This window comes from Eschrichtius robustus, chromosome 12 (genome assembly GCF_028021215.1).
Source record: "Eschrichtius robustus isolate mEscRob2 chromosome 12, mEscRob2.pri, whole genome shotgun sequence".
NCBI classification, from domain to species: domain Eukaryota; kingdom Metazoa; phylum Chordata; class Mammalia; order Artiodactyla; family Eschrichtiidae; genus Eschrichtius; species Eschrichtius robustus.
Window position 1 is genome coordinate 83567552 of NC_090835.1, and position 240062 is coordinate 83807613.

Consider the following 240062-nt stretch of genomic DNA (forward strand, 5'->3'; position numbering starts at 1 on the left):
AGAGAAAGTACTGACCTCTTCAGACCAATGACACCAAACAGAGCTTTGAGCAACAAATATGAATAGATATCGTCCTCCACCAGCTTTTTCCAGCTCTCTCTTTCCTTTTGTAACTACTTACTTCTGAATCTGTTTTTTACTGAAGTCAAGGGAAATCATAGGAAGAAGGCTCAATAGACTCTAAGAACTCTGATCACAATTCTCTTCACCTATTTGGGATTAAGGAGGGATTAAAAGCAATTATTGTGCCTTTATCTCATTCTAGCCAGAAGAATTTATGCAGGCAGGCAAACCTGCTCAGTAGGCTTTCAAATGTGACTTTGAAGTCAAAAAATTAAAGGGCATAATCCATTGTTTAAAGTGTGTAAGAATAAAAGGAATTAAGTAGACCAGTAACTGCATGCCTTTATTTTTTTTATCCTCAGCCTACATTCTAGAACTTTGTCTCCAATTGTCCTGGCATCATGCCTCCATTCTGCGTTGTCCATGGAAATTGGGTTTTAGTAATGTGAATTCTTGGGTAATTTAAGAGAAAGACTAAGGATATTCCTTTCTATGAAAGTCAGTCTAGTAACCTGGTACGCAGTACATTTTCCTGTGTCCACTTAAGGGATATTGAATATATATTTTCTGGTTTATGGAAAGTCTTTATGTCCCACTTATGACATAAAGTGAGGTTTGCTTTGTTCCCATAAAGATGCTGTCCTAGAACACGCTGCTTTGATTTGGAAAGGTCTGTGCTTCAGTCTCCTTGCAGAAGGATCACTGGTACCAGGAACTAAATTGTTTCTGACAGTGGAAAATGAGGCTTTGTAAAAAAAATATAAAATCCACCAATCGATCAGATAATAGCTAGATAAGCAAATAAGTTAATTTATTTAAAATATGTTGGAAAAAAATTAGGCAAAATCAATTCTTTAAGAAATCCCAATGACATATTATGTATCAGTCTAATGTTTTTTTATTTACTTTTTAAAACTTTTTTTTTTTTAAATTAATTTATTTATTTTTGGCTGTGTTGGGTCTTCGTTTCTGTGAGAAGGCTTTCACTAGTTGCGACAAGCGGGGGCCACTCTTCATCGCGGTGCGCGGGCCTCTCGCTATCGCGGCCTCTCTTGTTGCGGAGCACGGGCTCCAGACGCGCAGGCTCAGTAGTTGTGGCTCACGGGCCTAGTTGCTCCGCAACGTGTGGGATCTTCCCAGTCCAGGGCTCGAACCCGTGTCCCCTGTATTGGCAGGCAGATTCTCAACCACTGCACCACCAGGGAAGCCCAAAACTTTTTATTTTATATTGGAGTATAGCTGATTAACAATGTTGTGATCGTTTCAGGTGCACAGCAAAGCGACTCAGCCCTACATATACATGTATCTATTCTCCCGCAAACTCCCCTCCCATCGAGGCTGCCACGTAACATTGAGCAGAGTTCCCTGAGCTATACAGTAGGTCCTTGTTGGTTATCCATTTTAAATATAGCAGTGTGGAGATGTCAATCCCAAACTCCCTAACTATTCCTAATCTAATGTTTCTAAATTCTCAAAGAATTTTAAAATATGGAACTTCGCAATTAAGTGCAGTGCAGCCCATCAGCATTTAGTACGTGCTTTCTTCACAGATGTATGTGCGCATGGAGCGTCTGTGTGAATGCGCAAGTGCATTCTTTTTTAAAAAATTAATTAATTTATTAGTTATTTTTAGTTGCATTGGGTCTTTGTTGCTGTGCACAGGCTTTCTCTATCTGCAGCGAGTGAGGGCTACTTTTCATTGTGGTGGGCGGGCTTCTCATTGCAGTGGCTTCTCTTGCTGTGGAGCACGGGCTCTAGGTGCACGGGCTTCAGCATTTATGGCACACGGGCTCAGTAGTTGTGGCTCGCGGGCTCCATAGTGCAGGCTCAGTAGTTGTGGTGCACGGGCTTAGTTGCTCCGCCACATGTGGGATCTTCCCGGACCAGGGCTCGAACCCGTGTTCCCTGCATTGGCAGGCGGGTTCTTAACCACTGCGCCAGCAGGGAAGTCCACAAATACATTCTTGTACTGGAAGCTTTGTTTCAAGAAAGCTTAGCATAAAAATATCCATTTGTTACTGTTTGTACTCTTTTCTACCTCAAAATCACAGAAGTTATTAGACCTGTCACAAGATCTTGTTATTTAAAATATTTATTTAAAAATGTACATATATTACCTACTACAAATGTGTTTTTAAATATTTTAATATAATTGGTTTCCTTGGTAATCCTATGTATCTTATTCTCTGTTTTTAATATTTTCCTGATTTAGGAGTCTATCTCATACTGCCAAAGGGTCCATAGCACAAAGCAGGTTAATAATTCTTGTTCCACATGCTAAGATATTACAGGTCAAACAGAAGACTACAGCTCCAAAACACACATTTACAGAAATTTAGTAATGTAGACACAAACGGGCCTAAAAAAATATCCATTTATAAAACACAATATTAGAGGCAATTATTCCCACTATTACAGGGTTGCTTTAGGTTTTGAAATGATTTGGTGAGGTTAAGCAGGTAGCTCCCTGAGTATATTTAAATGATTCTATTAAAATGTTTTGATCCACACTTACCTTCTCAGTGAGTTATACCAGCAAATAGTATACAGTAGTCTTAGTTAAGGTTATTAGTTGGCCCCTGTCCTTTTTTTTTTTTTTTTTAAGAATTTTGTTCTATGTTTTGGCCGCACGGCTTGTGGGATCTTAGTTCCCTGACCAGGGACTGAACCCAGGCCCTTGGCAGTGAAAGTGCAGAGTCTTAACCACTGAACCGCCAGGGATTTCTCAACCCCTGTCCTTTTAATGTCATTTACAATTCATTTATTTCACAAGTTTTACAAATTATACCAGCATACTTATCCATGAAACTCCAGAAAGCTAATTTAGTTTAGTTTGGCAAATCCACACTCTGTGACTGGTTTTCAGTTTTCTCTCCATCCTTTTTTGGTGCAGAAGCAGATGAATTTTACTTCTTTAGTTCAAGCTATGCTTTCAAATAGCTATAGTGTGAAACTATACCTCCCAAAATACTGTATCATCTGGGCAAAATCTTATGGAAGAAAGCCAGACATTGGATTCCCATTTCATCTAGAATAAAATCCAAATTCCTTGACAGGACTGAAGGAATGTGTCATCTGCCATCTGCTGCCCCTTCTCATGCCACATGGCACACCCATTCTCCAGCCATGTCTCCTTTGGCTTGGTGTACCAAAGACACTGCTTTCCATGGCAAGGCTTTGAAAAAATTCTGGTTCCTCCGTCTGGAGCCCTCTTGCCCATCTTCTTGTATGTCTGGTTCTTTCTCACTTTTGTGTCTCACCTTATATGTCACCTCCCCAGAGTGACCTTCCCGTACCATCCATCTAAAGTAGAGCTCTCAGGGGATATATGTATATGTATAGCTGATTCACTTTGCTGTACAGCAGAAACTAACACAACATTGTAAAGCAACTATACTCTAATAAAAATTAAAAAAAAAAATAAAGTACAGCTCTCATTGCGAAAAGGGTACAAACTTTCAGTTATAGGATAAAAAGGTCTGAGGATCTAATGTATAACATGGTGACTCTAGTTGATAACACTATATTGTATTTAAAAAAAGTAAATATGTAAGGCGATGATGGATGTGTTAATTAACTCGATGGGGGCAATCCTTTCACAGTGTATATCAAACAGCATATGATACCCTTTAAATATTGTACAATGCTATTTGTCAGTTATACTGCATTAAAGCAGGAAAAAATAGAGCAGAGCTCTCCCCTCGCCTCCCCCCACAGTTAGTCTCTGTTACAGACCCTGTTTAATTTTCTTCATATCCCTACCATGCCGCTCCTGGGAATCATCCAGGTTGCCCTGCCACACGCTGCATTTCTGCCCAACGTCAGACTCTGGAGCCTTTTCAGAGCCTTCTTCACAAGCCTGAGCTCCAGAGTGGGGAGGGCTGTCACTGATAATACATTATTTATTTCATGAAAATTCTGACCTTTTGAAATGAATCAGTATTGGATGGGATTAGTGTGACAGCATGTTGGCAAGAAAGGTGTTTGAATCACGAAACCAAGAAAAAGGGAGAAGGCTTCCGTGGTGGCGCAGTGGTTAAGAATCCGCCTGCGAATGCAGGGGACATGGGTTCGAGCCCTGGTCTGGGAAGATCCCACATGCCGCGGAGCAACTAAGCCCATGCGCCACAACTACTGAGCCTGTGCTCTGGAGCCCGCGAGCCACAACTACTGAGCCCGCGAGCCACAACTACTGAAGCCTGTGCGCCTGGAGCCCATGCTCTGCAGCGGGAGAAGCCACCCCAATGAGAGGCCCGTGGACTGCAACAAGGAGTGGCCCCCGCTCTCAGCAGCTAGAGGAGGCCCACGTGCAGCAGCAAAGACCCAGTGCAGCCAAAAATTAAATAAATGAATAAATAAATTTTTTAAAAAGAAGCTAGGAAGAGGCAAGGAAGGATCGTCTCTAAAGCCTTCAGAGAGAGTATGACCCTGTCACACCTTGATTTCACACGAAGAGCCTACAGAACTGTGAGGGAATACATTTCCATTGTGTCAACCACTATACTTGTTGTCATTTGTTACAGCATCTGTAGGAGCATGATACACAAGGCCAGCATGATTCTGGATTAGAATCAGCCATTTTGTTGTTTTTCTCACTAGTGTAACCTCCTTGAGGACAGGGACTATATCTGGCTTGTTTATCCTTAGTTACTGAGCTCCTGGAACACAGAATGTTCCATATTAGATATAAAATAAATATTAGTTCCATAACTGAATAGGAAAAAAGTTTGATTACCTGAAGGAAAAAGGTCCTCTGAAAAAAAAAAGAGAAGTTTTTAGGTTGTGGGTCAGAAAGGCAGCAAAATGCAAAAAAGACTATCTTTGTGTCACCAAGAATATCAGATGACGATTTCTACTTAACTCTTTTTGACTATGACAGTTGGTATGTGACAATTTTTTGAACAGACCAGAGTCCATGACACTTTCTCTCCCTTTATTTATGTTTAAGTCCCAGGCACATTCTAGGAGGAGATCATGATTTCGTATGTGTTCAAAACAAAATGGATTGTTCTGCAACTAAATCTGCATTCTAATTAAATTAGCCCTTACACTTTGGAAAATTTATTAGCTTCCCAGTAGCCAGGATCTACATGCAGGTAAAGCACTTCACTGTTGGAAAACTTCAATCTCCTGAAGTTTTCCCTGTGTTCTGGGCAGCCATGCCCGCATTATTACATCCTGAAAATCTTCTTTGCTTCTTCCAAATTTTTCTCATCCATGGGAGGCTTCCTCGGGCTGCCAGGCTGCAAAAACTTCTTCACGGCAGGGAGATTGCTGACTCTGGTTTTCAGGGCCTGCAATGCACAAGAGCACAGCTCAGAGTGCAGCCGAAGACCAGCCCCGTCATGAGCACAAACCAGAGACTCTGAGACCCTCCCAGAAAAGGGCCAGCCGAGGCCCCTCCATCAGCACCAGGATGAGGCCGGACACAGACACCTAGTGAGGCAGGAAGATAACAGCATAATAACGTTTTCCCCAGAGATGTCTTAGTTTAAGACTTCACTCAGTTCAAGTCTTCCTCATGCTCTTCCTACACGTAAGTTCTGCAGATTCACCCTGTCGTGCAATACGAGGAAGAGTAATGTGTCTCACACGACAACACAGGTAAAGGCTCCAAGATATCAAGACAGGAAGGTATAGGGGAATTGGGCTGGAACTGAAGACAGAAAACATGAAAGGTAGACAATGAGGCCAGTCAGAACCAATCTGCCCTCAGAGAGAGGGAGAGATGGGGAGAGAGAAATGAACTTGTAAGAGAAGGAACAGGAGCTGAGGGGAAGAAATGAGATGGTGGCAGACCTGCGCGGACAGACTCACGTAAAGAAAGAGGAGGACACACCTGGGAGAGAGGGAAGCAAAGAGGAAATGAGGAGAGACTGAAATGGAACAGGGGCAGAGAGAGGCGCTAAGTCCTGGGTCTCTCTCCCGGAAAAAGGCAAGTCATTCTCCTTGGGGCAGCAGCCATCTCCAATGTCTTTGGCGTGACCAGATTCTTTCCATGCCCCAGACCAAGGCCTTGGAGTGAACTGTGGAGACCTGGGGGCAGTGAGGCCTGGACAGTGTCGGGGACCCTAGCATCACAGTCCCAGGGTCCAGAGAGCAGATGCCGAGGTGGGAGATGTGGGCGGCCCCCAAAGGCTGTGAGAGAGCTCACCTTCAGCAGAGGGAAGTTGGCTAAAAGGCTGGGGTCCAGCTCTTCCACGTAGTAGAGAAGTTCAACCAGGTGGATGTCAGCCCTGCTCAGCTTGCTGCCCACAAGATAGTCTTGTCCATGGCCCTTCAACACCTGGCGAATGGAGGGGTCAGATCAGGAACACAGGCCCAGGCAGGCTGGGCCCAATGCTCTTCCTCTGTCTCCCCTGCCCCATTTCCCCCTCTGCGCCTCACTGGGCGGGTGTGGACCTTCAGACCTTCTGCTGCCCCCGGATCAGTGAGACGGGCCAGGTGGGTCCCACCTCGCTGTGGCTGCCTTACTTGCTTCCAACATATGCACCATGTTTCTGTTGACCTCACACCCTAAAGCGTGCAGCTCTGAACTTCATGATGCGGCCCTTCATCCATCTCTCTCTCTCCCCTCCCCCACCTTGGGCAGTGATTCCATCTTCATGACAGCCTTCTACCACCCTAAGCAAATTATTGCAGAGTCTGTATTTCTTCTCTCCTCTTGTCTGCTCTCCTCATTTCCTGGTCTCTCCCTCTGGGATCTGAAATAAACCTGGGTGAACCTGAATTCCCATCTCCCTGACAACATTGACTCTGACTCCTATTCCACCTGTGTCTGTCAATAACACTGTGGAATATGTTATAATTTGCATGCTGAACTGTCTAGGGGTGATTGCACTTAATGTTTTCAACTTACTTTGAAATACTCCCCAAAATAATATGTTTGATCAGAGGAGAAAAGGATGGGGAGATACATGATGAAGCAAACATAATAATAAAATACTAATTTTTGATTCTAGGTGGTGGGTATGTATGAGTTGATTGTACATCTCTTTCCACTTTTCTATGTGTTGAATTTTTCATAATAAAATATTGGAAAAAATATATGATGCTTACTTAAAATATTGCAACAATATGAAAATCATAGAGGCAAAAACACACATATCACCACCAAGTAAAGATAATAACATTTTGGCAAATATCCTACCAGACTATGTATGAACATAGAAGTATGGCTAAAAATTAAAGAACATAGGAAGACATCAAATGCTATTTTGTAATACACATTTTTCATTGATGTTATCATGGGGGTCTTTGATTTCTAAATACAGATGTACTTAAACTGCAGTGACTATAGAGGTTTCCACCATGTGAATGTGCCTAAACTATGAGCACCATAAAGCCAGAAGAATGTAGTTTCTGATTACTATTATTCACTCCTTGACTAGGACCTGACACATAAGCAATGAATTAATACTTGTGAAATGAAAGAATGATTTAAACTTTATAAAGATGAGGGTGTTGGTTAAGCTTTTTATTTTTACGTTAGCCTTCTGCATCTCTTACAATCATTATTTTTTCAGTTCATGATTCTTGTTTAGCATGATTTCAGGTAGTTTGGATCTTGAGGTGTTCTCCTCTTACCTTCAAAGAGAAACATTAACTAAGATATATACTACATATAATGATGGAACATTATTTTCTTGGTTTTGTATGATTTTCTTCGAAAGTCTGAGAGCCATGTCCCCAAAATTTGTAGATTATGTTTTCCTGAACAACGTTTCTTCTGTCTCTTCCTCTCCACCACTCTGCCCCCATCTCTATTTAGATACATCTCATCCATCCCCAAAACAGTACACATTCTCCTGATGGGTAGGGTCTCATGTCCCCCTACACATGGTACCAGAATATTTTCTGATGCATTGCTGTCACTGTGCTCCTCTTGGATCAAAGCCCCTGCACTGTGTTCTGCAGGATCCATCTACTCCAGGCTCTAGTGTGGCTCTCAGAGTTTCCATAGCCCAAGCTCTAAGTATAAGAATTCCAGATTGGGTCTGAGTAAATCAAACTTTTGCTGAAAAATTATAACTTGGGTAAAACTTGGGTACAATTCTTCCTCAGAGTCAATTTTTATAAAATGCCCTAGAGTCAGGGTGCTACATTAGTATTCAGAAAGGCTCACAGAGGTGAAGGTCAATGCCCCTGCAATGCCAAGCACTATTTTTCTTTGTTCTTTGATCTCAGTGCCAAAAATGCTGAACAGTCCACTCACTTTTTCAAATGCAGGAAGATAACGGTTTGTTACACTCTCTTTGATCTGGGTCATCTTGGCATCTTTTTGATCAGGTGGGCACAGTGGCAAATGCATGATCATTTCACCCAGATCTACCACACCCTCTGCATACATATCAATCCTGAAAGACAAAATGACCAAATTGTCAAATGTCTCCTGCGTTAGATTTTACAGCTTAGAATGGGTAAGAATGGGGCATCAAGAGGTGGCAGAGTAAATCACCCCCATTGGGTGCACTTTTCTATGTCAGTCATTTAGTTATGACTTTTCTTAATTTTAACATTTCATTCTAGAGCAAGCCATCGAGGAAGATATATGTCTAATATTTTTGTTATATACATGACCAAATGTAGGGACAGAGCATATCAGTGACCTGTCCAGAGTCACAGGCATGAGAGAAACGGGTGGAATCACTGCAGGTAACCACTGAGACCACGCCTAGGGTTTGCCATCTCTGCTGTGGTGTGTTCTGTGCACAGTTAGTGTGATGAATTAGTACCACCTCAGTCATGTCCAGAGAGAGCCCTGGCACCACGGACCTAGTCATGTCCCTCTCCCTGTCCCATCCTACCAGGACCATTTAGATGCCCAACCAGTACTTCCTCCAGTTATTTCCCATAGAATATGGTTCCACAACCCTCTCCACATATTGCTGCCCAACTCTGTCCTTGTTTGCATTTCTCAAGACTCCACCCAAAATATCCCCTGAAATAATGCGTTTCTTCATTTCATTCCTGCAGTGCATATTCCAGGTAATTTTGCTGTTTTTCTTCCAAACATGGTTTCCTACAATAGTCTTTTTAAATAAAAGCTTTATTGAAGTATAATTCACATACCAGAATGTCACCCTTTTCAAGTGTAAAATTGTGTGATTTTTCTTTGTAAAGTCACAGAATCCTGTACCATCATCATACTCTAATTCCAAAATATTTTCATCACTTGCAAAAGAGATGCTGAGTGTGTTTTCAGGCATTCAATATTCTTCCCTCCCTCCAGCTTCTGGCAAACACTAAACTACTTTTGGTTTTACGGATAGCAATGTTCTGCACGTGCCAAACAAATGGAATCATACAATATGCATCATTTGTGTCTGGTTTCTTTCTGTAAGAGAATGTTTTCAAGGTTCATCCATGTTGTAACACGGATCAGGACTTCATTCCTTTTCATGGCCAAATAGCATTCCACTGTATGGATGTGTCTGCCTTTGTTCATCCATTCATGGACATTTGTGTTGTTTCCACTTTTTGAATATTATGAACAATAGTGCTATGAACTTTTGTGTACAAGTTTTAGTGTGGTTGTATTTTTAATTCTCTTGAGTATATTCCTAGTAGTGGATTGCTGAGTTGTATGGTAACTCTATGTTTAACTTTTTGAGTAACTGCCACATTCCATGGTTCAATCATGTGGTCCCATCACAACACAGAGGAGACCCCCCAACTATGGCTGTATTGAATAAATCTGCCTGCTACAAACTGATATTAAAATGTTCCAGATAACCCTGGCATCGTGGGCTCAGTCTCTGCAAACCCTTGTCAAGTGGCCAGTCCATATAAAGAGCTGATAAACTAGGTTCCTGGTTATCATTCTTATAATTTCTGAAACGGAAGAATCAACTCGTCTAGATACTTACCTTCTGAGGTTTTATCCTCTAGACACTCAGACACTTTGCCCCTTGTCTCAATCCCTGTGAGCACATCCTGCTCACTCAGGGAAGGACCTAGATCGTTCTTATTAATCATTAATGAAAGAACAGAAAAAATACTGTACAGTGCTCTCTCTTTCATGTCTTTCCCATAGAGGTTGTATTTGGTGGCAATGTAGTTGAGAATGGCTCTGGTCTGCACCAGCTTCATCCCATCAATTTCAACCATGGGCACTTGCTGGAACATCAAACTCCCTTCTTTTGAAAGAAGAAAAGAAATAGAGTGAAATGTTGGATGAATCATACTGTTAAGGTAAACTGAAACATTTTATGTATCAAAATTTTTATTGAAATGACTGAAGACATAAAAGGAAACAAAAATTTTACCTGGTAAAATTTCAGTGGAAATAGCATTTTGCTTTTAGCTTCCTGTAATCCTTTTTCTTATCAATTTGCCTTTTACTTTTCAATCTTTTATTTCAGTTAACTTTTTATTTCCCTTTCAGAGCGTGGTATGTCCCTTTATTTTATGTGTTTGTCTTCATGGATTTTTAAGAAGAATATAGGAGAAGTTCCACCAGCCAGTTGCCAAGTCAAAAGGGAAATTCTCAAAGTAAGTCTCATGGGGTTCATGGCATTAAGGCCAGTTCTAAGAGAGACTCCTACATAGAGTGTTTTGTATGCTCTTCAAATCCCACCACTGGATAGTGTGCAGGGCAGGCCTGTTTTCCCAACTCCACTGCTGCTGGCCCTTGCTCTTTATCTCCCTCCTCACACGCTCACCTGGACTTCGAACTAATTCAACACCACTTGGTTATTTGAGTCTGCAATATTGCTATGATATTACCTTGTCAAACCTGTCAGAGAAAAGAATTCAAGGCAACTGCTGGGCCTGTTTCTCCCCTCTTCTTTCTAATGCATTTGTTTTCCTTGGGTGGGAGGGCTGTGTGGCATCCTGAACTGATACAGTCACTCACGGTGCAGAAAGGCAGGAAGTGCACAAAGAGGGCACTCACAGGGCACCGGGGCCGGTTCCTTTAGCAAATACTCAGAGTTCCAGCCCTTCCTAGTCCTGAGTGAGCTGCAAGACCTGCTCAAGGAGCCCCACCCCTTACCTTTAACCATGCTTCTCCCTCTCCACTGACCCCACTCCCACCATGCACACACATGGCATTGCTGGGGTTGAAGTCTCAACTTAAGATTTCTACTAGATCCTCCCATCAAAGGAATTCAGTTTCTTGGTCTTACCATTTCTTAACTTATCCAAGTCTTCTGGAGTTTTTATAAATATCTCTTCAAACTGGAAAGCAGAAACAGTCAATGAGTTTTTGTTATTTCATTCCATAACATTATTGAACTTGATTGACCAATGTCTGGTGCATACTATGGAGTTTGGCAGGGTACACAGAGGACAGTGTCATGGCCACCTGGAAATTTAGATTAGAGCCACCAAGATAAAAGCATGGGTTGCAGCACATAACTGCTTATTTTGCAGCTTCAATTCACCTCCACACCGTCTCCACCTCTGTCAATCATTAGGTTGTGATTTGGGAGGGGGAAATCACTGGAGGGAAGGAACTGGAAAGTTCTTCTAGTTATGGAGTTTTAATATCTCTGGAAAGCCCTTCTCTCCTTGTGAAATCAGGACAAGGTATTGGGTGTCCCCCAGCATGCAGTACCCATGGGGCCAGTGACCCCCAAGATGCTGCCACCAGGGGCCTCTGCTGTATATTACCTCCCTCCATTCAACTTTATATTTTAAAAAGGGGTCTTGATGGTGAAAAGTTTGGGAATTGGGAGTTTCTAACTTGCTAAACAGTTTATTGTGGCTCTACGTGATCCCATAGGGTCAGACTATACAGAGAGTGAGGTGTGTGGGCAACAATTTATAAAGCACCCAGTCCTAGACAACATAGGGGGTGGTGGGTGGTCAGTGTGGGAGGGTGGCCGAGGTAGGATGGGACTTGCTGGTGGGCTGTTGCTTGTGAGGCTGAAGGAGATGGGGTTGTGAGGATCAGCCTTTGGACCCAGAGAACCCAGAAGTCCTGACCAAGAGCCTCTGGTAAGCCTTGCCCCACACCCTCCTCAGTCAGGCTGGGCTGGACAAGAGGAGGCCTGGGATCCTCTCAGCATCTCCCCCTACTTCACCTTCTGGTGGTGAACTCATCCTGCCCAGGGGCTCTGAACACAGGGGCTAGGTAAACATGCTGTTAGGAAGCTAAGCGAGCACACTAGAGGTTCCCTTTGCAGGACGCCACCTCACCTGAAACCCTCCTTTACTGCTTGCTCTCCCCTGAGGGACCAGATCTCCAGAGTCTGTCCATGACTCCCTCCCCAGGAAACCTGCACAGAGTTGCTGTGTCCCTCTGACCTGGGCTGAGAAGTGCTTTTCTCAGAGACACCTCTAGAGGGAAGCACTCAACAGAGTCCCACACTTGCTCCTGAGAATATGTCATTTTAACACTTTAAAGTGCTTGGGTGTCCTCCTAGGTGCTCCCACTCCTCTTTCAATCACATATTTACTTGTCTGCATCCTCACTAGAGTGTAAGCTGCCTGAGGGAAGGGACTGTGTCTGTCTAGTTCACCCCTGTATCTCCAGGACCTGGCAGGGAACCTAGCACTTCAAGGTGCCCAACAAATTCTTTGCTGAGTGAATGCATTAAATCTAACAGGCAGTTTGTTACAATCCACCCCTCTCTGTATTTCTGGTTTATGTTTTAACTTTAATTACATTTATTTTCTAATATGTATAGTTTTTTCCTTTTATTATGGACATTTGTAGCATACAGAAAAATGAACAGCAAATTATGATAATCCTCCTTGTACCCATCAACCAGCTTCAATAATTATCAGCTCAACCCAGTTGTGAGTTATCTATATGCCTACCCCCTCTCCCCTTTGTAATAATTTGAAAGAAATCCCTGATACATTGTATTTCATCCTTAAATAGTTCAGTGTATATTTCTAAAACATTAAAACTATTAAAAATAACCACAATACATTGTAAGACCTAACACATTAGCAAAGTTTACTAAATATCAACTGATATTTAATGTTCATGTTTTTAATAGCTGTATAAATGTCATAAATAATATTTTACAATTTTAAAAATCAAAATCCAAATTAGGCCCACACGATGTGATTAGTTTCTTAAATTTACTCTAACTGTTTATTCCCTCTAATAAGAAGACATTTTAATAACATATTAGGACAAATCTGTTTATCTCTTAATAACTGACAAATTTGTTTTAATGCAAAACTCTTAACAGGTCATTTAGTAAGAAAAGTCCCCTAGCTTATGTGAGAAAAGTACTTTGATACAGTTCATTTAGATTCAACTTCAGATGAACAAACTCAGGACCTACCTCTACTCCAGCTGCAGCCAGGAGCCACCGGATGGCCTCCATTCTGCCCCGTCCATTGAAGTAGTGAAGCTTGGGTTTCCCCGCCATGATGGCAGTCTCCTGGTTTCTCTAAACCTTAATGGATGAATGAATGAATGAGTAAATGAATGAACAAAGAATAAAACCACAGAAGCAAAATGTACTTTATGATATATGGCTGAACAGCACCAACAGTGCTGAAGAAGTATCGGCCCCCTTTGTCGCAGAGTCGGAAGAGTCCCTGGAATGTCTGCCTTGGCCCAAATTCCCACCCCTGATAGCCAACCGAGGGAAATTGCACCAAACCATTGTCCAGTCTCCATCGGGTAAAATCTGATTGTCTTGGCAGGCTAAGAGGTGAGTCTGTGGTGAGGATGCATGGGGGGTGGTTAGGGAGCAGAACGACTAGAGAACTAGTATTTATTAAAAACCTCCTAATGGTCCTGACCCAACACTAACCCCTTTGGATGCATTATTATTATTATTTTTTTAATAAATTTATTTATTTTATTTATTTATTTTTGGCTGCACTGGGTCTTTGTTGCTGCGCGCGGGCTTTCTCTAGTTGCGGTGGGCGGGGGCTACTCTTCGTTGTGGTGCACGGGCTTCTCGTTGCGGTGGCTTCTCTTGTTGTGGAACATGGACTCTAGGCACGCGGGCTTCAGTAGTTGTGGCACGTGGGCTCAGTAGTTGTGGCTCGCGGGCTCTAGAGCGCAGGTTCAGTAGTTGTGGTGCATGGGCTTCGTTGCTCCGCGGCATGTGGGATTTCCCAGACCAGGGTTCGAACCCGTGTCCCCTGTATTGGCAGGCGGATTCTTAACCACTGTGCCATCAGGGAAGCCCCCCTGTGGATGCATTATATCTTTAATCCTCACAACAGTCTCATGAAATAGTTATTATCTCTATTTTTCCATTAATGAAACAGACGCTCAGAGCTTAAAAGACATTCATGGAAATCCACGCCCAGGGTTAAAAAGAGGGCAGCGTTGGAACCCACACAGATGCAGGCCCTGGGAGCCTGGGAGGGAGGGCCCTTGGAGCCAGAGGACTTCGCCGACAGTGAGGAGGAGGCTGCAGAGTCTGCCTTCAGCTCCTTGGCTGTTATGCTGCATCTGTTCAAAAGCTGAGACGGGGCTCAGATTGGCTTAACTGTCGCTCAAAAGTTCCTAGTGCTTTCTACAAACACAGGATGCTAATTCCTTCCTTTTTTTTTTGGAACTCTACATTACCTCTCTTGGTACATCTTATACCTAGAACAAGGGATGTTGCTGCATTAATTTTACAGCATGGGATGGAACTAAGATTTGTTCAATGTCTGTCATACACTGGGCATTCTCACAAATTTATTTTCATTTACCCCTACAAAAATCAACTGCAGCGAAGTTTGTCATTGCTCTCATTTTACAGTTGGGGGTACTGAGGTTTCTAGGGTAACTTGCTCAAAGTAGGTGGCGGACCTGGGATTCAAATCCACTTCTATATGAACCCAAGTCTAGGCTTCATTTTTCCATATTCATGTTTTTCAAAATATGCATGACAATCCTTCAGTGGATTGTGAAATAGACCAATTTTTTAAATAAAGTAGAAGAAAATAGAAAATATCAGAGTGCCTTACATGTTGAAGAGGTAAGCATCGTTCTATGAGTTTTTAGTTTTGTTGCGTGTATGGGCGAAAGAAAGCACGTGTGCACACTCATTTGTTCACTGTAATGGTAAGAGATACTTGGGTCTCGTCGGGTGAGTGCAGTTTGAAAGCCCTTGGTCTACAGCAGCCTGCATGAGGAGTGGACATAGCAGGGAACCAGAGAATGAAACTCAAAGGCTTCGACAATGGACAGAACTAGTTCCATCATGGGTGTGAATGGGAAACACACAGGACTCATTAAAAGCAGGAGTCCCAAAGCCAGGACTTAGGGAGAAACAGTTGCATTTTCTATCCAAATCCCAAGCTCTGTTTTTTATTTCAAATAATTACTATTTAATATTGGGACAGTACATTTCATATTTCAACCAAAAGACAAAAATGTAGTTTAACTCAAAGGCACAACAATTAAAACACAGAAAATAATGGCATCTCGCAGATGCCTTATTTCTAAATTAAACAAACATATACACAAGTCGCCTGGGCTTCAGTAGTTGTGGCACGTGGGCTCAGCAGTTGTGGCTCTCGGGCTTCAGTAGTTGTGGCACGTGGGCTCAGCAGTTGTGGCTCTCGGGCTTCAGTAGTTGTGGCACGTGGGCTCAGCAGTTGTGGCTCTCGGGCTCTAGAGCGCAGGCTCAGCACTTGTGGCGCCCGGGCTTAGTTGCTCCGCGGCATGTGGGATCTTCCTGGACCAGGGCTCGAACCCGTGCCCTCTGAGTTGGCAGGCAGATTCTTAACCACTGCGTCACCAGGGAAGTCCCAACATCCACATTTTTAATGTAAGGACTCAATGGCCTAACCTTTAGAAAGTAAAGAATCCTCTGGAAACATACTTAACTCATCTGTCTTGTAATTGGAGATTGTGTACTTTCTTATCATGGGAAATGGAGGTGCTGTGATTCAGCAGAATTCTGTGAAGGGTGCTGTTGTGAACCAGAGGTCACAGGTCCCCCTCACACTAAACTCCCTTATCCAGTGACTGAGGATCACCTTACAAAAGGAAATGACTTTTTCACTTATGTAGTATTTTATTGTATGTTCCTTGTAAGCAACTTTCTTCACCTTTCAAATAAGAGGTCTTCAAAGGCCTGTTCAAGGCTGGGGCAAAGGTGACACTAACTTCCTGGTCCCCAGAAAATGAGGAACTAGAGAGATTCAATGATTTGCCATCAGTCACACACGTGTGTTCCTGATTCACACTCAATATCTAGCAACTGTGTCCACCCTCAGGACAACCCCAGGAAACAGCTTCTAATATCCTATTGTCAAGAGAAGGAAACTGAAATTCAAAGAGATAAAGCTACTTTCCTAGCTCACACGTTTTGTGAGCATTGGGTCGTTTGGAAAGCATCTTCTGACTTCTGGTCCCGGGCTGCCGCCGCCCAACCAAGTAACACTTAAGCAGTCTCTCTGCTGCTCTCTGAGACCCTCGTTTATTAATTTTTTCCCCATTCGGAATCCGTTAGCCAACTAACAGTTAAATGGGAAGAAGAGAAGGAAACATGAAATTCACGAGTTCCTTTTTGTTAGCTGATTCTTAAGGGCTTGATATGAGGAAAAATGGACAAAAGTGTGCCTTGTTTTACTCTGACATCCTAAAAATTTACTGTGAGTAAATTGAGCACTAGTATAACTATATTTGACCTTCATAAGGAAGTAGGCTTATCTTCCCTAAAAGGAATGTATCCTGGGATAATTCCAGTGTGAACTAAAGGATCTGTGTCTCTGGGGGTGCTCCTAAGGACAGCGTTTCTTAGCAGAGAGAAGGGAGGCTTAGAGACAAAGCCCAACTCCTTTCCTTTATAAGGTACATAAACCCGGGGGGGGGGGTTGTCTTATCTCTGTACCTCAATGTTCTCTTTTAAAATATAGTTATATCTATTAGTGAGGATGGTTGAGAAAACTAGATAAGGTATAAAAAATTCATAATAGGGACCAGGAAATCCAATTGCCCTCCTGCTCCCAGTTCCTGGGAGACAGGCAAGTCTCTGAGCACACAGGATAGCCCACGCGTCTTCTTTCTTCTGTCTGTATCTGTCTGTCTGTCTATCTACATCTATCTATCTATCTATCTATCTATCTACCTACCTCTTGACCCATAGCTCCAGTAGGAATGAGATTTTATACATATCCAGACTTTTTTTCAGCCAAGTCATATAATGGCTCCCTTTTTATTTGGCTTGTGTGAAAGATGAGTGATGTTCACTGATTAGTTAACCTGGAATGCAGGAAGTTTTTGGCGAAGATTCAGTGCAGTCTGGCACAGCAGTGAACACAGCCTTTCGAAACCCCAGGACCGCAGCTAACCCCTGGTTCTGCCCCTGAACCATGCACCTTACCTGCCTTTCCCCTCAGGCCTGGCCCCAGCCCCACTCACTCCCTGATCTGGACAACTCCGGAATCTTCTGGTCCCCCAGCCCCTTTGCATGGGTTCCAGCCATGGCAGTGGGTTCCACCCACTGCTTTTTATAGCAGGAGCTCAGGGTCTCACTGTCAACACTTGATGGAAAATATCCCTTGTCTCCTACCTCCTGTTTCTTCCCTGGAAGTGCAGACGTTTCACTGATCCTTCTTGAACACCTCGTTTCTGGTTGACGTGTAAACTATTTCCTTCTCTTAACAAGTTTCCTTCAAACTTCCTCAACTAAGACTCATTGGGCAGTTTCCTGTGCTAAGAAATGATGGCTGCTGGGGAACACGATTGGAGCCTGATGTGGTGGATGCCCTAAAGGGGTTTAAATCTAGTCAGAAAAACAGGTTTGTAGACAACTGATAGTGCATAAAGGGCCCGTCAGTGACTTCACTTTAATTGGTTCTACCCAAGAGCCATGATTCTCTTAGCCAAGCAGGGCAGAGCAAGGGGAACGGCTGCAGGCTGAGGAAGCAGAGGTTGCTGCCCACCTGCCCAGGTGGCCCCAGCTCCACTGCAGCTCAGCCTCCAAGTTAATGACTCTACCCCACGTGTCATGGGATCCAAATGCTGCTGTCCGTAGCATCTTGCAAAGTGCTTCTCCTCATTGCTGTATCCATATCTTCTCTTTTCAGTCTCAGGTACTATAATTCTCCCGTGAATTCATCCTGCCCTGGACAGCTCTAGGACTTTCACGGGATCTCACTGAACCTCTCCTGTCTAAGGCCTTTGTTTTTTCCCCCCAACATTAATACTTATAACAGTGCATTGTTCACCCCTACATTCCAATTTGAATGACTTGTATCTTCTAGCCAGGTGGATTTCTGTACTTTTTAAAAGCTAATTCTCTGCTCCCGTATTATCTAGTTTTCCCATCAAGACTTCCTTTGGAGGTTTACCATGAGTTGCTTGAATCCCAGAGAGAGAAGGGGAATTGCCACAGCCCACTCTGATTTTCTGTTGACATCCAGACTTATTCCCATTTTAGTGAATCTTAATTTTGATTTTTCACAGCCCACACAGTATTACAGCATCACAATTTGCACTTGTTGTGAACTGACTACTTCTACAGAGAAAGTTACCCCAGCATAAACACCTACACTCTCTCACACACTGGTCATATTCGCCGATTGTCTAAAATGCTATCATTCTTTTTTCTCCTCATATCATTAATTTTTCTCAGATCTAAATTCTCATGCCTTGGTTTCTAAATTCTTCATTTTTACATTTCTGTAACGATATATCCAACAGCAATGGACTAAAATTGTCCCCTAAGCACAGCAAGAAGGCACAATGTGAGTATAAAACAGTTTTTCTTGTGCTATGAGCACACTATACAGATATATAAAATCAGTACATACCTTATGAAAGTCTGTCTCCCACTTGGCTCAGCACCTCAATGCCAAGTCCACATGTGTTTATAAGCTGTTGTTACAGTTGACTGAACTCCTCCTCTCTGAAGCGGGGAGAGTCGGGTTAGGGAAAAGCCCCTCCCACAGCATTCAGGGCCACTGGTTCCAAGCGAGATTTAAAAAAAGAAAAATGATGAGTCATTCCCTTATCATGATACAACTGGTTAATATCTTTTCAAGGTCGGCAATTAAAAATTAAATACAAAATTTCAGGTTGATTGGACCCTTTCTGCCAGTGAGTGAAGTATTGAAGTATGGCTTTTTTTTCCTTCAGTTTTTTTTTAAACCTTTTTTTTTTTTTAATTGAAGTTAATTTACAATGTTGTATTGGTTTCAGGTGTACAGCAAAGTGATTCAGTTATACATATTTACATATATATACATATATATATTCTCTCTCAGATTCTTTTCCCTTATAAGTTACTACAAAATATTGAGAAGAGTTCCCTGTGCTATACAGTACATCCTGTTGGCTATTTATTTTATATATAGTAGTGTGTATATGTTACTCCCAAACTCCTAATTTATCCCTCCCCAACATTTACCCTTTGGTAACCATAAGTTTTTTTTTTTTTTTTCTAGGTCCGTGGGTCTATTTCTGTTTTGTAAATAAGTTCATTTGTATCATTTTTTTTTTTTTAGATTCCACATATAAGCAATATATTATCATATGACATTTGTCTTTCTCTGTCTGACTTACTCCACTTAATACGATAATCTCTGGGTCCATCCATGTTGCTGCAAATGGCATTATTTCATTCTTTTTTTACATAATAAATTTTATTTTATTTTATTATTATTTTTTTATTGGGGTATAGATGTTTCACAATGTTGTGTTAGTTTCTACTGTGCAGCGAAGTGAGTTCCCTGTGCTCTGCAGCAGGTTCTCATTAGTTACCTATTTTATACATATTAGTGTATATATGTCAATCCCAATCTCCCAATTCATCCCACCCTCCCTTTCCCCCCTTTGGTGTCCATAAGTTTGTTCTCTACATCTGTGTCTCTCTACTTCTGCCTTGCAAACAGGTTCATCTGTACCATTTTTCTAGATTCCACATATATGCATTAATATATGATATTTGTTTTTCTCTTTCTGACCTACTTCACTCTGTATGATGGTCTATAGGTCCATCCGTGTCTCTACAAATGGCCCCATCTTGTTCATTTTTATGGCTGAGTAATATTCTGTTGTGTATATGTACCACATCTTCTTTATCCATTCATCTGTTGATGGACATGTAGGTTGCTACCATGTCTTCGCTATTTTAAATAGTGTTGCCATAAACGTGACATGTATTTTTTTTTTTTAGCTGTGTTGGGTCTTCGTTGCTGCGGGCAGGCTTTCTCTAGTTGTGGCGAGTGGGGGCTACTTGGGCTTTTCAGTGAGGAGGCTTCTCAATAAAGAAGTCTTCTGCTCCCCCTGAATCAGTAAGACGGGCCAAGTGGGTCCCTGGTGTTCCCTCCTCATCCTCACTGGAAGCCCGACCACCATTTCCTTGTCTGGGCCCACCTCACTCTGGCTGCCTTACTTGCTTCTTCCCCTGGGCCAAGGGCTTAGCACCGTCCGCACCGTGTTTCTGTTGCCCCACACCCTAAAGCGTGCAGCCCTGGGCTTCATGACATGGCCCTTCATATCTCTCTCATCTTTCTCCCTTGGGCGGTGACTCCAACTTCTTGACAGTCTTCTTCAACCCTGAGAAAACTATTTCAGAGTCTACATTTCTCCTCTTTTCTGCTTCCTGATTTCCTGGTTTCTCTCTCTGGGACCTGAAATAAACCTGGATCAACTTGAACCCCCATCTCCCTGACTCCTAACTTGCACTCCATGCTTGCACTCCTAACTTGCAGCATGGTATGATCCACATGCTGTAATGTCTGGAAATGAACTTCCCTGATGACTTAAAGTCACTTTGTAATATATCCAAAGTAATACGTTTGATTGACAGAACAAGAATGGAGAGATAGTGACATATGATAATGGAAAACAAAGCTTTTTGGTATCCATGTGGTGGGTTCATACGAGTTCATTTTATACATCTTTAAACTTTTCTGCATGTTTAAAACTTTTTGTAATAATATGTTAGGGAAATATGCGATATTTATTAAAATATTCCACCAATCTGGAAATCATAAAGTACAAAGAGAAAAAACACACACAGCACCACCAACTAAAGATAATAACATTTTAGCAAATACACTTTCAGCTTATGTACACATATAGGAGTATGGACAAATGGATAATTATTTGGAAAAGAATATAATAACATCAAAACGTATTCTGTAATAGGGAATTCCCTGGTAGTTCAGTGGTTAGGACTCCATGCTTCCACTGCAGGGGGCAAGGGTTTGATCCCTGGTTGGGGGACTAAGATCCTGCAAGTCATGCAGTACAGCCAAACAAACAAACAAAAAATAAATGTATTTTGTAATATATAATTTTTACTTATGTTGTCATGGGGCTCTTTGTTTTCAAAGTATAGTTGTACTCAAATTGCAATCACTGAAGAGCTTATCATCATGTGAAAGTTCCATAAAGTCTCAGCACCACAAGGGCCAGGAGGGTGTACTTTGTGATTACTGTTAAATTCTTCGCTCCTTGAATATCATGGCTGGACATGCAAGCAATGAATTAGCATTTGCTGAATAAATGAAAGAATGACCCTATGCTTTATAAAGATGTGGGTGTTGGTGTTAATCTTTTTATTTATATGTAAGCCTCCTGAATCTCTTTTAGTCACTTTTTTGTTTTTTTGTTTGGTTCATGATTTTTGTTTCGCATGACTTCAGGTAGTTTTGATCTTGAAATGTTCTCCTCTTACCTTCAAAGAGAAACATTAACTAAGATATATACTAGGTAGAATGATGGAACATCATTTCCTTGGTTTTGTATGACTTTCTTCAAAATTCTGAGAGCCATGTCCTCAAAATTTGTAGATTATTTTTTCCTGAACAACTTTTCTTCTATCTCTTCCTCTCCACCACTCTGCCCCCATCTCTATTTAGATACATCTCATCCATCCCCAAAACAGTACCACATTCTCCTGATGGGTAGGGTCTCATGTCCACACATGGTACCAGAATATTTTCTGATGCATTGCTGTCATTGTGCTCCTCTTGGATCAAAGCCCCTGCACTGTGTTCTGCAGGATCCATCTACTCCAGGCTCCGGTGTGGCTCTCAGAGCTTCTACAGCCCAAGCTCTAAGTACAACCACGAAATTCAGTCAAGTAGAGAATTCCAGATTGGGTCTAAGTAAATCAAAATTTTGCTGAAAAATTACAACTTGGGTAAAACTGGTACAATTCTTCCTCATAGTCGATTTTTATAAAATACCTTGAGAATCAGGATGTTACATTAGTATTCAGAAATACTCACAGAGGTGAAGGTCAATGCCCCTGCAATGCCAGGCACTATTTTTCTTGGTCCTCTGATCTCAGTGCCAAAAATACTAAACAGTCCACTTACTTTTTCAAATGCAGGGAGGTAACGGTTTGTTGTTCTTTCTCGGATCAGGGTCATCTTGACATCCTTTTGATCAGGTGGGTTCACTGGCATAAGCATGATCATCTCACCCAAATCTGTCACACCTTCTGAATACATATCAATCCTGAAAAATAAAATGACCAAATTGTCAAATGTCTCCTGCCTTAGATTTTATAGTTTAAGAATGGATAAGAGTGGGGCATCAGGAGGTGATAAAAGTAACTCTCCTCCACTGGGTGCATTTTTCTATGCCAGTCATTCAGTTATGAGTTTTATTAATTTTAACATTTCATTCTAGAACAAGCCATTAAGGTAGACATATGTCTAATATTTTGGTTATACACATGATCATATATAGGGACAAAGCACACCGGTGACCCATCCAGAGTCAGAGGCAAGAGAGAAATGGGTGAATCACTACAGGTAACCACTGAGACCACACATAGGGTTTGCCATGTCTGTGGTGGTGTGTTCTGTGCACAGTGTGATGCATTAGTGCCACCTCAGTCATGTCCAGAGAGAGTGCTGGCACCACGGTCCCAGTCACATCCCTCTCCCTGTCCCATCCTGTTACACGACCAGGACCATTTAGATGCCCAATATCAGTAGTTCCTCCAACTATTTCCCACAGAACATGGCTCCACAACCCTCTGCACATACGGTTGCCTGGCTCTGGCCTTGTTTGCATTTCTCAAGACTCCACCCAAAATATATCGTGAGGGGACTTCCCTGGTGGTTCAGTGGTAAAGAATCCGCCTTACAATGCAGAGGGCGCGGTTTGATCCGTGGTCAGGGAACTAAGATCCCACATGTGGAGGGGCAACTAAGCCCGAGCGCAACAACTAGAGAGAGAAAACCTGCACATCACAACGAAAGATCCTGTGTGCCACAACTAAGACCTGATGCAGCCAAAAATAAAATAAAATAAATAAATAATTAATAAATAAATCTTTAAAAAAAAAAACAAAATATATTGTGAAATAGTGCAATTCTCCACACAGTTTCAACAATGTATATTCTGGGTGATTTTTTGTTTTTGTTCCAAACAGGGCTTCCTATAGGAGTTTTTTAAAGTAAAACTTTATTGAAATATATTCACATGGCATCATTTTCATCCTTTAAATTGTACTATCATTCTGAAACCATCACCACATTCCAATTCCAGAACACTATTTTTATCATTTTATCCAAAAGGAAATCCAGTACCCTTGACAGTCACTCTCCAATTCCTCCACATTCCAGCCCCAGGTAACCACTCAACTACTTTCTATTTCTATGGCTTTGAACATCTGGACATTTCATACATTTGGAATCATACAGTATGTGGCCTTTTGTGTCCGGTGTTTTTCATTTAGTATTTTTCAAAGTTCATTCATGTTGTCACATGCCTCAGTACTTTACTCCTGTTCATGGCTAAAAATATTCCATTGTATGGCTGTACCACCCTTTGTTCATCAATTCATCAGTTGTTGGACATTTTGTTTGCTTCCACTTTTTGAATATTATGAACAACATTGCTCTGCACTTTTGTGTACAAGTTTTAGTGTGGATGTATTTTTGACTCTCCTGGGTGTATACTTAGAAGTGGAATTGCTGAGTCATATGGTAACTATATGTTTAACTTTCTGAGTAACCGCTCACAGTTCCTTACATGATTTTAATATCAGTCATGTGGCCCCATCACAACAGAGAACAAATTTCCCTCAAATATGCTTGTATTGAATAAATCTGGCTGCTTCAGACTTACAGTAAAATGTTCCAGATAATCCTGGCATCTTGAGGACCAGCCTTTGTTAACTCTGTCAAGTGGCTAGTCCATATAAAGGACTGATAAATTAGGTTCCTGGTCATCATTCTAAAACTTCTGAAACTTAAGAATCAATTCCTTTAGATCTTTCCCTTTCCAGTCTTTATCCTCTAGACACTCAGACACTTTGTCCCTCGTCTCTAGCTGTTGATGGGTGTCCAGCCTGAGCTCCTGGAGTCATGGTTCCAGCATCCTCCTGGCTTTATAGTTCCTCCGTGTTTGGAAACCTCTGTCACTGTACTATATCCATGGACCACATCCTCTTTCATAAGCTCTTGATTCCACTCCAAGTTCCACTCTTCCCTCATCCTCATAGGTCTCTGCTGTACTCAGTTATACCCACTAAGGTCTATACTGCTGTCGGTCATGATCCCTGTGAGCTCACTCAGGGAAGGACCTAGATCATTCCTATTAATCACTGATGAAAGAACAGAAAAAGTACTGTACAGGGCTCTCTCTTTCATGTCTTTCCCATAGAGGTCGTATTTGGTGGCAATGTAGTTGAGAATGGCTCTGGTCTGCACCAGCTTCATCCCATCAATTTCAACCATGGGCATTCGCTGGAACATCAAACTCCCTTCTTTTGAAAGAAGAAAAGAAATAGAGTGAAGTATTTGATGAATTACACCCTTCTAGGATGAAAAAATGTTGAAATAACTGCAGATATAAAATGAAACACTAAAATGATCTGGTACGCTTAAGCAGGATGACATTTTGGTTTTAGCTTCTATAGTCCTTCTTTTTCCTAACAATCTGCCTTTTACTTTTTAACTTATTATTTCATTTCTCTTTTTATTTCCCATTCAGATACATGGGAAGTCCCCTTTAATTCTGTGTCAATTTGTCTTCACGGATATTTTAGAAAGAAGTTGGAAGAAGCTGCAACAGGTTGCCATTTCAAATGGGAAGTTCTCAAGTAAGTCTCACATCACATAAGGCAGGTTTTGAGAGATTTCTATGTGGAGGTCCCTTTCCCTGCTCACCGAGTCTGCAATATTGCTAGGATATTACCTTGTCAAACCTGTCAGAGAAAAGAATTCAAGGCAACTGCTGGGCCTGTTTCTCCCCTCTTCTTTCTAATGCATTTGTTTTCCTTGGGTGGGAGGGCTGTGTGGCATCCTGAACTGATACAGTCACTCACGGTGCAGAAAGGCAGGGAGTGCACAGAGAGGGCATTCACAGGGCACCGGGGCCGGTTCCTTTAGCAAATAGTCAGAGTTCCAGCCCTTCCTAGTCCTGAGTGAGCTGCAAGACCTGCTCAAGGAGCCCCACCCCTTACCTTTAACCATGCTTCTCCCTCTCCACTGACCCCACTCCCACCATGCACACACATGGCATTACTGGGGTTCATACCTCAACTTATGACTTCTACTAGATCCTCCCATCAGAGGAATTTAGTTTCTTGGTCTTACCATTTCTTAACTTATCCAAGTCTTCTGGAGTTTTTATAAATATCTCTTCAAACTGGAAAGCAGAAATAGTCAGTGAATTTTTATTATTTCATTCCACAGCATTACTGAGCATGCATTCCACAGCATTTTTGTTATTTCATTCCACAGCATGACCTCTGTCTGGTGCAGACTATGGAGACTGTAGGATTTCTGAGTTTGGCAGGGTACACAGAGGACAGTGATCATGGCCACCTGGAAATTTAGATTAGAGCCACCAAGATAAAAGCATGGGTTGCAGCACAGAACTGCTTATTTTGCAAGTTCAATTCACCTCCACCCTGTCTCCACCTCTGTCAGTGATTAGGTAGTGATTTGGGAGGGGGGATATCACTGGAGGGAAGGGACTGGGAAGTTCTTCTGGTTATGGAGTTTTAATATCTCTGGAAAGACTTTCTCTCCCTGTGAGATCAGGACAGGGTATTGGGTGTCCCCCAGCATGGGGTATCCATGGGGCCAGTGACCCCCAAGATGCTGCCACCAGGGGCCTCTGCTGTATATTACCTTCCTCCATTCAGTTTTATATTTTGAAAAGGGGTCTTGATGGTGAAAAGTTTGAGAATTGGGGGTTTCTAACTTGCTCAGTGGAACAGTTTACTGTGGGTCTACATGATCCCATAGGGTCAGACTATACAGAGAGTGAGGTGTGTGGGCAACAATTTATAAAGCACCCAGTTCAAGACAACATAAGGGATGGTGGGTGGTCACTGTGGGAGGGTGGCCGAGGTAGGATGGGACTTGCTGGTGTGATGTTGCTTGTGAGACCGATGGAGATGGGGTTGTGAGGATCAGCCTCTGGGCCCAGAGAACCCAGAAGTCCCGACAAAGAGCCTCTGGTAAGCCTTGCCCCACACCCTCCTCAGTCAGGCTGGGCTGAAGAAGAGGAGGCCTGGGATCCTCTCAATATACCCCCCTACTTCAGCCTCCTGTGCTGAACTCATCCTGCCTGGGGGCTCTGAACACATCCTTGAACCCCAAAGCTGGACCACAGCGAAAACTGTGGGTTGCTGATTTATAGAAATTAAACAACCTAAACTGGCACTGTTTGAATTTTTATGTACTTGTTTCTTCATGAACTTGATAACGGACAAGGCTAACGTCCTGTGCATTCATGAAGCAATAGAGAAAGTGTAATCCCAAGGCTTAGGTAAACATGTTGTTAGGAGGCTAAGAGAGCACACTAGAGGTTCCCTTTGTAGGACAACACCTCACCTGAAACCCTCCTTTACTGCTTGCTCTCCCCTGAGGGACCAGATCTCTGGAGTCTGTCCATGACTCCCTCCCCAGGAAACCCGCACAGAGTTGCTATGTCCTTCTGACCCGTTAATAAGTGCTTTTCTCAGTGACACCTCTAGAGGGAAGCACTCAACAGAGTCCCACATGTGCTCCTGGGAATATGGCATTTTAACATCGTAAAATGCTTGGGTGTCCTCCTAGATGCTCCCACCCCTCTTTTAATCACCCACTTACTAGTCTGCATCCTCACTAGAGTGTAAGCTGCCTGAGGGCAGGGACTGTGTCTGTCTCATTCATTTCTGTATCCCCAGAACTTAGTACAGAGCCTGGTACTAAAGGTGCCCCCCCCCCAAAAATCATTGCTGAGTGAATATATTAAATCTTTAACAGATGGTTTGTTACAGTTGGCTCATTCCCATATTTGTGATTATATCAACTTTAACTACATTTATTTTCTAATATTATATACATTTATCCTTTTATTGTGGAAATTTCTAGCATGTACAAAAATAAAAGTACAGTGGTTCTCATACCCTTCATACAGCTGTAATAATTATCAACTCAAGCCAATCTTGTGTCATCTATATGCCCATCTACCCTCCCCTTCTTGTAAAATGGAAGAAGATCCTAGATAGCATATCATTTCATCCTTATAAACTTGATGCATATTTCTAAAACGTAAGAACGATTTTGAACATAAACACAATAATAAACCTAAAATCACACCTAAAATATTAACAATAGTTCTTTAATAACTTATGCTCAATCAACAATCAAGTTTCCACTTGTTGTATGTGTCACAAATAATATTTACAGTTTGTTGAAATGAAATCCAAATAAGGTTCATGCAATTGGATTAGTTGATGTTTCTTTTGTTTCCTTTAAAATTGAAAAGAAAATTGTTTTCCTGCTCTTCCATGGGCAGGATTATTTACACATTCATTTGGTCAAATCAGTCCATTTCTTTTTTAATGTGCAGCTATTTTTAGGTAATGAAAAATCATCCTCAGCTCCTCAAGTGTGGAAGTCTCCTAGCTTATACGAGAAAAGCACTTTGATAGTCAATTTAGATCCAAGTTAAGAGGACCTATCTCCACTCCAGCTGCAGCCAGGAGCCACCGGATGGCCACCATCCTGCCTCATGCGTTGACATAGTGAAGCTTGGGCTTTCCTGCCGTGATAGCAGTCCCTCAGTTACCGTGAAGCTGGATGAATCAGACCACAGAAGCAAACTGCACTTTATAATGTACGTTCGAACAGAAGGGGTAGTGTCTGCCTTCTTCGTGGCGGCATTGGAGGGGTCCCATGTGGTTCTTCCTTGGACCAAATTCTCACCTATCAGTGGGCATCATTGTGAAATTGCACCAAACCAAGCCTCAGATTGCATCTGTCCTCACTCTGAGGACGTAAACAGAGCAGCTTTGTTCTTACACAGCTGTCACCTTGGGCCTGTGAGGGACTTTGAAACCAGAAAACTTCACTGACAGACAGGAGCAGGGAGCAGCGTTGGTCTTTGGCTGCCATTATGCACTTGTTCAAAAACATTAACTGGGGCTGAATCCTGCCTTGACTGTCCCCAAACCCTTCTAAATTCTCTCCACAGAAGAGGAAGCTCATTCCTTTTTTTTCTATTGGAATTCTATATTTTTTCACTGCTGGGTGAATTTTAGTTTACCATCGAGAGGAAGAGATGTTAGTACGTTACATTTATAGTATATGGAAAGGAACTAACATATGTTTAGTGTCTACCACATAGTGGGCATTTCTCATTTTTATCCTCGTTTCATCTTCATAAAAATTACTTGAGGTAAATTCTGTTATTATTCTAAGTTTACAGTTGAGGATTTTGATGTCTCTAGAGGTTAAGCGACTAGCCTAAAGCAAGTGGGGAACCTATTCAAATGCACTTTTATTTGACACCAGTGTCTTGGAACTTCTCCATACCAGTGTTTGCCAACTATGGACTGTGGCTCATTGTGGACTGTGAAATCAACACAGCGGGTTCTGACTACCATTTTTCAATTGCAATATAATAGTAAATACCAGGGTGTATCATACGTAGTAAGGCTAAGTACTTTTTGCTAAAACTTTCATTTTAGTTACAGTTATGTTGTGTGTGAGTGTCTGTAACAGAGAAGACCAAGCCTGGCCCAGGTTAGGAATGCAAACCCATGGGTCAAAATATCTGTGTTAACAAAAATTGGGCAAGCTGGAAACTGTTAGGTGAGCCAACATAGGTTGTGAAAGAATTCACAGAAATATTAGCAAGGAGAGAAAAGAGAGTTTTTATTTACTTTCCAAGAGAGGAAAGGGGTCAGACACATAGAGTGGCATCGGCACCGAAGGGTGGGAGTTTGAGTCTTTTATTGGGCTTCAAAGGGCAAGGTGCAGGGAAAGGGGGTGGGTTTATGTCTATTCTGGTCACAGCAGTACCCAGGCTGGCTGTGTCTCTACAGGATGTGGTTTTTCGGAGATTAGGCTTGCAGTCTTCAGTAATTTTCCTGTTCTTGGGTGTCTGAAAGAGATTTATAGCGGCCCTTGACAGGCACTACTCTACTGTGAACAATGTTAGCTGGGTTTACAGAAAACAAAAACCAAAACCAGGGACTTCCCTGGCTGTCCAGTGGTTAAGACTTCACCTTCCAATGCAGGGGGTGCAGGTTCGATCCCTCGTCGGGGAGCTAAGCTCCCACATGCCTGCCAGCCAAAAAACCAAAACGTAAAACAGAAGCAATAGTGTAACAAATTCAATAAGGTTTTAAAAATGGTCCACATCAAAAAAAAAATCTTTAAAAAAAAAACAAAACAAAGTCCTGACTGAGGAAAAGCAAGCAGACATAATATTTTAATCCAAGCTCCTCTTATTATTTTGGAATATTGTTTCCTTAACTGTAACCCAGACCCCTAAGCTTCGTCTGCAACACTAAGGGCTGGTGCTGGGACTCTCTACTAATTTTACCTTAAAATCAAATTAAACTGTAGAAGCAACACACTTCATAAAACTGGTACTTCTTTAACTTTTTTTTTTTTAACATCTTTATTGGAGTATAATTGCTTTACAATGGTGTGTTAGTTTCTGCTTTATAACAAAGTGAATCAGTTATACATATACATATGTTCCCATATCTCTTCGCTCTTGCGTCTCCCTCCCATAACTTTTTGATTATTCAGATATTATCAAATATATATATATGGCTTGTATAAATACTTAATAAAAATAAAGATTAAATATATACATCAATTTCAGCTTTTTTTTTTCCCCGTTTGGGAAAAAATACCGCTGAAAAATTCAATTTCCTCTCTCACTGAGTTGCCAACAGGGATAGAATGGGCCTTCTTGCCTCTGCTAACCTCTAGTGGTATCAGCAATTGTGGTTAAAAAGAACAGAAAAAGCAGGTGGAAATGGAAGGGGAAAAAAAGGACACGCTCCTTGTGGAATACATGGAAATCCCAAACACGTTTTAGTTAGAAATGCAATTTAGACCACTGACAGGAAAACTCATTGATTGGTGGTGGTTAAATACCGTTTCCTCTCAAACAAATGGTTGCCATAGTTGCAAAAATAACAACCATGTCATTACCACATTTTACCTGGGAAGCAACTAGAGTAAAGAATCTCAACCTAAATTTGCAGCCCAGGAACTGCCTAAATCAGAGCTGAACTCAGGGCAGACCAGTAACAGATGTTACGTGGAGGCAGCCCTGGTTTATATCGTAAGTGCTGTTCACATCCCGTTCTCTGGAGTTGTTACTGGAGAAGGGTATGGACCCAAGGACAACCGTTATGAAGAGGTAATCAAGGTCGCCAGGGAGGTGGAGCGGTGATGCATTTTGTTCCAGGCACTATCTATATGGCATTGCGAGGACCAATACCCTCATTCTACAGGTAAGGAGACGGAGGCTCAGAAAGATAAAACTTGCTTCGTCACCGAGCTGGCAGAGCCAGACGCCAGGTCTTTCTGATGGCTGTTTCACCATATGCCTCTCACCCTCAGTGGCTTCCCTGCCCTGGACCAGCCACGATGCCGCCACCAGATGTACCTCTGTTGTGGATTTCTTGGCCTCCTACCTCATATTTGGCCGACTTGGAGGCAGATGTCATCTTCAGGGTCATCAGTACAAATCTCTACTCCCCGTTGCAGGTTTGGAAGGAGAGAAAAACTGAGATTTATGGAGGAGGGTCTGCTATGTGCCAAGCATTGAGCCTAAATCCACCATTGGATTCACAAACTCGCCTGATTTTTAATTTTTGTTAAATTCATTTCATGTGTGTGAATAAACATCTGTCTTTAGAGTTTATAGACAAACTGGACACTGCAAGGGTATCTTTTTGCTCTTCTTGATGTGGATTCCCTGATTAAACAGAAGATGATTTTGGAAATTGTTCAGATAGGGGATAATCCTTCACATGAGAAAGGCTTTGTAATTCCATTCCCCAGGAGAGACTGGGGCTGCCCCTCCCTTTTGGCGGATCATAGAGACAGGTCTGAGGATGGGCAACACAGCAGGAAAGAGGCAGTGCTGTCTTGTAATAAGGAAGAACAAATCTGATTCCATCATAGATCTGGTCCTTTTCCTGTGCTTAGTCATGCTGGCTCTGCACCTTTTGTAAAAGACTGTTGCCTGTAGGCTGAAATACACAGAATAGCCCGTTCTCAAGACTCTGACCTTTGAAAGTATGGCACTTTTCCATTCATACAGAGATAAAAAGTTACAGAGGGGCTTCCCTGGTGGCGTAGTGGTTGAGGATCTGCCTGCTAATGCAGGGGACACGGGTTCGAGCCCTGGTCTGGGAAGATCCCACATGCCGCGAAGCAACTGGGCCCGTGAGCCACAACTGCTGAGCCTGCACGTCTGGAGCCCGTGCTCCGCAATGGGAGAGGCCGCGATGGTGAGAGGCCCGTGCACCGCGATGAAGAGTGGCCCCCACTTGCCACAACTAGAGAAAGCCCTCGCACAGAAACGAAGACCCAACACAGCCAAAAATAAATAAATAAATAAATAAATAAATTTACAGAACAGAGAACAATATTTGTCTTGCTGGAGATGTACAGGAACACTGTGACCAGACCTACATGGACAGCTGCAAGAACAAAGGCTTCGCATCCCTGCTGGGGACTGGCCGGCACCAAGAAGTCTGCAGCCACCAGCCACACCTCTCCCCTTTTGGTATAAAAGAAGCCTGAATTCTAATTCGGGTACGATGGTTCTTTGGGACACTAGTCCACCATCTTCTGGTCTGCTGGCTTTCTAAATAAAGTCTCTATTCCCTGCCCCAGCAACTCATCTCTCGATTTATTGGCCTGTTGTGTAGCAAGTATTATGAGCTTGGACTCAGTAACAGTAACACCACCACCACTACCAGGGAAGTGAAAGTGAATCACCCACCCCCCTCTTCCCACCCTGGGCCACCAGTCTAGAGGACCTGCTTATTAGAATGCCCTCACCAGAGGCTAGGCCAAGCAAGGAGGTCCCTGCAGGGCTGGACTCAATGCCATCAGAGGTCATGCTGGGAAACGAGATGGAATACTCTCTCCCCAACAGTGTCTGGATCTTTTTAAAGGCTTGTGTTTTATAATCATTTTTTATTAACTTTGGAAGAAGAAGGCACCTCGGCCCTGGCAGGAGCAAGCCTGGCTTCTTCCCCTCGTCCGGGTCCTGGTTCTGGGAATCTCAGTCCTCAGGCTTCTCAGGGCCTCAATTTCCTCACATGTGCAAACTCAAATGATCATATGTCTCTTGGAATGTTGTTGAAAGGATTAAATCATATAATAGATATAGAGCACCTGGAAGAGAGCCTGGCCCATAGAATATGCCTGGTAAATGTTACTTTTTTCTCATGACCTTTGTCTAAAGCAATCTCTAATCTCAATGTGGTGTAGTTACAGCATGAGGGACCCTTGATCCCTGATATATCCATACCTATTTCCTGGTACCTGGAATTCCTTTTTGAAGGGACAAAGCTTTTACTACAGTTAAATATGAGGCATAAAGGACAAACTGTAGAGAGAGGTTACATAAATCTGAGAACTAATTGTGAAGGGGAAGAGGGTTGTGGTTAGAGAATCCAGAAAGAACAGGATCCCAGTCGGCTTCTTGGGCAAGGATGGTGGTATGTACAGGGTCCTCCAGCCCAGGGTCTGTCTGTCAGCTCTGCGTAAAGTGCCTTTGGAGGTAACACAACAGGAGGGAGCTTACTTTCGTTAAAAACAAACGAGACAGCGTGTGAAATTGTGTCACATGCTGCAACGTGGATGAACCTTGTGAACATTATGCTAAGTGAAATACACCAGACACAAAAGGACAAACATCGTATGATTCCAGTTTTTACCGAACCAAACTTGGGTCCGCGTGCCTGCTCGCAGTAAAGCCAATCTACTGATGCTGGGTTGTGGTGAAGGAAAGTGCAGCATTTATTATAAGGTGCCAGACAAGGAGCCCAGAACAGTTCATGCTCTAAAAGCCCAAACTCCCTGATGGGTTTCAGGGAGGCATTTTTAAAGGCCAGATGAGGGAGGGGTGTCCCAGGGTATGTGATCAACTCACGTACAATTCTCTGACTGGTTGATGGCAAGGTAATGGTGTCACAGGGGTTAATTAACATTATCAATCCTCAGGCTCCAGTAGGTCTGGGTGTTAAGTGCTCATGGTCATCAGGGAGTTAACTTCTTCCATTTGGTGGGGGTTTTAGCATCTGTAAAACAACTCAGGAAAAATGCATCAGAAACTGTTAGCTAGGTATTTCAGAGAGGAACTAAAGCAGAGGACCTGGGGGAAGGGGCCTGTCCCCGGAAGTCCCCAAAGGGTTCCACGCAGTTACACACTACGATGATGTACCTAGAATAGGCAAATTCATGGAGACAGAAAAGAGAATAGAGGTCACCAGGGGCTGGGGTAAGGGAGATGGGGAGTTATTATTTAATGGGTACACAGTTTCAGTTTAGGCTGATTAAAAATTTCTGGAGATGGATAATGGTGATGGTTGCACTACAGTGTAAATGTGTTTTGTGCCACTGAAATGTACACTTAAAAATGGTTAAAACATTAAATTTTAAGTCATGCATATTTTACCACAATAAAACACACATGAGAGACATATATACAAACCAGAGATATCTGTTATTTTACAAGAAGAAAATAATTTCCAGGAGGACCAGAATGCTCCTGATAGCCAACCAACACACCCTTAACCCTGGAGAAAAACCTACAAGAGAAGCTGTGATGGACTTAGAGAATGAACTTATGGTTACCGGGTGGGGGGGTGGGGGGGAAGGGTGGAGGGAAGGGATAGTTAGGGAGTTTGGGATTGACATGTACACACTGCTATTAAAAACGGATAACCAGCAAGGACCTACTGTAGGAACTCTGCTCAATGCTATGTGGCAGCCCGGATGGGAGGGGAGTTATGGGGAGAATGGATACGTGTATATGTATGGCTGAGTCACTTTGCAAGTGCACAGCATTGTTAATTGGTTATACTCCAATATAAAATTTAAAAAGTTAAAAAAAAAGAAAAGAGAGAAGCTGTGATGAACACAGAACCCATGCTAGGAAAGTGGGGTGATGTTGAAAGCTGACTTGACTCATGAAACTATTAACTCAGGATCCATCATCAGTGCCCCCAGGGCAACTTCCCAACCTTTTACAAACTGGCAGAGAGAAGAAATGGCAATACATGTAAGCCCTGGGGGCAAACTATCAGACTGCTCCAGCTGCAACCCATCCAAGACACACAGGTGGGAAAGCTCTGCGTCAGGGGGCCCAGAATATTCATGTTCAAGTACTAGAACAGTCTGCAAGTTCCTGCCCTCTGGGAAAACTGCCAGTTGAATTATAGCTTACTTTTGTATTAAATCCTATTTTCTTGAGATCATACCTCAAAGTCCTTAACTGATTTAGGGTCTTCAGAGATTTCCCCAGCAGGAGCAGCGATCAACCTGAACAGGGAAGATTTGGGGGTGAGAGTAGTGTTCTAAAGCTTGAGTGAGATGCTGCTTGCACAACTGTCTAAATTTACTAAACATTATTGAACACTTTATAATATATCAATTATCCCTCAGTGATGCTGCTTCAAACATAGCAACGTGGCATTTGTATAAACAAAACCAAAAAAACATTGAGTTGTAAAGGTAAGATTTGTCCCCTTTATTATTGTTTGCTTTACTTCAGTAAAAAGTTTTATCCAAAAAACAGTGCATCAAGTTCCAATAGCGTAATAATCTGAAAGAAAAAAGTCCACCCTTGCAAGATTTGGGGAGGATCCAATAGGTATTGGATGGGAATGGACTTGGGGCAAAAAATGAAATACACTAATCATAGCATTATAATGGCTGCTGAGGGCTATGAATAGAAACACCAGGTCCAAGTTTGCTGCGAAAGATCTACTGTAAGCAGCTTTTGGCAGGAAAGAGCTCTTTGCAGGAAAGAGCTCTCTGCAGGAGGCCCCTTTTGTCTTGACACTAACCTTACACTAGGCACCCTCATGTTCTACTCATCTCCGGCCCTTGCACGCCTTTCAAATTTTTGATCACACAGTACCTTGCCTAACCTGTTGGTTCTTTCCGTAGATGAAGGAAGTAGAAATGAAGAATGAGTAATTAACAGATGACCAGATCTCTTCCCTAGCTTCCCCTTCCGTAGTCTTGCGAACAAACTGTGTGAACAAGAGAGCATCTAAAGAAAAATCATGAGAAGTAGACAAGGCTGCACATAAGCCGGCACACAGTGGGGGACGGCGACGACTCCGACCCCCCATCTCAATGATTAACTGAGACTACTTCCCTTTTTCCCTTTAAAAACTTTCATGGCCAAGCAGAATATTTGGAGGTGGTTTTGGGGGGACATTGAGTCTACCATCTCCCCAGGTTGCTGGCATTCTGATTTTTTTTTTTTTAACATTTATTTATTTATTTATTTATCTAGGCTGCGCCAGGTCTCAGTCGCGGCATGCAGGGTCTTTCAGTTGCAGCACGCGGGCTTCTTAGTTGCAGTACGTGAACTCCTAGTTGTGGCATGCATGCGGGATCCAGATCCCTGACCAGGGATGGAACCTGGGCCCCCTGCATTGGGAGCGCAGAGTCTTACCCCCTGGACCACCAGGGAAGTCTCTGGCATTCTGATTAAAGCAACTTTCCTTTCTACCAACATTTGCCTCTCTCAAGTATTGATTTTTGAGTGGCGAGCAGCGGACTTGATTCAGTAACACTATTTCTTACCTATCTTCAGTCTCCCAAACTGAACACCAGGCCACCAATAATTATATTGAGAAGACCATGGGTCCCAACTTCGGGATCCAAGTTCTGGCTGAGCCACTCATTAGCTTGTGATCTTAGACAAATTTGGCTCCTCTCTCTAGTTTGTCCCATCCCTAAAACCAGGATGTAATCCCTGCTGGCCACACACCACAGTGGGAGCTTAGCCTGTGGGGTAAGGGGCCTGCTGAGCCTGACTTTCCCTCTCTGTAAACTGGGGAGCTGTGGACCTGTGGGGTTATGTCCGCCCAGCACCTCTCCTTTTTCTCCGGGTAATACCAGCTCCACTCCCCTGAGGAAGCTCTCTTGCCTCCTCCACCTGGTTCCACTGTGGCTGTAGCAGTGCCCCAGGACCACCCTGGTCAAGGATAAGCCAACCACAGAACAAGGAAGAGACTGAGGCCAATACACAATGAGATGTGGGCAGTCCTGATGGTCTGAAGTCCCTGAATTCACACTTGCTCTTTCAAACACATGTGCAAATAAACCCCTTCCTTCTTTAAAAGCAACAACTACAACTCGCAAACCACCCTCCACTCCCCCACCCAAAAAATAAAAAATGGAAACCAAAAGCCAACCCCTCTCTCCCAATTTTGCTTCGGGCTGGTGACCAAGTGGGAGCAACCATCTCTGACTTGTTCTTAACTTTCCTCTCTCTGGCCCTGTGCCGAGAAGCTCATACAGCCAACACATGATTTGATGTCCAGGGTAGAGTTCAAAGGGATGATTAAATATCAACATCAAGTTAGGAGGGGCCATTATGGGGCCCCTGCCTAGGTTTTAATTCTTTGTATGCTGAGGCCCAAACAAACAAACAAAAATAGGCTTTAACTGAAATAGGGGAGATTCATAGTCACCTAGAAGAAAAATTCTCATTTGTCAGAGTTCCAAACTCCCGAAATGGGAGAGAGGCCTGGAAGAGAGGACCAGGACCACAAGGCCCCGCCCTCCATCTCAGTGGGCAGTTTGAGCTGACAGCCTTCACTTGCCCTTCTCTTTCTGTCCAAAGCTGACTCCCCGGTGTCGGAAGGGGAAAAGTGGGACCTTGAATGTTGCTGGGGGCCATTGGGATCTCTGAGGCTCACTTCCTTGGGCACCCAGAGTTACCCTACTAGCTTGTGTAGCAGGTCCTGGGCCCAAAGAGAACCCTATAGGGAAGGACGAAGCGATTAGGACTCATAATAAAGACAGCAAGTTACACTTAATGGGATTATCGGGCAATGAAAACTGCTGGGGCTTTAGGGAGCTGTGCCTTTGTCAGTGCCTTTGGGGTGCGTGCCAGGCTGGGGTCAGACCTAGGGCTTGTGTTCAAAACCCATGAAGCAGAACAAGGCAAATCTGGCTTAGAGCTTTGGGAACTCAACCACAAGGTGCTCGGCTTCTCAAGGGAGGCGCTGGGGCAAGGAGTGAGGGAGGACCCAGGAAGTGGTTGTTTTTGAAAACAATCCAAGAAGGAAAGGATTTTATCTTTCACTGTAAAAGCCTTCCAAACTGTTTGAATTGTTTATCAAGACCATGCGATAATACTGAAAAGAAACTGGTTTATAGTTTTGAATCATCTCCAAACAATTTTTTTCTTTTTCCTCTTAATTTCTATCAGGTCAGACTCTTGGCTTTGGTGAAAGTCAGAGGAAAAAGTCATCCCACACAGAGTGGGCCAGGTTTCCTCTGAGACACCATCCCTCTCTCTCTTCTTCACCATCTTTTGGCCATGGCTGTGCAGGTGGGGGATGAGATGGGGCTGTTTGCTAAATGCAATCCCCAGGCTGGGCTTTGACTGACTGGAGCTCAGGCCTTACTGGGCAAGGGGTGCTGACTGGCCTGGGTTGTCATAACTGATGATCAGTCCATCCATCCTCTGAATGGGGAGGAGGAATAGATGGGACAGGGTATAGCATAAGGAAGGTCATGCCCCATGGTGGTCCTGAAGAAGCAGCATGAAGTCTGGTGGGTCATTAAGTCATTTCACAAGTAAGGCCATGAACCTGGATATATGCTCAGAAACTGATCCAGTGCGTAGCCTGGGCGGGACGTCCCAGCAGCAGCTTAGAGTGGTAAAGTTGTGTACCCCAAGCCATTGGCAGGGGCCCTGCTCCAGACCAGAGACCCCCCAGGAGAGGCCACAGCTGGGCCTGGAACATCACCCTGAATAGCTCTCCATCCCTCGCCAAACAGAGCCCTGACAGGGGCCGAGTTCCAAATTTCACGGCTTTAGAACATAACAGTTACCCTTAAAGAATGTATATCAAGGCTAGGGAATCTTTGGGTCAATTTGTATAAATATTCTTCAGTTATATCTAATCTCATTGTTACTTGGAATTGTTCGACCAAAGCAAAACCTAGCCTCAGGTGTCTCTGTTAAGTGGAATAGGGTTGTCTTAATTGTCCAAGTTTTTTTCAACGTTGCAAGATGATGTTTCCCGGACGCTCTCTGTCTCCCATGCTTCCTCTTAGGATTTACTGGTGTCAGCCATTATCTTACTCCTGATTTGTCATTTGCCACTTTTTTTCTATCCCAAATACTCAGCATCACTGTGGGTGTCGGAGAGATCCTGCCGCCTGAAATCTCTCCTCACTCTTCCCTCGATGGTCCTGGTCTTGACGCAGACAGCAAGAACAGTGCCCTCTGTAGGCCACTGTAGGAAATATATCAGCCTCTTCATTTACACAGAACAGTGATTTCATAATCACTGTAACCATCAGCCACAGCTGACGAGCTTAAAAAAATTTTCACATATCAGAATATTTGTTTTTAATAAATTTATTTATTTTTGGCTGCATTGGGTCTTTGTTGCTGCGCGCGGGCTTTCTCTAGTTGCGCTGAGCAGGGTCTACTCTTCGTTGCGGTGCACGGGCTTCTCATTGCAGTGGCTTCTCTTGTTGCGGAGCCCGGGCTCTAGGCTCACAGGCTATAGAGCACAGGCTCAGTAGTTGTGGTGCAGGGGCTTAGCTGCTCTGCGGCGTGTGGGATCTTCCTGGGCCAGAATCGAACCCATGTCCCCTGCGTTGGCAGGCGGATTCTTAACCACTGTGCCACCGGGGAAGCCCCAAAATGGTTTTATATTGCATTTAATTGGCATTTGCTGCAGATGGCAATATGGTTTTGTTCTTTTCAGACACTTTACTCCTAGAATCTACACTTTACTCCTAGAATCTACAGTTGCTTGGCGACATAAGCCGATGCTGCGATTGGTTTATTAATTTGCCATTGTAAGCCTGCTGCCTTTAGAACTGCAAAATGTTCCTGACAACTTCAACATAGTGGCTATCCGGGGGGCAGCTTCCTCTGACTCCCAGGCTGCAGGAACTTCTTAATTGTAGGGATGTTGCTGATTCTTGTTTTAAATGCCTGAAATGTGAAACAGTAAAATCAGGGTCTCAAGAGCAGTCACAACCTTTAAGAGAAACCAAAACTTTGTCATGAGAGGGAGAAGCTTAGATTGTCAGCTTGTGAGGCCCAGAGTGCTGACTCCAAGTTAATCCTCAATACCCATTTCCTGGGTATTCCTGAGAAGGGTAATACAATTGCTGGCCTGTTTAGCATTAGTGAAATTTTCTTACTGAAGAATCATTGAGGAACTTCCCTGGTGGTGCAGTGGTTAAGAATCTGCCTGCCAAGGCAGGGGACACGGGTTCAATCCCTGGTCTGGGAAGATCCCACATGCTGCAGAGCAACTAAGCCTGTGTGCCACAACTACTGAGCCTGTGCTCTAGAGCCCACGAGCTGCAACTACTGAGCCCGTGTGCTGCAACTACTGAAGCCCGTGCACGTAGAGCTTGTGCTCTGCAACAGGAGAAGCCACCGCCAGGAGAAGCCCGCGTACTGCAACAAAGAGTAGCCCCTGCTCACCACAACTAGAGACAGCCCGTGCGCAGCAACGAAGTGCAGCCAAAATAAATAAATAAATAAATAAATAAATTTTAAAAAGAAAAACTGACACCAGTAGGTAATGCATATTAATAACTCTAGAAATTCATATTTCTTGAAGTATCAATTCCTGTTCTAGGAATTTATTATAAGGGAATTAGTATGGGTATGAAATAACTATAAGAATGTTAGCACAATGAAAAACTAGAAATAACCTATGTTTCTAGGAAAATATAACTGATTATATAAATTATGTTACCTCCCTGCAAGAAATATAAGTCAGCAATTTAAAATGATATTATATATATATATAAAAGGAAGGAGGAAGATCCCTGTATTGACAGAGAATGCAATGCATTGCATCGTTTAGTTAAAAAAAAAAAAGCCCAAGGCAGAACACAATATACACTATTTTCTGTCTTGTGTGAGAAAGTGGGAGGAGGGGAGATAGGCATACATTTATATTTTCTTATATCTGCATAAATAGGAACCCTGGAAGGGTACACAGGAAACCAATAAAAAAGATTATGGGGGTGGGAAGGTGGGAGGGCACTGGTGAGAATGAGATTCCATAATTAATGCCCTTTTTATATTAGTTCTGATTTTTCAAAAAGATGTGACTCTATTGCTTAATGAAAATAAAAGGGAATGATATTGCTGAAGAATATTGACATGTAAATAAACACATACATGTATTGACATGTAAAAAAATGTTAAAAGCAGGCCACAGAACAATATTTAGTATGATGCCATTTGGGAGGAAAATGTAAAATAAGACGTCAGGAAGTCTAAAGCAGAAACATTTGGCTGGTAGGATTACTGTTCTTTTTTTTCTTTCTTTTCTTCTTTTGGTTTATATGAATGCCTTACGTATTTCTTTTTTAATAATTAAAAAATGCTAGTCTTAAACTACAAAACCTATGGTCACCTATTAGAGAAAATGTTTGTAAGGAATTGGAATAGAAGCCAGGTAAGGTCTGCCAGTGGCAGGAATCATAGAGAGAGGTCTGAGGATGGGCAACACATCAGGAAAGAGGCAGTGCTGTCTTGTAATAAGGAAGAACAAATCTGACTCCATATTAGACCTGGTCCTTTTCCTGTGCTTAGTCATGCTGGCTTTGCACCTTTTGCAAAAGAATGTTGCCTGTGGCCTGAAATATACAGGATAGCCTATTTTCAGGGCTGTAACCTTTAAGAGTCCATTCATATAGAGATAAAGAGTTGCAGAACAGAGAATAACATTTGTCTTGTTGAAGGTTTACAGGAACATTGTGACCTGACCTACTGGACAGCTGCAAGAAAAAAGGATTCCTACATCAAGAAGTTTGCAACAACTGACCATGCCCCTCCCTCACCTTCCCTTTAGAAGTGCTTTGCTGAAACCCTTTGAGGAGTTGGGGGTTTTGGTGCACAAGCCACCTATCTCCTTGAATGGCCCTGCAATAAACCTTTTTTTGCTCCAAACTCCCACGTTTTGCTTTGTTTGGCCTCACTGTGCATTGGGCACATGAACTCGTGTTTGGTAATACTCTGAGCAGAGGCTCTGAGCAACTGAGGGGCTTCATGGGGACCCCTGGCATCAGGGGGACTTAACGGGGCAGAATGGTCTGGTAGGAGCTGGGGAGGAAAACAACACAAGCAGACCTGTCAGCCTTGCTTCTTCAGTAAACACACACTCAAAGCACTACAAGAAATGGAAAGCACTAAATGTTTATGCTAGAAATCAAAATAATCTATTCTTTCTCCCTCCATAAGGTTTTACTTCCTAAAAATCCTATCAGAACAGAAATCTCATATCCTTTCATCGCCCTTGGTTTATTCCAATTCTGTTCGGTTAGAGGTTCCATAATTACACTGTGTTTTGGGATCCTTATTAAAATTTTGGTCCAAATGCAGTACAGCTCCAACAGAGCTGCCGTTTTTTCAGATTTCACTCTTTATTCTCATCAGCAGTAGGAAATGTCACAGTCCTGGATCCTGGAGGTGGAGGAGGGGACTTCCTGCACTGTGCACCCCCCTCCCCCAGTTCTCGTCCGCCCCTCCCCCACTGCCTCCTGGGCTGAGGGGGTTGGAGGGCCCTGGGAGGCGGGGACTTGGGGGGCCATCTTAGATGTCAGCCCCGCCCTGCCCCCCGCCCCGCCCCGCCCCGCCCTTCTCCCTGCCGTAGGATCTGAGCGCGCAGCTGTCACCGACCCGGACCCTGTGCCACACCCGTCTCGGCCAAATAGATCCCTGCAGCCTACCTTTTCAAAGACGGGGAAATGCCGGGTTTTAGCTTTCTTCACAATAAAAGCCGGGTTTTCCTCTGGGGGTTAGAACGCAGCCAGCGCCACCATCATCATAAGGTTCAGGATGCCATCGGCATACATGTAGATCCTGACAAGACAGGTGGACTCTCGATCCGAGAGGAACCTTTGAGTATGGGGTTTCCTGATCCGCCACTTTTTCTGGTGCAATTAGATACTGGGGAAATGACTTTTTTTTTTTTTAATGGAGGTAGTTGATTTACAATGTTGTGCTAGTTTCCGGTGTTTCAGTTATACATACCTATATCTATTTTTTCTTCAGATTCTTTTCCCTTATAGGTTATTACAAAATATTGAGTATAGTTCCCTGTGCTATACAGTAGGTATACTACTGAACAGGTCCCCTGACTGCAAATCCAGATAAAATTTTATACTTTCAAGTCTTTGTTTTGTCTTAAGTTTACTCACCTCCGGTTAAACTGAACTATTCCTGGGAGGAAGAACCAATCATCCTCAGCCAGTGCTCAGCACAGAGTGGATGCCTGTGGTGTATAAATGCAAAAACAAAAACAAAAACCGTGGCCACTCATCTTCACCCTTCAGTATTTGTGATAAAATGTGGCAGCTCTTCCCATCAGTAGATGGGGTCTGCTGCCTGGGCTGACCTCATGACTTGCTTTGACTAATAGAATGAGGTCCCAGTTCTGAGCCGAGAACCTAAGAGCCTGTGTGCTTTCACCCTCTCTGACAACCCTGCCTGGCTACCAGGAGAACAAGCTCAGGATGAAAGACTGAGAGACACGGGGCCATTTGCCCCCCACAGTTGATAGTCAGCCAACACCCCAACCAGGATCTCCTCGCTGACTACTGGTTGACCACATAGGAGTGAGTCCAGCCAAGATACGTCAAGCCTGGCCCAGAAATGCTGACACCCAGATGACCCATAGACTGGTGAGCAATAATCCTTGCTGATTTAAGTCACTGGGCTTCAAGGTGACATCTTATACAGCGTTATTTGCAGTAATTGATCATTGATACAATGCTCAATATTTGTTTGCTGAGTCAGTCATTTCCACCTTCATGCAGAATAGTTTACCAGGTCATTTGATGAGAACATACTTTGTTAGGAGTGGGGAGAGAATACGAGAATGTTGAATGCAAATTGTGATGAAGAGTAGAAGGGGAAACTTGGAGCAGGTGTTCAGAGTATGCACAAGACATGCTGTTGTAGCACGAGCATCTCCCCTTGTTCCCTTGCCTCCTCCCCTCCATCCAGGCTGAAAGGTTACATCTGAGCTGGGTCTCAGTTGGTGCAGGACCACAGAGCTTGGCTAAGAACCCAGTATAGGCACGAACACTCTGGTACCTGAGTGTCTCCTTCAGGTCCTTCCCATGCAAGTTGTACCTAGCAGCAAGGTAGCTGAGGATTCTGTCAATTTCAACCAGAGGCACCTGGCGGAAAAGCAGGCATCCATCTGTGGTTTGAGTGAAGAGAGGTTAAGATGCTCTCCCCCCATGATTGTGGTCACCCTGCAGGAGGGTCCACTTCTAATTTCATTGTGATTATTCGTTTTCATCCAAAGTGGTGAGTTAGAGCCCCCAGTTGTTGAGGAAATGTCTACCATTTGCTTCATGGAAAATGTGAGATTTGCTTGATGGTTTCATGAATTTTTGTGTGTTGGTTAATCATGATTATTTTAAAGCTTTCTACATTTACTCTGATTGTGTTATGGTATAAGTGCTTTTGGTTTTCAAAGTTTCAGGTGTATAAGAATCACCTGGAAGAGGTGGGTTGTTAAAAATACTCACCCCACCCTCCAGATATTCTGATCAGGGATGGAGTCTGAATTCTTTAAAAAGCACAACAGGTGTCACTCTAGGTCTACACGGCAGCGGGATGGACGTGACAGCAAGAACCCAGGTCCTGGGTCTGAATGTCAGCTTTAGCCCTTCCCGGCCATGTGACTTCATGTAAATGACTTATCTGAGCTTCAGTTTCATTTTCTCTAAAATGGTCATAATATCCAACTAGCAGGATTTTGAAAGGATGAAACAAGATAACATAAGTAAAACACAATACTGTCAACAATCAATGTTCAGTAAAATTTAATTTTTCTTCTCTGTCAGTGACTGCCTATTTAACAATGCATTTAAAGATGTGCTACATATAGTGCTCTTTTCATGGGGTCTTGAAGAAATGAGCAGCCTTTAAATTTTCACTCATACCTGTACATTAATGAGGATAAGGAATTTTACCTAGTATAGGAGCCAGACTTCACCAGTGCATTGGCAAAGGCCACAGTTAATTCCCCCAACTTCCAATACTGTTCCTACTTGGCTTAATGAGAGGTGGGAACATGGTGGAAGAGAACCAGCACAGGCACCAGTGACAGCTTTCCAGGGAGCTAGTGTCCCTGTCTCATGGGGTGATGGAGGACTTTGGGCAAGTCTTCAACTTCTCTGAGCCTATTTTATGATCTGTAAAAGTATCTGTCCTGTCCATCTTACTGAGTTTCTTTGAGTGAGATCATACTTGTGACCATACTTTGGAAATATCAATACTATTGTTAATGGAGACACTGCAAAACCTCCATTTCCTAGAGGCAGTTCTACATTTGTCCAAAACTGAAGGAACATCTAAAGCTGGGCTCTGTGTTGCTGCTTATCAGTGATGCAAACAGCCATGAGAAATGATCTCTGCTTCTAAGAGCTGATCGTCCTCTTCAGAAGGATTAAAAAAAAAATCTCACATCAAGAATGCAGGAGAGGATTTTTGAGATCATTTAGTTCAAGTCGTTCATATTATAAACGATGGTACTGTGGAGGCCAAGGGGGCAAAGTGACTTGCTCAAACCCAGAGGGGACAGCTATGCCGGCAGAAGTGGCCTCCTGACTCCTGGCCCAGTGCTCTCTCTGGCTGTCCCTGTTTACAAATAACAGCAATGCTCAGGTGGGTGTCCCAAGCACAATAGCAGCATCACAGACTCAGGGAGGGCTGGAGCATTTCTTAAGCTGTTAGGGAGCACTTCCTGCCAGATTGATCATGGGAGAGTTCATGGAGATACGTCCATTTATTTATTCAGTACATAGATATTTAACCACTGCTATGTGACTGTCCTTATTTAGAGTAAAATGGGGCAGAAATAAAGAGGAAGAGGGGAAGAAGCGCTTCAGAGGTATTCTAGATAATAAAGGTCCTGGACAAGAATTGGGAAGGGCTAAGCATGTCTTCCCCCTCAATGAGATCTCCCGGCATACTGCAATCTAGGACCAGAGAGATTCTGTTATTCTATGGCAGGGAGATGGGATGCAGAGAAATTAAAGGCCTTGCCCAAAACCATGCAGTTGGTAAACACTAGGTCTGTTGATGACTTGCTGAATGTCTTTCTTAAAAAATAATTTGTGTTAATTTCATGGCTATCTATCAGCAACAATAGGGACACCGGGTTTCCTTAGATAAAGAAAATATCAATCACATTATGGCTGTTAGAAGTTTAAGAAGGACTGGGAACTCACCAGTCTTCTCTCTCAGTGTGAGAAAATTTTCTGGGGAATTGTAAGGATTAAGGACTTCTTCTAAATTCAATCAAATTTGGATCTTTTCTATAGTTTTGACTCTACAGTTGTGACCTGGTAAAACGCTGTGTATTAATCTGCTAAAACCACTAAGAAAAAGTGAATAGGAACCATGAGAACCAGAGAACATCTTCGGTGCAATTCACCCTCCCTTTTACTCCCTCTCCTCCAACCCACTGGATCATTGTAAAGAATTCTTGAAGGATTCGCTGGTGGGATGGGGATTATTGAACCAGTTGGCACTGGGTCAACCCAGGCTATCATATCTAGTCGAAGCCAGAATCATAACCTACTTGAGGAGCTTTTATGAAGGCTAAGGAGGTAGTGCTGATGACAGATTTAGCTCTGTGCCAGGGACACAGCAAACAGTCAGTGTTAGCAATCACACTGTGGGCCTTTTCTAATGGTTGTCATTCCAGAGCTCTGTGTTGAAATGAATATTTCCAAGAACATATTTGTATTTTTTCCGATAAGATAACACTGAATAAATCTAGGCTCACCCTCCTGCAACTTCTCATATTGTTCTCTAGTTTCAAGAAATTCTTCTTCAAACTAGATAAAGGATAGAGACATTGCTATAACCTTAAGGTGAGAGAGAGAGAGCGAAGGAAAGAGAAGCGGGGGGGGGGGGGGGAGAGAGAGGAAGAAAGAAAGAAAGAAAGCAGGAAAGAAAGGGAGAGATAGAGAAAGGAGAAAGAAAGAAAAGAAAGAGAAGGGAGGGAGGAAGGAAGGAAGGAAAGCAGGAAAGGGAGAGATAGAGAAAGAAAGGAGAAAGAAAGAAAAGAAAGAAAGAGAAGGGAGGAAGGAAGGGAGGGAGGGAGAAAAGAAATGCTCACAGTATAAAATTCCCAACGGCTTCCAGAATGAAAACTTTAAAAGGAACCACAAAGCTATCTACCACATAGCTGAAAATTCTGACAGAGCGTGTGTATAGAGTAGCTTAGACTGACCTGGGACTGGCATCCCTTTTTGGCTGTTGCCTACTTAAAGGATATCCCCAAGCCCCCATTCATATTTTTCCTTTTCTTCATCTTAGCTCTGCCTTCTCTCCAAACTCTTGTCCTTTCCTCCAACTTCCCCAGTGATTTCTCCTCTTCCCTTTCCTCTCTTTCTTCTCTCTCTTCTGTGTTTTCTCCCTCCATATCGGGTCAAATTAAGTTTTTCTTTGATGCTCACATGTTCAATGAAAGGGATCCAAAGATCATTATTCAGGTGGGCGTATCATCATTTATTGATGGAGTTTCCAAAGCTTTTGTGGGAGAGAGTGACATTTTTATCCCCCAGACCTTGAGATGGGGGTAAGATAAGGTGAGTAAAACAAAGCAAAATAAAGAAAGTCCTACGTCCATGTTCTAGAGGAGATGATATTCAAATAGGGACAAGGGAGTCTACACCTGCATGAAACAAAACAATTCCAAAGCACTTGTGAAAATCTACAGAGAAGTCAGCGAGAAGGAATTCAGAGTTAAGGGAAAATCCCAGTGGGGCAGACCTTTCAGAGGAGGGTCAAGGGGGGGCCAGGCTGCAGCTGGGCCTAAGGTTCTGGTGGGCAGTCATGGGTAGAACATGATTGAGGTGCCGACCAGAGCTGGAAAGACCCCAGGAAATCAGCTGGTCCCAACAGAGAGAATGATTTAGATGTGGGCCTCCTCTCCTCTGTCTTGTGATCCATCAAGATCTTTCGAGGCTCACAAAGCTTCCAGAACACCTCCCTAGGCTTCCCCCTTCGTACCTCTGTTTAAGCAGAAGACTGTGATCCCTCCTTCACCTCTTACAAAGGAAGGCAGTTGGAAAGGAAAGAGTGGATACAGCTTGAAGGCACCATCCTGACTTTTGAAGGGGGAAGGGGACCACATCAGTCTCGCCCAGATTACCCTCCTTCCCTTTCCCAATCAGGAACCAACCTCCACGCCAGCTGCAGCCAGCAGCCAGCAGATCGACTCTATCCTGCCCCGGCCATGGATGTAGCAGAGCTTGGGTTTGGCCACCATGACTCCTGGCTTGGGTTTTCTGAAGGGCAAAATAAGAGAAATGTGTTTAAAGAACAAACTAACACAGACTGTATGGTGTGTCTCCACTTAAAAACAACTCCAAAATTGGTGAAACAAAACTATTATTTAGGGATGCATACATAGGAGGTAAAACTAGGAAGAAGAGCAAGAAAGTAATTATCACAGATACAAGATGGTGGTTATCTCTAGTAAGGAGAATGGGGGTTGTGATTGGGGAGGGGGATGTGTGGGGCTCTGGGATGCTAATAATGTTCTGTTTCCGAAGCAGAATTAGTAACTAGCCTTTATAATTAGTCTTTAAACTGTATAGAAATGTTTTTGCACTCTCCTGTATGTATGCTCTATCTCACAATTTAAGAAAAAGGGAAGGACAAACTATATCTATCAAGGTATCTGTGTTCTGTAGATTCGAGAGCCTGCCTCTGGTATTTTGAGAAAGGAACCAGGGGTTAATAGGATGGTTTCATGAATGACCCTGCAAAAGAAATCTTTTCTAATAGTGGGAAGGAGCTGGACCTGTTGGGCCGGAAATGATCTGTGGGAACTGGGGACTCCTTCGTTTCTGTCACGAGATTTTCCTGATGCTGGGACAAGCACAGAAGCAGACTGAGACAGGACCAAGATCTAGTCCTTACCCGGCCACCAAGGAGCTGGGTAACCTCAAGTCCAATTCCCTCAACCTCTGTCTGCCTGCATGCCCTCATCTGTAACTGGGAAGAATTACGCTAAGTGACCCGTGGCCTTTTCAAGCAGAGTATAGTGATAACGCACGTGTACCCAGTGGCACTTTCTATCTCGTGGTTGCAAGAGTCACAGTGGCTATTATGTTAGTGACCCCTGCCAGGATTATAGAGGGGCTCAAATGAGATAACATAAAGGTAAAGTGCTTTGAATATACTAAAGCTCTATACCAACTAAGAGGGTGGTTGGATCTTCTTTTCTCACGTTTGCCCCTCTGACCCCAGATGCAACAATGCATCCTTCAAGAAAACGGCAACAATGCCAGCTGTTGGCACAGCGCACAAGGCGCTCGGAGGCGCTCAGGGAGGGTCAGGGTGAGCGCGTGGAGGGGGAGGCCGCCCTCAGCTTCCCGAGCAGAGCAGCACTCACCGTGGTCCTCTGCCAGGTGAGCCCCAGACGGCCCCACATCACGCCCTAGCCAGGGTACCACTTGAGGATGCTGCCTGCACTAACAAATTCACAAGGAAGTAAAAAAACCAAGAATACCAGTAGCTCAGTTTATGATGAGAAACGTAGTGTTAATACCCACAATCCTAAGACAACAAAGTCACTCGGGTTCCCAAAGTCTTGCAGGTGTTTTGAAGCCATTTTCCCTCACAACCGTCCGCTTCTCCTCTGTGTTGGATTTACAGTTGAACTCTTGGAGGAGTTGGATTCCTTTCTCGCTGGGGTCTTGCCACCCCCGGGGCACTGCCTATGTTCGGTTTTTGTCCAGATTCATTCCTTTTAAATTGCCTCTTTAGCTACGGTATGTTGACAATTAAAGGAGCTTCCTGAAAACCCACCACTTTGTTGTCTTGGGAGACACAGTGATTAAAAAGGCACCACAATTCTCTGATTAGAGGAGCTATGTTTAAGGCCAGCAACTCACTACTGAAAAACCTTAAAATGAATCTTATAGTAAAGTAAATGTGGAGAAAATATGAGAAGAGGGGGATGGCGACCGTGTCTTCTAACCTCCTTCCAACACGATAACTCCTGAATTCCCTGATCTCCTGGAGAGTCCCTCGTAGGATGGTTAAGGACCAAAGAGAAGTAGCCCCTCACACTCTTAGAAGTCAAAAGGAGGAGGGCACAGGAATTCACCAACATGGCAAAGGACACACACACACACAGTGGGTTCCCACGCCCGGGTTATTCACATTCCAGGTGGACCAGCTTCCAGGTCCTGACCAGGTGTCAGGAGGTAGCAAGGCAAAAGAAACTGGGCAACTGAAAAATGATTCAAGCCCTCCCTCAAAGGATCCCCTCCAGGTCCCCAGGCATCCTGCAGCCTTCAGACAAAAATCAAGCAATACTGGGAATTCCCTGGCATTCCAGCGGTCAGGACTCTGCGCTTCCACTGCACGGGGCATGGGTTCGATCCCTGGTTGGGGAACTAAGATCCCGCATGCCGTGCAGTGAGGCCAAAAAAGAAATAATAATAAAGCAATGCTGGTGAAGTTAAATATCAGCATCTCACTTGGGAAGCTCCATCTCTCCACTCTCCTTTGACTGCACAGAGCTGCACCATTTGACCCCCTCTACCTGCCCAGAGAGATGGGGATGAGGCTGTAAGTCTGGCTGGGGCTGGTCTGAGGTTGATTCCTGTCGTTCTGTCTCCATGAAATGTTTAACTAGTCCAAATTCTGTTTGAAATAAATTCAATGGGACAAAGGAAATCCTGCTAAATCTCTGTTTACAGCGATTCTATTCTGCTACCCCAGTTAGCCAAAGCGGAAAGTTATCCTTTGGTTTAGAAACTGTGGATCCAAATATGATCATTTCTGGTAGCCTCCAGAAAGTTGTTTCTGAGCAGTGCGTGCTTAAAATGCAGGCTGAAAAGTCTTTCTTCTGGCTGGTTATTCTCTTAGTGATTTGAAACCCAGAGAGATGAAAACTCCCCGCCCTGGATTGCCAATGGGAGACAGGTACCTCACACGGTCACCGAGTATCATGACTTGGAGGCTCCAGACTATATATTTGTTCCAGAGACCCAGTCAAGAGTGATCTACCAATGGCTGTGCCTGGTGCCAATAATACCAAACTCTCTCAGACAAAAGGATTGGCAGCAAAATGCTATCCTAAACTTATTAAGAATGGGGCAACCTTCTTGTTGGCATGGTAGGGTCGACATTCAAAGGGATGTAGAGATATGGACCCTTGGAGGTGGAATCAGTGGGAACCCAGCAACATCGGACAAATGGATAGCAGTCTAGGTGCTAGGAATGGAATGTTGTATTTTCCATGGGGAGGGGAGAGTCACTGAGTGAGAGGGAAACCTGGACTCCCTGGGGTATAACCCCCTGGAAGTGGATAACAGCCACTCTGGCCTGTCCAAGGGAATGAACACTGAGAAAGCTGAGGGCTTGTAACCCAGCAGGACCCTATGGGACCTTCCCGGGACAGACCTCTTTGCCCCCATCCTCTGCTATCGCTCCTCTCTGAAGTACCTAGATAATAGTATCTGATGGACATTCCTGAGTTGTTCTACAGATGCTAAAACCACCACCAAATGGAAGAAATTAACTACCTGATGATCATGAGCACATAGCCCCCAGACCTACTGGCTGCCTAAGGATTGATAATGTGACACCACCCCCTTACCTCACTATCAACCAATCAGAGAATCGGGCACCAGCTGATCCCATACCCTGGGACACCCCTCCCTCACCTGGTCTTTAAAAATGCTTTGCTGAAACCCATTGGTGAGTTTGGGCATTTTGAGCACTAGCTGTTCTGGACTCCTTGCTCGGTGCCCTGCAATAAACCTCTGCATCTTCCTTCACCACAACCCAGTGTCAGTAGATTGGCTTTACTGCACATGGGCGAGTGGACCCAAGTTTGGTTCGGTAACATACTCGGGTGTGGATCTGGTTTCGTTCATGTAAAGTCTACTCTGTGCTAGACATGGGGGTTGGATCCTAAAACAGAAATGATAAGTGGGTGTGACTATCCCCATCTTTCAAAGGTTGGGGGCTCTGGGCTTTAGTGCCATGAGTTCTCACTATTGTACAACCTTATTCCATCTCTCCTAATCCTTAAGATGGGGGTGGTGATTGCACTTCCCCCCCCCCAGAGGGTTATTGTGAAGACCAAGGACTGATAAAAGTAATAGATAAAATACATACCATGGGAGAAGCGGAGTCAAGATGGCGTACTAGGAGGACATGGAATTCGTGTCTCCTCACAACTAGGGCACCTACCAGGCACTGGTAGGGGACCAAGGACACCTAAGAGGCCAGGAGGGACCCCCACCGACCTGGTAGGATGTGGGGTGTGGAGGGAGTGAAGGGGGCAGAGAAGTGGAGGCAGGATGGGACTGGCACCCCTGAGGGGTGGCTGTGGGATGGGAAAGGATCCCATGCCCGAAGGGGGAAATTGGGGAACCATTGGGAGGGCAGAGGATCAAAAGGGAGCATGGCCAGGTTTCCCCTGCCCACCTGGACCCCCAGGAACCTGTTGAGAAAAATGGAGCTGGAGGAATCAGGCTCCCTGACTTCAGACTATACTACAAAGCTACAGTAATCAAGATAGTATGGTACTGGTACAAAAACAGAAATATAGATCAAAGGAACAGGATAGAAAGCCCAGAGATAAACCCACGCACATATGGTCACCTTATCTTTGATGAAGGAGGCAAGAATACATAATGGAGAAAAGACAGCCTCTTCAATAAGTGGTGCTGGGAAAACTGGACAGCTACATGTAAAAGAATGAAATTAGAACACTCTCTAACACCATACACAAAAATAAACTCAAAATGGATTAAAGACCTAAATGTAAGGCTAGACACTATAAAACTCTTAGAGGAAAACATAGGCAGAACACTCTATGACATAAATCACAGCAAGATCCCTTTTGACCCACCTCCTAGAGAAATGGAAATAAAAACAAAAATAAACAAATAGAACCTAATGAAACTTAAGAGCTTCTGCACAGCAAAGGAAACCATAAACAAGATGAAAAGACAACCCTCAGAATGGGAGAGAATATTTGCAAATGAAGCAGCTGACAAAGGATTAATCTCCAAAATATACAAGCAGCCCATGCAGCTCAATATCAAAAAAACAAACAACCCAATCCAGAAATGGGCAGAAGACCTAAATAGACATTTCTCCAAAGAAGATATACAGATTGCCAACAAACACATGAAAAAATGCTCAACATCACTAATCGTTAGAGAAATACAAATCAAAACTACAACAATGAGGTATCACATCACACTGGTCAGAATAGCCATCATCAAAAAATCTACAAACAATAAATGTTGGAGAGGGTGTGGAGAAAAGGGAACCCTCTTGCACTGTTAGTGGGAATGTAAATTGATACAGCCACTATGGAGAACAGTATGGAGGTTCCTTAGAAAACTAAAAATAGAACTACCATACGACCCAGCAATTCCACTACTGGGCGTATATCCAGAGAATACCATAATTCAAAAAGACACATAAACTCCAATGTTCACTGCAGCACTATTTACAATAGTCAGGACATGGAAGCAACCTAAGTGTCCATCGACAGATGAATGGATAAAGAAGATGTGGCACATATATACAATGGAATGTTACTCAGCCATAAAAAGAAACGAAATTGAGTTATTTGTAGTGAGATGGATGGATCTAGAGTCTGTCATACAGAGTGAAGTAAGTCAGAAAGAGAAAAACAAATACTGTATGCTAACACATATATATGGAATCTAAAAAAAAAAATGGTTCTGATGAACCTAGGGGCAGGACAGGAATAAAGGCGCAGACGTAGAGGATGGACTTGAGGACACGGGGAGGGGGAAGGGTAAGCTGGGACGAAGTGAGAGAGTAGCATGGACATATATACAATACCAAATGTAAAATAGATAGCTAGTGGGAAGCAGCTGCACAGCACAGAGAGACCAGCTCAGTGCTTTGCGACCACCTAGAGGGGTGGGATAAGGAGGGTGGGAGGGAAATGCAAGAGGGAGGGGATATGGGGATATACGTATACATATAGCTGATTCACTTTGTTATATAGCAGAAACTAACACAACAATGTAAAGCAATTATACTGCAATAAAGATATTAAAAAAAATACATACCATGATATCTCACCCATATCAAGTAGAGTCTTCCATTTCTCTTTAATCAAATTACAAGTGGATTTAGTGTTTTCTTAGAGTTTTTTATGCTGAGTGGCCTGTTTTATATGTGCTTTTTAAGTGTTTGTCACAAATGCAATTGATATTTGTAAAAGGGAGCTAAAACTTTTGGAAATTTGATTCAATATTGCAACAGAAGATACTTAGAAAGTAAAATCTGGTGTGGCTTTTGCCTTCATTTGTGATTGTGAGCGTTAAGTGGAGCATGTGGTTTGCTGCTGTATGGAAGCGTATTTGGGAATTTTATGTGACTCTTTGGGCTCACCGTTTTCCCCCACTTACTTCTGCTCACCCCTCGCACATTCTCAAGGCACGTAGGAGGTTACAGGATGTAAGTTGGGAATCCAGAATGGGATTCCAAGAGACAGGATCACTCCCCTCCCCGCCACCACCTCCAAACCTTCCCTGGTGCCCAAGGTAGCCCCCAAAGCCCAGTGTTACAATGAAGGAGACCCCACCTTAGATAAACAGGACTGTAGTCTGCAATCCTACCTTCCTGCCCAAAAGAAGGAAACTTTTTTTCTGGTTGTTAATAACCAGCCACTACTTCGTGTAAAAGTCTCAGCAAATGTCTGTGTGCCCCATTGATGGCTGTCTCTAGCCAGCCAGCTGCCCTTGCTCACCGCTCAGCCTGGGCTCCACAACGTTCTGAATTGGGCTCCCAGGTGAACGATGGAGTCTCAGCAGGACTGCAGTCCCCACCCCAACCCCCCCCAGGAGGAACTGTTCCTTCTAGAATAGCAGAGACAGAGGAGGGGCCCAATATCTTTTACAATCTCACACCCTAGCCAAGAGCCAACTGCTCCCCGGGATTCAGCACTGCAAGACCCTAAGGAGACGGCCAGCTCCTGGGAGGCAGGGATCTTGGCATGGTTCCTCCACCTCTTACAGAAGCAGCCCCGTGTTATCCCCGACACACGGTGGCTTTTACTTCAGTGTGCCACTTTGAGAGACAAGTTTCTTCATTTGTTAAGATTTCTGTGTTGGATCTGTCATTCTTTCTTTCAACATCAAACATTCATGGAGCTCCTTCTCTGGCTACAGTTGTAGGTTTGGACACTCCAAGCATACAAAGATAAATAAGATGCAGTTCCTGTCATCGAAAACATTACAAACCTTATATCTAGTGATGGAAATATCCAGACTACCAAGAGGTAAGTCAGAATGAAATAAGTGTTTAATAAAAGCATAATATAGTATTACAGGAATAGGTATATATTACAGAATAGGTATATATAAATATGTTTGTTTATTTCAGCCCCTCCCTTCCCTGCCCCATGGCATAATAGATTAAGGGCCTAAACCAAGTCCTTTAGTCCTTTTTCCTTGACCTCTAATGAATTTAAACAAAGATTAGGATAAACAACAGTTTGGTAATACAGAGGACCAAGTTTATGCTTCAAAAAGTAAACCCAATTCTTATTGTTAAAAAAAGTACATTGTCAAAGCTTACAAGAACAGGTGCAATGGAAATATTCATTCTGCCCGTGGGAAATGAAGAAGCTGGGAACAAAGGAGTTCTTTCTGGATTTCACCAAAAATGCAAACACTCTGAGAACACAGCTGCTAGAAGAACCAGAACCCAGGGGGTCAAGCTAAGTCTAAACTCACGCCCACCTTTTCAACTCTGCTTTTTGTACTGACCTTGACCGACAGGTTTGTCCTGAATTAAACACACCTGGTTCTCCAAGTAGGCTCCGCGCATGAAACTTTAGACCTTGGGAAATGAGACCCCACCTCTGAAGGCTGTTGAACTTCACCTGGGTGCAGCTTTCCCTGAGATGAGCAGGGGTATGCACGGCCCCACCCAGAGCCCCAGGTGCCCAAGGCAAGGTGGACAGAAAGCAGCCATAATGGCATGACAACCTTTGGATTGTGGGAGTGTGGTCCTTGGGTTACAAACATGCCCTAAATCTTTTTTTTTTTTCTTTTCCCTTTTTTTTGTGACCATAAAGTAAGCAATGATTTATTTGATAAAAAATAGAAAGCATAAGCCACAACTTTAAAAAACTGCACTTATCAGTATTTAAAACTTTGCTCTTCAAAAGGCATTTTTAAGAAAAAGAAAAGGCAAGCCAAATATTGGGAGAAATTATTTGTAAAGCATATCTGATAAAGGGACTCATCCAGAATATATGAAGAACTCTTATATATCAATAATAAAAACAAGAATCAACAATTAAAACAGTGGCCCAAAAAAAAAAAAAAAAAAAAAACCAGTGGGCAGAAAATTTGAGCAGATAAAATAAAAAATTTTAAATATCTTTTAGAAAATGTGGAAGAACACATATCTGAGTTTGGTTCTGGGTACCAGGAAAAACAAAGACCTACATCCAAATTTCAGCTCTCCCTCTCATTTGAGCAAGTTTTTTTAACCTCTCTCAGCTACAGTTTCCTCATAGTTCCTAATTCATTTGTTTAGTGATGGAAATGTGATGTGTGCAAATTGCTGAACATAGTAAGGACTCAAAAAATGGCGCACGCACACACACACACACACACACACACACACACACTCACATATCTGTATCTCCAGATTGCAGCAATATTCACATGTGAGAAAAAAGTCAATTTTGCTTCGAAAAGGAGGGGAAGGCATTCTCTAGAAGTGTAATTTTGGACCAGCATCAGCTTTACCTGGGAACTTGTTAGAAATGTAGAATCTCAGTCCCTGGGCCAGATCTACTGAATCAGAGTCTGCATTTTTCACAAGCTCCCCAGGTGATTCACTTGTACACAGGCAGATCTCAGAGAAATTGTGGGTTCAGTTCCAGACCACAGCAATAAAGCGAATATTGCAATAAAGTGAGTCACACGACATGTTTTTGGTTTCCCAGTGCCTGTAAAAGTTATGTTCATACTATACTGTAGTCTATTAAGTGTGTAGTAGCATTATGTCTAAAAAAACAATGTACATATATTAATTAGAAAACATTTAATTGCTAAAAAAATTCTGGCCATCACCTGAACCTTCAGCAAGTCATAATCTTCTTGCAGTAGTAACATCAAAGATCACTGATCACCATAACAATTACAATAATAATGAAAAGGTTCGAAATACCCCGAGAATTACCAAAATGCAGCACAGAGACACAAAGTGAGCAAATGCTGATTGGAAAAATGATGCTGAGGGCTTCCCTGGTGGCGCAGTGGTTGAGAATCTGCCTGCCAATGCAGGGGACAAGGGTTCGAGCTCTGGTCTGGGAAGATCCCACATGCCGCGGAGCAACTAGGCCCGTAAGCCACAACTACTGAGCCTGCGTGTCTGGAGCCTGTGCTCTGCAACAAGAGAGGCCGCGACAGTGAGAGGCCTGTGCACCGTGAAGAGTGGCCCCCACTCGCCGCAACTAGAGAAAGCCCTCGCACAGAAACGAAGACCCAACACACCCAAAAATCAATCAATCAATCAATAAATTTATTTTAAAAAAATGATGCTGATAAACTTGCTTGAAGCAGTGTTGTCTCAAAAACTTCCATTTGTAAAAAACGCAGTATATGCGGAGCACAATAAAACAAGGTGTGCCTGTAACTAAAATCGAGTTTGAGAAGCCAGGTCTAGAGTGAAAACCCAACTAAACTAGACCTGGGGCTCAGTGTGTGGCCCCAGGTTCTCCCAGGGTCTGCTGGGCAGGCACAAAGTGCAGAATCTGATGTTTAAAAAGCAGGCTGATGGACTTCCCCGGTGGTGCAGTGGTTAAGAATCCGCCTGCCAATGTAGAGGACACGGGTTTGAGCCCTGGTCTGGGAAGATCCCACATGCCGCGGAGCAACTGGGCTCACGTGCCACAGGTACTGAAGCCCGTGTACCCTAGAGTCCATGCTCTGCAACAAGAGAAGCCACTGCAATAAGAAGCCCGCGAACTGCAACGAAGAGTAGTCCCCGCTCACCACAACTACAGAGAGCCTGTGCACAGCAACGAAGACCCAACGCAGCCAAAAAAAATAAAATAAAATCATTAACTAAAAAAAAAAAAAAGCAGGCTGAGCAAATTGTGATGTGCAGGAGTGTATGAGGCTAAGAACAGAGAAAGGGAAGGGGAGAGGGAATTAGGGAGAATTATAAGTACGTTTCCCATGTTAGATCCTTTATATTGACCTCCTTTATAAAAAGAATTCCTAAGATGCGAGGCCTCCTCCAGTCCCCAGGTTTAAGTACCAGGTGTGTAGGTTCCAGCCTTGGGCAGGTCTGGAAGAGATGTCACTTTCCTCAACTCTAAAATGAAGAGTTGGTTCAGAATTAGATCATCTTCGTTTCCTCCAGTTTTAACAATCTTTCTGGTCTTATTTCTCTTCCCTTGTATTCATTCGCCCTGTGCTCCTATCTGCTGAACACACACGTTGGGAAATCAGCCAGTCTTTTTGGGGTGAAATTCTACTGATAATGTTAACAGTCGTTCTGGACAATTTAGGCAAAACAATGCACATTTTTCTTGATTTCAGTTAGGCAAAAAGCAGGCTTTTATTGAATTTTCTAGATAATGAAAGTTTTAAGGGATTAATTTAAGAAGTTGCCAGTTTTAGCAGATGCTTGGGGTCAAAATACAAGACGCCAATTCTTTTTTTTATTGGAGTAAAATTGCTTTACAATGTTGTGCAAGATGCCAATTCTAAATCTATTATCACTAGAAATATCCTTGACATTTACTCTGGCTTCTCCAATGGATAAGAACTGCCTAGCTTCATGACAACTAGCAAGATCAAAATCCATCACTAAGACAAAAAATTCTCCGAGAGAATCCTGTATTCCCCACAGAATTTAAATATGCTAGTTTGGAAAGATGTAGCATTATTCTAGCTTTAAGTGTATAATGTTTCAGAAAAAGAATATGTTAAAGTTGAAAGAGCAATATTAACAGCACAACCAAGACTTTCAGTATAGCTTTAATATTACAGCCCATTTTTTAAAAATTAATTTTTAGTGGAATATAGTTGCTTTACATTGTTGTGTTAGTTTCTACTGTACAGCAAAATGAATCAGCTATACATATACATATATCCCCTCTTTTTTTGATTTCCTTCCCATTTAAGTCACCACAGAGAACTGAGCAGAGTTCCCCGTGCTATGCAGTAGGTTCTCGTTAGTTATCTATCTTATACATAGTATCAATAGTGTATATATGTCAATCCCAATCTCCCAATTCCTCCCACCCCCACCTTTCCCCCTTGGTATCCATACAATCGTTCTGTAGGTCTGTGTCTCTATTTCGGCTCTGCAAATAAGATCATCTATACCATTTTTCTAGATTCCACATATATGCGTTAACATACAATATTTATTTTTCTCTTTCTTACTTCACTCTGTTATGACAGTCTCTAGGTCCATCCATGTCTCTACAAATGACCCAATTTCATTCCTTTTTATGGCTGAGTAATATTCCAGCGTATATATGTACCACATCTTCTTTATCCATTCCTCTGTTGATGGACACTTAGGTTGCTTCCATGTCCTGACTATTGTAAATAGTGCTGCAATGAACATTGGGGTGCATGAGTCTTTTTGAATTTTGGTTTTCTCTGGGTATATGCCCAGTAGTGGGATTGCTGGGTCATATGGTAGTCTTATTTTTAGTTTTTTAAGAACCCTCCATACTGTTCTCCATAGTGGCTGTATCAATTTACATGCCCACCAACAATGCATCAGGGTTCCCCTTTCTCCACACCCTCTCCAGCATTTATTGTTTGTAGATTTTTTGATGATGGCCATTCTGACCAGTGTGAGGTGATACCTCCTTGTAGTTTTGATTTGCATTTCTCTAATAATTAGTGACGTTGAACATCTTTACATGTGTGTGTTGGCCATCTGCATGTCTTCTTTGGAGAATGTCTATTTAGGTCTTCTGCCCATTTTTTGATTGGGTTTTTTTTTTTTTTGATATATAACAAACCCACAGCAAACATTATTCTCAATGGTGAAAAACTGAAAGCATTTCCTCTAAGATCAGGAACAAGACAAGGGTGTCCACTCTCACCACTATTATTCAACACAGTTTTGGAAGTCCTAGCCACGGCAATCAGAGAAGAAAAAGAAATAAAAGGAATCCAAATTGGAAAAGAATAGGTAAGACTGTCACTGTTTGCCGATGACATAATACTATACATAGAAAATCCTAAAGATGCCATCAGAAAACTACTAGAGCTAATCAATGAATTTAGTAAAGTCACAGGATACAAAATTAATGCACAGAAATCTCTTGCATTCCTATACACTAACAACGAAAGATCAGAAAGAGAAATTAAGGAAACAATACCATTTACCATTGCAACAAAAAGAATAAAACACCTGGGAATAAACCTACCTAAGGAGGCAAAAGACCTGTATGCAGACAACTATAAGATACTGATGAAAGTCCATTTTTAATTGATTATGAATGATTTCTCTTCTATTTTTCTATTTATGACATATTAGCAAAATACTTATTTGGTTGGATTTGACATATTAATTAGTTGGATTTGACATGCTACCAAAGGGAAAGTATCCTACAGGGAACTAGTCCCCGGGAAAAAGAGCTCAAGTGTTTATATGGCATTTTCAAAACACAAACAACTGAACCCTATTCCAGGGTGGGGAGGGAGTAGGGGTTACTTATGTAATAGGATGGTTAGGGAGGTAGTTCTGTTCCAAGCTCACATGCTAATAAGCGTCTTCTGTGGAGAGCCCTATATTTCAGTTATAGAAATGAAATTTCCTTTCCGTTAGGGTGTAATGGATTGATTCATATTGACATCTCCCCAAGGCTAACGAACTTACTTAAATGAAAAATACAGCTGAGCCGAGAAGGAGACTTCATCCCAGGTTGCTTGGAGAATAAACAAAGTGAACCACTACATGGCCCACTGCTGTTTAAAGACTGGGGCAAGTCTTAGAAAAATTTGTGTCTGGACTTGACTTAGATACTCCTGCTTTCAACTTGGTGCCATCCCCTGGGGAGACAGGACCCCAGAGGAAGACCCCAGTGTCACATCATTTGGACTGAATCTTCAAAGCATACAAGGAAGGCAGGAGGTTGAGTTTACCTGTTAGGCACCTGGCACAGAGTGCATGATGCCTGTGTTCTTTCCAACTGTGTCCAAAAATATGAGATTTGGCCGAGGAGGAAAAAAATGTAATGGCTCAAGAATTAATAAATGCTTCAGTTTTACCAAGCGTGTTATCAACTGAAGCACCACCTGACTCTTACATACTTATTTTTGAAATTACATTTAACGTGCAACACAGTGTGGGAGGCATTTTAACGTATGATATTATGCACATTTCATGCACAAGCAATGAAAGTCTTCAAAGGCTTTGTCTAGATGTACATTTGCCTCTCGTTTTCATTTATGTATCGACTCGAAAGAAAAAATGTCTCTGCCTTTTATTTGATATAGACAAGTTTAGAAATAATTGTCATTAAGTTAACCATAAAGTTAAAACAACCGCTAACTACAAGTTGCAAATTTGGCCACAAAAACTATCCAACCAAGGCCAAAAAGAGTGGATAAGAACGTCACCACTAACCTTAGCTTTTCCTGGCTCTTGTCTCGGGGTGCTGTGGGTGGATTAAGTGAGGGTTTATAACCCTTTCCTTTCTAATTGAAAGCTCCACCCCCTCAAGGGATTGGCCAATGAGCATTCCAGTTTGTACACACTGCTGGGGCTTCACTTTACATCCCTTGTTTGGATATTTGATAGAGCATCAAGATACTCAAGTAAGAAGAAAGTAAGATTCCACTAGCTCATTCAACAAATATTTACTAAGTACCACTCTGTGCCAGGTACCGTTTTAGGCCCTGGGTCTACAATGGTAGGCATGACAGACCCAGTGTCATTGGTGGTGCTTACATTCTAGTTGGGGAATATAGGCAGTATAAATATATAAACAAATAAATGCAGTGTATTCAAAATAATAATGGTAACAATATATCACATGATTATAGCTTATGAATAAATGAAATCTACGACCATAGTGTTATAAGTGGTAGGAGGGAGGAATTGGGAATATAGTTATAAGGTACCTGCACTACCCGTGAAGTGGTATAGTGTTATTTGAAAGTGGTCTTAGTGTAGTTGTATATACATATTGGAAACTTTAGAACAACCACTAAAACTTTAAAAAAAAACAAACAACTATAATTGACATGCTAAGAGAGGAGAGAAAATGGAATCATATAAAATGCTCAATTAAAACCAGAGAAGCACTGCAAAGTAAAGGAGCTGTTACAGTGGAGGATTACTGGACTGAATGTCAATATTATGACATAGTATGAGTGTGTTTTGTGTTTGGTAATTGCAATCATTGTTGTTTTTGTTGTGGTCATCCATTTACAATGCTTGGTGTCAGTTTATTTATCTCTTGTAAAAATAAAATACAGTGTGTGAAAAAAAAATAAATTAAAAAAAAATAAAACCAGAGAAGGCAGAAAAAGAGTGGAAGACAAAAAAAGGTGGGGGGAGAAACAAAGAACCAGGGCAACAAGTAGGAAACAGCCGCAAACGTGGTAGAGATTAATGCAACTACATCAATAATCATTTTAAATGTGAATGTCTTAAATACACCAATTTTAAGACAGAGGCTATCGTGAGTGGCTTAAGACCCAATTCTATGTTTTCCCTAAGAAACTCACTTTAAATATAAAGACACAGATTGATTAAACAGAGAAGACTGCCAGGGGGTGTCGAGTGCTGTGAAGAAAATAAAATAGGGTGGTGAGACAGAGGTATGGAGTGTGTGGGGTGAGCTACAGAGTTCGTGATCAGAGGGTTCCCTTAGGTGGGGATGTTGGCACTAATAGAGCAAGGAGCCCACCATGGAAACTTCTGGGCAGACAATTTGGGTAAAAATTACAAAAGGCAAATACAACAAAGAGGGAACATGAGCAGGTACGAGAGCTGAGGCCCCCTGGAATTCACCTTCTGCTGACCCGTCCCCAGGAGCCTGGCACCTCTATGCATCGCCCCGCCCCCCAGGCGCCTGGTCCGGAGCGTCAGGTGTTCCTTCGGGTACCCAGTCTGCCAAAGCCCCTCTGAGTGGCTTAGGCTGGGTCCCAGGCTCATTAGGTGCTGCAGCTGCTCCTCTGTCAGACACCAGAGCCCCACACCGTCCAGCTCCCCGTTTTGTCCCAGACGCTGGAGGACCCACGAAGGTGTGCACTTTTACCCCGTTGGCTCAGCTGCTGTGGCGTCTAGCCGGTGAGCCTCGTGGGTCCCCTCTGCTCCGGCTCCCTGCCTCACGGGTCCTAGTTCATTCCTGAACGCTCAACACACTGCTGTCTTTGAGGACAACAATCCGCTGCCTGACCGCCTGCTCTTTTACCGGAGTCTGGTGGCTCGTGAAGATGGGAGGGTGGAGGGTTTTGAGACTAAAGGGTCTGGACCCAAAAGCTGGGGGACTCCACCTGTGCAGGATGGGGAAGGGGAGCTTGTTTCCAGCATGGGAAGTCAACTGCACGATTTCAGCTCATGTAACCGTGAGCAGAACGATGTGGGAACCTGTCTTCACAGGAAGCGGCTTGGCCTCTCGTACTTATTTTCTCTAATCCTCCAATTCAGTGCAGAAGCCAACTTCCTCCCTGGTTGTTTTCTCAAAGAGCCAGCCTTGAGGGCCCTCTTGTGTCTAAGAGAATTAAAACTCCCAAAGCACTGTTTGCGCTATGGCTTACAGTCTACACAGCAGGCCCTTGAGTAATAGTATCAGGCAGTGGCCCTGGGTAGTAAAATCCCACCCAAATGGTCTTATAACAGCTCAAATTTCTTGCCATCCCATAAAACTCAATGATAGAGACCCTTCGGTGTTATCAAGTCAATGTCTGGTTCCCACGTGTAAATTAATCTCCAAATGAGTGTAAAGCGTTTACCCTCCCTGAAGAGTCGGAAGGAGAAATCCAAAAGACCGCCCTCGCTCAGAAACCAACTGCAGGTTCAGGGAGTGTCCCCCAAACACCCTCAGGTCTGGTAATCTGCTGGAAGTACTCACAGAACTCACAGAAAATGGTTATACTCACAGCTTCGGTTTATTACACGGAGAGGATACAGATAAAAATCGGCCCAGGGAAGAGACGCACAGGGCAGAGTCCAGGAGTGTTCCAGGCTCGGAGCGCCCAGAGGTCTTCACTCTGCAGAGCCATGGACAGCGCTAACTCCTCCTGACAAGCATGTGTGACAACAGAATTCTGTCACCGGGGAAGCCCACCCGCGCCTGAGTCCAGAATTTTACAGGAGTGCCATCGCGTGGGCATGACTGACCGCCCACGTGGCTGATCTGTCTCCAGCCCCTCCAGAGTGGAGCTGACACCACATGACCCGGAGCCCCCGCCCAACACCACATTGTTGGTGTGGCTCAAAGCCTACGCCCGAAATCACACAGTTGTTATCTGGCTGGCCCAGGGCCCCCCGGCAAACAAAGATACTCCTATCAGGCATGTCTCTGGATAGTAAAATCCCACCAAAATGGTAGGAGAGATTCCAAGGCTTAGACATCACCTCCCAGAAGCCAAGGCCAGACCTGTCTCTGGGGAAGGTGAGACTCTTTACTGCATCCCCATCCCCATTTTCTTCTTTTTGTTCTCTTGCTCCCAGGAAGCTGGCGGAAACATCAGCCGGGACCACCAATGCTCCTCGGGCCTGCCCGGTGGTGCACCTGCTGCCCTGCCTTTGCTCCTTCAGTAGTTCTAAATATTAGAGCGACGACGGAGTGCTTGCATTGTGAAAATGTGAAGACAGAGAACAATCTTCACGTCTGCGTTGCGTTTTCCTCTAATAAAACCCTGAGGGGCTTGCATTGACTGTGACAGGCATTAAGGATCACCTCACAACTGTCTGTTTTGCACATCTGGGCAAAAATCCCTCCTGTAGTAAGGAATGAGTGTGTCCACTTTATGAGACGCGGATCAAACACTTGCCTTTTTCCAGTTTTTAAATTCCTAATTATTAGATACTCTCAAAGCGGCAATTCTTTCTTTTCTAAAATTACTTCTGCTGTTGACACATCTATCTTGCCTACTGCGTGGTGAATTTCTTCTAAAGCAGGGCCTCTGATCTAGGGTTTTGTCTCCTGGCACCATGCTTGGCACATAACAGGTGGTCAATTAATATCTGAGATGTAAGTCAACACATGTTTAAAGCAGTATTAACAAGCCATACTTTTAGTTCTGAAATGCAAAAAATTAGAAGCCTCCAAATAACCATTTGGGTAGTAAGAGGACAAAAGTTAAATATATTTATATTTTCTTATACTTGTGTCAAATATAACTGGAATGATAATGATGTTTGCCTGTAGGGAGCAGAACCAAAGAAAACTGGGGGGACAGGGCTGAAAAGAACACTTGCAACTGTATAGCCTTTTATACTTTTTTTGATATTTGAACCATGTGAATGTATTCCAAACGATTTAATTTAAAAACTCTAGCAGCAGGGCAATGAATTGTAAATCCTTTATTTTGGCAAATATCAATGGCATTCGTTACTACCATGGATCTATTATTATTATAGCTCAGAGAAGAGTTACTCACTATCTAGTGAATTCCATTGTTATTAGACACTAAAAACAGGAAGAGACTGGAGGGGGTTGAGAATGGGATAAGGAGAGGAGAAAAGAAGCTCAGGGGACAACATGAAGTCCTACCCATCCTCGTTACCCGGAAATGAGTAGACAGAGCAGATCTAACTTAAATGCCGGCCCCTCCGAAAAGGTTTTCAGAAGAGGTCCCGTAACAATCACTCACTGGACAAAAAAGGTTGATGTTTCTAGAAGAGATCTCCTTGACATGAAAGACCAACTTAGGAACAATGTACACAGCACCACGACACAGCTGGATCACGGCAGCCTGGCTTCAATTAAGACACAACTGTGGACACAGCGATTTCTGGGGGGCAGCGCTCACTCACAGCCTTGCTGCTGTCCTACGGCATGAAGATGTTGTACACGGTTCTCACGTAGATGTCATCCGGAGGAGGCTTCCTCTTGCTGCCAGGTTCAAGGAATTTCTTAATTGTAGGGATATTACTTATTTTCACTGTGAACTCCTGAAAAGGGAAAACGCAAAAGTTCAAGGCTAAAAGCAAAGGTATTCATTTCTACGACAATAGGGCGGTGCAAAATGGCCCATCAGTCTGGGGTTAGCAGATGCAAACTATTACGTATAGAATGGATAAACAACAAGTTCCTACTGTATAGCACAGGGAACTACATTCAATATCCTGGGATAAACCACAATAGAAAAGAATATAAAAAAGAATGTATATAAATATGTGTATAACTGCGTCACTTTGCTGTACAGCAGAAATTAACACAACACTGTAAATCAACTATGCTTCAATAACAAAATAGACAAAAAAAAAACCCCAAAATGGTCCATCAGAATACGTTCAATAAATATTTGCTATAGAGACCCAAATAGAACTGTCATCCAGCACCTGTTTAGGGTCTGATCTCTTGGTATGATCATTTATAATCTCTGCCAACAGTGGCTGGAATCTAGGCCAGGCTCTATACAAATCTCACGGTTCATACTGAGATGTGAACTCTTTTCAGAGACAGAAAAATAAAAAAGATACTTAGGATAGGCGTATACTTGCTTAAAGGAAAAAAGGAAGGATGAAAAAGACATAGGAAGTAGCTCAAATGTATTGATCTCAGAAAAAATGCATTTAAGTAAAAGTCACTTAAATAAAATTGTTTCAAAAATTCATCAGATAGTACAAGTTACATTTTAAGATTCAGCTGCCTTGACATTTTTACTCCTATTAACAAATGAATCCTCTTTCTGGCTATGTGTGAAAGATGGCCAGTTGCATTTTTTGTAGCCTAGGGCTCAGTTATCAGATACCAGATATTCACGTAAACTGTAATGGAAGAAAAAAAATCTTATTTTTCATTCATAGAGTCAAATCTTACCAATTTTCAGTAATTAAGAAGAAAAATCCATTTGATCTGGTGAAAATTCTGAACTACACGAAGAACTGTATATCCATCATATATAATTATTCTAACAAAATCTTTCAAAATAAAGAGGTCATTTATTTAAAAAGCTACTATTTATTAAATGTCTACTATGTACAAAGCACAGCCTTAATTAAGCAGGCATACAAACATACAGAAACATTCATACATATATCACTAATATTAACAAAAACTAATAATTATGTCAATTAATTCTATGTAAATATGACAATCTTCTCTTCTTATTACTTATTTGAACCATTTGTATTACGGTATTTGTATTATTTGTGTTATTACCAATAATTAGAAGCTTTTTCCAAAGGATTTATCATTTCAAGATTTACCTGGGGCTTACACATGTCATGTATAATAAAACTTTTGTGACTTTTGACTATTTTTTTTCCCCTTTAATCAATGCAGGAGTGACCCTTTAATTTAATCAGATCTGGTGTTAGATTCTGAAGTCCTTTAATATTGATACTTGACCTGTTCAGGTATTAAATTTGTTTACACAGAAGTACCTGGGATTTAAAAAACGAATTGTTAGCATCATGGATGGAAAATATCCACAGGTCCTTGGGCCATTTCAGGGATCTACTGGTATTAAAGTCAAACTGTAAAATGTCCATCTCTGTGCCTGCAGGAAGAAAGGAACAGAGAGCTAAACTATATAATGGCTGTTTGCCTTGTTGAAGATTTCTGTTCTCATTTTCTGGGTGTATGTATTTAACCGGTGGTTGCTGTCCTCATTAGTATGTCAAAATGATGTTCACTAGACTTGGAAAAAAAATTTTTTTTTAAAGTATATGTGTTACTCTTTGGAGATTTAGTGTGTGTCTCTCTTGGCTTTTGATAACTTGGTCAAAGATGTGTCCATCTGGTCTTTATAGGGGATTGGCAACCTTTTTCTATAAAGGACCAGTTAGTAAATATTCTAGGCTTTGCAGGCCATACAGTCTGTATCAGAACGACTCAACTCTGCTGTGGTAGCACAAAAGCAGCCTTAGACAATGCATAAATGAACGGGCCTGGCTTTGTGCCAATGAAAGGTATTTACGGACACTGAAATTCGAACTTCATATAATTTCATGTGTCATGAAGTATCACTATACTTTATATATTTTCTCAACCATTTAAAAATGTAAAAACCACTCTTAGCTCAAGAGTGATACAAAAACACGTGGCAGGCCTGATTTGGCCCAAGGGGCCAACCCACCAGCACAGAAGAAAGCCCATTGCATTTGGAGATAAAACGCTAAGATTCTAGACAAAGTTGAGACACCCACTAACGAGGCCATCAGGCTGCTGACGTCTTTACCCTGGGTCTCTATTTCTTCATATGTATTCAATATATTGAAGGCATTGGATGAAACTTGCTTTTTAAAGCCCTTTTCTGCTTCTAAATTCTATGATCGATCCTGCAAGAGTAACACCGAAACGTCAACTGAGTCACGCACACAAGTCTGTCCTTGGAATTTGAGGAAGAATAATGGTGAGAATTCTCTGGGGTGATGTTTACGGTGCCTCTTATTAGCTCTCAGAACTCAGGCTACAACATTTCCAATTTGAGACCATGTTATTTCTGAGAAAGGGAGCCACACCCTGATGACAAGGCTGTTTTTAATGGTGACTCTCGGGTCCTCCCGTCAGCACATCCAGCACAAGCAGATGAGCAGCCCCTGGTCCCTACAACTACGTCTCCAGCAGGTCCCTACTGGCAAACTGTGTATGGAGTTTGTTGCAAGAGTGTAGTCACGCAACAATACCGAGGGACAACTTCTTCCACATGTAAATGATCTTTCAGCTCAAAGGGTCTGGGAACCAGAAAACCAATTTCAAGTCTGCACCTTCATTTCATTTTACTAACTAGAACCTGAAAGAATTACACACACACATGCGCACACACACCCATACACAGCCTACCAAACAACAGATATCGAAGGAAGGCCTAAGAGTTCTGGGCCAATCTTCTCAAACGTTGTTTTATGTACCTGGAGGTGAGGAAAGGCAGACAGGATATTAGGAATTTTCTCTTCTAGAGCCAAAATGGTCTGGAGTAGAATTATGTCTGCAAGGCTCAGCTGATTACCAACAAGAAACCTTTGTCCATGACCCCGTAAAACCTGCAGGGTATAAACATTTTACATTGGTTATAATACTTGAGATGGAGAAAATGATGGAGCTGTGGAATCAGTGCAGTATCTGAGAAGGGCTGAAACGACGACCTTGTCCTTTTATCCTTTTACGAATAACATCAACTAAGAAGAAGTTCCCTATATGAGAGGGAGAGAGCGAAAAAGGTGTAGAAATGAAAGCATCCTTAAGTATCTGCTTTACATCAGAATGAGACCCTAAAAAGGGGAAGGAAATATTAATTCTAGATTTAGCATCCAGGGCTTTAAAAGGATACCTCTATTCCATAAATGTATCTACAGAAAAGAATTAGCCCTGATGCATTCAGGGGAAGTGATGTAAGACGTAAAGCCACTGGTCCTGTCCAAGGAGTCTAATCTCATTTGCCAGTTCTGTGTTTCTGTGTGTCAGGACTCACAGTCATAAACTAGACATGACAGTAAAAAAGCAGGCTTCCTTTCACGTCTTCTAAGACAGGGAAAATTAAAAGAATGAGAGTTCATCCTGACTCTCATTTTGAGAGTAACACAGGTGCAGAGATTCATAGGAATAGATGGTGATCGGGAAGGGGCAAGAAACAGTGGTAGAACAGGGAAGATGTCCTTTGTGGATGCCCATGAGTGTGAGTGTGTGTTTACGTGTGTGTGACAAGGACTCTAATATGACTCCAAATCAAACAGAGCTACTGGAGCCGGACAGGGAGAGGACAAAGAGTCCAGAGTTGCAGTCGTGGCTCCTGTCTTAGGCATGTCACCCAGTCTCTCTGTGATTCTATTTCATTACAGGTAAAAAGAAGGTGACAATTATTTAGCTCATATGTTCGGTGGAGCCCTGACACAGTCTGGGCCACAGGGACAGAGGAACCGGCAGTGACCCTTCTCCAAGGCACCTGTTCCTCCCTCGTCCCAGCACATTTCTGCATCATCGTATTTTACGTTCACAAACTGCCTGTGGGCAAGAGGCCACGAAACCAAGGACAGAAACACTCAGAAAATATCTCTCCTCCTTCTTACATCTAATTCCACATCAATGGCCAGAGGAAGTCTGCCAATTCCAGATTTTCACCTTGTTTTTTAATTGAAGCATTTAAAATAGTCCCTCTCAGTTGAGGAAAAGAGAGGAGGAGTTTGAAGCTCAGAAAAACAGATACGGTAATGAGACAAGAAATAACAAAAGAGAAAACAAAAAGAGCACAGGGAAGAGAAATAAAACAGCAATGGTTCTTCTCTTTATACCAAACTATCAGGTAGGATGATGAAAGAATGAATGAAGTAGGTGGCTTCTTCTCTTCTGTATCCTGCACAAGGTGGCACCTGGCGAATGTAAGCATGACAATGCACACATGGGAGAGCCCATATTTTTCCCAGAAAACATGGAAGACTCTGGAAGAGTCTGGGCGGCTCCAAGACATCCTGGCTTTGTGCTGATGGCACCTGTGAGCCCTCAGGAGTCCAGGAGGTTGGTCTAGCAGGGCTCAGCTTTACTCTGCCTGAGCAGAAAGGGGCGTTTGTGGTCTGGTGATGCCGTGTTCACAGGCTTCACTGCCACCTACCTTTTCGAACACAGGAAAGTATCTAATTATAGCCTTCTGGGCCATGTTCACCACTTCCTTTTGCTGATCGTCTGGTTTGAGGAAAGGATGCATGATAATCAGTTCCAGAAGATCCAGGGTTCCCTCCACATACATGTCAATCCTTCAAAACACAAAAAAGCGTTTTCTCAGTCACCCCTCTCTTTGAACTCACTGGCTTCCACAACTAAGTATCCAGAGTGTTTTTCTCTTAAGGCTCTGGCAACTTAAACACCAAGAAGCATTCATCTCCACCTGTCCCTTTAGAGCAAAGATGCAAAGTCAATTCTAGCTGTGATTCACTCTTTCAGAAAAACCTGTCACACATCTCAAAGCACAAGAGCCACGAATGTCCTTTCTCCTGGCCCCTACTCCGCCACCCTCACTCCAGCACCTAGGAGCTTCACATTTGTAAAAATAGTGGGTATCATTTATAGGATGCTTGGTGTGTACCAGGCACGGTGCTAAACACTCTATATCCGATATTTCACTGAATCCTATGGCATTAGGAGGCATGTGCTGTTATTATCCCCATCATACTGGAAACTCATCAGGACACTGGAGCGTAACACTTTGCCCTGGGTCATGATCCAGGAGGTACAAGGACCAGGCTCTGAGTTCAAATTATAATCCAGTGCACAGTATCCTGGGCCTTGAATGTCACAGCAGCTTCCTATTCCTAATACTCAGCGATAATACATCTGCAAGAAAGGTATAAAAAACTATCAAAGCATTTAAACATGTTGAAACCTGTGCCACACCCCAGACACAGGCTCTAATATCTGAATTCAGTTCTTTTCTCTCATTTTACTCAGATTCTCTGTACTGATTTTCCAGCTGGTCTTGACGACCTTTCTGGGCGTTTGTTCCCTGTTCCCACTAACGATACAGGACATGACGTGGACGGGTGTGCTGTAGAGGACGACTAATCAGTTAAGCATTGGTAAGTGGACAAGTGAGAACACGCCAGAGGGGCCACAGTACAGGGTTCTCTCCTTGAGATCTTTGCCGAAGAGATGGTGCTTGTCCGCTATATAGTGGAGGATGCTTCGGGTCTGCACTAGCTTCATCCCGTCAATTTCAACCATTGGCACTTGTTGGAACAGCAGGTGGTTACCTGGGAATGGAAGCCCAGAGTTAGAAGTGATCTCTTCCCTGCACCCCCATCAAAACATGCTCTGCTGAATGAAAAGGGACAGTGGGATCACAGCCTTAGGAAACAGCGTAAAGCTCCCCCAACTTCATTCAGGGGTGCAGATTTAGCCATAAAACAAGCCTGAAAACTAGCATTGATCCAAATCTTCCCTTTTGATTTTCACCCCAGGAAGAACACCTAGCCTCAGTGACAAAGGGTAGGGGAAACGTAGTGAAGACATTTTTGTTAGAGGTGCGCCGGCCAATACAGTAGCCAGTAAGCGGCGTGTGTATACTTAAACCTAAATTTAAGTTAATCAATTTTTTTGTGTGTGGCTGCAATGCACAGCTTGCAGGATCTCAGTTCCCTGACCAGGGACTGAACCTGGGCCCACAACGGTGAAAGCCCAGAATCCTAACCACTAGGCCACCAGGGAACTCTAAATTAATCAAACTTTTGAAGAATTTAAAACTCACTTCGTTAGTCGCCCTGGACACATGACAAGTGCTCAAAAGCCACATGTGGCTGGTGGCTCCTGCGCTGGCCATTGCAGAAGAGAACATTCCCATCACTCTAGAATGTTCCATGACTGCACTGCTTTGACAATCTGATCATGAAACCTAAGTCACCAGCTGATACTCACGTACAGGCGTCCACTACCACAGACCACCTACCACCAAGTACGCTGTCACTGGTCAGAAAGTAACCCACTACTTTCTTCAAGAAGCCTGTCTCAAACACTTTCCCCACACCAAACGTCGGGGAGAGTTGCAAGTATAGCATACAGCCCAGCCCTGGGGGGGCTCAAGGCCTGGGGGCACACGCGGGTCGAGGGGAGATGTGTACTCAGCACCGGCCTGGTGACGCCAGGCAGTGTCACTCATGACGGGGGCATCACAGCCCTGCAGAGCTGGCCCCTCTCCGAGGAGCCTTGAGTTGGGCCTCAGGACCCTGCTGATGGCCGGGAGGGAGGATGCTTACAGGGGCCTGGGTGTGGAGGGAGGGTGTGACCAGGAGTTAAAAGGGGGCCTTTCACTGATGTCGCACCTGTTTGATACTTATTTCACAAAGCGGCCCAGTGTAAATGGTGACTTTTATCTGCGTACTTCAAGCAGTTGCAGGTGCCTCAGGTAATTCGGAGGAGGTGGAAAATGAGGAGGGAAGGGATGAGGGAGAGGAAGAAAGGGGGGAAAGGTAGAGGAGGGCGGGGGACGAGAGAGAGGTGGAGAAGGGCTGCCCACTGGGACGGAGGGAGGAATTGCTCCTTCCCTTTCGCCAGCTTTTATAGAACTACTGAATATGAAGAGACTTCCTGGCAGTTTCGGCTACTGTTCCCTCTTGCTTGTCTGGTTTTAGGATACTGGTCTGGATGCTTAGTGTCAGCAGTATATTTGCCCTTCCACGTAAATATGGGTTCTTAGAAAAGAAAATCAGCATTACCGACAGTAATGCATGTTGATACTCACCATCCTGTAACTTCTGCAACTGTTCTTTTGTTTCTAAAAATTCTTCATCAAACTAAATTCAAAAAGACACCCCCCCCCAAAAAAAAGAAGCGAAATGTCATTACAGGTTCAGGACTGAAAATACCAAGTTAAACTGCCTCAAAAGCAGAGAGAAAGAGCATACTCAGTACCCACATCTTGTTTCTAAATATCACTGGACTCCCAGAAGAAAAGGTTGACTCTGTTATGTCAGAAAGTGAGGACGTACTCAAAGACTAATGGATATGTCAAAAACAAAGGCATGCAGGACCCTACCCGGGGGATTCTCTAGCTACATCTGGGACAATTGAAATATCGAAAAGAGTGATATCAGTTGTGGATTAGAACACAACAAAAAAACCCCTGTGTCCATAAATGATGATTCTAAAATAAAAGGGAGAAGGAAAGCTCTCTTTTACAGAATTAGCACTAATTAATGTAGAATTATTCCTAATTAATGATAAAATGAGAAAATCACCAATTTTCATCCTATAATGTAATAACTAATTCTGATAAGGATCATAATGGATGCTGAAATCATTGGGTCATGGGCCATAGAATATTCACACAATCTCAAAGTGGCACCCCACAAGTTCCTTATTATGACAAAGAAAAAACATCTCTGCAGATCTGGAGATCCCACCATCCACCTAACCAAGTGGTCAAACTCAGCTCCCCACTGGGGGACACCCTGAGATATCACGTGCTCCCTGCTGTGACACAGTGAGGACACTGCACCACTGCAGAAAGAGCTCGCCAACCGATTTAACTTGGATCAAACTGCAAGGTGAAAATGGGGCACATCCAGGATGTGGGACACTCTGTAACATAAATGGCCTGTTTTGTTTTTAAGCTCCTCCAGGACGTGCAACGTTTGAAAACTGGTCTGGGGGACTTTCTGCCTCTGCTGTTCCCACTCTGTGGTCCTCACCACTTGTCTGGCTCCCGTTTCCTAGCCATCTATGCTCTTCCCGACCAAAAGCATGAATTCTGCTCTCAAGGGCAAATCTTTATTTAAAAGGGAATCGACTTTAGCCAGGTAGCCCTCTTCTGATAATTCTTTACGTCATTTGGCCTCCAAGTCACATAACTGATTCTTTACTTCTGTTGGCAGAAATTCATGCAAGAGAGTCAATTCCTCCTTCACACATTCCTTTTCTGTTAAGTGAAGGGTAGGGAAGAAACGAACAAAATGCAGGTTCTGTTCTATTGATAGATGAAGAGAGACTAGAGAAATAACCACCAAATATCTGAATCTTGATTAGATCCTGGATGGGGGGAGGGGCAGTTATAACTGCTAAATAGTTAAATAACAGTTACATAGACTTTTGGGGGACGAGAGGGAACTTCTGAATATGAATTGTATATTAGATGTTGTAAAGTTAGTGTTAACTTTCTTAGTTGTGACCATGATATTGCGGTTATTAGAACAATGATTTCTTTCTTTCTTAACAGGGAGATACATGCAGATGTCTGCAACTTACTTTCAAGTGATTAAGAATAAATAAAGCAGAGAGAGAAGAGGGAAGGAAGCAAATGTGGCAAAATGTTAACAACTGGTCCATTTAGTTAAAAGGTGTCCATTGTACTATTACAACTTTTCTGTAGGTTTTCAAGTTTTCAAACTAAAAGGCTGGGGGGGGGGGGCGGGGAAAAACACTGAAAAGTTTCTTTTCTTGTGATAGATAAAACTCGTGCTAATGTACTGATGCCCTTCACATGCCCACTGAGTCCCCAGATGGTTCCCCACCAGCGTCTCTCCCTGCGCTGCCCCATCATCCCAGGAGGGGCAGAGATGACAGCATAGACGTGGCCATTCTCTCTTCTGCCTCAACGGGCATCAGGATGTGTAGGCATGGCTTCTCCTACTCCCAGCGTCCTCCTGTGTGAGGACGGGGCCTCAATGCCCCTAGAGGCACTCCATCTGTGGCCCAGGAAGCACTAACTTCAGGGCAAGAATGTTCTAGGCATTTGTCCAAATGCCCAGCTGGTCAGGTGTGATGCTGGTGGTGTTCCCTCTGCACCACGGCTCTCACACTTTTATGACCACGATCATTTATAAAGCACATGGGGAAGTGTGTGTGTGTGTGTGTGTGTGTGTGCGTGTGTCTCTAGGCTCTTCCCTCAGAGATTTACATCCAGTAGTTGGGAGAGACCAGAAATGTACATTTTAAAAAAACGAGTCCTTCCAAGCAACACGGATGGACCTAGAGATTAACATACTAAGCAAAGTAAGTCAGACAGAGAAAGACAAATATCATATGATATCACTTATATGTGGAATCTAAAAAAAAAAATGACACAAATGAACTTATTTACAAAACAGAAATGGACTCATACACATAGAAAACAAACTTATGGCTACCAGGAGGGAAAGGGGGTGGGGGAGGGATAAATTAGGAGTTTGGGATTAGCAGATACACACTACTATATATAAAATAGATAAACAAAAGGACCTACTGGACAGCACAGGGAACTATATTCAATATCTTGTTTTAACCTATAATGGAAAATAATGTGCAAGATATATATAACTGGATCACTTTGCTGTACACCCAAAATCAACTATACTTTAATTAAAAAAATTTTTTTAAAAAATTCCTTCCAAATTGTTCCGATTCTGGTTTTTGACTTCTGGGAACACGTAGCAAAATGCATGCTCTCTCTCACCAGAGAAACTCTCTTCAGTCAAACTTTATACAACTTGGTCTGCAAGAAGAATCTAGCACCGGTACAGGAGATTAGAGGGTAGGAGAGGGTGGAAGGGAAAAAGTCACCAGGCAGAGCTCGCAGGAGCTGGCGACCGTGTGCCCGCTGCTGTGGGCTGTAACGACAGACAGCATGCGGCTTCATCCACACAGTCAGCCCTCTCTGTGCCCTGATGGGGTGCTGTTCCCGCTGGGCTCCTTGGAGAAGTGCCCGCGTCCACACCACGCGCTCCCTCTTCACATGCCCCCTTCTTCTAAGTGAACTGCCCAGAAGTCCTGAATGAGGAGTTAGTGGCCTTCACATCTTCTCTTTTTCGCTGTTCATCTCCCTCTCCACAAGGAGGATGTGACCAGGTTTGGGGTGGGGGTGGTCTTTGGGCCCACGAAGCTCCAAGCAGCCAAGAAGCAGCACCCAGCACAGAGCAAGGTCTGCGGACTCAAACCAAGTGTGAGATGGAGGACTGACTCCCTGGATTAGGCCACGCTGTCTCTCAGCAGGTGCGAGGCACCTAGTTACTGGGATGCGTATGCTTTACACATCAGGCTCTAACCGACACCGTGACCCTGGGAATCATGAACTCATCCAGCGGCTGCCAGCCTGGCCCTCCTGTTTCAGATCTGTATGAGCACAAATGTAGCTGAAAATGTCACTGGGCACAGAAAGGAGAGGGACGCCTGGTACCACCTTTTGGGAATTGTTCCTGAAAACCACGTGGTCAGCCCTCGTGAGGGAGGCCAGTCTAGCTCCCTCCACCCTGGTCAGAGGAGTGGGCTTGAGACCCATGCTGGGCTAATTACTGTACCCCACCTGCCTGCCTGGTTGAGGGTAGGTAGATCACATGACCCATGTTCCCTTTTGTTTTTCTTACTTAGGGTTGGGCATCTATGACTGTAACCAAGAATGCTGACTCACAGCAGAGTAGGAGGGGCAGAATGAAGCTAGGGAAGAGGAGCTTTGACAAGGGATTCTCGTACATACACATATAAGACACCCTCTTCAAAACCTATTAAATAACTGCAAACTCAGAAGCATACAGGGGTTTAGACAGGTGACATAAATCAGCTGACTAGGTTCAAGTCAAAGGATCAAGAATTGTTTCACTTTCCTCTTAACACAATTAGAAAATATGTCCTGAGACAATAGGGAATGGTGGGGACTGTGCGGACTCGAAAGGTCCATCTCTAGGGACCGTCCCTACTCAGAAGCAGCAATTGCTGCCCTATGGGAATGAGGCCCCAGGATCATCAGATCTTCCAACTTCTCAAGAGAAGTCAGAAATCAGAATTTGTATATAAAAATGATATCGACTAATTTAGAAAACTGTAAAAACACTGTGTGGTGAGTTATAATGATAGGCAAGGAAACCAAAACCAAACCAAACCAACAATAAGAAACAAAACCCCAAACACGTCAACCCTCATTTGTCACCTCTGGAGGAGGTTGCTAGGGTAACGACTCATTATTCTGAAAATTGATAAAGTGGCAGAATCAAGCATTTATCCTGCTTTTCTTATTTGAACTGTACTTCAAGGTAATTAAGTAGTTAATCAGTGAACAATTACTCTTTATAAGAGTATCACAGTTAATAAATTTAGGTGAAATGATAGAAATAGAAAAATCACCATTTTGTAACCTCTAACAATGGTGATGATCAAGGCTGCAAAAGACACTTGAAAGGGTGATGGAGGAAACTTCATACTGTGTGGAACAGGCTAAGGTCACAGGAACACACTGATCAAACTCAGCAACGCTGAAAACGAGACAGGCAGACATCATGCACCCCGGATGTCGCACAAGAGAAATATGATCGCAGTATCACCTCTGCCGCAGTCTGGCAGGAAAAAAAAAAACAGAGATAGAAAGAAAAAAAGGAGCCTGGATTTGATCAGACTTCTGGATCCAACTAGTAGTTTACAGGAAATATAGAGAATAGAACATGTTAAAATGAGAGTAAAGCCGCCAAATCCAGAATGGGGTGCATTCTAAACGCAGTTTCTTCCACAAATGGCACTAGAAACAAATGCAGACACTTAGCACCCAGATCTTGGCTGCTAATACCATTTTCTAATAAAAGGGACCAGGGCTCTTTGGAGAAGTACTAGGGCTAGGGCAAGGAAAATACAAGATGAGCCTGGAGCATGTTAGAGTGTCAGAAAGTGAGAAAATGCTGAAGGAAAAAAAAAAAGTAAAAAGGGCTACATGGAAAGGACATAAGAGCCAACCTGAAAGAGCCCCAATGGCCAAAGCTGGAACTATTTGAGCAACAAAAGAATTACTGAATTTTAATCGAAAGGATAAAATAAATATACTTAAATTCATGCTGATATAAATAAATGATGGAATAAATAAATAAATGGGGGGGGGGGAGACAAATCTTCCTTACATAAGAATTCTAAATGCAGATACCAGGAGGTAGAGCTTAATTCCCATCCTTGGGAGTGTGGGCTGAATTTAATGATTCTCTTCCAAAGAACAGAGGGAAAATTAGTTGATGAATGAAGGAGCCAAGTGACCAGGCTTAACTGCACCAGTGACGACTCATGATGTCCTGTAACCCCTCATATCATGTAATAAGAAGGACACTTCACTCCGTGGTCTTCTTCCCTCAAACCCGGTCTAATCATGAGAAAAACATCAGACAAACCCAAAATGTGGAGGATTCTATAAAAAACCTAACCAATACTTTTCAAGACTGTCAAGGTGGTGAAATAAAGGAAAGACTAAGAAACTGTCACAGATGGAGGAAAGCTAAGGAAACATAATGACTAAATACAATGTTGGATCCTGGAAGAGTAAAAGGACATTAGTGGAAAAACCAATCAGATTTGAATAAATTCTGTAGCTTTATTATGCACCAATGTTAATTTCTTGGTTTTGATGTGGTTAGGTAAGATGTTTTCATTAAGGGAGACAGACAGTTACGTGGGAACACTCTGCACTATCTTTAGAACTTTTCTATTAATCTGAAATTATTTCCAAATGCAAAGTTTTTTTTTTTTTTAATGCAGAGGAAATGTTACAGATTTTTTAAAATACTGAACAAAACGTAATCAAATGCAATGTGTGGACCTGATTTAGATCCAGACTGAAACAAGGCCTGTTTGAGACAATCAGATTGTTAGGTGATAATAAGGAACTGTCGTTAATTTTGTTGGGTGCGATAATGGTATTGTGGTTATGTTTTAAAATGCTCATCTTTTAGAGAGCAAAACTGAAGTACTCACAGATGAAACGTAAAATATTCCCAACAAAGCAAGCAGAGGGGAGGAGATAGATGAAACAAGATTAGCATAAAGCTGATGGTTGTTGAAGCTGAGTGACAGGTACATGGAACTCATGGCAATGTCCTATCTTTGCTCGTATTTGAAAATTTCCATAAATAAGAAGCTACAAGAACAGAACAAAAACAAGACCAAAACCATTGTGGGCCAAAGCACACAGGAAGGAATGCAGACAAGATACGAAGGCTGCCAGTCTGAAGCCACTGAAATAAATACGAAATTCACCTAGAGATTCTATATTCACAAAAGTCCTGGCTGTTAACTGGCAAATTGCAGGTTCGTTCCTTTTCTCCTCATTAATAAATATTTACTGGTGGTAGATCAGAAGCCAATGATTAAAGCTGAAAGTTAAATACAATTTCATCAACTACACTCCATTTATAAAAAGAAAAAGTCTTGAGGGGAAGGACTCTTCTGACTCACTGAAGCAGGTCTGTAATATTAGTGGGAGAGGACAGGGCTCCGCCATTGACGTTTCCCTCAAGTCTCAACGTTGTAGGACAAATCTGTGCAGAAACAGCATATAGAGGTAGGGTACCTCGACTCCAGCGGCAGCTAAAACCCATCGCACGGATTCCATCCGGCCTCGTCCATTTGGATAGTGGAGTTTGGGCTTCGTAGCCATCATGGCCTTGCAGGTTTTCTGAAAAACAAACGCAGCAGCTCCTCGCAAAAGAACAGCCTCAATTTCGAGTCCTCAGCCCAGAGCTCAGGCGCTAAATGAATATTCAGGATTTTGGCACAGAAAACTGTTTGGGGGGTCTTGTGGTGGTTGGAAGGGAAGGGATTTTGTGTTTGTTTTTTTAACTGCGTTTTCCCTCACTCAATAAAAACAGACCACCATTTTAAAACTTAAAAACAAAACAAAACGAAACACTTGGCTTTCATACCGTTTCATATCGTTACGATTTATTACTCTGGATCTTGGGAAGCTGGGGCCATTTGCTGTAAAGACATCTATCTGTACTAGCAGCACGGGACTTCACAGAATCAGAACATCATATACTTTGACCTTGAAAATCTGAGATTTCCCAAATTCGGCCTTTACAGTCCAGACGCCAAGGGCCGCGGAGGAGACGTACACACCCGTGGAACCTCTGCAAAAATTCACTTTCACACGCATCAGATTTGAGCCTCACAGCAACAGGGAGGTAGGGAGGCCGAGGGTTACTACTGTCCGCAAGACGTGCGTCGGTGGGCAGGCCCGCGGTGGCGGCCCCGGATCCTGCACGCCCCCGCCCCGCCCGGACACGGGCCCCCAGCCCCGGGTGCGCCCAGGCCACCGATCGGCGGCCGAGATAGGCTCCCGGCGCTCCGCGTGGCCGCTCAGCCCGTGCGGCCCGCCCCGGGGAACATCCGACCCTGCCTTCCACCCAGGGTTGCCGACTCCACAGAGCGGGTTAATCATGATACGCACACCGAGCCAAGCAAGACCCCACCCCAGCCCAGGGGCCCCCGTCTGCCCCGATGGGGGCGGGGGCGCAAAGGACCGGGGCAGGAAGACAGGAATAGGAGGAATGCGGGGGTGGTTCCGGGATGGAGGGAGAGTGAGAAGCTCGGAGCCGGGAGAAACAAGACGAGGGGAAACGGCAGGTGGGGGCGGCAGAAGGGAGACAGACCTGGGTCCGCTCGGAGTGACCAGAACCGCACAAAGCCCCCAGCAAGCGGTCTGCAGCCAGGCGACCCGTGGGCGGCCCGAGGCGCTCTCGGTGGGCGAGGCTCCGGAAGACTTCACCAATAGACACGGCACTATTTAGCATGCCCCTCCCACCTGCAAGGCATGCTGGATAATATGAAAACAACCCAAAATTAAGCCCGTTTTAACACCAATTTTAGCAATTTTAGGGATTAAGTGATCATTTAAGTGTTAGTTAGGTTAAGCCTTTAAAGTGCCTTTTAGAGATCCGACTAGGAAAAACAAGTCGACCTATGCAAAAAGTTAAAAATCTCTTCAGGTTTATATATCGCGTGCTTCCGTGGGTTGTCTCGGATGTGAGGGCGATCTGGCTGCGACATCTGTCACCCCATTGATCGCCAGGGTTGATTCGGCTGATCTGGCTGGCTAGGCGGGTGTCCCCTTCCTCCCTCACCGCTCCATGTGCGTCCCTCCCGAAGCTGCGCGCTCGGTCGAAGAGGACGACCTTCCCCGATAGAGGAGGACCGTTCTTCGGTCAAGGGTATACGAGTAGCTGCGCTCCCCTGCTAGAACCTCCAAACAAGCTCTCAAGGTCCATTTGTAGGAGAACGTAGGGTAGTCAAGCTTCCAAGACTCCAGACACATCCAAATGAGGCGCTGCACGTGGCAGTCTGCCTTCCTTTTGACAACGTTTTTAAAAAACGATCAAGTAATTCATACAAAAGAGGTGTTTTTGAAAAGTAAGCAAAGTTCCATATATAGCTATGTATGTAACATCTCATTATTAAATGTGTGATTATATAATTTATATATAAAATATATATTCATTTATATATATAATATATATTATATACACATATATTTTCTATATTATATATAATTTTTTAATATATTGTATATTATATATATTTACATATACATATATTTTTTTCTCCTCTCCCCCCTTTTTTCTTCCTTGACCCAGTGAATCGTCTTGAGCTTCTCCTTCATTTTCTACACTTTCGACAAAACTGCTTTAAGCCACAGGTTAAACATAGCACCTTCTTGGACGGAAGGAAGTGGGGGCCTTGGGGTAGAGGTATCAATGGGGCTAAAAAAGTAATTTGGCTGGTAGATAAGTAAGAACTTTAAAATATTTTAAAACCGTCAAGGTTAGTATAGAAAAATTCACATGAATTTTAAAGTTAAAAATATATGCCTCCAAAAGGCCTTCAGAACTATCTCTTGCTTCTAGAGGCAGCTTCTGCTATTTCTCAGGCTATAGATGTTGTTGATTATTGTTTTCACCCAGGAGGGGTTTTTGAGAGTACCTGGCTTGAGAAGCCTGTGCTGCTGATCAATTACAGCAACTAACGAGATCAGATTTTATTTTCCATAGATTTCTCTGGCAGAAACGTGGAGGATGAATTGGGACTGTGTGGGGTGGGGAAAGAGAGACCTGTTAAATGTCCGTGTGAATTACAGTAGCATCATAAATTTTAAGAAGATGGGTAAGAAAAGGTGAAATATTAATGAGGTGGAAAGGAGAAAGAGAAAAGGTCTAGAATGATGCCCCCCCCAAACACACACACATACACACACACACACACACACACACACACACACACTTCCTTTTCCACCTTCCTTGTTTATTTTTCATAACATTTATTGTCATCTAACATACTATATATTTTATTTATTTTGTTATCTGTCTGAAATTTTGATAGAATGTATATTCCAAGAGGTTAGGGATTTTCATATTTTTTACAATATACTTTTGTATATCCTGCTCTTAGAATAATGCTTAGCACAGAGAAGGTGTTCAGAGAACACTTGTTGAAAGAATGAATGAATGGACAATACCTTGCTTCTAGCTCCGTAAAGGTTTGGGGGAAATAATCATGAGTAGGTTTGTCTTTCATTCCTGCGAGTCGTACAACTGGAAATGTCCACTAGACAGTTGAAGAGGCCGGTGGGAGGTTGGGGTGAGCAGATGTAAGCTGTTATTTTCAGAATGGATAAACAACAAGGTCCTACTGTGTAGCACAGAGAACTATATTCAATGTCCTGTGATAAACCATAATGGAAAAGAATACTAAAAAAAGAATTATATATATGTATAACTGAAGAACTTTGCTGTATAGCAGAAATTAACACATTGTGAATCAACTATATTTCAATTAAAAAATAAAAATAAAATAAAATAAAAAAAGAGGCCAGTGACAACTCAGAAGGGAGGACTGAGATGGATTAACTTGGCAGCAAAAGGGTGATTTTATCCAGAGAAAGTATGTAAAATAAGAAGAAAAAACAAGAACAGCTGGGCACACCAAGAGGCAGGAAAGTCACTTTCAAATACGAAAAGCAATATGTGTTCAATTTCATTTTTCTAACTCTGACCTAACACAGAGATTACTCAATTTGACATAGGTAGAAAGCCATATATATTTCTTTTTTTTTTTAAAGTGAAAGAAGGTTTATTCAGAGAAATACACACTCCACAGTGTGGGCCATCTTGGAAGGTGAGAAAGGCGGAAGCCATATTTTCCAAACCTGCTGAAGGTGGTCATACTTTATCAATTTTTTCCAACCCACCTTTCTACAAAGATTCGCTTTCATTGAACTAGGTAGGACAAGCATTATTATAAACGTTGTTGATCAGCCAAACCTTTATCTCCATTTACTTATTTCTAATTGGTTGAACCATATCAAATTGCTGGTATTTTACTAATTTTTTCTAACCTACAAAAATGGACACTTCATACGTCCAACCTAATAAATTAGGGGTCATATCATCCTAGTGACCTTGTTTACCTGAAAGAGAAACTAAGGTAGTGTCATAAGACTCTCATTAAACAAGCTTGTGGAGAAATTAAAAACTCCTGTTATAATAATTCTGCTATTCTACAACAGGTATGCTTAGGTCATTCTGCTCCTTGGAAGCCCCTGAAATCATTCTATTCTTGGAGACCCTTGGAGTTGCTCTCAGCCTGAGACAGTCTTACTCATGGTGTCTTTCTACCTACCTGATATATATCAATATATTCAGAGGCCCTGGGAACTCATCTCAGTCTTTGACCCTTCCCGCATCCGGGTCCGGGGATATTCTGATGTGGAGGAGCGCATCACCTACGTATTCACCAATACAAGGTTAATTGGTAAATCATGTTCCCTCAAAATTCTTTCAACGTTTCAAAGAATGTTTGGGAGAAGAATTTCCTGTGGAATCCTGTATGGAATTCATGAAGTTATGAGCTTCTTTTGAAGGTTTATATGGTACACGTGAGTGTACTATGAAAGCTAGAAAAACGCAAAGTAGGTATTAATCATGATGAAATCAGCAACAAGAAATTGTTTTGACCTGCTTTTTTTTCCCCAAATGTTCCTAGTCACCTAACTTGCTAAAAGCTAGATTTAAAAAGCCTCCACATTGCAAGATAACGTTTCTTACTGCTAGTCTAAGTGTATGCTTTCAATTTCACGGCAGTAACACTATATTAAGCGTTAAGGAGAAGTTATAAAATATCAACATTCCAAATTAGGAAATAGTAATGTTATTGTCTGATGGAAGAACATAAAAACAAAACCAGAACACTCAAATCAATTTTTCTTAAACTGTAACTTTATTTGGAGCAGAATTTTCCTTAAGTAAAGTTAACGTTTTTAAACACCTTAGGACAAACTATTCAAAAAAGGAACATTTTATTTCAGAAGGGGCTTGAGTAAGTGGTTTTCTGTCCTCCTACCTTCCCATCATATGAATATTTGCTTTATAATTAAATATATTCTTAGTTACTCCCTTGTAATCAAACCAGGAGACTAAATTGCTGTCAGCACTGAAATATCCACATCAGAAGACTGTTCAGGTCATTTTAAATTCACATTAGCACAGTGACTATAAGAAACTGATAATACAGATTAACGTGATATTTGCCCCCAGTTTGTCTTCTATGGGTTTCCATGAGAAGGTCCTCACAATAAATTATATAAAATACAGTACTTTGGTTGGAAATTGTAAAAATAATTCTAAAAATTAACCACATATATTAAACAAACAAGTTGCTACAGTATGCTTTAAATGATATAAAATAATTAGTATGTCAAACATTTTCTTATAAACATATTGCTTTGGATCATACATTGAGCTGAAACATACAGCCTGCATTCTTTTTCTCTCCTAAATGGCACAAAACAATGGCTTGATGCCACCTCATGGAAAAACATGGTGCCCGTGAACTCCAACAGTACTGGTAATTTGTACTTAAAAACAAAACGATTCTTGCGTTACATGGGTTGCCTTGACTGTATTCAATTTTTCATAACTCCAGATGATGACATAGCATCAGTTTATTAGACGTATATAGTCCTTTAGGCAAGAGATGTGTCTAAAAAATTGCTTAAAAATCAGTTTTCTTCCTATTTAAATCATACATGAGCTGGGTGAGGGCTTAGTAATTAATGGCAGCTTATTGTCAAATTAACAATCACACCAAGAGTAGCTTTTATGCCCATGCAACTTTCCCTGCAGTTCACACACATACCCTTTGGCATACCACTGTCACTGAACCTTTGGGCACTGTACCATTTCCTGACGTCCCAGAAAGCTTTCTGCCTGGAAATGAGGTACGGACGTGGATAGGTACAGTTAAACTCATCATTCTTCTTGGTGTCTTGCAGTAGATTTTATAAGTCTATAGTAACTAAAAATATAGGCAACAGGTAGCATTTCATTTTCACTTAACAAAATAATGGTGACTATTTGCTTCCATAGTAAACAGCTTGTATGCTCAATTTATCCTTTACCCGTTTCAGGGCGGGGGAAAAAGAGAACTTTATAGGATTTTGCTAGTTCTTTAGAACTGACATTGTTCTTTCAGCCTTCTAGTTTGCTCAATGCAGCGTCAGCTTCTTGACTTGCAAATGAATAAACATGTTTTGCTTCCCAAGGGAAGTTGTTTGCTGATAAACAAATGAAAGAGGAAGAAGAAGAAAAGTGAAATATTTTCTGAATTTGGGCCCTACAAAAGTAATAGAAAAACAATTTTATAATGTGTAATAACCAGGTGACTGGGTTTTTCAATTAAAAAAAAAAATGTAATGACCTGAACATAAGCTATAGGGCCAAGAATATGGTATTCACAATCCATCTGGTTCTCTAGGGGGTATTTACAATTTAAAACCAGCTTTCCAGCAAGCTGGGTAAGCTTTCAGATTAACTTACTTTTTATACATAATACAGAAAGGGGAAATAAATATTAACCTCATAGTAAAGGACTCATCTCTGAAAACACATTTTCTGTTGCTTGAGATAATGAGAATATAATACAGAAATGAATTCAGCTTCAAGTTGTGCTTACATATACATCTTTATTTCCTGAAGCTTTGCTGCCAGTTTGTTAACAGGAAAATATTACCTCTCAAATCCACATCCATCATGTGCTTTTCTCATGCCCCCAGCGATCGTGGTGCTTGGTCAAGTATATTTTTGAGCCAGACTCTCCAAAGCACAAATTACTCCCTGATTTTAGGTGAGGGCACCTTGGGAACCATCCTGATTTGTTCAAGCTGCAACGTATTATGAATACGTCAAAGCAAAAATTTACCAACTTATTAGGTTGAACCATATCAAAGTGCCAATATTCATTTTAACCTACAAAAATGACAATTTCATTGGCTCAACTTGCTATATCCTGGAACCAAATGAGAGTGACTTGAGCCCTGGGAGAAGGTGAGTCAATATACTCAGGAGATTATGTCGCGTATACTGACGGTGACCTTCTCTCTTGCCTTTCAGGCAACCATGAGTGGAGGCGAGTGTGCCCGACAGAGGTGGATCAGAGTGGACTTTTTGTCTTTTTCTGTCTCCAAACTAGCTTTGTCATTTTCAGAATTGCTGTAAACATTCCTCTCAATGGAACAGCCTCTGCCCACCATATAGAGTTCTCACTGTTGAAAGAAACTACACAAGGGTTAAGAGTTCTTTGAATGTGGCACGTGACAGACACTGACATCACGGTAACTGTGACTTCCCAGACCAGTGGGACCTCTGCCATCTACCTTTCCTGCTCCCCAAATTGCCATGAAAACTGAGCTAAATGCAACATTCTGAGGGTTAGGATAATAAAAAATCTTCTGCTGCTTTGAAACTTAGCTTTTGGATCATGCATCTTGGCAGGGATATAGTTTAAGTGACCGTGTTAACCTTTACGTGGAGAACATTTTGGCTTGAAAAGCTTCCTTTTTGTGGGTACTTATACAAGTTGACTTCAAAAATGGAAGAAAATAGAATATCATGGCATAGCTTGGTTTCAGCTGGATATCTCCAACCACCAAAAAGGGTGTTATAAACATTTCTAAAAATATTTACTTAGAGTTCTTTCATCTGGGGAGTAAAAAGAAAACAAAGTGAATTATGTAATAGTACTTTTAGAACAGCACAGCGGTATCAAAAAGTCAAACCAATAACATCGTATTGAGAACGGCAGATGGTCAGTTTTCTGGTGCTGAGGTCAGTCCAAAAAAGCCTAAAGTACCGAACATGCCACATTTAAAATTTAACCACTTCGCAAATATCTGCACACATTGAGGAAAAAACCCTTTATCGTGTAGCCTTAAATTGCACCCCTGTTGCAATACTGCATCATTATTATTCTATTTTTAAAAATCTGTATAAAATATTATCTGGAAACCCAAAGGAAAATCAATTAATCTTTAAAAAGTTCCTTACAAAGTTGACTGTATAAAATGCTAAAACATAATCCATATATACAAAATGCCGCTGTTTAAGAAAATAATGGGACCCAGTTTTAGAATAAAATAACTTTGTACAAAAAAAGGTACTGCATTCAAATCAATATTTAAAAAAAAAAAACTTTAAAAATGAATATTGAAATGTCTCAGTTCAGAAGAATAACTATAAAGTGTTTGCTTTTCCACCATCCGAAAGTCTCTTGCAGGTAGAACACCAGCTGGCCGAGGGAGAGCGTCCCGCTGTCCCCTACAAAGGGCTTCGTGACAGTCATCGCCGAGATGCATACTTAGCAGCCCAGTCCGTCCGGCCGTGCACGGGCTGGGCAGCCGGAGGCCGGGGCAGCGACCCGGGAGTGCTTCTAGGTTGGGTGTGGAAAAAAGGTCGCCCAGGATGAGGTCTCACAGTCTTCAGGGAAGAATAACCTGCAATGAAAGAAAAAGGTGGGTCTGACTGATACGGGACCCATGCAAACAAAGTGCAGCAAAGAGCATCTTGGTGACAAAAATATTAGCAAAGGAGAGTTCAAGGGCAGCCGCCTCCTCAGAGTCCTCCCTCCCAGTTAAGGACAACCCCATTCTATAGTGGTCAGGCCAGAATTACTGGTGTCATCCCTGACCCTTCTCTTTTTCTCAGATCCCACTTGTAATGTTCAGCAAATCCTATTGGCTCTACCTTCCAAACCTACCCAAAACCTGGCCCAGGTCAACCATCACCACCGGCCCAGGCCAGCCTCACTCCTTGCCTGGATAATCGTTAACAGCCTCCTGGTTGGTTTCCCTACTTCCACCCTGCTCGTCCTTTCAGTCTAGTGACAACAGGACTTGAGTGAGCCTGGAGGTAGAAGTCAGATCCCCTCACTGCCCAGCTCAGAACCCTCCAGGGGTTTCCATGTGGCTCAGAGTCATGATGACGTGCTTACAGTGACCTGTGGGGGGTGCCCCCCCATCACCTCTCTGACTTCTTCCTGCTCCCCTCCCCTTGTTCACACCATTCCTGCACTCCGCCTCCCTGCTGTTCCCTGCATCTACCAGGCCCATCCTACCTGGAGGCCCAGGCACTAAGAGCCTGCATTATAGGGCTTGCTTGCTCACCTTCTGTAGATCTTTACCCAATGGCTCCTTCGCAGTGAGGTCTTCTTCGGCCGCCCTATGTAAAATGCATCTGCACCCCACACTCCCTACTCCCTGCTTTATTTTCCCCTTAGCACTTTTGGAGCATCTTATTTGGTCTACTTATTGTCTGTAGAGTACAAGTTCCAGGAGGACAGGGAGTTTTGTGTCTCCTTCACTCGTGGACCCTAGGCCTACAAGGTCCAGCACGAAGCAGTTGTTTGATAACTATTTGTTGAATCAATTCATGAATAATAATAATCTGAAATAGAACTTACCAGGGGAAGGGTCAGGTATAGGTGCCACATGGACCCTCTGCACAGTAGAACCGATTTCTTTTTTCAGAAAGGAAGGGATATAGTTTCCAGCCAGTCCACTAGAACTTGTTGAGGTGGAACCAACTGATTTGCAAAAGGAAAAGCTTGTTACTGCAAAGACATGCACAGGACACCAATGGGGGTACAGGACAGTGGGGCAGGACCATAGAGAACCAGGTTTTGACTTTCAGGGGCAAAGAATTAGGATAAAAACAGTGAATTCCGAGCAGAGCATTCCACCACACCACACTGCTGGAAACACTGGGGGCTGGGGCGAGGGTGTGCAAAGACAGTGCTGACCCTGTAGCCTGTACCCACAAGGAGGCTGGTGGGTTGGTTTGCTTAAAAAAAGGGGAAATTTGGAATTTTCTTTCTGTTTATAAGTTTAAGCTGTTCTGGAATTTTCTTTTTCTGCTCCATAATATACAAGAGTTAGCCTTCCATGTCAGTATATACAAATTCCAGAGTATGGTTAAACCATAACTCATTTAACCATTCTCTTACTGATCAGCATACAGGTTATGTTAATTACTTAGCCATTATAAGTAATTCTATGCTAAGTATTCTTGTTCAGAACCAGAAAATTAATCACTATTAAAATATATTAAATACGTTCACTTTTTATGTCATTTCTGTCTTGAGAGAGTTTTAAGGGCAGAAACTGGGTGCTACTCATCTTACTGTTCCAGGCGGTTCATGGAAAGCCTTACATATAGCAAGTAATCAATACGTATCGGATGGGTGAATGCGTATCTATAATGAGCCTTAGTATTAAGGCTTCAAGGTGCACATGGAATAATGAAGAATGTTATACAAACGGAAGTTATATCCATTCGGAAGAGTTCATGAGGGGGAGAGTTGCTCTCTGTCTTCACAACACAGAGCATTCTTGGCAACTGCTCAAGGCAGAGTGGGAAAAAGGGTCTGGAGCTCGAGGAGCTGTGTTGGTCAGCTGGAGCACATTTTGCAATTTTGGTGACTAGATAGATAAGAAGAAAAATGGGAAGAGAATTTGAACAAGGAAATCACAGAAGGAAAAAAACGTAGAGTCAGTAAACACAAGAGAAGATGATCAACCCTCATTAGTCAACGGGGCATGCGGGTTGAAGCCACAGTAAGATGCCATTGCACACCCTCAGATGAGCACCCGTTTACAATCTCAACAGTACCAAGAGGCATCAAGGGCAGAGCACAACTCCCACACCCTGCTGGACAGCAGCTGGGCAAAACCTGTGAAGTCGAAGATGAGCACAGCCTTTAAGCTAACGTGTTTACGTCATACCCAGAAACCTCACACGTGCACACCACCTATGGGGGGCATCAATGTTCACTCCGGCGCTCTAACTGTGAAAAATGTCAACAACTTACATGTTGGTCAAGAAGAGAAGGAATGAATAAATTATGTTCTACGTGTCCATCAACAGACGAATGGATAAAGAAGACGTGGTATAGATATACAATGGAATACTACTCAGCCATAAGAAAGAACAAAATTTTGCCATTTGCAGCAATATGGATGGACTTGGAGGTCATTATACTAAGTGAAATAAGTCAGATAAAGACAAATACTGTATGATATAACTTATACGTGGAATCTAAAAAATATTAACAAAGAAACGAAATTGAGTTATTTGTAGTGAGGTGGATGGACTTAGAGTCTGTCATACAGAGTGAATAAGTCAGAAAGAGAAAAACAAATACCATAGGCTAACACATATATATGGAATTAAAAAAAAAACCCGGTTATGAAGAACCTAGGGGCAGGACAGTAATAAAGACGCAGACGTAGAGAATGGACGTGAGGACATGCGGAGGGGGAAGGGTAAGCTGGGATGAAGTGAGAGAGTGGCATGGACATATATACACTGCCAAATGTAAAATAGATAGCTAGTGGGAAGCAGCCGCATAGCACAGGGAGAGCAGCTCAGTGCTTTGTGACCACCTAGAGGGGTGGGATAGGGAGGGTGGGAGGGAGACGCAAGAGGGAGGAGATATGGGGATATATGTATATGTATAGCTGATTCGCTTTGTTATATAGCAGAAACTAACACACCATTGTAAAGCAATTATACTCCAATAAAGATGTTTTTAAAAAAATATTAACAAACTAATGACTGTAACAAAAAAAAAAGCAGACAGATAATAGAGAACTAGTGGTTGCCAGTGAGGAGAGGGAAGGGAGGAGGGGCAGTATAGGGGTAGGAGATTAAGAGGTACAAATTGTTAGGTATAAAATAAGCTACAAAGGATATATTGTACAGCACGGGTGATATAGCCAATATTTTATAATAACTATAAGTGGAACATAACCTTTAAAGATTGTGAATCACTCTAGCGCACACCTGTAACTTACATAATATTGACCAGCAGCTATACTTGAATTAAAAAAATTATATTCTAGTACAAATAATAAATCGTGGTATCATACACTTATATATATTGTATATGTAATACTATATATACTGTGATATATATTCTATGGGTGTATAATTGCTGCATATGTAATTATTAAAATGAGTGGAGATCCAGGATTATATGCATATAAATTTGAAAACATGCAAAACCATACTAGGTTTTTCTTGTATACTAAAAACAAAGCATGGAAATAATAAACACCCAACTCAGGCAGAGTGGGGCTCGGGGGGAAGGAGAGGAAAAGAGGAAGGGAGGAAAGGTAAGGCCCTGGGCTTCGTGTGTGTTTGCAGAGTCTGACTTTATAAGCTGGGTGGTGGGTATGTGGGTGTGGATATATTCTCTCTTTCCTTTTTGTATTCCTTAAAATACATGAACATGCAATGGACAAAGGCAGGGAGAAGAGAAGCCCAGATGTTTACTTGGCATGTGGAAGGGGAAGCAGCCCACAGCAGGGGAAGCTGTTTACTGGGCATGGGGTGTGTCTGCCTGGAGGACTTCTGAAATTCATCTGTCTATTATAAAAAGAGTAGGCAGGGGCTTCCAAACCATCCACCTTCCAACCAGAAGGGGTTCTGATGCCCTGGGCTAAGGCTGGGCCATCAGACAGAAGGGAGAAGCCAGAGCAAGGCAGACCCAGTGAAGTGTGACACTGGAGGTCGCCCACCACAGAGCAGGGCCTCAGAATCCAGACTCATAAGACTGTTTTTCCCTCGCACCAGGGAAGACTGCTCTCGTCCCCTGCTACCCTTGACGGCAGAGCCCGAGGGAGCTGGCGGAGTCCCCAAGGCCTGCTGCCAGGTGAGAGAGAGCAGCACGGGCCTGGAAAAGAGGCCCAGGGTTTTAACGCCAGAGAGGCCCTCGTGGTTCCACGGCTTGTCACCCTGCCACATCCAGAGAATCTGCTTCTTATCATTTAGGGGTTAATCATCATTACTCACCTGAATTTATTTTGCTGATCACTGATACCATCCCTGAAGATTTTCCAGACAAACCAGAACTAGACCATGGATTAGATGGAATAAAATCCTTTCCTGGATTCGGGAGTATGCCGTTTCTTATATTTATTCCTAATAGGGAAGAAATGTTTTTCAAATGCAAAATTTATATTTAATCTTGCATCACATGTCAGAGATGAAACGAATGCAGAATCCAATTTGTCAAAGACTTCCTGTGTTTCAACAATCAAAGCAAAAACTGACCATGATGATGTCATCGGACAGGTGGCAGAGGAAAGATGCCATCTTCGGGGTGAGTGTGCTGTCTCACTGGTGGGTGGCCTGACAAACTTCAACTTCTACCCACAGATCTGTCCACGTCTGATGTCTTGACCACCTGGTGCAGTCCTGGGCTTCAGTGTCCCTTGGCCTTCCTACTCGTCCGCCTTTGCAGACCACTGCCTTTCTGACAGCTGCCCAAGTTCTTCTCTGTCCCTCCACACCCCCAAGCCCAGCTCTGCAGCCCTCGGCTCTCCTCCTTCTGAATTCTGAGATTCCATCCTCTCAACCTGACATGGACTATTGGAGGTGACTCTGGTCTGAACCAATGACCCTCCCTGACTCCCTCACGCCCAAGGCTGCCTTGACCTCAACTGCAAGACAAACCACTGCCCTCTGGACCACCCACTTCCCACTCCTATCAGGCCTTGCAGCTAGCTTTCAGAACAGAAAAACTCAATTCATCCTTTACCCTTCTTCGTCCCCTAGAGCCAAAAAGAAATAACTCTCTCTGCCTGTGCCCACTGCAGCTGGAGCCTTTGCCCCCACCCCCCCCATACCCTGTCATGTGGGAAGTGTCAGGCCAGTCTCCCAAGGCCACAGTGCCAAGCCTGATGAGGTCTGGCAGTATTTAGGAGGCCTGTTCCCAATCAAGAGTGGGGAACCAGTGCATCAGCAGGGCCTCCATTCCCCGCCCTAGGTCTCCACCCTGGGTCTTAGCACCACTGCCCCCACCTGGACAACAGCGACAGCTTGTGGGCCCCTCACCCATGCAGCACGCAGATGTCAATAAAAGCATGTCACTCCTCCAGCTACGACCCTCCAAGAGCTTCCAGTTGCTCATGAAATAAAATCCAAATTTCTTATAAGACCCCCAAAGATGCCTCACGCGTCTAACACCTTATCCTCTCTGACAGGGCTTGGGCCATGTGGGCCTCTCACAAGTCAGGCCCTTTCCTGCCTGCAGGCCTCTGTACTGGCTGTTCCCTCCGCTCAGCATGTCTCTGCACGTGGAGTTCCTTCCCAATCGCTGGGGCCCAGCTCGGAGTCACTTGCCCAGAGAGGCCTTCCCCGACCACTCTGTCTGAAGTACTGCCTCCGCCCCCATTTCATCCCCCTTAACGCCAGTTGTCACCACCTGTGGCTATGGTGTGTCCATTTATTTAGGGTCTGTCTCCCACCACTAGAAAATACGAGGGTGAGGATACTGTCTACAGGCTGCTGGCTAAAGTCGCTGCATAGCCTGTGATGTGAATGGAGGCCCTAGAGGTGGGCAGCCTGGTGGCCCCGCTTGGCTATTGTGTCCACCAGATTCTCAGTGCCCAGCACGGGACGATGCGTAATACGGATTTACTGATGGAATGAATTTGTGAATGAACGGTTGGCTAACACTGTACGCTTAGAATACAGAGAATGCGGAGAGAGGTCTGGGCACCCTCCAACTACAATGTTTTCACTTAACCCCTGTGGTATAGCCACATGTGGTGACTAAGCTCCCATCTGCTTTCCTGAGAAGACACACAGGGCTGGCAGTTTCTGGAGAGACCTCGGGCAAGCTTCCTGGTTCTTCCTGGTCACTCCTTCCCTGGGGACTGGACCCGGTTTCCTCTACCAAATTTCTCATCTTAGGCAACTACAGAAGATAAGAATGTGAAGCCTGGGAATTCCCTGACGGTCCAGTGGTTAGGACTCCGCACTTCCACTGGTCAGGGAACTAAGATCCTGCATGCCATGCAGCCAAAAAAAAAAAAAAGAAAGAAAGAAAGAATGTGAAGCCTGGGCTTCAGCTAATATTTCTATGGTGGTCCCACCAGTTTGGAAGAGAAGCCCCAAGCACTTGCCATCCAAAACAGGATCTTTGTGAACGTGTGATTCCAGGGACATGATTTCTTATCAGTGATCAGAGCAAAGGCAGGAATGTTTATTACCAGGCAGGTACCGGGAGTGCCTCAGGTAGTGCTGCTTGGCCGCAGACCTCAAGGTGGGCGTGTCGCACCGGGGACAGGATGTCTGGGTTGGGGCACTATTTCCGGTGCCCACGGGCTCTGAGGGCTTCAGGTCCAGAACACTCTCAAATCTGAGTGGGGAGAAGATGGTTTCGGTCAGCACGAGCTGGGCAGCTCATCGGACGTAAAGATGACCTCACAGACCCCAGGTGCTGTCCGTGCACAGCCAGGAGCCCACACTTGCCTGCACAGAGTCTCATCGCTCTGTCTCTTCTTGTTTTTCAGGTCAATCCTGGTGAACGATGGGCTGAAATCCGAGTCATCTAAGTCCGCCCAGTCATCAGAATCCTTTGCTGACCTGGAAACGAGACCCCACCTTCTCCTACTCTTTGGCTTGATCTCACCATTTTTGTGCTCCAGGCCAGTGAGAATTTTCTGTGTATACAAGGAGAGGTGGGGGGAAAAAGCAATACTTGGCATTAACGGAGCTCACCCACGAGTAATCCCCATTCTGAACTTTCTCGATTATGTAAAGGAGGGTTCTGGGGCGTTTCCCTCCCCAATATGCACTGTTTATTGGAAAGGACAATGGTGGAAAACACAGTCCCAGACCTGTGTCACTCATCCTGCACAGATTACATCAGTTTTCATCCAACGGGGACGCTAAGCTGTGTAAGATAAGGATTTTAAAAAAGAAATTTAAGGTACTTCTCACATATGAGGAAAGTGGCTGGATTCTCAAACAGGGCTCATCTCTGAAAGAGTTAGTGTGATTGACACTGTCCTAAATAGAATGCAAGAGAATATAGCTAAAGTGTCAGTCACCTGCTCTTTTATAGAAAACAATGCAATTAATGCCTTCTTTGCCTTCTCTGTAGACCTGGATCCTATTTAACTACAGAATTAGCTACAATAAGAAATTTCCAAACACACACTGCTGCTGCAGGGGGGCGGGGGTAAAGTCGACAATCTGGAGACACCACCCCTGTAACCTCACGCTGTCCTAGTCGGGAGCCAGCACTCACTGCGTGAATGCTAGTCGACAGATAGAGTATTACTTTTGCATAAAGGTGTTAGAAGATCAGACTCTCAGACAGCACTATAAGGCTGATGGAAAACAGACTCCCATGTCAGATTATTATCTTATTGACTAACACTCACTGTTTCCTTTTGAACGGCAAGAGGAGAAGAAAGAGCTGGGCTCAATCAACAGCCTGGCATTACCAGCATCGACTGATGGCACTGATAGGAATAATGATCTACAAATATTAGTGAGGCACTTGATGATTTTCAAAACATCTTCACAAGCAGCAGGACCTTTGATCCCCATGAACAGCCCTGTCTGGTGGGCAAGCCAGGCATTAGGATCCTCCTTTTCCAGATGAGGACACTGAGGCCACAGGGATTGCTAATAACGAAAACTAGCGCTCTCATTATCCACCCCTGTTTCACAGATGCGGAAGTGAGGAGCAGAGAGGCCAGGTACCCTGCACAGGGTCATGAAGCCATGAAACAGCAGAGCTGAGATGTGAGACCCTAGAGATCTGGGGCCACGTCCAGCCTTCGGCCTCCACCCCACGGCCAGGCCCCCAGGCGTGGCATTGTAATTCACAGGCAGAGCCAGAACTTGAATTTAGACCTTTAACTCCAAAGCCAAGGCTCTTTTCACAATTCCATGATATTGCAAAGACAGATCTATTATAATTAGGCCTTATCTGCTGAAAAAGAAAATATTTCACTCAGTAAATAGGGTCAGAAGAGGAACAGGCCAGACACAGGGCTCTCAAGCGAATCTTCCTGCTTACTGCCTGGGGATGCTTGGTGTGGAGGGATGGCAAGAGCAAAGGGCTTGGCTTGTCCTCTGGAAGGTGATCCGTCCTGGAAGCCTCGGCTTTGTAGGGGTACATGAGATGCTGAGGGGGCTGGCTGGCTTGATGCTGTCTCAAAGAAATGCGCGTGTGTGGCTTGGTTGGGGGCTGGGCAGGAGGGACCGGCTTTATGTGAGGCGGTGGGGCTGCCTTTTCCAGACCATCCTTCTGTGGTTTTCCTGAATCTTGAAGGCTCTGTGTGGTGCTGCCCAGGGGGTGCCCAACCTGGAAGTAAGGATATCGAAGCGCCTGGAACGACACATAAGGCTGTTTTAGGAGAAGAAACTGGCCAGGAAGGTTGACCCCATTCAGGGTTGCTGGCTAGATTTCACGAAGCCGGTTTACTACAGTTGCTTAGCCCAAACCAATTATAAAACAGCATCCTGAATCTGTAACACCCTTTGTGAATTTCCTTATCTGAAATAGCGTAAAATATACGGACTGGTTGCCACACTCAAATTATTTGGGTAAAGCACCCAGGTTCACTGCTATGCCCTTTGCTACTTCTGCCAATATCCTGGCTTTGTAACTTATTTGCTGTGTGTCTTAAATATAACATTGCACCATTCTAAGCCCATTTCTTCATTCCATAGGAAAAAAAAAATAAAATGGAGAGAGCCAAATATAATGATCCAGGAGGACTCTGAAAAATCAAATATAAAATAAGCAGGTACAGATAAACAACAAGGATTTACTGTATAGCACAGGGAACTTATCTCCAATATCTTGTAATAATCTGTAATGGAAAAGAAATGTATATAAAACTATCACTTTGCTGTACACCTGAAATTAACACAATATTGTAAATCAACTATACTGCAATTAAAAAATATAAAATAAGCAGGTGCATCTGCTTTAACACCAGAAATGCCAAGAGTGTAATGCACGCTACAGTTAAACCTTGCCCATCAAGATAATCACGCTTTCTGGATCGCCGAGGGATAAATCTTAAAGTGCTGGGTTTGCAATTCTTTCTGAAATATCCCCTAGTCTTTTTGAGTGGAAGTCATTGAATACAACATAACCTTTCTCGATGAATCTGGGACATAGCTATAAACACCTGTAATGATAATAAGTGTAGATACAGAGGCAAATAACGTGGATACTCCCATAGTGGTCCTGGACTCTGATATCTAACTTGGAAAGTCTTCTCTGTAAGTCCCAGGTATTTTTGCAAGTCTCAACTGACTTGGGGGTATTTTTAGCTTTTCTGATACTATTCTTAAAAGTACACATTCCTCTCTTGGTTCCTTGGTTCCTTACAGAATCTTTTTCTTTTCATCTCTAAAAAACTTTTCATCTGTAAAAAACTGGGTTCCTCAGAAAGCTTCCTTCCTGCCCTGAAACCATTTGTGAATTTCATCACCAGAAGCGCATTTCTGAGCGCTCTCCAACCTTCTTGAGCCATCCAGGGTCTTGGCTGTTTCTTCTTTGAGCCACTGGACAGCTGCTTTTCTCCCATTCCTTAATCCCCCCAGCCGTCAGCTCTCAGCTCTCACAAATTCTAACGTCACGTCGGCCCTGTCTTCAAGTGCCTCTGTCACTTTCACTCAGCCAAATCACTGACTCTGATTAGAACTGGTCACCTTCTTGATTCTCTGAGCAGCGGGGTTATCAATGAGACAAGCTGAGAAGGGGCCAGGTACAACTACCACAAAGAGAGGCTGGCAGGAGGCCTGGCGGTGTTTGAAGCCCATGGTACTACATGTCTCTTTTGGGTGCACTTTATAATCTAAGTCAAAGTGGCCTTGGGGGAGGGCGGATTGGGAAAACAGGAGGTATGGAATCAGGTGTGTCATCCACGTGACAGAACTGCCATTGATAGTACACTATCTGTACTAGTTACTGGTGGAGTTATTAAGGCAAATCACTTAAGCTTTATTTTCTTTTTTTTTTTTTTGCAAATCACTTAAACTTTCTGAGATTCAGTTTTCTCATTTATAGAATGAAAACAGTAACACCTATCTCATGAAGCCTTCACGGCGTTAAAATCACATAAAAACATACTAAAGCATGTGCAAACTATAAAGTGCTATAAAATGCTAATTACGTTTATTATCCTAGCTCTCTCTCTCTCTGTCATCTATAAAATGAGTGATCTGGATCTTACAAGATATTTTCACTTTGAAACTGCCTTTCAACAACCAGTACTGCCTTATAAACAAACTGCTACATCATCTTAACTCATAGAGAATATATTGGAAAACATCTGCCAAAGACAGGTGGATATATGTTTATTTTCATTTCCACGTATACGGTGATCTATGACGTGAATTGTATAGCAATTTTCAAAACAACTAAATTGTTTAAACCGTAACTACTTTAGACACAGACAGTTTCCAACTATTTTAAGTTCTTCTACCTTATATAGTTCACCATTAGTGGTATTCAATACCAGTTTTCACACATAATACCTAATAAAATACTTCCCATGAGATTTATAGGAATTATTCACAGCTAGACATGAACTTCGAGAGAAATGCATCAGAAGAAAATGGAAGGAAACCTGACTAGCTGTTGGCCGTTTCTTGGGATCCCACTGCAGCATGTCTCTCAGGAGGTGAACTGCTTCACTGCTGGCATTTGGAATCAGGGTCTTCAAGTTATTGGGCACACAGTGGGGCCAGCGGAAGTTCATCGCACTTGACAGTTGGTAGCCTTCAGGCCAGTCAGTCTGAAAGAAGGAAAAGGTAGAAAATCTTGCTCAGCCAATCGCTGTGATCGGACTTTATATTCTGGCATGTATGACATGTCACTACCACATCCATACTAACTATGGTGGTGGTGGCACTGTGGGTACTGAAATGCACGAAGATGCTAACAGAGAGACACAAAGAAAAGGAAGGCTGGGGAACAGTGGGAAAGACACTGGATTTGCCACCAACTTTTTTTTTTTTTGGCTGAATTACGTGGCTTGCAGGATCTTAGTTCCCTGACCAGGGATTGAACTTGGGCCACGACAGTGAAAGGGCCAAGTCCTAACCACTGGACCGCCAGGGAACCCCCCACACCAACTTATTTTATAACTTTAACACAAGACAGTTCACCTCTTGACATTTGGGGGCTGAACCAAATTAGTATTTTCCCAATTGCGTTCCATGAGACACAGGTTTTAGAAACTGCTAATGAGATTTTTTTGGGGGGAAAAATAAAACAAAACACCTTGTTCTTGGTCAAATAAACTTGTGAAAGCCTACATATTACTATATCCCCATCTTGATGAGTCAAAGTACAAACGCTTAGAAACCCAGCAGTCAGGAGAGCTATTAGTCTCAAGTCCTCCACTTTTTCATGTGTCAGACCTACGGGGCACTCAGTGCTGGAGTGAATGACGGAAGATGCTGAGCAATCAGTCTTTAAGATCCCTGTTAGTTCCAACAAGCTCCTGTTTTATAAGACACATTCTGATGTAATTGCTTTTTATTTTTTTAAAGTGAAGTGGCAGAATATATAGCGTGTATCATTCGTTCACTTAGATAGTTACCGAGGGCCTCCTACGTACTTAATGTTGTTGGGTATCCAAAAAATAATCCAATAGAAATCCTGCCCTTAAAGATATTACGGTCCAAAAGAGAAAATAAGACATTTATTTTAAAAACACAGTAACACAAAATAAAAAGTAACAAAGGTCATAAGAGAGGTAGAGATACAGTCATCCAGAGGAGGGAGAGATTCCAGCAGGAGAGTCTGGAAATCTTGAAGAGGTGGCATTAATGATTCCCTCAGATAATTTAAAAAAAAATTGTGAGGGTCTGGTTTGTACCAGCAATGGTGCTAGGATGTGTAAAATAAATGCAAAGAAACACAAGACAAATCCGTTCCCTGAGTGAGCTTATGGTCCACGAAACAGATTATGTACACAGATGATATTAATAACACAGAAGACAGTTGAAGATGAAGAGATTAGAGGAATAGGGAGGAGAAAGATTACGAGGGTCTTGGAAGAAGAGTGGGATTGGGGCACATGAGACATGCACTTGGCAGAAGCGGGAGATTCTAGAGCACAGAGCCAGGAGGGGTGCAAGTGGCGGGTAAGGAATGAGAGTTAGGGGGCTGGGCAGTAGATATTTTTAGGAGGGGAGGACAGTACCAGAGCTGTTCTTTAGGGGGATAAATCTGTCCACAGACTGGAAGAAATGCTGGAGGGAAAAGACTTGAAGGCAGAAAGACTGGGGAGGTGCCCCCTCCCCAAACACAGGCAGGGCTTCAGTCTGAGATACTGGGTGGAGATAGCAGGATCTATGGGCCAACTGCTGGGATAAGGGGAAAGGGGAGCAAGGGAGAGAGGAAGAAGGTAAAATTGAAACTCAGCCTCAAGGCTGGGCTCTGGGATGTGATGGGACCACAGGCAGAAATGGGGAATGAGCGAAAGAGGCTGGTTGGGGGCAAAACAAAAAGCAGTCTGGGTCAGACGTGCTGAGTTGGAGGTGAGGGTGAGGGTGTCAGGGAAAAAATCCCAGAGAAAGATGTAAATTTGTGACCAGAGTTATAAAGGAAAGGGGGAGGGCTACAGATCACATTAGGAGACTTCTGCACGGATAAGAGTTGTAGCCACGAGAACGCAGAAGCTCTGCAAGGGAGAGGAGAGGACATGGGCAGAAAAGCAGAGGAAGCCAGGAAGTCTTCCACTGCAGGGTAGGAGGAAGGCGTGGAGGACTACCCAGGGCGAGGAAGATCCAGAACGAGCCGGTGCTGCCCAGGGTGGGGGGCAGGGAACACAGGAAGCTGCAGCTTTGTCCCACAGGCCTTTGTCCCACATCATTACCTTTTTGGGTGTCCCCAGCACTTGGCAGATTTTGAAGATTGTGTCGATCTCACTGGCCCCGGGGAAGAGTGGCCGGAGGGTGTACACCTCTGCCATGATGCAGCCCACGGCCCAGATGTCGATGGGGGAGCTGTAGTTTGTGGACCGCAGGAGCACCTCCGGGGCCCGGTACCTGCAAGACCAAGGAGAAGCTAGTTCCACACCCGCCGGTCGGAAGCAAACTAAATACACAATCAGCTCCGCAGAGCGTTTCTGCGTTTCTGTTTTCTGTCTAGTTCAGGGCGGTGCATGGACTCATCAGGCAACAGCTGTGGCTGCAGTGTAAAGCTGGGCTCCTCTGCTTCACAGGGTTTTCTGTGGAGCATTTCTTGACAGGCCTCTGCTCTATAGCATTTTCGAGGAATACAGACAGTGAGAGAGAACAGGAAAAGAGCGAGTGAGAGAGGAGGGAAAAGGAGCGAGAGAGAATATAGAACTAGTGGTCTGTAGGCTCTTCTTGGTCATGGCCAACTGTTTAAATCAAATTCTTAGGGCCTGAAAGTTTTAATAACACCAACTGGCTGATTTTCAGACAGGTCTTTGGAGAATCTTTTACACAACTCTTTTAGGAAAAGGTCTTCTGGAAGTTCTATATACAGAATATTATTTAGATTATGGAAAAGCACAAGGGACTTCCTTTTTAAAAAATTTTTTTATTGAAGTATAGTTGATTTACAGTGTTGTGTTAGTTTCTGTTGTACTGCAAAGTGATTCAGATACATATATCCTTTTTCAGATTCTTTTCCATTATAGTTTATTACAAGATATTGAATATAGTTCCCTGTTCCCTGTTGGAGTTCCTTCTAAAATTGTTTACAACACAAGCTTTTTTATTTTTTAAATAAATTTATTTATTTTTATTTTATTTATTTTTGGTTGCCTTGGGTCTTTGTTACCACGCACGGGTTTTGTCTAGTTGCAGTGAGCAGGGGTTACTCTTTGCTGTGGTGTGCGGGCTTCTCACTGCGGTGGCTTCTCTTGTTGTGGAGCATGGGCTCTAGGCGTGCGGGCTTCAGTAGTTGTGGCTCAGGGCTCTAGAGCACAGGCTCAGTAGTTGTGGCGCATGGGCTTAGCTGCTCCACAGCATGTGGGATCTTCCCGGATCAGGGCTCAAACCTGTGTCCCCTGCACTGGCAGGCAGATTCTTAACCACTGTGCCACCAGGGAAGCCCCTATAATACAAGCTTTTAAGCTTGTACAATGCCAACATTCCTACACATATGTGTTTCAAATGGTGCTCTTAGTGGAAAATTAGTATTTGTGACAATAATATTATCCTCAGTATAATCACATGGTCTTTAAATGGTCTTTAAAAATAAGAAATGCAAACATTAATATTATCCTCAGTATAATGGTATATTTTTAAAGAAGTGCAATTAAATCCTTTGAGGAAGATGGTACTCACCATCTGGTAGATACATAGTCTGTGTATGGAGGTCTTGATCGGATTTCTCGGGCCAATCCAAAGTCTGCAATTTTCACGAGTTCGGGTCCCATACAGAGGAGGTTCTCCGGCTTTAAGTCCCGATGGAAGAAGCCTGCAGTGGTGGCGGAGAAGGAATTCAGAGGCAAGATCGTGTCTGCGTTTCTCTTTGCAGCTGTACTGCTCTTTTCATGACAGTGATAGTCTGGTATGACACTGAAGGCTCTACATTCATCCCAATGATAATGCAGACCCCTTTGGACCATTCATTTCCCTTTGACAAATTCAAAAATGTCAAATCATTCAAAAGTTGATCTTCATAATTTTTTTTCCAAGAGAGCAAACTTCTTTTAAAATATCAAAACTCCATTATGGGCTGAGATAACTTGGCAAACTGAAATTGTCACTCCAAGAAAAAAATATCATGCCTACCCTGCCCCAGTCAGCCAGAAAGAATTTGAGATTAAAACCATTTCAAAAGACAAGTCTTATGGCTACTGAGAGTTTACATCACATCAAAAACACAATCACATTTTTTGTTTAAGAAACAAGGGATTTATGAATACGACCTACTCGTATCTGAGATTCTGGTGTGTGTTGCAACAAATGTTTAAATGTCAAATACTGATTACTTTGCCCGGTAAAGAAGCACAGGCGTACATCTGTAATTCACACCGTGAAAGGCAGAGATAACTCATTGAATGGGAAGCCTGTCTCAGCTACCGCAGGGCTTTGCGGGTACATGTAGGAGAGACTCAAACACCCACTGATCAGCATCACATGCCTCTGAAGACCCCAAACCTTCCTCTTGCAGAGAGTATCACTGACAGACATCATTCTACCTGAGTCTAAATCTCAGTGGGTCATCAAAACCGGAAATACAACTGTGTCAATGCTGCTGATGGGGTTACTGGTTACCTGCTACCATTACCAGTGTTGTGAGGTTGGATTCTAAGTAGCACATTTACGGGAGGAAGTAAGAGCTATCACTGAAGATGTCAACTATTCCTCAACCACCTCTGTGCCGATGTGCTCAAGTCTGCATCTCTAACATGCCTGCTACATCCTCTCCAGACCTGTGTCTCTGATGGGACAGCAGCTGATGTCACTGTCACCCTTGCATTGACCTGTCCCAAACCACTCTTCTCCTCTCCCAAATTCTCTCTCCTTCTTGAACGTTTGATAAGATATCCAGGTAGCTTATAGTTATGCTGGATCCATCTGTCCCCAGACAGGAATGGAGCTGTGCCACATTTTCCATCAAAATACCTCCTATCTGTCCTTTCTGCCCTTTCTCTGACTTAAAATTGCGTAAATACGCAAGCAGTTATGAGAATGGGATCTTTTGCCAGTGCATCCAGCAAGGCTCCTGTGGCCCCTAAAACATATGACCTGTGAGACCGATGGTCTCTCTTCTTAAACACTCAGAGCATCAAAAGCATGAAAAAAAGAGATGGCAGACATCATTTTCTTACCGAACAGATGGGAAAAGTGAGTCATGGGGGTGGCGGGGGATGAATTAGTCACAATCCTACCAAGAAATGTGTCAGAGCTCTTGTATTATCCGGCTCTGTTCTGTCCCTGTCGATCCAGACAGCAAAATCTTGATTTGCGGTGCTGGTCCTCTCAAGTCCAGATTCACCCTGTTTCTCCTCTTAGACTCCCTTTTTCTCCTCTAGTTGGGCTAAACTGTTGTTTCCAAACTTAAGTGGCATTTCTCCGATAATGAAATGTCCTCCACCCCCAGGCCCCACTGCAACTCCCCCGCCACCACCTATAACACCCACTCAACAAACCTGCATCTTCTCCCTGTTCAGTTCATCCTCTCACATCAACTATATTCAGATACAAGCATCATTCTTGGACTCCAGACCTGGTACCTTGCTTCCACCCGGGTCACGCTCCAGTACACACTGACCACCTCCTCCCATCGGTCAAGCTTTATCCTTTCCCTGCTAACTCATCTTTAATCCTACTTCCACAGAGAACATGGGCACTAATGAAATGAGGAGAGAGAAGATTCTGGTTCCCCATTTATTCCTCTAAGCAGCTTTCCTTTCTATGGATCATACTTCAGGCCCAAAATAAACTTTCAGAGGGAAAATGGCTAGGAAGAAAGTTTAACTGCAAACAGACTCTTTAAAAATGACTGATGAAAACTGTATCTGTCAGTTGACATATGTTATCTGTTATACTGTATTCGAGGATAAGCCTTTATAACTAGGAAGCATTTGTGAATACGTCTGTAGAATATCTGGCCCTCTGTTCTTTTCATTACTGAATAATAGCAATAACTATTATCAGCCTTATACCCATGAGTTCTATTCCTTGGTAATTAAAGGTATAAGACCCTCTTGTCATGTACCTTTACTTTTCATCTCTATTTTAACAAAGCATCACGATTTTATCACTATGAGAGGCAACGCTGCATAGTGGTTAAGTGTGTAGACCGATCAGGTTGCCTGATTTCAAATCTGGCTGGAAAATCACTTAACCTCTCTGTGCTTCACGTTCCTCCTCTGTAAAATGGGGGAATAACAGCATCTACCTCATGGGGTTGTTTTGCAGGATTCAACGTGTTAACATATGTAGAGCTTTTAGTGCAGTGCTTGGCATATCTGCACCTTGCAAGAGCTTGTCACTGTTAGTAGTACGAATCCTCTCATTTTATCTTCCCCACAACCTGGCAAGGGGGACAGGCAGACACGGCTCCATTTGCTGCAGATAAGAATTAAGGCTCGCAAGGCCAGTGATGTGCCACGCCCCCCGCCCCGCCCGTGAGGAGGTGGCACTAAGTTCTGATCTGACTCCTGGCTGCGTATGTGTTCTGCTGATGTGTGCGCTCGGGCTTGTAACAATGAGCCCACGTCTCCCTCTGAGCTTCTGATTCACAGTGGAAACGCTTATTGCTGGGTTATTCAGAGATCATACAACAGCAAAGTGCTGTTAACACAGAATCTTCCTGTTCGAAACTGTTTGGCTTTCAGAACACAGGAACAGACCTTCAATTTAATTTCAGGGTGCCCCATGCCAGTCGAATAACAGAGGGATTTTCTCTTTCATCCTGGCAGAAAATGCGCTGTGCTTCCTTTTTTTATTAACAACCCTTGGGCAAGAAAAACATCAAGCCACAAAGAAGGCTTTCTCCCCTTCACATTCTGTTCATGAGGAACCTGATAGGAATATATGGAAATAACCAGAGAATACTTAAACGTTATGAATTTCTGTAGCACACCTTCCTGCTAGGGAAGTTGTAATTTCACAGATATTACTGAATTTAAACCCACAGTGCTTTTATCAAGAAGGCCAGGAGGACAGCAACACACAGAAAGGCCAAGGGCTGACTCAAGGTCACGCACAGCAAGACAGTGGTGAAACAGGGTAGCAGAGAACCACCTCTTGGGGCCAAACATTGTCCTGTAAGCCACCTAAGGCATTCTGGATTTCCTGCATGGATATTTGTAAGGGCAGGGCAAGGATGAAACACAGTTTGCATTAATTATTTAATTCCTACAAAGTATATATGCTTTGGCATTGCTCAATCAGCACCAAGTGGAGCTGAGTTTTCATTCCCTGTGGGGGGAAGTGGTCACTGACATGAACCATGGCCATGGCAACCACCTGCAGCTCTCTTCTCTGCTCCCAAAGGAGTCCACTCCCAGGGACAGAACGCACCTTCTCACAGTGAGAACCAGACAACAGGGAAGAGCCTGAAACTTACAAGACAAATCTGCAAAGTGCTTTTGATTATTTTTTTTTTTCCGTGACTGGAGGAAAAGAACAACATAAAGCTCCAAAGTTAAGTCAACACCGTATGAAAACCATTCAAAAGTTTTCAAAACTCATTTATCAATGAAAATGAGATGGAACCTGCAAAATGAATATCCATCCCGCCTCCAATTACTATCACCATTTTCTTCACCTTTTGTTCTCTGTTCTCTGTGAGAAGAGACAGGTTTTTCTAGAGAAGTGTAGCAAATGGGCACAGATATCGGAGCTAATCTCCACTCTATTGCTTTAATGCAGTGGGGCCTTTGGCAGGTCTTTAAACCTCTCTGAAGCTCAGTTTCCTCTTCTTTGAAAGGAATAGATACCATCTGTCCTCTCTACCTGAGAAACTGGCAAGGAAACAAATAAGGTAACGGATGAAATGATATTAAGCTCAAACTAGAACTGGCACTTAGCTGGGGGAGAGTGTCCACAAGAATCTTGGGGAGAAGCATGGTGCTGGGGTTAGAAAAGCAAAGGAGGTCTGACCGTCCTAAACTGAGCTTTCCCTTCCACCATTTCTGAACACGATTGGAGTATGTAAGGTGTGCAAGGAAGACTGACAGTGCAGAGTTTCAAAGAGGTGTTTTGACACAATAATTTAGGGATGCTAAATTACTGGATACGAACATGTACTATGTGTGTGTGCATACATGTGCATTTGTGGGTATTTGGGGGAGAGTGTATGTGTAGGCGCACACGTGCATGTGTACACGCAGATGTGTACGTGTGTATGCACAAGTATGGGTGCGTGTGTGTGCGTGCGCATCTGCGTTGATTTGATGGGATTTGGTAGAGACCTGGATAAAAGGATACAAGTTCTTTCTGGCAACAACTATCTGAGTCTCACAAAAAGCAACAAAAAGGAAAGGAAGATAAAGCCAACACATATCAACTTTCTTATAGATCCACCATGCAGTTCCCAGTACTGAGCAAAGAGCCCCAGTAACTGAGACGCTATGACGGGTCCCTATGTGAAAACTTCTGGTTGACCTTTCTCTTTGGAGAATCCCTTTGATTTCTCACCAATTCTTTTTCCTGGGCTCTCAAATCTAGTACGTGCCCCTTCTCCTCCTATTTGTCCCTAAAGACACCATACCAGAAGTTTTCAGCGTTTTGCAAACTCATACTATCCCTTGGGAAATTCTTGTGGCAAAACTGCTCCTTCTACCCATGTCAGTGGAATCAGAGATAGCTTTTACTGAAAACTTTTTACTAGAATTGGTTCACGGGCTTGCATATCACTCTCGAATTATTCAGCACATGCCCGCGGCTTCCAAGAACTTGTACAGACAGCCTCTGTTTGTCTGTTTGTGTTTCGTTTGGCCTCTAAATGTGATGGCTGCTTAGGGGTCACAGAGCAGGCTGGGAAGGGTCCCAGACGTACCATGCAGCACAATGTCTTTTCCCCTCACTGCCAATTTGCGTCAAATCTGAACTGACTGTGTCATCAAAGGGCTTCCGCCCAGTTTCCTTATTGGGTAATGAAACTCATTTGTTGGTGCAGTATTTGCAATGGCAATGATACCCTTAGACTGGGAGGGAACAGATTTCTGCCTGTGCAAGATCAGCTTGCCATCTGTCTGTATGTCAAAGCAACCTCAAATGGCCTTCTGAGGGACTCCTGGCTCCCCTGGGGGACACGTCCATCCCGAGGCTCTGCGTTCATGAGAACTTATCAACCCAACCCAAGTTGGGTCTGTGGCCAGTTAGTAACCCAGACTAGTAATACCTCAGGACTGGCTGGAAATATAACCTCAAATGCACTGCTACTCAATACTGTTCAGAAGCTCAGCGAAGAACAATAGTGATGGAGGACTTCCTGAAGGGTATATGACCATCCATTCCTCTGGATGCCTTAAATCTCTCCCTGGACTCACCAGACCATCCCCAGAGTGAATCATACTGGGCCCCAGTAGGACCATTTTCTCTGATCAGGTGATGTAATTGGCCTATATTGAGGAAGATGACCTGAAACTGTCCCATGTAACTTGTCACTGTGTTTACCATAAAGTCATGTTACATAAGGATCCATGAGAGAAACCTCTCTGGTATCAGTACCAAGAATAGTTCTGCTTCTCTTGGGCAACTGAACTGTTTTACCTTGGAGGAACCATATAGGTTGTAGTTGGTCATGTTTCACATTCTGCATTGTCTGACAGCAAACTCAGGCTCACATCTGTAGCCTGCTTCTTCTACTTAAGTAAAACTTGCTGACATGTATATTGTCGATTAACCTCACCCCGGCTATGTCCTTGCCTTGTTTTGCCTTTTTCTTTGCTTATTTTAAGTGTATTTTATTTTCCTGGGTTGCATAGATCTTGTTAGACCACTTTGCACCCTTTTGAACAAGCTGAAATTGAAATACATTAAAAAAATGAAAAGCCACAGCAAAGCAGTGTTAGTTAGTAGGTTAAACATCATATGTGAAGCTTCTATGAATTCTAATCGTAGGTTCCTGATTAATACACCAGTTAATGGTCAGGAATAACTCTTAGATCTGTAACTAACAAGCTTAGTGTTAAAGCCTAAAGAATAAGAACATACAGACATGATAAATAATGAGGGAAATTCAGAAATCAAGCTACAAAAGATAATATATTCCAAAATCCATTGTCAGCCTCTCAACTCTTCAATTTTTTCTGGGAGTCAATTACAAAAGACACTGATGCTTCCTACATCTTCTACCTGATGACAGCCTTTCACTGCTATTCCAAAGCACAATACCCCAAATCACCTACCGTGTTTGTGAATAAATGCAAGTCCTTGCAATATCTGATACATGATATTTCTTATAGCAGATTCAGGAAACAACTTATTTCTGTATAGGGCAGAGGAAAAAAAGTTATAAATCTAGATTTATGAAATTTGTTAATGAAAACAAAGCCCCTGCTTTCATGTTCTTTTGGTTATACAGTAAGAATTTAAGAAAACACTTGCCGACATGCTAATTTGACTAGATCCTCTGATAATAAAGATCAAAGAAAAACAACTACTTATCCATGTAAGACAGCATACCTTATAAGCACCAAATATATTCAGTTATGTTACAAAACAGAAATGATCAAACATTTAATAACAAACCAAAAAAAAAAAAATTCCCTCCAATGTATCATATAAAACTCTCCGCTCTCCATAATATAATTAAAGCTTAAAATTTTTTGATGGGGAAAATCTGAGGTCTTTCAGATGAAGAGCTTATGAGATGCAGTGGATAGTGACATTTTCCCCTGGCTGGGCAAACCACACAGCTTCTCTGCTGTTATTGACAATGGAAACGATATTTGTTCACTGAAATCACTCAGAAGGATGCTCTGAATGGCATTCACCTGCCACCAGGAAAATGTGCCCAGGAGGTTCTACATAGTTCACTTTTCAAGTCCAAAATGACCATCACACGTTAAGTTTTTTTATTAGTTTCTTTGTCTTCCCAGCACGCGAGCCCTGTGCACTATAGTAAGAAAGGCACTGAAAGGAACCCGGAAGTTCCGATGGATGGCTCAGAATGAATGAAGCTGCTACACCCCTCACTTGTGGTCACTCTGCCCATACAGTCCTGGGGGGAGGAGAGCTGCAGAGTATCTGTTAAATCTCTGAGCCTGTTATAGGGTGAATAACCCATTAAGACATTCAAGACGGCTGCACTGAAAGCAGCTTCTCTGCCGTTATCACAGGGCCTCCAAAGCAGGAGTGCAGGTGGGGCCCCACATCTCATGGGCAGCTTTAAACAGCCAAGGCCAAGCAGCATGACCACAATAAACAAAAGCAGAAAGAAAACACATCCACTGTGCAACATTTATTTCTAAGATCATGATGACCACGCTGTACCTTTCTTTAATGAGTTGGTAAAGATTTTCCTTCATGTACTCAAAGATAAAATAAAGATGATCATTTTCCCTGATAACTTCTTTTAATTTTACTACGTTGGCATGGTTGAGCTTCTTTAAAGACTGAAAGGTGAAGAAGAAAAACAAAAAATTAGAGCAAGTCTGTTGTTGAAAAAAGTAATTCCACATATACTTAGGGAGAAACACCTAATTCTAGAATCACGGAGTGCCACAATTCATTTTTTACTGACGATATGTTAATAAATGGTATTTCTCTGAAGTTGGTATTAACTTTATGTAGAAAAACTATTACAATTAACTGACTAGGAGGTAAGAACTTGACCATAACTGGAACTTCTGGCTGCCCCCAGGACCAGGCAGTGGGCCAGGGCTATTTTAGGTGCACTCCCCTCCAGGTGATGGAATTCACGCCATGAAAGTGGCCAGAGGGGAATCCATTGAGGCTTTGATTGATCTGATACTGGAGAGGCAGCTGCTGGGAGCTGAGATCACCAGCCAGTAGTCTGAAGACACTCTGAACAGGAAATTGCTCAGATAGACAGAGGCTGGCAGCCTGATTCTCCCAACTTTCTTCTGACACATGTGTGCCCATGGGACGTATAGTGCTCCTTACAAGGTGAGTGTTAAAGGAGGAGAAGAAGGAGGGGAGAAGGAGGAGAAATCTCATTGGAAAGACCCTGAGGTGAGATGGGAGAGACACCTCTGCTTCCAAGAACAGCAAAGGCAAAAAAATCAAGCAGGGCATGAGGAACAGAGGGTGGCTCAGAAAACGGTAAGTGACCTGATTATTCCCCATGCGCATGTGTTTTCCTCTTCCTGGAACACACATGTGAGTGCAGCCATGCGCAAGCTATTTTCTGTTTGCATCACTAGCTCTGTCCACAGTGAACAAATACACTTTCATATTGGTGAGCAGTAATCCAGTACATGTGTGACAGCCGCACACCCAACTGTGGGTTTGCTCACCAGGTGATCAGAATTTGATAGACCGTCTCCTTCAAGAATGCCTCAAGGGGTCACTGTGGCAGGGGGTTGAGCCCTTGAATTCAAAAAGCCTCTTCCTCATAGAGACGTGAGTCCGATTAATAAATTGTAAAGCCCTCTTTATCTTTTAATTTCCTTCAAAGGAACATTCCTTCTATAAAACAAACAGAATGGCTGAAGATGAAAGTGTTAACGTGAGTGTCCAAATCTGGAAGGACACTCAGTAACAACGCACCCAAGGGATCAGAGCTGGGGAATGTGCAATATGACCGAGTTACTTCAAGCAGCTGGGAAGAGGGAGGAAATATGGCCAGTGAATGAGAACAAAATAAGACTCTTCTGGAACCTCTTCCCTGAAAGACGAGCTTTTGCCAAGTGCCTCTCTGGCAGGAAATACTCAGCTGTTTTGGCCAAATGGCCAGATCCTTCCAGAATGACCCAACAGGCTGATTACTTTTTCTAGTTGGGTTGGATTTCTGGTTCTCCATGAGTAGCAAGCATTGCCTAACTTGTAAGCATTCACCAGACTCTCATGGACTGCAGGCGTCTTTCCTGCTTGTTTGCTGAAAATGCACCACCAGCAATGGCTGAGGTGTCCAGTGGATGAGCAGCAGAATGAACAGGGCAGATTCATTCAGAGGAAAATGAAGTCGGTTTCAAAGTTTTGCAAGAAGAGAATTCTAGGCAAGGAGTAGGATACCGTGTGCCGCAAGTGTGTTTTGAGCGTGAATTACTGGCCCAAGTCTAAGAGTGGCTCCAGCTCTTGTTTCTCACTGAGGCTCAGGGGCAAGTTAAAGTCTATATCAGTTTAATAGAAAAAGAATTAATTTAAAACATGAATTAATTTTGTGGAGGACTTCATGTGATTCATTTTCAAGAGGTATATTTCCAGAAAGAAGGCATCTTGTTTTGGCTTGGGAAAGGCTTCCAAAAAGATGTAGAGGCAGGACAGTCATATCAGGCAGAGAAGAAGGAGCACATCAGGGATGCTTCAAGGAGGAGTAATCTGCAAACTCTGAGTGGTCGGTGAGAGTCTCATACACGAGACTTGAAGGAAGAATCAGCCTTGGACAAACTCGGTGGGAGGGCAAGGGCACGTCAGGAGGGAGCCCCTCAGAGATTGGGCGTGGGAGCGAGTGGCCACCCAGTGTCGGCGGGATGAGAACTGCCCGGATGCCAGGAGGATGCCCGCTGAAGTCTTCTGACAGACCCTGGGCTTGAGACCAAGCTTCGCTGCCTAGAGCTGTGATTCCCTCCAGCAAATTACGGAATCTCTGGGCCTCAGCCGTGCTCATCGGGAAATTCAAGATACTAAGACTTTCCTCATCAGGTGGTTGTGGGGATGAAATAAGACAGAGCACGTAAGGTGCTGCCTGGCCCATAACAGCTGCTCAATAAATGGTAGATGGTGTGTGAACAGCTGAGTGCTGGGGAGATGAGAGGTGTGGAGAGCGGGGAGCACAGGCCACTGCAATGAGCTATGGTTTCTGAGTGCAGGGGTAAATGATAATTAACACAAGAGGGAGAAAATATGAGCACTGGGGGAGGCAGACGTTCTAGAAAATTCAGACGCTGATGTCCACTAAGCAGTTGGATATATGGGACTGAAGCAGGGGTCGGCAAACTTTTCTGTCACGGGACAGAGAGTAAATATTTTGGGCTTTCTAGGTCATATGGTCCCTGCTGCAACTACTTAGCTTTGCCAGTGTAGTGTGAAATCAGCCACAGATAATATATAAACAAATGGACATGGCTGCGTTCCAACATTTTTGTTTTGTTTTGTTTTGTTTTACAAAAACAGGCAGTGGGCTATTTACCGACCCCTGGTCTAAATGCATAAGAAAGATAAAAGATGTGATAGGGCTGCTGAAGCGAGGGGAAATGAATAAAATCACCCAGGAGGAGAAGCCAGAGCAAAGGACAAAATTGCTGAGACGAGAATGTGAGGAATTATCCATATTTAAAGGGTGAAATCATAGAACCACTGTTGAAAGGCAAGAAGAGGTAGAAGAGGTGGGTCAAAGCAGAGTCACAGAGACCTGGGAGAGGAGAGGAGGAAGTGGTCCACAGACAAGAAAATGTCTGAGAAAATGATCCTGGACTTTTAAAAAAAATCTTTTGGCCACGCCGCGCAGCATGTGGGATCTTATTTCTCCGACTAGGGATCGAACCCACGCCCCCCGTGTTGGCAGCGCAGAGTCTTAACCACTGGACCGCCAAGGAAGTCCCAATGATCCTGGACTTGACAGCTGGTGGCTTTTAGGAGAGCAACTTCCGTAGAGTTGCAGAGGTGAATGCCTGATTCAGTTAAGTGGAAAGTCAGTGGTGGGGGGAAGTGACAGCGGAGGGGGTGCTCTGGAAGGTAAGGTCAGGAAGGGGAAGGGGTGGGAGCTCCAGGGGAGGGAGGGCTGAGCCTGGTTAGACAGAACGGTGGGCACATTGATAGACTGAAGACAAGGAGCCAGTGGAAAGGAGTTTAAAGATATGGGAAGGTTTATAATAGCCAAAGGTGTCCCAGTGTCCATCGATGGATGAATGGATAAACAATATATAGTAGATCCATACAATGGAATGTTAATCAGCCTTAAAAAGGAGGGAAATCCTGACACATGGATGAATTTAGAAGACATTCTGCTAAGTGAAATAAGCCAGTCACAAAAAAGACAAATACTGTATGATTGCACTTATATGAGGTACCTAGTGTAGTCGACAGATGGAATGTAGAATGGTGCTGGCCAGGGGCTGGGAGGAGGGATTCATGGGGAATTATTGTTTAATGGACATAGAGTTTCAGTTTTGCAAGATGAAGAGAGTCCTGGAGATGTGCCATTCTGATGGGTGTACAACATTATGTATGTACTTAATACCACTGAACTGTACCATTTTTAGGTCAAATACGCAATTCTATATCTATTTTGAGTCCTTTGGGTTCTAGCACGGGACACCTTTATCGCTGTTCTAACAATCTGGACTATCTACCTGGCAACCTGCCACTTTCCTTTGAGTTGTTTTTAACCTTAATGCATAGGCATTGTTTGCAGAAAATGTGCAAAGGAGCCTTCCCCAGAGATGGCTACAAAATGTGATTATTACATATGTTCAACTTCTGGATGGTATGACAGATTTTCTAATGTTGTCCAGTTTGCTATGTAAACAAAATTGTGCAAAGCTTTAAAAAAATGGTCAAAAGGTAAATACTATGTATATTTCATCACCATCTGAAAGAAAAGAGACACTAGTGAGAAACTAGTGAAAGTTGAATAAATCTGTGGTTTAGTTAACAGCACTATTACCAAGGTTTAAAAAGAAGTACATGCACACACACCAAAAAACTAAAAAAAAAAGTACACACACATAAATAGCACAGCAATCTTCTCCTCTCAGCTGTCAGCTGCATTATGTTATCATCTGCCTCCTTTTTCAACATCAGTGAAACAATTCAAACTGTATCAACTATAAATCTATGCGTGTATAAAGCTATTTTAATCAACCATACCATAAATTATCCCTTTGTGTATTAATAAATACCTTGACCTCCCGAAGGTTCATGCATTCCTCCCAGGAATAAAACTTTCTTTTCATTCTAAAAGAGAAGAAAGAAACAAATAGCACATTTATTCCCAGTAACTGGCTATGCTTTATCTTAAAAAAAAAAGTTTTCGTTCTGAACCTAATGAACAGTGCTTAAAGTGGGTTCCAATTTCTACCAGATACTATACTATCCAAAACAGCATTTTATTTAAAAACCTGGCAGTGCAATCAATCCTCCAGCACAAAATTTCCCAGCAGAGTTAGCATGAGGGCATTGCAAAGAGGCCTGGACTGCTGTTTTGCTCTGTCACTAATTAGCTAACCCTGCCCTGGAGCAAAAACCCCCAGGCTTATTTATCTGGACCAGAGCTGTCCAATCGAACTTTCTGTATTGGTGGAAATGTTCTGTACTGTCCAGTATGGTAGCCACTAGACACAGGCGACTACTGAGCACCTGGCGTGAGGGCAACACAGAAACTGAATTGTTAATTTAAATTTTAAATTTAAATTTACATGATATATGATTACTTGCCACCATGTTGGACGGCACAGGGATGGACACTCCGGTACAGGGGTTGGCAAACTATGGCCCATGGGCCAATTCCACCCAACCATCTGATTTTATACAGCCCATGAGACAAGAATGGCATTTATACTTTTAAACGGTTGGGAAAAACAAAGCAAAAGAAAAATAATAATTTGTGACATGTGAAAATGATCTGAAATTCCAGTTTCAGTTACCATAAATGAAGTTTTGTTGGAACACAATCACACTCATTTGCTTCCATATGATATATGGCTGCCTTCCCACTACAACAGCAGAGCTGGGTTATGACAGAGACCACATGGCCTGCAAAGCCTAAAACATTTACTGGCTGGCCCTCTGCAGGAAAAGTGTGCCAACCCCTGGTCCAGAGCCTGAGGGGAGAGACAGACAGCCTGGTGAGCTGGCCAGAAATCTAAGGGTTCTCTCTTTCATGGCCCTTTAATCACATCGTCTCATTTGAATCTTACAGCAGCCCCATGAGACAGATGGGATGGGCGGAAACTAAGAAACAGAGAAGTTATGTCATTTCACCAGGGTCTCATTGCTGGCTAATAACAGATCAACTCTCATCTCTCCCCCTCACTCTGAGAGTCTGTCCCCAATGTCACACTGTCTCCCAGCTGAGTGACCATTTCCTTTATTCATGCCCCAGATATATTTTAGCCCCTGCTACACATGGCAGAGGCCCAGGCACTGGAGATACAATGATGGGCAAGATGTTGCTCATGGAACCGACCTCGGAGCAGGAAGGCAGGTCATCAATCGCCTTCTGTGCTGAGTGCCATGAAGGGAAGGGACAGGGCACCAAGAAAGTGGACCCCAACGTGACCTAATCTTGTCTAGGGTATCAGGAAACAGCCTTCCAGTGAAGTGGTATTTCAACCAAGACCCGAAGGACCAGGAGAATTTGGCCTGGTCGGAGGCGTGGGGTAGTGAGTAGCATGGGAAGACAGAGGGCAGAAAGGTATCTGGTGAGTTCAAGAAGCCGAAAGGCCAGTGTGGCCAGGACAAAGCAGGCAAGGGAGTAGTGGGAGGAAATGCAGCCAAAGAAAACAGGCAGGGGCCAAGTGAAGCAGCAAGTTGTAAAATTGGGGGCTTGACCCTAAAACTGATAGGAAGACATTAAAACCTCTTCGTTTGGGATCCCTGAAAGCAGAGCCTGAGGCAAGGACTTGGGTGCAGGGAGTTGATTTGGGAGGTGATTCCAGGAACCCAGGGCAAGGAGCAGGGAACCTGAGAACAGAGAGGGGGGAAACCCATGAAAGGACACATTACAGAGCTGACGCTGCAGTGGGCAACGGGGGCTCAGTCCTGCTGGGGACCTTCTGTGGACCAAGCAGGAGCACCTTGGTTGAGTCTTCCACGTGAACCTGAGGTGGGATACTGGTGGCGGGCACATCACTGCACACCCCAGCACGCTGAAGTCAGGTGGGACAAGGGGACATGATGGGGCAGCAAAGACGGTTTGGTACAATTGATTTTAGACAATTAGACTCACGTGTTTAATATAATCCCTTCAGGCTGGAATGGACAGGGGTAAGAATGGAAGCCAGGAACCCTAGAGAGGAAAGTATTCTAGAGGCAGAGGTGGTAAATGATAATGAGTTGAATGGGAGGTTAGCAGTGGGGAATTGGAGAAGTAGGTGGATCAGATAAATAGAGTTAGAGTCTATAGGACCAGACGACCAATGCTGGGGCACAGGGAGGGGTGTCGGGGGACTCCCAAGCTTTGCGGGGATGGAAATGTGTCATTTATCAAGACAGGCATTATGTGCTGGATGTAAGTTCAGTTTTGGGTATGATGAGTGTGAAGTGTCTTCAGGGCATCCAAATGGAGATGTTGAGAAGGCAACAGGATATAGATGGGTGTGGCAGGCAGCCTCTAAAATGGTCCCCAAAGCCCCCCACCTCCTGGTATTCACAAACTGGCATAATCCCCCTTCTTTAAATGACTTGCTTCTAACCAATAGAATACAGCAGTTTGAGAGGATACCCCTTCTGTGATTAGTTTACAAATGCAATAAGATGTCACTTCCATCTTGGCTGAAGACTCTCATTGCCTTCTTGATTTCCATGTCTTGATGGAGCAAGTTGCCACGTTGTGAGCTGCTCTTTGCAGAGGCCCACACAGCAAGGGACTGAGGGCAGCCTCCAGCCAAGAGCCAGCAGAGGACTAAGGCCCTCAGTCCAACAACACCCGAGGTACTGAATGCTGCCCACAGTCATGTGAGTGAGCTTGAAAGTGGATCCTTTCCCAGTCCAGCCTTCAGATGAGACCCCAGCACCAGCTAGCAGCTTGACTGCAGCCTCATGAGAGACCCCAAAGCAGAGAACTCAGCTAAGCCAGGCCCAGACTCCTGACCCACAGAAACTGTGAGATAGTTGTCTTAAACCACAATTTTGGGGGGTAAACTGTTATGCAGCAACAGATAACTAATACAATGGGTCTGGACTCAGATTGCAAAGGGAGAGTGGGGTGGGGGGAGCAAAACCGTAGTCACCAGACTACCACACGTGTAAAGGATCCAAAATAAGTCATTTCATTTCTCAGTTTCAGTTTCCTTTCCTATAAAATATTTCTTAATCTGCTTGTTACTACCTCCCCATATGAGAAGATCCTTGGAACAAGTACTAGAGCTGTATGCAAAGTAGTGCATCTAACATGCGGATGTGTTTAAGACTCTAACACGAGCATCCCAGAGTTCACAGTCATCTAACCCACAGCAATCAATGTCTGAGATTCTTCTCCATGCCTCCCCTGTAGAAACTTTTCACAGATGAGGAATGGAGAGCATAGAGTTAAAACTATGTTGACAATGTGTCATTGAGGATGGATTCGTGAGCATGAAGGATAAAACTTACTTTTTAATAGCAATCAGTTCCCCAGACTCGATGCTTCTTCCCAGCAGGACGGAACCATAGGTTCCATCCCCGAGTTGCTTGATGGTTGTGTATCTATTCATGGTGTGTCCGCTCAGGCCGGACACTCATCTCAGGGCCGAGGCGGATCAGTCCTGCAGCCACAGCAGACCTCCCCGGAGTGTAACCAGATTTTTCTATGGCAGCACCAGCACAAGGTACTCAATAGAACGTGACTATCTCCCAAATACATATTTTCAAAGATGAGTCTTCTGCCTTTAGAGAAAAATGAAAGACAAGGATAAATGTTAATGTATATTCTAAGTCTGTCTAAATCAGGGGTCAGCTGTAACCCCCACCCCTGCCACCTGTTTTTTTGTAAATAAAGTTTTATTGGAACACAGTCATGTCCACTCACTTGCATATTGTCTGCAGCTGCTTTCACGCTACACAGCAGAGTAGGTGTGACACAGACTGTATGACCCACAAAGCCTAAGGGATTTATTATTGTACCCTTTACAAAAAAAAAAGTTTGTTAACCTCTGGTCTAAATAATGCTCTTTTCCAATTTTTTATAAAATGAGGCATAGCGTTCTTGGAAAGTGATTTATCACTGACTCAGAAATGAATCAGCTGCAATTTGATGCCTTTCTGCTGACTAACCACTGTAGGCAAACAGGACATGATAACTACGGTCGATAGAGATTGCTGAGCTACAAGAATCCATGCTAAATATACTGTGTTATGTGTAATTCAGCTACAATTAACAATGTAAACATACAAAGGCCAAGAAATGCTTAAATTAAGGTTCTCCTGATATAGAACTTACACGTGCTCCATGAACTGTTTGTGGCTAGGCAACAACGATATTTTATTAATATTATTTTTATTACTAGATATTCAGAAGCTAAACAAAGAACTAGTAATTTTTTAAGGCCTGTATGTAGGGTGTCTCTCTTTTAAAGTCCTTCAGTTGTGTTCTTTAAAAAGATAAGTCATGGGACTTCCCTGGTGGAGCAGTGGTTAAGAATCCGCCTGCCAATGCAGGGGACACGGGTTCGAGCCCTGGTCCGGGAAGATCCCACATGCCGCAGAGCAACTAAGCCCGTGCGCCACAACTACTGAGCCTGTGCTCTAGAGCCCGTATGCCACAACTACTGAAGCCCACGCGCCTAGAGCCCGTGCTCCGCAACAAGAACAGCCACCACAATGAGAAGCCCACACACGTGAGGAAAAGTAGCCCCCGCTGGCTGCAACTAGAGAAAGCCCGCGCGAGGCAACGAAGACCCAATGCAGCCAAAAATAAATAAATAAATAAATTTATAAAGAAAAAGATAAGTCATTGATTTTTCATTTATAAAATTGAGTGTCATTCAGTCTGCCTATAATAGAGAAAATGCAGTACATAACTTAAGTGATTGTAATGCCTTTAGGCAAACATTAATAAAATGTAAATGCTTAAATGAGAACACTAAAGACATTAAAAAAATACATCTGTCAAACTAATAATCTGAAAAATCAAAAGATCGGAAAAGAATGATGGAATAAGTGACATTCTGCATCTAAGTCCAGTCAATGCAGCTTCTCCTTCCAGAAGAATTCCAGTCAATAAATGTAGAAGGAAAGAGGGAAATAAGAAATTCGTTATTAGGCAAACGTCACAATTTGTTGCAGACAAGAATTGCCGATGGATGCAAATATTGGTCGATGAACGTTTGAGGAGAAACAGGCTATTCGCATAGTTTCCAAGTATCTTTGGGAATTCCCTGGCAGCCCTTTCACTTACCAGGCCCAGTTTCTTCGATCCCTGGTTGGGGAACTAAGATCCCACAAGCCAAATGGAGCAGCCAAAAAAACAAAGTATCTTTAAGACATTTATTAATGTCAAAGGGAAAGATGGTAACTCTACAGGCAGAAATCTAACAGAAACCTCCTTACCCAAGTGATCAAGTTCAACATCAACATTACTAAGACATACGACACCATGTACCCTGGATATTATGCTCTGAGGAGGGCATACCATCACCTCTGTGGTGTTCTGTCAAAAATGCAGAACCTTAATCCACTCATGAGAAAACGTCAAACTCAAAATGAGGGACATGCTACAAAAAACTGACCGATACTCTTCAAAAGTGTCAAGATCATAAAAGGCAAGGACAGACTGAGGAACTGTCACAGATTGGAGGCAAAGAAGGAGACATGACAACTAAACACAATGTGAGAACCTGAATAAGATCCCAGAACAGATAAAAGACATTAGCAGAAAAGTTGGTAAAATTTGAATAAGGTCATAGTTTAGTTAATAGCACTGTGCCAATGCTAACTTCCTGAGTTTGATCATTGTTGTACGGTTATAGAAGATGTTAATATTAGGGTAAGCTGGGTGAAGAATCGCTAAGAACGGTCTGTACTATTTTTGTAACATTTCTGAAAGTCTAAAATCAGTTCAAAATTAAAAATTAAAAAGTAATTCTAGTCTATGTTTTTGTGAAGGCTGTGCATGACCTTGAGAAACCTTAAGAACTGTAAAGGTTATTCCTGATTTCACCATATTCTACCATATAACTGGAAAACCTTTTAGAGATCAAGCCTCCCCGCCCCTCCCCCACTCATTCCCATTTCCCCACAGAACCATTTTAAGGCCCCTGGTTTGAAGAGCATTTTCCTTCTTTTGAAGCTCTACAGGATCAGACACCCTACAACTTACTTCAGCAGCTCTTTACAGTGATAGATTCCATTGCTGATTAATAAATATTTCTAAAGCACGTCCTGTGTGACAGACCCTATGTTAATATCTGGGGATACAAAGACCAATAAAATACAGTCCTTTTTTTTTTTTTTTTTAAAGATCTTAGAGTCTCATGGCAGAGGATGAGAGTGGGTGGATGCATACTCATGAATATGCACTAAGATGTTTCATGTACACTGAGGGTACAGGATGTGGGGAGCGGTTAAGGAGAAAGCCCCCTGGCTTCTAACTTGGTTGATTCCACTTGGGCTCAGGTGGGCAGTAAGAAGAGTCTTCATAAAAGACTGAGTCTTGAAGGAAAAAGAAAAGTAGGTGTTTTGTAATGTAGGGGATTCTAGCATTCCAAGGAGCAGAAAAGAAGGCACAGGGGCTTGAATCTGGGGTGGAGGGGAAGGTGAGAGCTTGGAACTGGAAAGAGATAACCCCAGAAGTTTGCTTGTTGAGAGCCTCAAATGACATTTCAAAAAACATAAGGCTTTGACTAGATCCTATACTAAAGGAGAAGAAAACACTATAAAGGACATTAATGGAAACAATTAGGATACGGATGCTAGATTAAAGTATTGTATCTGTATTAAATTTACTAAAGTTGATGCCTGTCCTGTGGTTGTGAAACAGCATAGTCTTATTCTAAGAAAATACACCCTGAAGGATTTGTAAGCAAAGGACCATAATATATGCAATTTATTCTCAAGTGGTAAAACAAAAATTCTGTGTGTGAAGGTAAATTGGGGAAAAGGTGTATGGGTCTTCTTTGTACTGTTCTTGCAACTCTGTATGTTTGAATTATTCTAGACTAAAAGTTTAAAAAAAATTCTCAAAATGGTAGAGGAAGGAGATCTTTAAAGAGATAATACATATCAAGCATTTTTTTCAGCCTAAAACATTTTAATGTAGATTTACTTAATAAAACCTAATATGAACTTGCTCGTAAGACAGAACACATCATACATCATGGCTCCTCCACTTCACGATTTGTGCATTGTGGACTGTTTTGGATTCAAGGTGTGTCTCAACATAACATAGAAAGAGCATTTGGGCCACAACATAAGCAATTTTGGGCTCTGTGTTTGTTTTCCCCTCTTTTTCTTTTTCATATTTATCTCCATCTATTTCTGATATGACATATGATTTCTGCATCATTCATAATTTCATTTTCCAACAAATTAAAATTCCCAAATCATTGTTGTATGTCATCTTCCTTAAAAAAAAAAAATCACTGGAACTTTGATCTGTCAAAAATCAGCTAACTAATAAATTACATGCTTTATTTATCTATTTTTTTTAAAGTAGGCTTTGACCTAGAGACAGTGGGAAGTTAATTAAGGTTTTTTTTTTTTTTTTTTTGGCATCTCACATGATATTCGTGCCCTCTGTAATCCTAAGTAGCAGCAGCGTTCTTGGAGGCTGCCAGGATTCTTTTTTTTTTTAAGGTTTTTTTTTAACAAGAAAATAACATGATCAGATTTGCATTTTGTAAGTCCAGTTAGTTTTCTTAATGTCCAACCGAAACCTGCCTATTCTAATTTAAGCTAATTTCCTCACGCTTTGTTTTTTTTGTGTGTGAATATAAAGAAACTATCTAACGAAAATGTGATGTACATCAAATTAGTAATCAAATGTGTATCTCTCAACCTCCTCTTGCTGTAGTTACACAACCTTTCCTCATAGGACCTGTTTTCCACTCCTTTAATTATCTTTGGCATTCATCTCTGAATCCTCACGCGTTTCTCCATGTCTTTGATGAACTGTGGCAACCAAAACTTAATAACGATCTACATTCCAGTAGCCTGTGGGCTCTCCCCCACTTTTTTTGCAATGGCATTATATATAATAATAATAATTCATATCTATCAATTATTAATCATAGAAGCCTTTCTTTGATAGTTAGTTCCTCATCTACTAAAACTGCATAATTGGGACAATGTCTTCCTAGATTATCACTGAGAAAAAGCTATCTTGAAAAAATTAAGAACTTTACTGAAATCGTGATAGAATGGGTCATTCATTCAGTATACAGTCACCCTATGATTCCTCCTTGTTACTGTCTGTCACATTATCATAGAACAAAATTCAATTTCTCTGGCAAGATTTGACCCTCACCAACACGTGGCGGTTGCTTTTTAATTTTATTTCAGGTAATTACATACCGACTGTAAAATGGATCAGACTAGAGTCTCTTCAGGCACCGAAGTCAGGTTGACAATTTTATTCAAACTTTACCAAGATGCCAAGCACTATGCAAGGCTTCTGGGGCACATTATGGATAAGAGAAGGGTCCTTCCTTTAAATAACTCCTGATCAACACGTACATGGAAAATGTAGGAAACGCTATAAGCCCATGGTAGAGAGAGCAATAAACTCTTGGGAGGAGGGAGAGATCAGACACCCCTTCAGAGAAGAGGTAATATTGAGGTTTGAAGAATGAGCAAAGTTTTATTACACAGAAAAGGGAGAGAAAGGAATTACAGATGGACGAAACTCTGCAAAAGGTTGGTGGGTATAAGAGCTTGGTATGTTCACGAGAGCTTACGGTTCCTACGCTGGGTGAACAACAGAATCACCTGGGGAACTTTTAACAAATACTGATGCCCAGGCCCCGCCTCTAAGAGTCAGGTTGAGGGTGGGGACTGAGTTTTGATAATTTAGAAAGCCCTCCAGGGGACTGTAATGTGCAACCCCACTATGAAGTACAGGGCTAGGACATAAAAGCCACGGAGGGCAGTAAGGAAATGCAGGGAATGGCTAGAAACTTAGGGTGAGGCCCAGCTGTGAGGGCGTATATCTGTCATGCAGGAGTTTGGTCTTTACCCTGCCACACGGGAGCTCTCTGGGGCTTTTAAGCAGGGAAATGACATGAGGGAGATCCCCCTGGACTATTCAAACTGATGTTAGAATAGAGAGACTAGAGGCAGAGAGACTAGATGGAGGTTACTGCAATAGTCAGGTGAAATATGTGGAAGGCCTGAACAAAGGCACCAGACAGGATGAATGTTATAGAGAGTAGGAGACACAGTGGGTTCTGTTTTCTAAGGTGTTGAATTTGAGATATGCACAAAACCTCTCACTGGAGATGCTCTAATGTTGCTTTATTTCTTTTCCCCAAAGATAGTGCATTATTGGAGTTCTTATTAGGAGGACAATATTCAGACAATGCTAATACCTTGCACAACTCTGGGGTACTCATAGAACACTACATGAATGGTGTCCACTGGAGTTTTGCAACATGGCAGCTGTGGGTCCGGAACAAGGGACATGACAATCTCAACGTACACCTGAATTACTGTACAAATTTGGATGACAAACTTCAAGAAAGATATTAAAGAACATAATAAGGGGCCTAAATGAAAGCACGAGAAGAGTAGTTGAAGAAACAGAGAATGCATGAAGAAAAAGGGACTTAGGAAGCTGTGGTGATTGTTTCAAGGGTACAAAGGAGTATCAGAGAGGAGGGTTAGTTACACTATATACAGATCTAGAGAACAGAACCATGACAACTATCTGAGCTTTCTGTTCTCTAGTGAATTATTTCCAAGTGGTATTATTCAAATTAGCATTAGACAAAAAGTAGCATTCAACCCATGGTCAACTCTGAGCATATCCTAGCAGGAAGTGGTCACTGACTTTTGAGATCAGTATTGTTCAGTTGTTCATCATTTTTGTGGTGGCCTGAATATGATGACTCATGTTTTACTCTGAAAGGAAAGGACGAAAACAACAGGGTGATGGACAACGCACTAGGAAAAAGAAGGGCGATATGACTGATGCCATTGCTGATCTACCCAATAGCAATGCTCCTCTTGTTGCTTAGTTTATAGGGCTCTGATTTTATTCCCGATTCAATACAGTCAGGGATGGCAGTCACCTACTACAGCCCCAGGGCATGGACAACGATCAGTTGAAGCCAAGCCAAACAATTCCATTGTACTTCCTACCCAACACTGTTTAGGAGTGGGACTATGGCCCTGACTTATGAGACGGAAAGGAAAGTGAGCTGGTGAGGGAAGAGAAGGGCTTCTGAGAGGGAATCTACCCTTTGATAGAGACAGCTGACAAAGAGGTTGCCCTGTGTTTCTGCCTTGAACATGGTTGTATAAAGCTGTAATATTCAGAGCTGAGACAGTCTTCTGGTGATTATGAGACGTCAGCTCTAAAGATGAGAATCCCAACTGCTGAGGATGGATTAAAAGAAAGAAGCTGAATCCTGGATGACATCACTGGGCTGCTGCACGATCCCTGAAAATATCTGCTTTAGATTTCTTGTTATATGACCTAATCAAAAGTCTTTGTCGCTGAAGCCACCATCAGATATTCTGTCAAGGACAACTGAAAGCATTCCTCTGGAACACACACAGTGACCAGGGAATGGCCCTTGGGGTAAGTTTCTGGCAGGGTAGAGATGACCAGAGTGCTACAGTTGTACAAGCAAGAAGTCACCATGTGGACCACTAGCCAAAAATCTCAAGGAAGGCTTACGGCCACTGATCCCTAAATAATGGCTAATTTCTCTCGTCATGGACGTGTCATTTACTGATCCATGCATCACTGGCAAAAACCAATTAAAAAATTTTTTCCTTACTAACAATATTAGTTTTCCACAGCTGCTGTTCGTGAATTACCATAAACTTGGTAGCTTAAAACAGCAGAAATGTGTTCTCTCACATTTCTGGAGGCCAGAGTCCAGAACCAGTATCACTGGGTCGAGATCAAGGTATTGGCACCTCCTCCAGAGGTATTGGCTCACTTCCTCCTTGTCTCTTCGAGCGTCTGGTGGCTGCTGGTGTTCCTTGGCTTGTGGCACATCACTCCAGTCTCTGCCTCTGTGGTCACACTGACTCCTCTCTGTGTCCAATCTCCCTCTGCTTCTCTCTTACGAGGACTAGTGTTTCCATTTAGGACCCACTAAACCTATCTCCATTTAGACATAGGTTTATCTCCCCATCTCAGATTTCTTAATTTAATCGCCTCTACAAAGTCTATTTTGCCAAATAAGGAAAAATTCACAGGTTCCAGGGACTAGGACCTGATATCTTCAGGGGATAGATACCACCATCCAATGAAACCTCCCAAAGACTCCCACAGTCATCTGAGCTATGGCAGCTTTGTATTCATACAAAGTTGAGTGTCTTAGGAATGAAATCAAGAATCTAATGCTTAGCTACCCAATGAACAAAGGCAGTCCTTTTTGAACGATAGAGAGTATTTCTCTTTAACTCTACAAAGCAGACAAGCCTTCACAATTCTGGCTGAAATCTCAGTAGATGACATTAGCATACGGAGGTTCTACCCTGTGTGGACCAGGGGTTGCAAACAGGCAGCCTGAGGATGGAATTCACAGATATGCTTTGAGTTTATATTTAAAAATGGGAACTTTCATATAAATATCGAGATTTTGGGTAGCTCTAGAAAAACTGAAGAGCTAATAACACAAGGTCCTTTGCCCTCCGTGGGAATAAAAAGCTAGACAAGGGTGGTAACTGGCCTTTTAGGCCAAGCGTGAGCTCTCTATCCCGTCACTGTCCCCAACCTCCCTGTGTCCCTAAAATGAATGTCGTGTCAGTTGCTAATTTTTTTTTTTTAGTTGCCATTTATTTTTGCACCTTCCCGGCCACTTGTTTTACTAAAAGAAAAATATTTCTCTATTCCTGTGCCTATATCAAAAGTAACAAAGGAAAAAGCCTGGGAAAAAACCTCATTCGAAGAAAAACTGGAGGGAAAGAAAAATTGTTGTTCTCTTTTTAAAAGAGAAGAGCAACTCCCTACCGTTTAACAAGCACATACCCAGCTTCCTTGATTCTTGTACATTTCCTCCTCTGCCCCTGAGAGCGTCTGAATTCACAGTTCCTGGTATAGACAGTCACTACTGCCTGGGAAGTGAATGGGGTGTAACAGCCCATCCATTAACTTGGGGAATCAGCTAACATGTTAACGGGCAGTACTTCTAAATACCACTCAGACTCCAAGAATGAACTTGGATAATCACTCACTATAACCAATCCACACGTAGCTTACTAATATATCAAATAAGCCAAAAAGGTAATAATAATAATAATTTCAGAACTTACTATGTATACCGTACTGTTATAAGTGCTTTGCATATATTAATCCATTCAGTCCTCACAACGGCACCAGGTAGGTACTATTATTATTACCCCTATTTTACAGATAAGGAATCTGAGACACCAGTTACTGGTTCAAGGTTATGCAACTAATAAGTGTTGGCAGTGAGATAGGAACCTGGGCCGACTGCACCAAACTTAGGGGAGAGATTGCAAAAGATCCAAAGGTTATGAAATCTTTTGAGGATCTGAGAACGAGAGGAATTAAAAGAAGTACTTTGTAGCTCAAAGTCCAAATATGGAAACCGGTGATGTGGCCATGCTCTAGTTGGCCTCATTCTACAATCGAACTGCAGTGGACCGAGCGGGGACCTTGCCCGCAGCCACTGCCTACAGGGGAGGCAAGTGATTGCAGACAAAGAGGAACTGAGTCCCAGTTTCCACTCGGCACAGACCTCCTGTGACTCGGAGCATCTCTTGGCCCTCGGGTTAATTTCTGTGAGGTGAGGGCACGGGACTTAATGAAGCAAGGTGGTTTCCTGCTCCATTGTTCTGTGGTTCTGTGGCTCTCTGGGTCAGGAATCAAGCTGGCACTTGTCTAAGAAAAAAAACAGATCAACGTTTCCACCTTTCCCATCACATGCACAAAAGCTAGCGAAGAGCAGACAGTGCCCCAGAGGGACCCTGTGTGCTATACATCATCTCCCTTCCGGAGCAGGATAAGTGTCTCACTGTCTTAGCCAGACCCCAAAGCTCAGAATCTACTCCTTTTCCTCCCTCCGAGTCCAGCTCAAACATCACCTTTCCAGGGCCTCCTGTCCCAACCTGCACAGACACAGCCAACGGCTCTCTCCCCAAGAGGCCACAGTGCCCTGTCCCCACTCCCCCAGTGGTCAATGACACACAGGCCTGTCCCGGACAGTCACCACGCTTCTTTCATCTCTGCCCTCATACCTCATGCTCCGCCTACACTAGCAGGTACTCATGGTTTGAATGGTCAAAACATGAATTTTAGTCTTTGCTATGTATCTTCTGTACCACCCTTGGTAAGTATCTCAAAACAGAATGCTTCTATTTCTTCATGCGCAAAGTCATGGTACTCAGATTGTTTGCCCTGAGCAGAAATGTTCTGAAGTTCTGAGATGGGAGAATAGTAAATACTGCAGAAAGGCTAAAGCAGGCAGGCTGCCTGGGCCCTCCCACCATGGTGCTGGAATTACTGGGTCTCAAAGAATCACAGAAAGGTCCCCACAGTGTTGTCAGATCAGGCCTTCGGCTTCTGGGTTAGGCTGTACCCAACTCACAGAGCAGCACAGCTGTATTTCGCTTTCAAAGGGTTCCAGACAAACGTTGAAATGAATGCTATGGTTTTTCTGGCTAGGTGACATTGGGGAAATCTTCCTGCGGTCTGTCCCAATTCCCTCCCCTCGGCTCAGTCCCCAGTAGGGCAGATCATCTGCTCACGGCCGGGATCTCACACCGGGTGCCCTGCTCATTCCCACCCTGGGAAACCAACCAGGCAAAGGGTGGTCCGCTCTTTAGTTTGAAAACTTAAAGAGTCACTGAATAAATGCCACAATTACTCATTTTTTAAGATAGGAGACAGAAAATTGTACGCAAAAGTGGGCATCTCTGGGAGTCGTGGTTTACCAGCGCCACTTCCACCATTCAGACCTGTGTGAAGAGCTTTTCTCCCTGAGCCTTGATCGTTTTCCACTGAAAAGATGCCACTGCTTTCACCTGTCCTCATCGGAAAACTAGATCATGTGCAAAATCACTCAATGGCCCTTCTCCTGGCACTTCTGAGTTCCATTTTACCTTAACTGGCATGAATTCTAGGTTCGAACATTTCATAACTTTACAAGAGTAAAGTTAATGGTGTTACATTTCTAAAGTTAATATTGTTACATTGTTACATTACATCATTACATTTTTAAAAGGTACTAAAAATAATACATTTGTATTTCTAATTTTTCTCTCTGGGACCTAATTCTTCTACCCACATACATTTTAGCAAGAATGTCCTTTAAATATTTTGCCTCTTGGACCAGTGCTTTTTTCTGCATTGGGGACAGCAGCTACAATGCCCAAAGAGCCTCCTTTATTGTGGAACGTGCTCTGCCTTTCCTGTGACAAGGAGCACATTAAAGATGCTTCTGGCTACTGCCTTAATTGGAAGGATGGGAGAAGAGGATCCGTTACCTGGGCTGCCCTCTTCTATTCCCCAGAGACTGTTTCATGCCCTGACCTCCCTCACATCCTTCAACCCCAGCTTCTGAAAGGAGAATTCATGCACCAGGTCCTAAATCCCAGGAGAAGGGTCTACCACTTCCCATCACTTCTCCCACAAAGGGCGCTGTGCCCCGAACCTAAAGTAAAGTCTTCCATTGCTTGTAGATTATTTCTAAACTAGGACCCATCATTCTATGTGGTGTGTGGGCTGTGAAGAACCGAAGGGAAAGGAAATATTGAAGACCCAGAGGAAGAATAAATTTCCTCTGACTTGTGGGAAACTGCGGATGAGTTGGGGTGACAGTCTCCCAGCTTCACGCAGGCAGTGGCCGTGGTCCCAGCCCCAGGTGCTCACCTGATTGCCACCCTCTGTTCTAAGGGTGGGCAAGGGAGGGCGAGGTGAAGATGAGGGAGTGAATCAGAACATGTCACACATTCAAGCGCTACTCAAATATCACAGCACGTTTAACTCAGGGCTGATCTCACGCAGCGTAAGATGCTTCACCACCATGTGTAACAACAAACAAATCAATAAAACATATTGAGGAAGTAAAGGCTTAACATAAAAATAAAATAGAGCAGGTGTCAGCAAATGTTTTCTGTGAAGGGCCGGTAAATACGTTAGGCTGTGAGGGTGACATGTTTCTGGCACAACTATTCAAATCCTCTGCTGTAGCACAAAAGCAGCCACAGATGACACGTAAACAAATGGGCACGGCTGCATCCCGGTACAAGTCTATTTACAAAAACAGGCAGTCGGCAGGACATGCCTGCAGGGCATGATGTGTGGACCCCTTAAGCACAGGAAACCTTGCACGGAGGCAGAGCACTTTAGCCCTTTCCACATAATCCTCATTTACCTGTGGGTCACAGGGTTACATATACAGACTGTGTGTATCCTGAGAATATAAGCTTCCTGCGGGCAGAAATTTTGTTATGTTCACAACTGTATTCCCAGCAACCAGACAAGTACCTGGCATCCGGTTGGCCCAAATAGGGGCTCAAAATAAAGATGTGTTGAATGAATAAATTAATGAATGAGTAACTTATGGGTTTATAAAGGGTCACTTTGTTAATTTTCCTATACCATCAACCCCACTCCTACTGCCATCCCTCATAGATTCTTTACAAAACTGAACAGCTCTATGGAGACTAGGGCACAAAAATTATGAATGCTTCTAAAAGCTTTTATAACAATTTAGGAAAACATTTGCTTTTTAACAGCTAAGATGACAGGTAGGCATATATAACTTACTTTTTTCTCACTCGGTTTCGTCTGGTTAAACCAATCATCAGTAAATTCACTTTCAAAGCACAGGCAGTGTCCAAGAGGACAGAACCATTAACTCTTGTCTTCTCGGAACTACAAACTCATGCAGATAGTAACTTTCATGATATTGTGAAATATGTAGGTGGACATTACACCACTACTCCTTTATCTTCTTGGTTCTGGGCCATTATCTTCTATATTAACCACGAGAGCAGTCACATGTTATCAGCACTTTATCATAGACCACACTACACCTATAGAAAGATAAAAAATGACTCACATTGATCTTTCCTCACAAATACGTGGCTCTCACAAGCCCTCGGCCATCACTGTACACTTATCAAGTGGCTACTAAGAGCATGGTGGAAATAACACTATTGTGTTATTTTATTTTAAAAACAGTATTTTTTAAATTAAAAAAAAACTGAGGATGACAAACAAAATCTAGGAAAAATTGAAAGTAAGTTAATATATAACAATGCTAATTAGCATAGATTGAATGCTCAGTTTAATAGGACCTAAGTTCAACATGGGCATAGTATCATATTGAGGAAACCTGACTATAGAATCAGATTTTTTTTCCCTATAAGGGACCTGAATGATCACCCCCCCCCCCCACCCTCACTTCACAGCTGAGATGCTGCGGCCTAACGGACAGAATTCTTGTTACCTTCAGGGCAGCAGAGTTTTAAATGTGTGAATATAAGAAATGTTTTCATAGTCGATTAAAGATGTAACAAATGCTCCCACTTCCCCTTCTGCAAAAAGTACATGAAGGTATTGCTAATCCTGAAACTACATAGAAAAAAAAGTGGCAGCTCTCCAGAGACGTGTTTTCTTCAAACTCTGAGACAGCTTCAAAAGTCGGCGCTCCCAGGATTTGAAACCAGCTGCACAGGTGAGTTCAAACCCAGGCACTTCTTTCTACGAAGGTTTCGACTTTCAAAGCACAGTGACTTACTTCACTCTGTATGACAGACTCTAGGTCCATCCACCTCACTACAAAATAACTCAATTTCATTTCTTTTTATGGCTGAGTAATATTCCATTGTATATATGTGCCACATCTTCTTTATCCATTCATCTGTTGATGGACACTTAGGTTGAAGTAAGTCAGAAAGAGAAAAACAAATACCGTATGCTAACACATATATATGGAATCTAAAGAAAAAAAAAAAAAAAGGAACCTAGGGGCAAGACGGGAATAAAGACACAGACCTACTAGAGAATGGACTTGAGGACATGGGGAGGGGGAAGGGTAAGCTGTGACAAAGTGAGAGAGTGGCATGAACATATATACACTACCAAACGTAAAATAGATAGCTAGTGGGAAGCAACCGCATAGCACAGGGAGATCAGCTCGGTGCTTTGTGACCACCTAGAGGGGTGGGATAGGGAGGGTGGGAGGGAGGGAGACGCAAGAGGGAAGAGATATGGGAACATATGTGTATGTATAACTGATTCACTTTGTTATAAAGCAGAAACTCACACACCATTGTAAAGCAATTACACTCCAATAAAGATGTTAAAAAAAAAAAAAAAAAAAAAAGCACAGTGAGCCAGGCACTTAAAGTGCAAGGACGCTTCCGTTTCCTTGGAAGGAATCAAGAAAGGAAGCTCTCCGCTTGGATTGAGTATTTCCCTAGGATCTGTTGAGCAGTAGAATTTTCCGAGCATCAGACAGCACCTCACGAGGAGCAGAGAGAGTGAGCGTGAATTCCACATCAACCTTGGTTACCATCTCGAGGGGACCCTCCACTGCTTCTACTTCTTTGGCTACAAGTAAAGATGCCTCTGATTTCTTCCTTCCATAACTTAGCATTTTAATGCAATCTGCCCCAGGAATTGATTTACTTCAGCAAATTGCTTTTACCAGGTAATTTTCTTGAACACACAGGTGTACTAATAAGGAAGTTAAAACCCTTTCAAGGAAAGCACAGCCACAACCTAGGACACGGTTACACTGTAGATATGGGTGTAAGTCATCTGGCGCATACCTCTGCATGTTCTCCGGGTCACCTACAGCAACCACAAACACTGAGGTCCACAGATAGGAGGTTTCTGATGCTCTAGTTACAGGCCTTTCTCAGAAGGTCATGGTCAAGCAAGAGAGCTGATGAGAAAATTTACAGTTAAGACACTATTCACAGGCTGACAGATCAACATACAAAGAAAGGTCACTGTGCCCAGAATTCTGCCAAGAAATCGCTAGGCAACACGTCCTACCATAAATACATACCCTCACAAGCAGAAAAACAGAAGTGCTACGTACAACTCCAACTCAGCAAGAGCCTTCCACATGAAATGGAGGAGATTGCCGCAAAGAAGCAGTGAAAAAAAAAAATTTAAAGGCAGTCGTGTTCCTGGCAAGGTTCAGACGGAAAAACAGCAACAGATCCCAGAAGCAGAGCTGTCACCAGGAATAACCTAAGCTCAAGCTGTTTTAAGTAAGGGCAGGATAACACTTACTAAGGATTCTGCATGGCTGCCATCCCCTGGGCTTCCAGACCCAGCCATGACTTGACTCCAAGTCAGCTGACAAACATCTACCAAATATCTGCTACATGTTCAGGGCTCTCCCAGTCACTGGAGGGATGAGCAGATTTTTGTCAGGTGTGTTCCAGGGGCTGTTCAGGCACCAAGACCATCTCCACACTGCAGCCAGGTGGGGAGGCATTTCCCCTATTTTACACGCGAGGACTAATGCTTGGAGAATCCATAAGGACACATGAGTACTGAGGAGTGAGGCCCCGACCTCAATTCTGCCTGACTTCAAAGCCCACAACCCCACATTACCATGCAGAAAATATGGCTCCTGCCCTAAAGAGGCTTAAAATAACCTAAACCAATGAGAGATCAATATAAGCCCTCGAGCTTCCGTGGTGGCGCAGTGGTTAAGAATCTGCCTGCCAATGCAGGGGTCACGGGTTCGAGCCCTGGTCCGGGAAGATCCCACATGCCGCGGAGCAACTAAGCCCGTGCGCCACAACTACTGAGCCTGCGCTCTAGAGCCCGCGAGCCACAACTACTGAAGCCCGTGCGCCTAGAGCCCGTGCTCCGCAACAAGAGAAGCCACCACAATGAGAAGCCTGCTCACCTCAACGAAGAGTAGCCCTGGCTCGTCCACAACTAGAGAAAGCCGCATGCAGCAACAAAGACCCAACTCAGCCGAAAAAAAAAAAAAAATACAAGCCCTCAATGCTAGTGTCAAAGTCAAACTTTAAAAGGTGCATTACAAAAGAAACTGGAGACTTGCAAGAGAGAGAAGAGAAATGAATAGTTAGAGAAGATGTTATAGAAGAAGTGAGGACTTAGCTTCCTCCTCTGAGGAAGGGTAAGATTTGCACAGGAGATGGGGGAGAGGGGTGAGGGTTTCTAGGACAGCGATCTGAGCAGGAACCATCCCGGCCCCCTTAGTAGAACAGGCTCGAAAGAAGACCACACCCATAGAGTGCAAAGATGTATGCTGAACCGAAAATAGAATTTAGATAGGAGGGGTGAGGCCTGATTATGAAAGGCCTTAAAAATCAGGCAAATTATTTTAGACTTGAGAGAGTTGAGAAGGGAGAGGACCTGAGGGTTGCAAGGCAAGGAGAGACGTGAGGAACTGATAGTTTTAAAAGACTAGATGGTCAAGAAGCTGAAGAAACCAGAAAGGTGTGTGTCTCATTCATTCATTCACCCATTCCATCCGTCCATCCACTCATTCAGCAAACATTTAGTGAGGACTTACTAAAAGCCAGCTTGGGGCGCTAGCTCAGAGGCTGCCCCAGTCTGCAGGAGAGGAAGGGTGAGCTTCTGGATTAGAATATGGAGGGAGGGCGCTATATAAATCACATGTCAAAGGTCTTCATGACTCATTGATAGAAAGGATGAAGGAAATGAAGGAAAAGACTGTTAAAGAGAATTCCAAAAGGTTCAAGACTGACAGGATTTCCACCATTACTGGGAACCTCAAAAAACAATGAGAAGAAAACAATGAAAGTAGAAAAAGAGCTTTGATGATGTGAAACAGTCAACAAATAAAACCCCCAAAGCCTGGTTTCTTTATCCTGGTAGCCTGTTTACACACAGTCTGAAAGTAAGAAATTTCAGTGAGAAAAAAGCATTTCTTTGTGGCTAAATGCTGAGTTCCCTTGGCTAGGACAGACCTCTGCCCACTCAAACAAGCTCCATCAACCCTCCAACACATCCTTCCATCATCTGAAACTAAACTGGTCTCACTTAGAAACGTGGTTGCCCGCTCTTGCCCTGCCACCAGTTTTGACTCTGGAGAAGGGGACAAGGTAAAGGGGACAGGCAGGGTCACTGTAAGGGCTGGACCTTAGGGAGCAAGCAGTGGCACAGGGTATCATTTTAAATAAAGAATCCCACCACTGCTCTTATTTCTACACCCACAATTACTGGTCCTCAAATAGACAGGAAGGCCAAATTCTTTACCAAATTGCAGTGCTTTGTTCAGAAACTATTTCAAATGTGCATATTTATGAATACATTAACTCTTAGCACAGCTAACATATGGTTGAGGCACAAATTCTTCCTAATAATTTATATGTTAACTACACAAATTTAAAGCTCATTTTAATTTTATATTCAGCAAAAATACAATTCACTTTGAGGGCACATCCTGAAAGCCCACTCACTGGAAAATGTGAGAAATGAAAACTGTACCTATCAAGCTGCTACAAAGAGTGCTCCAGGCAAAAATAGAAAACAAGTGCCAATACCTTAGAGAAGTCTAGCTCTGGATGCAAAATTCAGGGTGGTATTTTCTCAGTATAATTCAGCTTTAGCAAAAGCAGCTCTTTATTTAGTTGTAAGTGGAAACGAATACTCTTTTCTGCAGAATAAGGCATTCAACTACTTTTTTATTTAAAAGTAAAAGCCCTCAATGCTAGTGTCAAAGTCAAACTTTAAAAGGTGCATTACAAAAGAAACGGTGGTTCTGTAAAGTCCTTCAGCATCCCTCTCATAACATCTACTCAGATTAGGAAGAAAGAAATCAGAGCAGAAAGAAACCCAGTGAAAAATGGTTGCACATAAATGTGTGAGGATTTCTTGCTCAGACCTCTTGCGGGACAGCCAAAGGCCTAGTCAGGAAAATTCCGAAAGCAAGTCCTCCATATCCTACCAAAGGGGCTTCAAATCGGGCCGGGATCTTTCCCTTCTTTAACGCCAAAAAGTAAACACCCATCAAAATCTTCCAGACTCCGAGGAAACGGGAGTTTTTCTGCCAAGAGGGAGAGACCCACAGGACCGCGGAGAGAAACTACAGCCCGAGAGCCTCTCCCTCGCCCTCCGATCCTTCGCGGGGCCACGGCACTGGGGGCCCTCGCAGCTCCGGTCCATCACCCCGAGTGACAGGTCACCCGGCAGAAGCCCCTAATCCCCCACCCCACTTACCGGCGCCGCGAGCACAGGCGGGGGCCCGCCCCTGCGGGGAGCGCGGCTTCTCGGAGGGCGGACGCGGAGCCGGCCCGGGAGCGGGAGCAGGAGCAGGGCGACCCCCGCTAGGACGGGCCGAGGGGTCCGCGTAGGGACGCCCGGGGGCGCCGGCGAGGGGCGCGGGCCGCGCCGCGCATGGTGAGCGGCGGGGCACCCGGCCGCTCTCCAGTCTCCGGCAGGAAAACAAACAAAAGGCAGGGAGGCTTCTGGTGGGGACGACCGGCCTCTTTCCCTGGGAAAAGTTACCCTGCAGCTCCCCTCGCTGGCCCTGCGCGTCCCTGCACCGCGGCCGGGTCGCCGGGGGCGCCGAGCCGCGCGCTCCGCTCTCCACCCGGGGCCCGCTGGAGCCCAGGGTTCCTGAGGCCCGCCGACCGCCAACGCGCCCTCCAGCTCCACACGCTCGCCTTACTGCAGATCGGCTGTCTCGGGCATCAGGATGGAGAAGTGCAGGCTGAGGATGCACGTTCGCAGGACATCTCATTACAGGTGATCGAGGTGAACACACTTTCCTGGCTTTAAAAAACGTAACTGCAGTGCCACCGAAAGTGGTTGAAGATGGCAAATTGCGTCATATCTATTTTACCATAATAAAAAATATCTAAAATAAAAACCAGACTGCCCGTTAGCATCCATTTGAACTTCAAGAGTTTTTATATTGTGAGCAACTTTAGTTTGGAAAACCGGATTGTTAGGTGGGGAACAGACTAGATAATGGTCTACAGAATCGTCCTCTGTGTGTTAACTAGTTATATGAAGTCTAACACTTAACACTTTTTAAATACTGTCACTTGTGTCGTTAGTTATATTGCGGAGGTAAATCATCCTATAAGCATTGGCCCTGAACCACTTTGAAAGAACAAATTGCTTCGAGGTCCTCGATTTAAATTCATATAAATGCCCCAAGCCGAGGGTGCTCAAACTTTAGTTGGAGGCATCAGAATCACCCAGAGAGCTTGTGAAAACAGATTGCTGGGCCCTCTCCCCAGAATTTTGGTGCTGATGCTACTGGTCAGGGAAACCACACTGCCCTAAGCAACACAGTTTTAATTAATAAAGCAGTATTCCTTTCACACATTGTGGATCCTTCTCTGAGTTTAAATTCCCCAGCGCAGATCAATTTTCTCTCACTATCTTTGTTTTTGAAGTCTAAGAACCGAAAAGATTGTTTTTTCCAAGAAGAATCTATGCAAAAGGCCTGAATCCCTCTTTCTTCTTGCTTCTGTTGAAGAAACCTGCAAGATACAGGACAAACTTCCTTAGACTTCCTGTCTCAAATGGGAAAGGGTCATCTGGCCGCTTGGCAAACGTATATAATATTTATCTGCCTTCATGTTTACCTATATAACACCCAAACCATATGGCAAATGAAAATTGAACGTCATTGTCAATGAAAAGATAGGGAGACAGGAGGCAGCCTAACAAATCATATACTACTCCCAGAAAAAGTGATTTTTAAAGTATTTAAAATGATCAGTTTTAGTCAAATTCAGTTGTCCAAGCAACTGGCAAATGGACTGTCTTGATCTACCTTTAACAAGGGTCCACTGGGCTAGTAAGTGGCTTAGGTCAGTAGTCCTAGCCTCGGGAAAATTATAAGTAAGTATTATATAATATGATGAGATAATACAACCCTGTAAAGAAGCCTAGTGGATACAGTGGATACTGACCTAAAATTGAAAATTAGTAGCTATGAAACATAACAGCGTTTTAATAAAATAGGTGCTCAATTTATTGTTAAAAATACGAATTATTATTTCATTAAACTTTTTTATTTGCTAGCATAATAGAAATCATCTGTGCTAACTGACTAAGCATTCAACAAGTTTAATGAAATAGACTCATTCTGAAAATATTTCAATACCCCATTCCTCATTTGCAAAACTGATCTTTTGTATTCATGAGTCACATATAACATTTTCTTCTATTATAAATCTGTACATCTAATCTTTCTCCCCTGATTTAAATTTCAAAATACAGTTTAAAAGAGGTCATTGGAAGGAAAATCATCCTTAAAAGACCTAAGCCCTAGTCTCTAAAAAACTGAAAACTAGTAAATTTTTAGTCCCCGTTAAACAAGAATGTACTTTTTATAGGTAGCTGACTTAGGATGCAAATGAAAACACACCCATCGGAAGGGTGGATTCTAATATTAAAAGACAGCAGTTGGGGCTTCCTTATTGTAGCTCACCATTCTGCACCCCTCCCATCTTTTTTCTTTTTTCTTTTTTTTTTGCCTCTATTTTCTGAAGAAAAATGTACTGCATTACTAAGATCTAAATAAATAGAATAAAAGAAAATAATGGATAAGAGATTTAAACTCTTGTGAACTCGTGGAACCACGAGTAGGATCTTTGAAACCTGATGACTATTAGTACCCCACACCTAGTAGAAACTTTAGAAATTCCATAAATGTTTGCTGAATGAAGGTAAGAAGCCCCAAGACTAGGTTTACACAGAGCAGAGAGCATGCAAAATTCAGTATTTAAAACAATGTAAAGTGTGGGAAAATAATACTCCGCCTGACAAACAAGAGTGCCTTCTGCGGAAATGAAATCAGGTGTTTGGGCTGTAAGAAGCGGAGTCCGGACGGCAAGTGAGGGCTGGCGCTCTACGCGGAACGGCGGACTACAAATCCCAGTGCGCCGCGGGAGCCGTCTCCGCAGGACTCGGGGTTCGGAGCCGTAGAGCCGCAACGTCCTCCCGCGTTGCATGATGGGATCTGTAGTGAGACGGGCGTTGCGGGGGCTGTTTTCTCTCCTCCCGCTGCTTTCCTGAGCGCCTCTTTCTCAGTCTCCAGGACCGTGTCTTTAAAAAAGTTTAGTCGTTATAACAGCCTGTGACGATAGTGGAATTTAACTGTCTCCCTGCAATCCCGGAGTGGGACTCTAACCACAGTCGCCGAGGATCGTATAGTGACCGTCCCGAGCACCCAATTCGATGCCTTCGGGCCGCTTGCCTTAGGGTCTCAACTCTATAAATTTGAGTTAACTCCTGTTCAAGTTTGCGTAAGTTCACTGAGCCGAATACTAGGCTGAGTTTGGCCTTCGGCACCCCGGGCTGACCTCACCCGGGCTGACCTCACCCGGGCTGTCCCTCGCGCACACAGCAAGCGAATGCCCCTCGCCCTCCACAGCGAAGTGCGCGGGCTGCGGAGCAGGGCGGCCCACGCGGGCGGCGGCGGGTCAGCACTGCGCATGCTCGCTGCGCCGGCGCAGGTTTCCGCGGCAGGGGGCATCTGCGCTGCGGCGTCCGGGGTCTCCAGCAGGGTCGACGCTCCGGTGCGCGCACAGTCCTCGGCTTCGGCGGGCCCCAGGTGTCCCTGCGCTCAGCGAGTCCCCGGCCGCCGCCCCAGCGCGCCGCGACCTGGTCCTCTGCCCTGCGAAAATGGCTGCCGTACGCCGGGCCCGCAGTTACTGCCGCTGCCTGGTCCGCTTCTCCGACCGAGAACTCTACTAAGTCCCGCTGCACCAGACGGCAGGAGTAGACACCGGACTCCCGGGGCACCTCCTCGCGGGGGCGGTGCCGAGGGGGCGCCGAGAGCCCCTCGGCCGCAGCCGGCCGGCCCGCCGGCATGGTAAAGCGCCGAGGAGCTCGGGCGGGCGGCGGGCGGGACGGCCCGGGCCTGCGGGGAGCACCCGGGGAAGTGGAGAGGGGAAACGTGCGAGGGTTGGGGGCTGCACGGCTACCACCATCCTGGGGCCCTGGCCTGAGGGTGGCGGACAGTGCTAGGCCTGCCCGCTCCCCGGGGTTCCTTCCTGCCGAGCCCCCCAGCTGGGTCTCCAGGTGAGCAGAGCGGGTTTGCTGGACGGCCGAGAAAAATGCCTCTCGGCCTGCTGAGGGCATTGAACCAATCTCGTCCCTTTAATAAAAGCGAGCGTAGATTGAGGTGAGCCGTCGCAGCATCTGAAATCGGGAGGGAGCCTTGGCAAGTGGAGACACTTGTTGATCGCCGCCCCCCCCCCCAAAAGTCTGCCCACGGAGCCGCCGTTCTGACCCCTTAAGGAGTCCTGGGTTTAGGAGGCACCTGCCCCAGGACGCGGCAGTTCCTGGGGCAGGGTTTTGGCTGGCGGTCCTGGCGGCTTGGGGTTGGAGGGATTTTGTCTCATTACACGGCAGTGAGGGCCCAAGCAGCGTCAGTGCGGTCCAAATGGAGGAACTGAGCAAAGCTCCAGAAATTGACAAAGCAGATTCCATGGGGTTAGTGCGTGCTGGCATATGTAGTCTCTGACCCATGCTGCTTTGCTTTGGCTTCAAGTAAATTGTCCATCCGAGAAACTAATCTCTGGCTAAAGTTGAGTGATTCAAGAGTGAAATGATACCAAACTCATTAGCTTATAGTAGACACCCAAGTGTTTATTGAATACACGAATGGTTGAATGAACTTATTTTATGAAGTCAATTAGGTGAATAGAAAAACACTAATTGACTATGCTTTTAAACTTTCAGAAATAGTTCTCTGACCAGGATTAAGCACTTAACTTTCTGTATTTCATTAGTCCCATGTGTAAAACAGTAAAAGGATGAACACATGAGCTACTATAGTGAAAGGTGATGTTAGGTCAAACTCAGTTATGAAAAACAAAGTGAAAATTTCTGGATGACATCCGAAGACCTACTTGTTTCAAGTGGTATTTGAGTTGAAGAGCATAGTAAAACCCCAAATTTGATGGTTCTTGTTATTGTCGTCATACTGTCAAAATCAAAGTCTTAGTGGATGAGAGCTCTATAAACACAGCTCAAGGGAGAAGAAAGATGCTGTCTGTATTATAGGCTTCCTGTCTCCTTACCTCATCCTTGAGATACGCATTATATATCCTCATGGCATTTTATTTGTTAATTCATTTTTTTGAGCACTTATTATCAGCCTGGCATAGTGCCAGACCTCAGATCTTGATGCCAATGCACTAATTCTAGCGAAAGAGATGAAATCTCAATACAGGTCTTAAGTGCTGTGATACCAGCAGCACAAGTGTAATGGGAAAACAAAAGAGGCAAGTGAAAGGATCAGAATTTGTTTCCTACTGGGATAATCCCTGAGCTGAATCTTGAAGGATGAGTAGCAGTAGCCAAGTGAGGAGGAAGAGGATGCAGGCATTCCAGATGCAGAGAGCAAGCAGCGTGTGCAAAAGCGCGGGGCTGGAGAGAGCAGGGGGAGCTCTTGAAGTCAGTTTGGTGGGGCTGCTGGGCTAGAGGTAGAGGCTGAATTACTGAGATACCCCAGGGACCAAGGTCCCCTTCCATTAGCTGTCCTTAGAGTTTATAGTAATAAAGCAGACCCTTATTTGAGAAGAGAGAGAAATACACTCCTTAGATCTGTAAAGTCAAACCCTTTTATTGTGTAGTTTCCCATCACTGATGATCTGAGTAGGAAAAGCTCTCAGCTTAAAGAGACTTAAAAAAATGTATTTGACAGTGCGTTACTGCTCACATTTTCCAGTTTTCTGGAAAATTATCCGAGGCTCAGCCTTTCTCATTTATTTCTTCACTGATTTAGCCTTTCCAGGGTGCCAAGCACTTTACCATGTACTAACTAGTTCTGCGTCTTACAGGCACCTCTGTTGTAAGTCTGGTTGCCAGAGATAAGATAGGGAGCCAGGCTTGTTTGTGTTGTGCTATGAAGTAGTGCAAGGATATCTGGTTGCGGTGCTCAAGGATAGGTGTTAATACAGACATTTTAGTCCTGGGAACAAATTACAACCCAAATTGGCAATTGTAAAACTTACCATGTTTGGAATGAGTGAAATTAAATCGGTTTTATTATTTTTATTTCTAACTAACCTTCAAAGTCACTTCCCTGATTGCCACATTTCTTTATAGGACTGAACACTTGAAGTGTTGAGCAAGTCTTATTTGCTAATAGGTGTGTTAGGTAATAGACCGCACCTAGGCAACATTTCGTTTTCACTGGAACATAGGATCCAGTTTTATTTAGCAAACATTTATGGAGAATAAAAGGATAAAATGGAAGGAAACTGACCTGAGGCTTCTATTAAGTCCCAAGCCGTGCACAGTAGTTCCAGCCCAGCTTTATTCCACTTTAAGTCAATCCAATATATGAAAATCTGGATTTATAAAAAAAAATAAAATGGAAGGAGCTTCTTTACAAAAACCTTCACTCTTACATGTCTTTGATTTGAATGAGCTTTTCTAGTACATTTAAAATATTATTAGACTAAAGTCATTCGCACATCAATAACATTCCAGTTTGTGTAAAGAAAGGACAACCATATATGGACTATATATGGTCTTAAGAGATCCATGAAACAAAGACTATTTGAACTCTGTACCACCAACTGTTATTTTCTGAAGCAAAGTTGTTCTGACCACCTACCAAAACATTTTAAGCTGGAGCCTAGTGAAGTTGTTTATTCTACAGTATTAAAAAATAAAAGTATCAGATTTTTCTGACTGGAATCATTTAACTTACCTGCGAAGAAGATATTTAGAGAGAGGCAGCTCTGTGTTTCACTGGGCAGGTAGCTGAATAGGAGATGTAGGTTACCGAGGGAAACCCTGTTTGCTTATTCCTGAGCATTGTTTGCTTTCCCCCACTCAGGCAGAAGCTGAGGAAGATTGTCATCCCGACGACGCTGTCAGGGCAGGAGATGATGATGAAAACGAACGCCCTGCTGAGACAGATTTGCAGGCATGTTTCTTCATTTGTGTATTTAGTTCTTATTCTGTTGCTTTCCATACATAAGCAGGAGTTGGTCATAATTATGAAGATTCATAGGTTCTTATTTGCATTGAATGTAGCTGTATGTTCATACCGGGTTTTGGAATACTTCAGTTATACCTATGTTGTAGATTTCTTTTTCTGTGAAAAGGAATATCAGTAATTGCTGCTGTGTAATTCAATATGTGGGTTTAAAGTGTTCAAACCAAGGCATAAGCATGACTAAAACCCATCACCTTAAAGAAGAACATTGACAGATTTGACCACCTAAAAGTTTAAAACCTCTATATAGCAAAAGACCTCCTAAATCAATAGAAATAATTAACTGGAAAAACTATTTACCGTCTAGGGGAAGAGGATTAATATCTCTGATATAGATGTAACATCCTTATAAAAGTAGTAAGAACATAGGATAGAATGATAGGAATGGACAACTAATGGAAAAAATTAATATAAATATTTATGAAACATTAGAAGAGATAAGCAGCCTCACTAATAATTTTTTTAAAATACAAATTAAATCAGCAAAGAATTAAAAAAAAAAAAAAAAAAAGATCAGATTAGCGAATAAAGCCTATTGCTGTCCAGGCTCTGAGAACACTCACGCAGTATACATGAAAGCATAAGTTGCTACAGCTTTTTTGGAGGGAAGATTAGCAATATGGATCAAAATGAAAAACACACATTCCCTTTGAACCAGCAATCCTACTTCTAGGAAATTAATCCTAAGGAAATAATAGGGGAAGTGAGTAAATATACACATACAAAAATGTTTATTGTAGCATTGTTTATATGGAAAAATGGAGTACAACCTAAATATCCAACACTTGTGTTAAGTAATGATGCATCCATACAGTGAAATATTCTGCAGCCGTTTTAATCTTTATAATACTTGTGCCTTTGGAGTGCACCATCTAGTAGACATTAAAAGTGCTGCTAAGACTTCCCTGGTGGTCCAGTGGTTATTAAGACTCCGCGCTTCCAATGCAGGGGGCTCGGGTTCGATCCCTGGTTGGGGAGCTAAGATCCCACATGTTTAAGTCAGAGGTATATGTGTTACATTCGAAATAGGAAGGTGGGAGTCAAAGCAGTGTGAAGAATGTAGAGAAAAATTATTAAAAGCTTTCATGTTTTAAATCTGTACTTTTTAAAAAAAAAGCCAGCACTAATATATACAATCCAATTACCAATGGCCTTCTTTTGGGGGAAGGGCATCCCAGGTTGGGTTCCCAGAAAGCAGACTCCGAGGTGGATGTAAGAGGTTTATTAAGCAGTGCTCTTGGGGTCAGCACCTGTGCCAGGGAGGCAGGGAGCGAAGCCGGAGTGGGTTGGGGGAGCTGGACTGCTTTGCAGTCTCGGTGGACCAGCTCAGTTAATCCTGCGGAAGTTCTGAGGACTTCCTCAGAGTGGGGGAAGAATGACCTTTCAGAGCAGGGTCTTTGATCACTCTTGTTGATCAGTGGTTGGGTGGGGAGCACCTGGGAAGGGGTGTGGTCTCCCTGAGGCCCTGCCGCAGGGCGAGGGCTGAGGGCTGAGGGCTGTTCTTCTGTGGCACTCCCAGCAGTTCCTAATGGGGGGGTCTGGGCAGCACAGCAGGGCCTGCCACAGAGGGGGTTTCACTTTTTCTATGTTTAGATTCTTTTTAATGATATGTATTAGAAAAAATAATTTCTTTTAAAAAAGAGAAAGGTTATTAAAAGAAAGACTTGGGGCTCGCATACAGAATTTTGAGGTGATGTATTCCAAGGGAAGAAATGTTTGAAAGCATCTAAGTTCAGTCCCTAAGTGATGGCTTATATTTTCGATTCCAATTAAAATTTGATTTTCTCATACCATTAGATTTCTCCTGTATAGAGAATCTTATTTTAGGCAGAATTTCACGATTTCTTCAAAGTCTTTTTTTTTTTTTTTTTTTATAAATTTATTTATTTATTTATTTATTTATTTTTTTGGCTGTGTTGGGTCTTCATTGCTGTGTGTGGGCTTTCTCTAGTTGCGGCAAGCGGGGGCTACTCTTCGTTGCGGTGCGCGGGCTTCTCATTGCGGTGGCCTCTCTTTGCTGCGGAGCACGGGCTCTAGGCACACGGGCTTCAGTAGTTGCAGCACGTGGGCTTCAGTAGTTGTGGCTCACAGGCTCTAGAGCGCAGGCTCAGTAGTTGTGGCACACGGGCTTAGTTGCTCCACGGCATGTGGGATCTTCCCGGACCAAGGCTCGAACCTGTGTTCCCTGCATTGGCAGGCAGATTCTTAACCACTGCGCCACCAGGGAAGTCCCTCTTCAAAGTCTTAAGCAAAAAATTATCTTGGAAGATAACAGGTATTTAATGGTAGTATTCAGTAATTTAATAATTTAAAGACAGTGTTTTCTCATCTTAGCATATGTATATGTGTGGACACCGGTGTTGGACCTATTGACAGATTGTTCCAGAGTTGAGCTCCTCTTCCTTGGTGGGTCCTGAAACATTCTTCTCCCCTCAGGCACAACTCCAGAGGTTCCGAGCTCAGTGGATGTTTGAACTTGCCCCAGGTGGAGGCTCGAGCAATTTAGAATCTCGACCTTGGAGAGCAACGAGAGGCTCTTCACTGAGAGCAGCGGACACCAGAGGAAAGCAGGAGCTGGCAAAAGAAGAAAAGTTAAGTGTTATGGGCGTTGTACCTGGAAAGATGGTGACAAGTGTGCCAGGGTATCCATCCCTCACCACTTTTTGTAGGTCTTTGGATGATACATTACTCCTTCTTTCCTACAGGTATACAGTCTTGCCGGAACTCTTTGGTAATATACACCCCTGAGATTCACCTGGTCTAAAAGATAGATGCCTCTGAATCTGTTAACAGAAGCCCGAAAGGGGAAAAAATTGGTTCAAATGTTAACACCTTCCCAAAGGTCATAATGCAATATTTTGTTATATTTTGAGTTGAACAGATTTATAGTGATGCAGTAATTACTTCCTTATCCTGGAAAATTTTGATTGCTTTCTAATGGTTCACCTCTTTCCTAGTGCTTGTTCACACAAAGTACACACAGCCCACCATTTCAGTTTTCACAACATTTGTCCCTCGGTGTCCGTAGATGCTCACCTTCCTTGTATGAAATGGTGCAGCATTTGCGTATAACCACGCACATCCTCCAGTATACTTTAAATCATCTCTAGATTACTTATAATACCTAGTACAGTGTAAATGCTCTGTAAATAGTTGTAAGTACAGTGTAAATGCTGAGTAAATAGTTACCAGTGCGCAGCAAATTCAAGTCTTGCTTTTCAGAACTTTGTGGAATTCTTTTCAAATATTTTTGATCTGCAGTTGGTTGAATCCGAGGATGCAGAGAGCAGGGACGTGGAGAGCTGACTGTATCCTGTTACTCCACAGGGGTTGTCATCTTCATACCATCAGACCCAAGTTTTTCTTTACAAAAATTTGCCGTTTAATAATCGACGTTACCATGATAACTAAAAACTTCCATATTTGTTTTGTTTCATTTTAATTTTGAAATAATCACAGATTCATAGCACAGGGGAGTCCTGTGCACCCTTCCCGTCCTCCCTTGATGGTGACATCTTCCGTAGCTAGACTTCTAGGAAGTAGACCTTGGTACAGTCCACAGAGCTTATTCAGGTTTCCAAGCACTTCACTGTGTGTATGTGTATAAATAGTTCTCTGCAATTAGCCGTGTAGCTTCATGTAACCACCACCACAATCAAGATACAGAGCTGTTTTGTCACCACAAGGCTCCCTCTTGCTACCTTGATAGTTATATGCTCTCTTCCCCACCTCCTCCCCAGCCATTCCTAACTACTGGCAACCCCTACTCTGGCCTCCATTTCTATAATTTTGATGTTCAAAAAGTGTTGTTTAATTCCTTTGAGGCCCATCCCAGTTGTTGCGTGTGTCAGTAGTTTGTTGCTTTTTACCGCTCAGTGTCGTGTTGCATGGTGTTCACGTACCCCACTTTCTTTGACCACTCACCTGTCGAGGGACATTTGGGTTTTTTCCAGTTTGGGGCTATTATTACTAGAACTGCTATGAATATTCACATGCAGGTTTTTGCATGAACATGAGTTTTCATCCCTCTGGCCTAAGAGTGCAATTGCTAAGTTGTACGGTAAGTGCATGTTTGATTAAAAGAAACTGCAAACTGTTTTCCAGAGCGTCTGCACCATTTTATGTTCCCTCCAGCAGTGTATGAGTGATCCAGTGTGTCCACATCCCCGTCACCATTTAGAGTTGTCATGACTTTTAAATTTTAGCCATTCTGATAGGTGTGTAGTGATACCTCCTTGTGATTTTAATTTGTATCTCCCTAATGGCTAATGATGTTGAATATCTTTCCATGTGCTGTTTCCCATCTTTATACGCCCCTCCGTGAAATACCTGTTTGTCTTTTCTGATTGGATTGCTCATGTTTTTACTGTTGGGTTTTGAGAGTTCTTTATGTATTCCAAATACAAGTCCTTTGTTGAATATGTGGCTTGTAAATTCTTTCACTTTGTAGCTTGTCTTTTCATCCTCTTAACAGGGAATTTCACAGAGCAAAAGTTTTAGTTTTGATGAGGTTTAATTTATCAGTTTTTCCTTTTATAGATAGTGCTTTTGGTGTCAAGTATAAGAACTCCTCGCCCAAGTCGCCCAGATTTTCTTTCTTTTTTTTTCTAAAAGTTTTTAAAGTTTCACCTTTAAGTCCTTGATCCATTTTCGAGTCACTTTTTATGTAAGCTGTGAAGTTGAGGTTGACATTCATTGTTTTGCCTGTGGATGTCTAACTGTTGTAGCACCATTTGTTGAAAAGGCTGTCCTTCTACCACCCACACTCATTTTTAGTACAGATTTTCAGAAATTGTTTTTCACTGTTTATTTTTATAGGCTCGAGAACTCTTCCTAAAAGCAGTAGAAGAAGAACAAAATGGAGCTCTCTATGAAGGTAAAAACTCAGGTCCCAGGATCATCTTGTCTTGACAGTTTTGAATAAGAACTCTTTGCTATTCACCAATTTTTTTTAAAATAGAGTATATTTATACAGAACATCAGTCTCTATATTTGAAATTGATTTTTAAAAAATAAAAATTGTATTTTTATATAACCTGTCTCTTTCCAAAAAATATTGCTGAGAAACATCATCATATTGGTAGGATTAGTAAAATAACCTTTTTCTACATTTAGGGTTTAGTATTTATTCTTCATTATTAAAGTCTTAAAAATACTGTTGCTTCTTGAAAAATAGCGGGATATGCTATTGAAAAAATAGGATATGCTCCTTTTATAGGTGAACGTTATTTCAGAGGAGGAGACTATAAAGGATAGATGGAGGAACATGTACATGCTTTCTAAATTCTAATGTACATTTTAGAGAAGGAATACTCTTCAGCCTTAATTGTCTCTTTTATTAGGCCAGTAGAAATGTGTAAGTAAACCAAGTGGTGGGGCTGTTTACCAGATTAGGTTTGTAATTAGCCTTTCATTTCCTGATAGAAAAGCTGTTAATTGGGGCATGGAAAAAAATGCTAGCACTTGAGTGGTTTGAAAATGCCCCCCAAATAACATTTTCAAAATTACTGCATTTATTTGCAAGTTTCTTCTAGGGGTTTTTTCACTCTGGGATATGAAAAGGGCCCAAATGGTGATATCCCGCCACGGTCTTTATTAGCCTGTGAGACTCCTGTCTCCACGTAGTTTACAGTCACTCACCCAGAGTAGCAGAACATGGCAGAGTGGACTGAACTGAACGGACTTCATCTGTGGGGAAGGAACTAGTCGGCTTCTGCAGCCCCAGGTTCTGTGCTGTGTCTCTGTGGGAGAGACTGCTCAGTGTTCTAGCTCTAAACCACCTGGCCAGCAGATTTATTTAAAAACAGGTTTTAAGAGGCAGCTGGACTAAAGGAAGTTGGATTTGAAGAATAAATTCCAAAAAACCCTTCTCCTTATTCTACTCAGGAGGAAACATTTGATTTTCCTCAACTCGGCATCCTAGAAAGAAGTTTGCTTAAAGGTGTTTTTGTTGGGGCTGCAGCAGTGGCATTTTCAAAGCACAGAGAAAGACAGCCACATATAAGATCATTTCTGACAATATGTGAGAGGCAGAGGGAAAAGATGGGCTAAAAGATAAGAGTAAAATGCAACATCTTAAGTTTCTATAACGTGAGAGCTTTAGAAAAAGATTATTTCTGACTAGTAGGGTTTGGAAATAAGTTTGCTCACTGCTACTGTTGCATGTAGAAAAAGGGAATTTGGCTGTTTATAAAGAAAGTTACCAAATTAAACCACAGTTAGGGTAATCAAAGGAAATGACAAAAATGTTTGGTCATAGCTAATTTAGCTTTATTTTTTCTTTTAGCCATCAAGTTTTATCGTAGGGCTATGCAACTTGTACCTGATATAGAGTTCAAGATTACTTATACCCGGTCTCCAGATGGTGATGGCGTTGGAAACAGCTAGTGCGTACATAATTTGATAGACAGTAATATATAGAGTTTGTTAAAGTTAAGCATCTTTGCCCTGTTGACTCTTAACATGATAATGATAAGAAGACGGTGCTAATTCTGTCGTTATATAGTCTTTAGTATAAAGACTTGTTTATAAAGTTGTAGAAATTTTTTAATTAGGGAAATTTTAAGAGTAAAGTATAGAAATGCATATTTTAAACAGGTGTAACAAAAATTAGGTGATGAAAGAGTTTTTTTTTTTAAATAAAAGCAGTGATTACTGAAAGTAAATTAAAGGACACATTTCAACTTTCTGAAACCTATAAAGTCAAAACTATTAAAACGTGATCAGGACAAGCCTGAAAAATGTTAATGGTTGAAATTGGGTACATAGTGTTTTATTACGCTAGTCTTTCTCCTTTTGTATCCGTTTGAAACGATACATCTTTTAAAAGGCTTTTTATTAGGAAAATGCTGGACTCTAACGAGACTTTGTTGTAGATAGAATACTGTTAAGACTGTAACATTTGTTTAAAAACACGGGGGCCGGACATAAGCGCTCCTAAGAGAAACCGTGTTTCATCGTAGCACAGATGCCATTGGCATCACGGGCGTGGAGTAGCACTGACTGTTTATATGGACAGAGACCAGGAGAACATATTTTTAAGCCAATACTTTTGAAGCTGTGTGTAAAACAGTTTTAAAATTGTATTGGCTTAACCCCTCTCTCTCCCAAAGCGAAGGGAGTCTGTCCCCACAAGAGGATGTCAGGTTTAAAATGAGCGGTACATAGAAAAATAGAATTTTGGTGATGAGATATTATATTACTTCTGCCATGAAACAATTAAGAGGTTACCTTTATCGATAACTTAACGTTGATTGCCGGTGCTGTTTAACTGCTTATAGTATTAACACTTAAGCTTTGGCTAAGCCATATTAAAAAAATCCTGATGAAGTCAGCATTTATTGTCTGTTTGGGGCTGATAATATTGTTCACTAAATTAGATATATAATAACGTGAGGTAGTTCATACTCAAAAGGACTCATTTGGGCTTTTTCTAAACCTTCTTTAAATTTGGGTAGAGTCCTTTAGACCCAGCTCTTAGCCAGTTGTGTAAATAGACGCCAAGTGCTGTTAAGAAAGGTTGTAGTAAAACATAAAAGAAACATTTCTTTCTCTCCCGTCCTGTTACACAAACCCAGATGCTATGAAAGTTCTTTAAGGGTACAGTTTATTTTCTTATCAGACTTAACAGGCCCTAAAAGCCTCTGCTGGTTTTTTTTGCCTTCTGTAAAAAGCTGGTAGCACAGCCCTGCAGTCCGTCTAGCCTCAGCCACATGTGCCCTTTGTTGTCTTATTATAATAAGCCCATCCTGGTTTTCTAACTTCATCCTCATCCAACCTTTTTGTAGGTCTGATCATTTTTAAGGTTACTGTTAGCGAAAATGGAAAGCTATATATTTTTCTAGAACTCTATGTATTTGTTTATACTGATAAATTATTTGTGGACCCTGCTTTTTAAAATTACATATTTTCCTCTCTAAAGGTAGGGTGATAAGGCACATACGTTAGAAAACCCTTGGTAAGTAAGCACCTCAGATAACATTTGTATATTTTATTTTTATCCAGTTACAATGGATTATGGTCACTTAAAAGGATATATTTACGTAAGATTTTAAAAAATCATTTGAAAGAATCTTTTTACTAATTCATGAAATCTCTATTTACCATAAAACTAATTAATTAAATCTCACCACCTGTATCCAAAAATTCTAATTCTTTCTCTGTGGGAATTAAAATTGCTGAAGCTTTTTTCTTCAAAAAGTTGGTATGGTACTCCTTTGCAAGGCAGGGTAACCATTTATCATATTAAAAAAAAAAAAAAGTAGTAAGAAGTTTGCTTTTAGATGACTTTTTCTAAAGCAGATTTTGAAAGTACTGTGGAAAATCATTTTCTAAGCGGTGGCACTGCGTTCACTCACCTCCCGTCTTTTCTCAGCATCGAAGATACTGATGATGACAGCAAGATGGCAGACCTCCTGTCCTGCTTCCAGCAGCAGCTCACGTTTCCGGAGTCTGTGCTCAAACTGTGTCAGCCCGAACTTGAGAGCAGTCAGACTCACATCTCAGGTGTGACTTCATGGTCGTTATAACTCAGTGAGAAATACTTTTCCTTAGATTTACGTTTTCCAAACTTACAAGGTCAGATAGCTTGTCAGACAGTTGCTCTAGTTCGAAGTATGGTGGGAGATCTGATTGTAATTAATTTGTGCATACTGATAAGCTCTTCAAGATCCGAAGTACAGTGGAGTTTGTAGCACAGTCATTAAAGGGTGCCGTTCTTTTTCCAGTGATGCTCTGCGAGGGTGCATGTGTGAGTTGGGGCGGCCCTCAGAGAACTGGGGGAACGCTGGCATCATCAGGCACTTCAGCCGAGTTGGGCGGTAGTCCTGAGATGGGCTGAATGTTTACAAATTGATGGGGTTTTTTTCTTTTCATATGTTAAATGTTGTTTAATTAGCTATGGGACTTCCCAGAGGAGGACAATTGAAAATTTCCCAGGAGATGGAAATAATTTTTTAATGTTAACAAATGCATACGCACGCATACATACTAGACTATTTTTCTAACGTATCTATTTTTGTGTATCTTGATGATGAAATGATCTTCCAAGGGAAAGGGGTACTTTATAAAAATACCTTCGGATCGGTTCAGTACTGAAAAAACAAAGATATTTTGTGTCTTGATGTTAGGAACCATTATTACTTCTGGGTAGTTAAATATACTTGTGCTGTAGCTCTGAGCAGTACTGAAGGTGCGGTTTATAAAATTTAAGGAATACATAAAGATATCTGCACGGAGAATGTGACAGCAGAGTGATGTATAGGAAGGAGAATCACTGAGAGGATAGTTTCCTTTGCAGCGCTGCCGATGGAGGTCCTGATGTACATCTTCCGATGGGTGGTGTCGAGCGACCTGGACCTCAGATCGTTAGAGCAGTTGTCACAGGTGTGCAGAGGATTCTATATCTGTGCCAGGTACTTACTTTTTTTTTTTTTTTTTTTTTAAGCAACTCTGGCAGTGGTGAGAAACATATCAACAAAGTGAAAAGACAACCAATGGACTGGGAAAAAATATTTGCAAACCATATATCCGATAGGAGGTTGATATCCAAAATGTATAAAGAACTCATACAACTCAATGCAAAAAACCCCAAATCTAATTAAAAAATGGACAAAGGACCTGAATAGATGTTTTCCCAAAGAAGATATACAAATGGCCAACAGGTACATGAAAAGTTGCTCAACATCATTAGTCATTAGGGAAATGCAAATCAGAACCACAGTGAGATATTAGCTCATGCCTGTTTGAATGGCCATCATCAAAAAGACAAGGTAAATGTGGAGGTAGAGAAAAGGGAACCCTTCCGCACTGTTGGTGGGATTATGAATTGGTATAGCTACTATGGAAAACAATGTGGAAGTTCTTCAAAAAATTAAAAATAGATCTACCATATGATCCAGCAGTTCCACTTCTGAATATATATCCAAAGGAAACAAAAACACTAACTTTGAAACATATCTGCACCCCATGTCCATAGAAGCATTATTTACAATAGCCAAGACATGGAAGCAACCTAAGTGTCCGTGGATGGATGAATGGATAAAGAACATGTGGTATATATAAACAATGGAATATTATTGAGCCATGAAAAATGCAGAAATCCTACCATTTGTGACAACATGGATGGACTCTAAAGCCATTATGTTAGGTGAAATAAGTCAGAGAAAGACAAATGCTGTATGATCTTACTTACATGTGGCGTCTACATAGAAAAGGAGAATAGACTTGTGGTTACCAGAGGTGGGGGAGGGAGGAAGGTGGTCAAAAGGTACAAATAAGTACTAGGGATGTAATGTACAACATGATGACTATGGTTACCATCGCCATACGATAGAGAGTTGTTAAGAGAGTAGACCCTAGGAGTTCTCATCGCAGGAGACCTTTTCTTTTTATTGTATCTGTATGAGATGATGGATGTTCACTAAACCTATTGTGGTTTATTTCACAATAGATGTAAATCAGACCATTGTGCTGTACACCTTACATTTTTACAGTGATGTGTGTCAAATATTTTTCAGTAAAATTGGGAAAAGAGTTATACTTTTAAAATCTGGTTATGTGAAGAATAATCATAGTTTAGTGTAACTTTATTTAGGACAGGTAATCCTTTATGAATGTCTTATATAAAAATAAATACTTTATCCTTAGCATCTAGAACTTTTTTATAACTTTATGTAGTTCTTAAAATTCAGATGCATTGTTTTTAAATAACCTGATTTCATTTGGAATCTTGTGTTTTGGGTAAAACATTTGAATTACTTTAAAGCCTTTGGGGTTTTTTTGGTGATTCTGTGTGCATTTCTGTTTAACAAGTACCTATCAAGCACCTAGTAGATTGACCCAGCCTTTTGAAATTGGGGTCTCTAGCACTGTTAATTCCATTAACTTTTCTTTTAATTACACATGAGAAAACAAAAAGGGAATTAAGAAAATAAATTTTCAGGGGTAGGATAAAACTTGGTTATAAAAGTATTCGTTAAAAGAAAAAAATTTAAATACGTTGCAGTGTAAGTTTGGGGGGTTTATCTCTTTTTGCAGTCTGGCTTCAATATAAGTAATTCCTACATCTTTAAAACTGAATGTTTTCAGTTAAAGATGGCATTAAAATTATTTTGAGTCGTATTAGAACCATGTCAGTTGCTTCGCTTTTTGCAGTAATCCCATGACAAAGTCTTGTTAGGGTTAGGGTTGGTGCTCTCTTCAAAGCTGATCTCCAGTCTGACCGTTTCACTGTTTCTCCGAGTACCATTCTGGCTCAGCCACCATTAGGCCTGGTCTGGATTATGGCATTGGCATCCTGTGTGGTCTCTGGGCTTCCGCTCTTACACACCGGGAGCACATTCTCCGTAGACCACCAGAGTCATCTTTTAAAAGCATCAGTCATGCTCAGAACCCTCCAGTGGCCTCCACTTCACTCAAAGGGCCACTCCCGCCTGTAGACCACTACGTCACCTGCCCCTGACCGCCTCTCCACGCACGTAGTCTGCACTTCACCCAGTCACTTTGCTGCAGCCACGTGATCCTGCTTGCTCCTTGTTGAACACGCTGGCCACACTCCAGCCCTTGGGCCTTGCATGCTGTGGCTTCTGCCAGGATACCCTTCCTCGTCACCGTAGACACCTGCCCAGAAAAAAATAGTCTCTGTTTCCCCACCACCATCGTCCTTGTCCTTTTACTCTGCTTTGTTTCTTTTCGTACTGAGCACACTACCTGAAACTTTTCTCTCGTTTTCTTCTTTTTTGTTTGCTTTCCCTGTAAAAGAGCAGGGCCTTTGCCCTGTCCATCAGTCTGTCCCCAGTGCCCAGGACAGTGCCTGGCCGGCACTCAACCAATATTGCCGAATAGAAGATGGCTGGTGGCAGGAATGCTTCTCGTGTCTGAGTGCGGATAGGGACTCACCTGTTATATGTATTGATGTTGTGCTTTTGTTACCTAGAGACCCTGAAATATGGCGTTTGGCCTGCTTGAAAGTTTGGGGCAGAAGCTGTATTAAACTTGTTGCATATACATCCTGGAGAGAGATGTTTTTAGAAAGGCCGCGTGTTCGGTTTGATGGTAAGTTGAACTCTTTAGAGCAATGGTGACCTGTTGTGCTGATTTTGAGAAATACACAGTCTTTATTTTCTATAACGGAGCTGAGTACTATAAGTATATTTAAAGGAAACCACAATAAAAACAAAGCTGGAAACATGTTACATGGTTGTAAAAGTTTTTTATTATGTTCTTTTTAAAAAACCTGTTTCTTTTTATAGGAGTGTATATCAGTAAAACCACATATATTCGTCAAGGGGAACAGTCTCTTGATGGTTTCTATAGAGCCTGGCACCAAGTGGAATATTACAGGTACAACTGTAGTAAACTGAGTGAGTGAAAAATTCTCTCTCTCCAAGTATTGGTTCGTTAGTTATTGGGCATCTGTTCTTTGTGGCTTTTGCATTTATCCACAAAATGGCCCTCGGTATTTTCATCCAGTGTTATAACAGGAACTGCACTCAAAGAACCAGTAGGTTAAGATAAATCAGTTAATTCCTCCTGGCCTCTAAACCTAAGAATTACTATAAAGTAATTTTAGAGCTCCTCCTTGTCTTCTGCCTTGTCAGATAGCTTGTGCTGTTATTCAGGCTTATTGTTCACCAGATATTAGTGTCGCTGAGAAACAAGTAGGCTATGGTAACTGCTCTGTAATAGCATTGGGCCTCACTTTTGTTTGACATTAGTTAGTGCTTTAGGGAAAAACACAGATGCTTTGGTTCTCTTCTGTTGGCCTCACAGGTCATGTTTGTGTCAGTGATGTTTTGCCAGTTCTTTGGTCCATGGTATTTCCATTTTGGTTTCACAGCTATGAATAAATAGGTTTCGGTACCAGTAAATAAGGATGTGTTTTATATTCGCATGTGGCGTTTTGGTGTTTTCCCTGTTCCACAGGTACATAAGGTTCTTCCCAGATGGCCACGTGATGATGCTGACCACCCCTGAGGAGCCCCAGTCCATCGTTCCGCGTTTAAGAACCAGGAATACCAGGTAGTGTCTTTCTGTAGTTTTCTATCCAGTCCACATTTTAGGTGGTAACTTGCAGATTATGTAACATAATACTGGATTAAAGAAGCAGTCTTCTGGGGCACTTGTGAAAAATACCAATCCCGGGAATTCCCTGGCAGTCCATTGGTTAGGACTTGGCAGTTTCACTGCAGAGGGCCCAGGTTCAATCCCTGGTTGGGGAACTAGGATCCCACAAGCTGTGTGCAGCATGGCTAAAAGGAAAAAAAAAACAAAACTGATCCCTGGGCCTCTCCCTAGTGATGTCCCTCAGTAGGTCTGGGGCCTTGGAAACTAGGTTTACTCGCATCCTAGCTGATTGTCCTCAGACAAGTTGAATAAACACTTCTAACTAACCCATTACTTTCTCGATTACTTAAATAAATACACATTACTGATGAATAGATTTAAAGTGTTGGTTTTTTTTAATTTTTAGAACTGATGCAATTCTACTGGGTCATTATCGCTTGTCACAAGATATAGACAATCAGACGAAAGTATTTGCTGTGATAACTAAGAAAAAAGAAGAAGTGAGTATGCAAGGTGGAATTGGCAGTTTTCTTTTAATTTCCTTACCCTGCTCATTCAAGCATTCTTGATTAGAAAGGTTAAAAAATACTGTTTCATAATTTATACAAAATGGGTGTTGACTTACAGCATATCTCTGAGGAGAGCTGGAGGGTTTCTATAATGTGGTTATTTTTTATTGGATCAACTTATTTGTTCTTCTCCAAGTTTCCTTTTCTGGTCCAGGTTTTTTATGCATGAAAACGTAAAGCCAAAGTAACTATTAGTTATTCCTGTGAAATAACTAGTACAGTTATATATGACTATGTTTTTTGCTTTTCTCATTTTGAATCCTAGGAGATTTTCTTCCTAAACGGACTCATAGAGATAATTCTTTCACAAGGATATTTTTAGAATTTCAGTTTGTACTGGAAATAAGCTGAAGTGAGATAATTTCCTTCTTCCTTTTCTTGCAAAAGGAAAAAAAAAAAAATGCCGAGCAAATACGATGGCTGAATTATTACATTCCAGAGTATTTTAAATTCTCTTAACAGATTAAGGGGCTAATTTTTTCCACAACTTTTCTCCATGTGCCTTTTTTCAGTCATGGTTGAAAACGCTAATGTGTACTCAAGAAGTCAGTTGTGAGGTAGTTAGAATAAATACTTGCCTGGTGCTTTTATAATTAATATAGTTCTTGAATGAAGTTTCTCTTGTGTTAAACACCCCCCATCCCTCCCACCCCCAGCACCATGTATGGGAATAGTTAGGGCGGGTTTCATCTGTGAGTCCTGTGGCCCTTGGCTGTGGCTTCCCCGGCTCCCTCTGGCTCCCAGAATCGGGGGCAACAGTCTGAGGGGCGGAGTTGCTTGCTATCACTGTGACCTTGGCCGTGAGTTTCCTGAGGTTAGAGCTGGGGAGTCGTGAGGCCCTAGTTGTTTAGATTTTATCTAATAAGAGAGTTTAGGGACTCCCATGCTGACGACCAGTTTTCTCTGCAGAATATGACTCAGTGAAGCCGTGCGTAGTGGCGACATTCTTGTGTTTTTAGCAGTATTTACGGAAGTGTGATTCCAGTGAACCTTGTCACATCTATTTCTCCGTTGACTATTTTACTGTTAACGCGAAGGATCAGTTATACTCAGTGCTTTTTCTGCAGCCTTCACCAGTTTATCACTTTCCCTCTTTAAAAATTCCCAAGTGTTTTCGAGTAGAAGGAAATACTAGGCTTAGAGATGGGAGACAGGAGCTTTAGTTCGCATCTCTGACACTGGCCCTGGGCTGCCCGCCCTGGGTCCTCATCCTGTCGGCCATCACATGGCAATGATGCGGTCGCACGTCACACCTGGGGTTGTTGTGACGACTGACTGAGATGGTGATGACGGAGGGAAGAGCCTTCTGTGTTTAGGGTCCTTCGTGTACTTCCAGGCACTCACACACATTCTCAGTTGATAACCAAAAGAGCTGTTTACTCTGTGCAGATAGTATGTACCTTAACATGTTTCTGAGGTATTTACATATAGATGTATAGCACCATCCGTCTCTCTGTCTCTGTGTCAGTGAAGTGAGGCCTCACTGTTGCTCATGCACCTCTTCTTTTACAGAAACCACTTGACTATAAATACAGATATTTTCGCCGTGTCCCTGTACAAGAAGCCGATCAGAATTTTCACGTGGGGCTCCAGCTGTGTTCCAGTGGCCACCAGAGGTTCAACAAACTCATCTGGATACATCATTCTTGTCATATTACTTACAAGTAGGCGAATGCAGTAAAAATCCCAAGGTTACAGACTAGATGTGTCCTTCCTGTTCAGCTGAGGGACTCAGATAGGGTTTGATTCCTCAGAGTTAACGTTCGATTGCAAAGAAAAACCACAGCATGATAATCCTGCAAACCAAGGAAACGGCCAACTGGAAAAAAACTAAAAGTGGACCAGGAAGTGGAGCATTCAGAGCTCCTGCCCATTGCCCATGGTAAAGCGAGTGGGCACCTACCCTGTGGGGTTGAGAGCAGCTTCCGTGCGTGGATGGTGCCTGGTCACTAAGCTGTCCGTGCGTGACTTCATTCATTGGCTTACTCAAGGCAGTTGTAAAGCACCAGACCTTTCTTCTCCCGTGTTTCAGTCTTATCATTTTTCACCTTATTTCCATTTGGTTTATCCCCAGGGATTATACCCAGATTTAAAATAAGTTGTAGTTAGGAAAGTAAGTCTGCTGAAAAGATTTCATGTGTTCCAAAGCCAAATCTATTAGTGGTTCCTATTTAAAGCTCTTTGTCCTATGAGTTAGGATTTACTTGTATGAAATAATTAATGAACAGATGAGAATGTGTGAGAAAGGAACAGTGCAGAAATGAGTAAAGTTAAAAAAAAGGAATTAGGAAAGTGAAATGTCAGTTCGTGTGGATACAGATGTTAGCTGTTGTTAGGTTTGAAAGAACACCGGTGTGTGCCCGAGGGTCTCCATGCCAGTCGAAATCAGAATTCTGAGAGGCAGGTTGTGAGGTCAGCTTCCATTAGCCTCCTTCACGACCTCGACCACGTTGTTGAAAACTTCCTCTGTCACATTTCCATCTTATGAATAACTCTTCCCACTCATCTGGGAGGTCCTGACAGCTGAGAAAGAGCATTTTTCTCTCTTCTCATCCTTACCTACTGGTCCTACTATCTTCTTTTTGCTTCTCTGAGTAATTTGTAAAGTGGAATCTTTTCTTTTTTTCTTTTCAAAGAAAGAAACCAAACCCAGAAGTAGGACCAAGCAAATGAAAAGCATCACATCTTAAGAGAAAAAAGTGACGTCATTTGTAACTGCTAATGATCACGTTGACTTCCTTATAATAATATCTATAAAGTCACTTGAATTTTGTTTTTGTTTATTTCTCCTTTTTTGTTTATTTCTCCTTTTTTGTTTTTAGGAGAAAATTAAAAGCTGTGGTAATATAACTCGTCACCTGCTTCCCCTCCAACCTGAAATTATGCTGTTGATCATGCAAATATGAACTCATTAAATTCTCTTCTAGGATTATAATTCTTTCTAAAATACATTTTAACAAGAGCTTTACAAAGTCTATAGCCTTTGACTTAGAAATTCTGCTCTTAGGGATCTGTTTTGTTTTGTTCATATTCAAAAATATCACAGCATCATTTTTAATTGCCAAATATTGAAACAGCCTACATCTCCAACAAAAGGAGAATTAAGTAAATGTGGTATAAGCAGACAGTGAAATATTATGCAGCCACAAAAATGGCTTCTGAAGAGTATTTAATGACGTGAGGAAATGCTTATGTCATAATGTTTAAAAAAGCAGGATGACAAGTAGAGTATGAGCTCAGCAGTAAAGTTTGATAGCAAGGTTGAAGTGCCTGGAAGAAATGCTTCATGAGGCCGTATCTGGGTGATGGGATGATGAGTGATCTTTCTTTACATTTTTCTAAATTTTTCAAATTTTCTGTAATACACTATATTATTTAGAATTGACTGAGGTGAATTAAATTTTAAAAAGGCTAAAGCCTAAAATAAGCTCCTCCCCCCGCCCCAAATAGGCAAGGATTTCAAATGAGTTGATATCTCCTGCTAACGAGTGATTCTGTGCTTTCTCTCCAGATCAACTGGAGAGACTGCGGTCACAGCTTTCGAGATCGACAAGATGTACACACCCCTGCTGTTTGCCAGGGTGAGGAGCTACACCGCCTTCTCCGAGAGGCCCCTGTAGCCCTCACGTCCGCCCCTGCCGCGATGCATGAATAAAAGTATATAGAGAAACAGAGCACCTAAGTTATAAATGTACATATATTATATATATATGGAATTGGAACTTATTTTACATTGTTGGAGTTCTTTCAAGAAGAGTATAAATTGATTATTTTTTTTATGTAAAGAGAGAGTTGATTCTTGGGGAGTTTGTTTTGAAATTATTATAAGTTACAGTACATTTATGTTGTGAAAAACCACATGAGATTTAAATCATGCCCTTTTTCAAGCAGATTTCTGAGCAGATTCTGTCACATAGGTCGTCTTCTGACTGATCAGCCCAGTATTTAAATGCATCAGGGGAGCACCCCACGGGATCAGCATTTATTTCACGCGTGACATAGTGTCTTTCACTAAAGGCTCAAAATGTGAACGCCTGTTCTGGATTTGTTTGAAACTTTGACCAATAAAGATCATAAATAAATGTTTCTTTCAAGAAAATATATTTGGACAGCCTTTTTAAAATGTCAGAATGATAAACAATCCTAAGGTAGCCAGTGAAAGCTTACGAATGAATGAGCGCCTCTTTCGTCTTGGTCTTCATACACAGCCACAGACTATAGTGTCTGTACTCTGACCCAACCCAGGCCCCCTACAGATACGTGACATTAGGTGAGAAAGGGTGACTCCCTCGGGACCAGAACTCTTCAACAAGCTCAGCCAATCGTCTTTGTTCCTAAAAGAGCAGGAGCGGATCATATAAGCCCAGGCCTAACTCTCTCCAGAGCTAAAGTTGGGAGAGAGCCAGCCACCAAGTGAACCGAATGTTACTGCCCTGGCAACAACGCTATGAGTAATTTCAGAGTTTGCATCTGGCACATCTCTACCAGATTCAGGTTTGGTTTTGGTGGTTCAAATACAGCTAGAGTTGAGTACCCGTGTACTTTCAGAAGTCAACAGCTGCAGCCAGGATTGCTTTCAAGTTCATAGTGACTTTAAAAGATGCTTTGGGGACTCAGCTGGTGGCGCAGTGGTTAAGAACCCGCCTGCCAATGCGGGGGACACGGGTTCGATCCCTGGTCCGGGGAGATCCCACATGCCGCAGAGCAACTAAGCCCGTGCGCCACAACTACTGCAGCCCATGCGCCTAGAGCCCGTGCTCCGCAACAAGAGAAGCCACCGCGGTGAGAAGCACGCACACTGCAAGGAAGAGTAGCCCCCGCTCACCGCAACTAGAGAAAGCCCGTGCGCAGCAACGAAGACCTGACGCAGCCAAGAAAAAGATGCTTCGTAAGTTCCCACAATTCAATGTGGGGCAGGCCTTTTAAAAAGCTAATATATGTTATGTTAAAGATGAAAACTGGACTTCCTTGGCGGTCCAGTGGTTAAGACTTCACGCTTCCAATGTAGGGGGTGCAGGTTCAAACCCTGGTGAGGGAACTAAGATCCTACGTGATGCGTGGTGCAGCCAAAAAAGATGAAAACCACCCATCCGGTGTGTGTTTAGGAAAAAAAAGTTCCATTTAGGTTGGCTTTTTGCAGCAATCTGAGAAATGAGAAATGTGGGCATGTCACAGGAAAGTGTAAGCCGGTGGATGCCGTGTGCCATGCTCAGCCTCGCCGGGATGGGTGAGCCAAGACCGGAGCTAATTAACTCCCACTTAATCTTAGGCTCAGCGCCTCTGTGACACATTCCTTGGTTCCACCAGCAAGTGTCCCTTTTCTGCGTTTCCAAAATACCCCACATTCCCTCTATCCCAGCAGGTATCACACTATTCTAATTTTTGTACATGTTAGTGTCCCTCGATAAAACTCTGGGTTCTTTTAGGACAGGGGCTCTTTCTCTTAAATTCCTGATGCCAAAGCACCTCTGTGCTGTGAACATTAACCCCTAGGAAGCAGCAGACATTCCACGGGGCTTTCAACACTACTTTTTTATTTTTTATTTTTTTATTTTTTAAATTAGAGTATAGTTGATTTACAATGTTGTTAGTTTCTGCCATACAGCAAAGTGAATCGGCCATATACATACATATATGCACTCTCTTCTAGACTCCATTCCCATATAGGTCATCACAGAGCACCGAATAGAGTTCCCTGTGCTATGCAGTAGGTTCCCATTAGTTATCTTTTATATATAGTAGTCAACACTACGTTTCTTCTTTCAAATGAATGAACTATGCTTTTGCCACTAGGTGACGCTCTTGTCCCACTCTTTTAAAGTTTGCTTCTCTTTCTCGTCAGTGTGAGGGAGGGAGCTGGTTTTCACACTCACAGGAAAACGGGGTGTCCCACGGCCTTCCGATTGGCCTTCAAAGCTGCACGTGATAGGAACTAAGACAAGGTGTGCATCCAAAATGAGATGCCACCCTGACCACACAGCCCTGACTCCCGCCTGCTGAACTCCTCAATAACCAGCCAAGGAAGCCCAGTCTTCTTGGCCAGTGTTTATCTGGCCGGCTTGTCTTGGCTGCAGGAGGAAACTGAATATCCTGTTTGGAATGAACAGAAAAGGGCTCCTGAGATGAGTCATCTGGGGTCGGGTTAGGAGGTAGACAAGATGGAAAGGGGCACAAGAGAGACCGGCCTTTCCCCTTTTGACACACACGCGGCCTGATTTATTATAACGATTGCATACTTTGGGAGGCCCCGAGCCCTACTTCCCAGTCTCCTTGCCCAGTGCAGATATTTGCTGCATCACCCCTAAATCCACTCGAAGCTTCCATATCTGCACCTTCTGCCTGTGACTCCAATAGACATTTAGTCGTGGAATTGAGATTCATAAAAGCTTGCAAGGCTGATCCAAGACTTGACTGACAGCAGACGCTGCGTGTGTGTGTGCGCGCAGCAGATCGAGGGGGAAGAGTGTGGAAATTTCACCAGCAGCACAGGCTTCTTTCTGACAACATGGATTTCTGCGCAGACTAACTTTTCCTTGAACACCGGAAATACATTCAACCCAATATATTGTGCGCAGGCCAAAGGGGCAGTAAGTTGAAACCTGCTATGGAAGCAAAGTGACTGTATAGTCAGGTTATTGTCAAAATCAGGACACTTCTTAGGGGAAAGAAGAGTGTGATTTGTAATTACGCTGAGACAACCAGCGTGACACGGGACTGTCCTGGGCAAGTGGGGATGGGTGGCCACTCTGCATACCAGGTATCACCAAGGCCCTACAGCCAGCTTTTCATCAGATTTCACTTGGATGAGTTTATTTGTTCCGATCTATTTTTCTTCCTCTTGACAGAAAAGAAGAAAACGCCTTTGGTTTCCTAGTGTGTGAAGTGACTGCTTTGGGCCCTGCTAATTTCCCTCAGAATGTCACCAAGTCTGCCCTTGGCTGATGGAGACTTTGGTGTGAGGCATCACCGACAGCATGAAAAAGTGCTGATTTCTACTCTTTGTCAGTTTCTACTTTTCTCATGTCTGTTCTTGATTCATGCTCACATCTGTGCTGGGATTCTGTTCAGAATCCCAGGTAACTGAGGACAGTTGCCGAGAGATGTCTTCTTTTTGCCTTATGACTTTCATTCCCTCCAAGTGTCTGGCTAGAAGCCAAGTTTCCTGCCTTGTTCCTTCTTTGTTCTCATCTGTGGACACCTACTCTGCGTGATCATCTAGAGGAGTGGGGTTTTTTGGAGCACTGTGACATGGTGTGGTTCAAAGACCACCAACTGGATCATAGGACCTGCACTCAGAGCGCCTAGCACAGAGCCTGATGCATCGTAGGTGCTCGGTAAATGTGAGCCAACTCCCAGTCAGACCACCCTCATCAATGCAGGGCCGGGGAGCAGTGGAGGGGTGGCCTCTGTGGCCTTCTCGACCAGCAACGTGTCAGAGGAGGAGTTCCTTGCCTGGGGCTCCCAAGTCAAGCCTCCAGTAATAGATGCTTGTACCATTCAGAGCAAGTGGTAGCTACAAACATTGGGGCTTCTGTAGATTAAGGGTCTTTTGGCTAAGCATCCTTCAGACCTAAGCATGATTCCTTTGAGTCCCTGGAATCTGAGTAGGAAGGAAAGGATCTTATTGCCCCAGATGTGAAGGAGTAAGGTTTTCCCCTAACTCAGAACTTGAAGGGAGAAGTAAGGAAATTGCGTAAAATGGTAGAAACACGCTGGACTTTGGAGCTGGATAACTGTGGGTTTGAATATCCACCCTTACCAGCACTTATTATCGTAGTCAAATTCACTTAAACACCTGGAGCCTTATTTGTAAACTAGGCATAATGGTAACTAGCTGCAAGGTTGCCATGACAACAAAATACTACACATCTTAAGCCCTGGCACAAAATAGGCTTTTATAAATGGAAACTACTATCACCTAGGATTATCTAAAAGAACAGTAACACTCAGGTAGGTGGGGGAAATAGCTCTATGACTGGGAGCCCCCAGAAAGAAGATCCTAAAATCATAAATCTTGAAAGAGAAAAAAAGCCCTAAGACTATACTTGTGACCTATCTCAACTGGGCAGTTTATATCAGAAATCCTCTTATCCTGGGGCAAGTCAGCTTATGTCAAATCTATGACTGGACTTGATCGATTGGTAGGAATTGCCTGAAGTGCAGTTGAGAAAGATTCTGATGCTGAGTCTGAACTCAGGGAAGCATGCCAGAATTGATTGATTAGTGATGCCTGCCCTGGGTGCAGGACTGGGGCGGCACATATTTAATTACCCTCTGTTCCTCACTGACCAATGCATAAGACTGCTCTTAACGCAGGCAAGGGTCTGGACATCTAGAGCAGCGGTGAGGCTTTGGGTAGCTCAGGGGAAATAAATGCAAGGCAGTGATGCTCCGAAGGCTGATACAAAAGGAAAGGTGTGGAGGATCATGGGAAATCCTTGATAGTATGTTGGACAAATTTCAATGATTTCCTAATTCTAACCAGGAGCAGCCCAAAAGGGGTAACCAGAAGAGCCTGAGAAATTACCTGCAAGAGTCAAGAGAAAATTACAAGTTTGGTGCCCATGATTATACGAGCGGGCATCACGCAACGATGCACGGCCCTCCTCTCTGTGGTAGGGTCCGCAGGGGGCCACGAATGAGTCACAGTGGGCCAGGCAGGTAGACAGTTGCTAGAGGGTCCCTATGTGGCTTGCCTGAAAAGGAATCAGCTACTAGGCTCCTGTTGACTGTCTCCTTGAAGCCAGATCTTCCCGTGTTTAAAGAGAAGCTGGTTTGTGTGTGAAATGTCCATAGTTTAAAAATTTGGATCAAATTAAAAAGACACACACATGCTATACAGGCCAAACAAAAGCCATCTGCAGGACGAATGAAATCAGCCAGTGTTTGACCTCCGGGGTCCAGGCTAAATCCAAAATCATGAGCTTTGTACTCTAGGCTCGGAATGACTAGACAATGACCTACCGTTCCAGCGGTCCTTCCTGCTCATGTCCTCAGCTAGCCAAGAGTAGTTCTGGTTCCCAGGACACCTGAGGCACCTCCCTGCCCCTGCATCTTTGCTCTGCTGGCTCCAGAATTCCTTTTCTCCCAGCTCCTGCAGCTCCACCTTGAAAGTTCTACTCCTCTTTCTGGAAGTCTTCCCTGATTTGCCCCCAGCCAATGAATAATTAAATAATTACAAACAATCTACTCCTGTTGGACACTCTCAAAGTGTTATATTTCATCTCTTTGTTTTAATTTCTATTATTCTGACATGCCCTACCCATCAGAAGGCTTAGGAGAAAAGGGTTTTTTAAAAATTAATTAATTAATTAATTTATTTATTTATTTTTGGCTGCATTTGGGTCTTTGTTGCTGTGTGCAGGCTTTCTTTAGTTGCGGTGAGCGGGGGCTACTCTTCGTTGCGGTGCACGGGCTTCTCCTTGCAGTGGCTTCTCTTACTGCGGAGCACGGGCTCTAGGTGCGTGGGCTTCAGTAGCTGTGGCATGTGGACTCAGTAGTTGTGGCTCACAGGCCCTAGAGCGCAGGCTCGGTAGTTGTGGCGCACGGGCTTAGTTGCACCGCGGCATGTGGGATCTTCCCAGACCAGGGCTCGAACCCGTGTCCCCTGCATTGGCAGGCAGATTCATAACCCCTGTGCCACCAGGGAAGCCCCAGGAGAAAAGTTTTGATATTTAATTATAGTAAGTCCCCTACATACGAACCTTTAAGTTGAGAACTTTCAAAGATGTGAACCTGCATTAGCATGTCCAATCACTTAAGTTAGTTCACGTGTCTGGCGTACATTGTCACGTGCGTGCATCCTCTACAAGTGGGTGTGCTTTTGTGTACTTTACTGTACAGTACTGTATAGCGTACAGTAGTACAGTATCCTTATTTCAAGCCCAGGATGTCCGGAAGCAAGCGCAAAAGCAGCAGTGATGTAGCCGGTACTGCTAAGAAGTGCCAGCTATTGTACAGTACTACTGTACTTTTCAAGGTACTGCACTATAAGATTAAAAATGTTTTCTTTATTTTTTGTGTTTTTTATGTATTATTTGTGTGAAAAGTATTATAAACCTATTACAGTACAGTACTATATAGCCAATTGTGTTAGTTGGGTACCTAGGCTAACTTTGTTGGACTTAACGAACAAATTGGACTTACGAACGCTCTCTCAGATGGAACTCATTTGTATGTAGGGGACTTACTGTATAAGGAACTTGTGTGCAGAGACTGCGTGCAGAGCCCCGTCTCCAGCTCACCCCACTACCACCACCACCACCATTAAGCCCCAAGATCTGCCTTGTAGGTGCCAGATGAATATCAAGGCTTCTTTTTTTTTTTTTTTAATTTATTTATTTTATTTTTGGCTGCGTCGTGTCTTTGTTGCTGCGGACAGGCTTTCTCTAGTTGCAGCGAGCGGGGCTACTCTTTGTTGCTGTGCGCAGGCTTCTTCTCATTACGGTGGCTTCTCTGGTTGCGGAGCACGGGCTCTAGGTGCACGGGCTTCAGTAGTTGTGGCTCGTGGGCTCTAGAGCGCAGGCTCAGTAGTTGTGGCGCACGGGCTTAGTTGCTCCGCGGCATGTGGGATCTTCCCGGACCAGGGCTCAAACCCCTGTCCCCTGCATTGGCAGGTGGATTCTTAACAGCTGCCCCACCAGGGAAGCCCGTCAAGGCTTCTTGAGAGCTTTGACTTTAAGGGACTAAGCTGAGTTTATCCCAGCCAGGCTGAACTCAAACCTGGAAGGCCGTAGCTGGTTGGCTCACTGGGCAAAACTCCCCCATCTCTCTGCAGCCCCTCCGCAGGGCTCCACTCTTCCATAGCATGGCCAGCATCTCTTAGCTGTGTCCTTGGTCACTCGGGGTCTCAGGACAGGGGAGGTGAATGAACAAAGCACCCTCACTCCCCCTCCTGGGGGAGTGGATTCAGGTGCCAGCCCTGCTGGCTGGTGGGGGGATGCCAGCATCATCAGGAACAGGAAGAGATGCCCTGAGGGAGCGGCTCCTGGATTGGCTCATGCAAATTAGTGCTGATGTTACCATCTTAAAACTTTAGACTCTAGAGGGCCCTTTTAGACACTAAAATCAACGGAGGAAACTGAGGCCCCGAGAAATATGGCTTGCCCGAGGACAAGGCAGAGAATGCCTTCGATAGGATCCAGGACAGCTAACTCTAACTTTGAGGACCGTTTTCCATTAAGCCAGAGATTTGCCACTAATGTTTGAAATGTTCTGATAAAAACACAAGTGAGCTATCACAAGGCTGCATTTTCCAAAGACTCCATTTTGCAGCTGTGCAAAAATGGGCCCTGATTTGTCTTGTCCTCTCAGCCTTTATGAATGTAGCATTTGGAGGGTAACATTTGCTGCTCTAGCCATCCCCACCTCGGTGCCATTTCCTTGGCAGAAGGGAGATGTGTGGGTCGTGTCTGCATCCACATATTTCAAACTCTGAGCCAAACCTCCATCACGGGAATGGACAAAATGAGAAAGCGCTCACAGGTAATCTGCAGCAATGAGTCTTGTTGTGCTCTCCGTCACATCTTGCCATGTTTCTCTGGGAACATTCAAATAAGGAAGAGCTTCCATTTAAATCAAGAAAGAAGATTAGACTGTTTCCTTCTTATGACCAACCTGGGAACCTCTGCTGCAGAGTAAGTCAATGTAGAAAGGGATCTTCAGATGCTAAGACAAGACCATTATCTTCACTTTACAGACAAGGAAACAGAGGCTCAGAGCAGCTCAAAACCCATTAATTCGCAGTCAGACAAATGGGCCAGGCACTGTGCTACATTCTGGAGATACAATGGTGGAGATACAATGGTGAACAAACAGACAAGGTTCTGCCCTCAAATTGCTTCCAGTCTCGCAGGAAAGAGACTGTCGGTAAGTTATATGAAGCTGAAAGGAAACAGACTATGCCTCCCCAGATAATGCCACTTTGGCATAAGGATTGCTTTGAGCTGAATGCAGCTGAAGAAACAGTAGACTGCAAGAAAAGCTCTCTGCCTTTCCCCCTGTTTGCCTAAAAGCTGGGCATAAATTTCCCTTGAGAAGGTGCCTCCCTTCCCTCTAGTACCAGGAAGGGCAGAATGACTCTTCTTCACTGAAGAGGACCATAGACTCTCATCAGTCCAGAGACGGCACGGAGAGGAATCCACATCACAAAGCTTCCTAAAACAACCCTCATCTTCCATTAGTTTCCCTGTACATCTACCATCCCACAATGCACTGCCCCTGGATGCTCAGAGCCCTTCTCCTCTGTTGTGACACTTCTCCACAAATGTATTGTCCTTTGTATTAGCCTCCGGGTCTGACCACCTCTTTGGGGTTTTCCTTTAATTCTGTGAGGCCCTCAATATGCATTTGAAATAGATCTCTTTATCCGGTTAATCTGTCTTCAGCAGTTTAATCTCCAGGGCCCCAGCCAAAGACCTGAGAGGGTAGAAGAAAGTTTCCCTCCCCTACAAAATCTTCTGACACCCAGTCCCAAGCCCTTTCTACTTCTCCAAGGTACTGACACCACACTCCTGAGTCGGGTGAATGGGATTGCCCAGGTTGGTTACTTAATCCTCAATTTTTATCGGCTCCCTTCGCCCAAACCTGATCTTGTCATCACCCCCACTGCTTCCCTAAAACATGCTTCCCATAAGGGAAGATGGAGATCTCGATCTCCATGGCCAGCGCTTCGTGGGTTTCTCAGCAGCATCTTGCAGGGTCACTAAGAGCCCAAAGCAAGCTGCCCAGCCCACATCTCATCTATGTCCTGATGATGGGGCTTGGCCCAAGAAACCGGAAGCCAAAGAGAGAGACAGCTTCAGGTTTGTGCTTATAGGACAATTACTTAGCCATGCAGACTATGCCAGGCTTTGATGGCTTCTGCAAAATGCCAAGCATTTCTAAGGAAGCTATCATTAAAGTCAGCCTTTTGACCTCTATTCATCCAAAGCACGTTTCCACATCCCCGCCAAGAATTCTTCACATTAGCCCAGAGTGCTGTGTCTCCATCCTATGGTTAAGCCCTGGCAGCTTTTGCTATCACAGCACCCATAAAATGCAGCAGGAGAAGCCACGGCGACTCTGATGAAGCAGGCTGCTGGAGATAGCATGGCAACTGATGCACAAAGACGCGTGTGTTTGTGTGGGAACCTTGGGGACGCCGTGGAGTATTGTGGAGGTGGGGCGGCTTTGCCAGGCCCTCATGGTGGTGCCTCAGTGAATGTCACTGGATGTTGTGGGTGCCCAGCTGCAGCCCTGAGTCCTCTCAGCATTGAGTGACAGGTGTAACCCAGATGTGACTTAAGCTCACCTGCTTGGGTGTCAGGGACGGTCAATCATACTAGCAGTTTGCCCTGAAGTCTACCTTGCGTGCTGCGTGCCACATCCCCAGAACTTATTTGTACACTTTGACCAACATCTCCCAGTTCCCCACCCCCTTGAAGGCTCATTCTCTTAACTAACCCTTACTCTGCACTGTCTCCTGGGTGTCCTTCTGTGTTACTTAACATCTCGGAGTTCAGTTTTCTTGTTTGTGGAACGAAGACAATCTCACTTTCTACATCATTGTTTTGAGGATTAAATAAGGTAGTGTATAGATTGGCACAACTTCTGGCACATTCTATGCTCTCAGTAGAAAGTCTCAGGGTAGTTCCATCAACAAAAGAATGGATAAAGATGATGTGAGAGAGATACACACGCACACACACACACACACACACACACACACACACACACACACACACAATGGAATACTACTCAGCCATAAAAAAGAAGGAAATCTTGCTATTGGCAGCAACCTGGATGGAGTTGGAGGGCATTATGCTAAGTGAAATAAGTCAGAGAAAGACAAATACTGTATGACATCACTTATATGTGGAATCTAGAAAATACAACAAACCAGTGAATACAACAAAAAAGAAGCAGACTCATAGATCTAGAGAACAAACTAGTAGTTACCAGTTGGGGGGGCACTACAGGGGTGAGGGAGTGGGAGGTACAAACTATTGGGTGTGAGATAGGCTGAAGGATGTATCAACATGGAGAATGCAGCCAATATTTTGTAATAACTATTAATGGAGTGCAACATTTAAAATTGTATAAAAAAATAAAAATTATTTTTTAAAGTCTCAGAGTATTTAACCTTCTCTCCCAGCCTTCATGAAAAGCTTTCAGCATCTCAGGATGGAGTCCCAACAGCTCATAGACTTGAGTTCCTCAAAGGATGTCTTCCATTTGCCTTATAACCAGAGCAAAACCAAATGGTTCCAAGAGGTGGGAAAAGGCCAGTCCATGGAAGGTCTGTTGAGGACACGTGAAGAGCCTGAGCAGACAGGGAACTAGACGCAGGCTCTTTACTCCCTCAGGGTAAAGACCACAGAGTCCTGTTCCATTGTTTGCACAGGGAGAAAATTGCTGGTATGAGGTCACACAAAAGGAACTTGAAGGAACGAGAACTCCCAGGCTGTACATCTCAGCCTGCGTCAGCCCAAAGAACCCTGTCTCCTGGTTACTGCCGATTCTTGTATTTTATTTTGTACCAAAAGGAACACAAGTTCTCTGTGACAGTTAGATAAACAACCCCAAGGCTTAGCAGAGGATGCTTAGATTTCCAAAATAATTTTTTTCTTAGCAGGGCAAAGGAAGCTAGAAAAAGAAACAAGTCAGGTATGTTTCTTCTCTCCTGATGAAGAAAAAAAATAACTGCTCTGGAGGAATCCTCCAGATATTTGCAGGATGAGAGGATAAACCACTGAAATCACCCTGGGCCAAAAGCCGCCTGTTCTCATAGGACAATGCTCCCATTTTAAGGGAGGGATTCTGGTCAGAAAATGGACAATGATTCTTTCTATTTTGAACAACAGAATGAGAATTTGGGAGTTGGTTCTGGTTTTAAAATTCATTCCATCCTCTTTTCCTCAGTCACCACGTGCAATTATTTATCCGCCATTCCATCTCCCCCAACCCTCCCCTCACCCACTCTTTTTTTTTTTTTTTATTGAAGTATAGTTGGTTTACAATGTTGTGTCAGTTGCTGCTATACGGCAAAGTGACAGCCATACACACATATATATTCTTTTTTAAACATTCTTTTCCATTATGGTTCATTCCGGGAGATTAGATGTAGTTCCCTGTGCTATACAGTAAGACCTTGTTGTTTATCCATTCTAAATGTAATAGTTTGCATCTACCACCTCCAAACAACTAGTCCATCCCTCTCCCTGCCCCCATCCCCCTTGACAACCACGAGTCTCATCTCTACGTCTCCCTCACCCACTCCTGAAGAGTCTCCCCATCTCACTCATGCTGTGAGCTTGGAGGCACCCAGCTGGCCACCAAGACAGTCAGCTTCCAACCAAGCCCTAATGTCCAGGTCCAGTTTAACTTTGACCCCTACTGGTAGGGCTGGTTGACAAGAGACAGCGATGGCTGTTAAGGCACCATCTGGAGTCAAGGTCACTTAGAGGCTGGCAACACCTAAACAAAATGCCATCAGCTAAAAGAATTAAAAAGTGGAGTGTGGGGAAAGGACTTGGGAGTGGGGAGGGACGGGTAGAGATGGCTGTTATTCGTCAAAAGTTTGGTGGTGCCATCTGATGTTTCAAGCTATGTACACGTTCTTGCTTTGATAAATATCAAGACTGTCGTTTTCTAGAGAAAAGGTTTAGGAGGGCAGAGTGCCTAGTTTAGTAGATGTGAAATGTTTGAAATATCCAGAAAGCCTTGGACCAAATAGAAACTACAGTTCCCACCCACGCAGTGGCTGTTCCTTGACACTTCCTTGAGGTGCAGGGGGAGCCTCGCAGACCCAGGACACTCCTCCACGCCCATGGCTTCATCCCACAGCCTGCTCCACCCTCAGTCTGTCCTTTCCCTTTTTGGCCTTTTGAATATTCAACAGAGCCTAATTTAAAGGCCTTTCTTTGTAATCGCTGTGGCTGCCAGACTGGTCCCTAATCTAAAAAGTACTTTGGATTCTGTCCAGAAGTTTGAAATTCCACGTATTGTGGTCAGTGCAAATGTTAGGTTGTTTTGACAACTGCATCTTAAGAGTAAGGACTAGCATTTTCAGGGTCCTTCGCTTGGCTTTCTGACTTACACAGACTTGGATGTCACAATACCTGGGTGTATATAAGGCTTTTACTATTTTTCAGCTGAAGACCTAATATTTTTTCCTTGTCCTCAGGGAACAGTAAGGCATCCTTGAAATGACCTGAATTCAAAGCACTTGATGAAATTACTATGCTGATTATGTTCTGAAGGAAAGAATTTCTCTTCTCTGCAAAGATACAAACACATGCTGGATAAGCTTTTGTTTGGGGAGCTGTAAAGGAGATTCATGTCTGTTCAGATATTTGCACAAGTGACCCTTAAACTTTGTTCAAACCCTTGGATCCAATGGTTATAGGTCTCTAATTGGTTGTTTATACTCAAGGACCATGCAGGGTGGGGAGATGCAAATTCCTGGGGCTCTCCGAGGGGAGGTGAATTACATCAGACACTTTTTATCAGACAAAATTCCTAGAATTTTGAGCCAAAATGTTTAGCAAGCAGAGACACCTGTCTTAGAGCATGGAGGAAAGGCATTTTAGGTGCAAATAAATAAATTTAATGCAGCAATGAAAATAACAAAGTACAGCTGTACACAACAATAGGATGATCCTTCTGGACACAATGTTGAGCAGAAAAGGCAGATATGAGAGAATTTGCACTTGGTGGTGGCCAGACTGGTGTGTTCTTGCGACAATTTATTGAGCTTAGGCTGTGACCATGCACTCTTTTGTATGTACATTACAGTTCAATACGTTTTTAACAGTACACCATGTGACTCTATTTGTTAGGTTCTCCCCAAAAAGCCAAAATCAAACTATTGTTGAGTAATACATATTAAAGTAGTAAAAATATAAAGAGCCACCTTAGCAATCACCTTCGGGATGCAGGAAGGGGCTTGTGATCGGGAGTGGGTGGGATTGAGGGCTGCAGTTAGGGGACCTTCTTTACCACATCTTCTGTATCCATTCATCTGTTGATGGACATTCAGGTTGTTTCCATGTTTTGGCTATTGTGAACAGTGCTGCAATGAACATAGGGGTGAATGTATCTTTTTGAATTACAGTTTTGTCCCGGTATATTCCCAGGAGTGGGATTGCTGGATCATATGGTAATTCTATTTTTAGTTTTCTGAGGAACCTCCATACTGTTTTCCACAGTGACTGTACCAGTTTACATTCCCACCAACAGTGTGGGAGGGTTCCCTTTTCTCCACACCCTCTCCAGCATTTCTTGTTTGTAGACTTTTTCATGATGGACATTCTGACCCATGTGAGGTGATACTGGGGACCTTCTGAAATGCCAGTAAGTTCTATATCTTGGCCTGGATGGTGCTTGTACAAGCATTTGCTGTATAACTCTGCTTAACTGAATATATAAATTTATATACTTAGACAAAATAATTTACTAGATTCAAACCAATCTAAATTTTTATCAGTAGGGGACTAAATTAATTATAATATAGTCATTTAATGTATTACGAACCATTAAAAATGAGGTAGCTGTGGTCCTTTATCCTTATAAGGATCTGAGGTCCAAATTGTGTCCGACAATGACAAAAGTCATGTTAGAAATGAATCTAGTATTATACCACTTACATATATAGCAGTCCCCCTCTTATCCATGGTTTTGCTTTCTGTGCTTTCAGTTACCTGTGGTCAACTGCAGTATGAAATATTAAATGGAAAATTCCAGAACTAAGCAATTCATAAGTTTTAAATTGCGCACTGAGTCGTGTGATGAACTCTCGCTCCGTCTGGCTCCTTCCCACCCAGTACAAAACTCATCCCTCTGTCCAGGGCCTCCACACTGTATATGCTCCCCACCTGTTAGTCACTTGATGGCCATCTCGGTTATCAGATCGACTGTTGCAGTATCACAGTCCTGTGTTCAAGTAACCCTTATTTTACTTGATAATGGTCCCAAAGTGCAAGAGTAATGATGCTGGCAATTCAGATATTCTTACTGAACGTAATTTACGAATTAAACTTTGCCATCAGTATGTATGTATACATAGGAAAAAACATAGCGTATATAGGGTTCAGTACTATCCATGGTTTCAGGCATCCACTGGTCTTGGAACGCATCCCCCCAACGGATAAGTGGGGGACTACTGTATGCAGAAAATATCTCTAATCTTCGGAAAACAGACAAGAAACTAGTCAATGATGCCTTAAGAAGGAGACTAGGAACCAATTTTGTATCATGTGCATTTGTCACCACTCAAATAGAAAAGAGCATTTATTTTGAAAACGTTTGCTGATTGTATGGTTCTTTCCAGATTTTATGTCTAGGCTCACGTTTTTGTAAAGTACTTCAGCAAAAAAGAGGTACTGGCATTCAAATACAGCTGCCTGACCATGGCCATGTTCATTGCACAAGGACTCTTCTAAGCAAACATTTCTCAGGCACATATTTTGAACCTGGTGCTGTTAGGCACTGTAAAAATAAAGGTAAATGGGACAAAACTGGAGCTCTCATGGAAGACAGTGAGGAGGAAGAAGAAGGAAAGGAGACCATTTGGTGCCACTGGAAAGTCTCTTCATGCAGCTGTTCAATCCTGCTAGGGTTCAATTATGTGGTTGGGTCATAGCCCTTGTCTTGACGAGTCTTAGAAATCAACTAGAGGACACACGTTTTATAAACCAACCCCACAAGTTTCATACTAGACAAAGTACTATTACGTCAGTGGTAGCATCTTCGTCTTTCTGCTCCTCTGAAACTCTTTCACTCTCTCCGTTCCTTCATTCTGTGTCCAAGAAGGCGTAGATGAGATCCTGGGTCTTTCATGTCTGCTCTGTTTGAGATGATTCCAAGGACATTGAAAATGCAACAGATAATGCAGTTGAGGTGCTGAGAACCCCAAATAGTGTGGAAAAAAAAAAAATAGCAGAGGACATTTCCTGCCACAGATGGGACAAGTTTTCAATTCTCCCTGAGGAGTACTCTAGCACTCCTGAAAACTGTCCTAGTACTCTAGCACTCCTGAGGAGTACTCTAGTACTAGTACTAGACTCTAGTACTCCCGAGGAGTGTTCCAGTGTTCCAGTATTCTAGTACTCCTGAGGAGTACTCTAGTACTTCTAGTACTTCTAGTACTCCAGTACTTCTAGTACCCCTATAGTACTAGAGAGGAGGAGGACAGGCCAACAGATCACTTGTGTGAAGAGAGAAGTCTTGCCTTCTGCTCGTTGTCATGATTCTGATTTATCTGTGGTTACCTTTTGAAAACCATTTCCTAAAGAAATACTTTCAGCCATTTCCCAAAACAGCTTTTTAAGTGGCTATAAAAGATTTCGGTCATTTTTCTCCCCCAGTTTTACTGAGATATAATTTTATTGAGCTATCATTGACATACACCCTTGTATAAGTTTAAGGTATACAACATAATGCCCTGATATATGCATAGACTGCAAAATGTTTACCACAATAAGAGTGGTTAATATCCATCGCCACACGGTTATATTTTTTTTCCTTGTAATGAGAACTTTTAAGATCTATTCTCTTCTTAACTTTCAAATATACAATACGGTGTTGTTAACCATAGTCACCATGCTGTACATTACATCTCCAGAACTTATTTATCTAAAACTGGAAGTTTCTACCTTTTGATCACTTTCACCCAGTTCTCCCACCCATCACCCTCTGCCTCTGGCAACCACAAATCTGATCTCTATTTCTATGAGTTTGGGCTTTTAAATTTTCCACATGTAAGCGAGTTCATACAGTATTTGTCTTTCCTTCTCTGATTTATTTCACTTAGCCTAATGCCCTCAAGGTCCATCCGTGTTGTTGTAAATCATGTGATTCCTGTTTTTTTTTTGGCTCAGTAGTATTTCATTGTGTGTATATATACACACCACATTGTCTTTATCCATTCATCTGTCCTAGGTTGTTTCCATGTCTTGGCTATTGTAAATAATGCTGCAGTGAACATGGTGGCGCAGATAACTCTTCGGGATAGTGATTTCATTTCCTTCAGATATATACCTAGAAGTGGGATTGCTGGATCATATGGTAGTTCTACTTTTAATTTTTTGAGGAACCTCCATACTGTTTTCCACAGTGGCTGCACGAAATGACGTTTCCACCGGCAGTGCACAAGGCTCCCGACTTGGATCATCTTAAAGGACAGAGGTTTAGAAGCATTTCGTTGTTGCAGTGATCCAAACCCACGTACCTCATTTCTTCATCAAAATCCCATTTGCTGCTCTTGCCAGGCAGAGAATATTGATGATGGGGCTGAGAGGTGTAGGTGAGGAGAAAGGGGTCTTCCTGAGGTGAATGGCAAGTGGTGGAAGGGTGGTAGCTGTTAAAATCCACATGCACCTTCTCTTCATAAAGTTCACCCCCTTGATTTGGCCAGAAGGGGTGACAGCTAGTTTTGGCTGCCGGTGGTTCCATGGGAATCTGCTGGAGAAAGGGTTCTGAAGAGCTCTGGGAAGGGGAGAAGTCGTAAGGCCAGCTGGTCAGAGGAAAAGGGTAACTGGGACAACTGTTGTCATTGGAAGGATTTCTCCCCAAAGCAACATTCTTATTCCATGTTTGCAGATCACTGTAATCAGAGAAGACTCCAGAGACGGGAGGCTGAAGCAGGTCCTGGCTGCTGGAGACGCGACTATTGGATAAATCGCATTTCTCGTAGAGCTGAGTGGGGCCCAAGGTGGGAGTGGGGTCTCTGGGGTCAGAGGTTCTCCCCAGACCATAACTCTCAGAGAAGGATGAGCCATCATTCAGTGTCTTCTGCTGGGGAACGTTACCTATTAAATGTCCACTGTAACTACCAGGCGATTGGACACCTTCCTGGAAAGACCAAGTTAAACTTTCCCAACTTTGTGTTTCACCTGGAAGAGGCTGGAAAGGAAAGAGAAAAGCTCATGTTAATAAATTAAACTGACCTAACTACCCCAGACACCCACGAGTGACCCTGCACAAAGAAGTGCTCTGCAGATTTTCTTCATTCCTTGCGTACTTGAAGCACAAACACACACAGGGCTTTGCACAAGCACCCAAGGCCTGGAAGAACTAAAGGCTGCTGCCATTTCCATTTGAAATCTGACCAACCAGGAAGGGCCGAATTGCCCTTTACTCAGACAGGAGTGTGTTTAAAATGTTTCCCCTCAAACGCAAGTCTGATATCCTAACTGACTCTGTGAGAAACTTGTAAGGGGCTATTTAAGAAAAATCAAACCACAGCTTCAAAGTTTTAGCTTATCCTCAGTATAACTCTCAGGGGAACCTCATTTCCCTCCTTGACTTTTCTATTTTTTAGTGCTGTGTGGATTCCATGAGACCAGGGCTTATTTTTGTTCTCAAGAGACTTTGAACTCATTTTGTTAAATTGTAGATCTCTGGAATACGAGGTGGTCAATATATTTTTATCAATGGAGAAAGTATATTGTCCTCCAGTTAATCGCAAGAAAGGAATCTGGTTGGGAATTAAGTTATCCTCTTATTTATGTAAAACTATCGACAGATGGGGTTGGAGAGACTGTGACCAGGGAGGGTGAGTGGGAGGAAATACCCTTCAACTTCTCCCAGGGCTGGGAGATGGGATAAGACCAGTCATTGGGATTCAGGGGCTCCTATTTCCCTACAACAGACTCAGATTACAATTTTTTTTCTTAAGGTACTTTAGAGCCTCCAGGGCTGGACTGGCTTCATTTCTGTACTCCTGAAATGTGGAACGTTGGACAGTAGAAAAAGTATAGGAATTAGTAACACTGTTAAGCAGACAAACCCACAGACCTACAGTATGACACCCACAAAGCCATGAACTTCACATCACAGTTTGACTGCGGGAAGAAGCCTCCACCCCCGCATCCCTGGATGAGCACTGTTTCCAGAAACCGCCTGGGTATTTCACCTCGGTGGAGTGCGCTAAGGAATCATCTGCTTTAGGGAAGAATGAAAAAGCACGGGGCTCGTAGTTTGTGCAGAGCATTTCATTTTGGTTCTATCAGAAATACAGAGTGATTGAGTTATTTGTAGTGAGGTGGATGGACCTAGAGTCTGTCATACAGAGTGAAGTAAGTCAGAAAGAGAAAAACAAATACCGCATGCTAACACATATATATGGAATCTAAAAAAAAAAAAAAAAAAGGTCATGAAGAACCTAGTGGCAAGACGGGAATAAAGACACAGACCTACTAGAGAATGGACTTGAGGATATGGGGAGGGGGAAGGATAAGCTGGGACGAAGTGAAAGAGTGGCATGGACATTTATACGCTACCAAGTGTAAAATAGATAGCTAATGGGAAGCAGCCGCATAGCACAGGGAGATCAGCTCGGTGCTTTGTGACCACCTAGAGGGGTGGGATAGGGAGGGTGGGAGGGAGGGAGACGCAAGAGGGAAGAGATATGGGAACATATGTGTATGTATAACTGATTCACTTTGTTATAAAGCAGAAACTAACACACCATTGTAGAGCAATTATACTCCAATAAAGATGTTAAAAAGAAAAAAAGAAATACAGAGTGCCAAACATAGGTTAAGTACTAATTCGAGTCTCTTTTTAATAGTAGGGAAGATGATTCTGAAATTCTATGGACTTTACAGTTGAGGGCATGCTACAAAGATGGTAGAAATGAAGAGGAAACCGCAGGTTCAGTTTCTTTGGCAGAGGCTGGCTCACAGGTGAGCCTGAAGGTACGTGATTTTCGGCTTCATTTGTAGGTAAGGGACAAGGAAATCTACTGCCGCCACCACAGGGGTGGCAAGTCGTCGTACGTTTTGAAGCTGCACGGGGCAAGGTTACCTTTATCTGTGGGCCCTGTTTCAGCTTCGAGGAGACAGAGGAAGACGCCGAGTGCGTTTTCTTCATTGCTCTTCTGGCCTCGGCTTCCAATTTGGTTTCTGGCTTTGGATGATCATGCTCTCCCTTTGACTTAGAGGAGATGAAGCAGTGAAATAAATAACTAGATGCACTTCACAGTGTGTAAGGCTTTATCCTGTGCCCTGCCGTCGGACTGGGTACTGCTGCAGTTGACTACTAAGACAAGATTGGAGCAAGCTTTTGTTTGTTTTAATTAAGTTTTATTAGAGTACAGCGGCTTTACAATGTTGTGTTAGTTTCTACCGTACAGCAAAGTGAATCAGCTATATGTATACATATCTCCCCACTTTTCTGGATTTCCTTCCCATTTAGGTCACCACAGTGCATTGAGTAGAGTTCCCTGTGCTGTACAATAGGTTCTTATTAGTTATCTACTTTATACATAGTATCAATAGTATAAAAAATATAGTGTATATATGTCAATATATATGGGAGATATGTATATGGAGATATATGTATCTCCCAGTTCATCCCACCACCCACCCTTTCCCCCTTGGTGGAGCACCCACCATGCACTCTCCTGCTTGCCCATCTGCCTCTGCTGATGATACTCGTTCCTTGCGTGGTGCCTCTCTCCAGCCTGGCCAAGTCACATTCACAGTGATGACAAGTAATGCTGATTACATACATTCTCCCTGAACCTTCGGCACAAGGCTGTGAGGGCTATACCGTTATCGTCCTCACCAGGAGGCATGGAGGGGTTATACCACCTGGGAAACCTCCCCTAGTACGTGCGGGAGGTAGGATTCAAAGTGTGCCAGAGCCAGCCAGGCCGAAAGCCACTTGTTGGCCATTCAGGAATTTGTGAGCTGGTTGTTAAAAACAGCTTGACACTTTGCTGTACACCTGAAACTAACACAACATTGTAAACCAACTACACTCCAATAAAATTAAAATTAAAAAAAATATGTTTGATGAAGAAACCGAATGAACAAAGAGGAAAGAAGGGAAAGAAAATTTCAGCTCATCTTGCACACTTCTACCAAAGAAATCTTTCCAGAGAACCTCTGTCAAGCTTAAAACCTTCTATTCTCTTTTACCTTCAATATTAATTTTTAATGTGTTTTGCCATGAAACCCCATGTTCAATCTTATGATCGTATAATTAGTATGAAAGAATATATAGTAAACTAATTAGCTTTTTCAAACAAACAAATAAAATGGCTTGATATCAGCCATGATGGGAATAGTTATGTCCTAGAAACTGGCAAACCCTACACATCAGAACATTTTCTTTTCAGAGGCAAGTTTAGCACGGACTCAAACCCAGGCAGTCCAACTGTCAGACACCACTGTTTCTACCACCTCCCCCATGAGGACTTCTTAACACCACATTTTACAGAAAGCTGGGGCTTAGGGGAGTAAGGCAACGTGTCCACGTCTACAGAGCTGGGTCTGCGGAAGGCCAGTGCTTGCCTAAGTAGATTACTGACCGCAGCATCCCCTTCGGAGTCTGAGGCAGGGGCGGCCGCCCCTGTCCTGGGCTCCAGCCCCTGACTCCTCTCTCAAGGTTTGGGGTACAGACGTTTGCTCGCCCAGAGGGTCCCCCAGGGAGGGTGCAGGCTCCCCTCCACCTGTGCATTTCCTGGAGGAAACTCCTGCTGGTGCTCTGTGAAGAGTTCCTGAATTAAAGAGAAATGGAATCTCTAACTCAAATCCAACCTGGAAAAATATGAAGCGTCCGTCGTGCCTCCAGAAGTTAGTGACAGGAAAGCCCCCGTGGCCTCGGCAGGGAATGAGCTTCAGGGGCCCATCGCAGTTGGGACAGCGTTTCCCTACAAAGGAGCAGAGGAAGGTGACCTGAGTCTGTGCGGCCCTGCCGATTTCAGATTCCTGGGTGGCAGAGAATCCACCTGGGCACAGTTTTATAGGCTTTCATACACTGGGCATGACCCCTGAGCCTAGGAGGCCAGACCACCAAAGCAGCCCAGGTCACTCTCACACGTGGTAGAGGAAGCAGTTGCCTACAGAGTGGGATATTTTACAGGACAGGGGAGAGCTCCTTTGAGCAAAAAAAAAAAAATCCTTCCCTCCTTATTTACTGATACTTGAAATTCTTTGTAGAGAAGCAGAAGAAAATTCTTTCACTTCACAATTAGAACTAAGGGTCAAGGAGCAAAACCACATGACGCGGCTACTAAAGTTTCACTAAAGTGTAAATGACTGATACCAGATCCTGCCCTAGAGCAAGTTTTGAAAACAAATTGCAAGGAAAGAACATGAAGTAACTTGAGGTCTGAAGTGGGCAAGGCACAGGGAATGCCAAATGCATCTATTTCACAATCTGATGAATATGATAAACAAACAAAATGAAGAATTATCTCAGCATGTGATTATGGCATGAACCTAAATGGCATGGAATTGAGTCTAACCTCAGAGTCAGTGCCGGCTCCCACTCCAGATCAAAGCACTCACTGAGATCATTTTGGGGACCCCATTCCCCAAGATGTGAGGTGGCAAGCGTGATACACAACTTCCTCGTAAACTTCAGGTGGGTGTGCTGGTGAATTAATGTTAGTTCCCTAAGTGATGTGTCTTCCTTTTAACAGAGGCCCCGAGTCAGGCGTCTGAACCCAAGGGAGGTTAATGGTGGGTGCCCTGGGCGTGGCAGATCTTTGGGACGGATACTGGAGCCCAGGGAGCTGGCTGGCTCTCCTTAATATAATCTAAAGGACCGGCCTTGGTCTCCACCACCCTCCAGTGCGAAGGATGGGCCCTTGGGAGGTGCGGGGACGTCGTGGCCCCTCGGGGCAGGAGCCCCACTCACTCTGCTGCTTCTGCCGGGCCTTGTCGCAGATGGCAGGCCTCAGGTAGACCTTGCGGCCCTCAGCGACTAGGCAGTCGCGGCTGCAGACCACCACGCCCAGGCAGGACTTCTTGAGGATGCGGGAGTTGTGGTTGTTGGTGTTGCGCATGGCCCAGCTGCTCACGTGCCGCTGCGCGTTTCTGTCCTCCGAGCTGTAGATGTGCTTCTCGTGGGCATCTGGCCACTCCTGGAACCAGTCCGTCTTTTTCACATTCTGATGAAAACACAGAGAATATCATTATAGTTTCAGCTGGAAAACACCACTGTGCTTAAAGCTGCTTTTGGCGCTCGAGAGCTGGGCGCGAGACCTTTAGCAAAGACCAAGCTGGATTTCACTCCGCCGTGGCGGTCTGAGCGCGCACAGCACAGCCGCGAGCACGTGATTCCTGGGTCCACCCAACATGTGCTCCCTGGACCAGAGTGAGTTGTGATGCCGCCCGTCTACCCCGACTGATGTTTCTCTAGCCTTTGGTGGTAAGAGTGAGGACCGTTTCACTGAGAATGTTGGAGGGTGCAGTAACATGATTGTGCTCTTGCACAATGACGGTGGACGGCACTGGGGCAGGGCAGCGAGATTAATGTCTCTCGCCGGGCGGTGGTTACCTTGTTGGGAAAGCGGAGGGTTTATACAAAGCCACCTGAGACACGCGGTGGAAGGCTGGAGAGCCGCTTTCTCCCCCGTGGAGATTTTCTCCCCTTTGCTCTACACTCATGTTCATGCACCTCAAACAGGGCAGAGGGGTAAGGAAGAGTTTACTTTGACTGGAAACATCTATGTTCTTGCCCAGGACGGGCACAATTCCCTGCCCATGAATAGCTAACTAAATTCTCCTTTGAGTGGGCAGAGACACAGGATACTCAACCCTTATAGCATAAGTTATTTGGCTTTCTGTGCCTCAGTTTCTTTATCTGCATAATAGGGATAACTAGACCTGCCTACCTCAAGTGGGTCTGAGAATTAAATAGGATAATATATAAAAATTACTTCGCACAACACCTAGCCCGGAGGGAGCTCAGAATAAATGTTAGTCACTGAAGTTGTGGCTCAAAAGGATGTGGCGTTTGACAGATTCTTAGGGTGAGAATCATTAAGGGGTCTCAGTAGTCAAACTTAGGCTGTGCCCCCCCCCCCACCCCCGTAGCTTCCAGAGCCTTGGTATAAGAACATATTCAACAAGAAGATTCTAGAAGGTTATTGTAGAAGATTCTAGAAGCTCCAGGAAGAGAGATCAGGGTGCCTCTCCTTTGCTTCCCCAACAAGGAAACACAGCATAGGATAGGAAAGGAAAGGCAAGATGTTTGAGAAGGAAAAAAAGCAAACATCATTAGGATGGAAGCGCAACTCAGGGAAATCGGTGTCTCTTCAGTTAGATTTCAAGTTTAGAACATGCCAAAGAACTTTGTAACGTGAGACTCGGGGCAGGTGACTGTCTCTGAAGCCGAATTTTGCTCTTCTCTAAAATGGGGACATTGATAAAACATGCTTCACAAAAGTACTGTGGAGAGCAGATGTGTTGTGAACTGTAAATTTTATGTAATTAATGATAGTTGTCATTTGTACGGAACTTCATGGGAACTGAGGTGGGTCTGAGGAAATAGAAATGAGAGGTTTTATGTACATGAGAGGTAGTACTAGTTAATAGCGAAGAGTTGTGGTCTGAAAACTAGGGCCATGGGCCTAATCCAGCCCAATGCCTGTTTTTATAAATCAAGTTTTATTGGAACCCAGCCATGTTCATTCAAGTGTTGTCTGTGGATACATTTACACACCATGGCAGAGTCCGGTAGTCGCAGCCGAGACTGTATGGTCCGCAAAGCCTAAAATATTTCCTATCTGGTCCTTCACAGAGAGCTTACCAGCCCCTGGTAAGAGCACAGCCTGTGAAGGCCCTGGGTGAGGGCCTTACAATAGTTCCTTCCCTCTCAGGGCTCCACTTCCTGCTCTGTGAGATGGAGGCCACAGGAGTACCTGCCTGGCAGGGATGTTGTGAAGAAAGACTGAATGAGTTAGCACACACAGAGCATTCAAAGCAGTGCCTGCTATTCACAACAGCCAAGACATGGAAGCAACCTAAGTGTCCATCAACAGATGAATGGATGAAGAAGATGTAGTATATCTATACAATGGAATATTACTCAGCCATAAAAAAGAATGAAATAATGTCATTTGCAGCAACATGAATGGACCTAGAGATTGTCATACTAAGTGAAGAAAGTCAGAGAAAGGCAAATACCATATAATATCACCTATACGTGGAATCTAAAAAAAAAAGATACAAATGAACTTATTTACAAAACAGAAATAGACTTACAGACATAGAAAACAAATTTATGGCTACCAAAGGTGGGGGGGGGGGGGTTGGATAAACTAGGAGTTTGGGATTAGCAGATATAAACTACCATATATAAAATAAACAGCAAGGTCCTACTGTATATCACAGGGGACTATATTCAATACCTTGTAATAAACTATAGGGGAAAAGAAAACAAAAACAAAAACAGGGAATTCCCTGGTGGTCCAGTGGTAAAGAATCCGTCTTCCAATGCAGGGGACGCGGGTTCGATCCCTGGTTGGGGAACTACGATCTCACATGTCGTGGGGCAACTAAGCCCACGCGCCACAACTACTGAGCTCGTGCGCCTCAATGAGAGAGCCCCTGTGCTGCAGTACAGACCCCACATACCCTGGAGCCTGTGCGCCACAACTAGAGAGAGAAAACCCACATGCTACAACTAGAGAGAAACCCGCGCGCCGCAACGAAAGAGCCCACGTGCCACAACTAAGACCTGACACAGCCAAAAAATAAATAAAATAAATAAATAAATATTTTTTAAAAACCCAGTGTCTGGCATAGGGAACAGTATTCAATATCCTGTAATAAACCATAATGGAAAAGAATATGAAAAAGAATATATATACACACATATATGTATATATATGAATCACTTTGCTGTATACCAGACACAGCATTGTAAATCAACTATACTTCAATTTTTAAAAACAAAATGAAATAAAACCAGTGCCTGGCACACAGCAAGTTCCACGTCAGTGTTAGCTGTTACCCTGTCGGATCTGGGGCCACACGCACCAGCCAGGATGGTTGTGAGGGCCACCAGCTTTTAGGACAGAGATGACCCCCCAGAGAGGTCACTTCATGCTCTAAACCTTGTTAAGCCAAATGCAAGACAGGAGTCCAAGCCCCTATAAAACAAAAGCTTAATTGGTGCAAATCTTGTTAGTGACCTTCTTTCGCAGAGCAGTGGCAATGCCCCTCCGGTGCTGCCCTGTGGCGTGGGAAGGGAATGCTGCTCGAAAAGGGCAGGGAGAAGGGGGATGGCATCTAGAGGAGTCCCCTCTGGTCCATCGGGCAATTACAGTCGAGTGTCTAGGAAAGAGGCCTGGCCAGGCCAAGATGCTGAATGAGCTGTTTTTTCCAGTTCTTCCCCTCTCTCCCCGACTTGCCTGGTAATTCTGAGCTGGACGAGACTCAATGCCCGGGGTGAGGAGAAGACCTCAGGCAACCCCGCAGGCAGCCCTGTCTCCTTCCTCCGCCCCCTTCTCTTCTCTTCCTTCTGACCTAAAGCTCTACACAGTGCTCTCTTGTCTTCTGCCACAGAAATGCCACAGAAAACATAATATTTTATCTTCTGAAATAATAAAAATGTAGGTTAAAACGTTAAAATATGGACCTTTAGCAGTCTGGACTGTGGATTTGAATTCTTCAAATACAAAGCACAGTTGTCAGGGCAGCAGAGAAAAGGGTGAGGTGGACGTGAAGGAAAGCTGAGATTTTCATGTTTTAAAGGTGAGGGGTCCCTTCAGGCTGGTCAGTGGCATAGATTTCACCAACCAGGAGGAACGACAGTGCCTGTGAGAGCGGCTCAAACACTCCAGTTAAAGCAAGTACTCCCTGCCTGTGGGGGAAGAAATGAGCTCCACCGTCTTTTCTCTCTCTCTCTCTCAGGTAAATGTATATTTTGATCTCCCTTTGAGGTTTCCTCTTTGATGGATTAGTTAGAAATCTATTGTTTAGTTTCCATGTATCTACAGATTTTCCTGTTGCCTTTTGCTATTAATTTCTAGTTTGCATCCATTGTAGTTGGAGAACACATTCTATGTTTTTGATTATTTTAGCATTGTTGAGGTTTGTTTTAAAGCCCGCAAAACGTTCTACATTCCAAGGTCTGTTAAGCTTTTTTTTTTTCAACACCTCCTCCACTGGTACCCTAGTTTTCCAGTTCCATTAATAACACAGTAATAAGTTTGACAAAGTATGACCTCAAGAAATTTACTTAGGAGTAAGTGTATTTACATCAAGATAGTCTCTTGGCTATTTATTTATGATGAGTCTTTTGACCTGGATGCTTAGTGAGATTTTTGACATTTTTTGACATTGCAGTTATGAGAAAACCCGGATTCCAGTGATGCAAAGGAACCCAGGTGTCAAATGAATGATAAGGAACTCTGAAAAGCTCCCAAATTTAAGGCACTAGAGAGTAAGATTTTAAAAGGAAGAATAATTATTTCTTAATCTTGTTTAGCAAATCCCCACAAAACATTTTTTTCTTTTCAGATCTTCTGTTTATTTTAATTTCTAACTTTTCATGAGTAACTCTTTGTTTTTACTCTTGGTTAAGACGTTTATAATTTAAAGGGAATATTCTTAAGGTCTCCAACACGTAAATATAACAAATTTATATTTTATAATCTCATGGGTAATATCATTGGGGGTTTAATGAATATTTCTGTGCCTTATGTATGTAATTTCTTTCCCTAAGAGACTTAATCCTCTAACTCACTCAAACTCTTTGAAACTCGACGCTAGGGGTCCCCAACCCCCAGGCCGTGAACCGGTACTGGTCCTTGGCCTGTTAGGAACCGGGCCGCACAGGACGAGGTGAGAGGCCGGCGAGTGAGCAAAGTTTCATCTGCCGCTCCCCATCACTCGCCATCGCTCACATTACTACCTAAACCATATCCCCACACTGCCCCCCCCCCCGCCCCCTCCCCAGCCGCCGTCCATGGAAAAATTGTCTTCCACAAAACCGGTCCCTGGTGCCAAAAGGGTTGGGGACCACTGCCCTATGCAATCAGAGCACCCTTCATCCTCCCTTCATTCTAATTTATTTAACTACTTGAAGTTTTAATAGGGTAACTTAAGAATTAAATATACATTATTATATAAAACTAATGAACTAAAATCAAAATTCTGAAATAAGGTATCAAAAATATTTACATTATCATGTTATTATATTAAATTTGATTTTTCCCTTGGAATATAATCTGTTCTAATGTAAAGCAATTATCTGCCAGGTTTTCTTTAATAAGAATAGCTTATTAATTCCTTGTAAATAAATGGCTCCAAATAAAACCAGGCTAGCAAACAGATACACGTTTAAGCAAATCAGAGAGAGGAAAAATTTAGATGTTACTTATGGAATACAGAAAAAAAAAAATTCCTCCAGCATTTTGATTTACCTTCAACTTTTCAGGAACTTATCTCTCCGAGTCAACCGGAAACCCAACTCCAAGTGTTTTCAAAGGGAGAAATTCATCAACAAAATGCTTTTGAGTTAACTTAAGCATTTCCTTTGACTAATCTTGCAATTTCCTACCTTTGTTAAAGAGTCAAGATGCAGGAGAAAAAGTTCCTTATTTGTGCAGACAACACCAAGGTGGGACAGAGTGCCCCAGCTTTCAAACTCTGTCGCCCCCTCTTTTCTTTTCTCCCTTTCCTTTCCAACTCCACCCAGCTAAGCAAGGGGCCTCCTGGCAGGCACCCAGGGAGAGTCTCTGTTACCATCCCCACGACCCCAGAAGCACAGGGTAGCAGAAGAATTCTGGTCCCCAAAATGGGGGGACCCAATGACCACGGGGTCCATATACGTGGAACTGTCCCAGGGAGTTCAAATGACCTTGAGATCAAGGACAATGCTGGACAAAGAGGACAAAGTCACGAGTGTCCCCGTCAGACCAACAACAAAGTGACCTGATCATGCAGTCAGATAATAATTGACCAGAAATCCAGAATCTGGTTTATCCCTTAGCTCCCTAGCGCCAAGACACATCTGATTACAACTAGCTTGTCCTGATTACATTTATCCACACAAATTCACAGTACAAGCTCAAAGATTCACCTCTGCTCATAAGATTGAGGCAAAGGAAATTGTACTGGTTAAAATCATGGTCCAGGAATGAACTCATCAGAGACGTGGCCTCTTTGGGGTTGATTCTCCAGGCTTCAGGTGGCCCTGTATTTATGTTTAGCCTATGTATATAGTTTTAGGTTTTCTCTGCCAAAAGTATACTTAAACCTTGGAATTGTGTGAGTTAATGGCTTGGTGTGGCTTTGGTCATGGGTTTCATCTGGAAACTGCTCATGTTCATGAACAGAATGATTCGGGGTGTTTGCCTGCTGTGGGGCTATTGGAACTCAGAGAACCTGGCAGGTGCTGGGAGCAGAGTGGCTGCTCCCATCTCCCTGCTCAGTGGGTACTATTTAGGGGAAAAAGGAATTGGTTTCCTTCCTGATTTTCAACCAGGAAAAAAAGAAATAAATTTCTTAGGGGTTCTGGCTCCCAAGTATTAACAATCAGTATTAATAAGAAGTATCCATGTAATGAACCATGTAGTGAACATTTTAAATAAAGGTAAGACTAACCCAACCCCAGACGTTTGCTGCTTGGACCAAGCAAACCCTAAAGCAATTATATTTGGACTTTTAAAGTGCAAATGTAGTTTAATGGAATAGGAAGGGAAAGCAAAATTGGTGTATTACATTAGTCTGGAATAAAGAGGCTTTTATCAATGATGGTTTTGAGTAAGTTAAGTGCCTGCAGTTCTGGGCTGACTCCGTGGAGGCTGGATAAAGGAGAAGTGGTATCAAAATAACCAGAAGCTAGACAAGTGATCAGAAATGAGTGAATGAAGATTTATAAAGACATACATGCAGCTTAAAGAAGGGAGAAGAACACATGAAACAAATCCAGGGAGGGATGATTTAGTGAGAGCAAGAGGCCATCCAAGCCCTAGATCTGATCATGATGCTTTCCAGCTCAACAAGCCTAATGGCTTCCCACTGCCTTTAAAAAAAAAAAAAAAAAAAAAATAACTGAATTGGGACTTCCCCGGCGGTCCAGTGGCTAAGGCTCCGTGCTCCCAATGCAGGGGGCCCAGGTTCGATCCCTGGTCAGGGAACCAGATCCCACATGCGGCAACTAAGAGTTCGTATGCCGCAACGAAGATTGAAGATCCCGTGCGCCACAACTAAGACCTGGGACAGCCAAATAATTAAATGAATAATTTTTTTTTTTTTTTTTTTTTTTTAAAAAAGAACGCTTTAAAAACATTTTTTAAAATAAAGCCAAGTAAAATAACCGAATCATCTTAGGATAGCCTGCATCCAAACCACCTTTCACGCCGGTATCCTCCCAGATCCCCTTGCTGAATGTCTGTGCACAGCTTCCCCATATGTAGCCTCTGAACAGTCTTCAAAGTGCTCCACTCGGCCTGGATTATCTTATCTTCACCTGCCCTAATCCCCTCACCTTTTACAATGGACTTGCCCAGAGAGCCTTTTGCCAGATGTTCTGCCTTGCTCCCCATGCCTGAGTCATGCTGGATGACATACGTCCTCTTTCAGCGCCTCTGGCATTTTTCTATATGGCATCGATTCTCTGTTTGGACGCCGATCTTGCCCCACTGGCCCAGAAGATCATGAGCCCTTCCCTGAAAGTTAACATAGCTTAACGGCCCCTGTATCCCTGAGCCTGCTATGGTGTCTTGCACATCCCCGTCACTCAGAAATCTCTGCTATCCTGATAAGGATGTCATCGCTCACTGTTGCCAAAAATTAACCCATAGACCTTGATCTATCTGGGATGTATAAAGGGCTGTGGAGTCCCCAGGACCAAAAGGTGCAGTGAGCACTCAGGTAACCATCTCAAAACTTGAAGCAGGTGGGTGGGTTAATACGAAAGGAATTTGTCTACAACCTACAGGAATTTGCGGGAATCCTGGCAAGAATACACAAATATGAACAATAAACCGTAAATTCTTTGTATGAGTGGGAAAGAGAATGAAACTGGGGAAATGTATAATAGTAATAAGCCAGTGCATGTTATTATAGATGCAATCCTTTAAAACATATGTTCTAATGCTCAAACAGATGGTCTGAGGCACACTCATCGCCCAAGGGGCTCCATGAGAAAAGGGCTCTGTGGTCAAAACTATGTTAGGGCAACAATGCCGACAGCTTCCTCTTGGGAGAGCCGCCAGTGCAGTAAGAAAGGCACCATGTCTACGGTAGAGAAATTGGCTTAGGCACTTCCCTGGCGGTCCAGTGGTTAGGACTCCGCGCTTCCACTGCAGGGGCCGCAGGTTCGATCCCTGGTCAGAACTAAGATCCTGCATGACTCACGGTGTGGCCAAAAAAAAAAAAAGGCTTAACTTCGTTGAACTTAGTCCTTTTCTTCCTTCACAGCATCCATTAAAATTCCTTGTAACTTACACACTACAGAACACATTTTGAGAACACATTTGTTCTAAACAGCTTAGACATTTAAGAGAAGGGTATCTAAGGAATTACTATTTTCATTTTACAGAGGAAGTAACGAAGACTTAAGAAAATAGATTTGTTTAGAGTCACACAGATGATAAACCATAGAGCCAATCATTCGTGAATTTCATATTCGGCGTTTGTGTTTAACACGTGCCAGGCCCTGTGGTTGGCACCCGGCCCCCATTCTAGGGTGCAGGCCGTCTTCCAAATCTCAGGTCACCGGATCCTAGACTCTTAGAACTAAAAAGGTCTGTAAGAGACTATTTAGTGCAAGCACTTCATTATCAGAAGAGGAAAGGGAGCCTCAGAAAGGCTAAACCACCCTGCGAAATTCTACAAATAAAAAGAGGCAGGACTGGAATTCCAAGCCAGGACTTGGTCTCCTAGCCCTGTTCTTCTCACCATACGCCACTCTGCCTTCAGAAACACTCTTGAAGTATAAAATCTACTGTGCTTGGAAATCCTTCCAAGACCTTTTATTTTTCACCTCAACTAGGTCTTGATACGATTCCAAAGCCAGCATAAACCCAGATGAGCATGGTGTTGACTCTGCTCAGAAAATACTAAGGAATATTTTGCTCTTTTAATCATTTCCCTGGCATATTTAACAAATCGAAGGGCGCTTACCTATTTCCACGAACAATCAAACTTTTTCTACGAACTAAAAATGATACACTTCCAAAATTGAATGTGTATTTTTATTGTAAATGTCTCATTTTAATGTCTTGGGTAGCTGAGAATGCTTGAGTTTTGGAAAATTCATGTTGGAACATGAACTTTTATGATCCCTGAGATCCCCTCCAGGGAAGTGTTTCTTCCTTTTGTCTACAGATTTGATGAATGATATGAATCCTCTGTCCCAGAAAAAATAAACCTTAGTACAGTGTTGCCCGCCATTTCAGAGGGTTCTTAGGCCCTATTAAAGCTCCTGCTCTACGATGTGGATTTGCAAAATCATCTATGTACCTGCTTCCTTCAACTCTTGTTTTTGAGGATGCCCATCTTCTCTATTTGAGAGCTGCAATCATGAATTAGGAATATGGGTCCCTGAGCCAGGAGTAATTAAAATTTACCTTAGGGGCTTCCCTGGTGCGCAGTGGTTGAGAATCTGCCTGCCAAAGCAGGGGACACGGGTTCGAGCCCTGCTCTGGGAAGATCCCACATGCCGCGGAGCAACTGGGCCCGTGAGCCACAACTACTGAGCCTGCCCGTCTGGAGCCTGTGCTCCGCAACGAGAGAGGCCGCGACAGTGAGAGGCCCGCGCACCACGATGAAGAGTGGCCCCCGCTCGCCGCAACTAGAGAAAGCCCTCGCACAGAAACGAACACCCAACACAGCCAAAAGATAAATAAATAAATAAATAAATATATAAAATTTACCTTAAAGTTTCCTCTAAAACAGCTACAACTATTGTAAACCAATTACAAGCAACTACAAAGATAAATCCTTAAAATAGATATTTGTGTGATTTAGCTGTGGTGTATTGAACCATTCTTAAATGGATGGAAAGTAGGGCATACTTGGTGCTTCCCAGCTTTTCTAAGACCTACCCGGAGATAATACGGGAGCAGATTTAAGGGTAAACATAAAAAGAAACAAAAGAAACACTTCGGGGACTTCCCTGGTGGTCCAGTGGTTAAGACTGCGCTTCCATGGCAGGGGGCACAGGTTCAATCCCTGGTCAGAGAACTAAGATCCCGCATGCCGCAGGGCTTGGCCAAAAAAAAAAAAAAAAAAAATCTATAAAAGAAACACTTCACTAGAGAGAAATTTGGAATGATCTGGAAGCCTTCATTAGAGAGAAATCTGGAATGATTATAAATCAAGACTGTGGAATCTCCATTCCCTCTCCCCTGCTTGGGATAATTCACATTTCTTGTTCCCCAGAATCAGCCAGATGAGCTTGACCTTTCACTAGATGGTACTGGTGGTCTCCCAGTCTTAGCTTTCCCAGCCACCTTTCCCAACAATTTCCAGTGAAAACATTCTTTCTTCACTGGAAGAAAGGCCAAAAAGGGAGGTCAAGAAAGTCAGGTTTTTTTTTAAAATTAATTAATTAATTAATTAATTAATTAATTTATGGCTGTGTTGGGTCTTCGTTTCTGTGCGAGGGCTTTCTCTAGTTGCGGCAAGTGGGGACCACTCCTTATCGCGGTGCGCAGGCCTCTCATTATCGCGGCCTCTCTTGTTGCGGAGCACAGGCTCCAGACGCGCAGGCTCGGTAGTTGCGGCTCACGGGCCCAGTTGCTCCGCGGCATGTGGGATCTTCCCAGACCAGGGCTCGAACCCGTGTCCCCTGCATTGGCAGGCAGATTCTCAACCACTGCGCCACCAGGGAAGCCCAAGAAAGTCAGTTTTAAACAACTAATGTTGGGAATTCCCTGTCAGTCCAGTGGTTAGGACTCGGCGCTTTCACTGCCGAGGTTCAGTCCCTGGTTGGGGAACTAAGATCCCACATGCCATGTGGCGTGGCAAAAAAAAAAAAAAAATTAAAACAACTAATGTTTTCCACCAAATTAAGAGGTTAAAATGTCAATTGCTGGGGGCTTCCCTGGTGGCGCAGTGGTTGAGAATCTGCCTGCCAACGCAGGGGACACGGGTTCGAGCCCTGGTCTGGGAAGATCCCACATGCCGCGGAGCAACTGGGCCCGTGAGCCACAACTACTGAGCCTGCGCGTCTGGAGCCTGTGCTCCGCAACAAGAGAGGCCGCGATAGTGAGAGGCCCGCACACCGCGATGAAGAGTGGCCCCAGCTTGCCACAACTAGAGAAGGCCCTCGCACAGAAACGAAGACCCAACACAGCCAAAAATTAATTAATTAAAAAAAAAAAAAGTCAATTGCTGGGACTTCCCAGGTGGTCCAATGGTAAGGAATCCACCTTCCAATGCAGGGGTTGTGGGGTCAATCCCTGGTCAGGGAACTAAGATCCCACATGTCTTGGGGCAACTAAGCCCGCACACCACAACTACTGAGCTCGCGAGCCTCAACTAGAGAGCCTGCGTACTGCAAACTACAGAGCCCACATGCTCTGGAGTCCTCGCACCACAATTCAGAGAAAACCCACATGCCACAACTAGAGAGAAGCCCTCGCACCACAACGAAAAGCCCATGCGCCGCAACTAAGACCCAAGGCAGCCAAAAAAAAAAAAAAAAAAAGTCAATTGCCAAAGATAAAGCAAAGAAAACATGAAACGAAAGTCACTCTGTAGTTGGAGAGGAGCCCCGTGTCTGTGGACTGTGTACTAGTTACAAAAGTTCTAGAAGAGCACTCTCACTGGGACATTCCAGTGACAGATTTAGGTTAAACCCATGATTATAGCAAATAAGGTAGCTTGTGCATTACAGAGAGTCGATCTATGGACAAACACATCAGCGTGGATTTTATTTTACTAGCTAGCAGGCGGGTGCCATCTGAGCCAAGCCAACTTTGAAAGAGAAGGGAAGTAACATTTTCTTTGCTGCAGTCTGTAACCGGGTGAGTCTGGTTGGTAAGGTCTTGCTCAAATCATAGATCTTAGCACCTCCTCTTAAAAGTCCTCAGTCAGATGCCCAGCTGAAGCTCTGGAGGAGAGGTGTTTACCCAGCTGGGACCCTCACCAAGTTCCTTCCAGGTCTTAGCAAGTTACCGGTCAAGGCTTCACAGCCAAAGGCTGAAGGCGGTGTTAAAGCAAGTACATACCTGTGGCAGTTTCATATCATTAATATCCCAGCTTAGCGTCTCTTTGTCCTCAGAATCAACGTTCTCAAGTTCCATGATAAAGTCGGGTCGCCCACAGGTTTCCGTCTATCCAACTGCCCTCAGGAGTGCTTGAGAATTTTGCTCTCGAAGGCTCTTAACACGGTTGGATTAGTCCACCCAGGCAGTTTAGACCAGGAGACTTGTTTTCTGACACTAAAAAATAAATGACAGTAATACTGACCATTAAAGAGATAAAAATCAGTGCTCATCTGCCAGAAAAGGCTGTTTCATTGATATTTTGGCGAGCACCAACATACAAACAAAAACAAAATGCAGGAGCCATTAGTGACCTTGCTGAAATAAAGCTTGACCATGGGAAATCAGAAGAAGATCGTCACTTTCACTCTCAGATTTAGGCTTCCTTCCTCATTGCTAGCCCCAAGCAGGAAGGCCTTAGTAAGGACCGTTGTCACCTGTAGCCAATGGTTAAAACCATTTTCTCCATGTACCTGTGTTGGGGCAGGAGGGATAGCTGGCTTAGAGTTGTTTCCATGGATACACCTTCATAAATTAGCTAACCTGGGGTGTGTTACAAGAGGGGAACATCACAACCAGATGTGTCTAGAAGTCTTTTTTAAAATCTAAATTTCCATAGAGATTAACAATCCAGTATGTATTTTATATCTTCAAATATTATCAAATGATAATTAGACTCCTCCAAAACCTTGGCGATATTGACATTTCAAACCCGATAACTCTTTTTTTTTTTTTAATTATTTATTTATTTATTTTTATTTATGGCTGTGTTGGGTCTTCGTTTCTGTGCGAGGGCTTTTTCCAGTCGCGGCAAGCGGGCTCCACTCTTCATCACGGTGCGCGGGCCTCTCACTATCGTGGCCTCTCCTGCTGCGGAGCACAGGCTCCAGACGCGCAGGCTCAGCAGTTGTGGCCCACGGGCCCAGCCGCTTCGTGGCATGTGGGATCCTCCCGGACCAGGGCTCGAACCCGTGTCCCCTGCATTGGCAGGCAGACTCTCAACCACTGCGCCACCAGGGAAGCCCCCGATAACTCTTTGTTGTGGAGGTTACCTTGTGCATTGTAGGATGTTCGGCAGCATCCTTGGTCTCTGCCTATTAGGTGTCAGTAGCAACCCACCCCTCCTTGTTAAAAAATATCTCCAGACATTGCCAAATGTCCCCTGGGGGTAAAAACTGTTTGAGAACTATTGCTCTAAAATAGTGTTTCTCAACTTTGTTTAATTCAAAGCACCCTTCAAGACTTTCTGGCTTTATCTTTAGCAATCTCACTCTTCCCTGCCCCCTACAAGAAAATCCTGTCTGACTTTACTCTGATTAAATTGTATTGTATAAACAATAGATGTTCAAAAATGTTTGTGCAAACTGTGTTTTTTTGCCCCATGAGAAATACTAGTTTCTAGTTATAATCGGTTAAAGGGGATTTATCCCCCACCAAAAAAAAAGAAAGAGAAGTAAAAGAAAAAAAGAAAAGAAAAGGAAAAAAAAAAAAGAAGGAAAGAAATTTAAAGTGTTCAACTCTGGGGGAAAAAAAAGACAATCATTTTGAGATGAAATGTGCTTGTTAGCAGAATATGAAGTAAAACACGTTTACATGTGTGACATTTCCATTCGCTGGTGCGCTAGTAAAAACAAGGGCCATAATGATGTTACATGGAACTGCTTAATAGTCACTCAAACCACAAGTTAGTTTAATAGTCTCAACCTTAGGAAGTCCCATGCACTCTGTTCCTCAGTTATTTAGCTTTATGTAACCCTAATACTTGTCACTCACTGAGATGTACTGAGGGAAAGTGTATGGATATAGAAGACTGTTGACCTGAACATATAAATGAAGTTCTTGGCCACTAAATGACAATCTAATAGGAGTCTCTTCCTTCCCTAATGCAACTACCCACACTCACCTACAACTTAGTGGTCCAAGACTCAAAAAGATGAAACCCCTGCCCCACAGTTCAAACACTGATGTGCAAGATTAAATCCCCATTGAGTTTTAAATCAAATTCTATGTTTGGCAAATAAACACTAAGTTACTGAAGAAATGATGCCATAGATTGACTTTAATTCAGACTTAAACAAGTATATTAGATGCAAATATCAAGGATAAATGTGATAGCAACGGTTTTATGTACTTCTTTAACATTAACAACAGTAACTTGGATGGTCTAAAATTTGTTACAGCTAACTGGAACAGGTTGACCTTTTTAAAAAACCTTGAATAACAGGATTCACATTTCAAAAAATCAAAGACATTGTTTTAAGCCTAGGCAATGTAAATAGACATAATTCTTTTGTTTTTAAATTAAGGGAAGGGGAATCAAAATCCTGCTGTAGGAAAACTACATTGCTTTTTCAGTTATTTTCTGATATAAATTCTTGCCAAATGAATGAACATGAACTTAATATTTCTCTGAAAGTTAAGACCAAAACACAGGAGAGAAGAAAAGACGGTTTGCAGTCTTTAAAACATAAACAAGCCAATTCAGTTTTCCTCTAGGATTAAAAAACTCCATTTGTCAAGACTTTCTTTTTTCAAAGCAACTTGGGCCAAGCTTGAAACTTGTTCAAGTTTCATTATTTCTACAGAAAACTGACCAGAACAAATGAAACCCTGTAGAAATGAGGTGGCCATTATCACATCCCTTACATTTGTCTCTCCTCAGGATTTCTGGCTTCTTTACCTTTTTTTAAAAAATTGATGTATAATTGATTTACAATATTAGTTTCAGGTGTACAACGTAGTGATTCGATATTTTTAAACATCACAAAATGATCATCACAGGTTACTGTCTGTCACCATATGCAGTTATTACAATATTATTGACTATATTCCCTATGCTGTATATTACTTCCCCATGTTTTTTTTAATCTTACAACTGAAACTTTGTAATGGTTTCCTTACCTCTGACTTCTTATGGAGATGTAGACAAAACTGTGTCATAAAAATCTCATCTCTGGTTCAGGTCCCAGCAAGCTCTGGTCATTTTCTATGCAGAAGCTGCTGTTCCCTAATCCAGGTCAAGGTACACTATGCTAATGAGCTCTGGCAATAATCCAATCAAAATCTAGATGCTCTCAGCTTGGGATAGGTAAGAGTGACCTGGGAGCCACTTAACCAGCCCAATTCTTTGCAGAATGCCAGCAATGTGATGAATATTCTATAGTACGCCTATGAACTTTCCCCTTGTTTATGTCAAAAAGGCATTTTAACAGAAATGGACATTGCAAAGATTCTCATGAGGAAGTCCAGATGTTTTCCTTCTTGTAATTTCAAAGTTTGAGCCCAAGGCAGACCGATTAACGGTAGATTCTAATTCCTCCACCATCTACCTCTGCATGTGTACTAGGGAGAGAAGACAGACAGAGAGAAACGTGACAGTGATGGAATTTATTGGAATAGATATTGGTTAACCAACATCTCCCAAACGAGAAGCACTAAAATGCTGTCCTGCCCCTAACAATGACGCCCCACTAATTCTGAGTGTTCTAATCTCCCAGAATAATATAATCCTGCCTTCAAAAGACATTCTCAGCAGTCGGGGCACAGCCCACATTGGTTCAGTTCACCTGCCATGTTCCAGGCAGTCTGCTAGTCTCTGGAGATACAGGGGATCATTAAAGCCATGAAGAAGTTCAGTGGTGGAAAAGATGAGCAGACACTGAATCAGCCTAAGATAGCATGATGCATGGAAGAGAGGTAGTCTAGTAGGATGTACAGGGGGAAGGTTTTAAGCTGGAGGAAAGAGACTCAGGGGAAACTTTTTACATCAGTAGGATGCCTGATCAGCCTTTTGAAGGACAAATAGTCAAGGCATCAAGGAGTAAACGAGGTTGCTCTAGGTAGTGGCAACACCATAGGCAAAGGTAAAGTGGTATGACAAGTGTGTGCTCAGCCTGATGAGAAGTCGGTACCTGTAGGAAAGGTCCAGACCATCGGGGCAAGGAATGAGCATGCCGGAAGACAAGATGCTGGGGAAGCCTCACCGGCTGTGTTAGGCCCTGGGAGACCTTTGGCAATGTTGGGAAGATGTTTCACTAGGCTTTCGGTTCATGAATGAACTCCTCTTCCATCTGGAGGTTAAGACCCTTCATGATTTTCTTGTGCTTTTTCTGGCTAATCTTGGTCTGCTCTTTGTAGGCCCTCCTTGGTCAGGATCTTTCTCCACCCCCTGAACAATGGTAGCAGGACAGAGCCTGGCATTGTGCCAGCTGGCCAAAGAGAAATGTCCATAGGGTCCAGCTCCAGATGAGGAAGCAGGGCAAAGAGTGGACGTGGAGCTGAGAGGCAATAAGGTGATAATTGAACCTGCCATGATTATCCACTTGCTCAGGGCCCCTCGCTAGAGTTGTCTTCTCCCCTCCATACATCTATACCCCATCCATCCTTCAGGAGTCCCCAAAATGTCACCCCTTATGATGTCTTCCCATGTTAGTCTAGAACACAGGAGTTCTCACTTCAGTGGTGTTCCAGAACTCTTAACTGAGTTATAAGCTGTCTTACATCACTTAAAACTAGCACTTTTTTTTTCTTAATTACAAAATAAATTCATAATCTTAAACAACAACAACAACAAAAACTCATGTTCCCATCTCCTAGAGATTCCCACAGGTAACATTTTGGTCATTCCTTTCAGGCTCTTGTTTTCCTACATACCTCACCAAATGCAGGTCTTACTTTGCATGATTGTAATATGACTGTACGTACTGTTGCTTTAACTGTTCATGCCCGTTAGTCCTAGTTCCCTGCTAAGCTGCTATTTCCTTCAAGGTGAGGTTGGTATCTTCCACTCTTCTTCTCTTTACAGAAGGATCTGCTGGAATCCCAGACTCAGCAGCAGATCCATCCTTGTCCCAAGAACAAACCCCACTCTGACACGGGGGGAACTAAGGTGCTCCGTCTTCACACTCTAGCTGAGCTCTGACCGTATGTCCCAGACAGGTGACGGCACTTCTGCTCTCTTAAGGCCACGCCCTACGTTCTTGCCCAGATTCTCCTAATTGGATCTCTGTCATTGTTATTAATAACAATGGTAATCACGACAGCTTTCCTTGACCCAACACTTACTATGTGTCAGGGGCCACGCTAAGCACTTGGTCCTTAGAGCATCCCTGTGAGGTAGACGCTATTCTGTAATCCTCACAACTACCTCATGAGATATAGTATTATTAAGCCATATTCCTATGAGGAAACAGGCACAGAAAGGTTAAGTAACTTGATCTTTCTAAGATTGTGAAGTAACCAATCTCTTGGCATCAGCAAACTGACCTTGGTCAAAGAAGAAATATCAACTAGAGAAGAATGACGTTAAAAGGCATTCCCTTCCTGATAGAGTAAGTCTGTCTGACATACCAGCCGCTTCTGGCATCAAGATTCTCCTGCTTCCTTACCTCACCATTTTTCAGAACATTTCTTTCCTCCCCCAAGGCTGTTTATCAGAATTTTCTGTCCCTTCTGGCATGGGACCCAGTCTGACCTACACAGTTCTTCCCTGGAATTTTCCAAATCAGAGGTGGAGGTATTGCTCTTTCATTTCAGATGCCAAATTGTAAGCCTGACCTCAGAGCTGCTGTGGCCACCTCTGCGGCCACATGACAGATCTGAGAGATGAAACCAACAAGGGAGCAAAATGCAGAGGAGAGAGACAGACAAAGGGAGAGGAAGGAGAGAAACCTGGATGCAGGCAAGCCCAAGGCCAGCCCTAACCTCTCCTTCCCAGTCACGTGATCCCCAAAGACCATCTACACTCTCAGCCCTTAAAGATGAGCAGCTTCAACTTGCACCTGTTAGAGATGTACTAACACATCTCCCATCTAAGTAAGCCTGAAATTAGCCCAGACTTCAAAATAAAGCACTGTCCCTGTTATTTATGCTTCTAAAGGTGGGCACCCTAAGGCACTTGTCTGATACCCCGTAAAATCAGAAAATGCTTGTTAATGTCTCACCTGAGTCAATGTGCAGGACCCAGAGAACAGCCACCGTTCGCCCAATGAGACATTTAGGTAGCACAGGCAGCTTTAAAGCAAGTAACCAAGGGACCTCTCAGAGATCGCTTTTCTGTGCTGTGTAAAACAGAACTTTGGATTTTTCCTTTAGGGTTTCTCAAATTTTAAGCCATTTGTGATTCTCACATGGAGAGTCTCCAAGTTTTGTCTAAATACCTCAGTTCTATAGAGAACCTGCATCATTTTAAAGTGGATTCTGAGTCATATCTTTCTGAGAAAGAAGAGGCTGACTTAGCATTCTCTTTCCAAATCTCTGGGCAGACAAGACAAACATGGTCTGCTGTTGAGATCCATAGTCGGTGGTTCAGGTGGGAAAGCCCCTGGCTGTCATGGTGCTTTTTGGAAAATATTGTGAAATTTTAAAATATTAAAGACTTGAGAACTGTTTTGCCAATAGAAATGATGACTAACATACGTGTACGTAATATCAAAATCACAAGCACAAACCCAAGTGTCAACCCCCCAAAAATGGAAAAAAATCAAAAACAAACAAGTTCTCAAACTCATAGTGGTAGATTGTCTCCAATTTCCAGCAAATATTTTGCTGTCCTTTTGTTTTGAGCTCAAAGGCAAGAAATGGGATGTCCTACAGGTTGATAACAATGTGGGCACTGGCAGGATGGAGAAAACTATGCTGTTTCTTAAACATTTTTGCAAATTAGGAAATCAACACCAACTTTTTAAAAGAAAAACTTACGAACCACAGATCAAATGGAGCAGAAATATGATCCCACCATTTCTATGAAAGAGTGAGGTACCCAATTTTTTTCATAAAAATTTTTTATAGTTCATAAAAAATGGTGTTACGGTTATTTTTCATAAAAATATTATTTGTTAAAATGTAATAAGTTGTTACTGTTATTTTAGATGAATTAATAAATATTAAAACATTTTTTCAGCTCTAATTTCTATTATGGTAAATATTGACAAAGATAACCACAGACACGTAAACTCTTTGAGGGTCTCAACTTTTAAGAGTGAAAATTGGTCCTGAGACCCAAAAGTTTGAGAACTGCCGCTATAAAGTACCAAGTCCTAAAGTTCTGAAACTTGGCCGTCACGGGGAGGCTCTTTCTGGCGATATTTGGCGCTCAGTGTGCAAACTGCCCCGTCTCTAGCCCTCCACGGGGCTCCTAGCTCAGCACTAGAAAGTGGGCAAGAATCGAAGGGAGATGATGAGGAAGAAGATGCTTTCGGTAAAACTGCACACCATCAGCGCCCGTCGGACAAAATACAGCTCAAGGAGGGAGGCCCTGCCCACAGCCAGGGTTTTCGGCACCCAGGACCGATTCCAGCAGACCCAGCGCCCACCACTTCCGTACGTAGCCCCGGAGCTCCCGCCCATTGCACTGGGGTGGGTGGGGGGATGGGGGAGTCGGGGGTACGCCCCGCGGAGATGGAGATGCTTGACCCGCAGGAGGCGGCGGGCTGTGCGGACCTTAGCAGCCCCGGCTCCGAAGCGGCAGAGCAGAAGAGGAAGGAAAAGATGGACGTGTTGTAACCAAAGACTCAGTGATGAGCAAACACGAGACACCACCCGATGAAACAACCAGAGATGACTGGGGCGGAGCCGAGATCCTGGGGGTGGTCCGAGGGCCAGCGAATAACCTCCCCAAACTCCTCGTGCCACCCCAATTTAAACTCTGAAGACCGACGAAGCCTGTAAAGATCAGAGGCTAGATATTTACAATGAGAGAATACTGAGAAAAGTGCAACAAAAATGGTAACAGTTGTTCTTTGTGTTATAGGATTATTGATACTGTTTATTTCCTTCTTTCTACTTATCTACAATTCTCTAACTTTTCCATAAGACGCCTGCATCTTTTTTTTTAATCATGTGATACTTTTTTTCTTTAAAGGTCAATGATATAAAGTAAAAATATCTACTATTTGTACAGTACTTTATAGCAGCAGTTCTCAGACTTTTGGCTCTCAGGACAGTTTTCACTCTGAAAAATTGAGACCCTCAAAGAGCTTTAGTGTATGCGGTTATATCTGTCAATATTACCATATTAGAAATTAGAACTGAAAAAATTTTGAAATGTTTATTAATTCATCTAAAATAATAGTAATAACCCATTACGTTTTAACATAAATAACATTTTAATGAAAATAACTATATTCAAAACAAAAAATTGAGAAGAGTCACACTGTTTAACATTTCTGCCTATTTTTTTTTTTACAATCTAACCTAATAGAAGACAGCTGGACATCTCATTTCTGCTCCTGCATTCAATCTGTTACAAAACCACCTGCCATGTAACCTCTGGGAACCCCACTGCATACCTGTGAGAAATTTGCAGTGAAGAAAGGCAAGTAATAGCTTAGTATTATCATGAAAATAGTTTTGCTCTTGGAACCCTTCTGAAAGGGTCTGGGGAACCCCCAAGTCTTCATGGACTACTCTTTGAAAACTCTTTTCTTTATACTATACAAAATACATGCACTAACAAGCCTCACTTGACTCTTTCAAAAACACTTTGAATTGACATATTTTTAAACAGATAGAGTCAGATTCATAGAGGTTAACCAATTCATCCAAGATCACAGGCTCAGATTCTTGTCTTTAGACTTTGAATCCAGAACTTGATTCCAGATAACCACCCACCTTTTCCCAGATAAGCAACAGCCTGGGACACCCAAAGAATTTTTACACAATAATTAGAACGGATACATTTTCACTCTAGAATGTGGTGGGAAAACGGAGACTCAGAGAAGTTACGTAAACCAGAGCATGATGCAGGAGAAATAAGCACAGGTTCTGGGAAGCGGGAGCCCCGAGTTCTGGACACCACTCCTCCGCTTTCTGTGTGACTTGACACAAGTTTCTTTGCCTCTCTGGGCACAAGGATTGCCACATCTGCAAAACGGGATGATGATATCTTACCTGCCCGAAGGCACGGGCTGGACCAGATGATTGCCCAAGGTCCCTGCTAATGGAAGGGCTGACATTTACCAGCAATCCCAGTCATTTAGAGGGCTGGAAACACTATTCGGCTGAAATGGACTCATTTTGAAAGTGACTCCCTGTAATTCTTTCTTTTTCTCTAATGTAATACTTGAAACTTAGTATTTATTGAAAGCTATTTCAGTCATCTTTCTTATAATGCCTTCGAACTTTGTCCAGAAAGCTCAACCTTGAGAAAAATTCATTGAAGTCACTTGAAAGTTGATATGCAGAAATCCAGTGCAATTCAACAAGCCCCACAGGTGTATAGAATGCTTACTGTTTGTGGCAGACGTGTAAGACTAGAAAAGTATGCACAGCTGTTTTTAATTCTGGATTTACACACTTACAATGCACTTAGTCTGCTTTATTTTTCCCATTAAAAAAATTGTTGTAAAATATACACAGCATAAAATTTACCATTTTAACCATTTTTAAGTGTGCAGTTCAGTGGCATTAAGTACATTCACACTGTCGCGCATCCATCACCACCAGCCATCTCCAAACCTCTTTTCATTTTGCAAAACTGACAGTCTATACCAATTAAATAATAACTTCCCTTTCCCTCCAGGTCCTGGCAAACACCATTCTACCTTCCATCTCTATGGATTTGATTGGGTACCTCATATGAGTGAAATCATACAGTATTTGTCTTTCTGTGTCTGGCTTATTTCACTTAGAATAAAATCCTCAAGTTTCATCTATGTTGTAGCATGTTTTAGAATTTTATTTCTTTTTAAAGCTGAATAATAGTCCATTGTATGTATTTACTGCATTTTGCTTATCCATCCGCTGATGGACATTTGGGATGTTTCCACTGCATTTAAGCTTTTCAAGCCTTCATTTAAAGGGTAGAGAAACTACATCAGCCAAGAAAAAAGCAAAATAGAGCTAATGGCAGTAGACGTGGATCAGAGATGTATGCACTGAGTTATTTCAAATTTGAGAAGTAAATTCCAGTGTTCAAAAAAAAAAAAGTCAGATTTTTGTCTTTGTTGTTTTCCCCTCTTCTCTAAAGAGATATTACTGAATTGTAAGTTTCATAAGATCAGGGAATGTTCTGAATTTAGAGAAGGACTGAAGGTACTGCACATTCCACATAACGTGTAGCAAAATTCCTGGCAAATTCCATAAACTTATCTTTGAATGCACAATGCAGTGCGCCATTAATGAACTATTTTGATCTGAATTACAACATGTGATTTTACAACCATCTTACAAGATGGGCGGGGTGATTATTTGTGCAATTTTATAGATGAAGAAGGTGAGAACTTCAGCCATTAGCTCATCACCAGGTGGGGTACCAGGGACCCCACCAGCGGTCTGACAACACCAGCTTCAACCCTGTCCCTTTGTCCGCACTGCCTGTCCGCAGTTGTGATGAGCATTAGAAGTCACTTCCTGAGTACAATTTCACTGTGAGGCACAGAAATATAAGCTAGACAACATCTTAAGGTCCTTCTAATCTTAATATTTTATGTGATGGTTTTCCATGACAGTGAACTCTTTTTTATCTTTCTTTTATTGTATTTTTTATTGAAGTATAGTTGAGAAATTGTAAATATAACAGTGAAATGAAAAATTAATAACAAGTAGGAAAGTGAAATCAGCAAAACCTACTAACCAGCGAGTGAAACCAAAGTCAAAGAGAACAAAAATACTCATATACCATCTATATGGTAGTATGTGGATGAGTAGCCACCAGGCAGACTTTTGCATCTCAAATATTTCCTGCATTGATTTTCCACAGATGCTTGAAATTCAATGACTGTTTCATTTCCTTGGCTCTTGAGGGCTTTTGGATACTTAAAGTTGTCTGCTAAGGTGGAAACCTTCCCAGGAAAGGAGCGTCCTTTAGTAGGGATTACGTTGCTCCTTACTGAGAGTGAGAATGGAAGACGGAGGGGTGGGGAAAAGCAGAGGTCCTGGGTGCCCAGCACTAGCCTTTGGTCGGGTCCTTGTTTTTACCGCTCACCAGCCCAGGGCAGTGAGAAGCTAGTTGTAGATGTGGTCCTGGCGTATTTGCAGTAGCAGAAACTGGCCAGGAGGCGGCAGCCCTGTCTCATCTGGCGCCTCAGCAGCTGCAGTTCCTGCCAGGGCCACGGGGACGCAGTGCAAGAGCACGCACCGTCACCAGAGAGGCGGTTGAGTTGGCGACATAAGCACAACGTAAATTGAGCGCAAAAGCAGTTTTATTACCTTAACTGCTGTGTTGACAGCGGCCATTCGGCAAATATTTGTTTGAACGAGTCAAGTCTGTGGTCAGGCATTAGGATCGCTCCCTTGAGGGCCCCCTCACACCTTGGCAGGAGCCACAGCCCTCGGCTTACTCTACTCCTGGCCCTTTGCCGTGAAAAGTGGCTAGAGAAAACACACCACCATGCCGACTGCTCTCACTTTAAACCCACTTCCGAAAGTACCAAGTGGGGGCGGGGGTGCGGTTAATCAGCCCCTATTTCCCCAGTGCTTTCTCTCTCACTCTCTCCTGGACACCTATTTTACACTTTGAACTCACTCTGCGAGACCTCCGAAGCCTCTCCCAGCTGATGGGTTTGCTTCCCACTTCTCTGAGCAAATGAAGCAGCTGGAAGAGACCCTCCGTGACGTCCCCACCAGCATCCAGGTCCTCACAGCTGGCTTTCCTACTTGTTAGTGAAGGGGAACGGCCGTGGCTCCTACAGGCAAGGCTGCCTGTGCCCTGGATGGAATCCCCTCTCATCTCCATGGGAACCTGATTCCAGCAATGGCCACCTTTACTTGACGTCATCAGTTTCCCTCTCTCTATTGTGTTATTCTCACGAGCACCCAAGCCTGCTGTTATCTACCCCATCATTAATTAGAATCCCTCTCTGGCCCCAAGTACCTGTCAGCTCTGGCCTCATCTCTCTCCTCCCTTTTCCAGTAAAATTCCTGGAGTTTTCCATGCTCGCTGTCTTCAGAGTCTTTCCTGCCATTCTCGGGCAAACCCACTGCTATCAGGCTTTTGCTCAGACTATTCCAAAAAACTCCTGACTTCCACATCATCTAAACCCAATGGTCAGCTCTCCATCCTCATCCTAACTCTGTCTATAGAAGCACTGGACATGCTGACTTCTTGCTTCTCCTGGAAACACATTCTTCCTTGGCTCCAGGTCACCACCATCTGCCTCCTCTGTTCTTAGTCCTTTGCTGATTCCACCTTTTCTCCCCAACCTCATATTCTTAAATTCAGTCCTTAGCCTTCTTCTCTCAATATTATTGCACTCCCGTGGTGAGCTCCTCCAGTCTCCTGACTTTAAAGACCACTCAGATATTACAGTTCCCAAATTTCTCCCCTGGGCGCTGTCCTCTAACCCCCAGCTGTTGGCTCAGCATCTCCACGTGACCGTAATTGACACCCAAATTGACATCCTGACAGTCCGCTGCTCTGCCCACGGTCTTCCTCCCTCAGGCAATGGCAGCCCCATCCCTCCAACTCCTCAGGCCAAAATCACTGCATGCACCTTTGGTTCCTTCCGTTCTCTCCCATCCCACGTCTAATCCTGCAGGCGCTCCTGTAGGCACTACCTTCAAAATACATCCGATTCCAACCACATCTCACCGCCTCCACCGCTACCCCCCCCCCGGGCTAAGCCACCATTATCTCCCCTGCGTCACTGCCATGGCCTCCTGAAGGGGCTCCCGCTTCCATGAGTGACCTCCTGCAATTTAATCTCAATACAGCAGCCAGAGTGATCCTTGTGTAAAAAGCCAGATCCTGTCACTCCTCTGCTCTAAGCTCTCCAAGGGATCCCCATTTCAATTGGAATAAAAGCCAAAGTCCTTAGAAGGGTGTGCAAGACCCTAGACCAATACCATCCAATAGAAACAGACTAGGAGCCACATGTGGTGTTTTAAATTTCCTGGTAACCATAATAAAAAAGTAAAAAGAAACAAGTGACATGATTGTAATAGTATATTTTATTTAACACAGTATCTCTAAATTGTTACCATTTCAACATGGAATCCACGTAAAAATTGAGAAATGTCCCATTCTTGTTTTCATTCCAAGTCTTTGAAATGTAGTGGGCCATAGCCACATTTCAAGAGCTGGGTAGCCCCACGTGGCTGGAGGCTCCTGCTGGGGACGGTGCAGCCCGAGTCCGCATCCGCCTGACAGCATCTCTGTGATGGGTCCCCTGCTCCCCCGAGCTCACTCTGCTCCCCCCCACTATGCAGGCTGGCGCCTCAGCACTTTACACAGCCTGTTCCCTTGCCACTCCCCCTCACAATGATCTCATGGATACCTTTTCATCACCTCCTCTTCTTGGCTGACATGGCCATCCCACTTACATTGAAAGCACCACTGACACTCTCAATTCCTCTTACCTGCTTCCATTTTGTTTCCCCTACCACTTATCACTTTCTGGAAGATCTTATATTCGTTGTGTATTCTCTGCTTTCTCACACAGAAGATACAAGGGTAATCTGCCTATTTTGTTAGAAGATGGGTTCCCAGCACTTACAACAGCGCCTGGTATGCAGTAGGCACTCAGTGGATGCTTCTTGACCGACTGAGTTAATGAGAGCAGAAACCTATCTTCTCAGGGGGTTTTCAGGTCAAGGCTTGGAGCCAGGATCTCAGAGGGCAAAAGCAGCACCGATCTTGGAGGGCTGGAGACTGGGGCTATTTCGTCTCTTAGGCGTCATTGCGAGAAAAGGCAAGGCCAGGTTCGCGGCAGCAAGCATTTCCTGAGTGTCCCCTGCGTGCACGGCTGTGGGAAGCAGTACGATGGTCAGAAGGACACGACCCCCTGTCCTTCTGGCTGGTCTGGATTTCCTCCGGGCAGCTCCAGAGGTCAGAGCCAGGGCCAGAGAGGGGAAATTGCTCGAGACTAGCTTTAATTTTTTGGAAGGAAAAACCTTCGACTAATTCAAAATGAACTGGACTGTCTTAAGAGGTCTAACTCTGGCTCCAAATCTAGATTTCACTATTGCAGAGAAGGTTTGGGCTCTGCGTGGGAGATGGGACTAACCCTCTAAATTTGCCTTTAACATTCCAAGATACTTAAACCTGAATTTTGGTTTGAAGCCCTATTCCCCCTGTTTACATGCTGCTGTTTAGCCATTTACATACTTGTTATGGTTTTTCCTAGGATGTTGCCTATCCCCAAGGATTTTCTGCAAATAATGTATATAACTGTCTTCCATATGAGTTGATATATAATAGAAAGTAATTTTTTAACTTTACTTGAAATTTTTTCTTCTAAGTTCCAGGATTTCCCAAAATTTTAAAGCACCGCCCCCTTTTAAAATTCTCAAGCTAGTTCTAAAAAAATGCTCCCACCACGCAAAGACCGCACCCCATCTCTTTTCCTATCAGTAACCCACAACAACCACTATTCCTAAAAGTTAAACGCTATCTCATTTCTGCTTTGCAGAAGGTGTGGAGGTGTAGGAAACTGAGGCTCAGAGATGCTAATTAACTCGCCCCAGGCCACACATCTGGTTAAGTGGCCAAAGGTAGCCGAGGAGATTCCCCAGGTTTTCTTTCACTGTTCTGTACTCATTTATTCACTCGACAAGTGTTATTCATCTCCTCTCTGTCAGGAGCTGCTCTAGGAATTGAGGACACAGCTGCGCGCAAACCCCTTCTCTGCTCCCTGGGAACTTAGTCTCCAGAGGTAGGTTAGAGGGTTTTTAACCATCACCCAGTCCCTCTCCCGTACCGTTCTTCCATCCCCTCCAGAGCCCAGTGAGGATCTCTGTAGCTGCTGTGGGTTTGCCGCTTCTCTACTGAGTCTGTATTTTCTTCCTGAGCTTATTCTATCATAATCATAATAACCAAATCATTTTTCATTTCTGATTGGATAACAAGAGCTCACCTTCTGAAGAGGTGGCCACACATCTTAGCCAACATCTTGCCGAGTGGACTGTACTTTGAAAACTCTAAAGCCCCTGTGTGTCTCCTTGGAGCTTTTGTTTCCAAATCCCAGTGACAACCCGGGTGTGCGAAGGGGAAGGGGAGTGGTGAGCTCACGCTGAAGTGGACCAGGGACATGAGTTAGCAGAAAATGTTTGCCTGCCTCTTCCCTCTTCTGGAAGGTCAGAACTTACACCTGGTTCGGGTCACAACCCCCCTTGGTGGCTCCTCCCTAAGCCCTCCTGAAGCCCACCCTGCAGCACCAACCACAGGCCTATTTTAGGGTTCAACCTTCCTCTTTTTATTCAGTCTAATTTTACTCACTTGTTCCGGGCAAAATAAAAAGAATGTCCATCAAGTATTTTCTAAATTACTTTCATTTAAAAGTAATCAGAAGATTATGAAAGCTTACAAAAAACCCAACTGCAGCTAACCCAACCCCCATATATATATCATAACATAATGTGTTGCAAGTATTTTAAACACTTTCATATTCAGGTATGTCAAATCGGGTGAGGTGTACTGATTTCATTGATTTGCTACTTTCCTTCACGCAGGAGGGGAGGGATGTTAAACCAGTGGTCTGAAGTTCTTAGCATCACATCCAAGGGCCCAAGATCTAGCTCTAAGTGCCCTTTCTAGGTCACGCTGGACTGGAATCCTGATTAATCTTTACTTCATGTCCCCACATAGTGCTGGACACACGGTGAGTGTGAACTGTTTGTCATCCATGGCGCTATCCATACGCTATCAATGTATACGATCCCCCTGAACAACAGTTTCTTGAATTCCTTACCTCCAATGATCTCCTCCTCCGCCCAATGCCACTCATTCCTCCAGTGGCTGAACCCTAACATTTGTCATGACCGGTAGCTGCCACTGCTCAGCATCTCAAGGTCAGGCGTTCGACTCTACCTTGTCCTTGCTGGTGGTCCTCCCCAACACCCGTTCCCGGACAAGACCTCCAATCCACTGATGTCCCAATTTGCACACCTCCCCGGACTGCTTTATCTTCTCTCTTCCTCCTAATCATGGGACAGGCTTACACTAAAAACGCATTTGTTGTTTATCTGAAATTCAGATTTAATTGGGCGTCCTGTATTATTATTTGTTAAATCTCTCATAAGCCTACAATCATCTATAATCTCTTAGATGAAAACTCTTAACTTCGCTTCCTCCTACTTGAAACTCCTTTGGCAGAACCACAGCTTCTCAAGCCCAACTTTGTGACAACTCTGTATCGTGGCTGCAGAAAAACACAGCCTCCCCTGAACAGATTTGACTTCAGGCTCAAGACCGCAAACCTCAAAAGGAGACTTAAGGCTGCAGGGAGACTCATTCTACTTAGATGTTCCTGGTCAATCCATGCTCTGTATTTCATGCCTTTGCTTCTCTCCTCAAATCTTCTATACTTTCTCACTCATCCTCCTTCTCAGGGTCCTACTTCACTAAGAAAATTGAAGCACTCCGGAGAATTCAGATTCCCCTCACCACTTCCATCCAATTTCTTTGTACCCGTCTGGGTTACTCTCGTCAGGTACATAGATTGGAGGTTGGCAGACTTTGGCCTGGGGGCCAAATCCAGCTCACTGCCCGTTTCTGTACAGCCTGCCGTTGACTTTTGGAATAGTCGAAGGAGGGGAAATCAAAAGAAGAATATATGTTGCGACATGTGAAAATTATATGAAATTAAAATTTCGATGAAATGAAACGAAGTTTTATTGGAACATGGCCATGCCCATTCATTTAATGTATCGTCCACGGCGGCTTTAGAGCCACAGCAGAACAGTTGCGACAGAGACCGTGGGACCCGCAAATACTAAAATATTTACTATCTGGTCCTTTCTAGAAAGCGTTTGCTGACCCCTCACCTTCTGTGCTCCAGTCCAAAGCCACTTAATCCCATCCTTTCTCCTGTACTCAAGATGCTTGCCCCATTAATTCTACCCGGTTCTGCATTATCAGTTTTTCTGTCTACTAAATCTCTCTTATTTGCACACCAAAAAAGCTGTAATTTTTCCAATCTTAAAAAAATACAAAGAAAGAAAAGAAACCTCTTCCTGGCCTTCCTTCTGCTCCCAGCAGTTTCCGCTCTCATCCGCAGCCAAAATCCCCAAAGAATTACCTGCACTTGAGGGCCACGATTCTTCCCCAACTCTCTCTTAAACCATCCCCATCACTCCACCGAAACTGCTCGCATTAGTAACCAACGGCCCCTGTGAAGCTAAAGCCAGCGGCCGTTCCCGGCTTATCTTACCTGGTCGCTGTGCAGCTGTGACACCGGGATCGCTCTCGGCCTCAAAGCTCTCCTTTCACTTGGCTTCCAAGACACCACACCCTCTGGATTTTTCTCCTGCCTACTGGATGCTTCCTCATAGCCTCCTCCCCTGGTTCCTCTTTTCCCTTCTTATCGCTGGGGCCCCAGGACCTCCTCGCTCTGTTCCTGCCCTTACCTTTCTAGGCTGCTCCCGACTCACAGTTTTAAAGCCCATCTCTCAGACTTATGACTCCCAAATAAATACCACCACCCAGGCCTCTCCCCTGCCGTGCTTCGTTACCCACTGCTGGCCTGGCATCACCACGGGAACATCTAAGAGACATCACAGAGTCGACATCCCAGTCCAAGCATCAGTCCAGAGTGAAATCCAGGTCCCTCACCTTCCCCAGCATCCCGACCCTCCCTCGGTTACTGGCACCCCATCCTTCCTTTCAGGCCCAAATCCCTGACGTCCTTTTTTTTTTGGGGGGGGGGTTTATATTAAATGCAATTTTAGTTAAACAGGGGAACCCCCTCCCTCCCACCCCCTCCAAATACACTCTCTGCATAAAGACAGAAGCCTGACGTCCTTTTGATCCCCCTCTTTCTCTCCACCTAGAATCGGTCAGGAGATTCTGTTGGCTCTCCACTTACAGTTTATCCAGCATCTCTGACGATTTCTCACGGATCTCACCACCTCATCATCTCGCCTAGATTATGGCAATACCCTCCTAACAGTTCTCCCTGCTTCCACCCTTGTCTGATATTGTCTCCGCGCAGCCGCCAGAAAAATCCTGTTAAATGGGAGTCATGTCAAACCCCTGCATTGACGCCCCGTTTCACTCAGAGCAAAAACCAGAGATTTTATAATAACCATCGATGGAGTATAACCTTCAGGAACTGTGAATCACCATATTGTACACCTGTAACACATAGTATTACCCATCAAGTGTACTTCAGAAGAAAGAAAGAAAGAAAGAAAGGGAAAAGCCAGAGTCCCTGAATGGCCTACAAAGCTCACTTGACCTTGCCTCCTGATCCCTCACCTCTCTGACTCCATCTCCGGCCATCTCCCCGCTCACCCACTCAGCACAACACATGGCCTGCTTGCTGCTTCTGCAACAAGACAGGGCTGCTCCCACTTGGGGCCTTTGCACTGGCTGTTCCCTCTACCTTGAATGCTTTTCCTTAGACAGCAGCATGGGGAACCTCTGTCACCTTCAAATCTGCTTGAATGTCACCTTTGCAGTGTGACCTACCTGGCCTCCTGATCCCTCAGCCCTGCTCTCCAGTATGACCTTGCCCTGTAACTTCTAACATATTATACCACATACTTATTATGCCTACAATGTTAACTCTACAAGGCAATATATTTTTGTCTTTTTTGTCCACTTCAATCATTTAGTTCCAAGTGCTTGACAATAAATCCTCTCAATGAATATTTGTCTAATGAATGAACTGAGTGTCTGCTTACTGGATGATTTTGCCTTCGTTTTGTACTTAATTTTTCAATGACATTGCGAGTTATGTGTTTTCTCCATTTTACCCATAAAATTCATTAAACAAGGAGGACAGTGGAGTGAAGTTGCCCGAAAGCTTTGGCGGCTACATAAGCAAACCAAAACTTAAGGCTGAAATGTCTAAGTAGAAAAATCAAAACCTAAAGGCAATCCATCACAAACAGCCAATGGGGGGCTTTAAGCTACAGCCAATCCCACAATTTTCTTTCTATGCTTTGCGCCTTCTCTGTATGTCTTTTCCCTACTTCTGTCAGCAGAGCTCTCCTAACCACGTCCAGTTTGGTGTCACCTGATCTGAATGAGTTTTTGCTCAAATAAACTCTTCAAATTTTTAATACGCCTCAGTTTCTATTTTAATAACCTATAAGGATAGCAATGTTTAAAAAGTTTGAGTAACTTGCACAGATCACAGGTTATTAGCTTGAAAAGTGAAATTGAGGACCTCAGTCTTTTTTCACCCCACAATAGTGTTGTTTCCAGCTTTCTAAAGACTACCTCCCATGTTCCTGTTGTGAGGATCCAAGGCATGACAAGGGCACTCACGCCATGTATGCAGTCTTGGAGACCATGAGGAAAGCAAATTTCAGTAAATCAAAGCAGAACTTCCCAAGATAACAGCAAAGGAAAAGTTAGGAGTGGACACTTGCTCGTAATTATAATTCCATTTGTTCCTAGAATAATTCACACATTTAAATAACATAAACTTAAATTATTTAAATAGGTAGGAATATTTTTAAAATACATGAAGAAGTAAACATATAACAAATCACTTACTTTTATGGGATTTAAAGGTTTCCTTGATGAAGTTGCAGTTGAAGAGAATCAAGTTGACCTGACGCCTGCCTGGAGGTTTTGGACAAGAGGAAGTGATGGAGAATAAGAAGAGTGAAGGAAGATGGGAAAAATAGAGAAAAAAATGTTACCTAAATAATTTGGACAAGTGATGTTTCCTAGACCTTTAGAGGATGAGGATCTCAGAGAACTTGTCTTTGTTTTAAAAAATCTAAAGACTACTTAGCATGCATTGTCTTTTGTACTCAGGAGAACCAACCGCTATCGTCCAGATCAAGATTATTTTACCTAGAAGAGAAAATCAAGACAAAACCAGTAGAAAAGCTACTACCGTCTCATCCCCAGGGTTTTCAATCACAAACTTAAGCTCCTCCCACTTCTGCCCTGGGAAGCCCTCAGACTTGCATTAGAAGCTTTGGAGGAGGAGGCTGGGAAACCTGGGAAACTGGCAACCAGCTGTGCCTAAGAGTACACTCATCCCTCCAATGTGGGGATAGGGCTGGAACTGGCCCTAAGATTTGTAGGGAGTCGGGAGGGAGACAGTTTTCTATGTCACCATAAATTCTCACTTAAAATAAATATTAAAACTGCAGAATCTCTACCAGTTAATAATTAAATGCAAAAAGCGTCCATCTAGCCATGTTAGTATTATTCATTTTTAAAAATCTTATGCTGCCCGTGACTAAGTAAGCCTTGTCATTGCATTAATAATGCAATGTAAAAAGAATAGATAGGACCCTTTAGTGGGCCTGGAGAGCCCTAGTCATCTTTCTTCCTCATTCTTCCCAAGCTTACTTGTTTTAGACAGAAACAACAATAGGCAGATGGCCACAAAACTGAACGGAATCAGAGGAGGTGGGGTCAGAGCCATTTAACCTAAACTACCCTTCTTGCCCAAGAGGATTGCGCTTCAGGGGCTCCAAATTTTGAAAAAGAAGTTAACCGGTTTCTAGCGTGGGTCCCAGGTTGGCTTTCCAGGTGCTCTTATCCAAGGGAATGAGCCTGGGATGACTCCTGACGATACCTAACTCAAAACTAGTCCTAGCTCATGAATCGGTTGTGGAGAAGAAGCCTGTGCAACTCTTTCTACCAATGTGAAGCTCCATCATAACACCAAGAGCTGGGGTCCTGGTCTGTTCGATCTGTTTGGTTTTTTCTTAATATTTATTTATTTGGCTGCACCAGGTCTTAGTTGCAGCATGTGGGATCTTCGCTGCCTCTTGTGGGATCTTCGCTGAGGCACGTGGGATCTTTAGTTGCGGCATGTGAGATCTAGTTCCCTGACCAGGGATTGAACCTGGGCCCCCTGCATCGGGAGCACAGAGTCTTAACCACTGGACTACCAGGGAAGTCCCCAACCTGTTTTTTTTTTTTTTTAAAGATTTATTGATTGATTGCTGTGTTGGGTCTTCGTTTCTGTGCGAGGGCTTTCTCTAGTTGCGGCAAGCGGGAGCCACTCTTCATCACGGTGTGCGGGCCTCTCACTGTCGCGGCCTCTCTTGTTGTGGAGCACAGGCTCCAGACGCGCAGGCTCAGCAGTTGTGGCTCACGGGCCTAATTGCTCCACGGCATGTGGGGGTCTTCCCAGACCAGGGCTCGAACCCGTGTCCACTGCATTAGCAGGCAGATTCTCAACCACTGTGTCACCAGGGAAGCCCACCAACCTGTTTTTTAAATACAAATCTCCAGATGCTAGAGCCACATCCCCTATGGCTCCACCTAGTAAACACAGTTAAGCAAAATATTCAAAGATGTAATTAAGCATTCACTTAGTAAAATGAGTGGGTGATAATCTGAGAACTAGGTTCTGGCCCACCCTGTACCTGATGTGGAAGAAATCAGTTGAATCAGATCCTTAGCAAGTGTCTTTTTATTGACCCACAGTGGATCAATAGAATATTTTTGCTTCAAACCTGTTTAAAGTTGCTTACCTAATCCAAGTGAAGAAGATAGTTAGATCTAAAATATTAGTCCCCCGAGGGTCATGGTTATATTTAACAAGTTAAGTCATTACCACTGGAAAGCTTGGCTTTAGTTTTGAGCAATTAATCTAAAAGATTATGGCATGGAGCTTGCACGGTGGAGTGAGCTCTAATGCACCCTAGAGCTAAATGAAATAATTGCTTGGCTGCCTTTATGCTAGACATCAAGTCAGGCAACTGGAACTCAAATCCTGGCTGCTCCACCTCATTTCTCCTTACAGACCTTGGGCAAGTCATTTAACCTCTTGGCATTTCATCGGTAAAGTGAAAAGGATAATACACCCTTGCTTCACTGGTGAGATGAATATGTGTGCGATAACTATTGAGTGACTCTATGACACGAGAGCTCTGCAAAAATGTTAGTTATTTTTGGTATCAGCTACTATAGTTGCTAAAATGGCCAATATTGGCCAAAAGCCATATAGAGGTCTCCCTAATCCCTCTATATGACTTTTTGATCATATGCTATATTGTTATATTTTATATATTCCCAGTATATGAACAATAAGAACAACTTACTAATGTCTTACAACTTCCACTTATGACCCCCAAAGAAAACAATTCGTGTAAAGTCTTAATGTCTTTATTAGACATATGAATGAAAAAAAAAGATTGGAATCGACCAAATTGTCCATCAGTAGGGGCTGCTAAAATAAATTATGGCTTATTCTTCTTTAGAATACTATTCTGCTTTCAAGAAATAAAATAAGGAAGCTCTTTAGGTATAATTATATAAAGACCTCCAACATATAGTGTTAAGGGAAAAAAACAAGATGCATGCATGACAAGCTGCTATTTATGTTAAAAAAAAGAGGGAAGGGGCACAAACTGCTTCTAAAATTTATATGAAAATATGAAGGGCCAAGGCAATCCTGAAGTAGAACAAAGCTGAAGGACTTCTTAGGCTACCAAATATCACGACTTATTATGGAAAAAAAGAAGTCAAACTTATTAAACAGAGTAGAAAAGTGGTTGCCAGGGGCTGGAAAGTGGGGAAAAGAAGGAGAGTTTGGTAAAAGCTACCAACTTTCAGTTATAGGATGAGTAAGATCTGAGGACTGAGTGTATAACATGGTGACTCTAGTTGATACAACTATACTATAATGAAATTTACTAAGAGAGTAGAACTTAATGTTCTCATGAAAAACATCAGGTAAATTTGAGAAGTGATGACTACTATGAGCAACTATATGCCAATAAAATGGACAATATAGAAGAAATGGACAAATTCTTAGAAAGGTACAATCTCCTAAGACTGAACTAGGAAGAAGCAGAAAATATGAACAGACCAATTACCAGTTATGAAATTGAATCAGTAATTTAAAAACTCCCAACAAACAAAAATCCAGGATCAGATGGCTTCATGGGTGAATTCTATGACACGTTTAGAGAAGAGTTAATACCTATACTTCTGAAGCTATTCCAAAATCTTACAGAGGAAGGAACAATTCTGAACTCATTCTATAAGACCAGCATCAGCATCACCCTGAGACCAAAACCAGACAAAGATATCGCACAAAAAGAAAATTACAGGCCAATACCACTGATGAACACAGGTGCAAAAATTCTCAACAAAATACTAGCAAACTGAATCCAACAGTACATTAAAAGGATCATACACCATGATCAAGCGAGATTTATCCCAGGGATGCAAGGATTTTTCAATATCCGCAAATCTATCAGTGTGATACACCACATTAACAAACTGAAGAATAAAAACCATATGATCATCTCAGTAGATGCAGAAAAAGCTTTTGATAAAATTCAACATTGACTTATGAAAAAAACTCTGCAGAAAGTGGACACAGAGGGAACATACCTCAACATAATAAAGACCATATATGACAAACCCACAGCTAACTTCATACTCAATGGCGAAAAGCTGAAAGCATTTCCTGTAAGATAAGGAACAAGACAAGGATGCCCACTTTCACCACTTTTATTCAACTTATTTTTGGAAGTCCTAGCCATGGTAATTAGAAAAGAAAAAGAAATAAAAGGAATCCAAATTGGAAAGGAAGAAGTAAAACTGTCACTGTTTGCAGATGACATGATACTATACATAGAAAATCCTAAAGATGCCAGCAGAAAACTACTACAGCCTATCAATGAATTTGGTAAAGTTGCAGGATATAAAATTAATATACAGAAATTTGTTGCATTTCTATACACTAACAACAAATTATCAGAACAAGAAATTAAGGAAACAATCCCATTTAACATTGCATCAAAAAGAATAAAATAACTAAGAATACACCTAAGGAGGCAAAAGACCTGTACTCTGAAATACTGTAAGACACTGATGAAAGAAATTGAAGATGACACAAACAGATAGAAAGATATACTGTGCTCATGGATTGGAATTAATTTTGTTTAAATGACCATACCATCCAAGGCAATCTACAGGTTCAAGGCAATCCCTATTAAAATACCAATGGCATTTTTCACAGAACTAGAACAAATAATTTTAAAATTTATATGGAAGCACAAAAGACTGCAATAGCCAAAACAATCTTGAGAAAGAAGAACAGAGCTAGAGGAATCACACTCCCTGACTTCAGACTATACTACAAAGCTACAGTAATCAAAACAGTATTGTACAGGCACAAAAATAGAAATATAGATCAATGGAACAAGATAGAAAGCCCAGAAATAAACCAACGCACCTATGGTTAATTAATCTATGACAAAGGAGGCAAGAATATACAGTGGAGTAAAGACAGTCTCATCAAGGTGCTGGGAAAACTGGACCACTACATGTAAAAGAATGAAATTAGAACATTGTCTAACACCATATACAAACATAAACTCAAAACAGATTAAAGACCTAAATGTAAGATTGAATACTATAAAACTCCTAGAGGAAATCATAGGCAGAACACTCTGACATAAATTGCAGCAATATTTTTTTGGATCTGTGTCCTAAAGTAAAGGAAATAAAAGCAAAAATAAACAAATGGGACCTAATAAACTTAAAAGCATTTGCACAGCAAAGGAAACTATTGACAAAACAAAAAGACAATCTACTAAATGAGAGAAAATACTTGCAAGTGATATGACCAATAAGGGGTTAATATTCAACATATATAAACAGCTCATACAATTCAACATCAAAAAAACAAACAACTCAATCAAAAATTGGGCAGAAGAACTGAATAGACATTTTTCCAAACAGGAAATGCAGATGGCCAATAGGCACATGAAAATATGTCCAACCTCGATAATCACTGGGGAAATGCAAATCAAAACCGCATGAAATATCACTTTACACCTGTCAGAATGGCTGTCATCAAAAAGAAAACAAATAACAAATGTTGGTGAGACTATGGAGAGAAGGGAACCCTCATATACTGTTGGTGGGAATGTAAATTGGTACAGACACTGTGGAAAACAGTATGGAGGTATCTCAAAAAACAAAAAATAGAAGAAAATAAATAAATAAATAAAATTTTTAAAAAAGAAAAAAAAAAAACAAAAGAAAATAAAGAGAGAGAGAGAAAAAAAGTAAAGAAATATAGAATTACCATATGACCCAGCAATTCCACTCCTGGGTATACATCCAAGGAAAACAAAACACTAATCTGAAAAGGTACATGCACCCCAGTGTTCATAGCAGCATTATTTACAATTGCCAAGATATGGAAGCAACCTAAGTGTCCATCAGGAGATGAATAAAGAAGATGTGGTGTATATATACACAATGGAATACTACTCAGCCATAAAAATGAACAAAATTTTGCCATTTGCAGCAACATGGATGAACTTGGAGGGTATTATGCTAAGTGAAATAAGCCAGACAGAAAAAGACAAATACTGTACGATATCACTTATATGCGGAATCTAAAAAATACAACAAAGTAGAGAATATAACAAGAAAGAAGCAGACTCACAGATCTAGAGAACAAACTAGTGGTTACCTGTTGGGAGGGGGAGGGACAATACAGAGGTGGGGAGTGGGAGTGGCAAACTATTGAGTGTAAGATAGGCTCAAGGATGTATTGTACAACACGGGGAATATAGGCAACGCTTTGTTTGTTTTAAATTAATTAATTAATTTTTGGCTGCTTTGGGTCTTTGTTGCTGCACAAGGGCTTTCTCTAGTTGCGGCAAGCGGGGGCTACTCTTCGTTGCGGTGTGCGGGCTTCTCATTGCTGTGGCTTCTCTTGTTGCGGAGCATGGGCTCTAGGCACGTGGGCTTCAGTAGTTGCGACACGTGGGCTCAGTAGTTGTGGCTCGTGGGCTCTAGAGCACAGGCTCAGTAGTTGTGGCGCATGGGCTTAGTTGCTCTGCAGCATGTGGGATCTTCCCTGACCAGGGCTCAAACCCGTGTCCCCTGCATTGGCAGACGGATTCTTAACCACTGCTAGGCAACATTTTGTAATAACTGTAAATGGAAAGTAACCTTTAAAAATTGTATCAAATTTTTTTTTAATTTTTAAATAAAGAAGAGAAAAAATTTAGGACCCAGCATAACGAGTATTACATATACATATACGGAGTGATGGATGTGCTAATTAATTTGATGGGGGGAATCCCTTCACAATATATATCAAATCATCACTTTGTACAATTTAAATACCTTACCATTTTATTTGTCAATTGTACCTCAATAAATCTGGGGGAAAAAAAACTTAAGTTCTAATAGTTAAATCAATGTGGTATTGGTGCAACAAAAGGCAAATAGACGTATAAAACAGAATAGAGACCAGAAGCACACAAATATGAATGACTAATTTATAATGAAGGTGTTGCTGTATATAGTAGAGAAAATACGGTCCTTTCAAAAAATGGTGCTAGGGCTTCCCTGCTGGTGCAGTGGTTAAGAATCCGCCTGCCAATGCAAGGGACACGGGTTTGAGCCCTGGTCCGGGAAGATCCCACATGCTGTGAAGCAACTAAGCCTGTGAGCCACAACTACTGAAGCCCTTGTACCTAGGGCCCATGCTCCGCAGCAAGAGAAGCCACCGCAATGAGAAGCCCGCGCACCCCAACGAAGAGTAGCCCCCGCTCGCTGCAACTAGAGAAAGCCCGCGTGCAGCAGCGAAGACCCAGCACAGCCAAAAATAAATAAATAAATTCATTAATTAAATTTTAAAAAATGAAATGAATTCTCCACCAGCTGAAAAAGATGCTGGCAAGAGAACACCATTGTTTTCTATTTAACTCTTCATGAATATTTTCCCATCAATTCTTAGCCAGACGGCTGGCAGTAAAAATACTTATCTATTCTTTCATTTACTTGGATCAATAGAGTCAGATTCTTTAACAAAAACCTCTGGGTCACTGCTTGTTCCATCCCCGGAACAGGCTGTTCTGGTTAAATCAAGGTGAGATCAAATGTTTCAGTCCTGCTTTCATCAGCCAGCACTTGAGTCTATGCGGAGACTGTCTTCCTAAGAGATTATGAATAAGGTAAGGCGAAGGGGCCACAGCAGAGGAAAAGAAGCACAGCCCAACAAACACGAAGGGAAAAGAGAAGAATTTATATATTTTTGTTTTTCTCCCTGAGACTGTGGAAACAGTCACAGGGAAGCAGTGGTTCTCAAGATGACTCTGACCTTGCACTGGTCAGTGTTTGCAAAGAGTTTTGCTCCGTCTCCAGGCTCCAAGCCTGCTATGCAGAGGATCCCCGTCCTCTCCTTTCCTCCCTTCCTCCCTCCCTTTCTTCCTTAGCTCTTGGTCTCATTCTATTTGTTTTTAAACTCAGGTTAATTAAAGTATACTACTTAGAGTAGTATATTAAAGTAATTAAAGTATAATTACTTAGAGTAAAGTTCACCTTTTTTTGGTGCATAGTTCTATAAATTTTGACAAATGTATACAGTTACATAACCACCAAGATATAGACCATTTCCACCAGGATATGGAACATTTCCATCCCCACCCCACAAATTCCCCTTGCCTCTTTGTACTCAGTCCCATCCTCCTACCCTAGGCCCTTCAACCACTGATCAATTTTCTGTCCCTTTAGTCTTTTTCAGAATGTCCTATAAATGGAATCATAGAGCATACAGCCTTTCGAATCTGGCTTCTTCCACTCAGCACAATGCTTTCATGATTCATCCATGTTGTTTTGTGTATCAGCCGTCTATTCCTTTTCACTGCTGAGTAGTATTCCATTGTATGGCTATTGGTTTATCCATTCACCTGTTGATGGACAGACAGTTGGTTTGTTTCCAGCTTGGGGCTGTGTACTCGTAGTTTGTTATGAATATTCAAACATACATAAAATTGGAGAGAGACCAGTGGAGTGAACCACCCCCCAGCATTGGTGAAACTCAATAGTATAAAAATTGTGCTGTGTCTTCTATATCTATCCCTTTTTTTCTTTCTTGCTAAAATATTTTAAAGAAGATGCTGGAAATCATATCAAACCCCTAAAAGCATGACAGATCTCTAAAGCATGACATTTTCTTATACAACCACAATGCCACATTTACTCCTAACTAAATGACTTTTTCTTGGTATTATCCACTACATCACCCAGAATCAGACTTCCCTGATTATCTCAAAAATGTCTTTTTACAGTTGGCTTCTTGGAGCTAGGGTCCATATTACACGACGTTGTTATTGCCCTTTAGTGTTTTCATCCAGACTAGTCCCCTCCCCTTTGACCTCCCATGTCATTGACTTACAGAAAACAGGTCTGTTTTCCTACAGAATGTTTCCATATTCTATATTTGTTGCCTTGCTTCCTTGTGGTATCACTTAACTTTCTCCTCTATTTCCTGCATTTCATGTAAGTTAGCTCTGAGGACATCATTAGATCGTTGGGAGTATTAAAAGATAAACTGAGGCATGTTAAAATTTTTAAGTCTATCTGAGCAAAAATTGATTCCACGTTGGGCAGCATCAAACCAGGGCTGGTTAGGAGTCCTCCACTAGCAGGAGCTGGGAGAGACTTTTAGAGAGAAAAGGCAGAAACAGAGCATGTAAATTACTGATTGGCTGTAGCTTAAAGCCTAGTTGGCTGTTTGTGATTGGTTGTCCTTAGGTTTCAATTTCGTAACCTTGAGGCATTTACAGGCTTAGGTTTTGCTTTGCTTATTCAGGTCGTCATGGCATTAAAGCCACCTCGGGTCTATGGCCTCCTTGTTTCACTGATTTAACAGGAGCAAGACTCCTTCCTCAGAGGGGCAGTGGGCTTCCTGTCCGTCCCTTCAGGGTCCCTTGCCTGCTGTCCCTATTAGTGATGCTAAGTTTGATTGATGTCAGAACACAGGTGGCAGGCCAGGCGTGAAGGGGACCATCAAGCCATCTTTTGAAAATTGTGCTGTTCTATTTGCATGATCCTCTGTGTTCCCTCCCAGGGAATCACGGTACAGATGTGGAAGCCTGGGCCCACTGCTCCTCACTCTCGCCTATACGCCCACCCAGAAGGAACACTTTGTCCTAACAGCTGTATTTGCCCCTGACTGCATTCTACCTGGCTTGGTGCTTGCATTTGTGCCCGCCCCCTTTAGGGTGCAAGGCTTTGAGGGCGAGGCAGTGGTTTGTATACCTTCTTCCTCCTATTTGCCTAAGTGGTGTGATGTTAGCACTAAGAGCACAGCTCCTGAGGGAGACCACCTCTGTTCGAAAGCCTCTCTCCTGCGTGTTGATTGTGCACTATGGACAAATGACTTGGACTCTCTGTGCCTTGGTCTCTACCCTTTTAAAATGGGGATAGTAATAGAAACTAATTCATGGGGCTGTTGTGAGGATTCCATAAAAATTCAATAAAAATTACATATCTTCATCATCCTTATTGTGCATAGTTGGCTATCTATACGTAACTGTCTCTGTTGACAGCTCAGACACTGGTATATCTTGTATTTGCTTCATGCTCAAGAATTAGGCACAGGTGTACAGTTGATTTTCGCTAGGTCATAGGATTCTGTGACCTCCAAACTGGTGGGTACAAGAGATTATCTGGTCCAGTCCCCAGCCTTCCAGGGTGGGGATAAGATGTTGTTCTCATCTTACAGAGGTTCTAGTTGGAGCCCTCAGATCCTAATTCATTCAAATAAGGGGGAGGGAATTGAAGATTTAATGGCAGATGAGACGTGATAAGCGATGGGATAAGTGGGTCTTGGTGATGATACAGCGAAGAAGTGCTGGAAGAGGACTGGATTTCAGGTTTCCTACTTCCAGCTCTAGAGCTCTTTCTACTACAGCCTAATATTCATAGATTTATCTAGTGTTTGGGTCTTCACTTGTAATTAGTGACTTGACAATAACTGTAGCAATGAGCAAAGACTAAATTGAAGAGGGAAAAAGCTGCAAAGACAATTTTGCAGGAAATCTATTTCTGCAGCTCTTTGCTCTCAGCTTTGCTGCATTTTTTTCCTTCTGCCTGTCTGTGATTAATGCTCTTGGTCGAAAAAACGAGAAAAGCGTGCTTTCGCCTGCTTGAGTATCTGTGTGAGTACAGGAGCTATGGTCAGGCCCTGGTAGATGACTCTATCATCTTCCTACCTTAATCCCTGCTTGTGGGGCCTGGGTGCAGGCCAAACAATTTAGTGCACCCCAGGGGGTATCACCTTCGGGACAAGGCCACCTAACCCTAATGGGTGCACACACACCTCTTCCACGCCCACCAGCCCCTACATCTGAAATACAACTTTGAGAAAGTCTTTCCCTCCAGCCAAGGTGTAGTCTTCAAGATTACTTCATTAAAGTGCAAATGAACCCTAAAGAGATATGAAGCCCATTGTACTAATTAACAATGACTCAGTGCTCCTCCAATCAATCTGATTACCCCTAGGAGAAGATCCCTAACACTTGCTAATCACCCTTTTAACAAAGGATCCCAGCTTCCAGCAGGCAATGCTTTAAAGTAGATTTGAGAATTGTTTTATTTCTGTTGTATTTACTTTTATGGTTACTTTATATTTGTGGCAAATGCGTTTTCCATTTCAGAATGTCACATAAAATTATCTTTTAAGATATATTTATTTAACTTTGTAGAAAAGTGAATAAGTTTAACAAAAGTTATTAGGCAAATAACTATGGAAAACAATATGGAGTTTCCTTAAAAAACTAAAAATAGAGTTGCTATATGATCCAGCAATCCCACTCCTGGGCATATATCTGGACAAAACTATAATTCAAAAAGATACACTCACCCCTATGTTCATAGCAGCACTATTCACAATAGCCAGGACATGGAAACAACCTAAATGTCCATTAACAGGTGAATGGATAGAGATGTGTTATAAATATACAATGGAATATTACTCAGCCATAAAAAAGAATGAAATAATGCCATTTGTAGCAACATGGGTGGACTTAGAGATTATCATACTAAGTGAAGTAAGTCAGACAAAGGCAAATATATGATATCACTTACATGTGGAATCTAAAATATGACACAAATGAACTTATTTAAAAAACAGAAACAGACACAGAAAACAAACTTATGGTTACCAAAGGGGATAGGGGGTGCGGGAGGGATAAAGTAGGAGTTTGGGATTAACAGATACAAACCACTATATATAAAATAGATAAACAACAAGGTCCTACTGTATAGCACAGGCAACTATATTCAATATGTTGTAATAACACCTATAATGGAAAAGAATGTGAAAAAGAATACATATATATATAATCATTTTACTGTACACCAGAAACTAACACAACATTGTAAATCAACTATACTTCAATAAAAAATAAAAAAATAAATAAAAATAATTGTTTTAAAGTTATTAGGCAAATAATAACACAGATGGTGCTCGGTAATGGCAAAAATCGGGAAGATTAGGTGTAAAAGACAGAGTAGAATTATGCCACTGCTGACCTAGTAAAAACTTGGCTTAACTTTTTAAAATTAATTTTATTTATTTTTTAATTTAATTAATTAATTTATTTATGGCTATGTTGGGTCTTTGTTGCTGTGTGCGGGCTTTCTCTAGTTGTGGCGAGCGGGGGCTACTCTTCGTTGCGGTGCACCGGCTTCTCAGTGTGGTGGCTTCTCTTGTGAAGCAAGGGCTCTAGGGCACGCGGGCTTCAGTAGTTGTGGCGCGCGTGCTCAGTAGTTGTGGCTCGCGGGCTCTAGAGCGTGGGCTCAGTAGTTGTGGCGCACGGGCTTAGTTGCTCCACGGCCTGTGGGATTTTCCTGGACCAGGGTGCAAACCTGTGTCCCCTGCATTGGCAGGCAGATTCTTAACCACTGTGCCACCAGGGAAGTCCCTAAAATTAATTTTAAATTATAAAATGTGTAACCAATTCAAAGAAAGCTTGGGAAATAAAGAAAGGGGAAAAAAAAACCCAGCTATAAACCTTTCACTCACAAATATCATCTGTGATCCTATTCACACTTGGGTGTTTACTGGGAAGGGTCTCTGGGATACAAGAGACATGGCAGGTGAGTCTGGTAGGATGAGAAGGGGATTACTAAATTCCAAGGTGACTGCCCAGGAGAGAGACTCCTGGAACAGGTCGGTATTAAAAGATGGGAGGAGGGGGAAGGCATGGGGTAGGGAGGTTGTAACAAGAAGAAAAGAGATTGAAAAGGCAGACGGGAGGATGTCAGGGGCACCATTCCCTGGGTATGCTCAGCACAGCTTTGTCTGGGTGACCAAGTAGGAATTATTTGAAGGAAAATCTATCACCTAATTGCCTAATGGCCAGATGTGACCTTCCATTTTCAAGGACTAGCGACACCTTCCGGAGAAGATGAGGAATAACTAAAATGCATAGGATCTATTGATATACTCAATATCTTGTAATAACCTATAGTGGAAAAGAATCTGAAAAAGAATACATATATGTAACTGAATCACTTTGCTGTACACCAGAAACTAACACAATATTGTAAAGCAACTCTAAAAAAAAAAAAGAATAAGGCTACACGGTGTGCATGGGTAGGTAAGCTTAGTGTTTCAAGGCACTGCCGTTCTCTTACACCTTCTCAGAATAGATATAATTAATTTCACAATTACAAGAAAAAACCTGGTTTAAAAATATAGGTGATTCTGAATATTATTCAGCCTTCAAAAAGGAGGAAATTCTAACACGTGCTACAAAATGGATGAAACTTGAGGACATTATGCTCAGTGAAATAAGCCAGACACAAAAAGACAAATACTGTATGAGTTCACTTACATGAAGTATCTATAGAGTAGAGGTATAGGGACAGAAAATAAAATGGGGGTTGGGGAGGTGGGGAAACGGGGAGTTGTTTAATAGGTAGAGTTTCAGTTTTGCAAGATTAAAAGCGTTCTGGAGATGGATGGTGGTGATGGTTACACAACAGTGTGAAGATACTTAACACCACTGAAATATACACTTAGAAATGGTTAAGAAGGTAAATTTTCTGTGTGTGTAATTTTCCACAATTAAAAAAATTTTTTTAAATATATAGACACTCTGGAAAATTTGTATACAGATGTGACTAAATGGAACATATCAGATTTTTCCCTCCGTGGTGGAAAAGATAGGAAGTATGAGATTTCTAGGTGGTTAATGAGAAATTTGTTACCCAAAAAGATGGATTTCAAAGACTCGGAGCACTGCTTTATCTTTTTTCCTCCAATAGAACTATATCACATGAACTACATTATGTTGTTCTGACTTCCCCTAAGTGTGTTTTTCTATTTTCCTGGTAACAGTTTATCCTATCGTCTAAACAAACATTTTCCAAAAGCCCACGGTGCATCGGCAGTGCCCCAGGCAGTGGGTATGCGATGGTGAGTCTAACAGAGTCACCTCATTCCCTGCCCTCATTGGCCATAAGGTTCCTGATGAGGAAGACAGCTCGTCACATAACTAACTTATGATAAATGTCATGAAACAGAAATTCAAGAGGCAAGGAGAGACCATAATAGAGTCTGAGGCTTCAACTGGAGTTATGGAAAGGCTGCCCTCGCTGTGGTAGATTAAAGGTGGCTGCAAATTCTTTTCCCCTTCCCTCATGGAGAGGCAGGTTTACCTACCTTCCCTCTGAATCTAGGCTGGTCTTGCGACTAGTTGGAGTGTAGCAGACATGAGCCCATGTAACTTCTGAGGCAGGACACTAACTTCTGAGGCAGGACACTAACTTCTGAGGCAGGAGATCTGCAGTTCCTGCCTTTGTTGCTTGGAATGTTTTCCCCTGGAAGCCAGCCATCATGGACTTAGGACTGACTACCCAAAGACCACCATGTTGTAAGGAAGCTCATTAGGCATGTGGATAGAGAGAGGCCACTTGGAGGAACACTTAGGCACCAGCCATGAGAGTGAAGACTTCTTGGACCTTCCAGCCCAGACCAAACAGCCCAGCCCAGCCACCTGATGACCCCAGCTGACCCCACATAGAGGAGAAGTATTTCACTGAGCTGTCCTGAATTCCTGCCTCATGGAATCATACACATTGACATTGCTAATAAGTGACAGTGCTGGGAGCAAATAAAATCCATGTTGTTTTGAACCACTATGTTTTGGGTAGTTTGTTACACAGCTATAGCTAACCAAAACATTGAGGAGGTGATCTTTGAAATAGAAGTGATGTTTGAGTTTTAACACATGAACAAGTTTCCTAGTAATGTACCGTGGCAGTGGTTTTCAAATTGTGCTTTATAGAACCATTTTTGGATCTGTAAGGAAGAGAAAGGGGTAGGGACCTGACAGTTTGCAGCAGGGTAGGGTTGAAAGACAGTGAATGAAGTAGTCGTTCCTCAAGCAATGGAGACTTGTTTTCTCTGAGACTCACAGGTCCAATGTTGGTGGGATGAATTTGTAACATCTGAAATCAGAAAGATTTGAGAAGTGTTCATAAGGGACTAGATAAAGGTCCCTAGTGTTTTCTCTGATTTTGTGTCACCAGGCTATCTGTAAACTTGTAAGCTTCTCATTCTTTCTGGGGGTACCTCTCCTGGTCTCTGGCATCCATCCCCGAACTTGAATTTCCTGATGCTGCTATGTGCCCAACCGCTAAAAGCCCAGCTGCATTAGGACACTCTGTTGTATACAAAGGGAAGAATTTCCTGGAAGGCCTGACATCTGCTTCTACTGCGCCACCAATCACAACACCTGCAAGGCCCTGGTCCCTCCAGAAGGCGGCACTGGCTGGCCAGGCCTTGCCTCTCTATCTGCCTCAGGAGCTCATGAGTGACAGTGCGGGGAGTGGTCCCTATGCTGAGGGAAGGGCCTTACCCACATGTGCTGCACACCTGTCGGTAAGAAAAGCCTGTGTCCTTTGGGCAGCCTCTCTAGCCGTGGGGGAACATATTCTTTCAGATAAAGTCTTCCTTTAGCGAGTGGGAGGAAGATAAGGTAGTACTTGAAATGCTGCTATCTTGGCACCAATGGCCTTTCCTGAAATGATAAATCTGTCTGTTAATGGAACTCAAACATGTATAAATAGCATGTTTTGTATGTGGCATTGTGACGGAGGTTTTGCTGTGAGTCAGAAGACGTCAGTTCTACTTTCCACATGAGCTGGAACTCTGAGACATGCTGCTTTATTAGTCAGAGTTTTCAGACCTCAGTTTCTGTCTCCACTGGACTGAGAAGGATTCGAGGGCAGGGAACGTTCTGGTCTCCCTTGTATCTCTAGCATCAAGTACAGGGCTGAAATTGTTTGAGGGCAGGAAGACATAGGAAGGAGGAGAAGAAAGAAGGAAGGGATCCACCTCGTAGCACCAGCCACGGGGTCGGCCATAGGGAGTAAAACAATTCGCAGGGTTTGTGGAAAGGCGAGGGGTGGATCTGGGTGGCAAGCTTCTTAAGAGGAAGTGGGGCTGCAGCAGAACCTCTTTTGCATAAAGGGCACTGAAAATAGAATGGAAGTGGACATACAATCGAATGCCTTGGCAACCCTGCCTTGCTCCTCCCAAAGCTACTGATGCTGCAGGATGACAGAGCAGTGGCGCATGAGGATGGCAGCTCCGTCAGTGGCAGCTCTGTCTGTCTGACTTCTTTTCAGTTACCTCTGTGGAGGGCAACGAGGATGGGGGAGGTCGAGGAGCCCCCGACACAAACGTGGAATTTCGACTTAGTTTTGTGCCAAACTCACCTGATGGCTGTTCTTCGGTGCCCTCAATTCTTCTGATTTTGCAGAGCGAACTCTCATTTTACGAAGTGCCAGGATTTCACCTGGGAGCACCTGCTGCAGAGGGCAAAGGAGTCAAGCTAATAAGCTCTCCCATTCTGCTTCTTGCAAATGGCTTCAGTTTTGAAAGGGAGGGCACAATTTTTAGAATTCCTTCTTGCTTTCATCTGTACCCTGAATGATTAACTCCTAGTGTCTCCCTAACATTAACCCATGTTTCCTCTCCAGTTGTTTCTGGGGAGGCAAGAAGTGAGTGCACTTTCAACCCAGACAGAGACCAGATGTCTTTTTTTTTTCTTTTTTTTTAATCCTTTTCAATCCGCCTCCTTCCCCAAACCCCAACTCTCCATCTTCTGCCTCCACCTCCACCCCTCCTATTAAAATCATCTCCATTAGGTCTCCAGAACCATTAGGTTGGGAGAACGTTTTGACATAAACCTTTAATAATGTTTAAAATCCGGTCTAACTCGTCCTTTGTTTAGAAAAAGTGACTTCATTGGATCTTCAAACAGATGATAGCATTACTTGACTTATGTCATTAAAATGCAGAGGCTGGGGTAAAGGGATAAAGAGACACATAGCTCAGCTTTGGGGGGTTCATTTAAAACTTCCACGGCCTTTCATAGAGTAGGCAGGTGAAGTCACTGTTTACTTACAGATCTTAAAAATACTTTAAAAATCTAACTTCATTCTGTGGTTCATTTTTGTTAAAACATTCTTTACTAATCTTAAAAAAAAAAAATCTCAGAGGGAAAATTAGAATTTTCTTTCATGGAGTTCAAAATCTATGATCATCTTTCAGGTAAATTTTCTTAAGAGAAAACTACACACAAATAGTTACATTTGGGGAATGTTTGTGCCTACAACATAAAAACATGCTCTATGTGAATACTGAATAGTTCCTAATATTGACTTATCTGATTAAATGTATTGTTTCTTTTTTTTTTTTTTAAAGATGTGACTGTGGTGACCAGTAAGAAAGCCAGAAATGGGGTTTCCCTTGTGGCTCGGTGGTTAAGAATCCGCCTGCCAATGCAGGCGACACGGGTTCGAGCCCTGGTCCAGGAAGATCCCACAGGCTGAGGAGCAACTAAGCCCGTGCACCACAACTACTGAGCCTGTGCTCTAGAGCCCGTGAGCCACAACTACTGAGCCTGGGTGCCACAGGTACTGAAGCTCGCGCACCTAGAGCCCGTGTCACAACAAGAGAAGCCACCACAATGAGAAGGCCGCGCACCGCAAAGAAGAGTAGCCCCCGCTCGCTGCAACTAGAGAAAGCCCGCACACAGCAACAGAGACCCAATGCAGCCAAAAATAAATAAATAAAATAAATAAATTTTTTTTAAAAAGCCAAAAATGATGTTTGAGATTAAATGCAAAATCTACAAGATGTTTGAGATTAAATGCAATGAAAAATGGATGCATTTGGTGACCCTGCCCAAATCAGCTGATGTGTTTTAAAGTTGTACTGAGTCTGGTTATGGTGGCTCTTGACATGTAATGATTAAAATTTTAAATAGACAGAATTTGTCCTTTAATGAGCTGAAGCAAGGTTTAAATAAAGCCCGAATCTGACATTCTTTCTTTACAAAGTCCAAGGAGTCAAGTCAAAAAAGGGATTTCTCAGTTTCTCTGGTATGGCTTCTGAAAATGAAAATTGGCACCTAAGATCTAAAGAACAGAGTGTTAAGTTCTGAAATACAAACGCCTTTAGGCAGAAGCACAGATGGGTGGGGAGAAGGGGGACAAAGAGTTTTTTTTCCCATGAACATATTGTCCCCAAAAGGTGCCTTCTGTACAGTTTTTAAGGTCACTTCGACATGATGGTTGTTAAGACTTTGAAAAAAAAAGTTTGAGGAGGCCAGTGTGAAATGCTGGGATGAAACATCAGTGGTGAAACCACATTTGAGACAAATAAAGGTCACTGAACAGAGAAAGATAAATACTGTATGATTTCACTTATATGTGGAATTTAAAAAATCAAAAGAACAAACATAACAAAGCAGAAACAGACTCAGATACAGAGAACAAACTAGTGGCTGCCAGAGGGGAGGTGGGTGGGGGAGGAGCAAAATAAGATGAAGAGGTACAAACTTCCATCTGGAAAATAAAGAAATAAGTCACGGGGATGTAATGTACAGCATGCGGAACATAGTAACATTGCAATAACTTTGTGTGGTGACAGATGATTACTAAACTTATCCTGGTGGCCAATTCCTAATGCATATAGATGTCGAAATACTATGTTGTACACCTGAAACTAATATAATATTATATGTTGACTATACTTCAATTAAAAAAATAAAAAAGCAAAATGTGAAACCTAAATATAAAATAAAATGAATATAAAAATATAAAATATAAAATATAAATATAAAATATAAAATATAAATTAAAATGAAATTGAAAAAAAGAAGGTCATTGAAGCTTGGCATCACTTTTATTTTCTCTCTCTCCCACCAAACAATGACTCTGCTCACATGTTAAAGAAGGACATATTTGGTGAGAATACATTCATCCTCATGTGCTATGTGGATGAAGAGAACGTTGCAATAGTGTATGACACAGTGTGTTGGTGCTTTCCATCTTAAGTACCTTGTATTGCAATTGTATTTACTAAGCTTAAGAAGATTGTGCAAGGTTAATCTCACACACACACACGCAAACATCAACCTCCCCACTCTGCCAGTAAACCCAAAATAAATCTTATCTGCTCCAAATGCTTTCTTCAATAGCTCCCACTTCTCTCAGGGTCTGGCAAGGCAGGTGCAGCCCCGCAGGAGCAGGCCCTTGGACCCCTGCATCCGTCCATCTCCTCCCTCCCTCCTGATGCCTCATATTGGCTCTGAGGTCCTGGAACCCGCCCCACCCCTGCACCTCCAAACCTTTATTCTTCCTGCTCCCTTTACCTTCATGTCTGCCTAACACTGACCAGTCCCTCCACATTTAGCTCAATGTCACCTCCTCCTGAGAATATTCCTGGACTATCTCCTTGCTCAAATCAGGATTGGTACCTCACAAGTGTGTTCCCATGCATGCTCTACTACAGTGTGACACTAAATCAAGACTCTTCCTTTTCCTGTTTCTTTTATAGTAGCACAAGTTCCTGTCCCATAGCAAGTGTCCGCATTTGATGAATGAATTGTTTAATCAGAGTTTGTTGTTCATCTTGTTTCTAGCCCACTTTAGCTTACTCGTGTGCCTAAATGGGTGAGGACAAATAAATCTTAAATAGTTTGCTTGACTAAAAAAAAGAAAATATATATATATATATATATGTGTGTATATATATATATGTTTTTGGTTGCACTGTGTGGCATGTGAGATCTTAGTTCCCTGACCAGGGATTGAACCCGTGCCCCCTGCAGTGGAAGCGCAGAGTCTTAACCACTGGACTGCCAGGGAAGTCCTTAAAAATATTTTCCTGATAGTCATTTGGCAACCTGAAAATTAGTGGGGGAAGTAATGATAGTTACTGAACAGACTGCCTTTGTTTATCTTCTGTGGATCATTTATTTAACCTGTGAATTATTTTTCTTGGGATAATAATAACTTAAAATAATGAAGACCACATTTATTATGGGTATATGCTAAACACCCTTTTTTGTTCCAAGGGCTACAATTGCAACTCCAAAATTTACCTTCTTCCGCCACCGTGTCCACCCCCAACACACCACACACACACACACACACACACACACACACACACACACAGAATCCCCTAGAGCCACCTTACCAGATTTCATCTTTATTAAATAGAGTCCCTTAAGACAGATGTTAGCACATTTCCAAAGTCATAATGAATCTTGTAAAGGAAAGCTACAGAAAATGATGATAAAGAGACCCATTCAGTTGGCATATGAGGCTCCCCTTTGACCCCTTCAAACAAACCGAGAAACCAAGAATGAAAAATCCTCTAAGAAGGCAAAACTTGGAATATTCTCCCAGCACCATTAAGTCCATCACACCCAGTCATGTGGATCTGAGTACAAAGTCAGTTCTGCAAGTCAGCTGTTAGAAGAGTTATTTTAGAAAGATAATCCCAGGAAGCTTATTTCTACTCTCTTTGAAGTAATGAGTCCAATGAACTCTTGAACTGGAGACTTGAAGTCCCTAATTGTTCCGGTCACTTGGAAAATTGAGAATTACTCTCAATAATTTTCTATGTAATTTATTGGAGAGCAACAAAAGTGGCTGACAATATTATTAGCTGGACTTTTGGCCTGTTTTGTTAAATACTAGATAAAACGTTTTAAGGATGGAGCTTGAAAGCCTAATTAAACAACATTAAAAATAAATGTCTCAATATCAAGTATAGTTCATATTTACAAATGGACATGAAGGACTATTAGAACATTTTAGCCAACAATTCTGTGTTTCAGAAAATGAGGTTATAGATATGGCGGCATAGAATTCGGCATAGAAAATTTTTCCACAAGGTATAATAAGAAAGAGCATTAAACCAAGAGACTTAGGACTCAGTTTTAGGGGCTTCCCTGGTGGCGCAGTGGTTGAGAATCCGCCTGCCAGTGCAGGGGACACGGGTTCGAGCCCTGGTCTGGGAAGATCCCACATGCCGCGGAGCGACTAGGCCCGTGAGCCACAACTACTGAGCCTGCGCGTCTGGAGCCTGCGCTCTAAAGCCTGTGAGCCGCAACTACTGAGCCTGCGCACCTAGAGCCCGTGCTCCACTACAAGAGAAGCCCCCACAATGAGAAGCCTGTGCACCACAACGAAGAGTAGCCCCCGCTCGCCGCAACTAGAGAAAGCCTGCACAGCGATGAAGACCCAACACAGCCAAAAATAAAATAAATAAATTAAAAAAAAAAAAAAAAAGACTCAGTTTTAGTTTTAGTTTTGCCTGGCCAAGTCACTTCAACATGAACTTGGATTTCCACAGCTACCAAATAAAGGAGTTGGGCTTTTAGTTTCCTTACATCTCTGACCATCTGTGTTCGATATTCCATATACAGGTAAAGGAGGCCAAATGTTTCTGGTCATACCAAGTACCATTTAAACAAATGACCCTCTCTCATCTTAGTGGAGGAAGAGGTTATATACATGCCTTGCTGCCCGTCACCCTGGGGAATGCAGACGGATCCCAGCTAGCAGCCGCCAGCTTTGCCAAACTGGCAAAGTGGGAGAGCAGCCAGACGTGCCAGCAGTCAGGTAACCCATCCTCAGGAGGGACAATGGGGCAAGTGCACATGGTTCCAGGGCAACCTCCGTTCAGGTTGTCTGTTCTGTGTGTAGAGCCCAGGGCCCTTCAACTGGCCTCGACCCATCTACCTCTTCCCTCTTCTTCCCACACACCTTCTCGGGGTCTTTATTTCCCTTCTCTCTGTGCAGCTGGCTCCTTGTTGGCTCGTTATAGAAGATAATGTACCCAAGTCATTCACCACCACCTCAACCTTTCTACAACGTCTTCCTTGTTGCCAGAACCCTGATTTTGTTCGAGGGTGTCCCCGGCCCCAGGTGGTTAAGTGAAGGTCTCCAAAGCCTCAGCCCCAGGGGGAAACAGTGACTGGTGACAGCCAATCATTGCTCCCATCTCCTACTGTCCTCACTGGTGATTGGTTCAGGTGCAGGCAGGTACTGCAGCTCTGACCAGTGGAAGGTCTGCCAAGGACTTCTGGGAAAGCACGTGCTGTCATGTCTGCATGCAATGCCCTGGATGCTGTGGTATCTTTTTTGTTGTTGTTGTTTTTCATCTGTTTTTTTTTTTTGTTTTTGTTTGTTTGTTTTGTCTGAACAACGTGGCATGAGGGATCTTAGTTCCCTGATCAGGGATTGAGCCTGTGCCCTCTGCAGTGGAAGTGTGGAGTCTCAACCGCTGGACTGCCAGGGAAGTCCCACCGTGACATCTTTTGAAGATGAGAAAGATAAACTGATGGGTGGAGTGGCTGTGTAGATAACTAGAGAGAGTCACCTGGGTCCTTGGTGATGTATTAATAGCTGAGTTGCTTAATCAACCTCGGAGCCCCTCTACCTCTCTAATTCTTGCTATGTGAAGTAACAACTTTTTCCTTATGGTTTGAATCAGAAACCAAAAGCATCTTACTGCAGCTCATGCCAGGCCACTGGAGAGGCAAGGAGGAAAGCCAGGGCTTTAGAGTCACGTGGACCTGGTTTCCAGTCTTATTTCCTCCATCTGTAAGTTGTTGCTGAGGAATAAATTACCTCAAAACTTAGTGGCTTCTTAGGGATTCCCTGGTGGTGCAGTGGTTAAGAATCCGCCTGCCAACGCAGGGGACACGGGTTCGAGCCCTGATCCGGGAAGATCCCACATGCTGTGGAGCAACTAAGCCCGTGCACCACAACTACTGAGCTTGCGCCCTAGAGTCCGTGAGCCACAACTACTGAAGCCCGCGTGCCTAGAGACTGTGCTCCACAACAAGAGAAGCCACCGCAATGAGAAGCCCACGCACTGCAACGAAGTGTAGCCCCTGCTCACTGCAACTAGAGAAAGCCGTGCAGCAATGAAGACCCAATGCAGCCAAAAATAAATAAATTAATTTAAAAAAAAAGATATTTAAGAAAACAAAACCCAAAAACTTAGTGACTTAAAAACACCAAGCATGTATTATCTCTCAGTTTCTGTGGGCTGCAAATTTGTGATTGGCTTGGATGGGTAGCCCTGGCTCAGATTTCTTCCTCTGAGACTGTAAACAGGTGTTGACCAGGGCTGCTGTTCATCTGAAGGCTCACCTGGGGCTGGAGGGAACCCTCAGCCCCTCTCACCTGGGCTACTTCTCGGGGCTGCTTGAGTGGCCTTGGTTTTAAATAAAGGTTTTATTATTACTTAGGTATGGCAAGGCCAACAGATCAGGAGATGACTGCCAATGAAAAGATAGCTTGTTATACTTACAGATTCTGAGGAGGGGTACTTCCACTACATGGGAAAGCACTGGGTCAGTCAGGAGGCAGAGGTTATAAGGGAAACACGTGGGCAAGAGTCTTTATTGTGGTTTCCACAGGAAGGAACAAGCAGGTGGCGTGAGCAGGCTTACCTGTGTCATACTCTACACACCAGTCTTGATTCAGTGTGGGAGGAGACTACACAAAGGTGTGAACACCCAAGAGGAAAGGATCATCGGGGACCATCTTGGAGGCTGGTTACCACATGTTTCAGAAGTTGCTTAACCTCCAGGTCTCGGTTTCTTCATCTGAAAAAGAGGGTAATAATATTGCGTTAGTCACACTGCTTGGTTGCAAGCAATAGAAAATGACTCTGGCTTACTTAGGCAAAAGGGGAACTTATTGGATGAATTTGGAGCAACTCACATAATAGAAAGGAAGGCCATATACCGAGGCTCATAAGATGCGCAGGAAGCAAGGGAGGCCTGGGAGCAGGAAAGGTCACGCAAGGTTGAAGCCTCAGGATGGGTTTGGTTGGGAAACTGGTATTGACATCACGTCCGCTGGACACGGGGCATTGTTGCCAGAGCTGAATTCTCAGCACCGCGCTGTCGCTCTGAGTAATTCTCAACTGCTTCTGTGCCCTGAAAGTTCCACAGCACAGGGACCTCCTGTCCCCTCTGCTTCCAAGAATTCAACAAATGTCCACTACAAAGACCAGCCTCCTGGGACTCTCGTTAAACAAGAGTATAAGTCTTTGGAAAGCTGAGAGCGATCAGTATTGTTGGTTGTTTAACTGAAGGAGGAAAGTAGGCACCTTGGGACGGCACAGAGTGGGTTTAGGGATCTCAAGTTGAAAGTGATCTCACTTAGACCCTGAAGCATCCTCATAACATTTCCAGATACACTGATCATTTCCAATCACACGCTCATCCCAACCCTGCTCTTAAATGTATATACACATTTTAGGGAATTCCCGGGCAGTCCAGTGGTTAAGACTCCATGCTTCCACTGCAGGGCGTGAGAGTTCCATCCTTGGTCGGGGAACTAGGATCCCACATGCAGCGCGGCGTGGCCAAAAAAAAAAATTTTTTTATTTAAATTGCTGAGCTTTATGTAAATCCTATCTCCACTCTGATCTGGTTGCAATCAGAGTTGGAGGCAAGAGAATAATCTGTAACCAAAGAAAAGTAGAGTGAACGAGGGAGGGATAAATTGGGAGATTGGGACTGACATATACACACTACTGTATATAAAATAGATAACTAATAAGAACCTACTGTATAGCACAGGGAACTCTACTCAGTACTCTGTAATGACCTATATGGGAAAAGAATCTAAAAAAGAAAAAAAGAGTGGATATATATATGTATAACTGAATCACTTTGCTGTACACCTGAAACTAACACAACATTGTAAATCAACTATACTCCAATAAAAATTAAAAAAAAAGAAAAGTGAAGGTTTCCTGTCAAAATTACAACCACGGCCCCTTTGTACCCTGACATGAGCCACGATTAACGTTGCTGTCAAGTGGTGGTGCTTCTTTGTGTCATTACCTTTACTTCTATCTCAGTTTGAGTTGTCAGGGCACGGCAGGACACCTCTTCCCAGAGAGCCTGTGATTTGTTAGCTGTTGGCATGGGTCTTACTGCTCAGACACAATTGTTTTGTTCAAAGTGTTTCCTGCCTTGGGTTTGAACTCACTGAAGGTAACACATTTAACTTGTCAGTGACTCTCAGACTTCAGTGTACCTGAGAATCACTAAGATGGCTTGCTAAAACACAGGTTGCTGGACTCCACCCCCAGAGTCTCAGATTCAGCAGATCTGGGGTGGGGCCTGAGAATGTGAATTTCTTTCTTTTCTTTTTTTTAAAAAAAAAAATTAATTAATTAATTTATTTATTCGGCTACACTGGGTCTTAGTTGCGGCACGCGGGATTTTCGTTGCCGCGTGCGGGATATTTAGTTGCGACTTGCAGGCTCTAGTTGCGGTATGTGGGATCTAGTTCCCTGACCAGGGATTGAACCCAGGCCCCCTGCATTGGGAGCGCGGAGTCCTAACCACTGGACCACCAGGGAAGTCCCAAGAATATGCATTTCTAGGAAGATGCCAAGTCGGGCTGATGCTGCTAGTCTGGGGCCAAACTTAGAGAACCACTAACTTGGGTGACTTGACGCTGGTGCTGGACTGCTCTGTAAACGTCTTATACTCTCCCCAGTAATTGCCTTTCATAAAGAAAGCCAAGACTATACTCACAGAGCAAAATTCTATGAGACTCGGAAATAAATATTGAACCACGATTCAGTTAGAAAGATGTTCGATGGCATGGAACAGAAACTTGACCACAGAAGCTTAACCCGATAGCAGTTTATTATTTTCTCACATTCTCCAGTAGACCAGAAGCTGCCCAAAGCTGGTGAGATGATTCCACACGACCAGGGACTCAGGGTCTTGCTAGCTTTCTTCTCTGCCACCCTTGGTAAATGGCTATTGACCTCACAGTCACAAGATGGCTGTTGCACCTCCAGGTATTGCCTCTGTACTCTAGGCGGGAAGAAGATGAAAGATGAAGAGGATATGCATGTGGGAGCTTTTCTGGCAGCTCCTCTATAGACTTCGGTTCCCATCTCATTGGCCAGAACTATGTCTATGGCCACATTTAACTTCAAAGGAGTCTGAGAGAAATCATAGTTTTAGTTCAATGCTTGTTGACCCAAATAAAATGGGGTTCAGTTAATAAGGAAAAAAGGAAGAATGGGTGGTAACCAGCAGTCTGTCTCAGCATTCACCTGCTCAACTCCCAAAGGATCCCACACTGCATACTCAGGCCAAGTCCACATCCTGAACTAAACCAACTACACAATAGCTGAAGGGCCAAAGGAAGCACACGGAGAGACTTTCCACACCAGCATTTCTTGTTGCAGGCAAATGGGTATGATATGAAAAGGATAAACTCTGGGTTAGAACTTGTTTCTTTTTATGGGACTTCTGTGAAGTTTTATTATGCTTACGTATATAATGACTTTCCAAGACAAGGTTAAACATGCTGTGTTTCCCAAGTTATTTGACAGCAGAAGCTTTTAAACAATTTTCCTGGAGTATCTCCCTGAACTAATTTCCATGGGACTTTTGCCAGGAAACCTGATCCATACAGTATCAGTTAGGAGTATATTTTCAGAGCCCCCATAGTCAGAAAAAGTAAGTATGCTCTTCTCGACTCAGTGAGATAGTCCTATTTTTCCTATGGGGAAGGAAATGAAAATAGGAGCAGTTGGTGAGTCAGGACATGGGGTGTGGTTCTGGTCTGCTGTCTGATAACGGAGTGAACTTGACAAGGGCTTGCCCTCTCTGAAGTTCCTGCTCTTATTTGCAAAATGAGATCTGTAGGCTATCACCAGGCTGCATCCCAACAAACGAAAAATCTGCAACTTCACAGCTCTTAGAAACATCAGGAAGGAATGTCTGGATAACTCTTTGCTAATGGGAGACAAGAAATAAAGAAAAAGGCTTAAGATAGAAAAGTCTTTTAGAAGTCAAGAAGAGTTTTAAGAGGAAAGGAATACCTTAATGAATATGAAGGATGGAAAATGTGGGATTGCCTTAGTCTCCTATGGCTGCCTAACAATCGCCACAAACTTGGTGGCTTAATACAACAACAAATTGAGTCCTGGAGATCAGAGCTCTGACTTGGGTCTTACTGGGCTCAACCAAGGTGTCAGCAAGGCTGTATCCCTTTCTGGAGGCCCTGGGAGAGAATCCACTTCCATGCATCTTCCAGTTTCTAAAGGGCTGCCCACATTCCTTGGCTCGTGGCTCCCCCCCCGCCCCCCTGCCCATCTTCAAAACCAGCAACACTGCATCTCAGTGACCACCCTCCCCTGTCACATCTGCCTCTCTGATCACAACTGGGAGAAGGTCTCCCTTTTTAAGGAACCATATGATTGGGT

At 43.1% G+C, this 240062-nt stretch overlaps 7 protein-coding genes across 8 annotated transcripts; 1 reads left to right on the forward strand and 6 right to left on the reverse strand.

Moving 5' to 3' along the window:
- Window positions 1–4977: 4977 nt before the first annotated feature.
- Window positions 4978–18873, reverse strand: LOC137772837 (glutathione S-transferase A2). The gene is made up of 7 exons (XM_068556873.1): window positions 18742–18873; window positions 13311–13424; window positions 11193–11244; window positions 10070–10202; window positions 8279–8420; window positions 6218–6349; window positions 4978–5357 (listed from the first exon to the last, which is right to left on the reverse strand). Exons 2-7 carry the CDS (start codon window positions 13395–13397, stop codon window positions 5235–5237), a joined length of 669 nt encoding a protein of 222 aa, XP_068412974.1. The 5' UTR covers window positions 13398–13424; window positions 18742–18873; the 3' UTR covers window positions 4978–5234.
- A 3041-nt stretch (window positions 18874–21914) lies between these two features.
- On the reverse strand, window positions 21915–47702 carry LOC137774079 (glutathione S-transferase A2-like). The gene is made up of 5 exons (XM_068559201.1): window positions 47616–47702; window positions 25498–25549; window positions 24533–24665; window positions 22261–22402; window positions 21915–21995 (listed from the first exon to the last, which is right to left on the reverse strand). The coding sequence occupies exons 1-5, from the start codon at window positions 47700–47702 to the stop codon at window positions 21915–21917; spliced, it is 495 nt and encodes a 164-aa protein (XP_068415302.1).
- A 17270-nt stretch (window positions 47703–64972) lies between these two features.
- Window positions 64973–80508, reverse strand: GSTA4 (glutathione S-transferase alpha 4). Of its 2 annotated transcripts, none has more exons than XM_068559553.1 (7): window positions 80426–80508; window positions 79345–79449; window positions 72799–72850; window positions 71182–71314; window positions 70180–70321; window positions 68486–68617; window positions 64973–65578 (listed from the first exon to the last, which is right to left on the reverse strand). In XM_068559553.1, the coding sequence occupies exons 2-7, from the start codon at window positions 79432–79434 to the stop codon at window positions 65456–65458; spliced, it is 672 nt and encodes a 223-aa protein (XP_068415654.1). In that variant the 5' UTR covers window positions 79435–79449; window positions 80426–80508; the 3' UTR covers window positions 64973–65455. The 2 variants fall into 2 exon arrangements, with proteins under 2 accessions (XP_068415654.1, XP_068415655.1); XM_068559554.1 differs by lacking the exon at window positions 80426–80508 and adding an exon at window positions 79697–79855.
- Window positions 80509–84023: 3515 nt separating this feature from the next.
- CILK1 (ciliogenesis associated kinase 1) lies at window positions 84024–117994 on the reverse strand. The gene is made up of 13 exons (XM_068557846.1): window positions 117809–117994; window positions 114397–114451; window positions 109865–109986; window positions 108778–108857; window positions 102251–102383; window positions 100807–100978; window positions 98548–98715; window positions 95979–96290; window positions 94418–94608; window positions 94156–94304; window positions 91952–92080; window positions 88560–88682; window positions 84024–87594 (listed from the first exon to the last, which is right to left on the reverse strand). The coding sequence occupies exons 1-13, from the start codon at window positions 117907–117909 to the stop codon at window positions 87440–87442; spliced, it is 1890 nt and encodes a 629-aa protein (XP_068413947.1). The 5' UTR covers window positions 117910–117994; the 3' UTR covers window positions 84024–87439.
- Window positions 117939–135728, reverse strand: LOC137773295 (uncharacterized). Its single transcript, XM_068557847.1, has 2 exons — window positions 135519–135728; window positions 117939–118081 (listed from the first exon to the last, which is right to left on the reverse strand). Exon 2 carries the CDS (start codon window positions 118056–118058, stop codon window positions 117939–117941), a length of 120 nt encoding a protein of 39 aa, XP_068413948.1. The 5' UTR covers window positions 118059–118081; window positions 135519–135728.
- Window positions 135729–138669: 2941 nt separating this feature from the next.
- Window positions 138670–160013, forward strand: FBXO9 (F-box protein 9). Its single transcript, XM_068557903.1, is given in 14 exon segments — window positions 138670–139046; window positions 139049–139134; window positions 142117–142206; window positions 144715–144868; window positions 147095–147154; window positions 148565–148664; window positions 150653–150783; window positions 151577–151691; window positions 154214–154332; window positions 154530–154620; window positions 155203–155298; window positions 155750–155843; window positions 157425–157576; window positions 159424–160013. Coding segments are annotated over 14 exon segments (1770 nt in total). The 5' UTR covers window positions 138670–138673; the 3' UTR covers window positions 159533–160013.
- Window positions 160014–176060: 16047 nt separating this feature from the next.
- Window positions 176061–193899, reverse strand: GCM1 (glial cells missing transcription factor 1). Its single transcript, XM_068559381.1, has 5 exons — window positions 193825–193899; window positions 181545–181797; window positions 180440–180552; window positions 178701–178829; window positions 176061–176795 (listed from the first exon to the last, which is right to left on the reverse strand). The coding sequence occupies exons 1-5, from the start codon at window positions 193897–193899 to the stop codon at window positions 176061–176063; spliced, it is 1305 nt and encodes a 434-aa protein (XP_068415482.1).
- Window positions 193900–240062: the final 46163 nt, after the last annotated feature.

What these genes read in the sequence shown, in the direction of transcription:
- LOC137774079 (XM_068559201.1), bottom strand. Translation starts at nt 47,702, where the DNA reads ATGGTGGCCAAACCCAAGCTCTGCTACATCCATGGCCGGGGCAGGATA. An exon ending in GACATGAAAGAGAGAGCCCT is followed by an intron (nt 22,403 to 24,532) that starts GTACAGTACTTT and finishes TTTATTTTTCAG; the next exon opens with GATTGATATGTATTCAGAAG. An exon ending in ACCTCCCTGCATTTGAAAAA is followed by an intron (nt 21,996 to 22,260) that starts GTAAGTGGACTG and finishes GGTTGTACTTAG; the next exon opens with AGCTTGGGCTGTAGAAGCTC.
- CILK1 (XM_068557846.1), bottom strand. Translation starts at nt 117,909, where the DNA reads ATGAATAGATACACAACCATCAAGCAACTCGGGGATGGAACCTATGGT. An exon ending in TGAACCTTCGGGAGGTCAAG is followed by an intron (nt 109,987 to 114,396) that starts GTATTTATTAAT and finishes TTCACCTTTCAG; the next exon opens with TCTTTAAAGAAGCTCAACCA. An exon ending in AACGGCCAACAGCTAGTCAG is followed by an intron (nt 96,291 to 98,547) that starts GTTTCCTTCCAT and finishes GTGTCGTTCCAG; the next exon opens with GCGCTTCGATATCCTTACTT.
- GSTA4 (XM_068559553.1), bottom strand. Translation starts at nt 79,434, where the DNA reads ATGATGGCTACGAAGCCCAAACTCCACTATCCAAATGGACGAGGCCGG. An exon ending in GTTGCAGAAGTTACAGGATG is followed by an intron (nt 71,315 to 72,798) that starts GTGAGTATCAAC and finishes TTCCATTCCCAG; the next exon opens with GTAACCACCTGCTGTTCCAA. An exon ending in CTGCCTTTCCTCACCTCCAG is followed by an intron (nt 65,579 to 68,485) that starts GTACATAAAACA and finishes TTCCCTTTTCAG; the next exon opens with GAGTTCACAGTGAAAATAAG.
- GCM1 (XM_068559381.1), bottom strand. Translation starts at nt 193,899, where the DNA reads ATGGAACTTGAGAACGTTGATTCTGAGGACAAAGAGACGCTAAGCTGG. An exon ending in GACGCTTCATATTTTTCCAG is followed by an intron (nt 178,830 to 180,439) that starts GTTGGATTTGAG and finishes ATCTCCTCTAAG; the next exon opens with TCAAAGGGAGAGCATGATCA. An exon ending in AACAGGGCCCACAGATAAAG is followed by an intron (nt 176,796 to 178,700) that starts GTAACCTTGCCC and finishes TTTCCTTTCCAG; the next exon opens with CCTCTTCCAGGTGAAACACA.
- LOC137772837 (XM_068556873.1), bottom strand. Translation starts at nt 13,397, where the DNA reads ATGGCGGGGAAACCCAAGCTTCACTACTTCAATGGACGGGGCAGAATG. An exon ending in GACATGAAAGAGAGAGCACT is followed by an intron (nt 8,421 to 10,069) that starts GTACAGTATTTT and finishes TTTGTCTTTCAG; the next exon opens with GATTGATATGTATGCAGAGG. An exon ending in CCAACTTCCCTCTGCTGAAG is followed by an intron (nt 5,358 to 6,217) that starts GTGAGCTCTCTC and finishes TGTGCATTGCAG; the next exon opens with GCCCTGAAAACCAGAGTCAG.
- LOC137773295 (XM_068557847.1), bottom strand. Translation starts at nt 118,058, where the DNA reads ATGTATTTGGGAGATAGTCACGTTCTATTGAGTACCTTGTGCTGGTGC.